The following is a 288,358-nucleotide window of genomic DNA, read 5'->3' as shown; positions in this document are numbered from 1 at the left end:
GATAGGAGTGAAAAATAAAAAAATCAAGGGTCCTGTAGTTTACTTTTTTGAAGAAAATCCTTTGAATATATTAAATATTTGGAGGAAATGCTATCATGAGCTGAACACTAAAAAATATCTGCCAAAAAAAGACTTTTCTAATCCCATAGTGACTTGTGGTGGTGGTTGGTCTCTGAGTATTTTTTCCATGAAGGAAATCTTATGCTGCCAGTTTAGTGTCCATGCTGTAGAAAATGTGTTCTAGAGCAAAGGAAAGAAATAACAATGATAACAGAAACAAACATTGTGCTGGGAGACTGTTTCTGCCATCATAAATTAAATATACTTCCCTAACAAATCTTTCAGGTGAGACAAGATGTCAGGAAAGTTCCTGTGGCTTAGATGGGAAAGATCTGAATTGGAAATCAAAATGTTCTGGCAGAAAGAGACTTTGTGCACGGGAAAATGAAATGTCAGTGATGTAAAGCAGCTCTGTAGATAGATTTAAATAATTTTTTGGCTCAATATGCTGGTTTTGTATTAATCGACAGAGATTACGATGCTTCATATTTTGCATTTCAGGTCCTGAACTTCACATAAGTGAAATGTTCCTTACCTTTTTGGAACAGCTTTGCTTGAAATTCCTTAGACTTTGTGACTACATGGAGTAGATAATGCAAGATAGGGTCTTTTATTTGTTTTCTCCCAGTAGAATGCTGCTAGAAAGGGCTGTGTCTGTGTGAGACCTAATTGTCATTCTGCCATGCATTGCTTTGGGGCAGCTGCTCTATTATAAGTCCACATAGTTATGAGTGAGAGACTGCAAATTTATTCTTCTAAGGAAGATGCATTGTTTCTGACAGATACAATTAATAGCTCTGGCTTTTGAGATGGGGGTTTTTATCTGGCTGGTATGGGGGTTGTTTTTTGAGGGGGCTTGTTTGCTTATGGAGTTTGGGTTTGTTTTTTTTTTTTGTTTTCTTTTGTTTTGTGTTAATTGGAAGGTTGGTTAAGGTCTATGAAAATATTGCATATTTTTATATGGAGAATATGTGAGTTTTATCATGCAGAAACTCTCAAACTCCTCAGAATGCTATGGATAAATGTAGGAATGACACTTCAGTAAGAAAGTTTTATTTAGTTAAAATAATCCAAGTTAATCAAAATTAGTGGTCTGGCATTAGTGGTTCTTAACAATAGACCATCCTCAATATACTTTTCTCTTCTAATTTTTACTTTTTAATAAAATTATTCTAATGTAGTACTTCATGGCCAAGTAATCACTGGACTCAATCAAAAGGAAAAGACATACTGTACAAATAAATATGCACTGCTTGGGAAAGCAATATCTGCTAAATAACTATCCACAGGACACAACAGAAGTGAATATTTTGTTCACTAAATGCAGACAGAATCTAAGTTTGCACAGAAAAATAACTTAAGCTCTGTTTACCACAGACCTTAGTTATTAACACATTGAAATGAATATTCAAAGTGTTTCCAGGTAAAAACTTTTGTAAAAATCACATGCTCGTATTTTAACAAAAAATTGCTTTGAAGGCTGAGTTGCCCCATTTCTTGAGAGAAATAAACTCAAGAAATACAGGGTTAGGATCACCTGAGCTGAGTTTATTGCAGTGTGGAAAGAAACTCTTCCGTTTTTTAATGCTGTTGTCATCAGATTAATTTCTTTGGCTCTTCTCTGGATATATATTCCTGACCTTCATCCAAAACCCAATTGGTTCTTCATCTCCTCGTGGTGGGACTACCCTCAGGGCATGGAACAAAATGTGTTAAATTGTATCCAGAGAGACTCTTTTCACGGTGACCATCCTTTGTAAACTCAGTTTCTGGTTTTATGATAGCAGTTAAAGGAGAACCCCAGGTGCTCTCTGACCCTCTTAGGTGGCTTATGGGGTTTTAATAGGACAGCTGAGAATTAACTCCCCAGTAATCATCACAGGGACATTATGGAGTCAGAATCATGCAGGATTAGACCTTAGGTCACCTCACTATTGGCAATATTTTCCCTTAAGTGTCAGAGAAGTGATAGGAGTAGCACTTGGGCATACTTCAGAGAGGGCTGCAGCTGTTCTCAGAAAGCTCTTTGTCAACACTGTAATTGGCTCCAAAAGCTGGATGTTCCCCCAGGCTGAACCCTGTTCTTCCCAGGACTGTGATTTATTTGAGTTTTATCCAGGTTAAATGTAATAATTAGCTATTTGTGGTGTGTTGGCTGTGTCTGGGCCCCAAGTGCCCACCAAGCCATGCTTCCCTCCTCAGATGGACAGTGGGAGAAAATGTCACAAAATGCTTGTGGATTTTGGTATAAGGAACATGAGAGATCACTCACCAGCTGCCATCATGGGCAAAACAGGCTTGATTTGGGGAAATTACTCAATTTTTTACCAATGAAAGCAGAATAAGGTAATGAGAAACAAAATCTTATAAACGTCTTCCTTCCACTCGTCCCTCCTTCATCGACCAAGGATGAGAAATTTTATGATGAAATATTGATCTTCACTTCACTGTGTTTACCAGATTTGCCTCTGTAGCTTTATAAATGGAAGAATATTCAAGTTTTCTCACAGCTGACTGAAATTCATGCGCAGAAATGCTGCTCTCTGATGCAGATGAGCTGGTTTCCTTGATCTCTGCTTCTGTCCTGAAGTTACTGAGATTAGCAGTGTTTAGAAGAGCTGTCTGTTACAAATTTATCTCACTACTATGACAACAGATTTTGGTGTGGCTTTACAAAGCCAATTAAGGGATTTACAAGTCCTTTTTGCATTAGAATTTTTCTTTGTCTTGGCCTTCAGCTAGAAAAGCAGAAGCAAACCATGGCTTTTTCCCATAGTTACTTCTAAATTTGACAGCCATGTAATTCAGTCAGTTTACCTTGGAGTGCTCAATGTCCTAAAAGGTCCTAAAACCAGCAGTTTTTCAAGGGTGATGTCTCAAATCCATACCAGCCCTGTGTTCCAAAAACTTCCTTGCATTGCTGGAGAGGGAAAGGGAGAAGGGGATGAAGAAACAACTTCAGAGCCATTCTGAGCCTTCCTTAAGGAAAGCTCTGGCTCTGCAGCTTACCCACCTCTAGGGATTTGTATTCTGTGGAATAAACATCTCCTAAACCTCAATATTTACAAAGATCTCATGATCCTACTTGCAATAACTTGCATTCCTCCTTCTTATTCCTTCCCTCCCCATTCAGAGTACAAGATGAAGTAAGGTTCAGTAATTCATGTTTAAGGTAAATAATACGACTGGGACTACAGACAGTGTCTTGACACTGCTCAAGTAAATCTGGGTGGTCTGGAGGTAGACTGAGAAGTTTCTGGTATGATTTGAAAAATGCAAGAAGGAGAATTCACAATCAGCAAGGCCCTGATTCCATTTTTGCCCTTTGGAAAAAGTCATCAACCTCATGATGGCCTAAAAGGCACTAAAATTATTATATTGAGCAAAAATCCTCTTAAAATGCACCCTAACTCACATTTTCTCCATCCTCACATGGAACAAGGAATAGCATAGACAAATCATGGCTAACCTTGCCCACATTTGGGCAAAGTGAATTTTTGTCTCTCAGTTTATCAGCCTCCAACAGCATCACAATGTGTGTAGAGATTATTAATTTACTTTTTAAAAATGCTTTGGGTTTCTAAAAACTTCTAAAATCTCCTTTAGCCACTACATTACACCACCACCATCCCCACTTTATTATTTTCCCAACTAAATTTCTGCATGTTTTCTCAGGTAGGATGCTTATTTCAATACCCAGGGAAAATCTGCAGTCTTGTGTTCCTGGATGTGTGGAAAGCATACATTTATCACAATCAAAGGAGAGAGGGGAGGAAGGGAGGATATTGTCACTTTATTTTTTCTTCACCATTAACCTCTTAAGTCTTTAGTAAATTGGCTGTCCTTTAATCACGTCCTTAACAACCCCTGATGAGCTATTAATTGTATGTGCACTTGATCACTTGCAAAATCCCCCTGTACTCTTTTAGCTTCCCTTCTCTCAGATTATGGCAGCAAGAATTTATCTGGAAATACTTCATTATTTCACTAGTTCTCATTAGGAGTCCAAAGGTCATATCCCTAGACCAATGTGAAGTTGATTTTTCCATTTAACCAAGGCAACTTCACTTAATTTAGCACATGGGCTCCAAAGATGACAATTTGTTTCATTTCCTATATATTCCTTTTCTTCCCCAGAAATTTTTCTTTTTCTTCTGAAAACAGAAATAAATTAAGATAATAGCTGGAAAAGATTTATGGTTTTGTTCTCCTTCTGTGGATCTTCATATTCTATTTATGGAAATTTTATTTTATATAATTTGTATACTAAGAGAGAATACCACCTTATTGCTTGTATTTGGTTTGCCTGATCTTATGGAAATGATGATAATTCCTCAAAGTTAATGTCAGTAGAAACCGTTGTTTAAAACAGCAGCTTTCTGCCTCTTCAGAATTGTTCCAGAGGCTTTTTTTTTTATTGTCAATTTAATAAGGCCCAGAGAAAAAGTTCTATCAATTTGCATGGCCAACTGCTACCTCCATACTTAATTGCTATCTGATATTTAATCAGTTTCTGGATTTCCCCTTTTAGTTCCTCAGGACTAAAGTGGAACAAATCCAGTTTATTCCCTCTTTGAGCAGCTCCTGTACTACATTTTCAGTGCTGCAGAAAACAATGGGTTTTTATTTTTAGTTTTTTTAATCTTCTGCTTTCCTGAATCTATTATTTGACTTTTATCTAAAATTAATTTATCCTGAACTTTTTCAGTACAGAAATCATAGTACGTGTAAGAAGAGGCCTGCCTGTGGTGCTGGCAGTTTGTGTTGTTCCATTTTCTAGATTCTCATGGAAAAACAACAAAAGAAGCAAAAGGAAAACCACGCTGATTTACTGAGAGACAGCCAGAAATGGTTGGATATGGAGATTCATTTGATCTGCATCAAAACCCTGTCTGGATGAAAAGGATGTACTTTGTACACCACCGCAAGTAAGTTCCTTGTAGGATGTATTATTGCCTGCTGTGTCCTTCAAATTGAATTAACACTCAGTGATCTGGTGAAAAATGGGGCCTGGATCAATTGTTTTGGGGATGGCTGAAGGAAAACTGATGTGCATTCCACCCACCTCCCAAAAAAATCAATGAGACGTAGCTGACTGTGCATGTGTGCTGTCATCAAAGCAGCTCAAATTCAGATTCATGTTCAGTGTGCACAGAGGAATCAGCAGCTACAGGACAATAACAGCTATTTTTAGCCAAGATTAGCTGTTTCCATACCTGCTTCAGTCATGCAAGCAGATCACCTGCTGCACAGTATCCTCTCAAAAATAAATTGATAAATAACTTTTAACATTTTAGTAATTAGGAGTTTGTGTGAGTGATATCCCACGAGTTTTGGCAGGAAGCTCATTCTCACGGGTACTATTTGTCATACCCCAAGTTCTAAAATAGTCTTGAAACCACTCAAGAAATGAGAAAGGGGGAAATGAAGCAATAACACGAGACACAATTTGCAAAGAAATAGCAAATACTTAAAAGTCAGATATATCCATAACTTCAATGAAACTCTCTATGACAATATTATTTTATGTTTCAGCCTCAAATAATAAATAATTGTTTACAAAACCTGGTGAAAAACCCCCATGAAAAACCGTCCCGTAACCCTATGTATAAGAAATGCTTTCTTCAAAATCTCTGCATAAACAAGATATTTGCCATAATTTAGAGGGACAGAAAAAAAGCATTCCAGAAAAATTGTTTCCTCTTAAATTAGGGTGGGAATTTTCTAATTTTCTAATCTTCCTTTAAGCTACAGAAATTAATATTCTCCACCTGCATTCAGGAAAGTTTTTCTTGTGTGTTCTTTCTTCCGTTTTCTCAGGAAGGTCTTGTACAAAGGCATCATTTTGATATAGAGTTGTACAATTAAATTTAAGGGGTAAGCACTCAAAAATTTTATGCTACAGAAACCTGGGAACTGAGATCCCTGAAGGCGACCTGCCATCTTTTTTAAAGGTAAAGGAGTTACGGCAGATTTGTTTTGTAGGAGGAATAATCTCTTATTATCCAATTAAACAAATGACTGATACTGAGTACACAAGGTACAAGCTCTCCTTTTTCACTGATGAGGGAAATACTTTATCACCCAATTGATTGTGACTGAATGGATGAGGTTGTGCATTGAGCAACTGCAAAAAGGAGGAAAGATGATTACACCACTTGAACCAGGCTCCATTTGCAAAAATCAATTCTACCACGAGGAAAAAATATTTGTTTCTTTTTATCCCGGTGAAGGATTGATATTTAATATTGCAGAAAGCACCCAGTCCCTGGCTGGCACTCAGAAAATATGCTACATTTGCTTCAGCTGTTGTGCCATTCCAATATTGCATGTAAACAGAAACAAATTATGCACATTCATTTCTTAGAGGTGAGAAATTATAACACGGGGTGATGATTACTCTGCTAATGTGTATTTATTTATTTGACATGTCAGAATGTACTTACAAGTGATATCAGCAGGTAAAAATATTTTGTGTACCTCAAATCCAAGGCTGCTAAACCAGGAAGCACATCTCCCTGTTTAAGCTGGTCTTGGAGTCTGCTTAAGAAAATTTTCCTCAGTTATACAACCTGTGGACATGAATTATCATCTTGCTTGGTAAGATTTCAGTGATTTCTCTACTCTAGTGTTACACTCACTATTCAATATTTTATCCTGCAGTAAATGCAAGGTAGCTTACATATCTTTTTGTTACAGTTAAGGGGTAGGGTGTTAAAATATACTTCTAGCATGATGATTGAAAAATCCATTAATTAGGGCAATCTCAACTCCTGTGCTTTGAAAGCACTTGTTATTGACTAAAGTGTAATCAAATAAAAATTTTCAAGCCCCTCCCTGCTATTAAGTGACCAAACACTGCAGATAATGCAGGACCCCTCCCTGTGCTTTTGCTCATTCACATGTCAGATAACCAGAAGAGTAAACACACATTTTCAGTCTCTTCAAAACGAGCAAACAAAGCCCTCTCAGGCAGCAAACACACAGAGCATTTCCCCTTTCTGGCTGAACACTAAGCAATATCTTCTTCACAGACACCTTGAACACAGTAGGGGAGTTTCTGGTGGGTTAAAAGGCAGCAGAAGAGGCAGACCCTGCTTAGGACTTGCTCACCTTTTTCCCTTCCGAATAGTTTTGATCCACCTCTTACCTCACCCCTGCACACAGGAGTGTGGGTATCTCTAAACTCTCCTCCTCCAGATGTAACAGCCAGCCTGGGTTTTCCTTCTCCAAAAATAAAACCCATCCTGGTTTCTTAAGTACCAGCAGGAATAACTCTGCCTTATTCCACCTCTGGAGCTTCGAGCAAGACATAGAAGAGACTGAAAACCAAGTGGGATAAAAAGAAAGGCCAGGAATACCTGGAGTGAGAAGATTTTTTATTTCTTGTAGGGAAAAACTGCTAAAACAATCCACACATATAAGAGTGGCTTTCTACTGTGGGCAAGTTAAATGTATTTAATAATGGTGAAGCACTTCAATAGTTATGCGTGTTTAGTGTATTTGAAATGGAAAGTGCTATTATGCTTGGCCATAATATAAAAGTAAATTCTAACTTTTTAAATCTAGTAAAACAGCTTGAGCTATTAATATTGGTCTTTATGGACCCCAGCAGAGGTGTGGAAATCTCATTAGGAATGTAAATGTCAGGTAGGACACTTAAAAACCTCATTATGGAGAAGAACCCAAGTACCAAAAGTGACATAAATTACTGCCCAACCTGAATATTGCAGAAGAGAAATCCTGCAGAGCTCTGTTACGTGGTTTGATTGGAAGGACAATTACTACCAGCTTTATCTTGATGTAATGGAGATAAAATGTACATTTAACTAGATTTGCTCTTAAACTGACTGACTAAAAAGAAAGTAAGGTAGAGAAAGGTAATAAGTCTCTTTAAATATTGAATAGATCTCTTAGGGCAATAAAAAGCTTTTGCAGGAGTTTTGTGTACTTTAATGGTTTATCTGGTCATAATAATTCTTCAGATTGACATGTGGTAGAAAATTACATAGATCTGTCTGTTTCAAATCTGAAATGTAGCATTACTCAGCAGTAGCTCCTTTCCTAATATAAAGTTAGCTATTAATTTCGTTGGACTCCATATTTTTGGTTGTCCAAGAGTTCCCTTGACTTTGTGATGGAGGAGATGGGCTCTGCCTGGCAAGAGCATGAAGCAGTGTCAGGTGAGAGTCACAATGCCTCCTCACTGTGCAGAGAGGTGGGCTGGGACCATCACACATCTTTAAGTGATTTCAAAGCCAAGTTGGAAGAAATTAAATGGAGGTGTTGGAAGTTGAACACTCATGATCTGCTGCTGTAGTGATGAAGCTTGGATGGTCTGGCAGGAGGAAAGATAAAATTAGGAATTCACAGAGGGTATGAGTTCAATAAAAGTGCTTTTGGGTGCTCTGTACCTTTCAGCTGTGCCCTTGCTCTGTCTTTCTCCCTTTTCACACCTTTCCCCATTACCAAGGAATCTTTGGAGTTCAGGAGGATTGGTTCTTTGCTTTGATGTATACAAAATTGAACTGAACTGTTTGCAGGTGATCAGTTTTCATTATTTTGATTTTTCTTTATTTAAAACACATCCAGAAGTCTGATCATGTCAGAATATGGGGGTTTATTTACTCCACCATATCAAGATTAGCCACAAAGTGGTAAGGAAGAACCTACCCAGGTTGAAGAGTTCTGCCTAACAGGGGCATAAATATCCAGGAAGCATCCTTGCACCTTCAGCAGCTGAGCTGTTCTATATAATAAATGGCATGCGTTTATTTTTATTTTTCTTGTTTTTAACTCAGTGACAGAAAATCTGTCCAAGCAAGGCATAGTATGTTTGGTGTGGGAGTTTGTGGGGTTTTTTTGAGTTTGTTTCTTGTAATGTGTGTGTGTGTCATGGGTATTGTGGAGTATTTTTAGGAAAGAAAGCAGAACCAAGAGGAGATGTAAGTAATGAAGGTACTGGGTTGAGTTTGTTATACCCATAAAGCATAAATTAGTCTGGATTTAGCTTTAAATCTCCATTGGATTTGCTCATTCACTGCTGTCCATAAAACCCCATCACATTGTTTAGCACAATTAGGCTTGATTGTTTAAACAGTCTGGACTGAAATAGCATTAATTAGCTATGTCATGCTATTATTCATTGTCCATAAACTTGCTGTTACCATTCAGATCATGCTTGGATTTACTGGCAGAGCAGAACCTGGAAACACACAGTAGATAGCAGACAGTAGACTTTATAAAGCTGTTTTATTTTTTGCTTATTCAGTTTTCTGAGGGAGGACATGTTAGGAAAAGATCTTTAAACCTGAAATGGGGAGAGAGATGGAGATGGGACCTAGTTTTATCTATTTTTTATTTTTTTTTACATATAGCTTCATAATCAAGGAAGCCTTTTTATTTTTCCTTTTTTAATAGTCAATAATAAAATTTCAAAATTGAATTTCTGGGTGCAGAAGGTTGGTCTTTGCCTTTTCCAAAGATCCCAATAGTGCAATTTACAGGCACAAAATCTACCTTCTTTCTCACAGATATTTTACTTTGCCTTGTTTCTGCATTTGCTTTTCCTTTTTAGCACTTACAATGAGTACATACACTCAGGCAACACAAAATATCTTAAATTAAGATTTAACCAGTTCATTTAAAGAGACACAAAACCAAATACAGATGAACAAGTGTGCCATGCTGTGGTTCATGTCACTTTAGAAAAAAACAAAGCTGAACAAAAATACAAACATTTATGCTTATTTACGCAAACAAGTGCCTTTTTGTATACAGTATGCTGAGTTTTCTTTAAAATTTAAATAAAAAGTAATTTTCTTATTGTAAACCCCAGGCATTATCAGATCCCTACCCTCATTTAGTGGCAATATCTCTTTGTGCTTGGATGGAGCACCAGCTCGCTCCTTTGGTGTGAGCAATTACTGTCATAAGCCATAAATCTGCCTCATGAAGTGACAGTTTAAGCTCAGGTTTCTTAATGCTGGCTCTCTTAGAATAATGGTTGCTTAACATAACACTTGGAGCATTACCCATGTGGATCAAAAAGAGGGTTTTGACTGAAAAAAAATTGTTCTGTCTTCCAGATGAGTCCTTGGCATTATGCTGCATATAAACTGCAGTTATTTCACCCAGTACTGAAACTTCTACTGAGCTGATATCAGGACTTCATTTAAAGACACCAAGAAGACAAGAAAGGAGGAAGTTTTTTTTAGTTTAAGGCAGTCTTCTCCTCTCTCAAAATGATTTTATATATAGAAAAAACCAAACAACAATGGAGAGGCATAATGGTAAACAGTAAATTTCTCCTTTAAGAAATGAGCCCTACATTTGCTGGGAAAGCTTTCTTGTGTTGATACATTTAAAGAACACATTAATTTATGCTGGAATTCTCTAGTACTTCAATGTGGGGGTGAAAAAATTCAAAGAAGCCCAGTTAAAAAGCAAGCATCATTGAGAAACTTCAGATTTTAATATAACTGTCATTATTGAAGCCTGTGGAAATTTCCAACTGACTGCATGTCATAGTCCTCAAATTCGTGCCCCAGTTTGTTTTTTGACTTTCTGATAAGCTTGGTAACCTTCACTGTCCTTCCCTAATCACAAAGGAGAAATATCGGCCTCTTGAGTAGCTGGCAGAATTAATGCCTGATGATTTCACGATTAATGTAATCTTTATGCAGCAATTTCCACTGTTGTCCAATATCCACGATGGATCTCTTCACAGCAGCCATGAAATATTTTAGAGAAATTGTAACTTAGTGAAGAACATGAGATACACATCTAATCAGAACTTTCTGAATGTAAATCATACTCATGCAACGCAGGCAGATTTTATTGGTAGGAGAAGTCAATAACACTAACGAGGAAAAATTCATTCTGTTGAACTTGTAGTACTTTTAATGTGCCCAATTTTTGCTGGGTGCTCTTAGGCTGCCTTTTTAATTCAGATTTCCAGACACCATCTAAACCACATCCTGGATGCAAACCCTACCACAGCTATACGTAATTTTAAATCAGAAAAATCCCTCACAACCATAAAGGGCTACAAGGAGATCTTTCTTTCATTTCCTTTCAATACTATTGACATCCAAGTAAGTCTCAGCAAATGTGGTTTAGTCAATAATTCCTGCTGGCATTACTGGTATGATTTAGAAGAGAGAGTGAGTCACCTACCAGACATAATAACTGTGTTGGGAAGGATGCTATTTGTCACACTGGGCTTTGCCTGCCTGCACAGCAGGAGATGAGAAGGCAGCTTACCTGACTTTGGGATTTTTTCCCCCCCTTTCTCTGATTTTTCCGAATCTAGTTCTACTGAAGGCAGTGGAAACACTCTGCTCTTCACATAGTCTTCACTCACATGGCCTTTCACAACTGTCTATTTTCTTTCTGTACCTAAGACTTCCTTTCGTTCATAAATCCCAGAAAATATTGTACATTCCCTAGAATTTGAACTCATTTTTAAGGGAAACCCTCCAGCATCTCAAAAGCCTTCAAAGCCTGTAATTAGTATCTGAATAACATGAAGCAAACATCTCAGAAGGAGATTTTTGAAAATCTGGATCAGGACAAGGCTCAAAAGTTGTAAGCTTGTGTCAAGGGTGATAGCAAGAATGTGTTATTTCCTCCTCTCCACAGTCTCCCTGCTGGTTTGTTGTGGATTAGCTTCTGCAGGCATACAAATCCACAACTTCACCTCGCTGAGAGTTATTTTTTTTATATGCCTAGGATAATTTTAAATTAGAATTCTGAACTCTGTGCTCAAAGCCTTGCCTCACATTTGTGCTTTAATATTCCAAATCAACCACCAAAAAAATCCCCACAAACTCTTGCTTTGGCGAATCATCCTTTATCGCCTTGATGCCGGAATAGAGGAGGGGATGAGGTAAACAACGGATGAGCTGCCACGTCTCTACAGCTGAACATCAGTAAGATGGAGAATTTCCTGCCTCAAGGTCTCAGCATTAGCTAAAAAAGAAAATTTTCTTTAAAGTCACAGAAGAGTTAGAGCAGTATAAACAGTGAGGCTGCCAATTCATTGCTCTAGACTTCTGTCAGGAATCTGAGTGAGCTTGGTACTTGATTTTGACGTGCATGTTTATTTTACACCACAAGGTTTGCTTTTTCCAATCATACTTCTCCTCAGGGTTTATTTAGTTTTGCCAATACTAACAAAACTATTTGTGTGGTACCTGCTGAAATATTATTGAAGACATCTAGCAAGTCATTCTACACCCTCTTCTTAAAGTATTTTTAACTCTACTGCATAAACAGTTAACTTATTCCTGAAGTAACTGCCTTCCAAATCCCAAGTCACTTAAGCATTCTCTGATTATGTATTTGCTGGATGTCACTTGTTAAATTCTGTTTTCTCAACATTATTTGAGCAAAATGCTCTGGATATCAGAACATAAGAGGGGTGTTTCATGTACTGCAGTCATCCTATACTTGTCTGGGCCTTTCTTCCTTCTGGCACTGCTTTTCCTTGTCAAAATGTTGGGTGAAGGCAGTCATTTTCTAAACATTTCGTTTGGTAATTGCTTTTTTGGGGTGTGCGTGTGAGGGGATTGGTAACTGGCCACTAACTTTAAAACTGAGGGCTCCTGAGATGGACAAGCAGGATGTTGTTTCAGTTTGATACAGCAGAAAGACTAGTTCAGTGCAGAGTGTGTCTGGATGCTCTTTCTGCTTTAGGGTACTCTAAATTTACCAGATCTGCAAAGTAATCTCGTTTCCAGCTTAATATTCTTAACAGTTTGTACTCTCTCTGTTTTCTTTTCTTCTGGCTATCACTGATCAGTGCTGAAAATTCCTGTAGATCCTTGCGTGCTTCAGCATTTTTCTGCCACCACTGCTATTATGCATTGTGTTTTCCAGGGACAGATTTCACACGGGATTGGTGAATCAATGTTTTCTGCCAAATTTCATGAGTGTTTGGCAAAGTGACAGTATTAATTGAAAAAACCTGCTGGTAGTTCAAGCCTGTTTATGTAAACAGGGGCACGTTTTTGTTTCCAGCCACATATCCCAGTCATTCTGTGGTGGGATTTTAGTCCCTGGCCACTTGAAAGCTCTCATTCTGAATGTCAGTAAGTCTTTCTTCAGGAAGAATATCAGCCCCATTCCAGGTGAAAACATTAATCTGAAAGAGCCCAGAAGAGTTATCTGCCCTTCTCAAAAAGTCTCCTTCTGGTTTTTTGATTTGGGAGTAATCTTGGAGAATAGGTAAGTTTTCCCTTGGGGTGAAATATTCCCAGGGAAATTAAATAGGTGAGGAGATACATAATTTTTCATCACCAGTCTTACATAGGGTTTTCTGAATCTTTGTATTTGCACTCCAGGATCTTCTGCTTAGAGGACAAGTACAGGTCTATAAAATATTTCAGGCTTAAGTGATTTACGAGCTGTATGACACAAAACTGTAGGTGAAATTCACTTGAGTGAGTGAAAATTAAGTCTATCTTTTAGCTGATAAACAGACTTCTGCTGTAAAGCTGTGATGGTTTTTTCTCTTTTTTTTTTTCTATTGAATAAAATATTTAAATTCAGGTTTGAAAACATCAGAAGACCGTTTATTGTGAGAAACCCTGACCTTCACACAAGAATATTTAATTGGGAGCCTGTTGTATCTCTTTTGCTGCAAGGGTGAATTTTCTTCTGTTGGGATCTGCTGTGTTTGCTGGGACACAAGTGCAGATCCAGTGGAGTTTTTCTGTCCTCTGCAGTTCTAGGAAGAAGGAATCACACTTGGGATGAGCCCAGAACATCCTTTTTTTATCTGCTATGGCTCTGATAACCCAAGGCCGTCAAGTTTGGACTCTGCCCTCCAGCTGAGCAGACTTTCTTGCAGTGAGCTGCAACATTTAAATCCAAGCCACCTGGTCAGAACATTTTAATATTTAGCACTGAAAAGCTCTTTCTAGTTCAGGCCAGGCTTCTAATTTAAAGTAGCCCCGCTGGTTTTGATGAGACATGGAAAACACTGAAGTCCTGCATCAATCCAGTCAGTCCAGATATCAACAAGGAGGCTCCAGACAGAACTCAGGATAATTAGGCTGTGTATTTATGTGGTGGTGGTGGTTTGTTTTATTTTCTTTCCTCTTGCCAATACCTGAGCTTGGTGTCTTCAATTTACCATGTAAGGACACATTTGCTGCAGCCGTGCCGCTGACTGTGGTGTAGACATAGCCTTGTGTCTTGTTTTGCACAGGAAATAGGCAAGTTTTCCTGGCATAAATAGGATAAAAACTAATGGCTGCATCTACTTTTCTTCATTATCTTCATCATTATGCTGCTGCTCTTAGGCAACATGTCAGCATTTAGTCATAAACATCTCTGTAAAAAATGTGTGCTGACAAACATCACATTATACTGCAAGTACACCCCAGATTTCTGAGTGGGATTTTTTGTTCTGTTTTCTTTTTTCTACGACTGGAGGATTTTTTCTGTGGGTGACATTACTTACTGATCTCTAGCCTTACTTTTTTCCAATTTTATTATTTGGCCCTTGCTTTAGAGGTGAATCAATCTGCACAGGTTTCTTTTGGGTACAATTAGTGGGGGTGTCTGGTAAAGAAAGCTTGAGAACTCATCTGCTCGAAAGGAAAGAGACACAGGGCTGGTATTTTGGGAATTTTATTTGATGGAAATAAATGTGAATACAAATTTTGCTAAGAAAAAAGGAATACCACAAGACTTGTCTTGTTTGTATGAAATCCCTATTGTAGATGAATTTTCAAAAATTTGATCCTTTTTAATTAAGCTGCAACTTGGCATTTGAAGGGGGAAAAAATGGTTTGGAGTAAATTGATTAAAAACATAGAAAGGGCTCTTATGGAATTTTTCCCTGAATTTAAACCTCTTGATGTATTTGAGTCAAGTCATTATGGGCTGCATTCACAATTTATACCAGCTGACTTTAAGGGTACTTCATTAGTGTAATGCCAGTGAGAATTTTCCACTTACTGAAAACCTAATGAATGCAGAAGATTTAACAACCTTTGAATCCCCATTAATCTAAAACATGAAGAATCAAACATAACAATGATATTTTTACTTATAATGGAATTTATCATGTTAGTGAACACATAGGCTAGAATCATTACATCTTTTTGTGATATCTTTGAAAGAGTTAATGAAGAAAATTTATATGTAATGTATTCCTTGCAGTTAGTAACCATTATTGCACACCTACTGGAATTCATCCTAAAAACAGCAGCAAATTTATCTAAAATAAAATCTAGTTCTTCAATACCTCAGACCTTCAGATGAGTTTTGTATCAGCTTGAATAAAATTTTGCTTTATAGAGGTAGGGTGTCTTTTTTATGCAACGCTTGTAGTAAGTTGTTCCTCTGTAAAATGTGAATGTAGTCAGAGTTTTTGTCTTATTGCTAGCTCTAGTAATAAATTGTTTGTTAATGGGAGCCTTTGGAAGACTACTCAAACTGAAATTCTTAAGCTGGAAATTTCTTTCTAACATTTATAGATAAATTATTTGATTCTGGTCTCCTACTTTTTATCCTTGAGTGACTCCAGTGCTGCTGCTTTGGCTTTTATGCCATCCAAAGTCATGACTTGGCTCAGTGGGAAACTGAAGACCTAAAGATTAAATAATTATCACTAACTGAGCATTATTTGGGGATCAGAAATATTAATATTTTTAATCTTTATATCCAATTAATTAAAGTCTATTAAGAGCCACCATGACTGCAGGAGTAGTAGTCCTGTTATGTTATGGCTCTGCATCCAGCTTTAAAGCCAAGTTTGAAATTAATTCCTGTCTGCAACTTTTTTAGCAGTCAGACTGAGTTAAGATGGTTGAATAAACCCACAAATGTCAGTAAGTAATGACAGCTTACCATAATTTTAAAAAAAATTCCCAATATTGCCAAAAAGGAAAGTCACGTGTTGTGGACACAAAAATCACAGAAATTCATGTACTCTTCTAAAAGCCTCTAAAGTTTCTGTGCAGCTCTCACACTACAGCACCATGAATATGTAATTGAGTTTTTCATTAACATAAATCTTTATGTATTATGATGTCAAATGAGTGAAGGTTTCAGCACAAAAAATTTAGGCATTTTGTAAGGAGAGTGATTTAAAAAGAGATGACAGAGACGGGAATCTCAGCCTCCAGTCTATGCTCCATTAATCTCAGGCAGTAAAATAATATAAATATAGTGACAGGGAGAACCAAATTTAGATTTCAGTTCTATGAAGGAATATTGAAAGTATTTTCTTTCATAGGCTAGACTGAAATGTTGCAAATTTTGAGCCTGAACTATGTTTGTAGAGTATTGTATTTGTTTCCAATTTGTACCATTACCATTTTTTTTGTATATATATATATGTATATATGTGCACATACTTCTAAAAACAAGTGGGTTTTAGAGAATAATTCAGCTAATCACATTGATCTGAAATATCTTTAGCAGCATTCAGGTCCTGCTCTGGAAGTGTGGAGCCCTTAGCCATGTGTGCTGTCCCAATACACATCTTGAACACCTCGGGAGGATCTAAAACAGCAATAAATGCTTATATTTATGCTGCTGAATACCATTGTTGCTATCATATGCATAAAATACTTACCATTTCTATTGCTTTCCCTTTGTATCTCATGGAAAGAATAAAATTTCAAGTTGTAAAATTAATTCTATGAAGAACTTAATGAAGTAGAGCATTTAATTATTTAACACAGTTGCTTTCACTTTGTTTGCCATAGAAATTTCTTAATTTTTAATAGCTCTTGGTAACATCTTAGATATTTCCAGTGGCAGATAGAATACCAAGTTAGGTGGTTTAAATTGCTGGGAATGTTAATACAAACAGTAGTTCAAGAAATTAAATTCAGACACATTGAGAAAAACTCCTGCTTAACTGTTTTCAGATAAATTTTTTAGTGCTGCAGAAATGATACTCTGCACTGAGCAGGTAAGACACACAGACATTTAGTTTTGAATAGGCAGGAAAATGAGGATGCTTGTGAAGAGAACTAACACTGAAAATTAGTAAAATAGTTAGAAAGCAATAAGTGAAAACGTTCTAGCTGAGCTGTGGTCCTACAAAGAAGCAAAGTGCAATAAACCATGAGGAAATCCAAGGAAGAAGAAAATCAGAACTGGTTCTCCTCTGCAAGGAAGAGAAATATTGACAGAAGAAGGTGTGACAGCAAGGCCAAGTCAGCAGTTATCAGCCATGAATCGAGGTATTTTTCTTAAAATTTTAGGCACTACTTTCCCCAGTTTTCATAGTTAAAGCATTAAAATTAAAATGGAGTAAATGCAGAGTGGGTAATTGTATGGGAATGTGTAATTGCTGTACTTTCTCTGAACACATTGTGGCTATCTTCTTGTTGAGTGTTACTGACAGAAGCTGAGGCAGACAAAGCCAATAAATTTAATATGCAAATAGAGACTCCCATGAATCAGCCCAGTGTCCTGTTTGTCAGTGTAGGGGAAATACAGTATGGGAGACACAGGAAATCAATGCAACTGCAACACCTTAAACACACTGAGACTCTAAAGGTCAGACCAGTCTGGGGTTTCTGCATTCTCTTCTGCTACAGTCCTCCCTGATGAGGTGGTCTTAAAAAAAGAGAAAATTTCTTAAACTTAAATTGTTTTAATTTTGTAATGCTGCAACTTATGGCAACCCAATAAATAACTTTCATTCAGAAATAAGTGATGTGATTATTATTGCAAAGAGAAATCTTAGTATGGGCAAGGGTATTTAGAAAGGAAAATCATGCTGTTCCAGAAAAGAGAGCATAAGAAATGTGATGTTAGCTTCCAGTTCACATATGAGACTGGTTCCATAATGGAAAACCACAGAAACATTGGCTGGAAGTGACCTGTGGAGGTCCAGCCATATGGTCAGTGCAGGACTGTCACCAATGGGCAGATTAGCTCAGCTGTGGCTTTGTCTAGCTGAGCCTCAAAAACATCAGAGGTGGTTCCAACATCTTTCTGGACAGAAAAATGAAGAAAAAAGTTTGCCCATAAATCAAGCTGAAACCAATTTATGAGCTGCTCCTCATCAGCCATTTCTGTGTGCAGAGCTGAGAGAACACAGGCAGTTAAAGCTGATAATTTGTTTAATCTGTTTAATTTTCACAGATATGCAGTTCCATATTATGTTGCTGAAGAGCTGCATTATTTCAGCACAACCTCACCTCTTCACTGGGTGATTTATACACAGCAGTAAAAGGCACTGTCAATAAGCCACAGGTACAACTTGGAAGAGTAGGGGAAATTTTGGTAGAGGGTAATCCTTTATGCACTAAACTACTATTTTTCAAAAGGGATTATTTTCATACACAGCTATGGGCTGCACAGAGTAGATGTCAATATACAGAAGAGAAATATGCCCATTTCCTTAACAAGAGAGACTTGACTTTTACCTTTTATCTGCACAAGAGACCTGCAGCAGCTGAGTACAGCAGGGTATGTTCCATATTGCAGCACTGCTGGATCTCTTCCCTCTTTCTCAGTTATCTGGGTGGGTGAGCACGTGCTCAGAGTGTAGCACTAAGATTTTAGTGATTGATGCTGCTGGGAAAAAGCAAAATGTGTCAGTTTTTTTCACACCTGGGGCAAAATAGATGCAGCCTGAGTGCCTCTGCAGAAATTTCTTGAGGACTTTAAAGATGGGGTTGTGAGGGATAGAATAGGAACATGGATGCTGCAATGTCACATAGCAGATATTTTTCAATCATATGATTGCTTTTCTCACTTGTCTTAAGTGCTTGTTTCTATTTGCTGCTCCTGAATGCTGTGGGATTTTGGCTGCAGAAGAAGAGAGTTCATTTAAATGGTGGCTAATATTTCTAAATAATCAATTACAGGTTTTAAGAGCTACATGTATGCTTATTTAACATCATTCTTATGAGATGTGTGCAGAAAAAATGTGAAGCAAAGTGTTTCCATGAGAGTAAGGCAGAGTTGTTGAATCAGATTGATAGAGATGAGGTTTCCTGTTCTGTGTACTTTGCCTTGCTCTACTTTTGTGAACCTGGAAAAATACTTATCCAGGTGTGGGTTCTGATGTTCACTAGAACAGAAACCATCTCATTTCCATAGGATTAAGATGATACACAAAGCAGAAAGAGACCAAATTATCATCAACATCACATCTTGCAAACACTACCGAGCAAACCACAGTAATATTTAGTAGTATTCACCCTAACCAGTCTTGCTAAATTCTGGATAAAATAATCACCATAAAGCTATTGGTAAGTTTTCTCACATTTCTAAGTTTGTCAATATTCTCAAGACAATTGTAAGAGGCCAGGAGAATTACTGAGTTATTGATGCTATTAACAATAACAAACACCACAATAAAAAATTTTAAAAACCCTCCAGGTCTGTGGAGGATAAAAAATATTAATTCTGCTTTCTTTAGCATTTCTGTAATGTTTGTGAGTATCACAGGACATATAAAAATGAGAATGCTCTACCTTGTGGTAGTCAAGCCATACTCAACCGAGAGATGGAAAAAGTACAGAAGCTGCAATTTTGAACTATATTTGGTTTGGGTTTTTTTTGATAGCAAACATTCAAGTCATAAGTGTATTTTGGAATTCCATTTTCAGTATTTCTGGAGATGCCCATTTACAGTCCAAGTTATCCCTTGGTGCTTGCAGAAAGGAGGGAAATTCTGTAAATGTGAGGGTATTCTCAAATCCCCAACTGCATACTGACTGAAGTACTTAAAAAAAAAAAAGTATTTTGTGCTTGCAGAAAGGAGGGAAATTCTGTAAATGTGAGGGTATTCTCAAATCCCCAACTGCATACTGACTGAAGTACTTAAAAAAAAAAAAGTATTTTGTGCAGTTAAAGCTGGTGTCATTTTTACAGAATTGCTACTCTAGACTAGTTTGAAAGTTCTAATCTATCACTGGAGTGAAATTCCCAAGTTGCTTCATATTTGTCTTTGTTAATAGGATATTATAGAAGTGAATTCTTAGAGCTCAGCCCTGTGTTTGCTTCAGGTTGGACTGAAAGTCTCACATGAAAGGAACTGGATCTTCTCATGTTTTTTGGGAAAAGGGAATGCATGTTTTTGCTTCATCTGGTTGTACTTAAGTTCATTAAAATGAAATCTGTCAAAGAGAGTCATGTGTAGCTTTGTTTGTTTATTTGTCTTTTTCCCAAAAATGCCTGTAGCAGAAGTTCGTGTTCATCTGCAACCCTCTCCAAAATGGGGCTTCTCTACAAAAGCATGCAGAAATTCTATTTTTTACTTTCTTAGTTTTAGTTCTCAAGTTTTGGAGTGTTCTCTCTGTTTGAATAGCAGAATAGCAAAGCAGAAATTCAGCCCTTTTATAGCACGTAATCAAGCTTTTTATATGCTGAGCATTTTTCATTAGTACAGGGGAAAAAATTTTGCTTCCTTTGTGTGGTGTTTGGACAGTAAATACAGTGAATGCATTTCTTTCATTATTCCAGGTTGATTTTTGGAAAACCAACACTTTAAACAGAGATTTGCCTTTCTTTGCACAGGATATGGATGCAGTATGACAGAAAATTAGAGGTGCTCTCTAATGCAAGGGACGAAACAAAGATCATATTTTCACTGCACATCCTTGCAGAAGTCTGTGTGTGACAATTTCTGACAATCAGCACAAATCAAGCACCATGCACCACGCTGAGCCTGGAATCAGCATTCACCACACAACCCTCAGGAGAGGAATAGGTGGAGCTGGTGGGGATGGAAACTGATGTGGATGCAAACTCTGAAAAGTAGAAAAATAGATCCCCTGACGACAAAATCACACCTGGTGTTAAAGCCTAGGCTCTCATTAAGTAATGATTATTGCCTGCTGTGTATAAAAATAGCCACCACAAATAGCAGAGCTTAGCAGTGCTAATTTAATAGTTGACTGTGCTTACGGGTGTTCAGTGGAGCAGAGAGAATAATCTGCTGAGAGTTGGATATTGAGTGATTTTAGTCCCTCTTTTCTACTTCTGGAATAACCACAAACAGATCACAATTTCCTGGAGTTCATCTCTTCAAATATCTTTTATTAACAACTTTTCCCAGATACAATCAACTGCGTTGATTGATCGTGAATATTCTCAATTCAAACCGCTGTGTATGCTTGTGGTTAATCAGATAATTCACATTTTATCATTTTTGTTGACTGGATGGGTAAACTCACAACAGCTTTCAGGGAGCTGAACCCAGCTATGTGTTAAAGGAAGCAAATGTACAAAAACCCATACACATACATCTAAAGTATATTTATCAAAACATGTTTGCATTAGTTATATTCAAATCTGGCAGAAAAGGGTCTTCACAGTGTGCCTTATCTAAGAGTAGAATGGGACCTGCAACTTTGCACTCCATGAAAAGTTACATTTTGCTATTGCAGATGGGTATTCCAGTGGGTAATGTGCATGCTGTATTTCCTTCACAATTTAATGTGAAATAAGACTCATCTACTGCCTTTTCAATGTTGGAAGGAAATGTCATTCTGGAAAGGCATAGAAGACTTAAATATTGTATATTTAAGTGTAAAATGGTAACCAACTGATGCCACCAAAATATGGCACAGTTTGGGACTTTACAGATCACTCTAATGCTTTCATGTGATTCATGTAAGGTCTGTATCACAGAGAACAAGACTTTTTTTTTTCATATTTATCTTTTATCAGTGCTTGGGCCAATGGGGAAGCCTGGGAGGTGTTATCCTGTTGCAACTCCAATGTTTCTCAATTACATTTAACTTGCATAAAATCACTGCTGAATTTCACCTCTTGAGGCTGTTACTTCAAAACTCATCAGATTCTGTTTCCATAGGTTATCCCATGGAATAATCCATGCCCATGGCATTTGTGGCTGCTGGAAGAAAACAAAGATGAAGTAAGAAGTGAAAATAATCTCAGAACATAGCTGATATTGATTGTCTCATTTAGTGTTTTTCCAGATCTTTCTACACCTGGAAGTTGCTGGTGATTTTTTCTTACAAAAAACAGGAGTCAAATTAGCAATAGTTTGGAAACAATAAATGGAAAGGATGCTTGAAAAAATAAACTATCAGAATTTAAATACTAATTTGTAAAACTGGAAATTCTCACCCTGAAATGAAGCTAAACACCTTTTTCTGGGAGCATTTTTTTTTAAATTGATAGCATTTACTTATTCTTTTCTCCATTTGCTTTCCCTTCCTCCTTTTAAAATGAAAAAGGAATAGATAAAATATTGCAAAATAGCAGATGCATTTGCCTATCCAGTTTGCTGAGGAGGTAACTGTCAGCCTAGCAGGAAAGAACAAGCATGAGGGGATTCTTCTGCTGGCCTGAAGTTGTTCATGAGTCTTTCTCCCAAATCACAAAACCACAGCCCTACACCTCTGACATGAGGTAGCATAAAAAAGATCACCATCAAATGAGTAATTGGGACAAAAATTGAATTTTTATACCCAGAGGTGCTAAGCATTTTCATCACTTAGTGATTCACTGACAAGTACCTGCATTCCACGCTGCCTAATCCTAATTTTTATTTGCATGTTTAAGCTTGAACATAACATTTATTTGGCTGCAGAAATAAAAAATTACCCCCAAAAAGATATTCAGTTCCAATTATGGCAAGTGTGTCTAAAACACATCTAATCAGGGCCTTCATTGCTTGGAGATTTAGCACATAAGCTTTATCTTGTTTATTTGGGCAACTGATATGGTTTTCAAGGTATGGATAACAAGGCATGGGCACAGCTGACTGTGCTCTAACAGGAATGAAGGAATCTTCAGATTTTCTCTCTGTGTCAAAGGTATTGTTTGATATAAATAATAATAATATTCTGAGTTAAATAACAACAGTCAGAATTACTGTATGGTCTAAAATACAACCAGAGGTGTGGGAAAGCCTCTTTCTCAGTGAGCTCTGTTATATTCATGCATCATCTTTTTTTTCAGATGCCCTCCAGTAGTTCCCAGCTGGGTTTCCTTCAGCCAAAGCAGCTGGGAGCTTGAGGAGTGAACTGAAAAATGCTCTCTTCACTTCAACCCACCTTAACTGGAAATGATTTAAACCTGTTTCACTCAGCAAAACTTGCTCTCTCCTTTACCCCTAGGAGGAGCATGTTCTCTAAGGATGGGTGTTGGATGGTATCACTTATTTCCTGGGTTTGGAGAGACTTTTACTTTGTTTACCTAGATTTCCTTTAAAGCAGAAACACATCCAGGGCTAGGTAGGTGCCTTTCTAAGTGAGTTCTGCAGAGGCAGATATTTGATACAGCTGGTCTTGATGGGGTTTTTTTTCTCCCATGCTCTTCTTTCCTTCTCCTTTATACTCTCCTAAGACATCCTTTACTTCACAGGTTCTAAATAATTTTAACTTTACTCAGTAAAGTCCCAGCTCGTATGTCTCAGCTTTGTCTTGGCTCTTTTGACTCACATTTACCTCTGAATCTGTTGTGTTTATTAAAGACCAGAACAAACCTCCCTGATTTTCTGAACTGCACCTGTTGGCTTTATAAAGATTTCACTTCAAATCTATTGAAGCAATGAATTTATCCAGCAGCATTTGTTTCTTATTCATGTACTCCTTCTTCAGGAAGATAGCATCAAGGTTAAAGACACATCTTTAAAACTTAATTACAAGTATCAGGAGGAAGACAGAGTGATCCTGCCTTTCATCTTGCCAAGCCACGGGTAAGCTGTGATAGATGACAAATACTGAAGCCAGAGATGACACACAGTTCATTGAGGAAGATTTAAACACTGTAGGGTGATGTAAACACAATTTTCTGTTTTCTAGAACCCCAGGGGTGATTTATGAGGTCTATGATTTCTGAAATAAGAAATAAGGATGTTTCATGGAAAGCTGTCTTCCCTCCTCTATATGAGTGACAAATGGAACTAACCAGAGAGGTCCCCTGTCACCACAGGTATGGGCTTGCCTGAACTTTAGGTCTGTGGATATTTAAAAAAATTCTCCAACCCCTTGAATATTCTCTTAGAGTGCTTTATGTTACAGTAGTTATATCACTACTGTTTAATTTTCCTGAGACGAGAGCTCATTGGTGAAGTTCTAAACCAGTTCTTCATTATATTTTCTAATTATCTATGTAGATAGCTGCTGTTATTTGGCTAAAAAATGAATTTCAGTATATGTGGAGAAATAGCATTAATAGCAAAAAATTAATTGCTTTTTAAGTTATAAAATTTCTAGATTGACTCAAGTGAATTAGGAAAAAAAAAATCAAACCCTGAAAACAGAGCTTTGATTCATTTTACTAGATATGAAATGATCAGTTCATCCTGCTAGGTAGACTTTTTATAATTTGACCTTGAGTGAAAGAGCTTTCATTCCTGATAGAAACTAATTGTATGTGTGGTGTTCAAACCATAGTGTTGAAATTAAATTAGTACTGCACAGGAGGGGATCATACAAGGAAAAACACACTGTCTTAATGGGCTATAAAGCTGAGTGAAGCACTGTTTTCAAACCAATGAAACAGCTATAAAGTCATCTTTGCTCTTTATGATTCAAATATACCCCTGAAAGTTATAATTTATACCTTAAATACAAAAACCATAGAGAGTGAAAAACTGCATGTTTCAGTAACATGGCAATAAGCCCTCAGTTGAGTTGTTTTTTACCAAATATTTATGCCGAGAATTGAAACGGGAAGTTTTCTATATGTTCTTTGAAGGGAAGTCAGGTTTCATTATATTAGTATGAGTCTTTGAGCTGTGCTTCTCTTTTTTGGGAGCACGTGTTTTAAATTAATGCAGTTTCCATCTCCCTTTCTTTGCAGCACGCTTCACTCACAGTGTGCACAGTGATCTGAACTCAGCTTGTTTGCTCTGAAGATAATGTAAGTTTTGCCAATGACTTTGACAAAGAAAAGCACTTTGCCCAGTAATTGCTTGTAATATGCAGATATAACTATCTATAATAATACGTGCTGTATTTCAAAAATGGAAGGAACAAGAATTGTAAAGTCATAATACTGAAGAATTCTGAGGCCTCACTACACCCCCCTTTTATACTGGTGAGCTCTGGCAATGTACAGCACTCTTGAAATGGTGTAATTATGACTTTGGGTCACTTCAAGGTTACTTTACACAACATAAAGAAGCCTTTGCATACCAGGGGAGTGGTGTTTAGGTATTGTCTTGAAACTCTCTTCCTTTTGTAAAGAGAAACATGATCTTGAAGTCTGCTCCAGGAAAAGAAACACAGTGCAGAAGTCCTTGTGGCAGTGATTCTGTTCCTGCATCGGACTGGGAAGGCCTGTGGTTGGTGTGCTGTGAGCACCATCACCACACACCACTGTGTTTGAGCTGGATATCATCCTGGACAGTGCTCAAAGTCAGCTGGAAACAAGGGCTGGCTGAGATGTTCATAAACAACTGGCAGGAGTCTGTAAACTGAAATTATTGTTCGTGAAACCCCGTCAATGAGTTTGAAAGCCTTCACTAGCTCAGATTTGGGACTAAGAATCTGAACTCATATGCTCTTTGCTTTTTCCTTCTTCTGTTTTGGAAATCTTCAGAAGAAGGTGATGAAACTTCTTCACTGGAAGGCGATGAAGCTTGTGGTGCTTCTGAAAACAAATTTATCTGTGGAGGGTGAAGGTAGCTTTCTAGAAATGCTGAAATTCAGTAATTTCTGCTATCTTGCCTTCAAAGACATTTAGAAAGACCTAAGAATTACACCTACTGCCACTTCTGGGGTACACATTTAGTGAGGATTCACTGCCCACACACCCATTTAAAGCCACATTTCTGAGTCTACTTGTTACGTGGAAAAGTCTCAGATTTTATTTAACTAAACTTCTGTCTTTAGAGATACACTTATAAGTGTAAAATCAAACCGAAAGAAAGGAAAACACACTTCCTGTCTTGGGCTTTTGTGTAGTTCAGAAGGAGGGAATCTGCTCACCACTGAACAGTTTGGATGCCCTCTTTTACTTTACTCAGGTAAAATTAATTTGTTTTCTGAGAGTAGAAAAGCACACAAAGTAAATTAAAGTGCTTATGGCATGACTTAAAATATCCATGTTCACTTACAGCCATTTTTCAAAATAAATAAAGCAAATTAGATCCTCTTCTCTGTAGTGGAATTTTGATGTTGCAAATGTATCTAAGAAAGAGCTTTGAATAAACTTTGCTTATCAAAAAAGTCCTGATCCTGCAAATTCTTGTGAATGAACAATCACCTGATCCTCCTGGGTTTTTTATAGCTGAGTAAACTGAGTAAAAAAGACTGGACCAGCCTTAACAACCATTTCTTTTAAACTGTATACACTCCTATTCCTTTAGCTTTTATAGCTGAGGGAATTTGTACAGAGATTTTGATGAAAACTGTAAAATATTTACTATTAACATACAGCATCTAACAGAAAAAATGTTACTGAAGTACAAACTGCACCGGTTCACACTTCTGGACTCTCATTTCTAATTTATTTCTTGTCAACAGAACAAAATGGATTTGGCATCTTTGTTTAATGTTCACACCTCTGAAACTGCTGCTGTGGCTCTTTCCAGCAGGCACTGGAGTTATGCTCCAGTGAAATTAAAGGAATTTAATTTACTTCTATCTTTGGCAACTGAACAAGGGAGTTGATAACAGAAAGTCTTTGCCAGTTGTCTCCCAGCTCAGTAGTGACACAAAGTAGTGTCTGTGAGGTGTGTCTGTGAATCAGGAAATGCTTGAATAGATTATATTTGTCTGCATTAGAGAAAAAAAAAAAAACCTTACAATTTTTCAAAAATTTAATAAAATTATACAGGACCTACCGGATAAAGAGTCAATTCCATTTCTGTGTTGTAACTGTCAGTTCACAGTGGAAGGGCTGCTTTTTAGCAGTGACTAATAACTGTACAAGACAAATACAGCAAACATAATGATATGGCTTTCTCTGTTGTTATTTCTCTAAAAGCAAGGCCTAATTTTTTAATTTACAGATGCAAAAGCATTGCTCTCGGTAACCAAATCATTAACATCAAAAGCCACATTTTGAAAAGCCAGAAAAAGCATGCATTCTTTGTTTCAAACCAGAGGTTCTCTTAACTTTCACGCTGCTGTAAACTGTTGTTAACTCCAGTGGGATCTGAACGTATATTTTTGCTGCTGGTTCCTGTTTCAGAGTGTTTGAAGTGAACTGTGATCAGTGTTCATATTGAGAGGAAAGTTGGCTGGAAGTGAGGATGTGACTGAACCACTGTATTTTCAGACAAAGTTGGGTTTTTTCCATGGAAAGTACTGGAAGTATGTAATATTTAATTACATGTAAGGAATATTTTCACTTTTTGATCAGATAAGGACTACTGTGAAACCATTTAGGGGCTTGAAAAATAAGATTGGCAATTTACAAAAAAAAATATCTTTCAAGAAGCATTTGGCAAAACCCCAATCCTATTCCTTAAAAAAAAAAATGAACTATAAATATTGGTTTTGATGCAAATTGACAAATCACTTCAACTGATCTGAGCATGAATATTGGTGTGGACAAACAGCTTGGCTGGATAAAAATGAAAATGTGCATATTTTCAATTTATAATGAGATCTAGAGAATACAGATACCCTCCAGACTGAAGTGCACGAGATGAAATTTAAAACACATTTATGGAAAAATGCAAATATTTTGCGCATGAATTATAATGTGGCTGCAACCCTGTTGTTTATAGCTGGGAAGGAAGATACACGATATACCCAGAGTGAAAACACTTGTGAGTCAATGGCAAAGTTTTCTTCATACTGCAAAGAAATGACATAGATCCTGCCAGTCCTTGAGTTTCCAATCCAAGCCCAGAGCCATTGGTCCAATTCAGGTTTCACTGATCTGTTTTACCATGAGCAAGACCACGCAAAAAGTCCTTTCCAACAAAGGTTTCCATTGTGGGCTACCAGAACCAAAGGTTACCATTGGGCTTCACCCCATGGGTAATAAACTGCAGCACCAAAATCATGTGCATTATTGGTGATGATTTTAGGAGGACCAAATCAATTGTGTATTAATTTAAAGGTGGGATTGATGTAGCAGATAATTCGAGCCCTGTTATTTTTTTTTTACACAGTTAATTTTGAATTAGTTGAAACCTAAGGGTTGGTAGCGCTTTCTCAGAGACCCACAAATAGCAATGCACAAAGAGGTTTTCTCCTTTTTGTTCAAACTTTGCTCAAGGCTAGAAATCTTAAAAAAGAACAGCTCTACACTTTTAACATGGTATTTTGATTTCTTTTTGGTTATGATCTGAGGGTAATCTGACATCTAGATTGGCTTTGCACTTTTCTACAGGCGATGTGTGACAAGGGAGGAAACTGATATGGGAGCATTATCTAAATGATATGAGGAAAAGCAGCAAGACATCCTAATAAACCACATTTATCCATGTCAGAGCAGTAGCATTTATAATTGGCATAATGCTAACTCAGTGTCAGAGTGTAACTCAGCACATATTTTGTCTGTTTTCTAGAAGGAACAGAAAATCCTCACCAGTATTAATTTAGTTATAGCACATTATGAAATTTTAGGCAGGGAAACATGTCCAGAACTTGGTGAGAGTCCTCAAAAGGGAAGTATTCATGACAGTTCCAATTCTTTTTTTATATAATCCCATTATGTGAAAGTGAGAGATTGCTAGGAACATTTTCCCTTAAAGAGGAAAAAATTGTAGTCACTTTCCCTTGCAGTTGGGAGGTATCAGGGAAGCAGCTTTAACCACTGAAAGGGAATAGTTTTGCTGCAAGGAGTAATATAAATCAGATGCATCTTCAAAATTAATTCCACTACAATTTTTTTTTTTTTTTTTTGCCACTAGTTTCAGAATCTAGGGAAAATAACACATAAATAAATGAAAATGTGGCTGCTTTCTACCTTAGGGATACAGAATGGATTAATTTAATTTAATTAGATGAATGTGCTGCTTAAGTGGAAAACATTTCCTTGGTGGAGTAAACACATAAGAAGGCTGAACTTCTGAAACTTTGTTAAAGTTCAAGTTAAGCTCCCTCAAATAAGTTTCCCTTTGATTCCTTTAGAAAGAAGAAGAAGAAAAAAACAAACCAAACAACAAAACACATTATTCATGATCAGAAATTCTGAAAGGATTTTTCCTAATTGTTTAGAGCTATTTCCCTGTCACATCTTTTTGGTTTCAAATTCAGATTGTAACCAGTTTTAGAATTTATTTTTTTCCCCATCATAGTCACATCAACTGTTTGCTGTCCTTCTTTCCAATAAAAACTTGCAAGATGGTTGTGAGTGTCAATATTTGCCATGACTTCAAGTTTTTCAGACAGGAGAAAATGCTATCACAATGTTTGTTATGCCCAGATCATAAAATTAGTAATTTTTCACAAAAGCAGATGGGGAGAAATGTGAATATAACAACAAAGACATTGTTTTCAGTACATATGGAACCTTCCTCTTTGCAAAACCTAATTATTTCTTAATTCTGAAGTTAAGGATCATCCAGACTAAGAGTCCCAGATTGGCTGTAACTGTGTATAATTGTGATTTAAAATTTCATGTTCTTTTAGTACTAATGAAAAACAAATGACAAAGCAAGTTTTGTTCTCACACACACAAACAAAAAGATTTTATCTCTGCAAGAAGAAATAGAGTGATTTTCATTCTCTTACCTACTTTGCATGTTTGGTTTGTTTATGTAGATTTTGGCTGCTCAAAACCAGCTCTAAAAGAAACTTACTGTGTTCTGCCTTCCCTGTTAAATCTGGCACAGGGGATGGAATCAGTGCTGGGAAAGATTATTTCTTGCAGGGATAATGAAGCAATAGGAACATTGCTGCCCTTTTTTCCCCTCTCTTAAAATGGATTTGGATATACCCCGTGGTTTGAGAAAATCATGCGCTATAATGTCCCATGAGGAATTACATGCTTATTCTTGGATTTATTTGAAAATGCAAGCTCAAGTTCTTAAATTTGGTCTGTGGATAAGAAATCTCAACAAACGGGGAATAATTCCACTCTGGGCAGCAGGAACTGTCCACACCTGACTCACTGCATGTAGCAGGAGTTACAGAAAAGACAGGCAGAGATTCAAACTTATAATTTAGGGGTATTGATGGTACTGCCTGCTCAGGAAGAAATTTTGAAACCTTTCTCTGAGAATCATTTCAGGTGTAGTATTCCTTGATAAATTATTCACTGTATTCATTGCAGTCTCACTCCTATTCCTGTGCTCATTATTTAATTTCTCTTTCCCCTTCTTTTTCTTCTCTGGTTCTCTGACCAAGTGTCTCTTGGACTTCACTGTTCTAGTAAGAGTTCATTTATGTTCAGAATAATTATATCATTATACAAATTTATTTTAAATCACGCCTGCCAGATCCCTACCACCTGTGTCAGGGCGTACACTTACCTGGATCCACCTTTGCAGAACTTCATCCAAGACCTTACTGTGTAAGTTACTTTTAAATTGATTACCACAGAATAGAAAGCACTGCCACTGTGGGAATGAGCAGCTCATCTGTTTTTCTGACCAAAGTGTCTTGACATGGGCACAAACTGTAAATCTCAAATCAGTTATTGATCAGCTCTGGGTGACTAAAACTTGCTGCCCTGTGGACCCTTCACCAGTGCTGTTAGATCATCATTATTCTAAGCTATATGACTTGTGTGTGATAGGGTGGGCCTATGGTATCAGAAACAGTAATTAAACAACACTGTGATAACCTTTGCAAACGGGCTCATTTGGATTCATAGAGCAAATAGCACCACTGCAGACCTTGTTTGCATCTCACATGGCTGGTGCTTTTCTGACTGAACCACACAGATTATCAAAATACACTATTTATCATACTTTTCTCAAAAATTCCAAGTGGCTTTTTTTATTTCTTCAAGTTTAAACTCTTGAAGTAAATTTATATCTAAAAAAAAAAAAAAAAAAAAAAAAAAAAATTGCTGCTGGAAAACAGTCTGGAAACTCACGTTCGTATTTCCAGCTGTTAAAAAACGCAGAGAGAGGTGTAGCAAGCTTCCTTTTTTATTTATGAAAATTTGGAAACTAGCAAAGGAGAATGTAGAACTTTTGGAAGGTGTCACTGTGGTTTAGTAAGGAAGAAACCTTGCATTAGCCCAAAGCAGACAAGAAATTTTGCAAATTTGCTTCAAAAAAATGTGGAGTCATAACACATAAAAAGTGTTTGATTTCTCTGTCTCAGAACAAACAGGTATTTTGATCCTTCAAAGCCTTCCTTGTTGGTATTATTTGGGTTAAGAACATTTTAGGACAAGAAAGTTCTTTAAGTACTCTCCTCCTGCTCTGCATGGTGTGAAGAAGTCAGAGCTAATAACAAATGTCTCTGGCAGACTCTAGGTGTAACGTGTAAAATATGTGACATAATTATCTATATATCTCCTACACATATGTGCTTTCTGATTTCTCTCTTGGCAGTTGCTAATGTAATTTTGAGCCACTGTGGAAGGAGTATGATCACCTTGGGGTCAGGGAAAATGGGACCAAATGTCCCAGTTGGATCAGGACTTTATTTGGCTGCCCTGTCTGATCTATCCCGAGGTGCAGAAAGGCAAATGAAGGTCATTCAGTCACTCAGGGCTCTTCAGTCCTGCTGGGAGGTGCTTGGGAAGGACTCTAAGGCCAAGTTTGGCTTCACTGGGATGGGCTCGAGGCTGGTGGCCTCCCTGTGAACCAACCTGGTTTCACAGGTACTGTGTCCATCTGCGTGAAGCAGGAAGCAAAGCACTCTCGTGAGGGGCTGGTTGAGTTTTGTTTTTCCTCAGCAAAGGTTGTCAGAAGCACACAGGGGAGGGTTTCCCATCTGCCAGGTGAGGAGCAGCTCAAAGCAGCCTTGTCTGCAGGAGGACTTTGCCTGGCAGCAGCTGCCGTGGGCCAGCAGCCGGAGACCCTGAGCTGCCCATGGGGACTGCTCCCATCAGACTGGGCTGGGCCGTGCTCTCCTGGCCACAGGCTGGCTTTGGGAGAGCCCAGGGGCAAGAAAAGTGACTGTGTCACAAGCCTGGGGACGTTTTGGTCTTTCTTGCCTTTTGGGGGCTCTTGGAGCCTATGCTTTTTGTCTGGCTTAATTTCGTTCCCCCACGGTGGAACGCAGCATTCTGTCGTGTTGCAGATGAACAGTGACAAAACAAACCTCAGCTCCCTTAGAGACTCTTGGTGCATTTGAGGTTTTGCCTGCTTGAAAGTGCTAGGAGGACAAATCATATGGATCCTCTAAACCTGGTTGCTGTGTCTCGTAGGCAATGTCTGTACCCTAGTATACAAATGTGACAATTTGGATTGCAGCTGATGGGAATTGCCTCAGATGCACTGGCAAAGACAGTTGTGGGCCCAAGGCTCCAGTTTTAAGAGTGAATCCTGATTTCATTGAGCATAAAGTAACACATCCCTGGTTGTCATTGCATCTGCATCCAGATTGAAGATGCCCAGCTTTATGGCCACGTTTCAGAACATGAGAATTCCTTTTTTCCCTTGAGGGAGATGTAGAAGAGACAGTAAACCAGGTTCTGCCTCAGAGCAGGCCGGGCACAGCACCCCAGGTTCATATTTAAGAGTGTGAATCAACCTCCATCACCTGGCTGCTCACAGTCACATCCTTTAAAGCTGGGACAGCCTCTGCAAAGCTTGGCAAGCAGCTCCTGCTTTTTCTGGAGCTCGGGAGAAGCTGGGAGCCCTAATGGCCTTGTGCAGCTGGGCTTCCTGAGAAAATCTGGGATCTATGGAAGGTGAGGTGTGCAGCTTTGTCACCTCACTGTGCTGGGCCTCTGTGCTAGTTCTGTCTTCATGTATCCACATTTCCACCTCACACCCTGCTAAGGACCTGGACATTGCAGTAAGAGGGAATTGGGACTGCCAAGCTCTGCCACTTGCTTAAGGCAGGCAACACCTTCACCTACAAATCTTTTATTGCAATCAGATGAAACAGGGAATTAAATGGCCAAGCAGTTTGTCAGCAAGTCAGGATAAATATGACAACTCTGTCTGATTTCATGGAGGTTAGTAGTGCTCAGAGCTGCTGTTCTGCTGAGAAGCAGAGCAGAAGAATAAGTGCAGCTGGTGGTTTGTCAGCTGCCTGTGTTGTCTGGGAAATGTCACAGCTGCAAAGAAGCACGGGAGGGACACTGCAGGAACATGAAGGAGAGGCAGAAGAAGCAGAGGACCTGATAACTGGAAACTGCATCTGCCTGGCAACTGCAGATAAGCAGATGCTTATTACTTAATCTGTGAAGAGGTATCATGAGACTGGTAGTGGGGCTGACACGCTACAGAATTTATTTAATGTGTCCTTTTTTTGTTTTGCTTCTCATTCCTCTTTGGAGCTTAGGGTTGTGCTTTTCGTGTTGGTACAGGAATGCACTGATATAAGTGCACTGGTCCTACAAAACTTCCAGACTTTGCAGCTAGTGGGTTCTTTAATATATGCAAATCAAACTGAAGGCACAAATGTCATCTTTTTTGATACTCAGGTACATGCTGAGCCACAACTCATAGTCCTTGTTGAACAGATCTCAAGAAAGAAATTCCACTCATTTCTACAAACCTGACTTTTTTCAGGACAGCTGCAACGCGAGCTGAAATAGAAACATTTGTGCCACAGAGCTGGAATATAATGTTTTAATGAAAAGTCTCTGACAAAGTCTGCTGTTCTTTAATAAATATAGTGATAACAGTAAAAAAGCTTGATGTAATTATACCTGATCCTTTTCAAAGCTTCTTTCTGTTGGCAGAAACATGAAGGACTTGGTAGCTGTAAGAATGAAAAGGTTTAAAGGAGAAAGATTCTTTCGAAGGGGGAGAAATAAGTGAATAAAAAGGAAGACACAGATTTTAACCACAGAAGACACACTGGAGTATTCAGCCCCAGGAAATTCAAGAAAGGGGGGATTTACTGCAAATTTAAGAACAATGTGGTTACACTCTAGTTTATATCTTGTGGCATTCAAAAAAAGTGGTTAGAAATTGTGTTTTCTGTGCTTAATGAGAAAGAAAAGGTTTTGCTTTGTGCTTTGTAATGTTGAAAGCATTAAGATCCATAAACAACAGCATAGTTTAATCAAGTTTTACCATTAACTCCTAGAATTATTCCAGAAGTTTCCAGCATTCTGGCAAAGTTTCACCTTTTTCTGTCATCTGCACCCAGAATCTTCAGTTCTCATCTGATTCTCACAAGGAGTCACCACAGAGGTTCTCATTTCCCTGATCACAGCTCTACACTGGTGAAACTGGTTTTTAGTATGAACCAGTGTCAGCTACAGCCTTTTGATACCAACATCAATATTGCCCTAGAGTAGATCTGGGATGGTGTCTTTTAAACTTTTCTGTAATTTTGAAATCATACGTGTTCCTGCCTTTTATGTTTAATTGTAAAGCCAATTTGTGTTTCATGTAGAACACATTTGATTCCAGTACCGCTGATTCTCAAAATATGCACATTTTGAGGTTTATAGTTCAGTTTAATCATGCTTTCATTTGTTCAGTTGTCTTTATCAGGCAGCATCTCTAGGGAGTACCTCTTCTGGAACCTCCTCAGGTCATTTGGAAACACTTTCTGCATCATTGTCAAATGTATTGATGTTAAAGAAATGCCCTTTCACTGGTGAAGTGCTGACAGCTGCCTGATGGTAGTCTGTATTTTACTAGTTTTTTGGGGAAGAGAAATTTCCATTTATAAGTAAGGAATAAGAATGCTGGGGAGCTCACTGCCAGCCTTTGACTTGCAGCATTTCCTGGAACACCACAGTATGAAGGTTTGAAAAAAGCCAGTTCTGAATTCTTTGTTAAAGTTCTGACATGTAAAATGCTTTGCATCTCTTTCTTGGTCACATGATTTGGTATTTTACATTTATACGTAAAACACATTTTTCTAGGGTTAAACTTTCCTAAAGAATCTGTCTACCAAAACAAACATTATGGGGGGGAAAAAAAAAGTTGTGTATTTCCATTAGAAAGTGGTTTTTTCCTCCCTCATTGTTTGCTCCATAATATCTCTGGTCTGGAGCAGGTGTTGTGAGAGGGTTTAATTCTTTGCTAAATGAGGATGGTAGTTATTATCTGCCCAACCATAGCTTTAATTTTGCTGTGAGCACTGTAGTTAAACACTTCTTAAATATTTTCATTTAGAGAGCAATTTAATTATTATGGTTAACAATTAGCGATTGCTTTATGTTCTAAAAAGTATTATTCTTTGCATTCCTTTTTTTGAAGCATTGAATACGAGAATATGATTTTGAATCTGACCAAGAACTTGTATTTTATACACAGGGTCAGAATAAGTTTACTTTTGTGTTAATTCTGGGATAGTTGCTTGGCTGGAGATATAAAAATAAATATGAAATTAAGATAAAGGAACAAAGGTTTCTAAATCAGATTACTTTAGCATATGTGTTCTTTTGATATAAAATGGAAAATATCTGAAAATTTCATTATCCAAAATGCACAGAGAAAGTTTGGATGCCTTCAAGTTCGGATTGCATCAAGTCCTTATATCTATGTCACTGCATCCAGGAACTCCTTTCTTCCCAAATAAGCTTTCCAGCATCGGAACAAAGCAGCAAATGCCTTCCCTCTCATCTTTCTTCTTACCCCCACTGTTTTTAATAATGTCTGTCTGACATGCCAACAATCAGGCACATGCTGTTGTCTCATCTCAGCTGCCTGAGCATGGCTTGAGAGGGATGAGGAGTGGAATTGCACATCAAGGATCTCTTTTGTTGGTGCAGCAACCAGGAGAGCGTTTCCAATTTGCAGTTTGGCACCGGTGCTTCAGAAGCATCACGGATGTTTGATACCCACTTGGTTGCCTGCCACCAAACTTGGGGATCAATCACTGTGCTGTGACAGGATGCAGAAGGAAAAAACCAAAAAACAACCCAAAGCCCACAGGCACACAAAATAAACAAACAAAAAAAAAAGCAGGAAAAAACGATTTTTATTTTGAAAATAGTAGGACATCTCACAGATTGAGAATTTTATTGCAAAATGTGAAGGAGAGCAAGTACGTCTGTGAGTGTGAACATACATGTCTGTATTTCTCTTTCATAATACCTCACAGACAAAATATTTCATAATTTGATTCCACTGACAGTTTTTGAGTTAAACCGGGGATTGCACTGAGCCATTCTCAGGCAAGCACATCCAAGTTAGTCCAGGACTTCTTGAGGCAGATCTGCATTCTTCTTAATCACTTGCATTCAATCAGATTTTAATTTGTCTTTGTCTTCAGTCCTGCAAAGTTTGGGCCTGAAATTTTTTCTGCTTCAAGGATCAAAGAGTGTTTTCCCTGTGTGTGTCAGGCACACTTATGGAATGCTCTCGTATGTTTATTTAGCTCCATAATTATTCCATATTAACAAAAGCAGATTGTTTCAGGAATGTTTTTCAGAAGAGCCTGTCTGAAATCAGGCTTTGTTGGAATTATGGCACCTCCAGTTCTGCAATTTTCCTTTTGAAATACAATGTAGGAATTCACTAGAAAATCTATAACAACCCCATTCAGGGATGAATGGCTTATTCTGCTTCTTATCTTGTTAATCAATATTGTTAACTAGCTGTGATGGACATAATTAGTGGAATGACCCTAGCCCCTTCTAATTAGAGATAATTGCCTTGTTCAGTCACATTCACTATCCAAAATATAAGTGTATGAGCATAAATGTCATAATTTATTTTTGGACCCTGCCATGATCATTATGTATTCCGTTTTCTTGTTAACAACTGATTTTAATTCTCACTCACCCAACCAAGTTGAAAGTCATGAGAGGGCCCTCTTACCTCTCTGGGCTGGATGGCCAAATAACACATTTTTATATTGCACACTTACAGACAGGAGGGTAAATTGAGGAGGGTAAAACCAGAATTACACTACTGGGCTCTGGCTTCAATCCATTGCCCAACAGCTTCTCAAGATGAAAGATGTCTTAGCTTGAAGTTAAATGGTGCTTGCATCACAAAAAAACCTGGATTTTGGTATGCATTTCATGAATCCTTTTATCAGCTTTATTATTTGTTATGCTTTTGCTGAGCTTCCTTGAAGAAGAACAAAAGGGTACACTTATTATGCAGCTATTTCATGAGAGCTATTTAAAATAACATTTGAGGAGGAAAAAACAAATCAAAATGAATAAAAGCCTGGCAAACACATGATGAAACGAATGAATCTCAGAGCTATTAAATTAATAAGCTTGCAAAGCATTATTTATGGTATCTCAATGGAAGTTTAGAAATTGATAGTGACTTCTCCAAATTAATTGAGTACCTTTGTTGTATTTCAAGAATACAGATTCAAACTCACCGTGCCCATTCCTTGTGAGGAAAATGGCTCCACCTGCCAAAAACCTCAGGAGTTTCATCTGATTTTCATCTTCTCGAGGTAAACAGTGGAAGTATTGACTCAGGATGGCATTCATTCAGCAAAGCTGCTCAGTCTGGGATTGTCTGCAGACAGTTGTCCTTGCTGTCACAAGCTGTCCATTAAAAGAGGGTTTGAAGCAACGGCCTGAAGCAGATTTGACCTCCCCATGGCCAAATCTGCAGAAGTGCAGATGCAGGATTTGGTTTTAAGGACTGACATGCTCAGGATGGACTCAAACCTCCTTCCAGCTCGAAGGCCAGGAGTGTTACTCCTGTGAGGAGCATCTCACGTGCTGGGGGACATCCCTCAGCTGTGTTCCCAGAGACCTGCAGAGAAACACAGGATCAGGCACATCTGCACACCAGCTGATAGGACTGGAGGGGCAGAGGATGGAACACACAGCCATGGAGCCTCCAAGTACAGATTGTTTGGATATTATCTTTGCTGTATTGACTAATATTCACTGGTGCAAATCAAATGGAGATAGAGGTGTCTGATTCTCCAAAAAAGGGTGCCAACAGACTGGAGCTATCTCCTCAGAGTTAGCTCAGAGCATGCTTCCTGATGGCTTTGAATTGTGGTGAGTGGCTGAAATTCCAGTGCTTTTTGCTATGGCTGGGAATTCTCCCTGAGTGCCCACATTTCATCATTAAAAGTAAATCTGCTAATTCTTCCAGGATAAACTATTTCTGTATGACACTAGTTTGCTCCAGATTTACTAAATTTGGTCATTCAGCTATAGCTTCTCATGCAGGAATGACAGCTGGAGAGACCCACTGAAAAGTGAACAAGGAAGATGGAGGAGCACTGACAGAAACAATCCCACCCCTGATGTTTCACTTTGCTATTCAATTTCTCTTCCCTCATTTTTGCTTCCCCTTTTCTCAGATCAAATTTTTCCTGGAGTTTAATTTTTTTCAGTGTTCTTTTTCAGAACAATTCTAACAGCTCAAATTTTACAGTAAAATAAAAATCCCCTGTATAATGTGGTGAAGGTTTTAACTTTGTAGTGTTTGGCTTATTTTAGGGGTCCTTCTCCTGAAGTGTTCAGCTTGCAACTGGTGGGATTTTGCAGCAAACCAAGTTCCCCCAATGTGAGCTTTAAACAAGATATGGGATGAGAGCTCATGATTTCCAGAAAACATTCAGTGATATGTAAAAGAAGCAATAGATTGAATTGAATAATAGCACAGGAAGAACCAGTTCTGTATAAAGCCTTTCTTGCAAATCTACTCCTGCAAGTAGATTTTCAATTCTGCCAACTGCTGCAAATGTTTGCCAGTACCACGCATCAGTTCATGGTTAGCAGTAGAAGTCTTGTTTATCAAGCTGTTTATTTCCCCTCATTGTCCCACTTAGAATGCTGATACCAAGAAACAGGAAAATTTCCAACCAGAATTTCAAAGCTTTGCTTCTTTGACTGGCAGTCAACACCTGGAAGGTGCTAACACACCACACAGTGACCAAGGCCATCTCCCCATGTCCTCCCTGCTCAGCTGCAGAACCTTGTGGGACCCTGCTATAGATAACTATCAAAGCTTTGGGCCTCGTTCCTTTCTTCTGAGGTATCATCAAAGCACCATTTTCCCTTTTCATATTGTCTATGTTGGCATTTTTGTTTCCATTGAAATGTTCCTAACTTGAGCTTCTGAGATGAGGAAGTGATTCATCTGCTTAGGGTTGCTCTCAGTAAGGGCAAAAGACCCAGTAAGTTTTTGGACTGAAAGAGGTAAAGAAGGGATTTTTCTTGATCCAGTTTCCATCTGTACATAAGGTTTGGTTTCTCTTTAATTCCTTGCATATCTTATTGGGACTTTATGGCTCAGGACTGTATTCTCATAGAGCTTTAAAAGGTGTTGTTCTTGGCTAGTATTTCCAGACACTGCTATAATGCAAAAACAAAAACAAAAACAAAAACAAAATAATAAAAAAAAAGGGATAAGATTATGTGTGCTGTTTATATTGTTTGTACCTGTAGGGATGTGTTGATGGGGAGGTGTGGTGAAATGATAAAAAGGTTATGAAAGGCAGTTATTCTTTCCTGTGAAATCAGGTACCAATTTAATTCTGAGAGTGCAGTGAAAAGGACCAGGACGATGTAAAGGTAGCACAAAAAAAAAAAAAAAAAAGAATTGAAAAATTGTAATGGAAAAATCTATATTTCAAGCACTGGCAGGAATATATTTATGCATGGAGAGTGTTCTGTGATTGATCTGCCATAAAACTGAGTGAGACACAGAAACAACACAGAGATGTTTCTGTCACTCTGCAACCTCCACTGGAGATATATATGAAATACACTAATATTTCTTGGGAGATCTATTTTAAGCCTTCTTCCTTCCAATGCACCCTTAACTTTTGTAGTGGGTTTGTAACAAATTCCTTGCTTCTGATGGAGTCATGTTCATCTTTTTGACCCATGAAATGGCTTCAGAGTTCTGTCCTCAATATTTAAATGGCCACCTTAAACCAAAAAGCCTACAGTTCCCAAAATACACGATGAGAGACAAGAGTCCTGATTTCTCTCAGTCAAATCTCTTTATCCCCTATTTTCTGTTACACAAAGAAAACCATCTGTCATGTTGTCATTAAACTTATTTTTCTAATAACCACAAAGTAGAAAAATATCTGGTAAATTGAAGTTGCCTCAGTCTTTCACTGGGTTTATTCTTATTTTAAACAACTGGACTTGGTGATGTTAAAGGTACTTTCCAACCTTAATGATTCTGTGAGTGCTGGGGGTGAGAGCATTTATATTTTCTCATTATTAGTATACTTTGATTTGAATGTATAAAGAGTTGACTGGAAAGGAGTAATGGAAAATATATTAAGCAAAACCACAAGGTTTCTGAAATGCAGGAACCAACAGCCAAAACTACCATCGTGCCTCCTGAGTTTGAAACACAAAAGTCACACTCCTGGCATCAAATTTTACATACCTTGAATTTGACATCCTATGTTTCTTTAGGGAACTCTTAAAATATTAAATTTCTTGATACAAACTTGAACTCAGTATTATTTAGCTACAGTTCTGATTTGCTGCCAAAAAAAGAAAAAAAAATATTTGAAGGTATCATTTACTTAAATTGGATTGTCTGTTCAGGCTAAGGTGTGTAAGGTCCAGAAATGAGACACAAGTAAAAGAAAACTTTGCATCTCTTAATTTTCAGGGCTGTACAGAATTCTTTAGTGGGAATAAATTAGGATAATTTTCAGCATATGGAAGGGAGAGGAGATTAGAAATCAGGAAAAAAATCTTTCCCCTATATCTTTTGTGGGTATCTGATATCAGTTCAGTAATACCAGTATTTTATTTATTTATTTATTTATTTTTCATTTCAGAGTCTATAAGGAATTAATTAAAAAAAACAACAACAAAAACCAACAGAAGTGGCCTGGTTGAGTTCAAGTGAGACTTGATATTTACGCTCAAGATTGAAAGTCCAAAATGAAGAGCTTTGTAAGGTAGTAAATTGTGTCCATGATTCATTGCCCAAAATAACACCTTGTAAAGGAGATGATGTCTGAGATCCCCCAGAGATAAAAGGAAAATCTTCTGTGATATGATTGGCCTCTGCCTCTAGAAAACAGTGTGATTTATAAAGTATTTTTTGCATTAAGGCAAGTGATGGAAGAATCAGGTGAAACAGTGGCAAGGCTTTATAATAGAAATCTTATTTTCTGTCCTGGCTTTTAAGATTAAGCCTCAAATTTTGTAACACTTGAGTCACAGCACCACATAACAACTTTCAGAAGAAACTGAGTATTTGGCAGTGCAGAAGGCAAACTGAGTTCTCTTCTGAGAACATGAAGAAGTCATTGGGGTGTCTGAAGGCTTATAGACACAGTGAGGAGAATGAAGTATCCAGAATGAAGTATCAGTTTAAAACCTTACATTTATTGCATCATATTCTCTAAGATTTCACGGATTTGTTCGGCACTTGGAAGAAAAAAATCGCAAATGAGATAATCGTCCTGCAATTATTGACAGAATGGGAGGCTCAGCAGTAGGAAAAGTAATCTGGAATTCAAGTCAGGGTAAGGGAAAGTCATTAGCTATGCTGTGTAAAGCAGACATATACAATCAATGTGTGAATGTCACGTTTGTCAGGCCAAAGTGATGGGAAAAGACTTCTACTAAAAGAGAGAAAATTGAACACATCTATAACAGTGCAGGATAGTTCATATCCTGTTGTAATTGCAGTGCACTTCAAGCAGAATGAGAATAGCAAGGTGAGAGGAGGGGGGGAAGAAAAAGTTCTCCTGAGCTTTACAGCAGCACTGGAATGTGTGTAAAAGGTAAAAGCTCAGAAGGTGATGCTGGGAAGAAACCTGAGGCCAAGCAAAGAAGATCAGGAAGATGGCGTGGGGGGGAAAAAAAAAAAAATAAAAAATTAAAACAAACAAACAAACAAACAAAAAAACCCAAAGCTGAATTGAGCTTTAGGCAGCCAGGGAGAAAGTATCTGTAAAAGAAACCCAGATGGTGCCAGAAAGAACTGGTGGTTCTGCTCCTTCTGTCTGTTAAAATGTGTCAAGTGTGCAAGATCAAAGTGCACATGGTGATTTGATGGCAAACAGAGACATGTTAAAAAATGAAACTACTGTGGGAGTTTGGATATGCATTATTGATAGGTGTGTATTGGGTAAGATATTTAAATATTGCTTATTAAATATTGCTGCTCGGTCTGGTTGTGTGAGGTGACTGATGTGCCAACAAGGGCAATCCTTCATGGAGGAAAAAGCTGAAAAAAACCCCAAAACTGAAAATGGAAATAATATTACCTCATTACCAAGCCAGGAACCCCAGATTTATTTCAGGCTGTGTCAGGTAAAAAGTCTGAAAGCTTCTGAGTATGCACAGAAGAAGGAAAGTTTCAAAGTGTGAAGCAGTTCTTGAATTCCTGAGGTATTCTAGGTGCTATAGTTGTAGTAATGATGATAAATAAAATTTGTGAATTAAAACTCCAAAGCACTAGATCACTGCCTAGAAAGAAGGGAAGTAAGAGGTAGAGACTTGCCAGCTCTGTACAGAACTTTGTGGGGGGACAGAGGTGGGGACAGTTTGCTCCAGTGCTACGTTTAAGGCTGCTCTCCCACCATCTCTGGTGCTGCTGTGGGTTAATCTAAATGCTAAAGGAGCTGAAAGTGGTGCAGGAGAGTAGGGAATTCTGTATTCCTGCAGTCAGTTTGGGAAAACCTCTCCCTTCCATCTCACAGGGTACTCCAGAAACACAAGCAGCAGCTTCTGTGTGTAAAGGGATTGAAACAGTAAATTTTACAGCACAATTCATCGGTGGCGTCAGTCAGATTTAGGAGAGAGAGCAGGTTTTAGCAAAGCTGCACAGATTGCTGTAGCTGAGGTCAACAGCAAGCTCCTGGTGCTTTTAAAAATTGATTTTACTGAAATCTTACTCAATTTTCTTAGTAATAAAGGCCTCCAAGGATTTAAACTGCTGTAAGCAAAAGCAATGTTTGGCCCTGTTCTCTAAGTAGGTGTGGCTTAGCTCCATTACAACTCCAACTCAAATAATAACATCCCTCAAAAATGGAGTGCCCTTCCTAAGGTTTCAATAAGCAATTTTTTGTTTTCTCTTGTAAAAGCTGGGAGGTCATAAGCTTAAACTCTTAAAGAAACCTATTTACCTCCTTTGCAAAAAGGCTAACATGATGCCAGACAACATATGTGGAAGGAATATAAATATATTTGCTTATCTGACAAAACAGTGAAGATTGCTTAATTAAAAAAATAAAAAAGAAAAGAAAAAAACAACAAAAACTTGGCAAAATCAGCATGTTTGGTTATTTAATTCTAGACAAGACATTTGAGACTGTATAAAATAATAGAAAATGCTGTCTTTATTATTCTAGAGCTCACAAGAATCTTTTACAGTCCTCTTAGGGAAAACTAAAGGGCAGATGGCCCAGCATGTATAGGTTTGAAACTGATACAACAGCAAATTCTTTAGAAGTAGGTGATGTTATAACTTGAATTTTAATTAAAAAAAAAAAAAATAAAATTAGCCTCCCCAAACCAAAAATAATAATTAAAAAAAAAAAACCTAAACAAAAAAACTACCAAACCAACCAAACAAAACAAGAAAAAGAAATGAAAAAACCACCCCAACAAACAAAACTCCCAACCAACCCAACAATTAGGACCCATAATATAAAAGATCTGACCCCCTTTGGGTCAAAGAGCTCAGGCTTTTGCACTGTGCTGGAGGTGTTTGCAAGATTCTCCATCCTTAAGCACAGATGGAGGTTCCATCCCTCCTTCCACTTTCTGTGATTTATCTCAGGGGTTCTTACTCCTGTAAATGCTGCAGTTTTTGTTCTCTCCTGGGCAATGGTAATAATTCACTCAGCTGCCATCTTAAAGCAAAGTATCATTTAAGAAGTCCCATTAAAGGGAGCACATCCATAAACCCAGCAGAGTACACTGGGTTTGCACAGATTGGGTTTCAGTAAAACCTTCCCCTCCATGTATCTGACAAGTTCCTGAATTTTTTTCAAAGATCCGCTGCAAGTCATCTCTTTTTTTTCATTTAAGTCAGTTTTGACGAGTGTACTCTTTTCTCAAGAAATGCTCTTTGATTCTAGTGGGTTTTGGATTTTTAGTTTTGCAGTTTGGCATGCCACTAGTGTAAGTTCAGAGTAGGAACTGAATGGGGACTATTTTCTGCAATTATCTCCAGCTTTTACAATAGATTGTTTGTTTGTTTGTTTTATTTTGTTTGGTTTGTTTGTTTTTTTCCCCATTTTATTATGGGGATTTTTTCTATGCATTTCCTACAGCTCCCTTTTGAGCTTGAATATTTAGGAAAATTCTGCAACCCTTTGTAATAAATTTCCCCCACAATACTGTACAAATTATTTTGTACAAAATATTACTTCTTTCTTTAAATCCCGCTGCTACTTCCCAGTTACAAAGCTGGTGCATCCAAAAGAAATGATTGAGTACTCACTAGTTTATTTCTCTCATTAAAATCTCTAGAGAGATGACTAATTTCAATGCTGGTAAACCTTTTCCAGCAACTTTAGTTTGGTAACACAGATGACACAGGCTTTCTCTGTTTCTGGTACCAAAAAAGTAACTCACAGGCTCTTCCAGGTTTTGGTGACAGCTCCAGTGAATGAGGGAATCTCTTTAAGCAAATGTTAAACATTTAAGTCATGAACTGTCTGTCTCATGAAAAATAACCCTGATGAAAAAAGGGGCTTTAAAGATTGAAAATTTAGTTCAGATAAACCAAATCTTTTCTTGCAGTGGGAAAAACTTTTTTTTTTTTTTTATGTTCAACAAGACAAAAAATCTTTGTAATATATTCTCCTGACATAGACAGTGCATCTCCAGCTCAGAATAAGAAATGTCTGCATTTCCAACCTTCTTTGGTGACTTAGAAAGATGAAGGAGCTCTACCCTTCACTATGGAGCTTCAGCTGGCTACAGGATTGGGGAGGAAAGCCTAAAATATCATAAAATATCCCATTTAATGGATTAGGGCTGCTTGACTCAAGGTTGACAGACTGTCCTGCTATGGGTCATTTGGGCTGGGAGAACACTAATGAGGTATAATTATTTATTGCATGTGTTGTCCAACAATTATAAAGAATAATATTTAGATAACGTTAGCTTAGCCTTCTGCAGAAACTGCAATTCTTCATTGCCCAAGTGGCCAAGGAGATTAATAAAAAGCTACCTCATGCTTTCTGGCAATGTAATTAACTCATTATAATCAAGAAGAAAACTCTGGAAGACTTGAGAGCTTCTCAGCACGCACGGGGTGAGCTGGGGTGATGGGTCAGGAGGATGGGGACCTTTCACAGAAGCTGAAGTCATCCAGCAGCACAGGTGTGACTGCTGAGAATGTGTTCTGCACCCAGCTGAGGGGTGACAGTACCCAGCTGACTGCAGCTGGGGGGAAGGATGGTTTAGGGGTCAGTAATTAGGGGCCACCTTGACTTTTCTGGTGTTTTTTTGCTGTATTATAGTTGGAGGCTGAGAAATGTTGGTATAAGCTGGGCACAGGAAGAACTTGCTCATGGAGGAACTTCTGAAGGACCTGTGTACCCTGAAAAATTCTGAGCTCTTAATTCTTACATACGATGCTGTTCTCAGTTTCCAAGTTGATTGATATCCCCCCAAAGTCCTGAACGAAGCAGCTTCTGAAGCAAACAGGAACTCTCTGTCTCCATGCAGGCATCAGAATTGGGAACAAGCCTTTGCAAAAAGATTGTCCCCTTCTGAATTCTGATTTTCCTCTTGGGTGGTAGCATCTAGTCGGGAATTAGTAACCGTAGGTACAGCACACAGTTAAATACACACCTTGCCATTAGGAGCGAAGGTAGGAAGTGTTTTCATGTTTTGTTGCTGGATGTGGAGCTGAGGATTCTAAGATAATTCCAGTTTATGGTCTTTTCCCCATCTTTTTCTGTCCCCTGATGTTTCCTTGGATGTGGTGCCAGTTCCATGAGATAGAAGAGGAGAAAACTTTGACTACCAAGGAGGAGGTGAGGTGATTTGAGAAAAAACCACCAAATGACCAGAAAATAAGAAAAAACCTCAATCATTTGTAGAATCTCAGGTATTCTTTACTGAGGCAAAAAAAAAAAAAAAAAAAAGAAAGTATAAGATAATCAACTGTTAAATGCAAAAAGCTCCTTGTGGAAATGAAACTGTTAAGGAATTGTCACATGTTGTGAATGCAGACTCTTCAGAGTATTTGAGTTCTGCTGTTTAAAATTGCAGTTGGCCATAAGTGTTTCTCTCTGGCAAAAATAGACGACCTATTTTGCTGTCAGTGTGCAAGCCTGGCTCTGCAAAGACAAGGGAATTCTTCCAATCCAGCTCAGACAGATTACGAAATTTTGCCTGTGCGCTCTCCAAGTGCATTCCCCAGGTTGGATGTTGATCCCTGGTATTAGAAGTACTGTCATATTTATTTCAAAATATGTCTGCCCATTTTTTGTCCAACACTAGCTTGCACTTTCTTCTGGAAAAAAAAAAATAAAAACAACCAAAAACTGATTGAGTTGAAATACATGAGAATAAATAATTTCATTCCTTGGTTTTCTTTTTTTTTTTATTTTTTGGCCTTACAAGAGAAATTTCTGAACATTCTTTGTGACCTGCAAGAAGAAAAACAAACTGATCAAACTTATCATTACACACCTTATTGGAGGTCTGCCAGTGTCTCCATAATACAGTCTGGTTTTACAGGATTCATGGATTTCTACTGTAAGTGCTCCATCCTAAAATTTGGCAAGCTCTTTCATGGTAGAAATACTCTCTCCTGCACATAAATGTTGCTTTTCTATGAAAACTGGCAGTAATGCTGGTGAAGCTCTACTTTTATGGCTTCTATAGATTTTTGTTTACAGATAGGTAAATTCAGTCTAAGTGCTTGGACTGTCACCTTTTTATTGCATATTTAACAAACGATTCAGACTTTATGGGGGAAATTTGCAGCTAAACTACATTTGCATTTTGCTTTTCTACCCTTTTCCATCTCTTTTTTTCATTATGGGATTGGTGTGCAGTTGTTTCATAGTTACAAGTTCAGCTCTGTTGCTGCTCAAAACTGAGTTTTTTTGCTGCCTTGTTAATCCATTTGTCTGGATTTTCACATAATTATTATGTAAGTATTGATTAGAAAGGGTTATAGCTTAGCTTTACATGACTTATTTAAAGTAACTTTTCACACTTCATTATCATTTGTTTTTATTGCATCCTGCCTTTTACTCTTCCACATCCTGCATTTCCTCATCTGCTTGCATTTTCAGGGCGACACTGTGCATTAGGAGACCTTTGAGTTATGCTGTAAAACCTCTCCCAAAGAATATTTAAACCAAGTAAATCTGCTTGGTGGCTCGTGGGAGGGTTTTCCTTCCTTGGTCACCATCTCCAAGACTGGCCCATGTCAGACTTAGGATGAACTCAAGCAGCAATGCTTCCATTTATAATACTTTTTACCTGAAAACCATATAGTTGATATTAAAATAGATGCATACATACATACATATATATATATGTATATGTATATGTATATATATATGTGTATATATGTGTGTGTGTGTATATATATATATACATAAAAAATATATACTGAGGTGGTTATTTGCAGGCCCAGCTGATGACTGAATGATTTTAGAAAGCTGACCCTGTTATGATTTATGTAGAAAAGTTGAAAAGTTTGCTGGTCTGTGTGGAGGGAGGTGTATCCACATCACAAACATGAATAAATCCCAGAAATTGAGGGGGAAATGTTCTCACGCCTCCCAACAATCCCATGGAGGCACAGGCGAGGCATCACTTGGGGACCATTGTTCTGCCTCCTCCCTGAATAAATGGGGGATTGTCCAGCCACCTTTCTTTATGAGTAGTGAACCTGTCATTAATTCTTTTTGTTTGTTTTTAAGGAAAATACTTTAAATCTCAAAGATTAGAAGTTTCGTGTCATTCAATTAATTAAATGACGCCACTCGACAGCCATAAACATTAAAAAGCTTCTTGGAAGCAGGTTGTGGCCCAGTCCATTGGATAAATTGATTGATTACTTTTGTGGCTATTCCTAATAATCTGTAGCTCTGTAGCATTTTTTCATTAGGCAGAAAGTTGTTTTCCTATTTAGTATGCAAACGTGGGATCCGGAGCATTCTGCCCATGTGTTATGATTTCTTTTTTCCATTATACAATCACAGAATGTGTCACCTCCCTGTTTACAAAAGAAAAATGTAAGAGATAAAATTTGTGTGTAGTAAGGATTTTGATCTTCAATATATTAAAGAAATTAAAGCCCAGGCTTGGCAGAAAATCATAAATCATAGTTATGTGTTTCTCCAGAAGGATTTTATGGATGCTAGGGCAAAGATATTACCATGTGCACTCTGGTTATGTAGAAATGCCACTAGAGGCTATTTTCTTTCTTCAAAGGTGCCCTTTAAGCTCACAGAAAATTACTCTTAATAGAGTAAACATGCAATTTGCACAAAACTAACACAATGTGCGTCACAGAGAAAAAGGCCTAGTGAGAAATATGTAATGAATTTAATCTTTCTTTCCTGCTGAGAATTTTCCCAGGTTTGGTTTTGGAATCTTTTTCAAGTGCAGTTTTTAAAAAATTCATTCTTTATTTCAAAATTTTCCAAGTATTTCTGCTATTCATTTTTTCGTTTGAGAGGTTTTCTTTCTTAAAAGTTTGATACTATAAATGTGCACTATATGGACTGTGTTGCTCAATATCCTTTTTATTCCTGATGACTCCACTGGTGCTGCGTTATTTACAAATCCAGAATGTGATTGCTGTGAGTAACCTCCAAAACTCCCTTCTCTGGAAATATTTTTCCCCCTAACTGAAAACAGACTTTTGTTGGGTTTTGGGTTGATTGTTGCCCTTGTTCTTCCCCAGCCCCCCAAGCCTCCAGATTTTTCATCTTTCTTCACCCTTTTTCTTTCACCTTTCTCTCACACCTTAAAAAAACATAGATTTACATGAAATCATGAAAGAAAGATGTGGCTTCAGAGAAACAAGAACTAGTAGTCCTGAGAACTTAATAGGGTTTCAAAGGTGTATCTCTGTTGTATGACAGAACTCAATGAAAACAGCTGTGTATTCTATAAAAGCTGAGGAAAATGTTGGCAAAAAAAACCCTTCAAACTAAAGCAAAATAGTGTTGTGGGGTTTTTTTTAACAGGGAAAGTTATATTTTGAGGGATGTGAATTTCTGGCCTTTTTGCTGTGGAAAAACATCTTAGTCCAATGAATGGAAAGGTGTGGTGAAATGAGACTTGAGAAGGACAAAGGACAGGAGATGTTTTTCTCTGGGCCATGACCAGACCACCTGCTTCTCCCTCTGCCCTTGGAGATTTCCTGCCCAAGAGCTCTGGCCATTTTTTCCATCTTTTGGAAGTCTGACCACAGAGGAAATGGTGTAGATGGTAAATATGAGTGAAAGGAAGGGTTGGAGACACAAAACAAATGGTATTAAGCCTGATGATTCTTTAATTTGTTTGATTGAATAATCAAGCCTGGAAACAGGAAAGGAGATTAATTTCATGTTAATTTTTAGTGCTTATGTCCTCCCCTGTGCTCTCCTGAAATAGGAACCTGTGTGAGGCGACTTCTCACAGCCTTGTCCCTCCGTTGCTTTGGCTTCCATACTCTTCCAACCCCTTCAGTGCAGTGCAGACCTGGCAGAGTTAAACCAGATGTTTGTGGGGTGCCAATACTGAGCAGGAGAGACATGGGCACAGGTCCTGGCTCGCAACCAGGGAAGCTGCATCACTGCAGAAGCGAGCTGGTGATTCTGTATTGTTTGATAAACCCAGTGCTCAGGTGCTTCAGGCAGCAGTTCCCAGTGGCCTGCTGGCACTGCTGACCCTGAGGACACAAGGACACACAGGGCAACGGAGAAGGAGGTTGTTCAGATGTTTACCACGCTGGTTTGACAAACACTGGGGATCGGTTTCTCTGCTATCAAAGATTTTTGATGTTAACTCTGCCACGTAGTTCCACATCTGCTGCCAAAGGCGCCTCTCCTCCCATCCTGTTGCTTGCTGTGTGTGCAGACAGCACATGCATTCAGAACTAGACTCAGTACTATGAGGATGCATAACTTTGGTTTGGAGTGAAATATTTATTTGACCTCAGTATTATTCAGATATTTTCCCATTTTCCACAGAACCACGCTGGGTGGCTCTGGAGACCTGAGACAAGTCACTTGGGAAGGAAGTTGTCCGTATTCTGAAAAAACGATCTCCAGAAGGGGAAGCTTGGGAAGCACTGCTCTGCAGTGATTCCCCCTGAGAGCAGGAACAGCAGCATCGCTCGCCTGTTTGTCTGCTCCGTGTTCTGACAGGTACTCTGGGGCCTCTGATGGGCTGCAAGGACCGAAGGAAAGGTGCTAGCATGAAGAGAAGGCTTCTAAAAATTACTGCTTTTACACGTCAGATTCTAGAGCAGAGCTACACACCCCTACAGAGAGCAGCTCTTGGGTGGAGGCCCCTGCTCCAGGTAGCTTTAGCGATGGCAAAGTCAGTGTGTGTGTTTGGGGCCGGAGTTGTGGCTCCAAGTGGTGCAGGCTGCGCCAGTCACGGCGGGCAGCCAAGGGATGCAGGATGCAAATCGCGTTTCTCCGGCAAGCCAGCTACGGCTGCAGCCTGAAACTCCCGGGCTTTCACCGGTACTTTGCCGCTGCATTCCGCCCAGGAGAGCCCGCTAATTGGACACGGCCGGATCCCGGCTGGCTGCAACACCCACCCGAGGCTCCCGAGTTACGTGACTCGTGTCACCCGCTATTGCAGAGCCCCCGCTCCGTGTGACGGGACATCCCCCGGGGCTGGGGCCGGCCTCCGGGGCATCTCCCGGGGCATCTCCCGGGGCTGGGGCCGGCCTCCGGGGCATCTCCCGGGGCATCTCCCGGGGCTGGGGCCGGCCTCCGGGGCATCTCCAGGGGCATCTCCCGGGGCTGGGGCCGGCCTCCGGGGCATCTCCAGGGGTTTGGGTCAGGCTCCAGGGCATTTCACAGGGCTGGGGCCGGCCTCCGGGACATCTCCCGGGGCTGGGTCCCGCTCCGGGGCATTTCGCAGGGCTGGGATCCGGGCTCAGGGACATCTCCCGGGGCTGGCTCCCGCTCCGGGGCATTTCGCAGGGCTGGGATCCGGGCTCAGGGACATCTCCCGGGGCTGGCTCCCGCTCCGGGGCATTTCGCAGGGCTGGGGGCGGGCTCGGGAGCAGCTCCTCGGTCGGGGCCCGTGCCCGGCGCTCCGGGGCGGGGCGGGGCGGTGGGCGGGGCGCGGAGCGGGGCGGGGGCTGCGCGGCGGCGGCGGCGGCGGCGGCGGGGCCGGGCGGGGGCGGCCCCTCCCGGGCGCAGCGCGGAGGCGGGCGCGGGGCATGGTCCCGGCGCCGGGGCCGGTGGCGGCGGCGCGGAGCGGGCGCGGAGCGGTGGCATGCGGCGCGGAGACATGCGGCTGTGCCTGCGCTCTGCCCCGCCGACATGGACCGCCGCCGCCGCCTGCCGCCACCGCCGCCGCCGCTGCTGCTGCTGCCGCTGCTGCTGCTGCTGCTGCTGCTCCGCGTCGCGCTCGGCGCTGCCGGCCGTCTGAGCGCCCGCCCCGGCAACGAAGGTGAGCCGCGGCACGGCCGGGTGACCCGTTTCATCCTCGTTCTTCCTTTCCGCTATTCCCCCCTTTCTCTATTTATTTTTCTTCCCCCCTTTTTTTTTCTTTTAATATTTAAATTTTGTTTGGTTTTTTTTCCCTCCCCGTTATTCCTCCCCCATCCCGCTCCCCGTTAGGGGCGTCCCGTGCGGCAGCGGCTCCTCGCCCCGGGAGCGCGGGGATCGCCCTGGCACAGCGCGGCCGCGCTCATCTCCGTGCGGGGGATGGATGGCTGGATGGCTGGCTGGCTGGCTGGCTGGCTGGCTGGCTGGCTGGCTGGATGGATGGATGGATGGATGGATGGATGGATGGATGGATGGATGGGGATGGGCGGGCAAGCAGCCGCCCTACCCTCCCCCGAGCAAAGTTGGCTAAGGCAGCCCGTGCGGCCCCGGTCCCCGGCAGTGATGGGCAGCCGGGAGGCGCAGCCCCGGGCGAGGTGGCACCGCGGGGAGGGGAAGCGGAGCCGCAGCTCCAGCCTCGGCAGGTGCCCGGGGCGAGCTCCCGCTGCCACCGCCACCCTCAGCCCGCTGGTAACTCCCAGCCTTTTCTCCGTCTGCAGGCGTGGTGGTTGCGTTAGTCGTCCTGTCTTTCGAAACTTTTAATTAATACGCAAAAGAAGCTTGCTCCGCTGTAAAACCTCCTCTTGGTTCCCTAGCGGATTGGTTGTATCAGATCGTGTTTGTATCGGATGTGTGTCAATGTGTTGAAGTTGTGTGTTTTTGTGAATGTGTGTAAATTTCCCGGGAAAAAAGAGTGAGTGGTTTATTTTCCTTTGCTGTGGTAATTTCTAAGATGACATTTGCTGAAAACACAGCCTAGGTTTCAGAAAAAATAAAAAATAAAAAAAAAATAGTGACAACCAGACACTGAAAAAGTGATTGAAATACTTGAAAAAAGAACCGTAAAACACCCCTGTCCTTTTTCTATTAGGATAAAAAAAAAAAAAAAAAAAAAAATGGAGATTTTGCTTGCTTGTACCTTGAAGGGACTCAGCATGACCAGGATGTCCAGTGTAATTATCTTTAGGGATAAAATCTAGAGGGCAAAGGTTGTGAAGAACTTCTAACACCCAACAACCATGTAAAACTCGCACCTGCTTGAGGTGGATGGTTGTGTTGAGAAGCTCTGAAACCTGTCAGAGCAATTATTTCTCCCTTACAAATAACGCTGATGTACTTATTAATATTCTGCATGCTTGCGCGATAAGGCAGTGAGATAACAACTTTAAATGATTTCTGGAAGCAAAAAGAAATATAGTAAAAATAAATAAGGAAAGATGCAAACTTTACAAGTCCTGGGTATTCTTTATTCAGTTGGTTTCATTGCTAGGAAATAATTACAATACCATTATACAAGATGAGCAGTGTGTCATCTGTTTGTATGTCTCATGTAAATTTGTTTTGTATGCAGTGCTTTAATAGATTTTTTTAAATGAGTGCGCTTTCAACAGTCACTTTTAAACCTCCAGATAGAAGCTACTTTGTAAATATTGTCATCTCTCAAAAATCATTTTCAGAAATGAAAGCAAGAGTGTGAATAGGGGTTACTGTTGTCTTATTAAGAGCTCTTGGGGAATGGTTGTGGTTCTGTCAGTCAGCAGAGCAGCTCTGCCTCCATGGCAGTGGCAGGCAGACACGTTCTGCAAACTGAGAGTGACTACACCAGAAAGATGCTGGAGCATTCCAGTTTGCAAAAAAAAAAAACCACTTTTTGTGTCTTTGTTTCGAGTCACTGGCGCTGAGAATTGAGAAAGGAGGGAAAATATGGGTGTCATACGGAATGCATGTTAAGTACACTTGTCCAAGTCAGCTTTCAGCAAATGCTGCCTCCCTTCTCTCTTCTCAGCTTCAAGAGCTTGTACAAGATGAGCAATATTTGCAAAATCAGTAGTGAAAACAACAGTAAAAGTGCAGTTACAGGAGAGCAACCTGCTTTTGAGTGGCTTTTTTTTTTTTTAAGTATGTTTTGCTATGCTTTTCAAAAACAGGAATACTGACAGTTTCTTTATAAAAAAAGATATCAACTTTTAAGGGCTTCTTAATATTTTTTTTTTAACCCCCATTTAGGAAAGCTCAGTAATCCTTTTATATATTTACACTATATGGATTGATCATGTGAGTTTAGAAATCTTAATTCTTATATTTTGCTGACCCACTAATTTGATGAACAAGTGTTAGTGTGCAGCTTTGAATCATATCAGAAGATGATGTTTTTCTCTATTAAATAATCTTTTTCTAACCACTTCATTTACATTTCTGTTGTTTCCATAAATTTTCTCCCAAGACTAGAAATAGATGTTTCTACATTTCTCTGAAGTATTTAGAAGAGTTTCCTTTTTCCACCACTGAAAATAAAAAAAGATATATTTTGGACAGCATTTGTTCATGTAGGCATGTAAATAAAAATGTCTCTTTTTCCTTACATTTTATATTAAAGCTACTGTTGAAATTCTCCCCATAAATTGTTTTAACAACGGATGGAACTAATTTTTGGTGTGTTTGTACAGCTTAGTCTAACTTCTAGGGGATGTAAATGTTGCAGTGGCCACGTAACAAGAGTGTGGGCAGACCTATCAGAGAAACAGCTCCTACGTTTATTTGACTTGAAATAATTATTTTTCTTATTTTTTAAATCCATCTTCACTTAACATTTGCAATTAATATTAAAACTGATGACTGTTGGTGGTAATATTACAGTGGAACTGGATGAGTTGGAGGGAGAGAAGGATGAATGAGGGACTGAAAACAAACTGCTGGCTTACTGCACTTTGTGGTGCTCAATACATTCCTTTCTTGTCTTTTTCTTGGAGAGCTTGAGATTTTCTTAATTTGCTTCATCCCAGAGAAATTTTATTTAGGTTTTTTTCCTGGATATAAAGTAGAACTTTCCTCTGAGTTTGTTTTCACACTGTCTTGCCGAGCTCGTGAGAAATCTGCCTGCGTTTTCCCTACACAATCACAGGAGCTGAAGGAGGTTCTCTGAAGCTCAAATTTATCTGTGTTTTCTGCGAGGCAGGAAAATGTCAGGAAGATTTAACATCCAACTTTTCCAGTTTGGAGTTTGCAGACTGAACTCCATAAGTGCACAAAAACCACAGGTTCTTCTGTTCCACTCTGCTGGATATTCTCTGCTTGATGAGGATTGTGTGTCCTTTTCCTTAGAAGGATGTGATTCTCTTTCTGACTAATTCCTGTGGTGTCAAGAAATTGAATGAGTTCTGTCGTTTTCTTAATTTAATAATTTCTCCTCAGTCTCTTCTGTAACTATATTGCCTGCCTGAGGGTACCAGCCACCTTAATTTCACTGTTTTATAACCCACAACAGTTAACACTTGACCTAGGTCATTAACAGGATTATCAGCAAATTTGTTTAAGCTTTTACTGACAACCTGAATTGCTTCAATAATATTTTGACTGTGCAGACAGGAAACTTCTTGTAACCTCTCAATCTAGCATAAAATTAATTTCTTGTGAACACAGCTACCAAAAGATCAATACGGGAAATCTGCTTACAGTACTTGGCTTCCAGCAGTGCCTGTTTTGGGTTTACAGTAAGAAGGTTCCAATCAGCCTCTCCTTTCAGTCTGTATTGGATTTGGAGCCGCAGTTTCATCTTTCGAGCATTGATTACCATCTCAGAACTTCGCAGAACCACACAATTAAATGCACCATTTTTATCTGAGCTGGTCTCTGTTAACACTTAAAATTGCTAAAGACAGTTTACTGTGCCTTTGTAGTAGTGACAGCTCTTGGTGTGGTTTTGAAAAATGTGCTGCTTGCACATGGAACAAAATTCTTGCCCGAGTCTTGCACGTGATTTTGGGAAAGGCTGACTGAACACTGGGAACTTCTCAATAGAATCAGAAGGGGGAAATGCTTTTTACAAATCTTACTTCGCTCTATGTCATGTATCATTAGGTCAGGGTAAGTCTTCATTTCTCGTGACACTATTCCTGCTGCTGCCCCTGGCTTGCAATTGAGTGTTTATCTGCAGAAGAAGTTAAAAGTAGGTTTAGAAGCTTTTAAAATTCAGTTTCAGAAAGCTCAGTCATGGGGGGCTAGAGGACTGTTTTTCATACAGCTGTGTCTTACTCAAAGCTTCTGTGCGTAATCCTAAGGTGTATAATTAGACAAATAATAAATGTTTAAATAAATAAAATAAATAAATGTTTTAAAATTCACATGATGGTTTTAAAACCAGGAGATGTTGGGTAAATGCATCATTTTCTGACAATGTTTTTGGTAGTAGACTGTAATATGTGGAATAAGTTGTTTACTGTTTGTCACTGGGCTTTTTCTTGACATACTGCTATTTCAGCATAGTGTACTTAAAAAGATAAAAATCTCTCTCTTGGCTATAGCAAACTTAAAGCCAGTGATGAAACATGGAGATGTGCAAATTTGACACAGCAATTAATTCTTATTGCAGTTAATTTGGACACAATGTATTTGCTGCCCAGTGAAGCACTCAGGGCAGGGAAATGGGTCAGAACTCTTCTGTACCCTCAGCAAAAAGGCACCACCAGATGGGCAAGCATGAAACAGATAACAGGCACACCAAGTTTAACAGTTGTTTACACAAAAGCTTTGCAAATCAGGAGTGCATTCTGACTGAACTTAAATTTTTCATTCCCAGCTGGGAGGATGTACAAATTAGTTTTAATTTTTTTTTCTAAATTATTCTCTGCTGGAGCTAGGTAAATTGCTATTAGTATACTTACTTTTTGATTCTTTTGGAGAACTTGTGAGTTTTCCTCTAGGAAAATGTCTATAATTGCTCTTGTTCTTGTAATCCCCACTTGATGAAAGTTTAGAAATACAGATGCAGGTGTTCATTTTCTCATTTTCAGAGCTCTGGATTTTATCACCAGTGAGGGTCACTACAGAGCTGTTACCAAATACCACAGTCCTGTTTGTGGAGTTTTATACAGAGCCTGAGTTAGTGCCATAAGATACCTGTAACTCGTGTAGCTTTGTAGCTGGTCTTTGATTTTTCTGTGGAAGAAAATAAAAATAAATAAGTAACTGGAGCAATAATTATGCCTTTACTGGTGGTGAAGTTCAAAGCTCAGTGGAGCTGGTATTGAAACCCAGAAGGTAATTTTGATACCCTAAGGTGCAAAATTGGATGTTTCCAGAGATGTTAGATAAATCTCCAGAGGTGGGGCAGAGGGCTTTCCCTAACCCCCTGCCTTTCTAAAACATCCAGCATCCAAAGAGTGCTTTTTCTGGAATGAAACATTTCCTTTTTCTTTTTTTTTTTTTTTTTTTTTTTTTTTTTGTTTTTTTCTTTTTTTTTTTTTGTTTTTGCATTTTTAGATTTGTTGAAGCATTGCTGAAAATGTATTTATGAAGAGGAAAAGGCTTGTAATAAGAAATGATAGAGGGAAATAGAAGAATTTTTAGTTCACAAAAGCATGTGACTACCGTTAAATGATTGTTTTTCTGAAAAATTCACCACAGTGGGGTAACCCTTATATCTGTAAACACTTTGGAGCAGTAGCTTTTTTTAAAAAAAAAAAAAAAATTAAACTGTTCTAAACGAGAACTAAAAGTTTTAAACAAAAATAGGTTAATTTCAAAGATTAGATATGAACTCCCAGGAGTGTAATTTTGGAAAGAGAGTGTGGTAGCAATTTGTGGGCTTAGGATTGTATTCCCCAGCAGTAGTCTTGTGTTTTTTAGATTCTTAGGCGCTTGCTAAATCCAAGTGCAAGTTCTCATTTTGCAGTGTGAAGCAGATGCAAGATTAAAATTCAGTTCCTTGAACTGAAAGTTCCTTTCAAATTTCTGCAGTGAATGAATGAAAGAAATAGAGATGTAGAAATAAAGATAATCCTGCCTGAAAGAAACCTTGGGATGGTGACAGAAAAGTTCCAGTCTGCGATAGTGACGGGGAGCCAGAGTGAAACATCAGCATGTAAAGCCTTAAATTTGCAGAGATGTTATTAAATCAGACATGTTGTAAGCAGAAATGTTTGTACCACTCTCCTTTTTTTTTCTTTTTCTTTTTTTTTTTTTTGGTTCATTTAACTACCGTGTCCTGCTGTTTCAGGCAAAATATGGAGGAAAATCCCATTAATCTACTGGAAAAATATTGATGAAAGAAGAATAGCAGACCAAAACGAACAGTAGTTGAAACTTGTTAGCAATTAAGAGAACAATAGGTTGAATGTTAAGATGCAGTCAGGGCAGTTTAGTGTAATATGGTGTAGGAATGGTGCTTTGTTTTTGCTTTTTTTTATTTCCAGCTGGTTTCTCATAATGTTTTTATATCTATATTTGAATTGAAAGATTTGCATGGCATTGTTTTTGGTTTTTTTTAAGCAATAATTAAACCTGCTTATGTATAGCTGCCTCACATTAGAGGACAGGAATTAAAATCTTAAACTTTTAAATTGGTGCCTAGGAATTGAGGGGTTTGTAGAAAATCTAGAATGACAAGTTATTCTTTAAATAAATTACAATTAAAGAAAAAAGAACGTATTTTGTTCTGTGGTAGGCTTCCCACAAATTTTTTGCAGTAACGAATAACAAGTGACACGGGATTGCTTAATTTAGTTGCTGAGAAGTTAGAAGACAGCTAGAGACGGTTTGTTCTTGAATTTTTTTTAAGAGGGAAGGCTTTTTGAGCGATCCCTTTTGGAAGGGGAGAGAAGGATTAAAGGAAGAGAATAAGTAGCCAGAGATGAAGTAAATTGGATCTGAATATTAAAAAAAAAATCCTGACTTGCTCTGATTACTGACAAAGTCAGGAACCCAGAATTCAGCCCTGACAGGGATCTGAACAGTGAGCAAAGCACAAATTAAGAAATTCCGTGCCTCCCTGAAAGTCTGAGCTTTGTTTACATTAGTAAGCTTCGTGACTGATTTACCAGTGGTGAATTTCAACAGAGGCTGCAGTTAAGAAAGGGTAGAGGCATTTCTACCATTCTATTTAATCTTGCTCTGACAGTGCTTTCTTTAAAAAAAAAAAAAAAAAGCAAAAAAATAAAGAAAAGCAAGGCAAGTTATGTCTGCCCAGCTTTAATATTCATGGAGAAAACTGACTTGAGGCCTTTATCTTGAGACAGGTTCTGAGGTGGACTGCAAAACTGCAAAAACTTTTCTCCCGTGATTTACCTCAGAGAACAGATGTCCTAGCAATGCTGGAGTGTTCAGCGTTCCTGGAGTACGTGGTTCCAGCTGTGGAAAATGTTCTGTGCTCACCCAAACTCTCCAAAGAAAACCCAGCTGCAGGGAAAGCTCATCGGGTTCTTTATTCCCAGCCCACCTGCCCATCCTTCCTCTCATGCCTGTGCCATTTTTTCTGTCCCTTCCAGAAATCAACATTCAGCAGAAAGAGGTGAAGGCAAAGATGATCTTTTTCTCATTTTCAGAGCTGTGTGTCCAGTCCTCTTTTTAGTAAAAGCTGATTACCAAAGTGAGGGGATGCTTTGACCCTGTAGATGCCCAAAAGAAAAGACAAAATAAAAGAATTAAATGTTTAATAGTATTGCCTTTCCTGAAAGATGGGCTAGAGCTAGACAGAGGGTGTTCAAGAAACTGGAACAGAAGTTTTCCATGCAAACCAATGAAAGAAATGCTGGAGAAGAGGCGTGAGGAACATGCTTAGTTTGTGGAATAGAATGGAAACCTGAGCCCTTTGTGGTAAGGTGGTGAAGTAGAAGAATAAGCAGAAGATGGGGGTATGAAAGTGTCTTTCATAGAGGGTAGATGGGAATAGAGCAGTCATTTAGTCATTTACCTTTGTTATAAATATTTGTGTTTCTCACATATGGAAATGGTGAAAAAAGAAGTTAGTGGGGTTTTGGTTGCAAAGGCAGCAAATGAAGTCGGGACAATTCCATTTTTCATATGGATAGCTCAGCACACATGTTCTGCATTAATTACCTCCATAAATTCTGTTAACCTGGCAAACAATGAAAATATCATGTTGGTGACATCACTGTATTGGAAAATAAAAATGGGCTCAGCATCTTGATTTTCTCAGCATGACATTTGAGGAGATTTCTTACGCTATTGGCATTTTACTCCTGTACCTTGCACCATGGTGTTGAATCATTTGCTCTGTGGGTTTATTTTATTTGTGAGGCAGCTATGTAAGGACCCAAGCATTCCATGGAGGCTGGAGATCTTTATTCATGGAGTAAGAGAAGAAAAGCTTGACAAAAATTACCAGGGCACACTTGAGTATGTGGATTTCCAAATGTAGTGCTTCAGGACTCTTAGAATTGTTTTATGATTGTTGACTTCTTTGCTTTAAACTTAGAAAAAAAAAAACTGAACCAAGCCCAACCCAAGTCTCTTTATTTTTTTTTTTCCTGTGCCCCATACAGGGAGTTCCTTAAAAGCAAAATTTTTTTCTGAGTTATGGCATGCTGCCAGTTGATTCATTTGGGGGATATCACAGCCTTTTTAACAAATGAATAGTCATTTCCTGGACTTATGCTCTGGTCCCTGTCTCAAAAATTTCTGTCCTCCAAAGGGGTATTGATCATTTGCTGTGGATTTTGTTGATTTAAGGACCTTGAATATGTTTGAACTGCAGTAAAATTTGTGGGAACCTTGGAACTTTTAGCTGTGGGTGTTGTGTATGCCCAAGAGTCTTTCCTGTGACACTTTTTGGTGTCTAGAATTCTAGAAACTGAGTGTGTCATAGTAGGTTTGGACTTCTCAGCTTACCTTAAGTGAACTTGGACACTGACTCAACATTTATTTTTCCCTTTAAGCTCCTAAAAGTCTTCCCATGGGGGATCTTTTTCATGCTCCAAATCTACCAGACCTTTAGAGAGCTCAATTCTGTAAAACTAGTGAATACTGGAAATTACTTTTTTTTATTTTCTTTTTTTTTCCAAGGGAATGTAGACTTAAGGAGTTAGATGTGCAGTGTGGTTAAACCTTTCTGAGAAGTGCTATAGAATTTACAAAAATGATTTGAATAATGTTTGCTGCTGAGTTTTGGCTAGGCGTATCATGTGGTGCCATTTTATGTGCCTCAGGGTTTGGGCACCCAGTGGGACTGACAAATATGACACATCCTACAAGAGACCCTCTTCTATTCTGGGCCGATAAAAGGCAGGCATTGGCAGGGTTTAGGTAACTCAATCTCATCCGTAGTTTCTGGGTTTTCTTCTTTAACTCTGAGACAGGGGAAAAAAAACTTGGGTTTTAAAGGGAATTTAAACTCCCTTTCAACACAGTAGCCCCCATTTTGCATTTGCATATTTAACACGGTGCCTTGGTGATATCAGATTTAATGCCAGAGTGGTGGAATGGAATGAGATCTGTAGGATTTGTATTTGAATGTGAGTTCAGCTAAACTCTAATTCAGGTATCCTGAAGCTTTCTGCCTCTTGCTTTCTGTAGGAGGCACTGGAAAAGGACTAATTGGAGCTGTTTAAAAAAAACCATGCAAAGAAGCGAAGGCGACATAGCAATTTGGAACCCATTAGGTTAATCCATTTTTAATTTTTATATCCTTGTCCTAATGAAAAGAACTGGCACATATCAACTTACAGGAAATAGCCTAATAAAACCGAAACCTTATTAGGCCCCTTTGATAAACAGTGCATTCCAGCCCACCACCAGTCATATGTTTTTGCATACTTGGAAATTGAGCTTTGTGCCACTTTAACAATATCAAGAGAATGCTCATGTTTCAAAGTAATAAAAAACAAATAAAAATCTGTTCTGCCTGTGTTCATCACTCAGAATGGATGGATGGTTGTCCCTTTTCCACAGACAGGGTCCATACTTGGCAAAAGGAGGAAGACCACTGGAGGGCTTCCACTTAGCATGGAGTGGAGGTGATGTTTTTATTTATAGGCATTCCTGCGTTGCTGATTGCCATCCTGCATTCCCTCCTTCATGGCAGCCTTTTGAGAGAAACCTACAGTGAGGGGTTGCTGCTTTGGCTGTTTCTTCTTTTTCAGCTGTAGGAAAAGCTGAGGTATCTAAATCTGGCCTCAGACACTCTTGGGGAGTGTGTTTAATAAGAAAAGTAAAATCTGGGAGGAGAAAAATTAAATTCTTCCTCTTCAAAAACTGCAGGAAGCTGCCATAAAATTAGAATTTGCCAAATCATCCGAATTGATGGTGGAAGCTTTTATGTTCTGCAGAAGCAATAATCTCTAGGGTAATTTGACGTACTTTGCTAGTTTTTATGTCTTTACATCTCATATTTGTAACAAAACCTCTTAATTTTGGAAAGTTTTTACTAAACGTTTAAATGCAAATAACGGAGGCTTGGTCTTTCCAGTCTTTCCTGAAGATTCCTGCAGTTCAGTATTGCAGCAACTGTTTTTTAATTCATTTTGGTTTTTGTTTCCTTGCTCATCCCTTGCCCCCACCCTGATGGAGTGCTTCAGTCAGCAGTGTGACCACAGACTGAACGTGACAGTTGCCAAATTTGGAATGTTCTGCACAAAACCATGTGCAGTGTCCCAGCGCAGGCAGTGGAAGTGCAGCCCTCACAGGGCTGTGGCTCTCTCGGGACTGCAGCCTGGCTTTGGGCTGCAGCAGAAATCTCAGCTTTGGGAAGGAGTTCTTCAGTGCATGGGCCAAACTGTTGGCATGTGGGTTGGGTAGGTCCTGCAAAGTTCTGCTGGCTGTTTTTAGATCATTTTCTTCTGAGCAGTTGCTAACATCTTCACTAAAATATTTGAGGGGAAATGCAGGACCGTAAAATCACGGGAAGCTTGACTTTTATTATTGAGCAAACAGCAAATCAGGCTACTTAAAACAGACTTCACTGCTGGACACCCTTTTTTATTTTTTGTCCCTTTCCAAAGGTTTCTTGGTCTGGTTTCAGCATGGTTTTGGCAACATCACCGTGATAGCTGATCCTAGCTGGAAACTAAAATTACATCAAGGTGCAACTTTGGCCTTGCCCTGAGTTCTGCCTGCTCGTCTAAAAATGTTGGTTCTAGCCTCAGAATAATCCAAGACACAAAGATAATCTGCTGCCACTGCTGGGACAGTGGAGGGTTGGGAAGACTCAGATCTGTGCTCATAGGTGGATGAAAATACATGTACAAGCCCCCTTTGCTGGGAAGGGTTCACCATTCCAAAAATGTATGTCAGGCTTTGCGCTGACTCCGCTCTGTCCCACCAAAACCAAGTTCTGGCTGACTTTCTGCCACAGAGTATTTTCTTGCTGCTTGGGATTGTATGACACATTTCAATTAGAGTTTTGTTTTGTTTTTTTTTTTTTTTTGGTTGCATAGAAAATACAATTTTTTTCCCATTTGTTGGCATTTTTTTAATAACTGACCAGGGTATTTCTAAACTCAAAGTTTGTTGTCAAATGAGAGAAGATGACATAGTGTTATGAGGGTTTTATTATTATTTTTTTTTAATATTAATGAAAAATGTTAATTAGCTGAAGAAAAAATATTTAATACATCTTTTGACATTGGCTATTGCTCTGTATTTTCTTTGTAAAGAAGACAATTTGGAAATGATTTCCACTTGTGAAGTTGTTTATAGGTGGCTCTCTAAATACTGCAAGTTGCAGGATAGTGTCTCCTATCAGGCTTTCCTCATTTCTTCAGCAGTGAGGGGAATCCCACAGTGATTCTACCTGGCACAGGATTTGTTTGTTTATTTTCCTTCTTGTGGGAGGTATTTATACTGTATTCTGTTCATTGTAGCAGTTATTACTCCACATGTTTCTGGAAATTCTGCAGCTTTCTGACAGTGTTCAGGAATCACGTCAGTTTTAGGGTTCTTTTCTTTCCCTGCCATCATTCCTGATAAAACATGCTGTTAGTGAGCCCTGGACCATCACTCCCAAATCTGGAAGCAGTTTCTGGTAGCATGAGTGTCATATTCCCCTCAAGCCTCCATTCATCTGCTGCTTGATGCCATGAGGGGGAGAGTGAGGGAGCTTTGTGTTTCACATGCACATCCCTACTACAGCTCTGCAAAGATATTTGTTTTACCCCCTGGAAATCCACATGGAGGGAGCTGATAATGCTTTCTCTTGTGGCTGGGTGTGGGGAAGGCCATGAGAATCAGGCAGGAGAGAGTCTCTAGAAAGAGAACATGTTCGTAATTGGCATTTTAGGGGTGTGCTGCATTGGCAGAAATACTGCATTGTAGTGTGGTGAGCAGGGCTGTTGTACAGGAGGACCAAATCACTGATTTTCAGAGTTGCTCATCTTAGTACCAGTAAATTCTCCTTTAGAATTACCACTGGCTTTAAATCAAGTTAATTACCTGATGGGAACCAGTGCAGGACACTGAGATAGTCAGACAGCACTTTATTTATTTACTTAAAGTTGCTTTATGAGAGCTCCTCTCTGTCTCCTCAGCACAACCAGGAATCCTTTCCAAGGCATTCTGCTGGAAAGAATTGTCAATAGCAATGAAACTGTTCAGCTTTTTTAAGAGTTACCCCTGGTAACTGGCTGGTCAACCTCAGAGATTTTTATAGGAAACAACTGAGTGATGGTCACACAGTTTTGCAAGAGGAGCTCTGGTACAAGGAGACCAAATGAGTTATTAAGAAATTCATAAAATTCTTTCATCTAGTAACTGTGTGGCTGTAGGCATTTGTGGGTTATTTAGGTATTGGCTTTCATTTAACTTTAACAGTATGTGGAAAAACAAATGATGGTCGCACTGGAAAAATGCCTGCCAGTGAAGATCTGACTGAGTACATCTTCATGAAACACTTCCTGAACTGGTTCACAAAATGGACCTGACAAAGTGTTTTTATTTTGTTACACTGAAGGATCTATCAGGATTGAAAGAAGTTGTAATGAGTTAATGTAGGAATCAAGTGCTTGTGTGAAGTTCTACATTTTTACTTTTCACCTAACCGTCCAAATTCATGAGAAAAAAAAAATTAGACCATGAATTTCTAACCCATTCTTTATGTGGTTCTTATGTCTTAGTATAGGGAAATGCTGTTTTGTTTCCAGATTAATATGTAGTACAATGTATACAATGACAAAATGTACCATTGCTTCTCTCAGTCATTTTTGTCTAGACACGAGGATTGCATTTTCTAAGTTCTGCATTATTGTTTCCTCTCTATCAAGGTGTGCAACTCTCTTGATGTCACAGGGAAAATGAGTGTTCTAAAAGCTTTATCAGGAAGTGGAAGTTTCTTTTTTTCAGGTTACTGCTTGAAAGGAAGTATGTTTTTTGCATTTTAGATACTATTAAAGAGCAGCATGACACACATCTGAAGCAGAAGCCTTCTGCAGCCAGTGTGGAAACCTCCCTTGTAAGAACATCTAAAATGTAATGAAACAGGTTTGAGCATGGAAAAGTAGTGGTTCCAGTCTGAAGGAGATAAGGAAAGTGGAATGAAGGAGACGAGCTGAAAAATTATTCCTAACTTCATAGATTTGATCCTGATGATGCCCTATGGCTGAAGCACCTGTCTGTCGTGGGGGACACTGAATATTTAATAGTCACCCATGTCCTGTTGTGATGCCTGTGAGGGCAAGCTGGACCTGCTGGGCAGGTCTAGGGAGGGGAAGCTACACCCAGGCAGTGGGTCCATTGCCTGGTTATGTTTTGCAGATGAAACTGATGAGTTTGGACTGAATTCATCAGTTTCAGAGTGGCTGCAATCATCTTTTCAAGATGCTCGTTCTGAAGGAATAAATACATCACTTACTTTGCTCCTGAGTGATTTGCCTCAGCCACTTCTTGCCAGGTGATTTTCCTCAGGAGTCACTCTTCCTTCAGCGCTGTGCCGTGCAGATGCACGGCAAACAGATCTGTCTCATCCCAGGAGATCCAGAATCTGTGGGAATTTCTACTAACTAAAAATGAGAAGTGCATTTTTTTCCTTTTGAATTTTTTTTTTCCTGTTTTCTTTTTATGGATGCAAACCTTGCTGCAGAGTAGCCTGCCTAGGGCCCTGTGCACTCAATAAAGGACTGACTGATTTTTCCTTGTGTACGTGATTGAGGACCTGATTCAGAGCTAAGAAATATGTAGCACTGGATTATCTTCTTTCTGTAAGATTAGTAAAAATATTTTGTTTATTGATGTAGATAAAACAATACTATTGCTTTCTTTTAAATGGGAGTATAACTGCAGGGGGAAACATTTTCCCCACATAGATCCAGAGGAGCTCAGTCATGGCAGTGTAGCAATGCATACACAACACAAATATGTGTGCACACAAATGTAGAAAATATGTTTATTTATGGTTCTTTTTAGAAGAGTCTTATTTCTAATACTGTACACCCATGTCTCCTTCTGTACATCCTAATTAAGAATAAAAATAATGCCTTCAGAGCTCTCTTTTTTTTTTCAAGTGGTGTCCAAAATTGAACAGCAGTTAAAAGGAGAATGGTGAAATAATACAAATAGCTTAACTCAGCTGATTCACAGATATTCTCCCTCATTTTTTACTTCGTATTCTTCTGTTTACTTGGAGCACCAGTGTTCAGGCCATCTGGTTCTGGGGACAGTGACAACCCTTCAGGTTAACAAACAGAAGATGAAGTTTCTCCAGTGGCCACCTGTAAAAGATCTGTTATTGTCAGGTGTTAAAATGTCCTAGCATATGCTGAGATTTATTTCATGTCTAATTATCATTGATTTCCATACTGAAGGGAAAAAAAAAAATAAAGGAAGGTGTGGGGGGTGATGAACACACCCAACAAAAGTAAGACCAGACTGCAGATAATTGATATTACAGTGTTGCCATGCTGAGTATTAATACTTCATTAGTTCATTTAGAGGCTATTTTTTTATGTACAGTATTTTGTATAAATTCATCTGTTCTGCTTCAGGTTGATAAAGAAATGGTTATTTAGGGAAGTGTGTGATCAAGCACTTGGAGACTGTATGGCCAAGATGAGGAAAAGAATTTATTTTTGTGCTTGTAGGAAAAATAAATGCCAAAAGAGGAATATCCTTTAATTTGGGTGTATGTATTTATTTTAAATGCCCATTGTGTCTAAAAATAGTTATAAACCCACTGAGTTTGATTGACTGGAAAATGCCTGTCAGACTGTTTACAAATAAAATCTTCCTTCTCACAGTGAAAATTATTGCTGGCTCAGAAAAAAAGGTAACATCAAGATTAGCAATCAATTGATGGCCCTCTTTAAAAGTAGGTTTGTCTGAACTTGTAACATGGTAAATAATTACTTTTGTATCTAATGTGTTACACATGACATTTAGAAAACACTACTGGAAGGCAATTTGAGAACAAATTGGATCAGAAGCAAGAAAAAACTGCAGGAAGGACTTTAATCAGCTTTCATTATTTATTCCTGTATTCTGAGAAAATTATAGATGCCAAATTCATGCCTTTAATCAAATAATGATTTAAATATTCAGATCTCACCATTTCAGTTAGATGCAGTGACCCAAATTTCAGGCATCCGAGGGGAAAACGCTGCGGTTTGTGCAGCTGATAGAAGAGTTCTGTTCCCACCCCCCACTGCAATTAATTTAGCCAGTGGTCCATTGTTTGTTTTTTTTCAGTTTTCTGGTTTTCAGAAGTTGCCCTCTCTGCTGTTCACAGTGTTTTAAGCTAAACAAGACGATCCTTTTCTTTAGTCTTTTTCTTCTGTGCAGCTTCACTGCCAGGCCACCTGAACAAATCAGCTGCTCACAGGGTCATCAAATAAACACAGCTCTGGGTATGGATAACTGAGGTTAACTGGGCAGAGGCAAACAAAACTCACTCCTCTTCCTTATGTCTTCTTTTGTAGTTAATCTGCTGGATTCAAAAACAATTCAAGGCGAGCTGGGCTGGATCTCCTACCCGTCACATGGGGTGAGTTCACTAGAGTGTGAAATGGAAAAGTGCTGCTACAGACCAATGTGCTATTTAAACATTGTTTCCTCTTCAGAGGACACCGTGCAATAAGGCTGGGCCTTGGAGCTTCAAAAATAATCTGCTCTGAACTTGCAAAATGTGGCTTACATAGCTGAGGGGCCTTCTCTTCAGAGCATGCATCCCATTGCAGGTAAACCCCAGGAAGAGCTCATTGCTAGGGGAGAAACACGAAAGCAAGAGGTGCACTGAGCAAAAAGTTCTCTTTAGCTGCTGCTCCTTCTCTATCAGAAAGTGTATGTCTAAAAGAGATCATGGCTCTGCTTCATGGTGTTACTTGCTAATTTGTTCAGATGGAAGTAGTGGAAGGTGAAAAATGTGTGGACACAAGCAACTGATGTAAGTACTTGTTTGTAGCTTTTGTGCTGAATTGTTGCAGAACTGTTCAAGTTATGAGTTCAAGTATTACCAAAGAAGTGTCTAAATAATGTTCTGGAGGTTGGTGGTTGTTTTGTTTACCTTGTATCCAGGTCTAATGAAACCAGGCATTCTATTGGAAGATTTAGAAGTGCAGTCTTAAAGCACCTGTGTTTTCCAATTTTTTGGAAATTTGCTAATTTCTAATTTGCTAATTAATTGGAAATTTGCTAATAAATTGGAAATTTCCGGTTTGCTAATTCCATCACTTGTACATAGTTTTTTGCCAGCAGACTATTTTTTAAAATTTCTCGATAACATGAGATTGATGACTAAATAGTGCCTATCTGTCTAGTGGTGCTGATACGTGTTCACTCCCCACCTCCATGTCTCTGTGGAATGTGTGTTTGTGTGTAGGAACATCCCATCGCTCTCTTTCTGCATTACATCATGCAGATACGCAGGATGACTCCTGCATTCCTGCATTCTGTTTCCCCAAACACAAAAATACCCACTTGGTAGTTGAACCCTGTGTCCAGAGCTACCCTTGCTCTCAGAGAAGGCTGAGCCATCAAGTCTTTGCTGAAAGAAAGCACCTGTGAGACTTTCTTTTGCTGTTCTTTCAGTTTTTTTGTAGCTTTGGGCAAGCTGTTGATTCACCTTTATCACTTTTACAGAATCAGTGTTAACAATGCCTTTGCATCTCTGCCTCATGGGATTCCCTTGCTAATGTTCAAGTTGTGCCTTCTTGATATTAAGCATTATGCAGGTGTTCAGCAGTATTTAAGGATGAAGGTTTGGTTCATTTTTTGAGTTTATGCATGGATCTCTCTCTGTGTCTCTGGATAAAATTGTTCCATTCTCATGGGAAAGAAATGGGAAGAGGTTTCAGGTTTCTTCCTAGTGGCTTTTTCTGCTGACTTTTCCCAACAAGAAATGTCTTTAAACAGGATGTCCAAGAGGGAACTCTCCAGCAATTTCTAGCTCATCAGGTTGTTTTTTTTCGTTTTCACTTGCAGTTATTTTTTTTTTGTGAAGCCTTTCTCTCCCAGCTCCCGCTGCTCCTCTGCTTTGCTCTCCTGCTCTGTTCAGCTCCTTGCAGCTGTGCAGATCTGCTGCTCTGCTCCCTGCAGCTGTGTCTCTCCTGCCTTGGATGCCTAAAGCAGTTGGTAGGGAATGATGCAGGGTATCATGGGGGCTATAAGGAAAACAGATGTGCTGCATTACCCCACCAAAAAGGGCCCCCAGATCTGTCAAGGCCAATTTTATTGGCTTCTGCAAGTTTTTGTCAGGTAAATCCAGCCCAAGTTGTTGTTTGCGTGTGTTTGTACATGCTGTTCCTATTTTCTGCCATATCCTCAGATATCGAAGCCAAAGTAAATCATGGAATTTCACTGATGTTCTTACAAGTTAATGAAATTCTTAGTTAAAAATCGCATGGCAGTAAATTAATGTAGATCATATGCTGTGACTGTTTTTGGAAGAGAACTGAGGCTCTAGACTGTAGTCTTCAAAATACCTTGAAATTTTAAGCTTGCATATTGAAATACAAATGTATAGTATAGAAATAACAATGTTTATCCTATCCCAATTGGCATTTTGCTGTGAAATGGTGACAACTTGAACATCGTGTGAGAGAGGCGCCTTCTTCTTACAGCCCTTTATTTATAGTCAATTAATTAAACCTGGTAAATATGGCTGTGTCTGTCTGTGAGCTAACTAAAATATGAACTTAAACTTCAGTGGAAAAACATTATAATAAAGATGTCACATCATATTGAAAGATTGCTAATAGCAGAGCAATGATTTACAAGGTAAAGCTGATAGAGCTGCACTGGAGGTTGTGACTCAAAAATGAGGATATTGGTTTTGTGCCAGTTCCTCTTGAGCATGCAGTAGTGTTCACCTAAATGTCAGTATACCAAAGCTGGTGACTTACAGAGTTTTTAAAAATAATTTAACTGAAGCGTTTAACAAGCGCTCTTACTAGCTTAATAATTTTATCCTGTTGATACATGATACTATTGATTAATTTCTGGCAAGATGACCCAAATTGATTTGCTCTTGTTTACAGCATTCGGGGGTGGTTCTTTATTCCTTTAAGTTGCCCTCAACTTGGGCATATGTAATAATAGCTTTCCAGAAATTCCTGAATATTCATGTTAAGGTTTGTAGCTCATTTGTATTCAGGGGTTTGTGTGTCCCACATGAGCACACTGTAATGGCAGTGGTTTAGGCTCTGGTGAGTAATATCACCCTGGAAGAATGTGATCTCTCCTTGAACCATCCCATACAGCCACAGCCTTGGCTCCAGGAACACTGATCTGGTCAAGCTCATTAAAACCCCGTCAGCACAAAGCATTGGCCCCTCCAGATAGCAAGGCACAAGAATTTAAAAATATAATAGCAGGTTTTGCTGATGCTTGAGCATGATTGGCAGCAGCCACAAGGCCTCTGTCCTGTGCCACCATCCCCAGCACCTGCCCAGGCAACCTTTTTGTCATGCCAATCAGTCAAACCCCAGCTCCATTTCTATAGGTTTCATTAAAAGGGAAAGAAAGAAGAGCTACTTACTCTGTGCAGAGTATATTATTGATATGCTGATTAAGCATAATGCAAATGATCATTAACCGTAATTCACATAAATTGCAGCAGCACAGATGTGGGGGTTGGGAGGATAAAGCAAGTCACTTTAATAATATACAATAGAAATGTGATGGATAATTCATACAGGACAAAAGGAGTACAGTCTAAATCCCACTCTGCATATTCATGGGAGGAATTGTATTGGTTTCAGCATAATTTTTTTAGGGAGAAAGATATATTTGACTCCTGCTCCGTGGTTTTTTTTCGTGAGATTTGGAAAAAAAAATACATTAATAACATAATCTCAATCTATCGTTCTGCAGGCATGCAGCTTGTGACTCAATCTACGTGTTTATTAGTCAAAGTTTTGGACTTGAAATTTTTGGTCATGTTTTCTTCGTGTAGTCAGTAGAAAAGTAACAGAGAAATCACTCTTATCTTGTTTTGGTTGTAGCTAGAGAAGGGAATGCTGTGGCATTTTTTTACTGTCACGTAAAAGATAATTGTTAAAAAAAAGAAACCAAACCAAGTCGGGAAAAACAAACCACAGTAGAAACAACTCTAAGAAAAAAAAATAAATATCAAATATCAGAACTCAATGAGTTCTGTACATGGCTAAAGTTAGTAAAACCGTAGGCAAAATTTAAAAGACAGATTGGAAAAATAACAATTCTGTCTTTGATCTTGACATCTTTCTGAATTTTTGAGTTTCTTCAGAAACGTTAGATTTCTTTGAGAGCTGGCCATACTCAGTATCTTAAACTTTTGGGAAAGTAGTTTGAAATCTGGTGTGGATAACTTGGCTTTTTCTTAGTGGTCACTCTGATGGTCATTTGAACAAATCAAGCTGATCATCTCAGTAATGGAAACTGATTTGTCAGTATTTGAGGAGAGAAGGGTAACATTCCCTGCCCCCGTAATAGCTGGTGTTGTGCTGGGCAGGCTAGAGCCTGAGTGACTGAGATTAATGAGAGCTTTTCCATCAACCAAAAATTGGGTTAGAATAAAAAAAATAAATCCAAGCAAAAGTGAGGAAAATGCCTCCTTTCTTATATTTCAAAAGCCCGAAAGTAGTTTGTCACATTAGGCTGCATTGCTGCCTACCCAGGCTGCTGGCAGCCTCCTTGGTTTCATTTGTTCTGCTTTCAATAGTTGGCTAATGTGTGGCTCTATAAAAACTTTTGGGTCTTTTCTTTTTGTGGGACATCATGGACAGAGTGACTGCAGAAGAACCTGACTTACATAAGCATTTGGATGTCCTTTGTGACTAGGTGAAGGTAGAGGAGAGTTTGTGCAGGGTACATCCTGGCTCTGATGAAGGTGCTCTCAAATAAATGTCCTTCAAATATCAGTTTCTCAGGCCACTGTTGACTGGAAAGTTTCTCTGTTAATGCAGAAGATGTTTTGAAGAATAATAAGTATTTTCACGAGGTTTGTTTCCCTGCAGCTTTGTGTCTTGCTGTTAATTGCATCCTGTTCTGTGGAAGGTTTGAGTTTGGTTTTTTTTTAGTAGGTTCTTAATGCCACTGGGTTTCCTTGTGTCATGCTTCAGCCTTCCTCTCAGCTGGGCACATGCAAAGTTTTTCTTTGCACAAGTCTCACATTTTCACACCACTGCGGAATCTCAGGGCAGCTAAGCTGACAAAAACCCTCAAAAGTGGCCAACAAAAATACAAAAATTTATCAAACGCCTCATTTTAGAGCTTTTTTTGATGCTGATTGACGTCTTAGCCTGTGTTCATTTTTTGTCTGACACCAAACTTGACAACTTCTAAGCAGTACTGTATATAAAGTGGGCAGTGTTGCTGAAATCACTAAGTAGTTGTGAAAATGAGTTTCAAAGTGAACACAGTGATATCAAACAATTGGTATGAGACAAAAGTCTGAAACTTACAGATATCTTTGTAAAATAAAAAAAAAAATAAGTCCTTGTTTTAAAAATGAAAACAATCATGTTATGCTGTATACTTTCTTTTTCCTATCCATTAGCAGTGGAATTTCCTTAGTACTTCTTAAAACAATGTGTTCTGTTAAAATCAAGATTTATCTGTTTTGCCTGAGTTCTGGTCTCCTTACAACTTTGTACTGTTACCCTGCCTTCCACAATTTGTGCATCATGTCTGAAATGCAGGCAGACTATTGTGACGATTGCAAGTGAAATGAACCACTTGGGATCCTGGTTTTGTGATTCATAGACTTTGTTTTGTCTTACAGTGAGTGGCTGGCTGATGGAGAAAATAATTTTTTTTTGGTTAATATGCTCATTTTTTTCACTTCAATATGTGCTTTTGGGGTGCACTGAAAGTGTATTTGTTTCACTTGATTCTCCTTTTTTCAAAATAGTGAAAATTTTAAAAATAAGAGCTTTCATAGGTTTTTCCTGTTACCTTCAGTTTTCTGTAATCAAGCATGTTCTGCTTCTCATTTTTAGACTTCTTGTTTTCTTCCTGCTGGAATAAAATTCTCTGAATGTTCTGCTGTAAAGTGATGATTTTACTTTGGAGAGAGACAATTAAAAATCTGCCTGATTTTTGAATTTTTTTAAGTCTCTTCATTCATACTCAAAGCCTTGAATCAGACTGCAGTGGTTGTTGCTTCAGTTTGTGGGTGCGGTTTTTACACAAAATCTGAATTAGTAAAAGGAAAATTATTTGTACTGTACTTTTTTCTCCTGATAGATCTTTCTTGTAGCAATATAAAGCTATGAGATAGGTCAGATAAATATGTTAATTCTGTGAATATTAGATTCATGACTGATTTTGAATAAATGTGAATTTTGTTGATATTTTCAGAAGCAGTGTGTGAGTAGTCGATGACAGTGTATTTTTGGTGTATTTTAGCTGGCTTTGACTTGTGTTTCATCTGTGCACTGTCTTCTGCTGCTTGCATTAAGCATGCATTTAAAAGGGAAGTTTAAATCAAAAAAACTTAAGTGGAGTTGACTAAAGAAAGAAGGGAAATGCTTAGGGGGAAAAAAAAAGAGATTAAACATATTACTCCAGAATTTTATGCATCCCTAGTCTTTTTAGGAATTGTTACCAGAGAGAAATGCCTTCCTTTTTAAAATGTGGAGCACTGTAATATTCCTAAGATGTGTTCTTTTGATTATTGTACTCTGCATTGCATTCTTTTGAAAAACTCAATGTGATCATAATGGTGCTGTGCTTTGGTACATTTTTAAAACAGCTTTTAAGTTGATCTAAAGTAGCAACTGTGCTAGTTTCAGTGATTATTAAGGGAGGGAGGCTTTTCTTTTTTTCTACTTCTTTACTATGTTACTTCAAATTATGAGATTTCTATTTAAATAATTATAACAATAAGAAGAAAAAGTACAATAAGGACAATGTCCTTATACAATGTTTTGTAATGAAAAATATGGGCACTCCCCCTGTATTTCATTAGCCTCATCAGTCCTTCTATTTACTCTTCATAAAGTTGCTGAAAGTTGGATATCAGTTTTCTGTGGTTTCAAATAAAAAGGAAAAAAAAAGGAAAGAGCAAGTTTTGGCTTTTGTTCCAAGAGTTAAATAAAGATCTTATTTAAAATTGGAAATGCAGATACTTAAGCTTCCAGTTTTCCTTTTTAACTTTCAAATCTTAGAAGTAACATCATTCTCCTCATGAGCAGAATTTTATTTCTGTCAGCATAAATCCAGGCCATTTGTGAGAAGTTCTCTCTAGCAGTCTCATCGCCGTGAGGTATTCTTCATTTTTTAAAGAAATGCTTGCTTCATAGTTTTATTCTTTTTTGCTGAATTTATTTACATAAACCAGAACAGAAAAAAGTAAATAAAGAGACTGTCATGAAATACAATATTATTTATCACAGGGGCACACTGCAGTCGGTTTTAAGGCTGTTTTTATAACATTAAGTCCACAAGACAAGCAACTCCCGTCTCCAGTTAAAAATGCCCATAAATGTTTGCTCCTGATAGCTTTGCTGTGGTTACATTTATGGTCGCAGCAGTTTGGGCAGGTAGTTTATTCTGGATTTTCTTTCTTTTTTGTCCCAAATACCTGTAAGCATTCGGTGTGAGATGACTGTAGTTTTAGAAGAGTGTTTGCTACGGTATGAAGTGCTTTTAAAAGGAATTGGGAAGTGAGCACGGAGGGCACTGATGGCTGTGCAGGGTGAAGGAGAGAGACGCGCACGATGTTTCAAGGCAGGAGACGCGTTACTTCACTTCTCTCTTCCCTCGGTCTTTCAGAGTTGTTTGTGAGCACAGCCTGAGGGTTGTGGTAAGTAATTTCCTAATTTCGCCCGCTTTATCTGGCCCGGAGCGGCTCGCAAGGCTGGCAGCGGGCGGTGCGGGGAGCCAAGGGCCTCCGCCCGCCCGCTCCGGCCCCCTCAGCCGGCCTGAGGGACACACAGGGAACAGGGTGCTCGGGCACAGCACCGTGCCATCGCAATGATGATAGTGATGATGATGAGGAGTGTGGTGGGAGCACGAACCGCCTCGCTGTTCCTCCCTGCCCTGCGGGAGGGTCACAGGCTTGGCGGGGAGCTGGGACAGCGTCCCCGGTAACGCCGTGCCCAGCGGGGATGTCGGTGTCCTGCCCCGGCGGCGGGGCCTCAGTCCGCACAGCACAGCCCGGCTCGCTCCGAGCGCAGCATCCCCGCCTGCCAAGCCCCATATTCCTCTTTTCAAGCCCTATATCCCTCTCTTCAAGCCCTATCCCTTTTTACAAGCCCTGTATCCCTCTTTTCGAGCCCCATCCCGCCTCCCAAGCCCCATCCCGCCGCCCGTGCCCGCTGTGTGTCCCGGCAGGTGGCGATGTCCCTGCGGCGGGCACCGAGATGCTGTCCCGCACCTCCCGCCTCCGGTTTGGGCAGCTGCTCTGGGTTCCTTGGGACGAACCATCCTGCTCCAGAGCTCGGCCAGCAGCCCGTGTTTCGGTTCTTGGTGCCCTTGGTTTGGTGTTTGGAGCAGAAGGTGCGACGGTGAAACTCATGTTTTGTACTCATACTCTGCTTTTAATTAGAAGTGGAGCTCGGTGAAGGCTGTGTGGTTGTAAGGGCTCTCTGCACTGTGTGTAGATACCATCTTGGACGTAATAAGGTGATGAAATCTCAGAGTTTTACTCCATTTCATCTGTGGGTTGGTTTCTCCTGCCTAGCTGCGATTACTCAAACGTTATTTCCAGCTGTTGGGTTTCCCTAGGCCCCAAAGGGCAGCTGAGACACGCAGAGTGATTTGGTTGCTGGCTGGCTGTGGATGAGTGCTGTGCTGCCATGTGGCTTGTGTGCTCTTGCAGTAGACAAGGAGGGGCAGTCAACACCATCCTTCCTCAAGAGCCTGACAATTGATTTTAGTTGGACTCTGGGGGGAAAAAAATAATTTAATTGCTCTGTGTTCCTGTTTTTAAACAAAATAAAAGCCTAACCCCAAAGTGAATGTCTTAAGTCTAGAGGAAAGTTTCTGTTTGCAGTAGCTGAGACTTATTTTCTAAATTGGAAGTCTAGGTTTGTGTGTTCCACTTTCTGAGTAGAGAGGTAGGAATTAGTATCCTATATCAGTTGTTTATCTTGGAATGTTAAAGGTAGATTTTGACCTCTAATTCTTTAATTAGTGCCTGTTCAGACTTCATTGATACCAACAAAAGCATTATAGTGAATTAAGTTGGTTTAAGTTAATTTACCCAACAGCTATGACTGATGGGAGAGGGTAACAGTGTTGGTTATGAGTCAGGCTGCAGAATGTTGTAAATCAGAATCTACTTTTCACTTGGAATCTTCATTAAAATGTTGTACTGAAATGTGTCTTATTTTCAGAGATGTAGTTTACCAGAGACAAATTATAATGTTGTTTAGGAGAGTTGCCAGGAGGCCACTTACTCCATCCAGTCTTCTGCTCAGTGCAGGATAAGGTTCTATCAGGTCAGCAGCTTTGGTTTTGGATGGTGGAATCTGAGGTTGGAGATACAACAGCCCCTCCAGACAGCATATTTCAGTGCTTATAGTGGGTAGAATTCCGCCACATACCTAACCTGAATTTCTCAAGACATGTTTTGTGGCTGTTTTCTCTTCTTACACCATCTGCTGTTAGTGAGGAGAGTTTGTGTTAAGTGCCTTTCAAGTTGCTGCAGTCTGTAATGAGATCATTCCTTAGCTTTTTTCTTTTTACAAGGCTCAATATTCCCTGCGTCTTTGTAACGTATTTGTCCTCTAACTTGGTGCTGAACAATCCTATTAGGTGTGATGCCATCCTCACTGCTATCCTGGCTTCCTTAATGGGGAGGTTAATGTGGAAAACCTCTAGTAGGATGGTGGAAAAATATCCAAGAATGGGATAAAGTAAGGATGTAGGTGCTTTATCTGTGTAACTGATTGAGTGTTGCAGTCTAGAAACACCTCACAGCAACACTGCAGTTTAGTTTACATTCCTTTTACAACCGGGGGATTTAACAAGTATAAGCTAAATGGGTTCTGGAGGGATTTCTTGAAAAGAAAGATAACAGCACAGTGTGGCTCATTTCTTCACAGCTCCTAAAAATGAGAAGTCTGGCCTTAAACTGACTTGTGATCGAAACACTTTTATAATAGGAGACATGTTTCTCTAAAATCTGAATGTTTTCAAGACCTTTTCCAATCTTAATAGTTCTTTCCATGATAGCAAAAAATCTTAAGATACTATTTTCTTCTCAGAGGGGAGATTTTGTCTGTTAAAAGATTCAGCAATAGCAGTGCTTTTTGGAAATTTAGTGTTTTGGGGTTTGTTTGTTTGTTTGTTTGGGGTGGGGGTGGGTTTGTTTATTAGTATTTGTGTTCATGGGGTTTTTGTTTGTTAAAAAAATCAAACATTTTCTGTGGGTAAACAGGATCCAAAAAAAAAAAAAAGAGAGCTCCGGGTATAGTGACATTAAACCTTCAGGTCTGTGTTGAGAGATGTCATGTATGAGGGTGAGTGAAGAATCAAAGAGTGGAATGAAATCTCCAGAAAGCAACCTGGATTTAAATTGCTTATGGAGCTATTTCTGCTGCCTTCCGACTGGAAGGCTTGGAGCTTCTTTCCCGTGTAACAGTAGGGAATAAAGATGCCACAACAACCTTCATGTTCCAGAGGAAAGACAGGACCCTTTGGCTTCTTTGAGAGGGAGAGAGCTTGGGTTAACTCCTGGTTTCCCTGAGACTCTGACTTTGTATTTCAGAGATTGATTCAGTGACGTTTGTGCCTGTTGGCTTTTCAGAACTCTGCCTTTGCACACCTCTGTAAACACTCACTCAGAGTCCAAACAAACAGGATTCTTACTTTTCACAAGAACTAAAATCCCAACCAGAGCTTCAGAAGTTAATTTTTTTCCTGACTGTAGTTGGATACATCATGTGCAGTGCATTCCATCAGACTTATGGGATGTGTAACCTGGCAAAGCCAACACTGCTACTGGAACTTGAGAGTTTATGTTCCCTGATATCCTTGTGTTACCTGTTTTACTTTCACTAATATTTCTGTGACACTTTATTAATAAACATAATGTATCTGTGATGGTAATTTAATTTTACTTTGAAACCTGGTAATAAATGTTTGAACTGCAGAGCGTTTCTGTAGAAGTGTTTCAGCCTGAAGAAATGTTTAGAGGAGAAGCTGAGCTGCGCTTCTGCTGATGGCACCGTAATTCAGCAGTGTGTATTCAGAAGTAAATGGTTTTCAGATTAGAACATCCTCTTACAATGAAAACATCCAGAGGGTGAATGTTAATCAGATCTGGTAGAAAAGTGCTGTGTGGATGAAGGACAGGCAGAGGTGGTGAGGTAATGCACAAAATAAATGTGCAGCCCAGGTGCAAACTTTCCCTTTACCGTGGGGTTGATTTTACAGAACCACAGCAGTCCTGAATTGTTACTCCTGCAGACTGGGAACTAACTGGAGTATCTAAAATAAGTACTAAAGGCAGGTGTTTGTTTTAAAGCACAGAGGGTGGGGTGGGATGTGAAAATCTGGGAACAATCCCCTTACTGAACATCAGCACTGTCACATTTTTAATTTAAATGGTGTGTTAAGAGAAACTTGTGCATTGTCTGTCTTGTGCTGCAGCAAGCAGAGGGTTTATTGTGGGCTACACCACTGACTTCCTGAAGAGTTAGGGATTTTTGTATTAAAGTATTGATAAAGAAAATGGAAGCAAAAGCTGAGAGAATGGAAAGCATTTTGAAAATAATAAATGCTGAATGTTGGTGTTCCTAAGATTTTAGGACAACTGACATATCTTGCATGCTACATTTTTGAAAATTCAGTTATTGCATGTGACTTCACTATTGCAATGTCTTGATTTAGAAGGTGGAGGGCAGCATTAAACCCATAGAGCTAATTTACTGGGGTAAACCACTATTAATAGGGACACAAAATGAAAGGTCTGCAATCTGTGTTACATAGGCTGAAACGTGGTGACTTTGAAGACAGACCAAAGAAAATACAAAAATTTTACTTGACTCAGTTGTCTTTTAGTCTGAAGAGTGGGAGATTCCTATATAGAAGGTGTGAAAGAGCAATATAATCTGTTATTAAGTATATAATTTGCATTAAATATGTAATTGTTTATGTCCTTTGAAAAATAAAGAGGATTTAACAGTGGAGCAAGGAAGTGTCTGAACTGAAGGTTCATAGGTTCTTGTAATACTGATGTACAGAAGTTTTGCAGGGTTACATCTGCCCCTCAATTAAACATAAAATGTATATTTAATTGCCTGTGACATGTTTGGAAGTGAACTTTTTTAAACCATATGCCTTTTAACTGGTGCGTGGTAGAGGTATTTACAAGCACTGGCCAAATGTGATGTAGGTTTGTTTAACCTGCTTCCCTAGTTGAGTTCAAGGCAGTGCTGTGACCACATGTAAACAGGTTTTGTCATGGCCACTTGCAACGTGTTGTATTTAGGATTCAAGTTTATTTAGTAACTTATGGCAGGGATTTATTTCTCTTTGTCTATGCCTTGTTCATATTCAAATTGGAATTGTGCTGAATCTCCATTGTAACTAAGAGTAAAATATTACTTCTTGTAGGTAATGCTCCTTCACTGAACATAACAAAGAGATAAGTTAATGTAAAGGTTTTGTGTTTGGGGCTTTTTTTCCTTCCTCTGGCATCCTAAATGTGAGTAATGTTTTGTAAATGCATGAACCAAAATGAACATAAATTACGTTTTGGCATCACGTTCTGTGCCAGACGTTGTGGAACAAAGTCATGGCTGGAAAGGACAGAGGTGGAGCGAGTGTCTGAAGAGGAATCATTGGTTCAGTGTGACTGTAAATGCCTTTGTTGTGAAGAGAAAATGAATGCAGAATTGTAGTAAGTAACCATTGATGGCTGGTATGAGCAATGGGTATGGTATTCTGGGCAACTGGAAAGGTTATGGAATGGCTAATGGCATTATTAAAATGATAATAAAGTAAGAATGCCAAAAGGTCAAAATAAATAATAAAGATATATTGTATTATCTGAGAGAGAATGAGCAAATAAAAAAAAGAAAAAAGTGAAGAATCTTAAAAGTAACCCAGAATAATTTGATTAATGAGGAGTTTGCATAAAACCAAAATTAGGTTAAAAACATTGTTTCAGTGTCCACAAATTTCTAAAAATGTGTAAAAAGAATAATGCAAGAAAGATGGTATTGGGATGACTGACATAGAATAGTTTAGAATTAGGTTTTTTTGGTGCCATTTGACATTTTGTACTGAAATGACCAGGGATATAGGGGAAAACAGGAGATCACAATATAATAGATATTAAAAAGGAGCAAAAGAAGATGGAACTGAGGAAGAGACCAAGAGGAAATTCAGGAAGGAGAAAAAAAGAAAAATGTAGGATGCAATCTTTAAAATACATAATCATGTATTAAAGCTGCAAACTGAGAAAAAACCAGACATGGTTTACAGGTAATTTTTTTTTCCTCTTGTTTATTGAACCAGGAAGAGAATTCATGTTTGCTTCCTGCACTGGGGTCTGTAGGGCAGCATGGTCCATTCTGTCCAGAGGACTGTGTGTTCCTGAAGCAGTGACTCCTTCCATAGCAGCATTTCTCCTTTTTTTTTATTTTTTATTTTTTTTTAAGCCTCTTTTTTCATGGTTCAGCAGATACCTTAATGGGTAAAATAAGTACAGAGTCCTTTTCAAAGATATTATAGTATAAAGCAAAATTCTAACCATTCTTTGCTTACATTTTTAGGGACAGATTAGAAGTTCTCTGTGCTTTTTTTCCGTGAAGGTCACACAAATGCAAATATCTTTAAAGTAATACACACACTCACTCTTGCCTGTTAAAGAAGTTGAAAAACAAAAAGCTCTACAAATTTATATACTTTTAATAGTCTATGCAGCCTTTGCCGTGCATAAAAATAAATTTCATAGCCTTACAGATAAGATAATATCTGTGAGTTGCATTAGGTCCTGAGAGGTCAGGGTTTTTATCAGTCCTGCTGTACAAATCTTGTCTTTTCTTCATCCAAACAAGTTGGTATTTTTTAGTGTTTGCATGATAATTTCAAAAGACTCGTCCAAAAGAAACTTACATTTATTAAACTAGAACTTCTGCTGCTGGTATATCAGAGCAACCAAATGCAATGTATGTGAACTCAGGGAAACACTTGTGGAAATCAGGTTTTTATTTTACTGGAAGTTAAAGAAACCCCAACCACCCACAAATCAAAAAAGCCCTGCCATTCCCAAAGAAAGCAGCCCGTATTAAAAGAATTCAGTTAAATTCAAATGAAGGCTATAGACCAGATCATTGTATTGATATCAAGTTCTTTGTGATTGATGGTACAAGAGTGAATAAGAAATTAATTTGATAGTCATTGATTTTGTACTGCAGCGTATTGACAGCGTGCAATGTGATATCTGCCTTACAGAACTTGACTACTTTCTTATTGTTCTTAAAGGTTATTCTTTATTTCTCTGCTTCCTACCTTTTTATTACTATGAAGAAATTAACATTCCAGCCTTTCTGTTTTGAGCAACTCGTTTGGTATCACGGGGTAATTTGGTCTGGACCACTTTCCTCCTTTTGAGAAATTAAGTCTTCATTAAATATCTTTCCTCCAAAGTTTTCATAACAAAATAAGATTTAATGGATGGCTACATATACAAAAGTTTTACTGGGTATGCAGATTTAAAGACTAGGTGATAATTTTCTCTACCTCCTGCCATTTAATTTTTTCCTATGTCTTCTTTAAACTCTACTGCCTTTATTCCACAACTCTGAATAGTTTCAAACGAGTGAAAAGTCATCAAGCCACATAAATAAAATTTATTATATAAACTTTGGAACTTGGAAAGCATTTGGACATTAATACTGAGGGCAGTCTCAGTTTTTGAGGATATTACCGCTGGCTTTTTGTGCCTGTAGGCATAGGAAATTTAAGAGGGTATTGGACCTACAGCTGTAGAAGAGTTTTGGTTAAGATATGTCATTAGACCTCTCCAAAGGTCTGTAGAAAGGGTAACTTGCAGAAAAAAGAATCCAGTTATTTAAGTTTTTGTGACAAATTTGGATCATTTGCCTGCTTTGCATAAGTGTGCCATAGAATTTGCATAGAGTGGAATGCTGGGACAGGTAGAAGTTGAGGACATGAAGAATAAATTGTAATTTTCAGAAGGCACCACACTACTTTAGCAGCTGGAAGTGTAGCTGGAATTGACCCAAGCCAGAGTTTCAGTTTAGCAAATACAATTGCTTGATTTTGGTGGAGTTATCTGGGGAAGGAGCTGGAAAAGGGAGCAAAAATTAAGCATTTCAGTCATTGAGCTGGGTCATTTTAGAAAGAACTGCATTTTAACATGGAGGATTACTGTGCTTTTTAAAATGTTATTATGTAGCACAGCAACAAAACGTAATTTAAGTTTCATTCTTATTTGTGGCATAGGATCTATAGGCCATGCACATGATGCGTTTATGGCTGATCTGTTTATCAGCTGTAACAATGTCATATCACATTTTTGAATTTTAGCATTTTAGTTGCACATATTTGAATTGTTTATGCACTTCCTTTAGTGATCAAGTCACTGTATATCATAAATCAGAGGAAATCAGACAAAGAATCATATTTGGTGTTGTGTCATATGACTTAGAGTTTGAGACTAAAAAAATTTTATTCTGTTTTTAAATTTGCATGACCCAGATGTTACTTCTGTGTCAAGAACAAATGTGAGCCTCCCTAGAATGTTTTTGTCAGAACAAAATAGTCAGTGTTGTATTTCAGTCATTTCCATGGCTGGGAAAGTTCATATCATCTGAAAAATTCATGGACAATATATTACAGGGGAGGACTGTGGCGTGATAAGAGAGCACAGGATATTAAAAGAGATTATACATCCAAAAAATAAGGAGAGATTTACCATACTCAGGAACTGCAGGGTGGATGAGGAAGAATGAGAATGGAAAATTAGCTCGCAGATAAAAAACCCCAAGCAGCTGAAGGTCAAACACTGACAAAGTTTTATTTGAGTGGGGCTTTGTCCCTTTGCCCAATGTTCTCCTGGCCCTTGCTTCCTGTGTGGGATAAACTCCCCCAGTCCCCTCCTGGGCACTCTGGAGCTACCTTGGTCTGGGCCATGGTTCATGGAGGCAGCAGAGCCATGCAGAATTGCAATGCAATTTTCCAGCCATTCCTAGAGAAGAGAATCGCAGTCTGCTGTCCTCCTATGAAATAAAACAGCTGGGTGGGGTGAGGGGATGCTCTGCTTATTTGTTTCTTCTCACCCTGGGTTGTGTGTGTTTCACTGTGGGTAATTGACACCACAGTTCACAGCATCTCTGAATTTGTTCCACTTTGTCATGAATACCTGATACTTCATTGTCCTGTGGTTCTTAGCCTCCTTCTGCAAGTGCAGTGAATAGGGTTTTATCTTTTTTTTTCCCTCTAGATGCTGTTTTGCTCAAAGCAGATGTTTTATGACAAATAATTTGAGGGTGTAACATGGAAGAGATGTGAAATAAAGCTGCTTGAGTGCAGCATTGTCTGGAAAAAAAGTAGAGGCCTGTGGAAGAAAAATAATGTAACAGCATCACTGCACTTGTAGTTGGAAAAATGACTGTGTTTATTTAGATGAAATTTACTGAGCGAAATTTATTTGACTGTGATGTTGTAGTACAGTCTGTAGTATAATCCATTATATTAATTTGTTTTGTGGTAAGATTTTATTAGTTTCTAAGTAATATTGGGATATTGTTTACCTATTTGTTTTAGTAGTTGTGAAAATTTTGCTCATAACAAAGCTTTGAATTGTTCATAATAAAAATGCTTCTGCTTTGAGGAGCATTTAGCAGTCTATACCTCACATAGAAGAGGTGTGTGATGGACAGAAAAGAGCTGAAAGATGTTTTTATGCCTTTGTTTTCTTCTTATGGAAAAGAGAAGTTGAAGAGATCACTCGAATTCCAGAGCTTCCATGATTGTATTGAGTCTTGAAGGACCTGGAGATATCTATTCTGGAGACAACTCTTCTACAAATTGCAAAGCACTTCCTTACTCCTCGTAACAAAGAGAAGCAGACTGGTAAATAACAAACTTCAGTGGTAGAAGGACAGTGAACCGACCACAGGGGAGTTGGACACAGAATTGAGATGAGACACTGCTGTCATTTTTTTCTTCTCTGGTTTAGGAAACTTAGTAAACACCAGCTTAGGATGTGTTAGCTTCCTTTGTCTTCTGCTAGAAGTCTGGTGCTGATGCAGAATTGTGTGTCAGCTTTAGAGCTGATCACACTGTGTATAATTCATTAATATTTTAAGAACATCTGATTTTAATAGCAGAGCTATTTTGCAACTCATGTTTTAAGAAGCTGTCCAGAAGACAGCTTGACTTCATCTTCTCCTGTGTGTGTTTTCTTTTTAATAACATCTTACATTTTAACTTTTTTCTTTTAATCTGTGCTCTGATATTTTTTGTTGTCTTGATTAAGGAAAGTCACAAAAGATCACATAAACATATCCTTAGCTGCAGAGGATTCAGAACTTGGCTGGTCTGGTTCCTTCATGTCTTGCACTGTTTGCTGAATCGTGGAATTCTTTTGTCCCTGAGAGGTCTGATGTTTGGGTGCCTGAAAGGAGGAATTAGTAGATTGTTTTTTCTTGAGTAAGCAGCACTTGTGATTTTTTATTAATACCTCTGGCTACTGTTACACAATTTCTGTTGTCTCAAAATGCAGAATGAGCTGTGTTCCCAAACTGGAGAGTGCTTAGGAATTATCAGTGGTACATACACTTTTTTTTTTTAATGAGATACATGTTTCTTCCACTGGAAATATTCAGGGTGGGTTTTCCTTTTCCTTTTCTTTTTTTCCAGCTGTTTCTGTTTTAAACCTGTAATTTGAATAGTTAAAACAGCACAAGAACATAGCAGGAACATTCATTAGAATGAACGGAATAAAGCTGTGGTGTTTCAAAAGCATCTAGATTTTTGGATCCTATTGGAATTAGTGAGTTTGCTATTTGTAAAATTAAGCAGACACTTCTGAATTTGGGGGAGCAAGTGTTTTATTGATTTCTTCTGGTTCTTGTTAGAAAAGTCAGTGTTGTGAAAGTTCTCTTCTTGCCCTAAGAAGGAGTCAGAACTATAATAGGGAAAGTTTTAGGGGCTGAAGCAGCTTTAGTTTTGGAGGATCAGGATTTACTTTGAGGCTGAGGAGCTGTGCTTTTCTAAGAACCTTTTCCAGCAGCGTCTTAAAGTGAGGTTGCTGACCTTGTCTCTGAAGTTCTTCCTGTTAGCAAACTCGTTGTCAGGCTCTTAAATACAAAGGCATTGTTAAAAAAGAAGGAACCTTGTTGACATTTTATTGGGAATTTTTAAAGCATCAGAAAACTTTTAATAGGTAGGTTAAATGTGGGCATTGTTTTAGTAAAAAGAAAAAGTAATCTTGAACTAATTGAAAGTCCACAATTAGTCGGGATCACAGGTGGCAAGAAGAAGTTTTAATGATAGCCTGGCCCAGGCCTTGAGGTAAATTATGCATAATTATTCATAACTGCTATTTTTGGCTTGCTTGCATTTGTCCTAGACCTCTGCCTGAGGAAACAATTTGAAATAATTAGTGTGCTGGTGCACTGACAATGATGAATGAATCAAATGCATCTGGTGCCAAACACGGGTCTTGATAAGAAGCAGATAACTTTGGCAACTGTGGATTTTTTGTTTTTAGATTTCTGAGACTGGGAACAGTTTGTTCTTGTTGGTTTTTTTGGTTTTTTTTTTTGTGTGTTTTTTTTTTTTTTAAAGACTGACATGTTCAACATAGCAAATTACCACTCACTGGGCTATGATCAAAGTGCCGCGAGGAATTCCAGCACTGCGAACACGAAACAGCTCTGCACTCTGTGTGTGCAGCTATTCATGGCTGAGAAAATGAAGGGGTTATTAAGGTGGGACATTTTGAAAACTCAGGTCAGCAGAGCCAAAAGTTAATGTTGAACCAGCAAGATGCCTTGCTTATCTTACACAGGTTGCAGGCACATTTTATGTCAATATTCAGCAGCATAAATACAGCTGTGTATCATTATTGGAGGAAAGCTAAAGCAGAAACAGAAAAGATTGTGTTCAGATTCCTGCATTGTGGCTTAGTTAATGCTTCTGAAGTCCTCAGAGGCATTTTCTTTCTCTGGTTTGAATGATCATTTCTATCTATGTAACTCACTTTGAACCACTATGGGTTTAGGTTCAGGTGAACGTGAGGCTCTTAAAATTAGATGTGTTTAATGAAGAGGGAAGAAGTTAATTTCAGTGAATATGCCCTAATTTTCTGGACTTCTACATATTTTTATCTTGTTGGACTAGTGAACAAATGTTTAGTAGTTCTGAATTTGTTCCAAATAAATTGATTAAAACAGGGTGCAAAGTAGTGCTCAGGTTGGTGTCTCCATAACTGATCTGTGAGCAGCAGTCTCTCAACACAGAGATTGTCTTCTACTCACAACCTTGAAATTATGTGAGTAAAGTTCTCTGCAACAAATGTGGCTCTAAAGAAAGATTTTCCAGACTGAAATGCAAGGTATAAATTTTGTGGGAGAGCTGACAGCCCAAGAGTTGATCTGTTTATTAACTTTTGTATGTGCTTCAGGTAAAATTACAAAATAATCCTCGTTACAACGAGGATTTAAATTTTTGAGCTTGTTGACTGCTGCTGCATATGTTGTGCTTTAAAGGAGTTGATTGGTGACAGGCATCTTATGCATTTGATTGAACCTTAAACTCTGTGCAAACTTCAATAGAATTAATATAATAAATTTTCCAACTTGTAGCTAGTCTTTAACCTTCTGCTTCTATATGTAATTAATGTTTTTTCTAGTGATTTTTCCAATGCCAATCCTAATATTACACCAGAAACACCTCTTTGGGCAGTGAACTCTTAATATGTTGAGGATGCCTTGGCAGAATATGGATCTAGAGGAATTTTTAGCCTATCCAAGAGAAATCTGTTCCTAAGACAAGTTCTGCTGTGATAATAAATTTGAATAATCAGATATTTTTTCTTGTGAACATCTCTCAGGGCTGTGTCCAAATTGCCTAAAATCACTGAAGTTTTTTGTTTGTTTGTTCTTTCTTCTCAGTGGTTTCTGGATGTGCTGCTTCGTATTGATGTGGGAGGATGCTGGGGAAAGAAAACATGGGGAATAACTCTGTTTAGAGCCTTAGTCCAGAACCTAAAAAGAAATTTAAGTATTAAATGCTGACTCACTGCCTATGCACCTTGCAGGTTGTTCACTCAGGCAAAATATTTAACTAGCATGGGTTATTTTTATCTTAAATGCCAAAGATGCCAGAAGTAAAATGCAAAATGAATGAATGCCTGAGCAATTCAGTCTCTTGAATTGCTATTACAGTCAGACTGCTCAGAGCCTCTCTTGTTGTCTACTTCATTCTGGATTCTGCCTTTTCCCACAACTGCTGAGGTTCTGCAGCCAACTCCTGCAGCTGACTCAGGTGTTCCTCCTGCAGAACAGGTGTCCTAAGAGAGATCTAAGAGGATGCTGCATTCTACTTTACAAAACCATGGGGACCCTTGACCTGTGGCCAGAATCCAGAATACATTTTTCAAACTCTCTCTCTCCAGAAGTACCAGAATCCGGACCAGATCTTGCCATTCATCAGGTTTTCCCACTCTTCTTGAGCTCAAAGGTCTTGTAGGAAAGAAGATGCATAATCACTGAATTAGGTGGTATCACCATGTATGTGCACCCTGGAGCAGAGCTGGATTTCCACACCTGAAAGACCATGCAGTTGTTTGACATTTCAGTAGCTTTGTGGAAAATGACGTTATTTTCTTCATTCCCCAGTCTATTTTGAGGATCTGGTAGGGATGGTTTCTTTCAGTAGGTGCTCCAGACTTTTCAGTGAAGAGTTTGCACCTCTGGAATCAGCCTAACAATTGTTTTCCACAATGTCAAGAGCTTTTGACCTGTAGAGTAAACCCAGCCTCTTGACTTGTCCCTGCTTCCCATTTCTTCTGGATGTTCCATGGGGCTAGGACAGTGTTTCCTGGTGGCTGAAGGTGTTAGCTGACTGTGCAGTGATTTTTAAATGGTGAGGATTATTGGAGCACTGGAGGAATCCCCCTTTTTCAAACTGAAAGGAGTAAAATAATTTAAAAAAATAGGTTGTGAGCTCTTGTAAGTTGTTCAAGCTTGCACAGAATCACAAAGCCTGTTCCACAAGTGGCAGAAATAGGTGATTTTTATTTTCCCTAGATGGACATCCTTACTACACATTGCCCACAAATATCCTGTGGCTTCTTGCCTTCAAAGCATTGCCATCAGTCTAGTGCCTGTTTGTTCTGTTAAAATATGGTTTATTCTGTTGGCTTTGGGTTTGTAGCAGTTCAATTCTGCTGTTCTTTGTCCCAGCCTATAAAAAATAAATATTTAAGAGATTTTTGATCATAGTCAAGTTCCTCTGTGCATGTGTTGATAGCAGGCTCACTTTTCACCCAAAGAGGTGAGTCTTGGTGAGTATTGAACCTACATAACTGAGGTTTCACTGTTGAGTATTCTTTCTTTGGTTTTGGGTTGTTGGTTTTTTTTTTTGTCATCATAGAAGCAATGATGCTGCAATGACTTGAGAGCTTAGAGCTCTATAGGCCTAATTTGCTTTCTGGAGAAAAGAACTGAATCCTGAGCTCAGGGGAAAGAACTGTGTCTTTTGCAGCCATTTAGGAAAAATGCCGAGTTTTCAATGTAATGAAATGGGAAGCTTACAAGACTTAAACAAGTAAATAATATAGCCTGGAAGGACTCTCCAGTGGTCCTCAAAATAACTGGATTTTTAAGTGGCCATAGGAACAAGAATAATTTACTCTTTATCTATTAAATTATTCTTCACAAATCAATATATTTGATGTGGAGTTTTTTTTTTTTGGTGATAGAAACAAATCAGGGTGAATGATGTTTTCTGAGGGAAAGAAGTGAGTGCTCTTATGTGGAGTAAGAAGGGGAAGAATGTTTGGGGTGCTTTGTATGTTTTTTGAACAGTATTTCACATGGGTTTTGTTTTGCAATGGGAAAATAGTTAGTGGTAGATTTTCATGTGATTTGGAGTTACTTTTTTTTTTTTTAATTACTGTTTTTTCTTGCAGTGTACTCCTTTCCCATAAAAAAAACAACTGAAAATGATAATTTCTTTGAGGCAACAGGGTTGAACAATGTACTGTTTTTCCTCAGATGGAAGCAGAGTGCAAATAAGCTTTATTGAGGAGAAGAAAATGTTCTTTGAAGTGGATAAACTTATTTATTGTTAGTATCTGAAGCTGTCACATTCAGTCTATGGACTGAGCATGATAATAAGCCTCAAAGGTTATCTTCTTGTGCATTCCAACATTTACACAGAGAGTGGGGTGTGCGGGTTAGGTAATAAATTTTGGTTTGGTTTGGCTTGATTGTATTTTGGTTTGGTTTTGTTGGGTTTCTTTTTGGAGGGGGCTTTTGGGGGGTGAGTTTTTTTGTGTTTCTTAATGTGTTTTATATGACCTTAAGCAGAAAAACCAGGTTGTTCATCCTGTCTCCCTGTTGTTCAGTGCTGTGGCAGGAGCTCCTTCTGGGGTTAGCCATCCTCAGCTGTTTTGAGTTTCCATGGCAAAGTTTCCTGCTGGGCAGGAGGGGACACTGAGAGGTATTCAGGTGCTGATGACACCCAGGTAAATAAAATGGAATTGTTAATCTAACTCCATGCTAGTCCTCAAGCCTGGACAATAAAAATCACTCGTGCCCCTCCTAAAGATTCATTAACAGAATGGACCGTGCTACTTTGACACTTTAATTAGTTGCCATGCTTTCTTTTTTTCCAAGTTAACCTTTCCTTTGGTCACTTGATTGAAATTGCTGGTAATTGTAGGGCTGTTAGGGGTCTGTTTGTGCAGAGTGGACATAAAGGGGCTTTGCTGTCCAAGGGAGCAGGCAAATGGTTCCTATCACCTGGGAGCTGCTGGGATGTGCCTGTCCCACACTCTTCCCCTTAAAAAAAGGGCAACCAAACAGAAAAAAAGCAAAGACAAACCCAACAGAATACCACAAGAAGTTACTTTCAAGGAAACCAGTTCTTCCCCACTGGAAAATGAATAGGGTAGTGAGAGTGGGCTGACACAAAATTAGCATAGGGAATATTTCTTTGCCTATTTCCTGCATTATGTAACAATGTGTTATGCTCAGCAGTTACCAACTTGCAGGGAGATCAATAAGTTTTTAATTTTTTTTTAATGACTGCTGAATAATGCATTGTACTCCTGCAGGAAAAGAGTAAGATTTTGGATTGAAATTTTCTGGCTAAGTAAAACAAAAAAATTGTACAGGTTAACTTAAACTGGTATAGCTTCCTGGATCTCAGGTTTTTTTGTATAGATGTTTAACATTGTGCCATATTTAACATTTTCTTTCCAGGTGTAAGACAAAGAACCTCACCAAATTTATTTTTTTTTTCCTAGCAGACTTCTTGTGATTTTTGTTTATTAGCCAATGAAAACCAGCAATGCTTCCCACTAAATGCTCTTATGACACTTTGTTTCAACTTTTCTCCACTACTTTAGTCAAAGACTGGAATTTCTCTGTAGTTTTGATTGCCCTTCTCTTAGCTAAGGTCTCTATTTTCAGAAAGTAATGTCATTAAAGGATGACTCAGTCCATTTGTGTGCTCAGACATTTGTATTTGAGTGTTACAGAAAAGTCCACTTGAATTTTCTGGTTTGTAGTTATTTTAAACCAGGACATTACAGATCCTGTTTAGTCTGATAAAACATGAACTTCTGTTTTGAGAAATGTTGTGTTCTTTCTACTGTGATAATTCACTGTGGAGAGGCATGGGGCCCTCTCTCAAATCTGTGCTATAAAATAGCATCTACCATTCAAACAAAACTTTTCATGGGCAGAGATGAGTCATTCTTGCATTTTCCTATTATGCTCTTCACAATGGAATTTGTCCTCAGTACTACCACTTTTCAAGTAATAAAGGTAGCAATAAAAATACTTTCCTGAACTTGTCTGCTACAAAAAAAGTGCCATTACCTCACTTTCGGGATTATTAAACTTCCTTTTTTTTTTCCCCTTCAGGTGACCTATTTTGTAGGGCAGATATTTCTGAGAGCTCTTCCTTTTTCCACAACTAATCTGCCTTTATTGTGTAAATCTCAGTTTATTTGTCATCCTAAATAATTTTAATTCTAGCTACGTGTTCAATTTTAAGTTAATGCTGTATTTTGTGATCATAAACCAGTAACACTTGAATGGATTTTAGGTTGTTTCTGTGACAAGGGTTTTGTTTGGATCACACATGTGCAGTCACCCCAGAATTGCTGTAGTGATTGAATTAACATTATTTAAATAAGTGGCTGCTAAGTGTAGCCTGGAAATGGTTAACAGAAATCGTGTTTCTGCTGTGGGGTGAGGATACCTTCCCTGCTGATGGAGGAGACAGGGCCCTTAGGGTACAGGCTTGAGGAACAGAAAATGTTGGTTGGGTCTGAGCAATCACTGAAGGTGTCTGGGGAAGTGCTTTTATGTAGGAACAAAAGGCCTTGCACAGGTATTCAGGGCACACTCTGCTTTCTCATGCTTGGCTGGAACAAGAGTTCTCTCATCATAATTTAAAGAAGCAACTCAGTGACCTGTGTGCCTACACAGATGCTGTGAAGTGCAGCTACCCAAGTTACTGATTTAACCTTAAATCACCTGCAGACCAGGGGCTGTTTCCCTGATGTTTGTGCTGTGCTTGCTGCTGAGATGGACAATTTCACCTGCATGGTCAAATGGTTTGTGCCAGACACAGGGTGCTCTCCTGAGGATTGTGATGAGGTGGCTGTAAATTATGCAGGAAAGCAGCAGGGCTGGATCTGCTGCCGGCTCCTTGCTGCAGTGTATTGAGTGATACCATTCTGGGAGGGGAGAGAGTCTAGAAAGCAATTATGTGGCTCTAGATGTCTCTTTACCAAAGTGATGGTCTCTCATTTGGGTTGTGGCGAGCTGATGATGCGGCACAGGAATCCAGTTTTACCAAGTAAAAGTTGTGTGTTGCTCCTTCCACGCTTCAGGACTCTGCACGTCCCTTGCTGAACCTCTTGCAGTTCCTCTGAGCCCATTTCTCCAGCCTGACCAGGTCCCCCTGACCCTCTCTGGGATATTGGCCACCCCTCAGTTTTGTGTCACCAGCAAATGGCTGAGGGTGCTCTCAGCCCCACCACCCACACCATTGATGAAGATGTTGAACAGGATTGGACTCTTGGGCTACCTTCAACCAGACTTTGTGATCACAACCTCCTGAACTCAGCTGTTCAGCTTCAGTTCACCTCCCTGTCTACTCAGCTTGTCTGTGTTTTATCAGATTTTTTTTATCAGATTCTCTGTTAGCATGTTATGGGAATAAGTGGTGAAACTGTGCTCTTCCTGGTGGGTTCCTTGTCCTTTGTGTGCTTGGAAATGATTCCCATGATTACTTTTTCCATTACCTTCACAGGGATGGAGGCTGACCAGACTGTGGCTCCTCAGGATTTCCCTACTCCCCATCCCTCTCTGCCTGTCCCAGCCTAGGAGCTGGCACTAGCACTTCATAATTGTTGATCATAGCAGCCACTTCTGTGTGTTTATTTAAGGCTGTTGGTTGGTTTGTTTGTTTCCCTGTTGCTCTATCTTTGGTGTGTTTTGCCAGGTTGACATGCAGATGGATTTTTCCTCCTATCAGCTCACAGTATGGACACTTTAGGGAGAAGGTAGGAGTAGGACAGAGCAGAATCAGCAGCTGAGCTGTGTAGAGCCATGGCTTTCCTTACTGTGCAAGTTGTTTTCCACGTGGTGCTTAGAGGTCACATGTACATCTTTGTAATCTTCACAAGAAAAAGACATCAGAGAGAATTTTAGCCAGGTATTTTGTTTGTGCTGTTTGAATTTGCCTTACCCAGACAGTGGATATTTTTTCAGGGCAGTGAATTTTAATTTATGCTTTAGAACATCGCATTAGACCATCGTGAGAAATACAAGCTCATATCCAAAATGTCCCATCTTGAATATTGCAAATTATCACTCTTATTTAAATTGTCATGCTCTGCCTGTGGAGGTATCCAGTTTGCTGTAGTTAGACTGCAGCTTGGCTCCAACAACATGATTATATTGCCTCTATTTTCTGTCACCTTCACAGCCTTCTGATTTAATTAGGAGTTGCCTTCCTAGCTTTTGGAAAGCTGCATGAATTTCTCTCTCTCTCTCTCTCTCTCTCTCTCCCTCCCTCTTTCTCTCTCTCTCTCCTCTATTATATATATCTATATATCTATACCCACTTGCTAATCCAGACCTTGATTTTTCTGGCTCTTCCCCAAATTTCCAAGTATCTGGGAATAGATCTGGTGCACACCTTTATGTTTACAGTGCCTGCTTTTTCCATTCTTTCTTTGTATCTAAGTCTCTCACTTGATTCAATTTCTTTCTTTCTTTCCTTGACTCAGTTGTCCATAATAATTTCAGAATCATAATCACTTTTGTATTGGATTTTGGATAATTTTTTATTCTTTTTTTCGGATTGCAGCAGCAGTTTTCTTCAGTTCTTGCTTGTCACTCACTATTCTCTTATTGCCTGGTCTTGGAAGTCTCACATCACTTTTCCTCTCCCTCCCGATGTTTCTGATACTTTAAGTTTGGGGTTTTTTTCCTGTTTTATATTTCCCTAAAAGCTGTATTTTTGTTTTCTTTCTACTTGGAAAAATATCCTTGCCTTTTGAGACAGAGCAATACAAACAATTTCTTATTTTTTACAGAGGTCAAAAATGCTTTAATTAAAGACAAATTGCAACACAAAAAAGTATATGAGGTATATATATTTATAAGAAAAAATATGCCTTGCTATTTAAAATAAATAGTTCTTATATTTTTGACTTCTTGAACTCTGCCCACATAACTATGTTTACCAGAAGTTCTAAGTCTAAGGAATTTCTTCTAAAACTGGGGTCTCAGTAAGCATATAAATAAGTATTTTATCATTTTCTTTCCAAAATCCCAGTATATAGTGAATGAAGTATTAAATGTGTTTAACTTATATGTAGGCATGTGAAACATGATTTTTCAGTTTTTTCACAGACTTTTTGTATTCAGTTTAAGTAATATAGCTGTCTTATCAATAATGGCAACAAAATTATTTTCCTGTTGGAAGTGTTCTTATTTATGGAGTGAAATAGGTGCAGTGTAATTACAGTAAACACAATTTCTCATTTAGTAGGAAATAATATTGCATCTAAAATTAGCAGAATCTGGAACATTCCAGAATCTTTAATGCATAAATTATAAAACCCCTGGGCATAAACTGTTTATTTACTATCACCTGCATAAAATACTCTTGTGAGTTCAAAGGTATATTCTGGGGTTTTTAGTTTGTTGTGGTTTTTTGTTTGTTTGTTTTTTTGTTTTCCTGACAATTGAAATGGATAAACAGATTTTTATTTTTGGTATGCTGGGGGCACAAATTGCTGTTTTCATGACAAAAATGTTAGTCTTTACACCTGGAATTTTGATATATGGAATATGAGGCTTGGTATTGTCAAAGATAATGTTTATTTAATGGTTTATTTGTTTGTCTGACTCCTTTGCTTTTGGATGCAGCACCATTGAGGTTCATCAGCAATAATTTTGTTCAGTATAATTTCAAAAATATAACTTCTCTTGTTATGGTTCCTCTGTTCTCCATCTCTTTTTCTGCTGCTGTAAGTGGCATGTGGGTTTAGTTCAAGCTGGAGTTCTCATTTCCCAAAACATTCCCAGTTGGGATGTTGGCTCTGGGACATGTGAATATGAAATAACTCCGAAATGCACTTCTGAACTTCATTGCCTATCAGTAAATCTGTGTTACTGGCTGTATTTCATGGGTTATAAATCAGCAGTGATACTTGATTTTCTCCTGTTTCCTGTGGCTTGAAGCACATTCCAAGTGTTTTCATGTCCTGGGCTTCTCACTAGGTCCCATCCATCTTCTAGGGGAGAATTCTGATTCCAGCAATGGAAAGGATTCCTGACAGCTCAGCTTCTTTGTGGGCTTTGAATTTCACTCTCACAGCGTGTTCTGTTGGGCCCTGGGAAGCAAGGGACTGAAGCTGGAGATCTGTGAGAGTGTTGCATACACATGGTGGCTTTTCTCACCAAGTATATTAAAATGTAATTTTTATCTCTGGTTTATGTGACTTCAAAGACTTCACTCACCCAGAAAGGCTGTGCTGGCCTTATCTCAGAGTCTTGAAATTGAGTCTTTGTCAGAAACATAAATAATTTGACACAGTTCCTGACCTTGGGGCAGGAAAAGACCAGAGATAGGGTGAAGGTTGGTTTGTCTGTCCTCCTTTGGGTTGTGATTCACCCATTCCTGTGGAGGTCATTGTCAGGACATCCTGGAAGGCCATGTGGTTACTTCTGCAAGGCTACCTGGATGGCAAATACAGGGGCTCATTGTATTCTGGTTCTGTGTAAACTTTCACCTCTGGAGCCACAATTCAGCAAAATAAATAAAACACTGAAATCCTTGTCAGATTTTTTTTTTTTTTTTAAATTTTTCCTCTCTGCAGTCTCAAATGCAGAGAACTGAGTCGAACACACATTTATTGATGCACATTCCCAGCAGGCTTCCATTGATATTTAGTGCTTTTTGTGTTAAAAAATAACAAACCTCTCTCCTGTGCAGTTGTTTTCATTTTGAGCTTTTCACGTGCATGTCATCAGTGTCTTACTGAGAGCAGTGCAAGCTTAACTTTATTTTGTAACCTCAGGACCTACAAGTGAGGCAGTTTTGAGTGTTTGAATACAAAACTCTCAGTGCAGTACTATTGAGTGTGTTTATGTCCAACATTATGACAAAGAACTGAAGCCTGAGTAAATAAAAGTAATATATGGAAGTATTTCTAGCATTATGGCTAATTAACAGTCTTTATTTTTAGGGTAATTCTCTGAACCATATTTAATCCCTTCAGTAAGGTACTGGTACCACTGATAATAATTAGTTTAGTGGATTTCTGGAAGCCCTTTGTGCTCCACTGTACCATAGTAAGCTAGAAAATGAAATTTAAGCCTCATATTTGCATGCAAGGCCTAATGGAAGAATTTGGTGAGTAGGGTTATTGGTCAGGAGTTTCTGTTCCTGTTGATGTCTCTCAAACTCCCACAGAGCAAGTACACAAATATACCTGTTTAATGAGAGTTGAATTCCAGGTTCTTTGTGAGCCTTCACCAAAATATGACCTTTAATAATACTATTAATAATACTAGTAATACTATTATTAATAATACTTTTTAGTATTGGATGTATCCTATTCCAAGAGACATTGGCTCTTCCTTGGGCTTTCAATGACCTGCGGCCAAATTTATTTATTTTTTTAAGTGTTTGTTTGTGTGTTTGTCAGCTGTTTTATCTTATGAGCTTCTGTTTACTCTAGACTGGAATTGAATGAACCTGAAAGCTGTAAAAGTATGATTAACTCTTCGGGGTTTTTTATGATTGGTTGATTTTTTTTTATTTTGTTTTTTTTTTATTTATTTATTTTGTTTGTTTGTTTCTACAGGTAAAACTACATAGTTTTTGTGGCATACTTTTTTTTTGTACCTCCTAGTGTGCTGTACAAGTTATCAAATAACAAACAGAATTTTTAGAAAACAATGTATCTCCAATTTACTACTAGACTGTAGAACTGTGAAAATCAGCTAATGCCATTGCTCCTCAAGAACCTTTGGTTAAAATCCTGGTTGAGTTACTTCTGTTTATTTATTTCATATTAGATTAGGCATGAGTTCTTCTTTCATCCCTAGCCTGACACAGGAGAAGTAATTGTTTAATAATGTTTTAGAGCCTTGAGAAATCAAGAGTGTTTCAGCCAGAGGTTGAAAAGATATCTGGACTATCTCCAGAATTCCCAGTCTAATTACTTTCTTCTTGTTCAACTGAAACAAATTTATCTTTAGAAAATATGAAATGTCAATGAAATATGAGTTCCTGTATTAAACGTATTTTTCAATTAGAATAACTGGAAATATGTGCACAGAACTAACTTTTCCTAATTGTATGGTGAGGAAATTAATTTCCATAGAGTTACAGTAAAAATATAATAATTACCATTTCTCTTTTGACTCAGCAGTTGACAGAAGAATAATCACCTTTTTGGAGGTATTTTTAACTTAGCCTTTTAAGCATAATAAGTCTTGTCTGATTTTAGCATGTGTTTAATTTTTAAGACTCTATATGATAGCTATATTTAAAAAGTAGCACGTGTGCTATTTTTATTTATTGCCCTTTTTTTGCAGTACTTCCTAGGCAAGGGATTGGAGAAAACAATATGAATATTATGCTTTTCAGGTATATTCATAACTATTTTTGGCTTGTCCTCATTAAAGGGGAGGTATGATGGCTGAGACAGGATTTCGGATGCTGTTTTCTTTAAGGTGTGTTGCCTTCTACAGAAATAAAGAGGAAATCTCAGAAAAAAAAACGTATTTTATTGATAACTTAGAATGATATCATAGTGTAATTTAAATACTTGTACTGAAGAATGCGTTTTCAAGGAAAACATGGGCTGATGAATGAAAAGGAAGCCTCTTCAGTAGACTTATTGTTCATAATAACAACTTCAAGTTGTTATAAAGAAATTATTCTAAAGATGGAAACATGAAGGTATGTGACTGTATAGCTGCCCAGCTAAAGGATATGAAAAGAGAGCATTGCCATATGAACAAAGTTAAAACCAAAACAACCCAAATACTTTTAAATTATGGTAATTACTCTGAGCAGCCTTTTATGGGATTGATTATGGGCTCCAGCTCTCATGGAAGTTGTTTGAGTTTTCAAATTTAATTGTTGCCTCACCTGAAATTACGAAACATTAGCTGTGTGTCCAAATTAAAGGTTTCCATTTCTAGATTAGCTCCCCATCTGGGTTGTGCCAGGGAGCTGAAGATTTCAGTAGAATCAAGGTCTTTCAGAAGGGGCAGAGTCACAGTGCTTGCCTTTATGTGCAGGGTAACATCCAGTATTGTGATTTTAAAGGTTTTATGGTGTTGGAGGCCAGAGATCTGGAGTTTTTCCTCAGTCTGTGAAAAAGCCCAGCTCCTTGGAACTGGTGATCCTCTGGGGCTGGAGGGAGGCTGCTCCATTCAGCAGGAACCTGCTGCAGGATCACTTCGGTAACGCTGGGGCGGCTCTGCCATCGTCAAATCTGCTGCAAAGCTGGAAGCAGGGACACAAACTTTACAGCATCTCCGCAGGGCAGCTCTTACATTTCCATTCTCAGCTGCATTGTGCTCGCCTCCTGCTCAACACGGGCTTAATCTGCTCCTGAGGGGTAAAACTGGCCTGCACAGAACTGGGAATAAATCTCACCTCTGGACTGGCTGGTGTGGTGTGACTGTTTTCTGGATCCAACATTGCTGTTTCTTGTCTTTCTACCTTGCCAATTTATCTTTATTCATGGCCTGTGCAAGGCACTGGTTGAAGGACACGTTGCTCCAGGAGCAGCTGGAGTAAGGATGTTTGCTTATATTAAGTTTGCTTTTTTTCCTGTTCAGTTTTGCACTTAGAAAACAAGCAAATATTGTTTGGATTAAAGAAACAAAAAAAGTCTGCTATGTAAAATTTGCTCAGAGCTCTGTGTCCCTCTTTGGTTTAATCATCTAAGAACAAACGAGATTTTCTGTTGGGAAGTAGTTTTATATGTATTTGTGTTCCTTGCCCTTGTGCAGTAGTACTGCCAATTATATTTATTAGCCCTAAATATTAAACAGCTGGAAGGATTCCATTGTATATAAATAAGACATTTGAGACCTGGAAGGATGCCATTTCTAATACAGCCAGCTGGTGCTTTTTACAGTTACATTCAGCACAACACTACTGAATTTCACTGTACATTGAGTGTTGTGTTAATGACAATAGGAGAATGTGGTGTGGTTTGGGATTTCTCTAGGAAATGCCATTGTGTAAAAATACATTGTTCTGAAAGACTGGCTAGCAGGGAAATGCTATATTATGCACCTGTTCTATGCATTTTGATGTAAATACTTTTTTTGTTGATGTGTTTTGCTGGCAAATACAGAACAACAAACTGCAGGGGCTTTTCAAATGTGAATTTTTAAGTGTTCTTGTGCCACAGATGTTTTTCATGTTCTCTGTTGTGGTGCTGTTTTCCCATTGAAGTAATGGTTTCATTTTTAAAAAATCCTGCTTGCTGATGCTTCTGAAAGCATTTGCTCTTTTTCTTTTTTTTTTTTTTTTTTTTTTTTTAATGAAGGCATCATTGTTATGGGACAAGAAATAACTTCCACTGTTAATTTTTTCCTAATCTGTTCTTTAGAAAACTGAGGCATAAATGTGGGTGAGGGATATCTTCCTGTTTAGGTAATACAAACAATTTGGAGAAGTGGATTCTTCCCAGTTTTGATTGACTGTGTCCTGGTAATTTCTTTATAAAAGTTTGCCATCACTGCCTGGCTACAGCCAGTTTTAGGTGCTAGGTAGTGCTTTAGGTGGAGCAGAGGGTGGTTCTGGACAACCTGATACTTTTTATTTGTGTTATTATTAAATATTTACAGGAGCTGATTGTTATGAGCTAAGTGTCATGTCTAACATTGTGTGAAATAACTTCTGATTATCATTACTTGAAGACACTTTTTTCATCAGATTTCCACATCCACAGCCTTGTGTGAGATCCATCTTGGGTAAATTTCCACCTCTGAAACATATACACTTAGAGGCTGAATCTTACCTAGTTTATTCAATGCTTGTGGAGAAAGGTGCTTTTATAAAAAATATTATTCAGTGTAGATTTCAGCCATGGGGACTGTTGTGTTGACAGCTTCCCAGAAAATCTGCCTGACCTGTGAGATAAATAAGATTGAAACCTGCTTCTCCAGGAGATACATAGCCTAGGAAAAAAAAAAATAAAAATAAAAAAAAATGAAGCTGTAAATTCCTTGCTTGTCCAAACTCTGAAGGGGTGTTTGAATGCTGGATTCAGATGTCTTAGGAAGTCAGATGTCTTCCTCCTTGTGGTGCCCTTTTTACCTCACTGTGATTAAGAGGCTTTGGCTTGCTGAAGGGTGAGTGTCAGCTGGCCTTACAGATTTGATGATGAAGTATTCATCTGTCTGGCAGTTAGAGATGGGGGGGAAAAAGATGGCTTTCCTCGTCTCTCTGCAGTTTGGTTTAATTATTAGTTGAGTATTCCCATGGTAAGGTATGCACTCACAGTTTTTCATTATTGATTATGTGTGCTTAGCTTCTGTAGGACAATTATTTATTACAATCTTTATTTTATTTTACTTCACAGTTCTTTAAAAGCTCAGAAGCATAACTTCATGGAACACACGTCTGACTGGTTTGGTTAATTTGGGATAAGTTTGGGGCTAGTTGTATGGTGAAAATGCTAGACCTCAGTTTTTATTGGGAAAGTTTAGTATCTGGATACACTTACTGAGTTTCTCATCTCACATGACAAGATACTAGTATTTTGTCTTGGTTGTAATTCTGAAACTTTTTTGTTTAGCTATGAAGAAACCCAAGCTTTAGGTTGAGGCTATGAGTGTGCCAAAGTCCGTGTCTTATGAAAGTTTATGTGACGGAAATGATAATTTCACTGCGTGCATAACTTAATCAGAAAACTCTTGCAGTGTGACTTATTTTTTCATTTACAACTTAGAAAAAATAAAAAAACTCTGGCCAGAGTGTTTACTTACTTACTACCCAGTGGCATGAGGTAATTTCATTCATTTTTGAATGTCAAATGTAGGAAAAAAAATTCCATGGTACTTTTAAAGTTTCTTAAAATCTCAAATCAGATAATTTTCTGTCCTCTGATCTCAGCTGGTTGGTATTTATGGGCCTTGAATCAGTATCTTTGGTGATGTTATGAGGAAAGTTTTCATACTGATGAGCTGCTCTGGAATGCATTTTCCTATAATATAGTCATTACAGGGTTTTTGTTAATAGCAACCTTTCAGAGTTCTTGCATCCTGCTACTATTTTGTTAAGCTTTTAAACAGTATTTGGGGAGGTTTTTTTTATTTAGACTTGTATTATTTTAATGCTTATCTCAAGTTGGAGTTTTACATTTTGTAGTTTAATAGTTTTATAGCAATGTGCTGCTGGTAGAAAAAATAGGGATTTTTTTGCAGTCACACAGTTACATATATGTTGTATTGCAAATGACAGAATGTCCCTCTGTTTCTTACTGTAATTTAGTTGTTTTGTTTTTTTTATTATGATGGATAAAAAGAAACAAAAAGTGATGTCACAGGTGGGATGAAAGAATTGAGATCACTCGTGTCCTAGATTCCCACATTGAGAGGGAGCTTTTCATTGAGTCTGCTCGTAACATCCTAGAAACGTCCTACATTTCCTTCTGTACATTTTCTTTTGTAAAGAAATTGCAAGAAATAAACCAAAGCCGTAAGTCCAGATTTTGGAGAAGAAAATCCTTTTTGGCCCAGCTTTGTCACTTAGGGACATGAGTTAGAGCCTCTCACTGGGGATCTGGAGGTTTTCCTGCACCACTGAAAGCAATCTCTTGTTTCTTGTCAATAACAATATCCAAAGAAGATTTTAAAAAGTGAAAAGTCAACAAAAGAACATTTTCCGAAAGCCAAATTACACACTGGGAAGGGAGTGATGCTGTGGCACTTCTGGACATGCTTCAAAAGTATTGAAAGTGCTTGAAGGCATCAGGAGAATATGACATAAATACTGTGTAATAATATGAATTCAGAAATTGTGTCCCACATCGTTCTGTCACAGACTCCCTGACACTTTTTTTATCAACTTCTTTCTAAAAATTTTTGAGTTTATCATTCCTATTGGACTTGGAGGAGGATAGTTCTGTCATTTCATCATTCCAGAATTTAGGACTTGCCTATTAATTTCCTCTCTAACAATAGCCAAGACTGATAAATATACATAGGTTTTGTACAGTCTTGAAAGAGAGAAATTCCAGCTGGGACGCCTCTGCAGTGTAACACTCCATGGACCAGAGCTACTCAAGGTTTAGTTTTTAATTGTCACTACCTTGATCTCGTTTGATTAATAATACATTAGGCCAGTGTCCCCGGGTTGTGTCTGTTTTGTCCATGGCAGTAACAGGTGAGTGATCTCTCCCTCTCCTTATCTCAACCCACAAGTCTTTTGTCGTATTTTCTCCCCCCGTCCATCTGTTTTATTATTTTCCCTACTTAACTCCATCACTGGAAAAAGAATTTCTCTCTATTTATTATTTTAATTTTTTTTTAAAAAGAAACTTTGTGACGATTGTAACTTTATGGAGCAAGCTGAACATGTGAATTGCAAGTACCAAAAAAAAAAATTAAAACAAGTAGGAATACAGGTTTTTGGGAAACCGTCCTTAATAGAAAAAGCTCGGTGTTTTTGATTATCTGTTTACCACTAAGATCCCTTAGAAAAGGCAATACAGAGGCTTACTGAGAAGAGTTGCAATGTATGAGCAATGCAAATGTACTGCTTGCTTTTTACTTTGATCATAATAATTACTGAATTCCCAAATGTGCTTGAATCTGGTACATGTTGTGATTTGAATGCTTTTCCTGTAATTTTGGTGACTTATTTCATAGTTTTCTAATGAAATAGCTGCAATCTCCACAGTTTTATAACTGTTGAGGTATTTTAGTCAAATTAGCACCCAGTGTGAGCGTGGCATTTCCCTTCAGCAATGCTTCAGCATTAAATGATAGATTTAAAATTTTGTTGTTTCTATAAGTTGAAACGGGGTTTGTTTCAGCTGTGTGAATAGTGTAATTTGCTAAAAATATTTGATAAGAGGCAACAATTGATTAAAATTTTATTGTTCATGTTGTAAATTTAAGTTGTTCATGTTGTTCTGACTAACATAGACATCCAGGCAATTTGATCTTCCTTGAAAATTACTGAAATTATAATTACATGAAGTTATTAATTGAAACTTCTGGATATATAAACATAGTAGCATATGTATAAACATAGTAGTGATGCTGCATTTGTTATGTAAGTCCCATATCTACATTCAAAAGTCTCTGTAAGCATGTTGGATAAGAAACTTATGGCCAAAAAAAAATACCATGGTACTTGTTCAGAAAACTAGTATTTTGCTGTGGAGATGTTTGAAACTTTGCCAGTTCCTGGTTTTGTCTCTATCACCCACTGGACATTTAAAATAGAACTGATTAGAAATTATATGGAAATGATAATCACTAAGTGACTTCTGAATCGGTGTAAGCTGCTTAAAATGTCTGTAAAATTTGGTTTCATTATATAAGCCTGTCTAGTTTCATCCAGGTGTTGTTATTCAGTATTTATTTGTCCAGGTAAGAGCTGCAGACAAATCAGTGCATCCAGCTTCACTGGCGGCAATTATGGCCCTTTGAGGCAGGGTGAGATCGCTGGCTCAGGGCCTGGGCTTGTGCAAGGACATCTGTCAGAGGAGAGTCCTTCACTCAGTTTTGGGAAGCTGGCAGAGGCTGGGAGCCAGGGTCCAGCTGCCTCTTCTGCAGGCAGCAGCTCATCCTCGTGTGGCTGGTGCCAAGCGCTCGAGTGGCCATGAGCTCATGCGGTAATTTTGACTCACAAAGTCCCTGCACTGCCGGCTCTTCATGGAAATGGATTCTGTCATGGCATGCTGCAGCACATCAGCTGCTGTAGGCGCATCCAAGATTGTCTTTTAAACTCTGTTGAACTAGGCAGGAGGAGATAAAACTTGTGTATTGTCAGGTATGTAAAGTGAATTGCAGTAAACTTGGTTTCAATTAAAGGAGAGTATTTATACTGCTTTTATCTGCTGGTTTAAAAAGTGATTTAAAATCATATCTTCAGTGGTGTGTGGACAATTTCATTGTGCAGACCAGCTCTTAGTCAGATCAAAACTTCCTTACATTAGTGGATTGGGAGCTCTCAGATGCTACTGTGATATGGCCATGTTTTTTTTAACTTTGTATATGTGTGTGATATACATGCATTGTAAACCCAGGAAACTGTAAGCACTTCTGCACCACGATTTTTGTCTTTGTACTGGGAAGAGTTCTTTCCTCTCCTACTGTCTGCACTATGCTAAAGTCCTGTAACAAAAGGGGCTTATATAAAACAGTTATTTGACTGAGATCTTAGTTAGGAAATGGGTGTGACTTGATTGTCCAGTTTTTGTTGTGGGGTTTTTTTATTGGTTTTTTTTTGTGGTTCTTTTGTTTGTTTTGTTTTGGGTTTTTTGTGGTTTTTGTTACCTATTGTTGTTTTTTAATTTTTTTTCTGTGGTTGGTAAGTATTTCTCTTTGGTAAGTGTGACTTTGGAAGCCATGTAGGATTGGTATGCGAGTAATTCACAAGTAGGATGCCCCTTCCTTCATATTTTGGGTTAAGAGAATTTATCAGCTGATGACTGCTGTAAAAAAAATCATGACCCTGTGTTCTTCAAAAATTATTCCAGTGTCACAGCCTATGTAGTCCACAGAAGAATCAATTTATCAAGATATGGTAAATTGGTAGCAATTCTTAGTCCAGCTTATCCCAGTTTCTGGAGCTACTGTTTGTCTGGACTACATATATCCCAAGGAAAATCCATTGTAGTGTTTTGAATAAATGTGAAACTGTAACATTTTATTGTGGCTGTATGGAATTCCAGTTGGAGCTGTTGGCTTTTGTTTAATATTAGAAATAAAACTGGTTCTAACAGTGCAAATGTGTGTTGCCCTTGAGGATCTCTTCCATTTGAGGTGAGTGTAGTTCTTGTAATGACATGAAGACATAAAGAATTGTGGGTGAAGGGACAGCACTGCTTATTCTTTAGGAAATCACACATTTTTAGTAATGCAAAGCAGCTGTAGCATTTCTTTCATCCACCTTGAAGTAACTTGGTAAAAACTGACTTACTAATTGTGAATTCTGTGTTCGTTTAAGATGTTTCTGTCTTTTAGTAAGAGTGAGAGGAGGTTCAGCCAGACCTTATTGTTTATTTCATAGTGATGTCCAAGCAAAGTTATTTTTGCTTTTTCACAGCTTTTGGTCTAAACGTTATTTTTGTTGGTATAGTAATTAATCCTAAAACATTTCCTTTTCTTCTTTCTCATTTTTTAATCCAGTGGGAAGAGATCAGTGGTGTTGACGAGCACTACACTCCAATCAGAACTTACCAGGTGTGCAATGTCATGGATCACAGCCAGAACAATTGGCTGCGGACAAACTGGATCCCGCGCAACTCGGCTCAGAAGATCTACGTGGAGCTCAAGTTCACCCTGAGGGACTGCAACAGCATCCCCCTGGTCCTGGGCACCTGCAAGGAGACCTTCAACCTGTATTATATGGAGTCGGATGACGACCACTCGGTCAAGTTCAAGGAGCACCAGTTTACAAAGATCGACACCATCGCGGCCGACGAGAGCTTCACCCAGATGGACCTCGGCGACCGAATCCTCAAGCTGAACACAGAGATCCGTGAGGTGGGGCCCATCAGCAGGAAAGGCTTTTACCTGGCTTTCCAAGACGTGGGCGCGTGCGTTGCCTTAGTGTCGGTGCGGGTGTACTTCAAGAAGTGCCCTTTCACCGTCAAGAACCTGGCCATGTTCCCAGACACGGTGCCCATGGACTCCCAGTCGCTGGTGGAGGTGCGGGGCTCCTGTGTCAACCACTCCAAGGAGGAGGAGCCCCCCAAGATGTACTGCAGCACGGAGGGGGAGTGGCTGGTGCCCATCGGCAAGTGCTTGTGCAACGCTGGCTACGAAGAGAGAGGCTTTGCGTGCCAAGGTAACGATGCCCTCCGTGTCCATGGCTCTGCTCCGAGCAGGGGCTTCCCCGCGCGGCCCCGCTCCCTCTGTTGGGTTGTGCTCCTTTTCTCCAGGTTCTGGAGAGGAATCAACTAGGTGGTAAAATTGCCCTGGAGATGGGGCTTGTTTAAGCTGTGTGAATATCGTCATTTTCTAAAAATACTTGGTAAGAATCAACAGTTGATTTTTAGTAACACCTTGTGTAGCAAATCTATCCTCTCTCACCACTCTTGGACCTTCTTCCAGTTCACAATGGTTTTCGTAAATGTTGGTGTCAAAAAAGTGATTTTTTTTTTTCCAGTGTCTTTTTGTCTTTTAAACTGTGTCTCGATAGAAGACTTTTGCCACTGAGCTGTGTTGATTAATTGGGATTGGTTGGTAAAAAACATGTGGTATTGCTCCTGTAGCATAATTACTAAGTGCAGATACATTTGGAAGATTAGTAGTTGGAGTTTATTCATAAATACTCGTGTATTTTAACTCCATTTTCTCCAAACTTTTGATTTCTGCAAACTGTGGTTATGTGAATGCTCCCAAGAACAAGAATATACTGGGGATTTGGATGTTTTTACAGATTTGGTCTTTTAAATCTTAGAAAAATTCATGTTGTATTTACTAATTTTAATATCAACCAAGATGATAGCAGCTAACATTTTTATGCTTTTTATAAAATTACATGTTGAAGTTTTGTGCTGATACAGTCTTTTCACAGAGTGCCTTGAAGGGTGCTGGCTGTGGCGAAGGGTCTTCCATTAAATATATAAGTAAAAATTAAACAGTAATGTCTGGAAATCCCATGGTTGGAAGCAGAATAGCTGAGATGTTTAGTGTAGGGTTTGTGCATGTGTAAAACTGAAATTTAAAGTATTCTGAACCTGGTTGGGACACTGCCTACTTCTTTTTAATCAGTTCTACTTATGTCAGACAAGTAAGTCCTGGGGAGTTACTGAGAACCCAACAAACCATAGTCATGACTTTTTCTCAGAAAATGATAGGGGAAACATCTGGGGAAAGGTGTAAGAGTGTTCTTGCTTTGATTTTTCTTTTAAGTAGATTTTAAATAATTTTTTGCCCTTGAATAAATTGAGTAGCCAGATCCGAGGATGCTTTTCTGGGTTAGATACTGTTACTTATAAAAAAAACCAAAGTAAACTCTTCTGTTAAGAGCTGAATTCAGGGGAGGATGTTCTATTGTTCAGAAATGCTTTATCCAGGGGCTCCTACAGCATTTAGAATGCTAAAAGATGAGTGAGTCTTTTATCCACTGTGTATATTCTTGCTTGCTACAGAGCCTGTGTTCCTGTAAATGGTTGAAAGCTGTTGGTTTAGAGTTTCAGTTACACGTGAGCTCAGAGAGGAAAATGCTCCAGAAAGCGACAGACTACAACTGTGCAAAAGTAAAGCTAAATAAATTAGGCTAAACTTTTCTTAAAATCAAGTTCTCAAATGCTTGGGGCAGGCAAGGCAGCTCCTGCTGAGTTCTACAGAGAAAATCACACCACAGAATGAATATATTTTTCTGGTTTGATTTTTTATCTTCCTCACTCACTGTTGATCAAGGGGCTGATATACGAAGAAGCCATTAACAATAGCAACAGGTCCTTCTGGTTTATTCTGATTTAACACAGAATGTTCTGCTAAGTTTTATTGGAAGGCATATTGATCAGATTGTTTCAGTATGCTGTGACTGAAGTGGCTCTTTAAAAGCAGGAACTCAAAACCGCACGTTTGTCAGCATTGGTGGCGCAGCAGAAGTTGGAAAACTCAGAAAACCAGTTCAGCTTTGGCCTCAGGCTCAAAGCTGCTCCTGCATCTTTCCTTTTCTTCTGTCCTCTCCTTCTTTTGCTCCATCTTTTAGGGAGTTAAAATCTCTTAGGATTTTTGTTTGTTTGTTTGTTTTGGGTTTTTGGTTTTCTTCTGTCACCAAAAGGACAGCAGAATCAGGACTGTGGCAATGTAACCCCAAAATGGTGTTACAAGCATGGGCTAGAATAAACGCATAATTTAGGAAAAGTAACTTTCAGTTGAAGTCTGAAGAAGTAATTAGTAGCAGAGGCTATTGTCTTCTCAGTAGTTGAAAGCATTTATGAGCTTAGTGTCCATCACTACTTGATCCTGTGTTCAGACTGTTTCTGATTTTGTTTGTTTCCATAATGCTGTTTTTATAAACAATGTAATTTTGCATTAGCACGAGATTATTACTGAGGATTAAAGTGAAGGACCTTAATGATATAAGATCAGCCTATTTAAATTTCATTCAGAACAGCTTTTCTTTGTCATGGAAAATTGGGCACAGTCATGGCCTCCCAAATAACACAAATTTCACAAATTTCCTTGACTGCTTTCTTTTCTCTGCACAACCAGGGAAAGTCAACATAAACTCAGACCGTTGTTTGTTACTGGTGCATGTTTTTAGAACAGATTTGTATGCAAGCTGTGAAAAGCCAGCTCAGCTGACGAGTTCTTGCTGGGTGGAATATTGTTCTGTTCTGTGTCCTGATTTTCACATGTACAGCAGCAACATCCCTACCTGTCAGTCCGTGGAAGAACTGCACTGTGACCATCCTTGTCTTCTTTTTTGGGAGTGTGTGGAGAAATGATTTCTTAGAAGTGAATTTTAGACCTCACTTTGAGGAACTCTGGTATTTGTTAACGCTTTAGGTTACACAGTTTAAGATTTAATATCTCCTCTCGCAAAGGCTTGTGCACCTGCTCAGTGTTTTGGAAGGATTATGTTTGTCTGAAATTATTTGTACTGGGGAGCAACCCTTTCATACTTGTTTTCCCCCTTACATAATACATATGTTAGTTAATTAAAATGGTGTATATCATACACTGTAGTCTTTTTGCTATTACAGCTTTTTTAGCATCACAGTGATTGTATTTAGTCTTACCATAATATTTTGTGGTTGAACCGGACATTTTCCTCACAATGTCTTTTATAAATTACATTTTCTTGCCACTTTGGCCAAACTATATTTTTATGGCATCTTCTTTCTTAGTGTGTTTTAATTAGAGGGAAAAATCCCCTACTGGCTGGAACTACCCACTAAGCTTAATGCTTTCTAGTAATCTCCATCCTGCTCCTCAGTCAACAAGAAAAAAATCATCTTTTCAATTTGTTCCTCATCAGAGTAGATCAGGTCAGATCTGTCTTAGTATTCTTTGTCTGACAGTGACTAATGGCATCCTCCTAAGAAAACTAAGTATAAGAAACGATATAAAACTTCATGGGTAAAGCTTCTGCCAATCTACTGCTTTTTAAGATTTAAGACACATTTTGTAAGAAAGACTATATTCGTTAGGAATCAGTGACCAGTCTCTTGGTAACTTGTCTATATTTTGACTCAGTTATATTTTTAGTCTCTTAATTTTTATGGCAATGAATGCTATGCCTTGCCTTGTGTGAAAAACATAATTTCTTGCTGTGTTTAACCCTTCTCTTTTAGAGTCACTGGGATAAGGTTTTCCATGTCCCTGTATAGTGAGGAAATAACTGCTCCCTTTTCAGCTTCTATACTAACAAATTTCAAGATCTCTTTCATGTCTAATATCTCATCTCTAATACCTCTTTTCTGAAGTTTTCCTCTCTACTAGTGCCTTCTTTTAAAGGACAGACTAATTGCTCTATACCTCATCCTTTTTGACTGCCTCTATACGTATTCAAAGTAAACAATGTGATTTTTATGAAAAAGGCAATGAGTCTTGTGTGCACTATTAAATTTCAAGTGCAGGAGGAGATCAGACAGTGGCTTAGAGCTTGGAACAGCCCAGAGATTGAGTTTAAAAAAGGAGCATTCACATCACCTGCCCAGTGAGGGATCTGTACATGGAAAAGTTTGACTCAGTTTTATTTTGAACACTAAGAAGAAATGGATCTCACTGTCTGAAGGTTGGTTAGTTGTGGTATTGATACCAAAATAAATGGCAAAATGTAGGATAAATGGCAGAAATCTATCTGTAATTCTGTAATGATCTAGAAGGCTCCTCAGGGAAATAATGGAAGCCTCATTTCAGGAGTTGTTTTTTAAAATATTGCAGCAATCAGATGATAAAAGAAATCCTGCACTGACAGGTTTGGACTAATAAATCTTTACCATCCTGAATATGTCTATTCTGTTGGTTATTTCATGCACTTCAGAAAGACACCAGTTGGGCATGGAGAAGGTTATTTTTCATTACAATATGCTTAATTAGCAAGCATGCAGTGGGCAATTGTTTATCCATGTGGGACTGTGAGTGGGCTTTGAATGCTCTTTTGGAGGCTTCCAACAGGTGTGACCCTCTAGACCAAAACCAAATTTTCTGGCTCTGGTTATCAAATGAAAAGTTTAAATTGGTGGGCCTGAACAGAATGACTCAAAAAGCACAGAGTAATATTTTCTGCATGGTGTTGTTTCAAGATACAGTTCTAAATTTTAGTTGCTGCAATTGAGTAAGTCTGAACTGTAAATTTCCTATGTAATTCTTTGTAATAAAGTTATAAGTTTTAATCATGAATGACTGATACATTTTTTATAACAAAGCCAGAAGGAAAAAGAATGTAAATCAACAGTTCTTCCTTATGTGTTTAACTTTTAGCTATTAATCAGATGGATTGAATGGGAGAAAAGGGAGTGAGGGGTAAAGGAGGGAGAGGATAAGTTCACCCACTGTGCCTGGTTATTGCAAAAATGACTTCACAAAATTTCCCCTAACACTAAATTTTTCAGTGCTTTAAGTTGTGCAGTGAGCATCTCCTAAATCATATTTCTCTCTGAGTTTCTGGAGATATGAAAGGAATGCCATCTGTGGCTGCTAAATCTGAACCATCACATACAGTGCTTAATTCTTTGAGTGGAATGACTGCTGCACTTGAAGTAAAAATATGTAAAATATCATTAATACTGAGGAAGTAAAGCATTTCTCCAGACTTCTTTTTTATTTCTATGCTTTAAATAACCATTTTGTCTCTGCATAAGTAAATCTAATTTTTACTTTTCTAGATCAGTGGGAAAAAAAACCTATGACTTTACATGTAAAGAGAAAAAGATACTGTGAGGAACTACTGAATTTTGTGCAAGTGAAAACAGGAAGAAGACACATGCTTTTTTGCAATTGCAAAGTTTCCCTTGGAATTAATTGTCTTGGATGTGTTACACTGCAAAAACCCATGGCCTTAGCTCTCCGACTCCGCACAGGAGTAATTATATTTAATAAAATGTAGGCACTGATCATACAGAGACCATACAATATAATAATGGAGCTATCAGAAAAGTTTCCTTTTACATGAAATCTGAAAAAGCTGGGGATTCAAATTTTTTAAAGCAGAGGTCTGAGGTGTGTTTTTTATTTCTTTGATTTGTATTGCTTTGATTTTTAAAAAGCAGGAGAGATGCTTTTTAAAAGGACTCTTAATCTTTCAAGCTGGTAAACTAAAATGACAGCAGCTATAAATTATGAATAACTTTATTTGTAAAATATTCATTGTTTTTATCCACTTTATAATTCTATAAGTACATAAACAGAGCACAACAGTGAAGGATTTACCTTCCTGCTTAGAATTTATTTAACTCTTACAAAAGTTATGTCAAAGATGTCCAGATGATTTTTATGGGAGAAGAATTATGTTGCATTCAGTACTTCCTAAAGATCCCAGCCAACTTTTTATGTAACATTTTCTGACAAAAAATTTACAAATTTGGAAAATATTCTCCAATTTGTTCCTTACAAGCAGTAGATGTAAAAATGCAAGTGTTTAAGGCAAAATTTATTGGGCACAATGTTGTGGGGTTTTGACCACATTTGTCACATCCTGAACAAAAAAAAAAAAAAAAAAAAAAAAAAAAGAATTCTGAAATTAATTGGAGAAGAGTTTGTTTTTTTAATTCAATATTATGCACATTCTTTCATACATGTAAGAAAAGTGTTCTTTCAGCCCTTTTTAATTTCTTGAAAAAGCCTTTACTAAATTTCTTGGAAATTGTGATAGAAGTATTTTAAAACATGATTATAAATATTACTATAAAGTTTTTAACATTTAGTGATTAGGAGCTTGAATGTAACATACTGTTAAGTGTTCTTAGAAAACGTAGCAATACATCTCTCCAAGTTGTTCAGTACCACAGTGTCAATATAGGCAGGACTAGATAATTTAAAATTGAATTTTTGTATTTAAAACCAAGTGGGGAATGGATAGGTTCACTCAGAAACAAGGAAATATTTGCAAAAGTGTTAATGACTCACAAAATGCAACTTAATATAGTTGTATGTTTGTTTAATCCAGATATGTTATCACTTTATAATTGTTTGTTCTGCCACTTTATGGGTGTGTTGACAGTTTTTTCCTTGTCTTCCTTACCTGCTTTTCAAACAACAAAATGACCACTCCACTCCAAGCCCTGACAGAATTCCTTCTCAAACACACCACAGCCCACTGCCTGGAACCCAGACTCTAACAAGTTTGTGAAACATTTGCTTACTCGTCTGAACACAGAAATATTTGCCTTAATTCTCTGACACTCACGTGTTCAAGAGCACTACCACTGAATTTGTGTGCAGGATTTTCCTGCAGGAACCTCTGGATGCCTGTCACTGAGAATCCTAAGGGATCTCGCTGGCATTTCCTTAACCTTTTCACTGTGATGGGTTCCCTTCTTTGGAGGCTTTCAAAAGATTTAAGGCTAAACAATGAGTATCATCCTCAGCACATTTCGCTTGCCGTGTCTTGGGTGAGTTTTCCATCCTGGAGTTGCACGAAGATTGCGTTGTCAGTGGGAATTCAGGGAACTTTTCCCATTGGTTTCTTGGCCACTGGCAGAGTTTACAGAGCCATTTGACAACCCCTTATTAGTTCCAGAGTGGGACTTACAAAGGCTAACAGGGGTTTGCATTAGCACTGGCAGCTGGCACTAGGCTTTAAATAGACAGCAATTGCAGCAAGAGCTGTGAGTTTTGATAGCACACAAGTCTGAAAATGCTCTCAGAGTAAGGAGCATCTTGAAAGACGAGTACAAGACGAGGAGAATCTTCTCTGAGTCTGCTGCTCCTCAGCGTGAAGCGCAAGATGTTGTCAAAACATGCTGTTGGCAGACATCTAAATAAGCAGCAATTGATAGCAGACTTTATTGAAGCACTCAGACTGCGGGAGAAGTGTCGGCGTTTGCTGTTTCTTGGATGACAAACTGAGTAACGTTCAGTTCATTCCTAGCATCTCTTCCTCCTGGCGTTTGAAATCGCAGCGCTATTCTTTACGGCACGCCGGGAAAGTAATAACTTGGACTTCACACAGCCTCTTTAGGGAGAGAAAATACAAAGTTCCCTGCCTTGGATTTGTTTGTATCTTCAGCTTTAAGCACCTGCATCAGATACCCCGGTAATTAGCCTAGGTGTTGTTCTGAGGCAGGGATAGACCTAAACAGTGACAAATCCTTCGCAGGTCAAGGAGGTGAACCATTTCACCGTCACGGCTCTGTGGGTTCAGTGGTTGTCTACTGTAAGGTTAAAATTTGATGTGATAATTTAGAACAGCTGCTCTTTGACAGGAAGATTCACTTTCAGCAAGGGAAGAAAAAGCCATATGGTAAAAGTTGATGCTGTGCCAGGCCTGAATAGCTGCAGAAGTGATACAGGACAGTTCTCTTCAACAATATGCTTGAAGTAATGCACTTTACTTTCCAAGCTGTGTGCTTTCTTGAATCATAACTTAACTGACGTACAGGGACCTTTTTCTAGTTGTTTTTTTATAATACTTTTTATTAACAATGATTAATTGTCAGAAAAGGGTGGGGGGCTTTAACAATAACACAGTTTATCCATCACCATATCCAGACCACTCTTTATACCCTAAAACATACCAAAGTTTTACAGAATGATAGCTTCAAAATTTTCTAGTAAATTACCATGTATTTTTAGAGGCTGTGTTTAGAGCAGCACTTGACTTCAGGTGCTTTTAGCAGGGTAATTCACTTAAGTGACACTGCTTTTGTTCACATACTTAAATTTTAGTAAATTGAGCATGTGAAATGGCATGAAACCTCGTGAAATTAGTAATTCCCACTGCTCATCCTAAACAGTAGTGGTCAGTAGGAATAAGGTTGTCATCAGGAGTTCAAAATCTTAGGAAGAATTCATCTGTCCTCCAATTTGGAGGAGGGGAATCATTTGTCACAATAATTAGTTCTGTGTTAAAAATACCTTTTTTTGATGCGGTAGACATTTTTAAGGTAAGGAGAATAACAGAATAAATTGTTTGCCCAGCTCTTGCCTTAAAAAAATGCCACTAAACAAGGGACCAAAAACCTTCCACCAGCAGTGTGCTCTCATCTAGAAATGCAGCTTTTTTTGGTGTGTCCCATTCCCCTGTCTCCCCCCATAATGATGATCGGACAAAAACCTGTTGTTTTAAGAAGAAAAAAAATGGTCTTTCTTTCTCCTAGAAAAAAAAAAAAAAAGAAAAATCTCTGAGTTGATTATAGTAAAGCAGTAAAATATATTGAAATGGTCATCTGTTACCCAGCTGAGCTAAGAAAAGACCTAAAGTGTGGCAAACATATAAAAGTCAAATATTAAGCATGTTCTTTGATGTTTTGCAACCCTATACAGAGGTCACTTATGCAGAATTTGACCTTATCTGACCAGCCCCTTTATCTCTTTTAGAGGTAATTCTGAGATTTAGGTATGCACATATAGAATTGTTTATTTATAAATGTCTTCTGTAGCACTTTTTTATTGCCACATTAATATTAGGATGCTATAGAATCCAGTAAGTAAAAATTCCTCTTTTGTGTTCCTAATGAATAGCATAGTGTAGTCCTTATTATTATAAAAATAAATACAAGCAAATACACAATTCAGATTCAACAGGAGCATCTCCAGATGCTGTAATGTGCCTCTTTAGATGCCAGAACATCTTGAACTTTCTGAAGGTCTAACAGTATTTTTTTTTTCTGATTTTGGTAATGTGATCCTAATACTGAGATGACAGCTCTGGGCAGTTTATTTTAAGGAGCCACTCTTCAAATCTGTTCTAGGAATTTTCAGGTTTTGCTCCCAAAAGGATAAAATGGAAAACTGAAACAGGGCTGAGGGACTGTGACTTGAAGTGGAGTCAAGGTGTATTAACCACGAGCATGAGATCACTGTTGCAGCTGCAAGACTGGAGTTTTCCTGGGGAGAAGGAGGAGGAGGCTGGGTGGGAACCAGAACATTTCAGCTGAAGAAATAGCTGGTTAAAAATCTCAGGTAACCACAGCTAATGAACCTTCATCTTCATTATTTATTTACTTATTTATTTATTTACTTATTTATTTATTAATAACCTCGTTCAGCTGCTACTTTCATGCAGTGTATAATGTCTCTGACTTTTTAGACTTTGAGTGTCCAGAGGCTTCACCTCGAGCTCATAACAAATATTTGTAAACGCAAAGGACGGAATTAGGAAGATGTGAAATTTTTATATGTGTGTGGCATTTCATAAGCAATGCCAGTCTTGTTCCTCACACTGTCTGAGGGGATGACCTGGCAGTGAAATGAACAGTAAAAGGGGAATCAGCTTCTCTGTCTTTTCTCTGCCCACACCAACCACAGCAGATGGTGGAAGAAAGCTAAAAGCATTTTTATAAGAGGGTCAGAATAAGAAGGAGAATGAGAGGAAAGAGACTAGAGAGGAAAAAAAAAATCACCATAACAAATAAAATACACTTATTTCACTGAAACCTAAATGTTCCAATTAGTATCCTCAAAAAAAAAAAAGTTAGTAAGAGGCTCTCCTGAGAAAAGAAAGAATACTGATTTTAGTTCAGACTGGAGTATGAGTCAATGGTGTCTTTAAAGGAGGATGTAAATCTCTATGCAAGTTTAGTCTGTGCCCAACTGCTAAAGATATTCGTGTTTCTGGGGAAAAAATGTGGTGACTGCTTCAAGTCCATGTTTGGGTAGGTCCCTGTCACAGTTTCACATGGAATTGGCTTGCAAATAATAATATTAGAATTGTCATAACAACTGCATTACACTGAGAGATTGAAAGCTGATGTGAGGTACAGTAAACAGTGACACATCTCCTGTGTTTCCGGGAGCCCTGTCTAAATGAAGCTGAACTAGAAAAGGTTTGTTGCTTTCTCAAGAGCCTTCCTCTCAGAGGAAAGCATGAATTGTCTCCCTGAATTTTGTCTGGCCAGCATTTTAATAATGTTTCCCTGATTTTTCTTTGTGTCACTGAATTTCCAAGGACTCTGGGTATGTACCTAACAGTTTCTCAGAAATTATGGAAATGATTTGGGGGTTTTGGACTGGAAGATCTCCAGAGGTTCCTTCCAACCCTGACAATTTTGTGATTCTGTGAACTTGAAAGCCAAAAAGACTTCACCTTGTTCTGAACTCATTGGACTGGGTTTTTGGTTTTTTTTTGAGCTTAAAAAGCCCTCTGTCCAGTGGATTGAGCCCTTCTCTGCAGCGTCTGTGGTAGAGGGACATGAAATAAAGCACTTGTCAGTGATGTGACATAGAAACCACGGTCACATCCACGGCTTCCCTTTGTAGGGATGACTCAGAGGTGCAGTTTGTCATCCTCATCCTTTGGGAACAGCTGCTTCATGCCGTATTCATGGGCAGGCAGCTGCTGTGGCCAGGGAGGAGGTGTGTGTGTGCAGCAGAACTCAGAGTCCTCCCCTCCCTGCTTTCTTCAGCCCCTTACACAAGGCGAGAGGAGGGAATCAGAGGATGGATCCCTCACAGGCTTGGAGGAAGAGGGTGGCAGAGCTTTTTGGGCTGGGTAAAAGTTAATCCCTGTTCGCCCTCACACTGCAGCCGTGCCACTGATCTGTTCTAATCCACAGCAAATCTGAAACGTGATGACAGTAATACAGCTTGCAGGAGTTTTCACTCAACTGGATTTTGAGTTTTACCTCTGATCCACATCTGCAGTGTGATAACAACCTAACCTTTAAATTTTTAATCTCTTCCCTGAACAAGAAGGCCCTGCTTCCCCCCAAAAGTTAAATACTAGTCTTTAATTGAAAAATACACAAAGCACTGCCAAATCCTGTGGTAAAAGCAGGTGTTCAGGCACAAGCCTGTTTAGTAAAGAGCTTATTTAAACATGGATTAAAGGCTTCTTTGGAATTGAATGCGTTGTTTTTTTCTGTGTAATAATTACTTTCCAGAGCCTGTGTGTTTAAATGACTGCCTTAAAACCTAGCATGCTCTCTATCCCAAATTCTCTCATAATTAGGGATTATTTTGTAGCTTGTCAGTTATCCATCTGCTGGGAAGCTTCCTTGTCTGAGTTGCACTCAGGACAGCCAAGCTGTCACCTCCTGCTTGCCCCTTGGCATCAGATCCCCAGATGTGCATCCACAGATTGCACATCCACGAGGTTGGAGCAGTCATTCAACCTACAGGTCTTTTCTTGGTTTTGTATGGTCTGGAGGAAAGAAGGCTGAGGGGAGACCTTTGCTCTACCTGAAAGGAGGCTGTGGCAAGGTGTGGAGTGGCCTCTTCTCCCAGGGAACTGCAGCAGGACAAGAGGACACAGCCCCAAGCTGTGCCAGGGAAGGTTCAGGTCAGCCAGCAGGAAGAGTTTTTCCCTCATAGGGTGAGCAGGCATTGAACTGGGCTGCCCAGGAAGGTGGTGGAGTCCCCATCCCTGACAGTGTTTCTGAAACACCTGGACATCTCAGTGCCATGGTTTGGTTGGACTGGATGGTGTTTGGTCAAAGGTTGGACTGGAGGATGTTGGAGGTCTTCTCCAACCTTTGTGATTCCATGGTTCTGTGCTCCCCTGAGTTATTTTTCTTAGGCACATTGGATTCTGAGTTGTGCTCCTGCCTTCTACATTTATCTTCTTGCTAGATTGGAAGTTTGAAGGCAGGAAGGGGATTTTAGCCTGGATCAGTTTGGTCAAGTCCATCAGATTCCCAACGCCCCTGCCCAAACACATGTGGACACAAGGTTATGCATCCATGACTTTATATGGGATTCAACTGATCTTGCAGGATCATGTGGGAGACTGAAAAAAGTTCCTGGGAGTTAGGACTTGAGGAATTCTCTTGACATCTTAGGGGTGATGTGTTTTGATACAGTTAAGACTTTTGGTCTTTCCTTGCAGATTGTAAATCTGCTTTGGGGCATTTGACCTTGTTTTGTGGTGTTTGATGTTGTGTTTCTTGACATCCTATACACTGTTTTTCCATTACTTGAAAATCTGTGTCCAAAGGTTGACTTAAAAATAACTGAAAGGAATAAACAGTGTTATATGTTCTCTCTGTAAACAGTACAGAAACACTTACTGGTTTTGGATAACAGTCATGTCCTGCAGTAATTCGAGAAAGTTTCTAGCTGAAGGAAAAAAGAAAATGTATCATTTTTTCCTCTTTCTAGTAATTATGAAGATTTTTGGAGTGAGATGTACTTGACTGTTATGTACTGGAGACTCTTGGATGTGAGCAGAATCATTCACACCAGGTCCCATTAAGAGTTCCCTTTTTGTCAAGTTGAACGCATGAAGAGATGTGACAACTGCGATTTTGTGTAAAGATTGAAAAAAAAATTAGTTATGCAGACAACTATTGATAGAGGTATTAAACATTCTCATTGGAGAGTCATCAAAAGCTTGCTTAGAAGGCTTTTGTAACTTCCAGTGAATATTTCCTAACAAATAAAGGCTTGTTCATTCTGGGGGAACTTGCTGGAAGAGAAATGAGTAAAAATGACCAGTCCTTTTCCCTGAGGAGCAGGAGCACCCTCTGCACCAGCAGCCATCCATAAGGTCAGAGCGTTCATTCCTCCCTTTGTGTTTGTTAACATAACTTTCCAGTTCACCTTCTCACGCTGTGATAGACCCCAAGAGCTCTGCACAGGCTGCTTTTCCTGCCTGAGTGCTGTTCCTGCCTGGCTCAGAGGGAGTGGGTAGCTCGGGGAAGGCGGCTTTCCCACCTCAGAGCTGGCAACTCCCGGGCTCAGGATTGATGCTCGTGGCTGGCTCGCAGTGGGAGCCACTGGAAGCAGTGACAGAGACAGATGATGGCACACCACAGCCTGTCAGCTAGAAATGGCAGGAGCCTGAATGAGGAGGAATGCTTTCCTCATCAGCAAAGTTTGATTTTTGCCTCCTGTGAAGGTGGGACATTGGGGGATGGCTGCCTGGTGGAGGATGTATTTTCTTTTGTCTTTACATTTTAGATGCGAAGTCTCTAACCACATGTCAGGGTTGTTGCTTGTGCTGTCACTGAAATCAGTTGTGAAGTTCCCACTGATTTAATGGGAAGAAGTAAAGAATTTCAGGCAATTAGCTCTTGGATGGATGAGAACGTGTGGCTTTTTGATAAAATGCTGTTCCTCTTAAACAACAACATCTCTCTCTACAGTCAGGAAAGCAGTGCGATACATTAGTGAATAAATTTTTGTATGTGTGAAATACAAAATCAAAATACAGATCAGATAATGGAATTTGCAAAATTATGAATGAATTGTTTAGCTAATTTATCAAGAGAAGATCTTTAGCTTTGTCAGTCACTCAAAATCACTTCTTTGTATTGTGGTTTAAAGTACAAGACAGTTGGTGTGCTAATAATATTAATCAAGTGGCATTCTTTTAGATTCCAGCCTCTATAACTAACATCAACATAATCTTTGAAATATTTCAGTGGAATATGTACCATTTGTGTGCTATTAATTCCAGTGAATGTTACACAATTAGAAAACAAATGCATTTGGCTGTGTGACTTTACTAATAGATGGAGTCCAACTTTCAAATGATCGATTTAATAAACAAATACATAGTTAAAGAGATTCTTTAGCACATATTTAATCTAAAAATAGTATCTCCCAAAACAATAAAAAGGCAGCAGCTGAGATTCACCAGCACAAGTATTTGCAATACTTTTGTGTGTTTAAATGTAATTTTGTCCAGCTGAAACTTAGACTGTAGAAAGCTATGCACACCCTGGTGTTTTTACAGCTCTCATTATTCAGGATCCAGCCCTGCCATTGAGAAACTTAATGCAATGATTGTACATCAAGGCTTTATAAAAAAATAAATAAATGCTTTTTATCAGTTACAAAAAATATCACCAGTGGCCCACACATGTTTTGTTACAGAAGAATTATGATAACCTGAAGGCTTTGTTTTTATTGCTTTTGGGTTTGTATTTTACAGAGTCCTCGTGGTCCCAGTTTCATTACAGCTAAATGCACAAAAAATGCTCCAATTAGCAATATATGGAAATGGTTTGCAAATGGTTTGCTCGTTCCCTGTAATTTAGGAGTTTGCATAAATTACTGCATTCACAGGACTGAACTTCCAGCATGCCTGAGGGCTTTGGGTCTGGGCTTCTGGTTCAAATCAGTCAATGCAATACCTTAAGAGAAAGCCTGCCCTTTACAGCCTTTTTTCTTTTTCTTTTTTTTTTTTTTTTTTTTTTTTTTTTTTTTGTTTCGATGTATATTTTCTTTCTGTCATACCTATATCTCTGTACTGCTATATTTTAAAAAATTTTAAAAAACAAACATATATATATATATACATAAATGCATAGATACGTCCCACAAAGAGAAGAACTGAAAGTCTGTTCTCTTTGCATGCCTTGAGAGAGCAATTTGCAAAACACAGAACAGGGAGGTTTATTTGAAAACATATGGAAACCATGGGGGTGAAGTCTGAAGAGGCCACTTGGCCCAGCATGGGATGCTCCACCTTAACCTGAACAGAAGCTGCTGGATCAGGCTGGGTGACCCCATGCTGGGGCTGTCAGCCTGCAGCTCAGCTTAGTGACCAGGGAAATGTGCCTCTCAGTCCACTGGCCATAAAGCCAAAACCTGCCAAAACATCAAAGAATTTTGCCTAATGCAAGTTATGTAGTCAATAAAAAAAATTAAACAAAAAGCAGTGAATAACAGTTGCACATTTCATCTGAGAAAACATTGTAGAAAAGAAAAAAAAAAAAGTACATGAATTTAATTGAATTGATTAATTGATTTGTTGGTGTAAACAATAATTGATGCTTTTAAACGTAGGAGGTCTGTTTAAAACTCTTTTTTAAAGAACAAGCTACCAAGGCATGTGTAGCGAAAAGAAAGCTTGGTGCAGAAATAAAGTATTAGAATTATGTAAAACTCCTAGAAACTCATGTGACTGTAGCCAAAAAATTGTTTATTTGCTGGGCTCAAGTTGAACTGTGATTGGAATATTTAAATTTTGGCTTTTTTAGGCTGGTTTTCCATGAGTAAAGCTCATAATTCATTTACAGCTTAAAACTAATTAGTCAAATAATGCAGCAAATTATTATGATCTGAATGAGTGTTTTTTCTTCATACTTTATAGTTTGTATCATCTCTGCTTTGTTCATAAGTGTTATGTATTTTTTATTAGGGCTGAAATGTTCTCTTTTTAAGTGGCAGTCTCTTGCTCACTCTCTTTAATTCTGAATTATGAGTGATTTTAATCAGATGCCAGTTTCTGGCAGATTTGTTGAGCTGAGGGGCTCAGTGTTGTCCTCTTCAGTTGTGTTTGTAGCTGTTTCCCTCCATTCCCCATCTCTTTTTTTCTTTTTACAGTGTCCAGTGGCTGCACAGCTCACCCATGCTCCTATTTTTAATTCACCCTTGATACAATCTTTTCTTATCACCTGGATTCAGCTGAGCTCAGGATCTGTCTGTGTGTGTGTGGTTCATGCTCCTCACTCAGGACAATCACTACTTCTAGAATTTCTGATAAAAAAGAAGGTGGCTCTCTAAGAATAGTATTGATGATTACTTGCTGACCTTCTTCACTTTGCCCTATTCTTGTTTTAAGTGTGCTGAAAGGATGACTGCTGCAGGATCAGCCAGTCTGCTGCATTTCAGACCTGAGAGCTGCAGACTAGAAAAGTCATTTCCCACTTTTGGGAGCACTTTTTTGATGGGCTGCCCTCCTACCCTGTCTGAGTTGAGCTTGCCTTAGTGCACAGACTGCTGGAGTCTGTGCTGGGGACAGGGCTGGGGACAGTGGTGACACCAGTGTGACCACAGGACAGGACAGGTGGCACTGCACAGGTGCTGCTAAAGCAAAGCCCTCTGTGAGCTCAGGATTTGGGGTACCTGGCTACTCAAGGGGTGGGCACAGTGCACCCCAAAAGGGTGGTGAGAGGTTAAATTCCTGTAAGGGCTTAAGTTACTTCTGTGTCTTCTGTTTCTCTGTCTTGTAAAACTTGCCTGCCATATAAGGTCCACAAAATATGGTGATTGTAGAATATGTTATTTTAGTGAAGATGGACCAAGCCACAGCTTTGTGTCATGGAAATACTTTAGCTTTGTTAAATGAGAGGTTTCCTGCTTCCCCTGCATCTCAGTGGATAGTGTCTCATTCATATTTCATCATGCTGATGATTATGTTTGCAAAGAAGCCTCTTTGTTTAATGATCAATCAGGGAATTTAATTCATTAATCTGAAAGCACTCTGCAGCACAATAAAATATCATCTACATTTTACAAATAGAGTACTAAAATAGGAAAAGATGCAGTTGCTTGGTCACATAAATCTGTCACCCAGTGAGCAACAGAACCCAGATTTCTTGAGTCTCATCTCTCTGCTTGCTTCATGAACCGTGGCCACCTCATCACTGTTTGGGAATGATAAATGCCTCCCATTTATAGGCACATACGCATGTTCTGGTCATGCAGTAAACAAAGGAGCCTTTCAGTGTTAATGAAAGTATTCACAAGAGGCCAAGCCTGTGGTCCTCGTGCAGACAAAACTCTTGTGGGCTTGTGTCAGAATTCTGCTTTGAATGATTGCTAGAGCAAGCTCATAATGTGTGCTTAAACCTTCTCAGGGGAGGAAAAGAGCTAGCACAAAACAAATCAGAAGTGAGGGTTTGATTTGTTTTTTTCCTTTTAGAATAAAAAAAGAATAAATGTAGTATCACTATGGATGAGATCATATGAGAAATCCCGTGCAAGAGAAGTGAGGTGGCTTTTGCTGCTCCTAAAATGGCTTGCCTTTAGGTCACTTAATAACCTTTAACTTCCATAACTCATCTGCCTGGTGGCTTACAGAAGACACATTGCTTTTATTTGCTCAAATATTGTTGTAAGAATATAAGGGATGCTATTTCTTACGGTTAGCCGTAGGATAAAAGTTCAGTGAAGGCTGTCACATTCTGTGTTTCTGCAGACACATTATCTGTGCTTTGATTTTGAAATTTGGGTTTCAAATCAAATTTCTCAAAGATCTTTTCTAACCTAACTGATTCTATGCTGCTGTGATTAATTCAGGTGCTGTGTTCTCCAGGCCACTTTTAACAAATAGAGATGAAGAAAAGGACTGTTTTAAAAAACAACCACACATAACTCACAGGCATTACCAAGAAATCATTCTGGAGGTGAAGGTACCTCAGATTGCTTTGATAATACAGAATTTAATGATAATTATGTTTATCTCACCTCTTTCATCACTCAAGTGGACATTGCATTCTGAGCTCAAATAATCTCTTCCTCTTTTCTTAAAGGCAGGTTCATAGCTGCTTGAAAGAAACCATAGTGTTCACATATCTGTGCTTTCCTATGGCAATATCAGCTGTCCTTCATTCCTATAATATTTTCTTTAACCATTCTGTGTTTATCTTCAGACACTTTGTTCAAAGTAAAATGAGCTACTCAAGGGGAAATGAAATAAAATAAAATAAATTTGAAAATAATAAATTAGGCCATGTATCATAAAGTACTTTCAAAGAGGAAATAGGGAAAATTTATTCCTTCTCTCTAGATTTTGGGTTTAGTTTGATTTGTTGGTTGGTTGGGGTTTTTTTGGTAATTTAAATACACTGCAGAAAATTAATATATTTGAAATAGCAGGTGGTAAGCTTCCAAATAATCTGATTTTATAGGATGACATTTTTGGATTTGTATGCTGCAGTATAGGTCGTTCATTGACTTTCTCAGTCACCCAAATATTTATGCACATGCACACATCCTGTCAGTTTTGAGGAAGTATTTCAGTCTTGATGGACCAGTATTTTTGAGCAGAAAATTGTTTGGTGAAGGATTTGCCAATCAGCTATGAAGTCATTCTGGTTTTGGAAAAGAAATACCTGTCCTGCTTAAAATATTGAATGCTCCTACTGAAACCATCTCTGTCCAAAAAAGAATGGGAGCCAAATTCAACCAGGGATGACTTCCCTGTTCCTAAAGGTATCATAGTTTTAAATTGGCATCACTGGTACCGTCAGTAAAGGTGTCAACTTTTAAATTAACTCCTAGTGCCAACAAAGTTTGAGGTAAGAGAGTTATCCCCTGGGAAAGAGAAAATTTCCACTTTTCCATTCCCATTTCTGTTTCTATTCGAAGAGTACCAGGATTAAAGATGCACTCCTTTAACTTCCTACACTACCAACTAATATAAATTATCCACATTATGTTAGGGTGGGAGATAATGGTTTTATCCTCATAGTTCTAGAGGACATCTGTAGTTATTTCCTTACTTAGGACTGTTTAATTATTGTCTAATTGCACTTTAAGCTGTAGTACTGGTAGCCTTGAGACACTGGGGATGCTGAAATGCTGTCAAAGGTTATTAAATACAAAGTCACCTTCTCTGGCTCAGGAATTCCCTTTACCACAAGTACCTGGAGTACAGGGAAATATTCTGAGGAAGCATCAAAACCCATTTGTCTTCTTGCTGTACTCTTTTTAGGCAGAGGCAGTTACAAAAATAGTCTCAAGTAACAATAGAATCTCTGTGGATGTCTGGTGTTATTTTATGAAGTACTTTTTGTAGTAGTTCTTACACTTGTAAAGATGTTGGCTATGAAATATTATCCTTAAGGAAGAAAAATAGCTTTGCTTCAAAGTGGCATTGAGAGTAAGCAGATGTAAATGCAAAATGGGTGTTGAGTAGAGAAAGAAAAGTAGCACCAGAGGTATCAAGTCCCAGTTTGTCTCTAAAATTCACTGGTATTTTACGTGTTCGGTGCCATGTTTCTTATGCTATCCACCGGTGGTGCCCCATATATGAATATTAATAGGGTAATATTGAACCAATTCAGGTTTATGATGTGAGTTACTCTTCCATTTACACCAGTGGGGTCTAACCCAGGTGTGAATTCATACTTCAAACATAATAAATCTGAACTTCAAAAACTGGAGACCAAGGGGTCTCCTCCTATCCCCATCTTTTTTTTGATAACAGAAGGCTGTGGATCTCACATGAGACTTGATTTTGGTGGAACTGAAACCTTCTCCTGTTGTATAAATGTATTTGATAAATGACTCTCATGCTAATAAAGCAGCAGGAGGCAGGAAGGAGGATATCAAGTGAGTCTTTATCAAACCTGCCAGTATCTCAAAGTAAGATTATTTGCTTTTTCCCTGGAGCTATAGCAGAGAAGTGAGAGAAACATCTATGAGGAGCCTAGATATTGTTTTCATAGATACAGATACAGTAATATTGTATATTATTTTTCATTGTTTTTATTGTGTAAAATGAATTTTACTCCTTCATTTGTAAGCAAACAAACAAAAAACCCAAAATGGCTAAATAAAATAAGAAATGGATTTTCCGGGTGACTAAACTATTCAGCTAGCTGGAATACCAGACCCAGACTTACAGAGCTCACTACTGGTACAACATCTTTTTCTTTCTGTGCCCTTTCTGAAACAGCATAATTAATCAAGGCACTATTTTCTAATAATTTCTGTGCAAAGTAATTTGCTTTGTTCTTGTCTCTCAAGTGACAGATTGCTGAAGTTGAACCTCTGCTCAGGCACCTCTTCCACAGACAGTTTCATATTTCAGTGAACATTTCCCTGGCCTGGGTGACTTGATTTATAATAGCTGAGGTTAGTGGGAAATTAAAAATTAATTAATTTCAATGAATGTGTAATCAAGCAGAGTGGCCTGAGCCATGGAGGTGCTAATAGGTCTCTCCTGGGTGCCCCTCTCCAAGCAGCTGAGCCTGTAGGGTGTGGAGCATCCCAGTGTAGGCAGAGGGGCTGGCTTTTGGGGCTGGGTCTCCTCCTGGTGCTGCAGGCTGAGGAAGGAAATTTGACACCTTTTAAACACATTAGTGGGACAGGGACAACTCAGTGAATCATTTGAGTTAATTTTTGGTACCTGATTTTGGTCTCTGGCATGCTGTGGAGTGCTCACTTCTATGCCATGCAAGCTACAACCTCTTTCATGGGAAAAAAGTTAAAAGCAGCTCTTTCAGCTGTTCAAAGGAGCCCTAAATGCTCAGGGATCTGAAGTATTTGCAGAGGAATACATTATAAATTTGAATCCGTTATCTAAAAAAATAAAGGTCCCCTTCATACCAGTTATAATATGGTAGGGAGGTAATTTTCTGTAACTGCTCCTTTCAAATGGGAACATGGGAGAAATGAAACACTGGTTCTTCTCTCTCTGTTTCCTGTGAGAGAAGAAGAAATTGAGAGGAACAATAACCTCAGTGCATTGCTATTAATATGAGACTAATTTTAACCCTTTGCCAACCATAGTAACACAATGAATCGGTGATTGTAGCAGCACAGAGTTCCAGAGTGTATTTGTGATCCAAATTGAAGTGGGAAGAGTAGCTATCTCTCACAGTGATGCTGAGCTTTCATTATTGGAGCTGTGGCTGGTGGGAATCCAACCACAGCCCCACCTGTTCAGCTTTGAAGGTCACTGAGCCTTTGAAGGCTCAGAACAAATGGATACATTATTAAATATCTCTCCTGTCCTCGCACTACACTGCATTTGTTTGTTTATTTCAGAATCTGGCCAGAGTGAGAAAAGCAGAGGAATATTCTCACGTAGCATCCCTTCAGAATTCTCTTAGTTGCCAGAATATGACCTTTGTGTGCATGTGTGACTGCATATATGTAAATATTTATATGTATGCACACAAAAAAAAAATCACTAAAACATTTGAGGGATTTCCTTTCTGTTGAAGGAAGGTAGGTTAGTTGGAGTAAAGCTTTGTGCAAAGATTTTTTATCTTTGCCAGAGCTGTTGTATAAAAACCATAAATAGCATTTCTTAAAATATCAGTGTGAAGCATTTTCTAGCATGTTGTACCCTAAACACTGGTTCAGCTATAATAAAACGTGGCAAATATAAATCTGTGCATTTGAAATTTTAATGGAACTAAACACTCAATAGGTAAATTTTGCAGAGTATCTTAGAAGTGGTCCAAGACCTATATTGGAAAACAAAATTCATAAAATATAGAATACTTTTTTATTTTGGACCCTTCTTTCCCAAGGTTGATGGCTGACACTTAGATTGTGACACACTTCAATTTTGACTGGATATTTGTCGTATATTCCTGAAAACAGAAATGTATTATGTTTTAAATAAAATGTGCTAAGGAGTGAGAGGAATTTGAATAACCAAATTTTTTGCAATGATTTCTGTCTCTATATATACATCTGTATATGGTCACGAGTGAGATATTCAGTCCATATTAATTACAATACCATGGTTGTTAACTGCAGGGCAGGATCAACTTTATCTCTTATTCCATTTCAAGAATGCTCTGAACATAAAATAAGTATATTTTACATGAACCTGACCATAATAGTTTGGATAAACCTCTCAAATTCATCTGTTTTGAGGAAATGTGGGAGTCTTTAGGGTAGTTTTTCATCTCCAATGCTGTTCCCAGGTGTCATTCAGTTATTCCCAGCGATAATGAAAGATTTATGCATCGACAAGTGTGGAGGTGAAACTGTGGTTAAAGCAGTGCTGCAAGTGATACTCCTGATCCCAGCAGGAGCTGCTGCCATGCTTGCATTTTTTGGAAGGTTTTGCAAAGTTTCCCCTCGTGAATAACCATAAATTATTGCAGTAAGACTTTTCTTGTGGAAGCTAATGTCACCTCTTCTGGCCTGGAGATTCTTGAGCTGCATAATAGAAGTTAATCCAGTACATTTTTTGCTCAGAGGATTTGAAAGGCTTTTATTATACGGAAAAAAAGAGGATTTGCAGGCTTATGAAATAAGAACAATTACCATCAATTAATAGTTGGATTGCTTCTTATTCCTTTCTCCCAAAACTTATTTAACAAAGAAAGGAATGAAAAAAACCCACCCAAACAAAGAAAGAGAAGCAAAAAAAAAAAACCCAAAACTTTTCAGGAGTCAAAGTAAGCCTTAGTTGCTGTGATTGTGCTGTAACAGCAGTTAATCTCTTGAGAGCTGTAACAGGGATTGAATTCATCAAAAAGAGAATGTGTGTCAGAAATGACCCCGTGTATAATGGGCAGAGATCAGGTCCTGGTTTCATGGTGTGTTGAAAACCAAAGGCCCACAGTTTCAGGTCCCACATATAAAGAAAAGAGGGGAGATTACTGAGTCAAGCAGGGATGGTATAAATAAGCACTTGCCTTGATTAGCCCAGCACAGGCTACACTTCCAAATATTTGGGGCTTCAAAAGCCTTTGCTGATAGCAGGGAGATTCTCAGAAGGAAAAAAAAGTCCCAAAACACAAAGTGCAACTCATAAAGTTTGGTCTGTCTTTGCAGGGAATGAGGATATAGTGGTAGCTTTAAGAAACAGTTGAATTTCAGCTGGTTTTTTCAGTAGCACTTAAAAACCAATGGCTATCATCCTACACTGCATCTCAGTTGTTTCCAAGATAAGACTATCCTCTAAGAGTGTCTGCACAGAGTGCTCATAGCTTTGGTTTTAACAGGTGGGGAAATTGAATTTATGATCATCTGAACTGCATGGGGACTTTCATCCACAGATTACATTGACCAAAACAAACAAACAAGAAACCAAAATGAACAAAAAAGAAAACAACAACAAAAAACCTCAAAAACAAAAACCCGAAAAAATCCCACCACCACCAACAAAAACCACACACAAACACACAAAACAACAACAACCCAAATAAAACCAAAAAAGACAACAAAAAAACCCTATAAAACACTTTAAAAAGAGGAAATATTGATTATATGAAAGGGTGGTTAAGATGCATTCAGCATATCTCTGAGGTATTGAGGTACCCAAGTAGTTTGTAAATAAGGTTTTTCTTTTTTTTTTAACCTGTCACTGGCCTGTATACAACACAATACACACAACACTGACCAAGAGATAGGTCAGTGAATATTTGTTCTTTTGTCAGTCTTTTTGGGGTAATTTTGGGTCCAACCCTAATTTGCTGTTGGCTGTTTCTCCTTTGGAGACATCAAGGGCACAGCAGAGAACACAGTTTGTAAAAGAGCAGACAAGTTCACAAATGGAGGTGCTTCTTTTGGGAATCATCCTAAGAGGAATGTTGAGGAGAGGCCTTTTCCCACCATTACAGGAACTGGTGCCTGAACCTACACTGTAGACCACACAATAGAACACAGTAGGCCACCTACTATGGTCTTCCCCCTGTTGTATTATGATTTATGTTACACTAATTTTATCTCATGGGAATTACAGAGTTCATAGAAATTGGTGTTTAGTGTTGAACAGAGAATGAAAGATGCCTTCTCCAGAGCATTCTGGTTACTTGTAGGGTCCCTCAGGGTGCTGGGACCATGAAGAGCTTCCCCAGCATCTGTTCATCCTCCTTTCCTCAGAAGATGAACTGCAAGCTGAAATGGGAGAGAGGATGAGGTGGGTATTAAATCTTTAAACTCTTTCATATCCTTCACCTATTTATTTGCTTTCCTGCTGCCTGTGAGAGGTTTGGGATACTGGTGTGGAGGCAAAGACGGTCAGAGGAAATTGTGGAAGAGAGAGAAGGAATGGAATGATAATTGTGGGTTCCCTGTTAACTGCAGTTATTAGCAGCTCAAGGTCAGCACTAACGAATGCTTCCCCAAGGCTGGAATGAAAATTGCCCAAACCACTGAAAAGCTTCTCTATGGCCACAAGCAGGGCCTGGACACATGTGGTTGGACATGGAAGAGTGCATCAGTGCAGTTTGAGTCTTCTGGGGTCACCAGACAATGCCTTCACTGGGCACAGCCTGCTGAAATCACAGGGCACAGGTAGGGGTTTGCAGATTTGCAGTTGTTCTGTTGCACCTCTGAGAGGAAAAGTTGCCTTTTTCAGGAAATCTGGGGGTACCTTTGGCAGACAAAAATACACTGTGGCTTTGGTATTCCTGATGTGTGGGGTGGGGGGAGAGTGTATGTGGAGCAGCAACACAAACATGAGAAAACTTGTGTGCTTTTTGTGATCTGGAGTGTCAATAACAAGTGCAAAAAAGAAGGAGGTGAAGTATGATGATTACCAACCTTGTAATTTGTCAAATTCCCCCATCCATAACATTTCTGCACTGCTTTACTACCTCATGGATATTATATTTTGTTCAGATCTTCCTGCTCAACCTTTAAAGTCCTTCAAGAGTAGCTGACCTTTAAAAACATACTTAAAACAAAATGCCAGATGAGAGTTTTGTTAAGTGAAACTCTTGCCTAAATCGTTTTTCTCAGATATTATTCCTTACTTAGATGTATTTTATGCTTTCTTGCTATTATAACACAGCCAGGTTTGTTGGTAGAAGCTGAGGAGAAGAGGGGTGAAAAAATACAATCCAGACCCCAAGACTGCTCTTTTTCTGTGGTAACTAAATTACAAATGGAACTGAAAACATGTAGCAGAAAATTAGTAGAAATCAAACTGGATCAGTGGGAAAAAGTAACTTTATCCTTAGAATGCCAAATTCCGAGTTAGGGAAAATGTTTCAAGGCCTCCTGAAGTAATTTAAGGAGCTGGTGAGCAGCATTATTGTTTGCTTTGTAAATTAATTCAGTTGGCTGTTTGCTGGTGTGGGAGCTGGAGTTCTGGGTAGGCAGCGTACTGAAAACATGTAATTAATTATCTGTGCTGATTTCATGCAGTGGATAAATCAGACGTTACCAGGCCAGCAAGCAGGGAAGAAATGCACTGTAGGAAACAATCACATACTGGAAAAATGGGGAAGGAAGGAGGGAGGGGAAGCAAAGGCCTGGGTGACCTAGGCCTTTTCCATCTCCAGCTTCTGGGAATCTAGGAGATGGGCTTACTGGGGCCTTGGGATATTGACAAAGAAAAAGAGGAGTCGGCACATCCTCCATGAGCCACCACACTGCAATTCCCAATGGCAATCATGGAGGAGGAGTGGTAGAGGAGGAAATAAGTGTCAGGAGCTGCTGGGCTCAGGCCGTGATGTGCCAGTCACAGGGAGGAGATCAGCACGACAGCGCTGCTTGACCTGTGTTGGTTAAATTCAGGACACTTCCAAAGGTTTCTGTGACAAATAATGGGAAATACACTGTGCTTGTCATGTGGTGCCACAACCTGAAGATCTGCTCTGGGACTGACGTCTATCGTCTATGTCCAGCAAGAATATCCTGGTCTGTTAGGCTCTGCCTGTTTTTATGGGCTCTGGTTCATCTTTTAGCAGCTTTGGTGAAACTTTCCTTGCTGTTACCTCAGGCCTTACATGAGGCTTTTTTAGTACCTGTTTCAGCTTCTTAGAGCTGACCTGTCATGTGGGTTTTGTACCCATTTCTGCTCAGGGAGTGCTCCAAAATAGGGGAAAGCAAAGCAGGTACCACGCTGTGCTGGGGTGTTTATTGTCCTTCCTGTCCCTTTTGTCTCAGCCTCAGCTGCCTTTGGGCTCTTTCCCTTTTCTGGGACACAGAGTCATCCTTTACCCTCTTTCAAATCCTCTGGGGTCATCCTGCCTATCCAGAGGCAGCCTCCGGGCTACCTGTTGGACTGTGGCGCCTATGGATAAGGAAGGAGGGACTTAAGTGCAAAACCCAGGGGTTTTTCTGGCTGCCAGCTGGTTTCTTTTTACAGATAAACTGGATTGCCCAAAGTCTCATCAGTCAGGAATGTGAAAAATCAAAGTGTTCAGGTTTCACTGCCTGTACACATTGATTCTGCTCCTCTTCTTAGTCTTCAGTGGTTTGCAGGAGCGTTGGTGTGAATGCAGGGCATAATTCTGGTATGAAGTCATTGATTACACCAGTTTCAAGATATTTTATAAGAACGATCCAAATCCTTGAATAAAACCAGAAATGAGGTTGGAGAAAATCTCTGATGGCTTGGGAGTTATGTGGTCTGCATTTTGACAGAAGAATTTTACCCCCCCTTATTTCTCACAGCTACTCGGGGCTGAATTCAGACCCTACAAATATCAGCTTGTCTCTGTTAAAATAGGTGAGGAATGCTCTTCAAACAGATTTATTTATTTTACTTTGCAAAGAATTTTCTAAAGAACTATTCTCAATATTTTATTTTGGTTGTATGTATCTGTAGAGACTGTTTAGACATTTTACTTATTTCCTACATGGAATGAAGCTATGAAGTCCATTCAAAAGCAGACCAGCATGCTTGTGGCATTAAGTATTTAACTTTCAATTGCTTCATAGTCATTCAAATAATTAAAAAAAAAAAAAAAAAAAGAAAAAAAAAGGGAATCCATAGCAAAAAAATTCTAATGACAAATTTAGACATGTCTAAACTGGAGATTAAATATTACCTATTTGTTTTATCTTTCTCAGTGTTGACTGCTCTAATTTCCAGTGAGTACCTGTGTAATTCATACACCTGAGGCTGGAATGGGGCAGCTTTATGGCAGGAATTTGTCTTCCTCTGCCTTTCTCTGCATCTAGAGCTTGGCAAAAATGCCAGCATTTCTGCCAGCAGAATCACTGGAAGGAAGACACTTGAATCCCTTCCCACTGCTGGTATTAACTAGGCTGAGTCAGAAAAAGCCCTGCCAAACCCTGCTCTCTTTCACTCCCAGAATGGCACGGAATTATGCGTTTTCTGCTTGTGCTGAAATGCTAATGGCCAAGCTGCTGTTGTTTCAGAAGAAAAGTGCTTTATTGTCAAGGGTTTGAGCAACTCTACCAAATCCCCTTCCCATATTCTACAGATGGTTTTGGTGACTTTTTTTTGGCCCTCAGTACTCCATCCCCACAAAGGAGCTAATGTTCCCCATTGTGGTGAGAGCACTGCAGTTGCAATTTAGTTTCTCTTTGTGATGCCCAAAAACACGATGGGCTCACATAGGGGTGGAAATTGGAAGGAGCTGTATCAGGCCTCTCAGTGAGGATGCTGTGCCTTGCATCATAACTTTTGCTGGTCCCTTTTGCAGCTGTTCTCTCCCTGGTTCTTGGAATGTCTGTCTGCTTCTCCTTTTCCCTTTCTTTTTCCTATACAAATATTAAGATGTTGAGCATATCCCTAAGTTAATAATCAGTGAGATAACAGAGGAAAGCTGTGTAATGTTCCTGAGCCTTGAATTCAAGAGAGGAAACATATTTTTAATATTTTTGCAGGTGATCCCTTTAATTTTAACAAGTAAACCTTCCCCTGGAAAGAGTTATCTTGCTAAAATGATGTTTTTCAAAAGGATCAGCAAGCTCATGAATAGGCTTTGGCTGTGGCTATCTGTAGGTGGTAACTTACTGATATTTTCTTTGTTCACATAGCCTATGTGAACTTTTCTATTCCTAAAAATACTGTAATCTGTCTTGGGGGGAGTTGTGTGAGGGGAGGAGAAGTGTGGAATAAATAATCCAGATCCTTCTTTGGGAACATGAAATTCTAACGTAAAAGTTGTGCAATCATTGGTACTGAATAATGAAAACTTTGGCTCTGTCCATGGTTTTCAGGAAATCTTTTTGGGAGTAAGAAGGAAAAAAAAAACATAAACAGACATTTAGCATAAACAAATGAATTGCATTTTCTTTTCTGGTTTTCTCTGCAGTTTTCACAGAGTAATTCTTGATATTACTAAGTTAATGCTAAGTGAAATGGGAATAAGAAAATCATGGAATATGGCAATTCTAGATAGCTTTAGCCTTTGCACAGTGATGCTTGCATGTAAGTTCAAAATCTGCTGTTTGCAAGTTCCCAAGTCCTAATAGGATACTTTCCATAGTAGATGGGATATTACATGTAGTCACATGGAAATTCCCTTGAGAACCATTGGACGTTTCCAAGAGGAAATGTCTCTTTTTCTTTCTTTTCACCCCCCTCTCTTTGTTTTGTGTATTGTTCATAATGAGTTCTAGATTACCTTTTTATTGAAGGGACTTGAGGAGCACAGCAAGACCACAAACTCTGCTTCATGCCTGATTTAGAGAGGATTAAAGGGAGCTCTGGGAATCTGTTCTTGTGCATCTCTTGCAGCACTGAGCCGCGTTCAGGAGGCTTCCCTTGGCTCGTGGACTCTGCCATTGTTTTGAGAAAAATCCATTTGGACCATTTGAAAGGAAAAGAGTTCTCTGACGCTCTCACGCGTTTTCTCTGCTCGCACTGCGGTGGGCTTTTGAATTGCTGAGCAGCACTCTGAGCTGGCTGCCATAAATTTCTTTCCCAATCTAGCCTCACTCTTGCAGATTCAAAGTTGCCGCTGCGATCTGTCCGAATTACAAGTGGGGAACAATGGGGTTTTGTGATGGAAATGCTGACCTACAGCCAGCAGCATCCTGTGCTGCTGGAAAGGCTCTTGGACAAGGTTCAGCTGAGCTCCCAGTGTGAGCAGAGCCACGCGCCACCTGGATTATTGATCAATTATTGATCAATTATTGATCATCCTACCTGCCCCAAGCTGGTGCTTACAGGGAGGGCAAAAGGGGAATGAATGGAAGAGTTGTTGGTTTGTTTTTTTTAATGGCTGTCTGCCAGTGCTGTTGTATGTCTTTTATGCCATGTGATTAAAGCCTGAATAGCAACGCATGCAGAGGTAACTTGTGCTCTTCTGGTTTTGACACGGTGGTTTCACATGTAAATTTAAAAAAAAAAAAAGAGCTGAAAGCAGCAGTGAAGGATAGAGACCCAGCTGAACTGCTTAGATGTTGTTTTTAAAAAGCTTTATTTTATAAGTTTGATTAAGTAACAGTGAATTTTCCTGAGCTTTCTGCGTTTGGTAGGAAGATTTATGAGAATAAGCTAAATGGTGCTCTCAGGAAGCCAAAGTTCCCACAGAATTCAGGAAATCATGTATTTTTTTTTTTTTTCTGCAACACTAAAGAGAGCTTTCTGCATTAAAAGGCGTATCTGTAGGTCACTGATGTTCTGAGGGAGTGCAGCTGTGGTACTAATCCAGACCACTGTAATTTTACTCCCTGTTAGAAAAATAAAATAACCAGAGAAAGATTTACATATATCTGGCAAATACTTTGCAGCAAATAATTTTCTTTATTTTAAACTGAAGAGTCAATCAAGACAATTAATTTTAATCTGTAATCTTTAGTCCTCCTGTTCCATTCCTATATATTGTTTCCCAAGTAAGTGTTACAGTTTGTATCCACTATGAATATTTCAAAAGCCTTGTTGTTCTCCTCTTCTGTCATTTGACAGGTCTCTGTTTCTTTCTTTTTTTTTTTTTTTTTGTCTGAAATAAAGCATTTGGTCTGAAATTTATTTCTTTCCTCAAGCAATTATTGCTGAGTTTTTACTGGGTGCACTTGTGAATTTGCTGCAGTTAATGGCCATGTTCTGTTCCTGACGTTTAACAAAGTGCAAGCACTTAAGTGAAATGGAAACTCTGATTTAAGATATGTTATTTCAAGGCTGTTTTCATAGTTACTGTTTAATTTGCAAAATGTGAACATGGATTGTTACAGGGATTCCAGGAGATCATGTTTTGGCTAAAGCTGTAACAGCAGCATTTTTCCCATTATGTGCTTTCTCTGCTTATATTTAGTGAGCATTGCATCGAAGGATTAAACTTGCAGCTTTTAAGGCAGTAACATTTTTTAGCTGATTGTCCTATGAACTGACCTTTCTGCCTCTGGAATTTTATGGACTGGAATTTGTCGTACAGCAGGATATCGGCAGGCTTGGCAGCTGAGGGTCATCTCTTCCTGGGAAATGCAGCCCCATGTGTTAAAGGCAGGGTCCCACTGTGGATTTTCTAGCTGAGGTACTTTTGTCATTGAATGGGAGGCTAAAAATTTAAATAACTACTTAAGAAAGTGGATAGAAAAAAATCAGGGGTGAGTTCATGAGCCACAAACTTGGGCTGCGTTTCATTCCAGACAGCTGTGAAAGTGATGTTTGTACACAAAAAAGTCCCAAACTTTTCAAAGTTTCAAGTTCCTTATTTTTGAGCAAATAAAAACCACTTATTTAATTCAGAAAGACACAAAAATGAACATCTTAAAAATATTCAGACTCACCATTTGTAGATGAGTCTCCTTTGCTTCAGCAGAAAGGACAGGAGGAGCTGTTTAAAGTGGTATTATAATCACATCACAGCACCAAAGCACTTGTCAGGGGGTTTGTATTTTCCTTAGCAGTGAGGTTATGATTAGACGATGAAATAAGAGTATGAGCCAACAATTTCTCAAAGCAAGTGTTTGCATTAATGTGCCTGTCAGGATAACTGTTCCAAGACTGTGGTTACATCCCACAAAGTGGTAATATTGCTGGCAAATAGTTGCATTTAAAATTATCACCTTCTCCTTACTCTTTTTAAATTATGGAAGCATTTCCACATACCTTGTAGATTTTCACATTGAGCTTTTTACTATTTTTCAGTAATGAGCTGTCAGCTTTTTACAGTTTCTTACCACTTCACATTTCAAATATGGATCCTTATTTCTCCAGATTCTAAGGGCCTAAGATCAAAAGGGGCTTCCTTTTTAATTTTATTCCTTTAACAGCAACAGTTCAGTGCTGCTTGCCTTTTTCTTCCAGCTGTGTAAGACCAGAAATTAAATAATTAATGTTTAGTTCATCTACATTTAATACTAATTTGCGGTAACAACATGATAAAAGACAGAAGTTTTTAAGCAGCAGGGGGTTAGAATTGTCTTGATCCTGTCTGAATAAATCCTAAATTAGTGGGATTAACACAATTGGATCTGTGTTTTACCTGGTAAAGACCCTCCAGGGGATAAAAATGGCAGAGAGGAGGGAAAAAGGCATTAATCTAGAATAGCACTTAAATATATGCCTTGCCCCTTAGGATATAGATAGGTGCTTAAATTAAAGTATATTTTAAGCACACTTCCTGAATCAGAGCTATAGAGAGCAAGAGCTTCTGGAGTACATAAAATAAAGGTTGAAAAATAAGGAGACAATGAAGTCAGCCAAGAAAGAGAAGGTAATTTGGAATTTTTTGGAACTATGAATAGTATCTGTTATAGAAAGAACAATCAGTCATGCTACCTCATGTTTTGAGAGCTTTGATGTAATTTCAGGGTGTGGCACTTCTGCCTGTTCTTTTCTAATTGGGGAAGAAAGTGACTTGTCAGTAAAAATGGTTTGTCATTGAGAAGGTTACAAATCTGAACTTTTGGTAAATCTAAACACAAATTGGAGAAAGAAATTCAGAGTATCATTATTTTTTTGCGAGCCAGATACAGTTGATGTTCAAACACTGATATTCTGAAGGTTTCAGCTCAGTTTAAGTTTTTAATCTTTATGATTAAGAGAGGAGTAACACCACTTTACTTTTCTAAGTAGCTGTTTTTTCTTCACTGTATAAACAACAACACAAATATTCAGAGAGGGTACTTGGTTTTGCTTTTAGAGGCTTTATGCTGGGTTTATACTTTTTATAGTGTGTCTTTGTAACAGCACCCTTTAATTCCCCTGAAACCTTTTAAACTGGACTTTGTCAGCTTTGCTGCTGAATGAAGATGACTCTGAAGACAGATTGGTGGTAACTGTTCTTGGCCACCTTTCCCTTTTTCAAGGTGTGTTTCTAATCCCAAGCACACTGGAGCATGATTCAAGACATACTGCCTGATTTTATTCCAGTGCTCTGCTGGTTCCCCAGCAGTATCCAGGCATGCCACATCTCTGGAATAAAGGCAGCAGTGAGCATGTGGTTGGCTCTGTAGGTGGTTTCAGGTTGAAGAAGCTGCCTTCTTTCAGGTGGGAAGTCAGCCTGTCAGGCTGAGTTATGGGAACGTGATTAGTGTACCAAGTTCATTAAATGAAAACTTTTGCAGCTCTGGGTTCCCATTGCTCCCTGTATTTGTTCCAGTGAAACAATCCAGTTTTTCATTCACTAAGTGGATTACCATGTGCAGGCCCAGCAGGAGGACATTCCAGATTCCCCATTGATTTCCTCTGCCAGAAATTTATTTTGTGATTCTGGTCGGTGTCATGTATAGTATCTGTGTTACCTGTTGTCTTTTGCCATGGTGGATATGAACAAGCTTGTGTTTGGATAAAATGTGGAAGAACAGCATGTAGTGACATGAATATCTCATGTAATGGCATGAATATCTCATGTAATGACATGAATATTTCAACCCTGTTATTACAATTGCCCTTAAAATATTCTGCCCAGAACATTTAAATATGGTATATTGCAGCCCAAAAGGTTAAGCTCCATCAAGTAATCTTTTAACACAGAATATGGTGAAGGATTTGATAAAGAAGGAATGTCCTAACTCCAGATGTTACTGTCATTTGATATTTTGAGCAGCTAAGGATCTTCCCAGGTGAGACAAAGAGGTAAATTTCACTTATTGTCAGCAAGGAACGTGGTACCTGTTTACTTTATCATTGCTATTTGCTGCCCTCACTCATAAACAAATCTTTCCTTGGTGGTTGCAGTCACTCAGGGATAGAAAGAGCTGCAGGATCTGGCACCAACCTTTGTGGGGCTCTGTGATGTAGAGAACATGGTCGGAGAGGTCATTCCTCCCACAAATACTGTCTTGTGTAGTTTTCAGATTTCCTTTTTTTTAATGAGCAGTTTTATTAAAACTAAAACCAAACTAAGTGAAACTATTTATGCAGGCTTTCAAGGGCACTTTGAAGATGTTTATCTGGCATCAATATTCATTAGGAGTGAGTTGCCTTCAGTCCATTTTGTGCCTCTTAAAAGTCAAAGCCTAAAAGGTTTTTGACGAGGGGCAAGATGCTTTCCGTTGTTATTTATTTATATGTTTGTAACTGGGAAGAGTGACCTTCTTCCTAATGAAATGTATCCTTTTCTGCTAAGATAGAAGTGGCCATTTCTGACTAAAAAGCAAACTGTTATCAGTCAGGTATAGATTCTTCTCCAAGCAGTGAGCAATGTCCTTAAAAGGTTGTGCAGACCTGTCTGCTACAACAGCTACACTCTGCTTGTCTTTCAGGGACAAGATGGAAAAGGTCAATGAGGTACAATTGCTGTACTATAATATTTACAGATAAAGTAGCAGATATGCCTAATTTAGAAAAGAAACGTTGGGAGCTTTCCATCATTAATTCATTTTATACTCTCTTTTTAAGCAGATCTCCACAGATGATTGGTGGAGGGCATAGAGATTAGTTTAATAAATGCCTAGGCTAAATGGAGCTGAAAATTCAGAGGAATGGCTCAATTTGCTCAGTGTTCAGTGAAATAGGCTGATGTGTCAGCCAGTTGTACACATAGGATTTTTGCTAATTGATCACAAGTCACATCCCACCGTTTCTTAAATGAGGGCATTCATCTTCAGGAGTGTCCTGCAGAGGTGCAGAGTTTTATGTGCAAAAGGAACCTCCTGTACAACAAATCTGAGGGGTGTATTATGCCTTTTAGGTGCTGCTGGCTGTTCGCATTCATTTTTAGCTTAAGCTACAGTTAAAGCCTTTTAAAACCAGATAAGATGCCCACACATGAGTACTGAGTACAAAGTAAGAGAAATCTAAAAGGTCCCCCTGATCTGTAAATGCATGAAGTGGCATTAAATGCATCAATAAGTAGCATTACTGATTCTATTTATTACTCAATCTCTGAAAATGCTTCTGGAATTCTTTCAGTACGACATTATATTTCACAAAAAATATGTCTAAGAAGTTAAGACCTTTGTAGAGAGGTGAGTGTTGCATGAGACAGCAGGTCTGCATCCTCACAAGAGCAGTGCTCAGATTTAATTCCAGATCAATATGAAGGCTGCCAGGGTCTGGTGAAGCAGACCAGGGACACATTGTCATCTTGTCTCTGGTGCCTGTTGTACAGCTCACACAAATCAAAGCACTTCAGCAGAGACAAGTGATGTTTCTATCCCAATCGATTGGCTGAGGGAGCTGTCCTGGAGGCAGTGCCTGTTTTCCAGAGTGTCAGGTGTCTGTGATTGGCTTTCAGATGGATTCTGAGCCCCATCAGAGCAGCTGTTAGGAAGGGCTGGAGTTCAGATCAATACCTCCCTACCTTGCAGGAGTGAAAGTGGTAGCGAATGCTGGCTGGTTTTGATCCTTTTGATCAACAGTCTGAAAGAGGAACCAAGTAAAATTATGTGGGAATTATTGGAAACCACAGATGTATTTGCAGTACCAGTGAACCTGATCCCTTGGTTCTTCTTCATGCCGTGGACATCCAGCAGAACCAGATTTTTGAGTTTAGCCTCAAAAGCAGCACATGCAAGTTGAAGACAAAAATTAAAGGTGGGAAAGAGTGAAGCTGTGTTGGTTTTGGAAATAGTGTGCTGGCTGGTCATTCCATCACAAACTGCTTTTTCAGCAAAGGTTTTCTGACTTATCATGGTCTTCCACACCAGTTAAAAGACTCTTTCAGGTCTTAAATAAATGAGTACACTTCCTCCAGAACTCCTCCCAGAAGGAGGATGCACTGCAGGAGATCAGCCTCCAGGGATAAGCTGTTTCAGGAATTTAGGCATAACTTTTTTTTTTTTTTCCCAACTATGAAATAGCAAATCTAACCAAACATCACTTCAGATGATTTTTCTCTCTATAAAAATGGAATTAAAGCAGCTTGTGTAAAGTGGAGGTTAAACGACAGCTGACTCAAACCCCTATTGGAACAGTTACCTGTTCTCAGCACTCCAAAGCAGTTGACTTTTGTTGGGATTCAGATTTTAGTGTTGGAAATCTTCAGCACACAATAAAGGCAGCTAGGCTTTCACCTTGAGTTTCATCTCATCATCAGTGAGTTTCTAACCACAGAATAAAAGAAGTCTATAACTGAATATTTACCTGCTGTCTTAATATTTTTATGTTCAAATTACTACCTGCTATGTTGATGTTCAGTTTCTGGTGTTTTGACTAAGAAAAATATTGAGTGTTGTAATGTGCTGTTAAGGGAAAAGGGAAAAAAATATTATTAACATATAGAGATGTAGGTGGGACACTGATATGCACATGCTATGTATTTTATGTCATTATAAACCCTAGGAAGGAGAGAGAGAAGATTGTGACACTGGTAATATTTTATAAACTGCTTTGCATTCATTTTGCACTGTTTTCAATAGCTACATGTCAAAAGAGCACAAGAACTCCAGCTGAGACCCCAGCAGCACGAGGCAGGAATGATCTGCAGCATGGAGTTCGGAAACTGATCTCTAGGAAACTGATATTCATATGCTGTGCAAGTTTTACAATGGCTGGAACACAGGGTTTGATTGACACTATTTCTTCTTCACTCCTTATCGTTGGAATTGCATGTAGGAACTGTTGGATTCTGAAGTGTGTGAGGACATCTGTCATGGTAAATCTATTTTTGAACAAAGCCTCTGCGCCAAAACTGTACAAAAATCTGTCAGTATACTTCTCATAAGTTATGTGGTCTCTACCATTAATAATAACTATTTTGATGGGCAAGTGTTGCCTTCAGGATGCAGACACAAAAGCCTTCATTGTTTTTTGGGTTTGGTTTTTTTTGAGTTTTTAGGTTTTGGTTTTTGTTGCTGTTTTTGGGTTTTGTTTGGTTGGTTTGGGGTTTTTGTTTTGTTTTGTTTTGGGATTGTATGTGTGTGTGGTGGGGGGGGGGTTGTTGTTGTTTTGTTGTTGTTGCTGTTTTGGGGTTTTTTTGTTTGTGTTTTTTCGCTGTTTGGGGTTTTTTGTATTGCCTTCCAAGGTCAGTATGTTACAATTACAGCCAGAATGAAGAGACATTCCTTCCTTGATTTACTCATTTACTGATTTTCTGCGAGCACTGAAATTCTTCTGGAGTATGGTATTAAATATTCCTTGGGTATTTCCTATTTGCAGCCAGCTGATTTTTTGTGAGCTACTCAAACATCTGAAGTTCAGCTGCTGGCAGTGGTTAGTGCAGCCAGCTTCAAGTGCCTCCAGATACCCAGTTTTAGCTCTAACATGAAGAAGTGATAAAAAGGAGGAGGTGGTGAAAAGAGAAGTTGCAGCTGGCAAGTGAGAATCGAGGCTTCTTGGATCCTTTGCTCCATCTTTGACTGAATGCATAACCTTAAAAGCATTTTTCATCCATGCAGTGCCTCAGCTACAAGATCCACAACAAGGCAAGTGCCCTCTTGCACACGTCTCTAAGAGTGACAGAAAATGCCAAGTGGCCTCATTGCAGGTTTTAAAGCCTCATCCCAGCCCCAAAGTTCTCAGCATCCAAGCAGTCTTGCTGCTGCTTTGGTGAGCAGAGTGCCTTCGGTGCTGAAGTGTTTATGAGGGGCTCGCTTTTCTCAGCTCACAAGGAAAAAAAAAATATCCCTTCTCCACTGATGGTCTGTAATGACAGCTCAAGGAATTCTACCTCAGCCCTCCCTGTACATTTGTTTGCCTTCAGATGTCCGTGGAGGCAGTGGAGCTGTTGATTTTTCAAACGCTGAAGATAAGAGTGACTCTGTTGGCACAGATTTGAGAGGGGCAGGTGGTTGGCTTTTACAGCATGTCCTGCCTGGCACAAACTCAGAGCGCTTCAGAGGGAGCAGTGGGGATTCCATGGAGGTGGAGATGCCCTGAGCTGCTGCTGGGAGTGTTCAGACCTTGTTTCCTGGGTGTTGCCACAGACCCCTACATCTGAACATCACTCTTCTGCTAGCATTCATAACCATGCATTACAGATGCTGACAAGGTGATATTTAGGCATTGAAATACACTGTTTTATGTTTCTTAAATGAAGAGCATGAAAAACTTCTTTACAGTGTAGGTGACACTGGAACATGTTGCCCAGAGAGGCTGTGGAGAGTCCCTCACTGGGGATAATCCAGAACACTCTGGATGGAGTCCTGTGCCCTGTGCTCTGGGATGGCCCTGCCTGAGCAGGAAGGTTGGACCTGGTGATCCACTGTGGTCCCCTCTAACCTGACCCTTTCTGGGGTTAACTCAGTAGTGAAGGGAGCTCCTAAAATTATGACACTTTGAAAAAAAAAAAAAATTTTAACAGAAAATATCTACTCCAAAATTGTACATGAAGTCCAGTACTCCTAAAAGTTATTTAAGCTATTTCCAAATTTATTTCTTAGTTATGCAATAAGATGCATTAGGGTTTCAATATCCTAATAAATTTTTCACTTCTTGCGAAGAACGAATTAGACTGACAAGTAATTGATGCTTCATTTTAAAATTAGAAGCTTAAAAAGCTTAATTTGAGGACAATTTTCACTTTTGTATCCAATATACCATTTTGGGAGAGATGTTTCTAGATGGAGTGTCAGTCAGACTTTGGTATTTTTTTTTATGCCTCTTGTAGAGAGAGTGGTTGCATTGGCTAGTGTTGTCTTGAATCAGAGTTAGAGGAAGTTTGATGAGTGTGAAAACTCAGGGGAGAGAGAGGAAACAGAATTGTTGCTTTTTATGGTTGGCTTGTAACTTGGTGTGCCAAGTTTAGTATTATTTTTGTGTTCCATTCTCCAGATTATCAATCAAAGGGAAGTTTATTCTTCCTAAATCTCTAATTAGGCTCGATTTTACAAATTACATTCTTTGGATAAAAGCTGTGAGATGATTCACATGGACATGAGAAGAATTGTTGTGGACATGAGATAATCCACAGTCTACTCCTCAGGAATTTCTGATTACCCTGCATATCTCCTTTATAGATATTCCTTCCAGGACCTTTTCCAGTGATGTTCAGCAGATGTAATGATCTGGAATTGATTAATTTATATAAATGCCATTAAAATGTTTTTTTAAGTAACAACTGCATTTGTAAACAAGAACATCTAAAACTAGTGGGAAAATTTAATCTCTAGTTTGTGAAACTTTCCTGTTATCAGTGAGTCATAGCACTGACAAAGTAGTCCATAAGAATGAAGAATGGTGTTTATTTTTCTGATCAAGTCCTGGCTTTAGTTTTGTAATGGCTAAACCACTGCAATTGCAAATAACTTGAGTTGAACAATAATAATTTTTAGTTGTATGGAAAGCCTCAATATCATTTATTTTCAACATGCATCCTAGAGTCTTTCTTCTCAATTTAGTATCCAGGTTATTCTGCAGTTGTCAAGCAAAAGAGAAGGCTTACCAGAAAGTAGTTTTTTGTTGTTCTCTAATTGTAAACTTCTTAATGCATTTCTTGATCTGTGGGAAAGTTTTTTAACATCTCCCTAGGCATTTTTATGATCAATTTAAATATTTGGTTCTGGCATCTTGCTTGATGAACACCCTTTGTAATTTAATATGGTTGGGATCAGTATCTTCCACTCATCAGAGTAAAATCTTTTGTGTTTTGTTTCTCTGAAGTGGGGAGTGCAAGGTTCTTATGTGAAATGTGTCATAAGTGATGTTTTGGGGAAAAGATTTATTTTTATTATGAATATCTAGATTATCCTTTTAATAATGACTTTATGGTTATTTCATTTCATTTCATTTCATTTTTTAAAAGGTGAGAAGTAGTAGCGTCATGGATAAATCCTTTGTGTGGTTGAGTTTCTGGCTCTCTGGGATCCTTTGGAGAGCTGAATCCCTCTGGCTCTTTCCCAGTTCCCTAACTGGGAAGAATGTGGATGGATAGCAAATGACTTGGACATTAATAGTGGTGTGACTGAATGCCATTTAATGTGATCTGTACTGATGAGCTGTTTCTTTTCTCAATTTCTGGTGGTTTTTTTTTTTTTTAGACATGTGAGCATATTCTTAGCACAAGTAATTTGTATGAAATGCAAATGTGCCAGTTGTCCTGGCACTGGTTACCTTACATAACTCCACCAAATGGCCACGATTCAAGAAAAAGCTCTGTTTGTGCAGGTGCTAAGTGCATTTTCAGAAGCCAAAATGTGAAAGTGTTTGTTGTACTGTCAAGAAATCACTCTTTTCACTCTCAACAGAGATGAATTATAGATTTCCAAACTATGCTTGTGCTATTTGTGATGCACCACCCTGTATTCTTTACAGCAAGTTTGACATGACTCTGGTACTGGTTAATAGAGGTTAAAAGGCGTTACCTGTGGTAGCTGGGCTTCAAACAGGGATGATTTTTGTGTGCCTTACAAGATTTCAGGGTCTTGAATTGACAGCTTCCATGCTTCGGCTCTGATGGGAGTACCTAAGCAGGTTTTTCTTCCTAGACCCGATAAATATGAGAAGATATCAGATTACAGGTGAGGGAGTGACCCCTCAGAAGAAACAATTGGGACCTAGTTTTATCAAGATGGATTGTGTGGAGCAGGGTTTATGGCTTGCTGGGGATGATGTGCTGCAGAGACCCAACTGGAACCATGCAGAGTTCATGCCCAAACCGTAGCTCTGTGACACCAGGAGAGCACATCTGTCTCAAACCTTGATCAGAAACCAGAGCTGGGCATGCCAGAATCCTTCCCTGAGCTAAGAAACAACAGAGAATCTCTGGGCTTCAAGGACAAAGCCCTTGCATTGATTCCCATCCTTACAAAGGAGATAATACTCGAGAGCTGACCAAAGATCCCAGACTTTCCCTGTGTAATTTACAGTGATCAAGCAGCCTTCTAAGCCACCTCTAACCATAAATGTGATGATAACCACTGCAGCATGCAAACACGCTTGCATCAATGCAAAGAGTCTTACAAAAGCAGTATTTAGCAGCAAACTGTGGGACATTATTTCAGACTTGTGACACTGGAGCTTTGTTCCAGTCTTTGCCACTGCAACTGCACCAAGTGCAAGGTTTTGTTTGTCTCCCAGTTCCTTGCAGAATAAACATTGCTGGTGCAGGCATTCAAGAATATAATTGAGAAAAAAATGATGCTCATCATACAAAGATCACTGTGTTTGCCTGCTCTGTACATTACATTTCATATTTTCTCTACAGCTTTTTAAGGTGGCCCATGGAAAGGGCTGTAAATGCCAGCAGGGCAGAGCACCACAGTGCCTCATTTCTGTCACAGAAGGCATTTTATCAGTTAAATACTGAACATACCCAGAACTGTGTTTGGCATCCGTCTAGGCAGATGTTTAGAATGAAAAACTCCATGACTGGCTATGAAAAATGTGTTAGTCACTAATGGAGAGAAAAATGCTATTTTTTTATAAATCTGACAAAGTTAGGATGATGTTTTGGTATTAGGGTATGTATATGTCAGTGTATATGTGTATGGTACAATTTTGGTAATAGAGACCTGAGAGGGAAAAAGAAAAAAAAATAATTTTGGGTGATCTTCTTTTTTTTTTTTTTTTTTTTTAAATATATATTTTGTCATTCCTTTCAGCATTAAAGCCTTTTTTTTCTTCTCCCTCAGTGTCAGAGGCTGAGACCTCACTCCACTGTTTGATTTATTGAATTGGCAGCCTTGCTGCTGTCACAGGTACAGGAGTAGCAGTGCAGGGCATTTTATCAGCTCACTGGACTACATCAGTATAGAATGGATGTCTTCAGGTTTTCACTTTAGTATGATTCCCTCAGCGTGAAAAACTGGGTGAAAACTCTGTTGTAATAGCTGAGAATTATTTGGAACATTCATGCATTTTCCGTGAGGTTGTCACCTCTTCCAGGGAAGATGATTTTTATGAAGAAAATTAATTTCCAAAAAGCAGCATGCCATGCAGTGGGTGGCTTTAAAGGCGATGTTTCTCCTTTAGGAGGAGAGGGAGTTGTTGATCTTGTCTCTCCGTGGACATTCAGAACACCCCACAACCACACACAGGAATGGTATCACACCCCAAGACAAAACTGTGTGTGCTTCTTCACTCAAAAATGAAACTGTGATGTTCCAGAAGCCTTTGAATGTGAGTTTTACTTGCTCCAGCTGACCCTTCAGAGAGCCACGGGGTCTTTCTGATGTAAATACTTGGTGGAAAATTAAGACCTCAGCTTAAACATCAGAAAACTTGTCATTATGTCAGATGTAAAATATGTGGTGTCAAGAGGTTTGCAGGAGTTTCTACCATTGGCTATGAACTTGGGAAAAGCTTTTAACCTCCTCTTTTATTTTAAAACATTTACAAAAATATGGTGGCAGCTCACAGCTATCATCTTAGGAACATCTTTAGAAAGAGTTTTAAGGGGTTTGATCAGTTCTCTTTATAAAGACATAAAAAAATAAAAAGTTGTGCCCTGTGCTGAATTGTGAGTTTCAATGAGTTTGCTGGTAAAGGTTTGTATTTAAATACAGAAAAGCTCTGCCTTATCCCCAAGCAAAGCTGAATTATGTAGTTGAATGAACTGTCCTGTCGTTTTTGAAGTTGTTTCTTAAAGTTATTTTGAAGTTACTTCTTGGGGGAAATGGGTGGTAGGTTTACTTTTTTTGTACTTGAGTATAATTGACAACATTTTATATGTAATTTTTTTTAAAATATATTTCAGTATATTTTTGGAATATGTGTATGATTGAGTGGGTTTCAATAGAATTACTTTTATAAAAGGATAAATGACTTCTCTCAAAGTTCAACTTCTGGCCACATGAAGTTTATAATGGTTTTGGTGCAGTGAGCAAACCAACCCCTTAGGTCCTGTGGTGTAAGGAGATACCTTTAGCAGTTTATCTCTAATGTTCAATTATTGGCATTTATCTCTTCTGGGAACTCTAATCCTCACCTTTCCCCAAGGACAGAGCATTTGCAAACATCCCAGTTCCACAACAAACTGTGTCCTTTGGCATTCATGGGGCACTCGAGGGAAGCCTGGCTTGGTGTAAAATCATGATTTTCTAAACCCACTGAACGAATGATGTAGAACAGTTTGGTGCATATTCAGAGATGTTAATAAAGGCATTTTTAGCCCTGAACAAAAGCCCAAGCCTGGAGGAAAGGGGAGGAAACAATAGAATTTTTCACAGAATATTTGAATAATGAGATCAGTAGAAGATTGCAAATTGAAGACACCTTTTAGGCAATTTAGGTACTTAGGCTGAAGAGCTATTATTAAATCACTGAGGACCTAGAAGTGCAATGTTGCATGAGATTATGTGCAGGGATCATTTCCCGAACTTCATAACTCTGTCACTTACTGGCAGCAAAGAGAAAGAAACTTTGTTGTGCATGGCTGAAAGTTTGGGCTGATTTATGTGACATGGGTGCCCAGCTGGTATGATATATGAAAACATCTCTTCTCCTGATGAACTTCTTGTTTTGCAAGGGCTTTGATGTATTTTGAGCAGGTTTACAACCTGCTGTGTGACAGTTTCAGTGCCCAGTCAGTGGAGATAAATTGGAGATGGCTGGCAGTGAAATCTTAAAAAATGTGCTGACATCCCACGTCTGTGATTTGATTGATTTTGTTTGGGGTTTTTTGGTTGTTTTTGCTTGTTTGGGGGTTTTGTTTATTTTGGGGTTTTTTGGTTTTTTTGTTGTTGTTGTTCTTTGTTTGTTTGGGGTTTTTTTTGTTTTTGTTGTATTTTTTTTTTGGGTCCTGGGTGGATGTAGAGTTGCTGTCACTTGAGGTCCCTCTGCTCCGTTAGCCTCAGGAGATGGGGATTTTTAATTGATGTATGCAGAAATAAATCAAGAATCCCCTTTTCACTCAGCACTAATGCTTCTGTTACAAAGTTTGCTGGTTTTCTCTTGCTGGGCAGCTCTTTTGGTGTGGTGTGATCTCAGATGCTGGAATATGCAGTCAGCACTTTCTCATCTGTCTCTCTCTGGTGTTAATTACAAAGCCGTTGCAGCCTGCACCATTGCTTCTTTTCAACTGTGTTTAGTCAGGCTTATTTCTGAAACTAAATAAAGGAGAAGGAGCTGAGGAATTAATACTGGCACCTGCCAGTGCTTGAGTTAATGAGCTATATGAAGGAAAGCCTTGAGAAATTTCCCTTTTTTTTTTTTTTTCTGTTTTAATTACTCTGGTTGTCCTATAGCACCAGTCAGCACTCCAAGTAGTGTTAATTTCTTTGCCACAAGAAATCCCATAAAAGGAGCTGTGTAGTTTTAACCCTTACATTCATCATAACCTCTGATACAAAGAAGGAGAAAACCTAAGCATTTCTGCCTCTTGGAAATGCAGGATTTTACCATGAGATGTTCTTCCACTGCATGCTGAGCTGGGATGCTTGAAGGCACAAACTTACTCTTCACTTTTTAACTGAATTTTGCAATTTGAAGCGTTTTCCTTTGATTTTTGTAATTTTTATTTTTTTTTTTTTACTAGAGATATTCCTTATATTTGAAATATAATAATGGTTAAATGGCACACAGCAAGTTGAGCTGCATTCCTGTCTTGCTGATCACTCACACTGAGTTTTTGTGCAGGCTGGACAGTAATAGGCAGCAACTCATTACTGCTTCATGCAGGTGAGTGCCTCCCTTCAAAATATCTCTTGCCTGGTACATGTAAGCAGCTTTTTGAAAAGCCAGAGACCAGCACTGAGTCTGTGAAGCCTTTGATCTTAGATTAAAATAATGCTCAGCGTGGGTGGGTGAAACTCAGAGTGGTGGTCGGAGTTTGGGAAAGGTGACACGGGAAACAAGAAATATCAAAAGAGTGTTTGGGGCAGATATTCATCAAATAATGGCTTTGTCAACCCAAGGGCCATAAGGACAGTGAAACAGCAGTCACAAGAGGATGCTACTTAGGAGAAAAACACCTAATTAATGGAAGATGTCAATATATCAGAGTGACAAAGTGGCTGTTTATCTGAATTGCCAGCAGGTCCCTGCTAACTCCTCATAATTTTTTTTTAAAAATCCCCTTCCCATTGTAGAATATTTACCCAATATTCCCTTTATAGAGGCAGAAACTTCCAGACTCCCTGTTTCTAAAGTATGACTTTAAAGTATAACTATGGTGTGAGTACAGTAAGATGTTCCTTTTCCCACGCCTAAAAAAAAAAAAGCCTCCAGTTTTTGGAACATTTGTTCGTTTTTTTAGTGCTGCAAAAAAACCCAAAACAAACCACTGCACAATTTCTTAGGGAAAAAGGTTTTTTAACACTTTACTTTTAAAATGGGAATTGCATCTTATTCTTTCTAATAATTGTTTTTTTATTTAATTACTGAAGATTGTTCTTCTCTCCTTTGGGAATATTTGGGAATGCTTTGACACCGTTTCTCCTGTTTATGGGAATTAGACACAACGTTCTTATCTGTGAATGGTTCAAAAGTAAACCTAATTTAGTAATGTCATCATAGCAGCCTCTTTGTAAAGTACAGTGGCAATGTAATAAGGAATTAATGCATCAAAAGGGAAATTATTTTTCTCTGTCTTTACTGAGAGTGGTTAATGAAAAGGAAGGTATTTAACTGGTAAAGATTGGACTGTTTGTGATATTGCCCTAAATAAAGGGCTTGGGGTTGCCTGTGCAGCTACCTTGACAGCTTTCTTTAAGATAACCAAACACACACAAAAGAAATAATCAGAGGAAGAGAGAGTTCTCCTAACCTACCACAGCCAGATAAAATATTTCTGCTGTAATTCACCTGACTCTATCACAGCATTTATTTGTTTTGTTCTTGTCACTTTTTTTTCTCAAATTTAATATTGGTAGTTAAGACTGAAGCATCTCAGTGTCCTCTCTGAAAATAAGAATAGTGGATTGTAGATAAGGCATTGGTCAATCTGAAACCTACCTTTAAAATATTTCTCTTTTTTTTCTACGCATTAATTTTATTTTTTTTTTTACAAGGATCCAAATTATTTATGGCAATATCAGGATTAAAGGACGTAATTAAAGGATATTAACTGTCAATGGAGTTGCATCACTTGGGCAAAAGGAGGGCCCCTTATCTCTGTGTGGATGCATGAATAGCACCAGTTCAGCATCTGCCACGTCTGTTTAAAATAATAATGAATTTAGTCCTTAGCAAAGCAAAAGATTAACAACAACAGCAGCTCTTGCCAGGATTAGAGCAGGGAAGTGCTGCAGCAGCATTTCTCAGCCACTCTGCCAAGACACTTGAGTTTTAGCTGGTAAGAACAAAGCTGTTTGAGCCACTCAAATCCCACTTTGCCAGAGGAGCCTCCCAGGTCCCAGAACACGTGTGCTCAAGATGTGGGTCCTCTGTGCTTGGTGCTCACACCCATGGCTGACAGCGAGCAAAGTCTTTATGCTTCCTTGTTTGTAATGAATTCGTGTCATGGCAAGGGTTGAAAGTAAGATTCCGAGATATTAAAGGCTTAAAAAGAGCTTCTGGAGTAGTTTTGCACTTAGGTTTGTGTTATTGCATGATAGTGTTTGCTGGTTTGCCACAGTGGTTCTTTGTCACATCCAACCCTGAGCCCTGTGCTTGAAATGATCTCAGAATCTCCTTTGCCAAATCATTACACTATTTGTTTTTAGTAGTTTCCTTTTCATCTTTTAAGATGTTAGCTTTAATTTCTTGACTACAGGCATTTTTCTCTTGCACTTGCCTCACTTTTTTATGAACACTTCTTAGGCTCTTACAAATAATGCTAAATTTCAGCAGTGTTTTTCTTCTGGGTAGCTGTTGAGACCACTTCTAAAAATTGAGACTTTCTACGCAGATAGAGCATTTTGTTTAGTGGCATTTTCTGGAGGCTGCTCTGGACAGAGTTGGTAGTGGTTTTAATATAAAAATTAATATTTTTAAAGTGCACATGCACTTCACCACCAAGTGCTGGGTAGGTGGACCAAATTCTCCCAGTGGATGAAAGATTGGACATGTCTGACAACAACAGTTTTCAACTCAAAACCAGAAATGTCACCATCTTCTCCAACAGACAATGGTATTTTTTAAAGTTTGGAAAGGAATGTAAGATGTTCTCTTTGAATGAAGCAACTTAAAATTTTGTTATAATTGATCATCTTTCTCTCTCGTGTTCCTTGTTCTCTCTCTTTTTTTTCTATTATTTTTTTTTTTTTTAAAGTATTCTCATCCATTATGAATCCCAAAGTTCAACAGCAAAATAAACCAGATAATGTTGTTGCTGTCTTTCTTCTGTTCTGGGTCTTAATATTGGAGGCAGAAAATTAGTGATAAAGATAATTAAGGGATTTCATTGCTTCTTTAGCTTAATTAAACAGCATATAGCTGAAGGAAATCAACAGATTAATGCTGGAAAAGATTGTGTTAACTTTTTTGTAGTTAATGTTTAGGATTATGAAACAGTAAGTAATAGAATAGGTGTGTTCATTTTTCTCCCTAATAAATTCCCCCAACTAATGTTAGTGCATGGTTTTTATACATTTCTAAATATATATATATACATATGTGTGTTTGTGTGTGGTTAATAAGTGTTTAGGAAATCACAGAATGTTGTTCTGGAAATATAATTGCACAGGTAAAGTGTAAAGAGAGCAGCCTAATGAGAACACAAATGTGATTTTTTTGGTGTGGTTTATTCTGCACTCTAAGGTGCCCAGCTAGGAGAAACCAAATGTGGGAAAGCTGTCCCAGGAGAAGAACACTCAGTGCTCAGCTACGAAAGCAAAGTGAAAAGATAAAGAAGATAAAGGGATTCTGCTGTGGAAGGACAATGAAAATGGAAAATTAGGACAAGATGGGGCTCAACAGCGCTATCCTAAAATTTAGAAACTAAATAATCAAACTACTTCTTTGGAGTTTGTATGGTTTTGGCCTCTTTCCAGTGTGTGTTGGGATTTCCCCTCAGAAATGTTAGAAATGCCAGAGTCAGTCATTTTGCTCTACATGTTTCAGCACAGATTTTTATCAGTGTTTATCAGGAAATCATGTTGGCTCGTGTCAGTTTTTCTGCTGCTGTCCCTGTTAGTGAGAACAGCTTTATTAGGTAATTGCAAACACATATGGGGATGTTATTCTGATATAAGAAACTCTTGCTTGGACTCAGTGCTTATATTCTTGTTTAGCACATCAGCAAGATGTCTAGCTTCAGATGAGGTGGTTGTTGGATATTGATTTATTTAAGTTACTGCTACTCTTGTATAGATCCTGGCTTAATTTCAGGCTAATTTGGTTTTAACTGAAATTGATGAAGCAGCTATTTAATAGAAGCTGATAGAAATGACTGCTAAGCTAGAGATGTGCAAACCTCCAAATCAAACCTCCAAAAAAACAAAGAAAGAAAAAGCTCAAAGAGCTTGTTATTATGTGTGCATTAGAAGTAATCTTTTGAGCTGCTGCAAAGGGGGATTTTTTTTTTTTATCTTATTGCCAACTTTAAAAATACAAAGCTTCAGACTAAATTGTGAAGGTATAGCTAAGAAAAATATTAATACACTGAGATTTTTTATTTTTTTTTTTCTGAAAGATACAAATAGACCCTATCAAGTTTTATTGGTGTAATTCTGTGAAATGTGGGGACTCCTACAGATGGGGGATCCTACCAGGGTAGGATGGGGACAGGTGGTTTTCTAGCCCTGTGTTCTCTATTTGACAGTGAAGAATTCCCAGGTGCTTGTTGTCTGTGGTCTGCTTTTCAATTTGTGACTATCTAATAATTCAAAAGAATATTTTATGGGGTTTAAAGGCCCATCCAAGAAGCTCCTGTCCCTGGAGGTGTTCCTTAAGGAAGGACCTTACTGCAGAGCTACTGGAGTGGTCAGGGAGGGATCTGGACAGGACTCCCACTCCCTCCCCACAGGCAAGATCAACTTTAACTACTTTTCTCAAGCTGCTTGGTTATTTTTTGGTCATTTATAATCTGATCATGCTCCCTTTCACCCCTGGAAACAAATCTTGAAATGTTCCAGAGGAGATAGTTTTTATTTCCCCCACTTCTTTTATATTTTCTGGTTTTACCCCTAAACTTAGTCAGTGCTTCAGTAGCTGAGGATATCTTGGAGTCAAGAGTTGAAACCTGTTTTCTATATGTGGACAATAAAAATGGCCTGTACAGCAACTTTTTAATAACTTTTCCCATTATTCTGTATACTCATTTTACCAGTCTGAAGTATATAATTAGAGAGATAAAGTCTACAGATAAAGCCAAGCCTCTACTAATCTCTTTTCGCTACTCAAAATTCCTGCAGTCAAAAGCAGGCTACGTAGAAGCAAATGCAATTCCAATTTATTTTAATGGGAACTCAGGATTTTCAGATTGTGGCTGATTAAAATTGCTCCTGATACCAATTCATTGTAAATTATTCTTGTTTTGCATAACCCCCAAACATATTAATTTGCTACTTAAAACTGCTGCTGCCTGCTGCTAACAATTAGATAACTAGGCTGTCATTCCAAGTTTTTTCCCCACCGAACTTGGCAGGGTTTTAGTGGCCTTTTTCTGCCTCACCTCTGGGAGTCCATCCCCAAAGAGCCAATATTAAATTTAGCGAAAATGAAGCCTGAATAATCACATGGATTCTGAACTGCTCATCCAGGCCAACTCTTCTCCTGCCTAAGCTGGAACTGTTTCAGGAGCACTTATGAAACTGAGTTATTTTAGTAAGCTGGAGTTCACGGAATATTTAGCTGTGCAAATAACATAGTAATTTTTTCCTGTATATTGGGAGGGGTATTACTTAGGTACTGCACACAGCTTATACTTTTTACTTGGACTGTGGTATCTTAGTGGAAATGAATGTGGAGGTAGTAGATTTACTTGAAAAGGAAAGAAATTAGAAGACAAAATGCTAATTAAAAATTTTTAGACTCTCCTCCTATTTGTTGTTTCATGATTGTTTTCTGCTGTTTTCTCTATATTACATACTTCTTTCCCTCTGTTTATGGTCCTGTAGTTAATTCAACTTGGTATATGTTTACAGGCTTAATTTTCAAATTGTTTTGGTTGTACAAAAGCTTTTCTGGGGCAGAAATTAACTATTTAAAAGTAGTCCTTGAAAGGCCCATGAGTTTCTTTTTTAGACCTTTTCTTCAGAGAAAGTTCTATGTGAAAAAACCTGAAGATGTCAAAGGGTGGAAAAAAAATGGAGAGAGGGCTCCACTTTATCCTTCCCCACGTTTCAGATGCAAGGGGAAAATGGGTTTGGTTTATTTGGTGAATGCTGCCATTACAGCTTCCTTAAAATGGTTGATTATTAGCTATACACAAGGAATCCACCATGGATAAGCATTCCTAATTTCTGAGAGATTTATTTTCCTTCCTCTGCTACTTTGGAGGTTTTGTGATGCAGTTTCAGAGGCTTGGGATCATGTTGCCTTAACCTTGTGAGGTGATCCCTTTGTAAACAAGGAGTTTTAGAAAAAAGAAGTTTTTTTTAACAGAGAGGTTTTTTTAATAGAACACTGTCCTTTATTATTAGATGAGCTCTAACGCCTGATTTTGTTGTGCCACAGATGTAAAAGATGCAGAAATTTCTGTAATAAGAATGAGGTAAAAAGATCCATGTCTTACCGAAGACTTTGGAGAGTGCATGGATCAGGGGGGGCAGAAAGAGATTTTCAGTATTAAATGCCAATCTAGGATTTTATAATGTGATACAAAAACCTGGTATTTTCAAGAGGGTCCAAAGAAATGCTGACAGCAGTTTCAGTTCTTTGAGAAGTCATGTCTCTAAAACCAACTTTCTTTTCAGAGCTGGCAGTACTGCAGGTACACAAAAACTGATAGGTATGAATCGTCCTGAAAGCCACAAGTCTGGAATTTCTGCCCTTGGCTGCTAAGCAGGTTAATGTGAAAGGTGAATTTATATAATTATTTTTCCCCCTGCAGGTTCAGAGATTCAGAGTGAGAGAACTGCAGGGTGTGCAGGAAGTGTTTCACGTGTCCCCCTCTACCTTTGGGAATTACAATTCCTTCGTGCCCATAATCATCTAATGAGTTTAGAATTTACTTCTGAACTGTGGAAGGGGACAGCTGTGAAACTGGGTGTGAGTCTCACACTGAATCGATCACAGTGGTATCGCTTTTTGAATAACTTCTGAGGGAATTACCATTGCCACAGATAAAGCACAAGGAGGGTGCCACCAAGCAGGCAGGGCAGAAATATTTCCCACTTGCAGGGAGGGACTAATCTGTTTCAAGCCAAATTTACAAGCATTGCCTCACTCTTTTCTAAACTGGGGCTGTTGGCAGCTGTTAAATCAATTGTAAGCATTACAGCTCTTAAGTTACATTATTCATCAAGAATAACAAGTCTGCTTTCCGCTTGCCTCTTTCAAATGCTTGCTGCACACACATTTAACCCAGTCTTCACTGCAGCCAAGAGAACAAGTGGAAAAAGAGCAAAATGTTCTTTAAGGGTGAATCCTAATGCAGAAAGAGAGTTTTCCTTGTTAGGGAACAGTTGGAAAGTGTAAACAATGTCCCAGTTCACAGCTGGACCCGAAGCCAGCAGCTCAGGATTCCTGTCCCAAGGGGCACAGAGCAGCAGAGACAGTGGTGATGGGACTGGAGGAAGCTCCCTGTCCCCAGCCCTGCCCTTGCACTGCTGGCCATGCCTTGCCCAGACAGGGCTGTTTAGTATTTATTTAGCAATGCTGAAGGCAGCCCAGAGGAGGTTCACTGCACAGTTGATTTATTATTTAAAAAGGAAGGAGCAAGATAAAGGCAAGGGCAGTGTGTGCCATTTCCTTGGCACCAGGTGGGGATGTGAGGGTTTAATCAGCTGTTGTGGCGTGGTGCTGGATCTGCAGTGCCAGGCTGATAACTGTGGGAGGCTGTCACAGCCCCACTTCATGATGTCAGGGCAGCAGACCCCAGCACTGATGACATTCGTGTTAGTGGGAGATCATTTCAGATTACTGGGGCTATAACAGGACATTTTGCTAATGCATTTTGACAGTACCTTCAAAATACAGTTATGCTTGCCTATCGTAATCACTTGTTGTATATTTCTCATCTGACACACAGGACAGGCAGCGAGGAGAGGAGGAAGGGAAAAAAAACCCCAACATAAAAGCTTTAGTGACTTACATGGACATTATTACTATTACACTTTAACTGAATTCCTGTCTAAAGCACAGAGCCTTTTATAGAAGAAAAACTGTGCAGGGGATGCTCACAGCTGACATGTGCCCTTATTCTGTGGGTTTGGTGGGGAAATGAGGACTCATGGTCCGCTGAACCACAGCTTTGCAGAAGGACACAGTTTAAGGAACTTCTTCTAGGGTTATCTTCTAGTCCAGGGTTATCCCAAGCTGAATCCTTGTCCACCTGTGGTACTCATTTCATCCCAGCACAAGGCTGGGAGCTGCAGCTGTGGCTGGGAAGCTCATATGGGATCTCACCAATCTGCAAAGCTCTTGTGTCTGGTGTAGAGAGTGATTCATCAGCTCTGGGCGCTCAGAAATGTGCTTGGTTAGGACTGAATGTGAGATGTGTAACCCCTTAGTCAAGGACAAACCCTTTTCCTGTTCTCCTCTCTGTATTGGCTTTTAAAATGTAGTATTTTGTGAAAAAAATGTCTCAATGATGCCTGTGCTGGAAATCAGTCGTCCCAGTCAAAGTTATATCAATAAGCAGGAAATTATTTGTGTAATTACTTCAGTTTTCAAGAACATATTTTTCTCGACTTGATTGCTTAAAATTTTTTGGGTTTATATGTTATTTTGTACCATATGTACCACTATCATGTGTACAGCATTCTTTTTTTCTGGATTCTTTCTTGTTCTTGAAACTTAGTCTACAAAAAAGAAAGCCTTTTTTTTAATCTTGAGTTTTGTTCAGAAAAAGTAAAATAGATGTTTTAGGAACAGACCTGTGATCAGAGTTTTGCTAAGCAAAGTAACTAGGTGGAATTTGACTTCCCCATTTCCAGGATAAAGCATAAAAGTTATTTCAGCTCAACTGCAGAGTGCTTGGCTCAAACCTCTTAGTAAACTCCAAAGAATTCTAGTGGGAATAGTTGGGAATATTCCTAGTAGGGAAAAAAAACCACCCTATTCTGCATTAGATCCTATAGACTTCTTGTAGCAGGGAGAACATCTTCCACTATACCTGGAATATATGTATTTGTGTGGTCTGGACAAGCTGATAGATACAGAATTTCAAATCTCATGGTGGATTCCCTAAAAGCTTCCATCTTTGGGGGGTTTTGGATGTCTTTTTAACCTCCTTGGTTTCTGCTTTTGACTGTTAATAGAGTGGGAAAAAATTAATATAAGACCAAGGTTATGGTTAATCCATGGTGTTTGCAATATTGTCCCTTCACCCAGAAAACGGCATGATGTCTGTATAGTAAAACGTTTCATATAACACAATGCAGAGTCATGAAAGGCATTGTAATGCTGGTTTTTGATCCTTTTCCCCTTAAAGTCCAGTGGGATTGCAAACTGTTAATTGATCATGTGGCACTGGATATCAGGACACAATATTATTTGTTAGAGAAAGCACAGGGCAGAACAATTCAAACTTAGTTTCCTGTCCCTTCTGATGTATTTTCTGCATTGAGAAATGAATGCTGTTGGAGAGTATTGAGTTCTTGTCCCTGATACTGATTGTAAGGAAGGATTTCATTCTGTAGCAAATACCTTGTAAAATGCAATACATCAGATTCTTTGTTTTCTAAAGAGCTGAGGTTCTGCCCCCCTTGGATTCACACAGGTAGCAGGCAAGTGAATAAAAATGCTGAACTGTGGGATTTAAAAAAAACTTTACATTTAATTGGGTTTTTGTTCAGTGGATAATTGCTTACCCTGCAAACCCAGACATTTTTAATACATGCATACAAAATGCATGTCAGGTAATTAAGAAATTTCTTTTAAAAAAGGAAAAATACCAAGGAAGAAGAGGCAAAAGCTAAGGCACACAGCGTAGAAATGCACTTGAGTGTTCAGATAGTTTTGTGAAAGCCTTTCTGTTCAGCTGTGAGAAGATTGTCAACTCACAGATGTCCCCAGGGGCTGGAACTGTTTAATTTTCAGGGTTTCTGCTGGAAGGATGAGAATACAGTTGGTGAAGAAAGCACATGAAGAGAAGAGGATGTTCTGACAATGATGAAGCCTTAATGTTTTGGGTCTTCTGTTTAAAGCTGTTCTTTAGCAATCACTGAAACCTCTTTGCATGTGACAATATCTGTTCATATGTTTAATGGCTTTAGATAAAATCATCTTCCTTTTTGCCACTACCAGGTCTTTTTCCATTTTTGTTCTTATGGAAGCATCCAGCAAATTTAACGATTCTGAAAGCACAGAGATGTTCAAAGGTTGATGCTCATGGCTTAAGTCTACATTAGCAAGGAGTGGGGCCAAATTGGAGCAGATCAGTGGCATTCAGCAGCTGGAATTAAGGACTGTGTGCCAATACCATGACGATTCAAGCATTTAAGTTTTACTTCAGAAAATCTGTATTAGATCCTATAGACTTCTTGTAGCAGGGAGAACATCTTCCACTATACCAGGAATATATGTATTTGTGTGGTCTGGACAAACTTTATGTTGTGAATCCTATGACAAGAGGGGGAGAAAGGGAATTTTGCTTTAAAAGTGTGGCTAAAACACAGAGATGCAGCCATTGAGTGGCATTAGCAGCATCACTAACAAAGCAGTGTCTGTTTCCTGTACACTGCTATAAATTACGGCCAATTTTTGATACCCTAAATTATATCCCAGGTTTAATGACAGTGGCTTAAACTCTAGGGTTTTTTTCCTACAGGTTTAAGTGCCTGCCATTGCAGCACCATTTCTCTTCTTAAGAACTTCCCTTTCCCAGCACCAGCTCTCAGTGAGTTCAAGAAACAATAAGTCAGTGGTTGGCAGTGAAAGTAGCACTGAATAAGGCATAGGCACACAATTTTAGCTTCAATTTTGGCTTTTCAGCTCCTTAAAATCTCCTTCAGTGCTTAAAGTGTGAACTTTGGTTTTGCTTTGGTGTTTTTTTGGTGGGTTGATTGTGTTTTGGAAGGGAGGACAGTAAAGTATCTCCAGTGTTTGCTTCCTAAACTAAATGTGCCTCTGGCCATGTCCTGCCTCCAGTGGTTGAATTCAAAAATATGTTAAAATTGGGAAAAAGAATTGATTTTGAGATATAAGAAAGTAAGAATTTGTGGAAAATTAATGTATAGACATTCTAGTCACTGGCCATTAACTGAGCCATTTTATTTTTATTTTATCAGCATCTTGTATATAGAGTGTTGTGGAATTGTCATATTTAAGCCTAGCTGACAGCTAAGCCGCTCACTCCCTCTCCCCTCATGGGATGTGGGAGGCAATCAAAGGAGCCAAGTGAGAAAGCTTGTGAGTCGAAAGAAAGACAGTTCAATAAGGAACACAAAAGCCACTCACAAGGAAAACAAAGCAAGGATCTCTATCAGCATGCAGGTGTTCAGCCATCCCCAGGAAAGCTGGGATGGAATATGCCTTTGGCCAAACTGGGCCAGCTGTCCCAGATGTGTCCCCTCCCAAATCCTTGTGCACCCCCAGCCCACTCAGAAAAGGTCTTGACACTCTGTGAGCACTGCTCAGCACTGAAAAATAAAAACTTTGTTAAATTATCAGCACTGTCCTCAGCACAAATCCAAAACACAGCCCCCACAGCAGGTACTGTGAAGAAAATTAATCCTACCCCAGCCAAAAGCAGCATTAGAAATAGATTGTCTTTTTTATGTCAGTGGGCTGCTTGTGACAGGCACGGAATTAACAGCCCAAGAAACCAAAGTTCTGTTTTTTACCAACAAAGTAAGTTCAGCAAGGGTGTTGGGAGCACAGGTTTCCCCCACACTGTTTGAGCAATGTGCCTCAACCCTGACCTGAGAGCAAATCTCTGAGGGAAAAGGCGTTTGTTAAATTTCTTTTCCAATTAATTTGACAGCTCTGCTGAGACTCCTAACAAAAGTAGTAATTCATGCAAATTGCAGTAGTGGACCTGTGTCATCAGGGAGCTGGGCTGAGCTCTCTGAAACATCACACAAGCCACCAGGCAGCATTTTGATTAGAAGGTGACACTGGGTGTGGAACCTCTTCTGCATTAATTTTCTCACAGGGACAGCAACAGACTCCTGTATGTGCTAACAGAGGTTGAAAGTTGCAAAAGAATATTCAGCCTCAGTAAATGCATCATCGTCTTCCCTCCATCCCTGAGAGAAAATTTATACCCTTTTTATGTCTGAAATAACTGCTTTGACTTGGGATCTGCTCATTGACGCAGACAGCTGGGAGAGACATTCCATGGATTGCTCAAAATAAAAAGCAAAACCCAAACCAAAGCAAAGGCCTAGAAGTGTTAGAGAGCAAGATATAATCTGTAGTCCAATACATAAATCAATTGGTTTCATCAGACATGTTATGGAAAAAAATAACATTTTCCACTGTATAAATGACAGTGTAGAGACAGAGGTGGGTATGATCAAAGGATCAGAAGATATCCCTGTAAAAGCTGATTGAAAAGTTTGTGATTGTTCATCACAGAGAAGATAAACTCATGATAGATCTTTATAAGATGAGGAATGGCTTCAAGAGGACAGATCAAGAGCAGCTGGTCTTCCTTTCATGTAATAAAAACCAAGGGTGCATTGATTTGGCGAAAAAAGTAACAAATTTGAAGGTAAATTGAAGGAAAGATGAATTTTTGAGCTTCATATCAAGTGCCTAGAGTGGAGCAGAATGCATTGAGACCAGTAATTTGCAAAAAAAACCCCAAATATTGGATGTGAAGGAAATCCCTATGTGAAGGACAGTATTGTGATTATTAACATTATTATCTTTGTTAAAAAGTTAAATTAGCAAATATCTCTAACCCTGTATTTCCAGGTCTTTGAAACAGTATTTGAGTTGTAGGTGTGAGGGTGAAATAACAAGGCGTGGCAAATGGTGATTCCCTCTTGGCATTCCTCTTGCACTTCCATGTGGTGTTAACATTAGATGTGAGATGGGTTCTAGATAAATGTCAGGACTAGATGTCATCTGCATGGGAATGAATTCCTTCTTCTTTATTTATAGTACCCTTCTGGTTCTGATCCTGTTCATTTGGCCTGCTTTAGGCGCAGGGAAATTACATAAACATCCCCAAGCTAGGAGAGTTGATTTTTTACTCATTAGCTAATTCCAGCCCGCAGGGATTACCAGGCACTATCTGGATTTTTCTTCTGGGCTGGAGGGAAAATGCCTTATCACAAGCTGGTGGCCTGTGGGACAGGAGCTTCTTTACTCTGGGGGGGATTGCTTGTTCTTGTTTTGATTTTTTTTTAAGAGTTCTGACATAGAGGGGGGAGCTTGAGCAAAGACTAAACCTGAGCCTTGCCACAGTGATCCTTTTGTGGCACTCTGGACCTGAATTAATTTTTATTTAAAATTTGCTATTTGAAGCCATCACAATACTATGTCTGGTTTGCCTTTGAGGAGTTCGTGGCGTAAATTCAGCCCAGGGAAAAAGCATTTCTTTGCCTTTTATCCTGATCATTTAAAATTCTTCATGTGTGTATTTGTACAACCTTTTCATTTTTACCGTTTGAGTTGGTTCTGGTGGGTTTTTCTCTGGTATTTCTTTAATTTAGATTTGAAATTACAGTGATATTTGAATTAGCAAGTTATTTTTCATCTCTCTGCCTGTTCTCTTTTTTTTTAAGAGAACAAAACATGACATTGCTTTGTTTGACAAAATGATAGCTTAATATATCTCAGTATATCCAGGTTTTGAGTTAGGAAAACCTCTTGCTTAGGGAAGGCAAAAGCTGGTGCTTATAAACATGGGTTTATTAAATTCCTGATTTGAATACTTGTTCAAGTGATCCACTAAGATTTCTTTCCCCCAAAACTGACAGCAGAGAAGCCTCAGTGCCTCAGACATTTTGAAGCCAGGTGCTGACATGCCCACATTTGCTGTAAAGCTGTTTTAGGGCACTAACTAGTGTAATGCAGTGCACAAAAAGAGATGCAGAAGCCCTGCAAGGCACAAAGTGCAGCTATTACAGACTGTGGTTGAAAGGTGCAGTGTTGTTCCCTCAGGACAACGCTATCTCTTATGTACATATAATTAATATGTCTGCCAGTAACAGTTATTAAACAAAGAGCAGGAATTGTTTCTGCTGAATGGCTTGACCTGGGAGTAAAGCCAATTTAAGAAGCATCTGATTAAAATATGTTAAGGTCACAGATCACTATAAAATATGAAGCAGGGAGGGAGGGAAAAAAGCAGAAATTTACTCATGAGGAAGATTAAATACTACTGATTTTTTTATTTATTTTTTTTTTTTTGTGCTACCAGCAGCTTTCAGGTGTAAAAAATGATAAGTGCTCATTCTGAAGAGTGTTTTTCTAGACACATTTTAGTGTCACAATGCACTGAATCCTTGCCCCATGTGTATCTCATGGGTGATGTAAGAATACAAATGCTAAGAACATTTTGTAAGTTTTTCTTTCTTCAACATCCAGAATGCAATTCTACAGGCAAGGAGAGAAAGTCAATATCCTTACCTCTTTCTGGGGATATTCTTACAGTAGTGGTAATGGGGTCCAATCAAAACAAGAGCTTTTATCCCTCATTAGAGCCTTTCTCAATCTTATTTCCCTCTTCCCTCAGGTGCCAGCACCACAGCCCTTCACAGAGAAAGCCTGCTCTGCATGTACAGTAATAGCCTTTAGTTTTGAGAGCTGCTCACTTAAGTGTCTTTTTATTCAGGTCTGATGACAAAATGTGTGCCTGATGTTAAAAAAATGCAGTCTAATTTTTAGAAGCCTTTTTGGGCTGAGTTGTTATTCAAGAAGTTACATAGAGGCTCAGGAGAGAGAGAAGATGATACAGACATATAGAATGCTATAGAATTTGTGGCATTTCAAATACTAATAAACGAGAGCTGCTGAAGGTGGTTTCATTGCAGTGAGGGATTTTGAAGGAAACCTGCATTATAAAGTTGGCTGGTGAATGGGGTGTCATAGTGAAACAAAAAAGGGGGGGAAAAGCTGTGTAAGAACTTTTAAAAGGAACTGGAGAACAGTTCAAAGATGCAAGGCTGTGTGTGGGTGTTGAGGTGAGCCAGTCAGTAGCATTTTAAGGAAAGACTGGACATGCACAATGCCATGGTCTCATTGACATGGTGGTGTTAGGTGATAAGTTGGGCTTGATCGTCTCAAAGGTCTTTTCTAACCTAACTGATTTTGTGATTCCCTTCCCAACACACCTGCCCAGCCAAGGGCCATCCCGTGGCCTCAGGTCCAGCTTCAGGACCTCAGCTGCTGCTCAGGTGGCAGTGGGAATAGTTTGCAAAGCCCCTCTGAGAGTGACCACTTCCATGGGGAATGCTTCCCTGTCCTCTCTGCAGGGCACAGCGTCCCGAGTTGCTCTCGTCTGTCTCGTTGATGCACGCTCTGAGGACGTGTCACCTGTGAGCTCTACAGGTTTGTGACTGAATTCCCTTCTTTGTAAGTGCTGTGTTAATGCCTGGGTGACATTTCACCCCTGGGCTGTTCTAGAGGAGCAGAGGAACAGAGAGAGGAAACAATCAGCTGGTGGGTGCTGGTCAGCCACGGAGGTGTAATCCACTTCCAGCGTGTTGTGGTGCTCTAGCCTTGCCTAAAAAGCACAAAGAGCAGAGCTTGCAGGGCTGGGGAGTGCCAGTTTGCAAATGAAGTTTCTCTGACCTTGTGCAGGAGATGGGCCCTGTCAAGCCTGGAGTGCTGGGGCTGGGACATCACCAGCACAGGTTGTTCCTTGGTATTTACAGCTGGGAATTGGTGAGATTGCTCTGTGTGCAGCGGGCTGCAGGACCTGAATGCTAAAATGCTCCTATTTACTAACAGAGTTATGCTTTAATTTAAGATTAATTCCAATTTAAATTAATAATTTAACCCTTAATTAGGAGCGTGTTTTCATCCCAAGCAGATTAGTCAAGCTGAGGCAAAATTCACTTTGCTGTAGAAAAGACAATCACATTCCTTTGATCAGTAGCTACCACAGACTGTTCCATGCATTTGTTTTCCTCTCGCTGAATTAACTTTCCCTGCTCTCTGTCTCTGAGACAGACTCATCAGTTAGAGCTTAAGGAAGTTCATTTTCATACAGTGATAAGGACAACCAGAGTCCTGAAATTCTTACTAACAGGTGACTCAGTAAAGTCATCCTGGCATCACACTCAGATAAAAGAGACTGAAATCAGACTAAATCAGACTGTATTCAGTGTTTAAATGCTGCAGTTGGGAGTTACCACAGGAGTCACCAGAGCCAACAGGCTTGAGGAGATCTTCCTATAAAAAGCAAAACCAGCCAGCCTTGCTGTACAGTTTATATCACATATGGAGAAACTCCCAAAGTTTCCTTCACTCACTTTTAGTGTGCTAACAGTTTTTTTCTTCCTGGCCCATTGCATCTACTTCCTCCTGCATTGCTCCCCATTGTGAGGGAAAGAAAAAATTCTTAGTTTTTGCAAGAAATTGTTGAGAAAAAGCAACTGCTGTTCACAACTGGTTTCCATCCTAAATTTAGAGATTCTGTGCTAATTCCTATGATTTTTTTCAGCCTAACTGAAACCAAAGCCATGGTACTTGCCTCAAAAAGCCGAAACTTCTTCCATCAGTAGATGTAATCCAATTTGTCTGACAGAGAAATTACTCCATTTTGAAGTAACAACTTTATTTTTTTCTCTCTTCTATATAAGAATTTTTTTAAAAAATGATTAGGAAAGAATAATTGTAGTAAGTACATAGACAATATTTTTTTTTGAGACCTCCAATTCTGAGCTTCAGTTTCAGGCTTTTTCTCTTTTTCTTTTTTTTTCCTTTGGGCTGCAGTTGTGAGTAATCTTAAATTAGTCTGACAGACAAAGACAGAAAGTGCCAGACAGCCTGAGGGGGAAGATATGAGATTGGGATGCCCTTGCTAGGGCATATTGGGACAGCAGGAATCTGACTGGCTCATCCCCTCACTCTGACCATCACCACCTCTTCTTAAATGAGGTCCATGAGGTTTCCCCTGAGGGATGAAGGAGACACTGATTAATGGAGCAGTTTCTCTTCTTCATCCCTCTGAATCTGTCTAATGCAAGCTTGCTTACTTAGATTAAATTCATTGCTTTATTAAAATACTTGTGGTAGGGTCTTTCTTTTTTGTCATTACATTAAACTAGCATATATATTTATTAAAAAATATTACTGTATAGAATCATAAATACATCATTGTCTCGTTTGTGACTGCCCATAAATGTAAAAGTGTCCCTTCAAGCTGGTTAAGCAAAACCATCAGACTTTAATATCTGGTAGCACGTTTTCATGAGAAGTTTTGATGGAAATTCTCTGTATGAATTAGGCAGATGAAGTGTGATGTTTATTCCTTATTGTGTTTGATGACTTATTATTGCTGGTAAGAATGGGGTTGGCATTCATTCTTTTCTGCCTGGCTGGTGGTCTCAGGGCTGGGAACAGAAGCAGTAAAATCACTGGAGGTTCCTCTGTCAGCCAGAGGGCCACCAAAGGGGCTTGCTCGAGGTACCTTGTGGGGCAGCACATGGGAGGGAATGGCGTTTGAGTGTAAAAGGCTGCAAAAATAACAGCTAAACAAGCAAACAAAAAACCCAAACAAACCCAGTTGTTTCCTGCTGCATTTCCTCCTTGTGGAGGGGTGTAAGAAGGACTTATGTTTCCTTTATTTGCTCAAGTGAAATGGGAATCCCCAGGCTGGTCTGGCAGCCTTTGAGGAGCGGGGAACACAGAAATGCCAGCTGGACAGGCTGTGCCACGTCCGGCAGGTCCCTGCTGGCCACGCCAGGTCACTTGTAGCAATTCTGCTGTGACAGGTTGTCTGCTGGGCCCATGGCTCAGGGGCTTACACTCTGGATTGTTTCCTCAGGGCTTGCAGGACAGACCTTGGAGCAGGAGCTGTGTTTCCCAGCTGCCTTGCTGTGGCCTGGCAGTCGGAGGGAGCAGCTGCAGCCGAGCGCTGCCGTTTGCCAGGGCTGGGAAGCGCTGAAGGGTGCCTGAGATTGGCACTTCCCTGTGGAACCCATCGTGCTCCTCCTGCTGTGTGCAGAGCAGTGGGAGAACGCTGTCCCTTACCAAGGGGTTTCAGAGAAGAGCAGGGTGGTTGTTCTCTCACTGTTCACCAGAGCAATTCACTCGGGTGTTTGGCATCGGGAGCTAACCAACAAATCTGCCTAGACCAGATGTTTATTTAGGTTTTAGTGATGGACAATAACAATCACTTCCTCCTCCATCGCTTACAGAGGTGCTGGGATATTTGTTCAGACCTTTTTCCCACCTCAGGCTGCCCATCTAAAGACTTTGCTAAGTCAAAAATAATCTTTCTTATATAGATCATGCAAGTTCCTGATAGTATCAGAAGCAGCTCATTGGCATGATCATTTGAAAATGGAAGAGATCTTTCTCTGTTCAGGTTATTTGCTTGGTTTTGACTTGCTTACTCCTGCCCTGATGAGCTGAAGAGACGTAGTTTACAATCTTTGCCCTCGTAAGAAAATGTTAGCAGCAGAGAGAGGATAAAGTTGGTTTCTTATGCAGGATAGACGTTTTTGGTTAATTCAGCAGAAGAGAAGGAAAAGGAGTGAAGTTCTCAAAATGAAGCACAGAAAATGTTTCTTCTTAGTGGTGCAATACACTGTTTTGCAGTGTATCAACACAATTTTCCAGGCAAAATTAAATGCAAATCCAAGCTGATGCATGAACTCCATTCTACCAAGACGTTTTATTTCTGTCAGCTCTGATTATGAGAAAAATCTGTAATTTTAGACCATAAATGTCTGCAAACTGTGATCCACATATGGGTAGGTTCCAGGGCAGTAGTCACATGTTAGAATCAAGATGTCCATGGAATTTAAAACTCTATTCCTGTTACTTTGCAGCCTGTCGAGCTGGGTTCTACAAAGCCTCTGCTGGCAACGTGAAGTGTGCCAAATGCCCCCCGCACAGCTCCACCTACGAAGATGCATCTCTGAACTGCAGGTGTGAAAAGAATTACTTTCGCTCTGAGAAAGACCCTCCATCCATGGCTTGCACCAGTGAGTAGCGTCATTCTGCTCGGGGCTGTCATTCTTGCTGCTCCATCTGTACCTCCACAACAGCTCGCCTGCTTGCTTCCTCTCATGTCCCACTGCAGTCAGCCATCCACTCCCTCTCGTGTCTTCCTGAGTGTTGGACAGGCTGCTGAAAATTGGTGGGCTGGGTTTGTGTCTTTTCTGTTTTCATTTTCTCCTTCTTGTACCCTGTCAGACTCAAGAAGGAGAAATAGGATTTTTATATTGCTACCGGCGCTCTCAGCCTTCAATCCTGAACTGCACCCTGAGGGGACTCTCTATTTATAAGAAAACATGGTTCTTGTTAGCCTAGGTCTGTAATCTAGTGAAATATTTCAGGAGTCTCCACAGGAAATAACCAGAAGAGTTTGGTTATTAATGTTTTTATACTTTTATATTTCTGCGCCCTTGTTACTCCCGTTCCGGAGCATCCTCGGGGAGAAAATCTCATTCCCTGATTTCCCGTTCCCTTTCACAGGACCGCCATCTGCCCCAAGAAACGTGATCTCTAACATCAACGAGACCTCTGTTATCCTGGACTGGAGCTGGCCTCTGGACACTGGGGGCAGGAAGGACGTCACCTTCAACATCGTCTGCAAGAAGTGCGGAGGGAGCAGCAAGGCGTGCGAGCCCTGCAGCGACAACGTGCGGTTCCTGCCGCGGCAGAGCGGGCTCACCAACACCACGGTGACCGTGGTGGACCTCTTGGCACACACCAACTACACCTTCGAGATCGATGCGGTCAACGGGGTGTCTGACCTGAGCACCCCCTCCAGACAGTTTGCTGCTGTCAGCATCACCACCAACCAGGCTGGTGAGTCTCCTCCTGCTCACCTTCCCTTTGTTCAGAGCTGCTGGCTTTTGTGAGCCTTTGTTTCCTCTCCCTGATTTACAGAATTTGCTCTGTGCTAGGGTAACTAATTGACTTGAATATTCCTATAAAAGTGAAAGCAGAAACAAACCCAGTGTGTGTTTCTGTCAAAGAACCTGGCAGCATGACTGTTATGATTAACTCCCAGTTCCCAGTTAATAGTTTCTAATAGCAGGCTCACATGATTCCTTAGCCAGAATGTGTTTTATTAATAAAACCAGATTTTAATAAAACACTCATTTCAATAATCTCCAACGTAAATTACTGTAGTAATCTTAGTGATTAATTCTGATTAAATAGAAGTGAAAAAAGGCTTTGATGTTAGACACATAAAAAGCTAACATTAAATTAGAGAGGTTTAAAACACAGCTTTTTTTTTTTGCTTTTTTTTTTTTCTTTCTTCTCTTTTACAAGTTGTCTCACCAACTCTGAGCTATTGCCAACATGATGGGGGTGTGGAGCTGAATATTGAATGAGGTTTGGTGTCAGAGTTGATGGGGTACAAAAGGGCTGCTCTCCTTCTGTGGAGACTTATTAAAGCCTTTGGGGCCTGGCATGAGGCACAGCAGTGTGCCCTGACTGTTGGATCAGAGCCTTTGTCATCACTGCACTGTTCTGCCATTTGCTTCTCATTTGACATGGCTCCATCTATCTGAAAGTTGTGAAGAATCTAGACTCTTCCCTGGCATTTGGTTAGGTGTAAAATTTCTAGGAGCAATGTTTGCCAGTGAAGAGAGAGACTCGATGCTGCAATTTCTGTAGTTGTGCTCCACGCAGCTTCCATCGGGAGAAAACATGCATGTGTTCATAAGCCTCCTCCCACACCCTCCCATCCCACACCATTCCCCAAAATACCTCCAGGTCTGTCTTCCTGAAACCACAGACAAGTTAACATTGTTCTAAGTAAGCATTCTCCTGGTGGGCTGTGTTATTGCAATGTTTTTCACTATAGAGGGTGTGTGTTTTCTCCTTAAATCACAGATCAGCTCTAGTGGGAGGCATAAAAATGTGAGAACAGGCTATTTCCTGACCCCAGTCACTACATTTCCCTGCTCTGGGGGTCTGTCCAACTGTGCAGTGGGCAGACAGAGCTGAATCTACCCAATTCAGCTCTGGAACCTGGATTTTATATCCATTCAATTTGTTACTGTTACAGTTCATTGTTTTGGATTTTCTGACCAATGACTTGGAGCACCCTTGTTGAGTTGTCCTCTTTTCTTCTGTTTCTTCTCTCAAAGGTGTTGCTTTTCAGCCTGTTCATCACCACAGCAGTTAGAAACCACTTGAGGACAGTCCTAAAAAATAAACTGTCCAGGGTCAGGGAAATTCTTTCTCTGCAGAGGCCTCCTGCTTTGCAGTATGCTTCCCTGGGGCCCAGAGCTGCTGCCTTAGTGCTACAAGGTGGATTTTGATTTTCTTGTGGAACACACAGTACCTGGGATGTGGCAGAGTCAGAGCATTTCTGGCAATGGCAGCTCTGTTCACTGTAACCCACAGGCTGCTTAAGCTGTTTATTTTCTACTTTTATGCATAGCCCATTTTTTCTTTAACCCACATTTATGTGGGTTAGTACAGGCTTAATTGTGCTATCTCTTGATCATGCCAATTGGTTTACTGTATTAGAATTCCCTTAGAAACTCTGCAAGTTGTTAAAATTAGACTTTAAGTATGTATATAAGCAATCTCTTAAAGTATAATTACAAAAATATAACTTGTCTTGCATTCCCTCACTGGTCAGATCACAAAAGGGCTTCTGATATCAGAAGGACATTTTTAGCTCTGTAAAGTCTAGAACGGTGTCCTAAGAGAGCTTTTCTGCAGCTTTATCCTTAATTTCCAGGTACCACATCCAAATGGGTCTGGGTTGTCGTGAGGGGTCACAAATCCAGGTTAGACCAGAGGGGCTGTGGGGCAGAGCAAGTAGAAGGAGTAAAATGAAAATCCTGTAGAGGGTAGATGGGAACAGGAGAGTCAAGTCTATGACCCTCTCTTTGCAACAACATTTTCCTGGCAGCTGCTCCACATCAATCTGAATATTCTGTCTCAAAACACCAACTTTGCATGTGCATCTTCCTGAACTCTTACCCTTCCATTATTTCTGATGATTCAGTGTTCATGCTTCCAGCAAAATTATTATTAACATCAAAGTTTAGTGAAAATAATTAAGTTTTCTGTATTTTCCCAATCTACTCATGCCAATCCCCGAATATTTTCCTCTTTTTCCCCCTAATACCTCAGTTCTTTATTGCATCAATAATAAAATAGGTTGTTTTCTTTTGTCCACTAAAAGCACATTGTGACAGCTTTAAATGGAGTTTAGTTCTTAAGGCCTTTTAACCCAAGGTCTCAAGAGTGCAGCTGCAGAAGGTGCTAGCAACTAAATTCAGCTGCAAGGAGGGAATATCAGCACCAAACCAATTCCAAGGAGTTTTGTGCTGTCAGGTATCCTGGCATCAGCAGAGGAACTAAGGGGACATGTTGTAGCAAAAGACTTCTTCAAATTCTGTCCTCAGCTCACCACAGCTCTCCCACACAATTCAGGTAGGGTGCAGATAGGTGCCAAGAGTGAATAAACTGGAGAATAAAGAGGAATTTTCCTCCTGCAGAGGAGACATAGAAGGCTTTCTGTGGGCTAAATTTCCTAATTACTAATTACTGTAGAAAGTGATTAGTCTTCTCAGTTGAGAGCCTAAAAGTGCCTAACCCTGAGTTTTGCCCTCTCCACAGGTCAGTTGTGCACCTGTAAAGTTTGGATTCCTTTCTTTGTCAGGGGCTTTTCCTAGAGGAAGCTTAGAGAGTATCCACCCCTGCATCCAAACTGAGGCATGTTATGCAAAACTACATTCTAAATAATAACAGAACCTCAGATATACCTTATATCACCTCAGGCTTTCCTAGAAAAGGAGTAGTTTGATTATCTGGAGTTTCCTCCTTTTATCTTTTGTACTTCTAAAAGCCTGAAAGTAGAACAAGCCATGTAACTTGTTTAATCATCTTGCTTAATCATTGAACCCAGGCATGAAAAGCCATGGGAAATCAGTTTGTTTAAGGAGAAGGTAACCAATAAGGCACTACAGAGTTTTTGCAAGAGGCCAAGGTGAAAATTATGAAAATAATAACCTTGACAACAAAAGTAACAGCTAGATAGAGAAATTAGGATCATTAGGAATGTTGAAGGGCAGACATGGCTGGTTTGCAGTAACTTGATCTCCCCGTGCCATTGAAAATTCCAAGCTGTATGTTAATTTCAGCTTGGAGGGATAAACATTTACATTGGAGAAAGAATCAGTCAATTTTTCAGTCCCGTTTTAAGTAGAGACTTCAGTGGCTTCTTGGAAGGCTTGTTAATACCTCCTCAGAACCAGAATTTTATTTGCCTGAAATCTCTGGCTTCAAGGGAGTAAGTTCAGCCCCAAGCTTTGTTTCAGTGTATGTATTTGATTATTTGCAGGTACTTTGATGCTATTTATGTGCTCAGCCTGCGCTGCACTGTCTTCAGCAGCTCACAAATGATGTGTGATGCTCCCTGTTTAAATAAAATCCATATTTAGAGAGGGTTGTGTGCACTTTACAACCTATATCCCAAGGCAAGTCCCTTAAGTAGATCTGTCTTCTAAGAGAGACAATTTGAGAGAGGCACAGATGTTTGGGGGATGATATATTTCTTTCTTTCCCTATGGCCCTTATAAAAAGGACAAGAAGATAGACTTATTAAAAGTGAGCTAATGACATGATGTAGGGAGTCTCTGGTTCACTGACTGTTATTACAGCTGTGCCCCATTACGTACTGAATACCTAGGACATGCTTGTTTTTCTGAATGACATTTATCTTTTGAGTTTCAAACATTCCTGGCGTAAATAAAGATTTTACGCTCTTCAAATGTGTTTTACAGTTCAGCCCAGAGGCTATTCAAGGATCATTTTAACTCAATAAAACTCCTTTAGGGATATAAAAGGGAAGTGTTTTAACAATGTCACTCCATGCATAGCCTGTTATTAGCTAGAGATGTTCTGCCTGCAAAGTCTTTGATCTCTTTTCCCCTGAACGTCAAGGAAGCTCTGCCAAGGCTTCAAAGTCTGTGACACACGTTGGACTCTTCAGTGCGTGCTCAGTGCTCCTGTGAACGCCCCTGACCTGACAGAAAGTTCGCAGGTGAAGTCTGTGGCTCGGGGAGTTTTTCTCTTTCAGAGCTTTCAGTCGGTTTTTCCACGGATCGCGGTGATGTTTTATTCGGCAGTCGGTGGATAATGGTTTTCTTTCCTTGCTTCTGTTAGTCTTTCTCACTCAATGTCTTAGTTTGGTACAAGAGTAAAAATGAAGAAATGTAAGATTGATGTGGGACTAAGCAGGATGCCTCCATTAAATAATAAACTTTAGACTTCTGTCTCTCTGTTATCTGTGCTGGCATTCTCAGTGATCACTGAGGGAAGTTGTGTTCCTCTTGATTGTAAACAGAGCTATCAATTTGCTTTTTGAAGCAATTCCCTCTAGGCAATTTGCAAGCCGGGGACAGATGGGAAAAATGGTTTCTTTGGGTTTGGGGACTATTCCTGCAATGGGAATTATGAATGTAATAAGTGTCAGCATCTACAGCAAAAAGAGACTTCTTTTTTTAGCATTCCTTTTAGTAAACTATATCTCTGTGTATATTAAAAAATGTTTTAAATCAAACAAAAATATGAAATCATCTCCAAATCCAAAAGCACGTGAGAAATGCCAGCACGTTTCAAGTCTTTTCTGTTAGAGGTTCTTCTTTCCTGATGAACCTCCACAAAAGCAATTGCTCCAAATGACAGGGAAAGAAGTTTGAGAAATGTTGTTTCTTTTCATAGTGTGTTCTGACCAGGTGGGAAGGACTTACTGACAGACCAGTTCAGGAGCTCTTGGTGATTACTTAAAAGGAGTTAAAGTATTTTGTATCATAAATTACTTGTTTGAGGGCAGTTGTCTTCTCCAGTTTTGGATAATGGCCTTTTGTCAGAGATAGCTCTTAAGTATATTCTTCCATTGTGCAGGGGATTCCTCTGGTTGAGGAAATAATCAAATTAGCACAGGAAGGGAAAACCTACTCAGCACCTGAACATTGATGTTGTGAGCATGGTGAATAAATTCTTCTTTCTGAACACTTCACACCAGGAAATGTGAGGCTCTAAAATCCTCTAAGGTGATGTAACAAAGGGGCAGGGAAGGCAAAGAAAAACAGTTTATTTAAGTGAAAAATATGAACTATTGCAAAGCTCCCACCATCACCACCTCAACAGAGAGCTGAAAGAATAACATTTGTGTTGTGAGTACCTTTGGGATGAATCCTTATGAAAGCACATCCAGCATTTGTCTCCTCTCTGAAATAACAGCTGGGAATGCCACAGCACCATAATTTTCAGTTTCTGAAGCGAGTGCCTTGTGCAGCCTGATCCTCCCCAAATGGACATGGTATTTCCATGACTTATTATACATGTGTTAAACACATGAGCAAATCAAATATTTTGTTTGCTCTGGGGAAGGCATTTGCTATCTCTTTTAATAAAAAGAGGGAGAAGCAAGAACATGATTGTGCTACACTTAATGACATTTTCTTTTAATTTAGAATTTATTTGTCAAAGTGAGAAATGATCTCTGATAATCACTTGTCCAGTGACAGCTGCTGCCCAGAAGGTTGCCTTTCTCTGCACTTGAGAGGGAAATCAAGCAGCTGCCTTTTGGTGTAATTCCTGCTGAAGCTGTTTCCCCCTTTCCTGCAGTCTTTCTTCCACAGCACCTGTGAAATGCCTGCAGCCACTCTGGAGTCTGTAACCACAGCCTGGAGCCTTTCACAGATGCATTTGGGCACTTCTGCCATAATGTAGGCAGTCATCCATTAGAACAGCCATGAACAAACCAGGTTTGAATTTTTTTTCTGTTTCTGGCAGAAACGTGCCCAGCTTTGTTACAAACAATGGCAGCCTGCTTGTGTTTGCCTTTGAAGTTTTGTCCTATTTCTTTCCTTCCACGTTTTGACATGTGTAAATGTGATCTTGATAGCCCTTCTCCCAGAAACTGTGAGCCTTTTCACCCTCTTCCTTATGATGGAATCCCACCAGGATCCAGCCTGGGGCTGGTGTGAGGGGCTTTTTGCTGCTGTGGGATGAGTGGAGTTGCTGATGCCTCGTGGAAGGCACATCACCTTCAGGCTGATGGGCACCCAGAGATGTTACAGGGTCAGGTGACATTTTACAGCCCAGGCCATAAAAACAGATTGAGCCTGCTCCAGCTCCAGGAAAAGGTGCAGGAGGACAAACACAGGCACTGTGCTGGTTTAACTACGTGTCCTGGAGATTAGAGGGCAAAGGGCTGTGCCTGCACGCGCCTTGAAGAGGTGGGGAATTGCATCTGGAGGAGCAGCGTGTAGGGTTTAGTAGGTTTCCAGAGTTGTTAAAGTGGAACTGTTTCCTCCTCCTGCCTCCTGGGAGGCAGCTGGGGACCTTCTTGGAACATGCCTGTGGGATGGGGTTTGCTTTCTTCAGCACAGTCCTGTAAAAGTGCTTCACAGAGAAAGTGAATAGGAGTGCAGCCCAGAGGAGTCTGAAAACAGGGCAGGTCCTGCTTGCTGTGAGCAGGCTTCTGTCATAAACCCCCTCTACACTAATCCACAGAATAGATGCTGGAGATGTTAAAGATTCCAAGTGCAAGCACAGCTGTTCACAGACTTCATGTTAATGTGATCATGTCATGGAGGTGTGACATCATTATCCTGATTTGTGAGACAGTTCTCAAGACTCCTACAAATTGAATAGTGGAACTGATGGATGAGCCCAAAGATAAAAGGTTGGTTCTCAAAAAACCCAGATGTTGGGTGGTTTTGCACGAGTAAAAATGTGTGTGTGGAGCACTATGAGCAGTGCCAGACCCAGCACCATGGTAAGTTCTCTCTTGTCCTGACTGTGGATGCATCTCCAGTGTCCAAGAGAAACTGCCTCCAAGTGAGAGATCAGTTTGTTCCTTCAAACACTGGTATTTCTGCTTTGGATTGTGTGATAGTTCTGTGGTTTGGATGCTGGTCCTCCAAGACTGGCAGCTTTAGGTTTGAGTCCCAGTGGATCTTACTGTCAGAGAACGCAGATTTAATTTTCAGGTTATGATCTTTATTTACTGCTCTTGTTCCACATTACCTCCTGGGGGCATCATAGACAATAAAGAAAATTTATAGGTCATATCAGATTACAGTATTATGATTAGATAATAAAAGCATCAGTTTTCTAAAGAAAGAAGAAGGAACAAATCTTCCATTTGTTCAGCGGGGCAGAAGTTGAAAATTGAGTAATACAGTCAATTCTGCTTGGTCACCATCTTTCAGCATAGTTTGGAATATCCTAGGCAAAGCATATTTTACTCTTGTTTGCAAGCAAAAGCTGGAAGTGAGCTGTGAGTCATTTTAGAATTAAATCCTTTCCTAAAGTTTAATTTGTGACCTAGAAACCTAAGCCAGAAACAACAGGGCTCTAAATGTTTCAGCAGTTGTACACATGTGCCTTCCCAGAGTTAATACTGAGTTCTCCCTGTCACAGGACAGGGAATTTTCTTTCAGTGCATTTATACATCTGTAAGCCAGTCACATATGAAAACAATAACCAAGGAATAAGGAAAAAGTCAATAAGGAAATTTATATATAGCTGCTATTAAACTGGAGGAAAACAAATCATCTGTTGGGGTCAGTTTCAGTGGGAAATCAATTTGAGCAGAATTTTATTGTCGTCTCTGCAGATCCTTCATGTTATTTGCTTGCACCTTTAATAGTCATGACTGAGGAGGTTTTTACACTTGAGCCTAAGCTCCCTGAATCATTGTGTTTGTTACCTTTTCAACATCCACATTCCCAGTTGTCACAAATGCTACCTAACAACACAGAGCGCTCAAAGTACATTTCCCCTCATAACTCCAGGGAGTTTTCAAGGTTCCTGTTAAGTGCTTAAAGCAGTTAGGCTGCAGTGCCAGACAAATTCTAACCATGTGATGTGTAAAAATGCCTCTCTGTGCATTGCATGGGACTGCAGAGACTAAAGCTCTTCATATATGTCCATACAAGCCTAAAGTTAGTCATAAAAACCCAGCTCTTACTCGAGGGAAGAAGTTGACTAATACATTAATCAAAATATCGATTAAAGTGTAAATACCTGGCAGCATATGAGACATGGGATTGATTAAAAAATCACTGAAACATCTTCTTCTAGTCTGAAAATGTGCTCTCCTTAAGTTTTACCCTTAAATACAAGTTTTCTAAATGGTGAACTAATTTAAACTTTGCATTCCTATTGATACTTCCATATAGTTTTTAAAATGTCAATTAATCTAAAAAGCTTCATAATTTTTCATTATTTGCTAACCCAGAGTGCAAACTTTGTTTTGTCAATGAGAGCTGTAGATTTAAGATTAAAATTTCATTTTTAATTTTCAAATTGAGATAGAAAAATTATGGAAATTCGAGGAAAAATGGCTGTTCTAAAGATCATGTATTTCTTTATCTTCCTTTTTGTAGCCTGGTTTTGAATTTAGTCTCATCCTATCGTGGTTATTTAATTCTCTTCAGGAAACTCTTGATTCTGTCTTCCTCACATGGAAGACTAAAAAATCTAAGCATTGTTGTACTTAGGTGATGCCTTCACTGTTTAATGGTTTATAATGTTAACTGCCTTTACTTTGATTTTTCTCTCTGCTGGATTTTCAAACACATCCAGTTAGTAAGATACAGTAACTGAGCTGCTCCCATGCTACAAAACCTAAAAAGAAATTAAGGCTGACTTCTGTTTAGACAGTATTTAGAACAGAGCTTATTAAGTTTTACATTGTATTCTGGGGATGTGTACAAAAAGAAATTAATTCAATGGTCCAAATGTCAAGTTATTTCTCCAAACTACACCCCAGCCCTGGGCTGGGGCCATATTCAGGTTACCTTAACTCTTATTGCATCTTTAATTAATTGACTGCAGTAGATTTAAGCATAAACTTGGAAGTTATCTGAACAAGGTATTTCCTTTAGTTGGGATCAAGACTTCTATCACTTTTTGAGCCCGCCTATCTAGCAGGTATAGCAAAAAAATTCCAAAAATAATTCACTAAAATTTAAAACCGTGACAGTCAAGCTTGTCACTGACCAGCAAAGAAAGGTTTTGTGCTGGGAATTTTTCCCATTTCATCTCACCTTGGTGTGGGATTAAAGGTGGCTGAAACATTATGTTCCCCTGATTATTTATCTCCCCTCCCTGAACCCAGGCAGTGGGATACTGGCTCTTCCAGACACTCTGGATGTCTCATTCCTGAGCAGCTTTGGGAACCCTAGGGATTAGAGAAGGTATATGAATGTTTTATAATGTTATTGATAACTGCAGAGCAGATGTTTTCTAAAAAACTGCTGTGAGATAAGTTACTGGTAGCATCTGCAGAGATGTGTGCAAATGAGCTCAAAATAATTAATACTCTGTTAGAAGAAAGCTTTTTTTTTAAAGTTTATCTGTATTGGAGCATGCAAGATTGTTTCAGCCTGCCCTGAGAATCTGTTAGAGCAAAATTACCATAATTTATTAGGGAAAAAGCCATTTCTGTTAATCATATATTAATTATTCATAAAATCAGTATTAATTTTACCTTAATGGGAAATGTTACCAGCAGGGTACTGGGCTTGACAATCTATTCACGTACCAAAAAAAAAAAAGAGAAATTAAGGAAAAGAGAGATAAATAGCTTGACTTAAAAAGAAGACATAAAAATGACTTAGGAGAGCATTAAAGCAGCAAGTATGGATATATGAGTTCCCATGGAGCTGGCTACAGCAGGGAAGTTCAGCATGCTAAGCACTTTGTGTTTTGGCTCTGGCACTGGTTTGTGGAATCCAAGTGGAATTGCTGAAGTATGTTTGTTGCACACAAATCCTGTCTACTTCTCCCAGATTGATTTTTAGGAATTTAAATTCAGGATAAATTCCTCCTGCTGGAAGAAAGAAAAAAAAAAAAAAATTGCCACTTTTTAATCTTTTGTGAACCATGTGAAATGTGAAAATGCTGTTCAGAGGATGTGTTCAACCTGGAATGAACATGAAAAAGTGGATCCTCCACTCTGTTAAAGGAGGATTTCAATACTTAGATTGTGACTCGTGACTCAAAAGTGTATTTTGCCACAAGTTTAGAAAAATCAAAAGCAGAATGAATTTTCAAAAATTTGTTTTAATGAAAATATTTCTTTTTCTTTCATTTTCTTATTTTTTTTTATATTTTCTTTTCCTCCTAACTATTGAAATTTATTTTACAGAAATGAAAACCCAAATGGAAAGGGCATTGGCTGAAGCATGCAAATATGTAATGCCTTAAAGTGCAGCTAGTTTTATATGAACAATAAAAGCTTCAGAGGATTCATCTGATACTAAATTGTTGAGATCAGCTCTAGAGCATTTTTATTAGGATAGCAAATGTTGAACTTATAAACAGATTTTATTTACATGTTAAGATAAAAGGCTGTTTATTAGTAAAAGATTTTTTTTGAAATGACAGTTACAACCTTCAGTGTGTGATCTGTAAAATCTAATCTGATTAATTTTGGCCAAAGCCGTGGAAGAGAAGCATTTGGAGTGGAAAGCCAACCCAAAAGAAACAAAACAAAACAAAATAATTCTAAAAAATTGCACGGCTTTCAGTGAGTCCAGGAAACCCAAACCTGGTCTTGGAACAACTTATGGATCTGGGTGGTCTAAAACTGAACTAATGCTCAAGAATCTTAAGTAATTATGATTTTTTATGTGTGTGTTTAACATTGGTATTATTCCCAAGTTGTGGGTGGTGGGTGATCCTGTGGTATGCAATCAGTTGTCATGCCTAACCCTGATCAATGCACATGAAAAAATTACGTTACTTTGCAGTTAGATGTTTCTTTTTTATTCATTTTCATTTTCAAAGAAATGTGGTGAAAGAAAAGTGTGTATGGGAGCAATTTTCATCTGGAGAACTTACCAAATAATGATGCCAAAGAGGCTGGGTTGTGCTGATGGTTATTCCCAGCCATGAGTACCAGAGCTCCTTGTTCCTAATGCATCCCAGCACCCTTTTAGCCTTTCCTATCAAAATGTTATCAGAGTTCTGCAGAGTCTGGTAATGATAATACCTCAGCATTATAACAAACAGGTAGTGCTGCTGTTTTGCTCTGCATTTTCCTCCACTGAATGTATTTCATTGCTTACACTGTAGTAGCAGATCAAAACCATCTGCTGCTGCCTTGCCACCAGTCCTGCAGTGGAGGAGAAAACCTCAGCAGGTTTTCCACAAGGCCAGGGTGCTCGGAGGCAGGAGCTGCAGTCCAGCTGCTCCCTGGGCCAGACCTGTGCTCGGATGGAATGGAAACCGCGCTCTTTGCCGAGAGCCACAACGGAGATAAACTCGCTTTGCTTCTCTCCCTGCCCTCCTTCCCCCACCCCTCTGCAGCTCCGTCCCCCATCACAGTCATAAGGAAGGACAGGACGTCCAGGAACAGCGTGTCCCTCTCCTGGCAGGAGCCTGAGCATCCCAACGGGATCATCTTGGACTACGAGGTCAAATACTATGAAAAGGTGGGAAGATGAAAGGGGAGGGGTTTTTCCCAGCAATGCTGTGATGAAACCATTGCATCTTGCCCGTGTTAAGGATTCAGACACGCTCAGGTCCGTTCAGTCTGCCTCCGTGGCACTGAGTGTCGGATCTGCTCGATTTTTGGTAATGGGAACATCAGGAAACACAAAGTGAAATCTCTGTGTTGTCTAGCAAGCCCGTGCCCAAGCACATCAGAACAAACACAGAGTAACACAGTCAATATGTAATTTATTTCTTATTTTCCTGACTGAAATTTTCTTGTTATGTTGTTCTGTCTTGCTGTCAGTGTCCACACATTTACCCACTTCCCTGTGGCACGAGCATCTTTTGCATGAAAATTGTTTGGAAAATATTGGCTGGCCTATTGGGCTGGCTTGGACTGTGAAAGTTCTTTCTTGTTAATAACTGAATCTTTCATAAATTGTAAGCAAATGACTGCAAATGAAAGAAAAGCTACCTTCTGCTTTTTATTGCCATTTTCTTTTATTTACAACAGTTTATTTAGACATCCTACAGAGACCTATATTTAGGGGAAAAAAAAGTCTTTTTAATAGAATGTTTTTATGAGGTCTTGGTGGTAGAATTGAAAAGACCATAAATTGCCATGGAGATTGAGAAGTGTGGTATTAGCCATTTTTTGATAGATCTATTGAAAGTTCTATATGATATATAGCTCCTGGAGTTAACAAACTTTGGAAAAAATGCCAGAATTCTGGTTTAACTGAGCATTTGCTAACAGTCTTCATATCTAATAATCAGGCTTATATTCCATACATACCAGAGAAGATGTAATGGTAATATCCTCTAAGAAATACTGTTAAAAATACTCCATTAGTATTGAATTAATCTTTAGAAATTATTTTTCATGGAGCTTTGGAGTGGGACAATGTGGTCTTGGTAGTGTATGCCTGATCTTGTGATGAAGAAAGAGGATCAGAAGGCTGGATGCTGAAAAGATTTCTTCTAAATTTATGTAATCTGATTTTGGGAAGAGTTTTTTTGGTGAGCCCTTGAACCATCAAACATCTTGGTAAAAATCTAAACATACCTTGTGCTGGTGATAATGGGAGAAAAAGAAATCATCCAAAACGTTTCAACTCAGTCTCACTTAATGGAGCAGCACCTGTGGACTTCCACATTGTTTTGTTTTTTTTTTAATTTCAGTAGGGACAGGATCAATTTCAGTCATCCCCAGGAAAGCAGGGCTCCATCACATGTAACAGGGACTTGGGGTGACAAATGCCATCACTCAGATATCCCCCTCTTCCTTCTCCTTCCCCAGCCTAACATGCTGAGCGTGGTGCCATGTGGGATGGGATGGATGGGATGGGATGGGATATCCGTGTTCTCAGCTGGAATCAGCTGTCCTGGCTGTGTCACCTCCCAAATCCTTGTTCACCCCCAGGCGCCTCTTTGGAAAGGTGTAAGAGGCCTTGACCCTGTAACGACTGCTCAGCAATAACAAAAATATCTCTATATTATCAAACCTGTCTGTTTTCAGTGCAATTCCCAAAGCCACAGCTAGATACTCTGAAGAAAATTAATTCTACCCCAGCCAAAAGCAGCACAGGTAATCTCTTGGGTTTTATTTGCCCCAAAGGGAGAGATTCTTTTTTCCCTGCTGTGAGCAGTCAGTTAATTTTAATTAAATTACCAATAAGTTTTATTTGTGTTGGTTTGGGATGTTTTGATCATCTTTCTACACCGAAAATGGGGTTTTCTGCTCAGGAAAATTGCCGTCCAATGCTGTTTTATGCACAGACAGAGCACGCAGCTCCTATTCCCACCGGGTGTATCCACTCTCAGGGAGCAATTGGTTGTCATAAGACAGCTTTATAAGACAACCCACCAGTCTTAGGAGGCTGATCTTGCACATATGTTTCTCCCCTTTGAAGTCTGTGATCAAGAGTTCATATGCACCAGACAGTTTTCTTAAACCGGGGAGCCAAGTGCTTGACAATGGGAGCCAGGCCATTTAGAGCAAAAGGCTTTTAAAAAGCCAACCTTCTGGCACCAGCGTTTTTAATGTGTGTTCTGCAGGCCCTTGGGGAGTCAGAAGCCTATTCCTCAGGGTTTATGAGGGGAAAAAAAAATGTGAAAAGCAAATCTGCTGTCAGGAGGTTTGAATCTATGTATCTGTAAGCTTTGCAAATTGTATGAGGTTCAAAACTAGTTCTCCGATAAACTTTCCTGGGGCCAGAGCAGCTGATGTGGAATACTCTTCATTCCTCCAGCAAACACTTCTGGAAGATGCTGCTTTTCAGTCTGGGATCCCTAAGCATGCTTCCTTCCCTCCTCTTTTAAAAGGAGAGGTTTCTTTTCAAACTGGTCCAGTCCATTTGATTTTCTGCTTCAGAAATCATCTTGCTGGTGCTCATCAAAAAATCCACTGCTGTTGAGTGGAAATAAACCCTTCTGAGTTAGCAAATCTGGATATTTCTCCTGACAAATCATACCTGATTGCTGGTAGATTATTTATGTGGAGCCATCCTTTTTCATCCTGCTTGTTTTCAGTTGACATGTCTTTTGTCATCTCTTAGAAATTAAAAATAGAGCATTAATAGAGCAATGCAGGTCAGCCCAATTCTGTCATACATCTTGTTCGTGACATTATTTTGCTAAGCTGGTCTTAAAGTATTTAGGATATTACAAGAGTTTTGGAATAAAAAATACAATGTCATATATCCAAATTATAATATCTTGTAGTTTTTTTTCTCATGGATTGTTGTCATAAAATATGTGAAATATATTCTGTTTCTCAAGGGTAGTTAATTATCCTGCTCATTTGGTTTTTTTTCACCAGTTACTGGCTTTGTGTAGCTGAAAGAGCAGAGCTTTAGATGTGTCTAAAGAAATTAGTAGCTACAGCTTTAGGAAACTATTTTAACTCTTTTTTAATAAATCAGAATGGCCTGGGTTGGAAGGGACCTTTAAGATCATCCAGTTACAACCCCCTGCTATAGGCAGGGATAGTTTCCACTATCCCAGGCTGTCCAAATCCCCATCCAGCCAGGCTTTGAACACTTCATGGCTTAATGAACTGAGTGGCAGTTTTTCAGAAGCAGTGTTTGGAATAGAATTGGGTTTTTTTGCAAAAAAAATTTAGAGCTTTATTGTGAAGCCCCAGACAATATTTATTCAAAACATTTAAAAGAAACAAAATCTTCTTTCAGAGGGAGACCATATGAAATTTTTAGGCATTTATTTTATGGTAAGGCATAACATTTTATGCTAAGTTAATGATACTAAATGACACCTTAGTTTATTCATCCATATAATGCTGTGCTGAATTTTAAGTGTCTCAGCCATCTAAGTGCATAAAAAACAAAGCCATGTTTTTTTCTTGCACAAGCCCTATTCTTTGTTTCGTCCTTGTTCACATAATCATGTCCTCGTGAAGGAGTATCTTGTCATGTGAAGGTACAGAAAAAAGCCAACTCTTAAATACCACTCGTAAACTATTAATTGTTTCAGCTGAAGATGTGGCTTACAATTAAATCATGTGCACTTTATTAAGATGGAGTCCTCTGCAAACAATGAATGAAATTCAGCTGCAGGCTCACGTTGCTATAATAGATTTGCTTTTGTAAATCATAGGAATTGTGTGATCAGTGGCTACAGGCAACACAGAACTCTGCACTTTGAGGCTGAAAATCTGCTTTATATTCAAATTCATTTTGTTGCTTTTAAACTCTTACTATTCTGGCTTTAAATGCAGGTAGGCCACGAATACTCCACAAGACTTGTAGAAAATGTCATATCCATGAAGAGCTCACTTCTGGCAATAAGGGGAGCAGTATCAGGACTGTGGCCTCCTCCCAGAAATGTGTAGTTGGGTTTTGGCCTCACAAGTGCACTTGAAGCTGATGGAAAAAATATTTTTCCTCTATAATATAAGCACTTTCTGTGCTTATCTGTAAAAGGGAAAACCATTCACCCTTACTGGTACTGCCACTATCCATTTAAAATGTCTCCAAAATGTTTTCTGTAAAACAAAGTATCAAATTATGAAATGTCACTTGCAAATGAGACACTAGCAATAGTAGGATTTGCTTCCCAGCAAAGATTGTGTCTGGTAAACTATGCAGAAGTATACAGGAAGAAATTGCTTTGTGCATCCAAGTTCAAATTTATCCTCAGAGTGTTTGGTTAAAGTTCTGTTTGGCAAAGACTTACTCTCCTTTTTGTGTTTTCCTTCTGCTTATGGCAGCTATAGTGCTGTATCTCTGAAGTTTTGCCTTATCCCCAAGAAAGATAAACTTGGGCTTTTATGTGGTGTTGCACTGATTTGATTACTAGTAACATAAAAAATGACTTACAAAATATGTGTGTAAAAAGCTTCCCATAAACTGAGATACCATGACATCCTCCATACCATTGTTTTAAAGGTTTATTTTCCAAGTTCCAACGTGGATTATTAACAGACAGGGCCATGACTGTATTTTCCCTTGCACATATGTATCTGCACCAGAAGGAAATGTTTGCATTTCATAAAAGCAGCCTGAAGCGAGATCAAAATGAATGTCCAGTCATAGCATACACAAAAGATGTTGTGTTTTAAAGACAAGATTATTATGCCTTTGAAATTAAAATAGTTGCCTACATCCAACTGAATGACAAGATAAGGAAAGCCTGCAAATTATAATACTAGGCCTTTGTTAGTTCAAAAATAAATAATTTTTCTCAAGCCTGTCAGCTATTTAGAGTGTCTTCCTGTACATTTGCTCCCCTGAATTTAGAACAGAGAACTTTTTAGAGAAGTATTGGGAAACTCTGAGGAGGCCCAGTTTTTGATTTCCTTTTTATTTTTACTGTGCAAAGAAAATGGGCCATGGTCAACATTTTTACAGTCATTCTTTGAAGGCTGGCTCCAGCTTACCCTACCTGAGGTTTGGATCCTGGATGGTAACTTTTAGGCACAGGCTTAGCTGCTTTTTCTGGGTTGGTTTTTCTTTGTCCTTTCTTTTTTTTCCTTTCACTGTGATTTCTCATGGGCATAATGTTGAATATTACGTGGAGATTCTGGCAATTCCCCTAACTATGGTCTAAATGTTTCTGTTTCTCTGTATCAAAGACTGCCAAGAACAGGGCACTTAGGCTTCTTTAGCACCGAAGTGAACAGTTTCTGATGTTCACCTACTAACCTAGAATATCCTGACTCTATTCCTGCAGACAGCAGGGCAGAGTAAACACCCTAAAACAACTCCAGTCACTTGAACTTTACACGTGGAGGTGAAATGGCCTTGGCAGTGAGTGTGTTGGGTATTTTCCAACCCCTGTGCTCGTGCCCTGGCGCTCCAGTGTTGTTGGAGTTGAAATGTCAGCCCTTCAGCAGCTAATGCAATGCCATAAAACATGATGAGAGTTAGGTGAGATTCTCTGCCCACAACGTGCGTTCGCTGGGGTTCTGCTTTCAGCCCAGCAGAATTCAATGGCTGCAGTGTTTTGCACAGGGTTCAAAGTAAAAGGACATCACATGAAATCCCCACCACCTCCAGAACAGAGAAGTTCATGGTGGGGAACCTAAACAATTGAGATTCTCACAGTTTCCCACATGTGTGGCTGCTGGCCAAGAGGTTTTTTTTTTCCTGAGACAGTTCCAGCTGCCATATTTAGGAAGCCAAAAATGCTCTTTTGGTACAAGATGGCTTTAGTAAAATAAGCAGTACCTCAGGCTCCAAATGCATGCTTAAACGTTAAGATTATGTGCTTACAGTGGGACTGAGACATACTTTCATCAGGATTAGCTTTTTACACAGTGTGAAGTGTATCCAAACCTACCAAATTACAAACCAGTCGTTCTCTCATTTTATATAAAATACATTATGTCAGACATAGGTGACTGTTAAGCAGAGAGGGGTTATGAACATAGTCCAGGACTGAGTTCAGTGTGGTTTTGTCCAAATGAGGATGGACACAACTATCTCATAGTTTTTATAGCACAATAGAAAACCATCTAAATCTGCCTTTGTGCTGAGCTGAGGAGCCCAAGTGGGCTTTCCCTTCTGACTGTTATAAAGGTAACCACTGTCTTGTAAAATGTGAGGCAGTAAAAACTGCATCCTGCAACAGCTCTGCAGGGCCCTAAAATGTCTAAGTTGGCCTGTTACAACTTCCAGTTCAGTGCAGTAGGCAAATCTGATTTATGTTTTTTTAAATAATCTTTTAATAATTTTCTTGTTGTATTACAGACCACGGACAAAACGATGCAAAACCATTTAATAACATGTCATAAACTCCTCATGTCTAGTGTTCCATTTAGAGCACAAAACCATGGCAAATCTGATGCTTTAAGATATCTTGTTAAAAGATGATTGAAGATCAATGTTTGTACAAGCATATGTCAGGCTATAAATATTCAAAAATATGCTAGTCCTCTCCAGAACATTTGTAGTAATTTAGTACCAACCACTAGTTTTTTTAAGGGTGTGGTTTTAATCTGATAATGTCTTTTTCCAAAAGCAGGAACAAGAGACAAGCTATACTATTTTGAGAGCCAGAGGCACCAACGTGACCATCAGTGGCCTCAAGCCCGACACCACCTATGTCTTCCAAATCCGAGCCCGAACTGCAGCTGGATATGGGACAAGCAGCCGCAAGTTTGAGTTTGAGACCAGCCCAGACTGTATGTATTTGTTCAAATGGTTTATGCTGACATCCTGCCCGGCTCCTGACTGATCTGAATGGCTGCTTTCACTCCTTTTCTAGCTGAGGAAAAGTGTCTCATAACTATTTATGATGTGTCTTTCTTGGTAGCATTGCTGTGTGACTTTATGCTTTATCATTAAACTTGAAACAGGCTATAAAGAGTATCCCAGAACTATCACAGGTGGTGTTTTCTTCCATTCCCTACCCTGCTTCTACCTCAGGCCAGAATTGGTGCCTTGCTAGACCGCAGCTCTTGTTGAGAGAGGAAGTGTGATGGAAGAACAAAGAGTAGAGTCAAGCCAAATCTTTCACCCTGATTCTGTGTATATTTGAGATAAGCAGTATGTTTGATCCCCACTTCTTCCTTCTTCCCCCCCCCAGCTCTTATTCTGAAAGGCAAACAAACTTCATGTTTAGAAAAAAGAGTTACAAATTGCTGTTATGGTGACTTGCAACTTTGGCATTCTAGTTGAAACTAGAACTCAAGATAGGACAATTACAGCAAGGAGGAAAAAAATATGTTGAAGAGGTAAAAAAAAATTAACAGCTTAGAAGTTAATGAGTTTTCTCTGCAATTTTACCAAAAGAAGGATGAAATGAAAAAGCAGAAATGTGGAAGGAGAAAGTGGTGCACATCTCAATAATAAGCATACAAATTACACAGATACTGCTCAGAACAGCACAAGTTTGTTCCTGTGTTACCAAGTTATCATAACTGGGTGCAGTTGTGGGTGTGTAATAGGCAGAGATGGGAATTATGTGACCCTAGAGAGAGGCTCTGTGCCCTGTGTGGGCCAGGGGTGGGAGCCCCCAGCTCAGTTTGGAGCACTGAGGAGTTTAATTCTGCTGTGCTTGGGGGAGCTCAGGAGGTCTCTGCTGGAGATTGGTCCTCACACCAGAGGTCTAAAGGCATCCTGTCATTGCATAGCACTCCAAAGTTCCATGCTTAGGGAGCACAGGGAGATACCCAAAACAAGGCAGAAAATAGCCCTTATTTTCCCTCTAGACATCTGTGCCTGCATGCCCTGGCTTTCCACAGCCTTCATGTGGATATTGTCAGGCTTAACTGGGAGCTCCTAAAAGCACTTCCCATCATACAGAGGGGGAAAGGAAGGTGATGATTGTGGAATTTCTTGCCAAGGAAATACTCCTTTACTGAGCATGACATGAAGGGCATACCTGACATGAATGTTTGTATTTGTGTATATATATTAGCATCAGTTTGCCAGCAGTCGCTACGATTAGCAAGACTAAAAATTGAGAGCAGCAGAAGCGACTTTGGTAAATTGGCAAAGATGGCTGGAGTCTTATGTTTTCTTCCCTTGTGTTTTTTTGATGAAAAATTATGTCCTGGATGAAATATCTGCCAGGAGACCAAAAGCCATATAGCAATGTCTGTCCCTTATATGCATGTAAATTCTGATGTCATCAATGAGATGTGTGTGTGAGGTTATCTGTATGTTTTTGTGTCGACTTTGCAGCGTTCTCCATCTCCAGTGAGAACAGCCAGGTGGTGATGATTGCCATTTCAGCAGCAGTGGCCATCATTCTCCTCACAGTGGTGGTGTACATCTTGATTGGGAGGTGGGTCTGGTGTCTGATTTGCACATTTTCTCCCGTTGCCATGTCCCAGAGGGGCCCTGATGACCATGGCACGTCGGGTGTCGTGGTGTGGCTGGTTTTTAATTCTTTGTCTGCTGCCCAGGAGCTCCAAACACTGCCTCACAGTCAGTAATGAGTTAGCAGCCCAAATCATGCAGCAGTTGTTAAAAAATGCTATAAACACATTCTCAGGCAATTGTAAAATTAAACTGTAGGGGTCAAAAATCAACAAATCCTCTCATTAGCCAATTTCCTCAAATTCCCTGAGAACATCACATGCCTCTATAGGGCACAGAGAATGTAAATATCATTAAACTTTCAAACAGGCATTTAATTGTGCAGGGAAAACATTCTATTCTGTTTCCACCTGCAGTTAACACATAAAATTCTCTGTATTAATTTTTTTTCTCTGTTGCTTGTAGATTCTGTGGATACAAGAAGTCTAAACATGGCACTGATGAGAAAAGGCTGCATTTTGGGAATGGCCATTGTAAGTTACTGGAGCTTTTTAATGCTTTCAGATCTGTTGAATTCATCCCCTAGGTAACTGATATTTTTCAATTAAAAAAAAAAAAAAGAGCCATACCTCGCTTAAACCAAGGTGAAATTAGGAAGAGAATTATCCCTTCTCTTGTGGGTAAGGAGATTTTCCCCAAACAATTATTCTTTGTTTCAACTTCTTTCATCTGTGTTCAGGTTAGTAATGAGCAAAACATCACTGTCTGTGCTCAAACAATGCATGTGGTTGGAATTATGATACTGATTATGCTGTGCATCACTGAAATCCAGAGTACAACTGCAACTTCCTCCTTATATAAAGTCTAAGAAACATATTTTTCTTTCCCAAAGCAAAATAAAAATCAACTAAACCTGTCTTGATGAACACTACAGCTACTGTGACAATTGTTTGCTTGGCAAATTTCAACTACAAATAACAGTAATAATCTGGTCCTGGGTCCTCTTTGCAATGTGTGTAGCTTTGTTACACTTTTCCACAGCAGAGCTGTGGATCCTGAAGATTGGCTCACGGGCAAAGCTCCATCCATATATCCTTTAAAACAGGAAAAAAATCGTTTTGGAGCAGGAGAAGCTGAGGGGAAAAGAAGGTGATAGCTTAATTCCTGATCAGGAATGGGAGGATTACGTGGTGGTTTTGGTTTTTTTTACTGTACTTTGGATTTTTATATCCTTACAGGCAAAGATAGTGCCCCCCATAGACACCAAGACCAGAAAATCCATTTTTTTTCCCACATAATTCTTGATGTCTAATGAGACTTTGTTTATTAAGAAGCAGTAGTTCATCTTTGAAACTGTTTCAGCTCCAGATGAGTGTCCTGCTGCACCATGTAAACCATGGTTGAACCATATATTTCTACTTCTTAGCACATTGTAACATTAATATATGTGGGTTTTTTTGCACACAATATTGGCACTCTACTATTTGCAAGAAAGGAGCTGCTGGTACCATAATCAGGTGCCCCCTGCCAAAATATAAGTGAATTAACATTTTAATGAGGGATTTACCTGCAGTAGATGGAAATTAGAGCTGCTTCCCAATCCTCATGACAATGGAATAACTGTTCTCTGACTATTCAAATTATTATTCTTTTAAGTTTCCTGCCTCTCCTTATCTCCAGAGAGCCAAGAGCATGAATATCCACGATTTCTGTCTCCTTCCCCAGCACTGCCAGGGGATACACAAGCTGCAGCCCAACAACTGCTAAACAACTATTCTCAAAAAAATCTCTACGGTTACATGTGGCCCATAGAATTAATGCTTCATCATCCAAATTTAATGAGGTTATAAAATAAAAGCAGCCAGTAAAATAAGTGTCACAGACAAATAACAGGTCAGAATTTGCTCTCCTTACTCCCACACAATGGAAAGTTGCAATCACTATTCTTAAACATGTCAGTGCTGTTAAATTCCTGTGGATTAAATTGCTTTTAATTTGGCTTTAGATATTTATGTACTGTTTTCTGAGTAGTGCCATGCTGATTCACTATGCAGTAAGACCAGAGCCAATCATGGTCCTGGTATGTCTGTTACAAGTTCTTGAAAATCATTTATTTTAGATTTTGCAGATACTTATCTGTTAGAATTTGCAAGTATGTGCGTGTGTGGCTGTTGAAACTTTTAATCTACCAAGCTACAGTCTTTCCCAAAGAATAAGCAAATCTCTCCTATGAACTAAAAAGGGACAAAGTAACTTCCCTGGCTGTCGTAAACTTTCAGCATCTTAAATACAGCAGCTGGTTTATTTCAGTCAGTTTACTCTGAATTACTTTTAAAAAGGCTCCAGCCATGAACTATTCCCTGCAGCCTTATTACAAATCCTATAATATTACTTCAAAGGAACAAAAATGTTTCACCTCCTCAGATCCTCTCCCTTTGCCTTCTCTGGCTGGGCCTTTTTATTTTTTTGCTACCTTTAGGGCAATTTGTGCTGTTAAAATAAAAATGTAAATTATTATGTTTGCACAGAATGAGCTGTAAAGTAGTGCAGCTTAACACATGTGCACGTGTTTATTATCTGTATTTCATGACAGAACCCAGTTACTACCCAGGCTGCCCTTAATTATTGGTGTGAAGGGATTATTCTCCTTGCAGCCACCATCACCTGATCTTGGGAACCTCTGGGGTCAGCATTAAAAATCCCAAGCCAAAAACCCCACAGTGCAGAAGCTTTTAATTGTTATTTTTACTGGGGATGTGAGGGGGCCTGTAATGTACATTCAGCATGGAGGGGAAGGAGCATTTACAAGATTTTTAACCAACAGCAATATACAGCCAATTACTTTTTGTTTTACTTGCAGGTAATTCCGTAATCATCAGGCTCTTGAAGGAAACACAGTCGGCTTTTAATGCCGTGCACACGCAGCCCTTGTGTTGAGAGCATGGCTCTTACTTTGCATTGTTTTCAAGGCAATTAGCTTGGGAACTCAGTTCCATCATTTTTTTTGTCAGTTCTGAGGCCAATAAATCCCTGTAAAATTTATTTTTTTCTTCTTTTACATACTCTTTGCATTGTTTGATAGAACAATTCCTTGCTCTCATGGTCCAAAGGTATTTTTTTCCATCTGTGCAACCCCAGCAAAAAAAGGTTTAACTATTTTAGCAGTGAAAAAAATTGCTGCAGTATAATAATGCTAAGCTGGAAAGGATATTCCTGAGTGGGTTAAAGCAGTGTTTGTTGAAGGAGTTAATATCTTTTACAAGACCAGCTGGTACCGTTAGGGAAAGCTGGAGTACATGTCTGGGAATGTAGGGTTTGTGTCAGAAGCAGAAAACTTCAAGCTGGGTATTTCACTTTTTGTTAATAAAATATATTCCTGTTGTAAAATGAATACAACAGAGGCAGGCACAGAAGGTACTGGGTGCAAACACAAGCAAGGCTTTGAGCTGGAGAGGGGGAATGAGGCTGTGCTTTGCTTTCAGCATTTTTGTTGGAGGAACAGGTTGGGATTGATCTCTTCCAGCAATCCCTAGCCAGGAAATTCTAGAGGGGGCTAAAATAATAACATGAGTGTATGGGGAACAAAGCTCTAGAGCCAGCCTTTATTGAGAACAATTATCTGCCATCCTTGCATGTTCTGGCAGAGGGATTGAGGCAGGGGTGCATTTTTTCATGTATAAGTTTTTTATTATGAATCTTGTTGATGGACTTAGGGGAACAAAAACCAAAACCTGGAGTTAATCTGATTTCTTAATATATTCCTAAGAATTTTTCAGGTTGACTGTAGCAACACATGTTGTTCCTTGCCCCTTTGCTTTTACTTTGGTAGGGTCAATGTAAGGCAGCATCTAAATGTAGCAGCCTGGGAGGGGTGAGTGGTATTTTAATACTGGAAAAGCAGTTAAATACTACAAGTGCAGATATTTGGAATGGATTGTCACACTTCTCTGCAGTACCTTAATGTCAGGTTTCACTCTGTACAAAGATTCTGAAGACCCACAGAAACTAGATTTGAAGAGTACCTTTTCCATCTATTGATTTGGTTTCTGTGGTTTCGTGAACTTTCTTTAGAAGGATTACTCAAGTCTAAGTAACATTTTCTCTCTGAATTTGTTTTTACACAGTGAAGCTCCCGGGTCTGAGAACTTATGTAGATCCTCACACGTATGAGGATCCCAACCAAGCTGTGCATGAATTTGCCAAGGAACTGGATGCTTCCAATATATCCATTGATAAAGTAGTTGGAGCAGGTAATGACCACCAGATATCTTGAACTAAAGATAGCTTTTTGCTGTGTACATGCTCTTTTATATCTTTGGGTTCATGGTTGCAGCTGGAAAGAAAATGTTCTAGAAAGTCTTCAAAGTAGTAGGTCACATTTACGGCTGATTTCAGTGCAGAGTTAAGGGTACACAATTTTATATTTCTTTTTTTTTTCTCTCAAAGAAAGGGAGCAGCAAGACAGCTTTTCAAAGGACACCAAGCTCATACTTGAGTGCACCACTGTTGGAAGGGAAAAGACCATTCAGCCTCACTTCTGTGTTTCTCTTTGAGATCTGTCAGCACAACACAGAAAATGTTATCAACTGTGAAGATGTTTTCTTTTTTTTTTTTTTCTTTTTCCCCATAAAAGGACTCTTGACTATTATGCCTTGAGTGAAACCACAAACTCATTTCATACCAGTCACCATGCATCCATCAGGCTGCAGTGACCTCTGGTTGTTGGATTGATTTTGGTCACTGCTTTGGATTTGAATTATTGACTTAGGAGGAAAGGCTTGTCTGTCCAATAACTGATTGTCTGAGCCACAAAGATGCCAGAGATTGTTGGATTTACAGGAAACAAGCTGGTGAAATGATCAGATTTTGTAACAGAGGAGCCAGATTACAGCAATTCTCATTACACTGAATGTTGCAGTGGAGCAGGTAGCTCCTGGTAGAATGTGTGCTTCCTTCTAGGAGTGAAGTGGCAGATTGTCTCATTGAGCCACAAGATCATGGAGTGTTACCTTTCCTCCTATATTAAAGCATTTATGAGGAGTACTATTGATTTTTAATCCATTGAAAAATACCTTTTCCTTTATTATTGATTTTTTTTTTGGCTTCTCTCTAAGTATACATGGGATGTGAGAGACAGACTCTGAGTGCACAGCAAAAGATTTTCAACTGGAAAAAGTGTAGAACCCAAGGTACTGTACTCAGGGCATCTCCTGAACCACCTAGTGAAAAAAGGGAACAGTTTTCATCCTCTCCTACTGCAGCTACTCAACTGTTCTGAGTTTGAAGTTATTTTATGGAAAGGCAAAATCCATGTTCCTTGCTGGTTTTAATTCTGCCCCACAAGAGTGCACTGTTCTCCATCATCTTCAGTCAAGGCAGCAAAGCATAGCTGACTGCACATAACAGGGAATTTGTGTGGGGATGGGGAAGGAGGAATACTCTGAATTTAAGTCCAGGAGCAGTGTGTTTCCTTGTAAGACTTTTAGGAGCCTCACAAATCCAAGCTTTCTCAATTTGGGCTGTATGCAATATACGAATCCAGAAAAGGAGTTCCTAAGGATCAAGGAACAAATTTTGAGAGGCTCCAAAAAAGGACTATGTCCTAAGGGAGTCAGGTGTTTTAAAAGTCTCTCTGCTCCACTGCAGTGAGAATCAGGGGTTATTCTGGGTTGGAAGGGACCCCCAAGGATTGTGGAGTCCAGCTCTTGAGTGAATGGCCCCCATGGGGACTGAACCTGGACCTTGGCATTGCCACCATTACCCTGCTCAAACACAACTGAGCTAAGTGACAGAGGGTTCCTGCAAGCTTTTAACATTAAAACTTGCACTCAAACTATAGTAACACCTTTTTTTTGGGCACCATAACTCAATTCACGTAGTCAGGAGTACATAAGGCATTGCAGTTAACATTTCCTCTTGGCAGCTGCTTGAGATGCCAACAGGAAGAGCCAGGAAGGGAAGAACAGATGAAAATCAGGCCACAGAGTGCTGGGAGCTTCCAAAATGCGTTTGTGGCATCATTTTACACTGCTATCACCCTCAGCACGTGGTAGCTTTTACATTCAGAGTGCCTCTGAGGCAACTTCTTCAGGAACACTTCTCCCCAAAAACAGAAAGGCATTTCCTGCCTCTTAATGAGTCAATGACTTGTTTGAGTGAATGACTTGGTCTCTTCCTGCCCTTGTCCTTTGCAAGGCAAGTGTGAATGAAATTGTAAAAAAAAGGACAGGGATCTGAGAAGAAGGGGTTCATTTAACTGCCCTCAAGTGTGACGTAAGTAACGAGACCTTCAAGTCAGGCAAGGAGTCTCGACATTCTGAAGTGCTCCAAGCAGTTTTTCACAGAAGTCTCAGAGAAGAGAGGGCTTTCAGAGCTTACATAGCTTTGAAAAACATACACAAATGCAATAAGGAAATATTCTTATCCAAAAGAACCTCAAGAAAAACACAAGGGATTTTAGTGGGAGGCTAAGCATAAGAAAATTGAGGTCAGAAGCCACTTTCTCAGATTTTTCTTTGCAGTAATTTTTTTCTTTTAGAATAACTCACTTATTTTTATGGATTCAGTTCAACAAACCACTTCACAAGTTTAAATCCAGCTGGGCAATAGGAGAATACTACAGAAAGTACCTTCTTGATATGGGGTAAATTTAACTATGTGCTTTGCCAGACAAGAAAGCGTTTGCTTTTCTTCTGAAGTTGAAATAAACTTGTAACACAACATCTTGTTGATCCAATTATTCACAAAATTCAGGGGCTACCTGGCTGTGAACTTACTGTGAAGGTTTGCAGGGTCCCAGTAAAGGCAAGAATGTTGCTGATGTTCCCAAGGTTTATGAAACATTGAGCTTTGGTGCCTCTCCAAATCAGAGAGAGATTTGGTTTAATCTCCTCACAGATTTAAAATGCAGCAAAGTGAAGGGAGTAGCTGATTTCACAGAATTCTCGTTTACTGTTCCCCTAAGTGCAGCAAACACCATTCCCTGATGTACTAAATATCCTATTTAAAAAGAAATTAGGCTATCCTGAAGAGAGATCTTTGTGCCATGAAGAGCTCTCCTAAATCATATCTATCAGTTTTCCACATGTAAATAGAAACACCAGTCTGCAGGGCAGGTTATACAATCTTTATGTGTGTGGCATAATTGAAAATAAACACTTCAGGAAGGCTTTGTATGGAAAGCTATCATCCTCATTTCTTACGGTCAGTGCCAGGTTTTCCACTCAAACACAAGTCCTTGTTCCTCCTAAAGAGAGTCTGGTGGGACCCAGTCCATTTCTTACTGGGATCATTTAGTAATAATTTGCAGGAAAAATTTAGTGTAACTGCATGGGTCACTATGGGTGCTGACCAGATGGATATATTCAGCATCCATGCTGCCCTGGATATAAAAAAATCATAGGTTAATGTAGCTGGGCTGCCTGGGGAGCTCTTTCCAATTAGATCATTTTCCAAGAAAGTAAACCAGCTTTATATCCACAGACAGCAGCAAACTTCATTGCTAGAAAGAGCCCATCTTTTATTCTCCTGCAGCATCTGCTGGCCTTGAGGTACTTTTAGAATCTGATTAATCACTCAAGTTCTGGATTGTTCAGCCATGCCTAAATGGGGCTGTGTTGATGGACATTACCCGTAACCTTTTCCTTCCCAGAAGTTAAACAAATATCAGATACATGATTCCAGCTTTAAAATGAAGGATTGATTGCTGGGCTGCTGGCTGAAATCATAGCTAAAGTCTCCATTGACAGTAACTGTAAAATAGTTCTAAGAGCTTAGCTTGTTATAACTTTTTGGGCCATTAAAACATCAAGAAAATGGAGCTGGAAGCTGCATGCTACAAGATTTATTTCAAGCGGTTTTTTTCCCCCCTTCCCTCTGTTTTCAAGATGTGCTTTGCTCTTCTTATTTTGTGGTGCTCTGACAGTGTTGGGTTGGTTGGTGTCTGAGCTCCTGCTAAAGTATAATGGTCATTTGGGCTTGCAGAACTTGATTGCTTTTAATTAGGTCTGAAAAGAGCTCAACTCCCATTAGTTACTAGTAATAGCTTTTAAAATTTGTTTTCTGAGCTGCTGCCTGTCTTGGCAGCCTGAAATGCAAACAGTGTTAGAATCAAAGGATGTGATGTCAGTGCTTTTTAGCAATATGTATGTACATAAAGATACATCTTCCTTTTAGTGGTTATTACCTTGATAGTACAGTTCTCTGCCTAGAGGATGAAGCAGCTGGTGATAAGATACAGTGATATTAATTTCTGTGTTGTTGACTCAAATCTACCTGGGTTAGCAACAGAGAAAGATCATTGCCCTACCATATCTTTATTCAGGCCTTTTCTGATTAACTTGGCTGTCAAAAAGAAAAAGAAAAAGAAAAAAATTCTGAATAAAAAGCTGAAAAGGGGCTTTGAAATCAGTTGCTGCTCAAATGGTAACATATTGAAATTTCCTTATGTGATTTGTGTAAAAATTAGTTAAGTGAAAAAAATTTTCAAGTGACGTGTCTTCTTCCAACAGTTTTCTACATATTTAATATTTCCTCTTTTGAATGCTAAAAGTTTTCCTTGTACTCTGCTCTTTCATATTGCAAAAGGATAAACCAGTGTACCTCACATTCCAGAGGCTTCTTTGAGTGCTGATTCTTTTTTCTTGAATCCATACAAAATAACCACATTTCAGCTTTTGTCACTTTTCCACTCTCTTTTACAGGAGAATTTGGGGAAGTGTGCAGTGGGCGCCTGAAGCTGCCTTCTAAAAAGGAAATTTCAGTGGCCATCAAAACCCTGAAAGTTGGCTACACAGAAAAGCAGAGGAGGGACTTCCTGGGAGAAGCCAGCATCATGGGCCAGTTTGACCACCCCAACATCATCCGACTGGAGGGAGTTGTCACTAAAAGTAAGAAGTGATGTGGAAAGTGTCCTGGAGGTGTCTTCCAGCCTGGATAATTCTCTGATTTGCTGATCAGTCAAAGGAGAGCACAAGTGAATTATAAATGAAGTCATCCAGGTTTATGCTCTGCAAAAAGCTCAATAATAAATTGACAGGTTTAATAAACTCCAGAGTTACAAATTGCTCCGAAAGAGCCAAGAGGCACTGGGGGATGCTCTGGTGAGGAGTCGTGGAGTCTGATGAGCTGAGGCTTCCCAATTGCACTGAATTGTGCTGTGTTCTGCTTTCAGCTAAATCATTAGCTCATTAGCACTAATTAATGAACAGCCTACCTGGTACAACAACCAGTTCTAGTGAATTATTAAATAAGGCCAAACTTTTTTCCTGGATGGCTTTCATGCAGGGGAAATATTCCATGGGATGTTCAATATGTACCAGCACAAGGCATTTTAAAGCTCCAAAACTCCAGAATTCAAACATCTTGGTAAAAATCTCAAAGAAGAAGTCTTGAGGATTTAATCTGTCAGTAGTAAAATTAATTTTATCTCTGTCCTTAATATATATATATTTACTTAAATGCGTTTTCTAAATCTGCCTTTGGTTGCTTTTGTTACGGGTTTGGTTGGGGTTTGGGGTTTTTTTGTTGTTTTTTTTTATTTGTTTGTTTGTTTGTTTTTATTTTTGTTAAAGCATATTCTTGGTCTTTCTTTATGATAAAAAAACACCTTCTCTTTTTGAGACAAAATAATTTAACTGAAAATTCTATGTCCATGTTATAACTTCCTGGAAAAGTAATGTATTTCAACAACCCTCTTCAGCCACATTTTCTGTATTCCCACTGCAGAATGAAGTGGTACATTTAGTGATCAAATTTATCTACTTACATTAGTTATTAAGTGGGAGATGAATAAGATTTTATAAGAGGCAATCTTAAAAAAAAAAAATAAAAATTGAGTGCTCTTAGATTTTCCAGGGAAGCAGAAAAAATTTGTAGGATATTTCCTTGTTTATCCTAGGGGACCCTACTAGCAAAGCAGCTCTTTGCCATTTCAGTGATCAGCTTGGAATTTGATGAGGATGTTTCTAGTTTAATTGGATAGAAACATACCAAATACTTTGGTTTTAAGTAGATGGTTTTATTAGTTTTAAGAAAATTTTAGTTTTTAATTGTGTGATTCAAAGTTTCACAGGGATGGGTATGAAAAAATGTCATAGCATACTGCTGAAAAGTATAAGAAATTAAAACCCCACCAGAATATGTCTAAAAGTCACTAGTGAAAGGTATGTAAAACACTGTATGTTATAAAGAACCATAATTATAATAATAATAATGCCTTCTCTATGTGTGATTCATGAAAGTCTATTTTACTGATTTCAATAACAAAGAAATTATTGTTTATCTTAGGTCTCACAGTCCTATTAGGAAAGGTCTGCCTGCATAAATTGAGGTTTATCTCCTGCTTTGTAGTGACACACATTTTGTACAGTCAGAATAAGATTTGCAGTCACAAAATCACTTGAAATGCCAGCATCAATCTGTACAAAGCTGAGCTAAAATCTATTTTGTTACATTTTGTATTCCTGGAGCACTTGAGACAATAATTTAACTGCTGTACATGCAGGAATTTGTTCGTTGCTCTTGAATGTGCATTACTAATTCTCTCTTTATTCCGTGTAAGTGACTTTTAGTGAGTTTGCTACTCAGGTGTATTCACAGCACTGCTCTGGGGGGCTGGGGGAGGAGGTCAGGAGTGCCAGCTGCCCATCACATCTATGTGTGAGAGAGCAAATCTGAATATTTCCAGCTGAAACCAATAAAACTTCAGGGGTACAATGCCCTCTCCAGATAGCTCCAGTACAGGAGTTAAGAAATCTGCTCTGGAGCTATTTGTCTCCATTTTACTAGGCAAAAAGTAAGTGTAATAATAAATATTTGTTTTATTAAACATTCTGCAGGGTTATAGCAGGACAAGAAGCTTGTGGGTTTGGGGGTTTTTTTTGTTTTTTTTAGCAAATCAATTACCACATCAGGCTTCCAGCCTTGCCCCCAGTGCAGAATTGTTCCTCTGCTCCTCGTGGATTTCTGTCCTGCATTTCCCAGCTGCTGCCCTGCACTCCTGGGCACACCATAGGCAGCAGTCTCAATAGCCAGCACACATGTTCTGCTTAGTTTAATAATAATTTACAGCAATTTGTAGCCTGCTATTATAATAAACCTGGGCAATGCTGTTGACACAACTTGTTGTCATTTATAAACGGCTGTGCTTTGATAAATGGATACAGAGGGTTCTTTTAAAACTTCAGAGCATGTGCTTCTTATTATGGGCACATTTCCAGCTGATTGAGAGTGAAACCCTGCACTCAAGGCTTGTGGAGTGTGGGTGAGCAAGGCAGGAAGATGCTCCTGTAATAATTTGGAAGACATATTTCTTACTGTAATTTAAGTTCTTCTGATAAAGTCTCGTAAAATTGCCTGAGTTTGTACAGAAACCAGGCACCTGTCTCCTGGCTTCAAAGTGCATGGGAAAGTAAATTGATTTATCACAGAAAGTTTTGGATAGCCCTGTACTGGAAAGGTCCAGCAGAATCTTGTGTGTGTTACCAGAAATCCCTTTGAATTCATGTTAAACACAAAGGGAAAGGTTTTTTTCTGTAGGTATTTCTGGCTAGCATGACTAAGTAAAAATAGATTTTTTGCTTGAGCTTTTACACTGTTAGATCTCATATATGTATCATCTCTTACATCATTCAAGATTAATATTTTGCATACAGTATTTCCTACTGGTGAATGGATGACAGTCAATTACTCACTAGTATGACTCCCACAGTGTAACACACCGTATGTACCACAGAAAGAAGACATTTGAACCCATTAATTCATAATATTCTTCTTGTATTAAACTTGTTCTTTGTAACTAGTATTTCTCCCCTAAGACTTCTGTTTGGTAGAAGCTATATTTTTTGAAAAGCAAACAGAAAAAAAGTTGTTATTACCATTGACTTGGCTTTTTTAATGGCTTTCTTGTTTTTAATTAAGCTAGGTACCTTTTTCAAGCCTCATGCTGTTCAAGTTTAAAAGCTAAACTTTCACCATGCCCACTATACAATATGTAGGCCTTCCTCCTCCTTTTATGGTCAGATGCCTTCCTGTATTTTATGTGCAATAGTAATTCATCTCCTTAAATAGCTTCATGCTCTTACCCACCTTTCTCTCTACCACAAAGAGAAAATAAGCAAAGCTTTAGTAAATATTATGAAATAATATAACCCATGTGATGGTAAAATATTAGCAGGGCAATGACCATGATCTGAAAATTTCCCCCTCATCACATTAATTTTTGCATTAGTTTCTCTCCAGCACGTCAGAGCTGCATATAAAATCTTGGTTGTGTCACAAAATGCCCTAGGGTGGAGGGAATGGTTTCAAAAACTGATCTGAATATGTCTGGATGAGTTTTGGAGAATATTAAAGGCTTTTCAAGGGCTGTTTCCTCAGAGTTTGCCATTGCCCCGTGGATGCAGCATGCTCAGGTCCCAGCTGTGTCCAAGTTTGTGCTGTCAGGGATCCCACCACAGAGGGAAGGAGTGCCTGGAAGGAGGGAATGTCCATCTTACAGCTCTGCTTCTCTTTCCAGTGTCCTGTATTTTATTTTGCACTTTCCATCTTTATCTGCACCCAGCCTCTGTTTGCCCACACAGCTTTTTCTTCCTTTCTAAATGTAAAAATGATCCTTGGGGTTAGGAAGATTTGGACACATTCTTTGGGCTTGCTGATTGTATTCCAATGTGTGCCTTTGAGTAGCCTGACCCCTCTGCTCTATTTTCAGGTAAACCAGTCATGATTGTTACTGAATATATGGAAAATGGTTCCTTGGACAGCTTCCTACGAGTAAGTGCAACAGGAAACTGATGAAGCAGAAGTTGCTCTTGTTCTGGACTTGTTATGGGTTTGCTGCCACTCTGCACTGATCCATGCTCAGCTCTTGTTGCTTGGTATTTCTTTATTTTCATTTGGGTTTGTGAGCATCATGATGTGCTCAGAAAGGCACGTAGGGATCTGGCTGGTCCACTTGCAGTAACCATTATTCCAAAATTAAGACAATTTTGGTTGCATTAATATGTCACATCTATTAAAAATGAACAAAACAAAACATTCTGGCACACAAAAATGAGAAGTGTTTTTCTGGAGGCAGAAGTATGACTGTAATGCAGTTTTGCTTATTGGTTGGCAGCCTCTATGTCTAAGCAAGAGATTTTCAAAATGAATGGATGTGTGGAAATTTTATCAGTAATCAAAAGTTGACAGAATAGCCCCATACCTGGGGATGTTAGAAACGTTTAGCTAGCAAAGTTTACTGGACTGTTTTCTTTTTCCAGCCTTAGACATACTAATGCTGTGGCTGATTTATCTTTGTTTTCTGTCAAAATTGGTAGTGAGCCTAAAAAAATTCAAACGCTCCCTGTGTCACCAAGATTTACTTGTGGCAAAACAAGAAGTGTAGGAGAAATGAAATCCCATCTGAGGGGAAACACTGGTTTAATTTTAATTTGTTAGGGCAAACTCAGCTTTGGCTGGGAGACTGCTTTGGTTCTGCCACGGTTGAATGACATTATCCCCCAAATTCATAACATTGAACTAGACATTTAACCCCGAAAGGGGATAGATTGTCAACCTTAGTTTCACTATGTACTATATATGTTATGGTGTCCACTGGAGCATGTAAAATACATATAAATAATGTGTCAGTATAGCTGAATGAAATATCTCTGTACTGAACTATATATATTTTGTTTAGGCTTGAAATCCTTGAAGAGAGCCCTGAGGAAAGGGGAATAATTTCTGACTGCCCAGAACAGTTGTTCAGCTTGTTCTTTCATTTTTGTGTGATTTTTTTTTTTTTTTTTTACTACTCTTGTGTGGAAACATAGATAAGAACCTTGTGACTCATTAATATCACAGGCCACTCAGGCCATGTAACCCTTTTTATAAATGCCTTTTGAAACCACTTAGTTTGCTTTCCCCATTGCCATTGAAAGGCTCTCAGCATCTGATTCTGTTCATGCTTAGAAACCTTCTGGTTTTTAGTTAAATCTTTTCCAGAGTCTATATAAAATTCTCTACTGTTGGCTCTGATAAAAAAAGGGACAGACAACTGCTAAGAAACTTTTAAAATAATTAGTTTCTTTATGAAGGGGAACTCTGAGAGACTTTTTAAGCATCCACTGTGTCACATATTTGTCTAATGCTTACAGTGCTAATATCACCCCCAAGTAGAGTAATCAGAAATGAAAAATGGATGCAATCAGTCTGGCAGACTGATTCATGTCAGATCACCTCACGTGGCAGAGCCAGCTTCCCTGCATTTAATAAAATTCCAGAAGTAGCAGCACAAGGAGCTGGAGAGCTGCCCATGAGGATACATTTACAGCACTGGGGAATTCATCTGAGAGCTGCACTACAACAAATGCTGTCCTATTGTCTATATATCCATATAGCAATATCAAAAGTAGATGTTAAACAGGATTCGTGAGAGTTGGGAGATTTAAATTATGCCCAGAAGCAGATGATGAGAAATATATCCAACTAATGGTTTCTAGGCTAAGTCATAATGTGTCTCAGTAATTTTTGTGTTCCTGAAGTTGAGGGAAATTTTAAGGAATGAGTTTTAAAGTAACAGAATTTGAAAGCTGCTGACTCGGATCAGCATTTGCCTTTGTTAAATCAATTTCTTGTGTAATAGAAAACTTTCATTAGGCCATTGGGGAAGGCTTGGATTTTCACTAAAAAATCCTGTGGCCTTTCAGGGAGGTTGGACATCTGTTTCTCTAATGTTCTGACGCTCCAGTCTCAGGAGCACACACAACTTAGATTTATGTGCTGCTTTCACACGTGTCCCATCTAGGAAATTAAAACACTGATGACAGCAAGAAGGGGAAAAACTAATTTTTATTTGAATTGCAAATCTGTCCCCTTCCCTCAGCTGACTGGGAGATCAACATGTGGCATTCAAATCACAACACTTGACTCACAAGCTCCTCATTTGAAGAGCTTCCAGGGTACTTACCAAAAAATCTGTGCGAGGAGGAACGCGAGCCGTCCCTGAAATGACATTTCCAATGTTTTGCAGAAGCATGATGCTCAGTTCACAGTCATCCAGCTGGTGGGCATGCTTCGAGGGATCGCCTCTGGCATGAAATACCTGTCGGATATGGGTTACGTCCATCGGGATTTAGCCGCCCGCAACATCCTCATCAACAGCAACCTGGTGTGCAAAGTCTCGGATTTTGGTCTCTCCCGTGTGCTGGAGGATGACCCAGAAGCTGCTTACACCACAAGGGTGAGCTCCTGTGTTCCTCCACCCGTTTAAAATTCTGGTTGGTTGTGACAAAGACTGAAATCTGATGGAAACCTGAAACCTGAGGCTGTGTGGCAGAGGGCAGTCAGTCTTGTATGGCCAGAAATACTCAATAAGCCAGAAGCTCATCACAGTTATTTTTAAATCCGTGTCTCAGAGAAAATAGAAAATGTACATACAAAAAGTATGGTTTGTGTTGGTAGATTCCTTAGACTATACAAAGTTCTTGGCTCAGTTTCTTTATTCTGAATCTGTAAAAGAGTGAATATCACAATTAAGGCCCGAGTTGTTTTGGCACACAATAATTTAAGATCTCAAGTGTGTTTTGAGAAGTCTTAGTTACACTGCTGTGTAAAAAAAATCCTTCCCATCAAATTTTTGTGTGCTTTCTGGCATGATAGGACATATGCCTGACTGGAGCATACTGCTATCACTGTTCTCAAGGGTGTGTCATTCATACCTGCTCTTATACCTCTAACTGAGTGAAAACTTGAGTAAAACCAAAAAAATGCACATCTGATTATCACCCTGAATCACGCTTCCATTTTTTTGTGGAAGCCTTTAGCTTTCTGTATATATGTGTATTACACTTGGATATCTTGTTGCTCATTTTATTGCTATTTAAAGTGGATTTTGTTAACTTTTTATAAAGTGACATTAACATCCAGTATCTTAGTCAAGTGTAATTTGCATTTTTCACAGTAATCACCTCATCTTCACTGCACAAACCAGATTACAGTGTATCAGCATAACCTTTATGTGGATTTCCTTCATTCCTGAACACTGACAGGAGCAATCAATAATTTTAGTAGTCTGCATGCTGCCTTCTTCATGATTGAAATAAAATAACACGTGAGAAATGAGTAAAGAAATGACAGTTTTCTTACACATTATATACACATACATTAATAGACAATCATTTATCAATCATACCTTGATAACTTACCAGGCATAAAGACTCTATTCTTTACTTGACCTTTCGGTGTTTTCTTTGCCCTCTGATAAACTTTTTCATGGAGTTACAAATATGCAATATATACCACTTCAGAAAACTGTGTGCAGAGAGCTGTCATGGTTAATATAAAGAGTCATTAGCAGGAGAAAGCAGCTTTAATTCTCAGTAGTGTTACAGCATTAATGAATAAATATTCCTGGAATGCAAGAGTTCCTCAATAGAAAATGGTCTGTGGTCCAGCCAGCAATGTATTGCTGTGTCAGGTACTTATTTGCTCTCTTAAAATCAAGCTGAAAATGAAGCTTTGGATGAAGTGTCAGATCAGTGACGTCTCTGTGGGTGGCTTGGATGAGTCAGGGTGCACAGGGTGTGAGTGTTTTCAGCCAGTGTTCCATGTGAATTTCCTCTTCCTCTCCTCCTGCCACCTATTTTCTGAGTCTACCTGCCTATTTGCAATTAGATAGTGAAATCAGATGGAAAGAAACTGTTTTGTAAAGTGTAATCATCTGTGTTGAGTAAACTCCATCTGGCATTTATGGTGTGTGTGCAGACTGCTGCAGGAAGATGCTCAGATAATTAAAACCTTCAAATACCACTTAGGACAAAATTTAATATTTTAAAAATATTTTTTTTCCAAGAGTTGTTGCTCTGAATATACCTGTGCCACATGTTGGCTCTGAGAGAAGAGCAAGGATATTTGATATTTATCTTTTTTGCTCACGTTTCCTTTGAAGTGAGTCTTATGTAGATGTCAAGGGAGTGTTTCCAGGTGGGATGTTTGATCCCCAGCTGAAAAAATTGGGGACCACAGATGTGAAACAGAGCTTCACTTCACTGGCAGAGAGATGAACAGTTCATGTCCCTGCTGCTGGGATATTTCACAGAACACAGGACCATTTCCTAGGCTTAGCACATTTTGCAACCACTAATTATAGGACAAAGACAAGACACAAATAGTGCTGCTTTTTAAAAATAATGACATCATCTCAAACTATTCCATGCTTTATAATGGCATTGTCCCAAACTATTTCATGTCTTTAAAACTAAAGGATGGCAATAAGATATTTAAAAAACAAAAATAAACCAAAAAAACCTCAATTATGACTAAAATTTCAAACATTCTGGAGTTTATATTATATTGATGTCCTCCTGTCTCTTCCTACTCCCTGGTGTCCATTTAGTATCCATGGTACTAGGTAAATTTATATATAGAGTTAGCTGCAAAGATGGGTGCTTTATCTATTTAGGCTCCTTATCTACCCCTATTTTCCACCTGGAAATGTCAAAGCCTGAAAATGGTTCCACTGCTTTAATTCATAATTGCAAGTCAGGATTGAACTACCCCCAAGAAGCCCAGCCAGGCTTTCAATACTCACCACTGCCTGGGTGAAATTTTATGTTGTGCTGTTCTCAGAAGCCGTGTCTGAAGCTTTGCATAAAGGCTAGGAACATGTATCCTTTTATACATCAATAATTTATGTATTCCTTTATGTATCAATGCATAATCTGTGATATTCGTGCTATTGTACCAGAAGCCTGAAGGACAATGCAAAGATCACAAGTGCACATGTGAAATACAGGGAATCAGGAGTTGTAAGGAACTTTCCTACCTGACAGGGTCATTTTTTTTACCTCCTGAATTACTGTCACTGCATTGATACCACAAAAGGCCTTTGGCAGCCTGGGGTCTGCCTGCTTGCAGAAGCAGAAGCCAGCATGTGAATCAGGCTCACTTGTTTGGATTTTTTTTTATTTTTTCACAGAGTCTTTGTGCCTGAGGGGATGTGCTGTAATTCTCTACATTCTCCATATCTATTCATTTTTAATTGAAACACTGAGATTGTATTAAAATTGTCATTGTCAAATGGATGGGGTTTGTCCTTATTATTTTTCAGATGTCTGTATGACAAGTGGGTGGAGCAATGACACAGTATGAAGTGGAAGTGAATTTAAGCCATCACTTGTAGAGGGACTGTAATTATGTCTCTCAAAGACAATATTTGGGTAATCAGTAGATGAACTTTGACTGTTTAAGTACATGGATAGATCACCAGTATTCATGGCATTTTAATGTAAATGCAGCCCATGGTGGACAGAAATCAGTTGTATTTTCCCTATGTATGCAAAATCACAGTGACACCGTCTGAATGCATTGAAGGGTGTGGTAAAAAAGAGAAAAAAAACCCCATAAATTCTCTTGCCCCAAAGCACAGAGGAGAGGAACAGTGTTCTGTCATCACTGACTACTCAAGGAGGAGATGATTTCAATATAAAACATTCATTAGTAAGGGGCTGACAAGCAGCATCAGATAATTTCAGGTGTGTAAGAAGGTAAAACAGGCTCATCTCGCTCACATGAATCTGTCTTGTTCTGTACCATTAAGCTATCTCCTGAACTCTCCTAAGTCCTGGTATAATGCATGAATGTCAGGCTTTTATTTTCAGCTTTTTCTGCAAAGCCCTTCTAGTAATTCAGTTAGAATCCATTTTTCTTGATTCTCCCCTCCCCAGGCCTGTGGCTTCGGTGCCTGTGGCTGTCACCCTGTAACAGATTATAAATCAGAGTATTGGAATGGGTTCTGAAGTCCTGGAAACAGCTGCCTTGTGCTGGAGTGCCAGACGTGCGAGAAATAAATTGAGGACTTCATTGACTTTAGATGAATTATGTTGGAGAGCCAGATACTGCAGGAAGAGCAGCTCCACCTACAGAAGATAAAACTTTAGGTTACTGCTGGCTCACTGATTTCCAACCCCAAGATAGGTTCTCTGACCTAGACTGCCTGGGATTTTGAGCTGCAATTATAAACTCCTACAATTTCTAACACCAAAGCCTCCTTCTACTCAAGTTCAGGGAGCTTGGCTTTATGATGATCATGCTCTTAAAGGAAGACAATGACATAAATATATAAAAACTGTATTTATGTTCAGAATATAATCAGTAAATAAATTGCTGTTCTTGTTCTTAAACTATTCCTAAAAAAGAGTCAGCAAAATCCCTTTTTAAAAATAATTTTGACATTTTTATGACAAATTGGGGAGCAGAAGAGCAAAATTACATTTTTTCTATTTTTTTTTTTTTACATTTGGTGGCAGTTGATTTCTTTTTTTAACTATGTTTTAATTAATATTTTTATCTTATTTATGGTAATGCTGTGTGTATCTGCAGGGTTGTATAGGATTACAGCGGAGACTTAGCAAAGAAAATCTGAAAGCCACTGACTCACATTCATTGTAATAAGAATCTGGGGCTGATACACCTTCCTTTTTCAGTAAAGCAAAGCCAGAAATTGTTTTGCTGAGTTTGTAATTTTTCTGCAATAAAGCAGTCCCAAAATGTGAGGAGACTAATTAATGTCTTTTTTTCTTTTTTTTTTCTTTTTTTTTTTTTTTTGGCAAATGTGTTTCTCCAGTTCTATAAATGACATAAGATAATAATGTCAATACCCAATATGAAATTCTTGCCCTTGTCTAACGGGAGATATCTGACTCTCTTCGTGGTGGTGGGGTCTTTGCTGATGTAAATTTAGGATATGGTTTTCCCCCAGGACTGATGTTCTTTATTGAAAACCAGAGCTCACTTCTAGCATAGAAAATAGAGAAATTGATTTCTTTATCAGCCTCACATCTAAATCTGTAAGTGGATTTGTTGTGAAAACATGAGGCTAGGGGAGAGCTTTCCTTGTTTCTTGGCTGGGCCTTGGACTCACTGAGGGCCCCCAGACACTTGTAAAAGGAGCTTATTAATTGAGTATGAGAAAAACAAAGTCATTTTTATGTTCTTGGTACTGTTCTGAAGCAGCACTGGGAATTGTGAATAAAGTTATAATGCATGGAAAATACAATGTACTTTTTGTGGCTAAAGAACATCATCTAATAAATTCAGTTTCCAAGAGAGAGAGAGAGAGAGAGAGAGATCAGTCTCTTCATCTGGCTTCAGTGACAAAACAGTGGTTTCAAACCAGTTTATTTTCTGTGTCCTGTTTGCTGGTCTGCAAGTGATGTGGAAATTCAGTGTTTACCTGATTTTAAGAGCTGTGTGTGAAATGAAGGTTTGTCTTTTGGTGGAGAGCTCTGCTAAACAGAATGGGATCCATGAAAACCATATGCAAAAACAATCCCCTCCCTGACCTTTGCCAAACCTCTAAGACTTATCTAGTGACATTTTGGAGGCTTAAATTGTAGTCTGAGTCAGGACTGCCTGTGCTGTTTATACTTAATTTAATTTTTGCAATAATAGCCATGAAAATGAAGATGCTTCGGTGTAGTTAGACTGTATTTAGGTTTCTAATTAACACTAATGCCTGCATTTCTATTGTTAACCAAGCTAGTGAGTCTAAAGCTGGTGATTGTATAGCTACCCTCAGTTCAGGTACAGTTTATGGGAGTATAGGCAAAGCTGAAAAATATTTTTAAATCTTGTTTTCTTGCTGGTTACTCAGTGGAAGTAAGAGCACTCTCTCCCCACAGAGGTGGTTGTGAGGAGAGGTGTGTGACTGGAGTATGATGGGGGTGTCAGAAGCACTGCAAAGAGCTGGTCTGGTGTGAAATCTTCAGAATATATTCTGTACATGTTGTGCATAACTGGAAATAACTTTAAACTCTTGCAGTTTTCTGTACTAAAATACATTCACTCCAGAATTGCCTTCAGGAACAAGTTTTACAGTGCTGTCTTCTAGAACTTTGTTTTCTCATGTGTGACTCTCAAAAAAACTCTGTCAAAGCTGGCATCACCAGGAATTCTCTCTTTTCTCTAATTCTCACATTTTAGAAACTCAGCCTGAGGTTCCTTGTGTGCATTTTATTAACTTGACCTGCAGCAGCAAGTGGTGGCCGTGACCAGAGTGAGATGTTCCCCTACCTACCATGTTAATTGTACTGGTAGCTTCAGTTTTCTTCAAGTTTTGGCATTTAATGATGGCTTGCTTCTCTTATGACTGTAAAAAATCTCCAAGGCCACTCTCCCAGCTGACATTTTTGCACTCTTCCCTCTGCACAGATGACCCCATCTGAATCTGACTTTCTGTGTCAGCTGGAGGCTTGGCTTTAGTGCAATGAAGCAACATCGTGGCCCCTTATTTTCCCTGAATGTCCTAGAAAACCTGGTGAAGCCATGCAGGTTCCACACCAACAGGGAAATCACTTCAACGCCTCAAAATCAGCCAAATCCATCCCTCCTGTGCTGTGCAAAAGGACCTGGGTTATGAACAAGGACCTTGGACTGGGTTTTCCACCTTTCATGCTGTATGACTGTCGTGGCAGTCTCCAAACATTTCAAAGCTGAAAATCAACCAGACTTGATTTACCATTTACTCTTACCTGTGCAAATTGTGCTACACACACATGTGTCTGTAAAGTGTATATGCTGTACTGTATTACATATCTATATTGTAGATAGATAAGTCTATGGTAAATCTACTAGAGATCAGTAGATTTTGCACTGAAATGTACTTTACTCTCTCTTTTGCTCTTATGACAAATGGCAGCAGCATTTTCCAGCTTACACTGGGGGTGTTTTACACCATTAGTGCAATAACTGAGCATCTCAGAGATAAAATAATGAACCACACAAAGTCATATTTGTTGCAGGGCAGTCAAATGGACTCTTTGGTTTTGTTTTGCTCCCAGGGGGGCAAGATTCCCATCCGATGGACGTCTCCAGAAGCCATTGCCTATCGGAAGTTCACGTCAGCAAGTGACGCCTGGAGCTATGGGATTGTCCTCTGGGAGGTGATGTCTTATGGGGAGAGACCCTACTGGGAGATGTCCAACCAGGATGTGAGTAAATTGTTGTCTGAGTTATGTTCTCAGATAAGGAATCTAGCTGTGAAAGGAGCCCAGGAGCAGGTGGCTCTGAGTTTTTGGTGGTGACACTGAATCAGGTGCAGAGATGAACGTTGCCAGATCTCCCTGTCAAGTAAAGAACTTAAAACAAACCACCATCTTTATAGCAGAGTGTTTTGGACCTCTGAAGGAGCACAGTAGAGAATTTTATCCCATTGGTGGTATAAGATGATGTAAATAATTCCACTGCAATGAAGTCATTGCCTTTTGCATTCCTTAGCTCGTTGCTAGAAAACCCTCCTAAATTTCTGCTGATCCCCTTTGGTTCCACTTGTATAATATTCTGTAGAAGTTTTCTGTAAATGTCAAATGCACAGAATAAATTGCTCTTGGCACTTGTGAAAAAGAGAAGCAGAGCATTTCTGCAAAGAGTTTGATGAAACCAAAATGCTTCTGGAAGTAATCAATGGATAAAATAGAGAAGGAGAATGATCTGATTAGACTTCCAATACAAGTTTCTTTGTAATGTTAGTAAACTGCCCAAGCCTGCAATCTAAATGATTAATGGAGCTCTCCCAGTATTTTTTAAAGAAGCATAACATTTCTCCAAAGAAGATTTTTATTATATCTGTTTTGGATTCTTTTTCTGTTGTTTTATCAATTTTAGTTTTATTCCACAGGAGTTCCTTATGGACCAAGTATGTAGTGCAGTCACTCACACAAATAGATTTTCCAAGGAGCTGATATATATTGTCCTAAATTAAAATAAATAAGTCAGTAACATAATAGTAGTCAAACATTCTTCTGTACTACTTTATGTTAAACAAGGCAAAAGAGAAGAAAACTTCTTTTTAAATGGGTACTTCTGCAGCCCAAGTCTCTGCAGAAAACTGCATTTCTTTTAATTGGTAATGAATGTTTTTGTGGAGATTAATGTATCCTGTTGTGCAGACTGATATATTCGTGGAATGCCTTTAATAATATCCCATTAAAATCAGAAACAGAAGGATTAACCTATTTATGTGCCTCTCCTTCATGGCTGCTTAAACTATTGTCTGTTCTCTTGTTCTAATTCAGAATGGTTTGTTCTGCTTTTCAATTAATTGATTCAGATGGAAAGGAGATATTAACAGAACATGGCTTTAACATTTTTTACATTGACTATATTGGGGTTTTTTATTCATGGGGCAATAGATACTTTAGGCCTGATCAAGAGGTGTTACATTCTAGTGAGAAGGCTGGATTAAAAAGCTTCTGGACACCATAAATTCTAAAGTAATCTTGGTTTTGTGTGTGTCAGTCTGGAAAAATTATAGAAAATCTAGACAAATTTTATCAGTCTAGGCAAATTATAAGGAATTGGGCTTGCACTGCCTAGTAGAAAGTGTATAGTTATCCATGAGGTAAGTTTTAAAAACATTTTGTGGCCCTGTGACATCATCCACGAGACCTTTTGGCTGCTGGTTCAGGACGGCCCGTGAGGGGCAGGTTGATTTTTCGGCAGGGTAGGTTGTTTTTCCTGTTGTTTTTTTTGGAGTTCATTGTCCCCTGGAGGCTGTGGAAAGCATGTGCTGCTAAAGGTAATCAGAGGAGAGATATTCAAGACTTTTTGAAGTTTGGCATACTTAAGCAAGCGCTTGCTAACTGTGGCTTTTTTTAATGGATTTAGTTCAACTGAGTGTGAGTTTTTGAGATCCTTTCCACACACTCACCTTCTTCAAAGTCACACTGTATCTTAACTCCCCTTTCTGCCTGCCTAATCTACTGCCTGGTTTACTTTGCAGATAAACGAGAGGCATTGCACGACAAGACAATTAGTGAATAAACACGTTTGTTTAAACAGGGAGTGTCCACGTTAAGGTTGGCACAGCTGATAAAAGCCGAGTTGCTGTAAAGTGCCTTTAAGTTTCCCCAAACTTTTCTCCTTGTGCAGGTGATTAAGGCTGTGGATGAAGGGTACCGCTTGCCGCCTCCCATGGACTGCCCAGCTGCCTTGTATCAGCTGATGCTGGACTGCTGGCAGAAGGACAGAAACAACAGACCCAAGTTTGAGCAGATTGTCAGCATCCTGGATAAGCTGATCCGTAATCCCAGCAGTCTGAAAATAATCACCAACGCGGCGGCAAGGTGACACAGATCTTTTATTGCTCCTGAACCTCTTTGATTCCTTCGTCTCCTCTAATTAGAATTTGTTTGCTCTCTTTACTGCCTCTTCACCTTTTAACTGTAGCTGCTTGTAGAGAGAAGGATTTATTATTATTATTTTTATTATTGCCTTGTTATTTTTATTAATTATTTGCTATTATTTATCCAATTTGTGACAGATTTTTATGCTAAGGGTATGAAACCTGCTGTAGGACTGAGCAGAGTTTTGTGAGAAAAGCACAGCTGGCAGATTTGGCCATCATGTGATTTTCCTTTTCCTTCTGCCCTTTGGTGGTGTTTTAAGTGCTTAGTGTTTCGTAGGTTACAGCCAGCCATGTTCCTAAGTATCTTTCTGAATTGGGTCCAAATACACTTATGCTCTTCTCTGACAAGTCATGTTAACTTTAATCATATGAATAAACTTTTTTTTTTTTTTCCTTTCAGTAGTGTTCACAGACCTAAAAATGCACTTACACTCCCTTTTAGATGAATTTGTTAAATAGGAATTAATTTTCAACCTCTGCAATGTTCCTAATTGCATTAAAAACATTCATTTTTAATCCTGGGTTTTCAACACACTCTGGAACATTGTCACCAGGATGAGATAAGAATTATCTCATTGAGAGAGAGCAGCTGAAGAGTGTGTTGACACCTAAGGGCATAATGAAGATGTGGCGAAAGAAGAGCTTTAGTTAAGTAGGGTTAAAGAGAAGTGGTTTGTACAATGCACAAAATGTCGTGCTCCCACTGAAGGAGTGTAAAAGATGTAAAATTATTTTTAGCATGAATGGTAGTGCCAAATCCTCTGTCAGCAAAGAAGGGAGAGTCAGGGAGAAAAGCACTCTGCTTCTCTGCTGCTTCAGACCCAGGCCCTGGAGGGTGTTCTGCATTTCACTGGGCAAGAGACCAGAGCCTGACACGAGGCAAGTTTCAAAAGCGAGCACAGAAAACCTTCCTGTCAGACATTTCCTTGTGATGCAGCACACTTCCCACCACGGCAATTGAATGGGAAGGCTGAGGGGAATGGAGCAAAGGCAGTGGGAAGAACTGCATTGATCCTGCAGCCTGCTGTGCGACTGCCATGGACCTTGCCTCCTTCTTCCTGCCCCGGCTTTGTGCTGCATCCTCACCTAGAGACTGACCACTCTAATTACCTCCTGCTGCCAAGCCAGAGGGGAGAAAAAAACAGAAGAGATGGGAGGAGAAAGGCAGTCATACTAATGGGCTCTGCTTTTAAATTTATATACTGAGAGAAGATGGCTTGAGCAAAATTCTGTTTCAATACTTTTTCTTGGTGAGTCTTTAAGACATAGGAAACCAACACACTTGCAGAAGCAATTATTTCTAGGAGGTGACAGAAAAAAAACAATCAAACAAAAAAACACAGCACGTTTTTGGGAAAAGCACCAAACTGTTAAAACACCATTTTCTCAGTCAAGTGCATTTCTTCCAAGCACCTTGCACTGCTATATGGCAAACAATTGGCAAATATGGCAAATATGGCAAAGAGTTATTTTCTAGCGATATGGTGCAGCAATCTGATGACTAGGGGAGCTGGAAATCGTAACTATCTTGTTTGGGTTTGGGTTGGATTGCAGAAACCAGGGCTGCATGTTTTTCATTCCTAACACAAGCAGAATGCTCCCTGTTTGTGGTCCTTCCAATTACATATTTGAGCAGCAGCAGAGATGAAAACAGCGTGGAACCATAATTTCCAGTTACCTGTTCACAGCCAGTAGAAGCTGATATCCTCTAATGGAGACCAAATGCAGTGTGAGCACCGTTTCCACCTGCTGGGTTCAGTGCAGGAGCTCCACAGGGGGATATTGTTCCCTTGTCTCTCTCGTGCTCTCTCTGGTTCCATTCTGCCCTTTAGTGGCACAGTGGCAGGATGGCAGAGGCTGCACATCCCTAGCACAGAGCCACGCTCTCTGCTCGTGGGGAGGGAAGGAAGGAGGCTGCCTGCATGGTGGGGAGCTTCTCACAGCTGCTTTAAGTGAGCTCCCAGTGAAATGCTCCTCCTGCTGCTGCTTCTGCTTTGACACGGGGCGCATTTCTGAGGACAGCAGCATCAAAGGGGATTTTATTCCTTCCTTCCTTCCCAATTACCCTTCCCCTGCCACATCCCTGCACATTCCTAGGCAGTGCAGTCTCTGTTTCTGCAGCTCCTCACTCCCTGGTGACAGACAGGGCACTGTGGGGTCCCAGCATGGGCAAGCCCAAGCCCTTCCCTGTTGGAGGGAGCTTCTTACAGCTGAGGGAAGGTGTGATCCGTGATCTCTCCATCTCCTCTGTCAGTGTCTGCAGCCCAGCCAGGCTACCCCTAAACACAGCCAGGGTTGAGGATAACCACACCAATGTGGGAGGCTGGGCAGTCCTTGCCATGGAACTGCTGTCAAAGCAGACTAACCTCACACCTTAGACTAACCTCACACCTTAGACTAACCTCACACCTTAGACTAACCTCAAACCTTAGACTAACCTCAAACCTTAGACTAACCTCACACCTTAGACTAACCTCAAACCTTAGACTAACCTCAAGCCTTATACTAACCTCACACCTTAGACTAACCTCACACCTTAGACTAACCTCGAGCCTTAGACTAAGCTCACACCTTAGACTAAGCTCACACCTTAGACTAAGCTCAAACCTTAGACTAACCTCACACCTTAGACTAACCTCACACCTTAGACTAACCTCACACCTTAGACTAACCTCAAACCTTAGACTAACCTCAAGCCTTATATTAACCTCCACCTTAGACTAACCTCAGGCCTGAGACACAGCTGAAAATCTGTGACCAGCTCCCCACACCCCTGTGCTGTCCTGCAGAGAGGTCCTGGTGGCAGGTGACAGCCCCTGGTGCTGCTGGCCAGGGACTGAGCCTGGAGCTTCAGCACTGCTTTTTGACAGACTGACAGAGAGGAAAATGAGATAGAAAAAGAAGTGAGACTTAAAATGGGGTGGGGCCTTGCCGTGGCCTCGTGTGAAATCAGTGTCAGTGATACTGAAGGGCTGTGGGTCAGGGCAGCTCCTGCAGAAGGGGACACAGTGACATCCCTGGTGGCAGCCAGAGAGGACAGACATCCCTGCAGGGGCGGGGCACTCAGGGACACAGCCCCGAGGGCTCTGGGGATGCCACTGGCTCAAGTGGCTGCTCTCAGTTGTTTGAAGCTGCAGCACTGCCACACCGCCTCTCCTCCTATCCATAATAAGCAATTAATCTAAGTTATACAGGTCCCAGCTCTCTTTTAGCTGTGTCTGTGGTGCTACTGGAGGAATGCTAAAGCTTGATGCCCACCATATGCTTGTAGGTGTTCAGAATATACTCGGTCAGGGAAAAATGTTTAACCTGACAGCATCTGCTGCAGATGCAAAACCTGTCTCTTCTTACAGATTTTTGGGCTGATGTTTGTTTAAAATAGTCACAGCACTGTTGTATCCTATTTAAAAAGCATATTTCTGGAGGTGCATAGGATATCCCTGTCCTCTGGGTGCTGGTTGCTGCTAACTGACCTCCACTGAAGGATGTGCTTGGCTGAACATCTGATTCCAGGCCACAGCCCAGGCACGTTTTACACTAATACCTCGCAGAAGAGGAGTCAAAGCCTTCAGTTCTCTCTTTCCTTTAAAGTTTTTTATCCCTTCAGGCCACTCCATGGTATCTAATAATTTCTTGATACCCGAGGGGATGTTTTTATCCTTATTGATCATCGCTTTGCAGACCATTCTACGTGCCTTTGAACCTTACACTGACAAAAGGTTTTTGTAGCCTCAGCACAGCAAATGCTTCATAATACCTTGCCTGGTGTTGTGTTTCATCTCAGATTCATGTGAAAATTCCATTTCTATTCCTTGTAAAGTACAGAGTAGGCTGATTTCTTTCTTACCTGTCAAAATTCACTTTTTAATCAGGTGGCCACCTTGAGCTCTTGCTAATAAGACCTGTGCTGGTTCTGGACACATGGGGTTTTTGTGTCCCTTAGGCTGCCTGGAGTTAACCAGCTCTGTAGGAACAGGACTCAGTACAAGCCATGTGGTTTTCTAAAGCACAATCTCATGATATTTTTATTTGATTTATGTCTTGCTGTTCTTTCCTGTTTTCTGAACACGATGTTCATTTTTCTAACAGAGTCCTTAGGTTGTTTGGATATCTTTAGGGTGGAAGTGAGTTCATCGTTCTTCCAGTTTTGATCAATTTCATTTTTTTCCTCTTGAGCTTGTTTTTTTTTTTTTTTTCAGTCCACTGTGTATTACTTCACATTTGTGAACATTTCATACAGATACAAAGCAGATGGAAACTTTTCTCAGCTTGGGTTGGGGAGTCACAATCACTTCACCCACCTGCAAGCAAGTTGGTGAGGCTGAAATGGCTCTTTAGCTGTTATTTCATTTGTGTGGGGAAAAAATGTAACTTGACTCATGCAACTGGAAGTACTTTGTGTACACTACAAATCTGAAATGAACTCATGAAATTATTTTTTTTATCCATTCCACTTTTTTCACTGATTTATATTTATGATTTTTTTTTATTCTTACTTAATTTTCTGATTCTGAATTTATATATATATATGTATATATATGTGTGTGTGTATATATATACACACATATATTTACAATGTATATTACTATTTTCCGTATATGAATCAAATTGTTCCATGGCCATTTGAAAAAATACATTTAAAACATAGTGTGTAATTTAATATATTTAAAGCCTTTATGACTCTCAAAGCTGTCATAGTATAGTGTGATCTTGGGATATAAGGGTTGTGACACAGGATTCAGGCAGCTCAAACGTTGTGGCAGCTTTCCCATATTTGCTGTGTGTGTTCACATCTCTGTGAAGGGGGGGGACTGAAGTCATTTAATCTTCATGAACCTATGAAATGGGAATAGCTGAGTTAATGCACAGCCCTCATCTGAAAGAAAATTGAAATTTGTTTCTCATTCCAACATATGATTTGATATCTCTTATGATATCACATATGATATGAAAAATTCTGGATTTCTGCCAGGCCTCTGATTGATTGCAAAACTGACATGGAATCTGCACAAAAAAAAAACCCAACCTGCTTCTGTATTTGCTTTTGGTAGCGTGAAAATCAGTGTCAGGTATTGCTGTTGTTGTTTTTGTATACTGCAAACACATGTTTAGGAGAAGAGGAAATAATTGTATTGCAAGGAAGGGGAGAAGAACACCTAAAAATTCAGGATATTTCAGAAAAATCATAGCTGAAATTCTTTTCATGTAGCGCAGAAAATGTAGGGGGTCAGGGTCAGTTATTCTTCTTGCTGAAAAAACCTGTATGAATAATGAATTCCTCATACACCCTTCTATGTGTTAGCAAGTTATTTGCAACCCTACCCTGATTTGCTTAAATTTGATGTGTTGTTTGACTTGCTGGGGTAATTTCCTGGAGCAGTCTTTGGAAGAGCTGTTATTTGTGAGTAATTGTTTGCAGGGTTCGTTGCTAAACATGTTTAGCTTTGTTGTCTCTCATTGTGCTGCACTCACTGGTGTTGTTCTCGGACATCCAGGGGCAGTGCTTACAATTTAAAATTTGATGTTTGCTCCTCACAAAGCTTACTTCCATTTACAACCTGTTAATTCGGTGGAGACACTCTACATTCTAGCTTGGTAGGATTTTTATGAAAATTAAGCTCAAAAGGAGCAGTGAACAGGGCAGCAGATAAAAAATTCAGACTTGCTCCTTTTTGCAGCATAATTCAAGCCTGGTTTTTACAAAAATATTCACAATGAAATTCCTGTTTAGATTGGCTGAACACTTTGTTGAGAAGTCCCCTTTTTTTTTTTTTTTTGCCATTCAGGTCAGAAGGCTTCAGATGCTTGACATATATTTCTGACCTGCTGCAATATTGTTTGTTTGCTTCTCCCTGTTAGGGACTTCCAGGATGGAGGAGATTTCAGTTTTCCTTGGATGTTGTCAGGGTCTTAACAACAGGGTTTGAGTTTGGCCAAATGCTGTGTAGGGCAAGATTCTGTGTGGATTTTAAGCTTCGTTTAAAATCCAGCAACAACATAATCTGTGTCCTAAACCCAGACTGTTCACTCTAAAAGAATTCAAGTAATGTAAACTTAAAACTCCAGCTCTCTCTCTGAAGCCTGCTCAACATAAAATAGTGAGTTTATGGAAGTGGGGGGAAAGAATCTTCACTACATATCACACAATGGAATACAGTAAATCCTACTCCTCGGTGTCTAAACATAGTTTGGATTGTGTTGGGGTTAGACTGAGAAGGTTTCTGGGGACTTCATTCAGCTAAAGACAGAAAATCCCTGTTTTCACCTGATTTTCCCAGCAGTCATTATTATTGAGCCTGGGGCAGGCAGGACTCAACCACTGTCCCTTCAAAGTGAGTGGTTGTGGGTGAGCTGGGGTTACCAGGGACAGTAAAACATCTATTTGCACTTTGACACCTCGAATTCGCCTCCAGTGGGTGGAGCTGGGGCAGGAATTCACAGCGGGCTGGGTTGGGTGCTGTGTAATTTAAATAGAAATGCAGATGGACCAGCGGGTGGCCTGATGGACAGGGGAGGTTTATTGAGATTTTTTTTTTTGTCCTGCTGCTCTCAGCTCCTGGAGCCCTCCTTGGTGGTGGTGGCATTTCCACACTGGGAATGCTGGAAAGAGGTGACAAAAGTAGAAATTAATGGTGTTGCCTAAGCTTTTTATATATTTCTCATACATTTGTAGCTTGGTAAATTGCTGATGCATGGCTCTAGCTCTAGTACTTTTCTTGCTCTTCCCCCCTAGATTTTGGAACAGTAAGCTGACCTTCTAAACACATCCCTGAAATATTATTTAGATTAATAAATAATCTTTATTCCAAGTAGGGGACCTACACTAAGAAGTGGGGCAGAGAACCCCTTGGTCCAGCTCCAAGGGGCTGACCCAGGAGTGGGTTACTGGGGCAGCTGAATCTCCTATTGCATGTACCTGTTAAATATCCTAATTAATTAACCTTATAAAATCACAGAAATGTGATTCTGGGTGTGCCCATCACCACTGGGACACCTGGAAGCTTCCAGATAAAGGTCTGCTTTTTACTTTAATTCCAATACTGCTGCAAGGGGTTTTTCTCTTTTGATTATGGACAACAACAGTGCAGCCAAAAGTGAGATATAATGGGATGCTCTCCACAGCAAATGGTAGATTTTAAGAGCTTTATAAAGCATTTTTCTCTGCCTGTTCTGAGGAGCTTACAGACTGTCCTAACAATAATGAGGGTCTGTCAGCCAGCTACACATCCCAGGAAATGTCCATGTGCCTGCATTTCCTTAAAAGCACAGCTTAAGCTGTGTCATGAGGGGAAAAAAAAATAAATCTGCAACGTGCTGGGGTTTTTTTGCCTTTAGTGGTTTGGTGCTGGCAAAAAGTAAATGAAGGAGCATTGATACACCCATGCATGTGATTTATTACCCCACCAAGATGCTTAAAAAATATAAGCACATTGAAAATCATGGTCTGAGGGGCAGCTGAAGAAGTAGGGAAGACTGAAGGATTGACCTTTGGGGCAGTTGAAATTTTTTTTATTATCCTACTGGAAACTGGGGTACGTTGGGTTGTTTTTTGGGTTTTTTTGTTTGTTTTTTTGCCAACAATGGGGCTAGAAAACAAGAAATATTAACATTTAGAGAGGTGTACCATTTTTGCAGCCTCAACTGCATTGGTTTTCCCTTTGGTTATTTGTGTTGCCTCTCTTCATTTCTCCAGCTCTCCTTTCACTCCAGGCCCACAACATGTTTATTTGGAGAGTATGCAAACAACACATGAAAAACCCTTGGGAAAAGCAAATTGTGCCCCCTTTAAGAGGTGAATTGTACTTTAGGGACAAAATTACCAGTTCTGCTAAGAGCATGTTCAAAAATGGGCATGAAGAGTTGGAACTCCAAAGATTTTTAAGGTCCAAGGATAATCAAATAAACCGAATAACTCTACATCTCCTTGGCATGTAATTTATTTACTAGTTTCCTGTTGATGCACATGTATGCATATGACTCTGATTGCTATAGAAAATAAAACTGAAATTCGTTTCCTGTGCCACCTGTTGGTTTTGGGGTTGCTTTTCTCTTGAAATAAAATTCTTATTAGACCCAAATTCTGTGTTTCAGCCCACCATAATCATAAAGCCCATAGGGTTTGTGTTCCAACCAGGCTCATGGGGAGCAATTTCACTTTACAAAATCAGCTTTTAATTGCCTAAAATTTGCCACAGGAAATTACTTTATGTTTTTGGGGGTTTGTTTCAATGCTTTCCTCTTTAAAAGAAATTGACTGTGGAAAGTAAAGTCCAGATTTAAAAAACTGAAGGCTGGTTGTGCTGTTTGGAGGAATGGATGGAGAGAGAGAGGCTCCTACAGTACAAAGTCTGGGACTGTGTGTGCACAGCTCCTCTGTGTATTTGCAGAAGAAGTGGCAGGACATTTTCATTTTCTTTGTCTCAATTCCTGGATTTTACAAGTTAGGTTGTCTCTTTTTCTCCTCAGACAGCAGCCACCCAGAGATTAAATTTTCATGCTGTATTGGGAAGGGTTCTAATGATGTTTTCTGTGGTTTTTTTTTCCTGTTAGTGCAGCAAAATTTTCCTTGTGTTGTGACAAAAAGCTGTGCTAATAAAAATGCACCATAGTTCTTCTCACTGCAGATGGCTCAAAGGTTAATTCCAACTGTTAAAGTAATGGACACATCCAGAGAAAGCTTCCAGCCACAGGATGTTTTGTAACTGGCATCTCACTGTTCAGTTTGTCTCTCCAAACTGAGTCTTGCTGTTTGTTTTTGGTTTTTTTTCAGGGCACCACATGTCAGTAAACACAACTTTGTAGGTGTAGTAAATACAACAACAGGATGAACAGGATAGAAAGTCTTGCCATGGCTGTCAAAAGATGATATGAGAGGGTGCATCATAGTTAGTCAAAGCAACAAAGTAAAAAAGAGTTAATAAAAAGAAAATAAAAGGAAAAAAAGAGGAGGAGAGAGAAGAAAAGATGGAGAGAAATGTTCTATTTCACTTCCCCTGAGCAAACATGTAATTTCCATGATTTCTTTTTAATGACTCTCCTCTGAAACTGGTAGGTACTGATTTATGAAAAGCTGTAAAAGATCAGGTGGAACCCTGCAGGACGTCGTTTACAGCTGCACGGACTGCAGCCCGTCTAATTTGTCTGCTAAAGTGTGAGCTCATGGCGCACATCACCCCGACCATAAATTTCGTGTTCAGCCCTTCTGTCTAGGGGCTGGGTCAGGGGGAAAAGCCCTGCCAGGGTGTGCAGATGCTCTGCGAGCCCAGCTTTCCCCCGCTGCACGCCAGGAGACATCAGAGACTCTTCGCAGCGAGGCGGATTCCTGCCCATTGATAAACAGTCCAGATGTCCTCTCTGAGGAGGAAAGTAACTAATTTTTGTTTGGAATCCTGCAAGAAGAAAAATGATACTTTACAGTGCTGGTTACTCTGAGGTCACTCGCATTAAAATTAGGTCATATTTTTTGTCATGATGATACTTTGATCCAAGTAATAAACATAAAGGCTCTTTTGGGCCATTCTAATTCCTAATCCTAGAGACCTGTTCTATTTCAACTTGTTTGTACTTTTTTTTTTCATTAGTGATTCTTGAGTCAGACCTTGTTTTATTAGACTTAAGTTAAAAAGGCATTCTAGGCTGGGGAAAAAAAAAAGTAAAAAAATCTGTGCTTTATCACTAAGAGCACTTCATAAATACTCTTAATTAATATCTTGGGATTGCAGACACTATACCCAGAAAACTATAAATAAAAACCATTGGCTCTTCACGGGACAAACAGTAGCCAGTGAAATTCAGGCCTTACAGCTACTGATTAAAGCTATCTTGGGCCTGATTATCAAAGCTAGCCTTGAAAGCTGGGTGTCATGTAGGTGTCTAAGATTTGGTTTGACCATGAAGTGAGGTGATGTTTTGAGGACAGAGCAGGTTTCTGGTATTTTCTGTGGCTGTTCTTTCCGTGGATGGCTGTTCCCAGCATGTGACATCCAGAGTTGGTGATCACAGTCCTGGCTGGGCTCTGGAGGGAAGGTAACCAGGCAAAAGCTGCCCCATCAGGGACATCACAGCTCTGGGACCTGGTGAAAACACTGATTGTATGTGTCTGGAGTTAAGATTTTCAAGCGTCCAAGTAGCTCTTTAATTATACCCTGCATTCCCTGAAGGGAAAAAAATACTATAATAACTTTCTGAGCCTGAAAGAAATCAGCTGATGGATAACAATCAGGAAAATATGAGAAGTTAAAGAAGCTGTTTAGGATGTGGCTAATACCAAAAATCATTGTTCTTTTCTTCAAAAGTGAAAGGTAAAAGGTTTGATGTCACTAATGTTACTTATGTAACTGATATGGTATTTCCTGATTCCAGGGCAAGTCAGGTGTTCTGCAGGAATACTGTAGTGCTGCTGATTTTGACGAAATTTAAGACATAGTGGAATTGAGAAGGATTTGGATTTTCTGGGCTTCTTATGAGGCTAAAATCACTATGTTTAAGTATGTGGTTCTCTTGGTGCCTTTAAAATCTCCTCCTATTTCTGTTTGTTGCAGTGATGAGCAGAGATGACTTGGGTTTGGAGTGAAGAGAGTGTTTTACAACCCAGATCAGTTCCCCAGTTCCAGTAGCTGTCCCCTACCTGTTACTCTGTGTAATCACTGCCTTCAAATTATGCTGTCAGTCCAGCCACCTCTCATTTTCACTGCTTTCAGTGACAAAAGTCACTTCAAATGGGTTCAGCAGCAGTAGTCAGACTCCTGTGCAGGTTACTAGAGGGAAGAAGAATTATGGGGCAGAACATAGACTGTGAGGTTGCAGAGATAACTGCTTTGAACACTCTCCAGTTCAGTCTCAGGCACAGTGCAGCTAAGCACATGCTTGCCTTTAAGCCTGCAATAAAACAACAAAAATACACATTATATACCTATTTATACACATAAATAATAAGCTTTGCTTATTGTTGAAGCTTCTAACTTCGTAGCAACTTCAGGATTTTTCAGTGGGCCACAATATCCTGAACATTTGACATGACCAAATTCTACCAACACGTTCATGGGGTGTGCATCGTCTGTGTGATGTTTGGGACCAGGTGAATCACATAAATATAACCTAACTTAGTCTTTGTCAGTGCTTTGCACATTAAATTGTGAGGTAACAATACACTTTGTGAGTGCTGCAGTGATTTAAACACGGGCATGGAAAGCTGGTGCTCTTCAGCAGGACGAATTGCACAGCATTTGTCAGAGCTGCCAGCGCCAGTCCCGTGGCAGCTTCAGCAGCTGGGAACTCCCTCAGACAAACAGCAAAGCCACATCCAGCCTGGATGCTCCTTCCACTGCTGAGTTTAGATACAAAATAAATCTGTGTTTCTCCCTGTTCCCTAAGTTTCATTGCATTACTCTTTCATTTCAGGCCATCAAATCTCCTCCTGGACCAAAGCAACATTGACATTTCAGCCTTCCGCACCACGGGTGATTGGCTCAATGGTTTTCGGACAGGGCAGTGCAAGGACATTTTCACAGGGGTGGAGTACAGCTCCTGTGACACCATAGCCAAGATTTCCACAGAGTAAGTTGCAATCTGCTGTGGATTTTCATCATTTCACCAGTTCAAACCCAAGCATAAAGGTAGCACTTTTACACGGTGTTTCCAATTCTTAGCTAAAATTTGCTTACATTTAAAGAGACAAGTGGGAATCATTTGTTGGAGTTGAAATAGCCATGAAGGAAATCTATGTCTGGTGGCTGTGTGAAGGCCATGGTCCCACAGCTTTTTCTCACTAAATACAAGGAAATTCCCAATTTCTTCCATTACAGTAGTACCATGCATCATCTGGTACACTAACATCACTTGCTTTCACTGAAGTTTCTCTGTTGATTCTTTAAAGTCTGTATTTTTTATGGGAGTTTCTCTACAGCTGGCACTCTGCCAGTCTTTCCCTTTATTGCCCATCCCATGTTCCACCAAACCAGGTGAGGGTGCAAATTCTTTGTAGCTGTTTTCATCCTCCATGCTAATAATTACTCGGGGGCTGAACTCCTTCCTGCTGTGCTTGGAAGTGAGCAAATGGCAAGTTTATTACATTCTAAATGCAATCCATCTTTGTTCAAGTGACAAGTAAGAGTAGGGTAATGTTGTTTCTGCACCTGAAAAGGCATCAAGCACAGTTAAAATTTTAGTGCCAAAGGAAATCTTAATTCCCAGTTGGGCTGGCTGGATACAGGGCAAGTTATGGAGAAGTATGCAGCAGCTGTGCTACCAACAATTAAGCACATCAATGCCATTCATTAATGGATTATTGCATCTATAAAAAGGGTGCTAATGGGTTTTTGTAACAATTACCCTTTGGGGACAGTGTAGAAATCCTCTAGGAATGCCCAATTTCCTGTGAGCTCCTGGTTAATTAGCCTTTCCCAGGTGTTAAACCACCTCAGTGTTGCACAAGGAACAATGAGACTGGGGAACTCCACAAGAGGTGAGAACCAGGGGAGGCACTGGAAGCTGGGCCATGGACTCCTTCACCTCAGTGCTGATGGCAGAGTCCAAAGGACCATTCACAGGGTGGTGATGTGTCAGATTGGTTGGGGAATGGAGGTGTTAGAGAGGCTCAGCTGATCCAGCAGTGACCCCCTTGCCCCAAAACCTCCATCACTGGAGAACAGTTTCATTGCCTTTTCTTGCAGATAAGCAAACACAACAAGGCCAAATGAGCTTTCCCTCTATTTTTTGCAGCCCCCTTGTGTTTTCAGACAGTTGCTCTCAGTGTTTTTTGCACCAGGGCTTGTTCTTCAGCAGTGTCCCTGTACCTGGAGGCTCCTGCAGTGCAGCAGTGTGAGATGGGCAAGTTCATTGCTGTTTGCTGAGATCAGTGCTGTGAAACTCACTGTCCTCACTCCAATACCTTCTCTTTTTTTCCAGTGACATGAAGAAAGTTGGCGTTACAGTGGTGGGCCCTCAGAAGAAGATTGTCAGCAGTATCAAAGCTCTAGAAACTCATACAAAGAACAGCCCTGTTCCTGTGTAAGGTACCAAAATGATGTTGCTCAGGAGAGGAAAAATAAAATAAGGAGAAAAGTTGCATCGCAGGTCAAAAGTGATGGCTGATAAACGGCAGAATTTAAAGGAGTTCCTTGCAACAGCTTTGGAAACGCAATGGTTGAGATTTCAAACCCACAAGACACTCAAATACTGAGTATAAATGCCTTAAAAGTAGGAGCAAACTTGTTTTCTATCTGTTAATCCTAAAGGGTGGGTGCTCTTGACTGACTGTTAATGCAGATAGTAAATATCAAAAGAAAAAAAAATGTAAAAAATCCTTCCAAGTAAAAACCAGTGTTACTAAAACCTAGAGCCATTTGAATATTAAGTGACTGAATAACAGAAAAAAACCATGGACATAAAAGCTGTGTATTTGATCTATACAGCAAACAAGAAGAAAGAAAGACTTGCAGTATTTTTATACAGAAGAGATCTGTAACAGGTATTTTATTTCTTTAAAAGCAAGGGAAATAGAGGACTATACCTCACAAACCTGTCTGGCCATATTTACTATAATGTCATTGTAACATGCTATTTCAACTTCAGGAAGGAACACAGAAATAAACTTCGTAGTGACTTTGAGTTAGTTGAGAAAAGATTTTCACCATTATGTTAGCTTCCCTAACTGTGTTCATTTAAATAGAAACAAGTCTTAATTTTTAAAAGGCTTATTTATTTTCTTGGTTTGGTTTTGTTTTGTTGCTTTGGTTTTTTTTTTTCTCCATTATTGTTTATATTTATGCTTAAATACCTTAACCTGGCTGTATTATTGCCAAGTGCCAAATGTTATCAAAATTTCATTGGTTCAACCTGAGAAATGGTCTGAGGGTTAGTTACTATATGATTTTACACTCATAGCTTCGTGCATGAAATACAGAAGGAAATAAAGAAAGGTGGTCTTTTTTCCAGCACTGACACTATGAAAATGGAAATGAGATTTCTTCCATTTGCTGTTCGTGGTATTTTCAACCAGGTGTTGACAGTGATGTGTGCATTGATCTTTAGATCAGTGTCTGCCCCAAACAGCACATCCCATTTCCTTCCCCAAGGCTGCTTTCCTGCCACAGTAAGGAGCCCTGCTCTTGGCTGGTGTTCAGGTGAGAAAATACAAAAAGAGGGCCAGGGTTTTTGCATCCTGCTTTAACTGATGATGCCTTTTGAGCTCCCTGGGAAGTGGCAGTTCTTTTAAAGGATGACTTAAGCTGTGAGGCTTTGGTGTGGAAGTTTACACATGCCTGAGCTAGAAACCCCCCTGCAGAGGCACTGCCATCCTCTGGGGGACCTGAACTTTTGGCACAGCTTCTGTGGGTACCATTCCTTGAAAGAAAGCATAAGGGAGCCCAAGTCTAGGAAAGCAGTCATATCTCCCACTGGAAAAAGGAGACTGGAAGGTGGATTTTGAGGGCCCTCCACCATTTTCAGCGTCTTCCAAAGAGTTTTGCAACTCCTAAGTTGTTGCTCTGGAGCACATCAGTCCCAGATCTGAGAAGACACCACTCTTTGCTCTGAAAATGAGTGGTTTAAAACACAGTGTGAGCCACTTCTTGTGCTTCTTAACACTCTAGATGTGATGCCAGGGACACAGAGAGCAGGCCTTGGTCACCAGGAGAAACCATTCTGCTTCCCAACTTGACATTCTGGAATCTAGACCTGATTCTGATGAATCCCTAAAAGTCCAAGACCATGTGGGAGGTAGATGAAAAAGGCATATTGTGTTTCCTCTGTGCATGCAAAAGCAGGTGACCAGTTGTGCATAATTCTGTTGATTTGGGTTTTGAAGCTCCTTGGTATATAAGTGAGGAAAGAATCAGTTTCTAGGGCTTGTGGGGCTGAAATTGCTCTGCATGAGTCCAGGGTTCACAAAATGTCCAGGCACAACATTTATCACACATTGCTAAAGAGAAGCAGAGTTAGAGGCTTTCTCATGAGTGCTGGCAGTGAGCGTGCTGTAAAGGACTGGATTTGAAACACACTGACAGCATAATAATTAGTAATTCTTTCTGAAAGAGAAATTATTGGGTTTTAAAATTGAAATGATTTTATTTTTTTTTAAAATGGAAGAAAGGTAAAATAAAGCACTTAAGCTGTAAAGAACACTTCCCCTTATCTGCCCCAATCTATCATGAAATGCAGCATGCTGGATAGAAAAGCTGTGTTATGTGTTGTTTAGCTCATTCAGAATCTTTCCTTTCTTGCTCTAAATCAGACACTATCAGTGAATTTAAGACACCAAAATCCAGTGGCAAACACTGTGTGGGGACAGCTTTGTGTGACATTTCTCCTCAGCTTCATTCTGCTGCTGGAGTGTGGGGGGCTGACCTGTGGGAAATGCTTCTGGAGACACAGACCCAGTTCTTAGGGTTTTAGACACGTGAAAACTTTGCACCAACCACCCTCAATTTCCTCCTGCCATGCATCCTGTTGTGTTCCTTGCCCACTTTTCAGGCATGCTCAGCATAAAAGACTCAATCTCACCGAGGGGAAAAAATAAAGCAGCTCGGTTTTGCTTTTTTTTGCTGTTAGGAGTAGAGAGCTTTTAAAACCCGTTTGGTTTTCTCTCGCTGTCAGAAGTTGATTTGTACTGTAAGTGGCCTCTGTTGCAAGCATCCTGTACTCCCTGTCCCCCTGTACATATGTAAACATAGCAGTGTACAATTCTTCAGTGTGGAGTAGAGAAATAGAGGTCGTGTGGCCATCTGCCTGTACAGGTTATGGACATCAAGCAAAATGCAAACTGCTCATGAAATGACATGCCATACTATTGGGTTTGTACCTTCCAATATAGTTTCCATTTTATTTATTTCTGTTAACATAATCTAGTTTTTGTGCTGTAACTTAGCATCCAATAAGCAATGTATAGATGTGATTTGATTGGCAATATGTATTTACTTTAACTTGTATTTCAAAAGCATTACTTACTCATTTAGATTATATATTGTGCAATTGTAGATGGCCTCTTACTAATGTAAAATGATTTGTAGTGGAAACATTTATATTTTTATAATAAACATAATGAAAGTATTTTTTACATACTGAAATACTGAGGTGATTGCTTGGAGGACAAAGTAAATTTATTTGATTAGTGTGATAAAATTGTAATTAAATATGGATAAATTCTGAGTGTTAAAGCATGGGTCTGGAGTGAAAGCTAGATATTACCTATATTATCTATTAAAAGAAACAAGAAGTGCAGGTTTTAACTAAGCAGACCAGCATTTGTGCAAAACTGACTTACATCAGTCGAAGACTTTACTTTCTCCATGGATACTGGAAAACATCATCTTCTACAGCCTGCCTATGGGATATCGAAAAAAGCTGTCATTTATTTTAGTTGTGTCAAGTATTTCCAAACTTTTGCTTTTTTTCCTCCCTCACCAGTGGACCTCTTTTCATCTTATTACTCTGTTGAATCCAGTCAAAGATGTACCTTTCAACAAAATAAAGTAGCCCACCACGTACTGTAATTTCACCCCATGATCATTTCTTGCCTCTGAGTATCTGTATTAGATAATATTTTGCCCCTGTTTTATGTCCCTGCCACGTTGTTTCTGTGTGCTTTACTCAAGTACAGGGTCTTTGAAAATGCCAACATACACAACTCAGGAATCCTCTTCCTAAAAAAATAGGAATGGTTTTGATGCTTGCCGGTTTCTTGAATTTTACAGGTTCTTTCTGTACCATAACTGATTTTGCATGCTTTTGTATACTACTCTGCTTAGTGGTGCAAAACAATGAATGATATACCTGTCCTGGAGTCTGTAAGCTGATAAACTTTATGAATGTGGATGTAGCATCCTTTTTTTTGAGGGGGGGTGGGGGTGTCATTTTGTCTTGGTGTGTTCAACAGAAGGGGAAACACAGAAAAGAGTCTCCCAGAGCTGGACTTGTCCTTAGATGGCCACAGCTGGACTGGAGGCCACTTCCTGCCACCAGAATGCTTCATGCTGTATAGGATAAATGGTGTCATTTTAGTTTCCAAGCAGGGGGCTTGATGCTGTGCTTGAGCACAAGGGAGGCAGCTCTGAGGGGATCCAATCCAAACCATTTTCTCTGTGAATAGATTTCACCTCAGCAGTTGTGTTACCCTGGCTTGTGTCTATCCCTTTGGCGTTGCTGGTGCATTATATTTGCTCTAGATACTAGAGGGCACAATGGCTATTGGTGTTTTTATTGCTTTTGCTGTAAAATGGTATGAATTTAATTAATGAACGTAGCCAGCTCTGGAAGGGCAGCAAGATGCACTCACTTAGCAACAGCAAAACAAGGAACTGCCTGGCAGCCCCCACCACCACAGAATCCCAGAATGTGCTGATTTGGAAAGGACCCATCAGGATCATCAAGTCTGGAGAGGTAAATTGCTGATAATCAGTGCCATGAGTTCAGTATGCCTGTTGGGGTTTTTTAGTGCTGCCCAAGTGGTGTCTTTCCACTTTGCATCTCTTCTCAAGGATGATGGCCAGACCCAGATATCTGCACCATTAAAAGTCCAAGCAGTGCCAAGTGGAACCAGAGCATCACTTCTGCTGTCTCACGTGTGCCACTCCTGTTAATTCATATGGATATCCATGCTACTGACCTTCTTTCATTTTGTGAGCTGCTCTGATTCCTCAGATCCTTTCCAAGCTATCACTACCCGGTCAGTAATTCCCCATTTATATGGGTGTGCACTCCCATTAAATGTTCCATTTTCAGTCCTTGGTCCAACCCTTTGGGGTTTCTTAATGAATTTGACTTTCCCGGTTTAAAAAACAATATTTATTTTAGAGGTATTTCCCTCACCTTTGATTCATTCCCACATACAAACAGGCACATGGTCTTTACCTTGGTTTCCTCATTATCCTTTTCAGAGGGCCAGAGAGCCTCTGGTGAATGAAAAATATTCAGTACACGGGATTTTTCAGCTCACTCTGCTTTCACATTTAAATGATTTCATAATAGCCCATATTTCCCCAGTTAGCTCATGAGAATATCATGGGGGACAGCACCAGAAGTCTTAGCAAAGACAAGATAAATCACATCCACTACTTTTTAGATTATCCTGCCACAGAAATAAATTAGATGAGTTTGAGAGGATTTGTTTATTCCTGACAAATCTGAGTTGGCTTCTTAAGACATTGTAATCCTCCAGCAGCTTAGAAATGTATTGTGTGAGATATATATAGATATATAAATAAATATCTCTTTCTGGGTATTTGAGGTTACCTGCTCTGGAATTGCCTGGCTCTGCTTTTCTCCTCTCTTGAAAGCTCAGGATGATCTTTGCTCCTCTCCACTTGCCTGGGCTCCAGGACTTCTCCAAGAGAATGGTACTTGGACCAGTCCCTTATTGCTAGAATAAATCCCACAGACTCTGAAATCCTGAATGCATCAATCACTTTTGACTGTTAAGATTTCTAATTATCAAACAGAAATAAAGTGCACACTGAAAAATATTTTAGTACACGACCGGGTTCTGCTTTGAATTTTTGCCATCAAGTAACGACTTAAGAGCCATCATTAAGGGAGCATTTACCTAGCAAATTTTGTTATTTATTTTTAATGAAATTCAGCAACTCAGGTTTGTCACTGATACATCATTTTGAAGGTAGTTGAGGTGTGGGTTCATTAGAAATCTTTCAGTTCTATTGGTCTCCACATAAGGGGAGAAATATCCTTTATCTCCACTCCTCTTTTATCCAGGAGTCTTAGAAAGCTCAGTTTTTGAGTTTCTTCAATAAAGTGAGTGTTTACTCACCATGGATTTGTAATTAATACTGAGTTTAGCTTCCAGCCCTTTAAAGAAGTGTATGTTTGCAAGAGAGTGTGAAATAACCAGACCTTTTTGTTCTTAGTTTTTAGGGATTTAGGGAAGCAGGCTTTTTTGGCTTCTTCTCCTGCCTCAAGGCCAGCAAGGACAAAAAAAAAAAAGAGTGTTTAGTCTCACTTGTGTTCATGGGAGCGTAGAGTAAAACATTTTATTTTAAGGCACCGAGATAAAATGAAGCCAGTAAAAAAACATATAAATGCTAAACCCTATTTGTTTAAATGGAAGGAAAAAAACCACAAAAATGGGGGTCTGGTAGTTTTGCACCACAGTCTGACCAGGGATTCAAATAAGCATCGCTGATGTCAATTTTCCTGTCGTTCCCCCTCCCCACCCAGCAGGAAATTGTCCTTAGGTATGGTTTACATTTTATTTGAAGCATTTTATTTTCGTGGGGTGGTTGGCTCTTCTCACTTTCATTACTCTCAGAGCTCGTGCAGCTCAGCAGAGGCTGGAACTGGGCTCAGACCACAGAAGTTTTGTGCCTTAGAGCCCCTTCCTCCTGCAGGCTTTCCCTGGTACCTGCTGTCCCCTGCTGTCCCCAGCAAGCATCGTCCTGACCCTCCTCCCTCTGCTGTGTCCTGCAGCCCAGCCTGCCAGAAGCCCCAAAAATAAGGCTGGGAGAGGACTTGAGGAGATATTTTAGAGACAAAGCAGTGCTTCAGTCGTTGTTTGCCTTTCTGTGCCATCCAGGTTTAACTCTGTGAATCCCACCAGGCGTTTCAATTTGCCTGGCATTCCTTCCCCCGTAAACCACGTTCGGTGTAGATGTTTTGTCCCCATCTTTTCTGCATTATCTGACTGGCTTTTGGCAGATCCAGCTGGATATTTACTGCCAGGCAGCTTCCCCTCAGGCTGCTTGTCAGCTAATCACCAATAATGATTCCCAGTTTTAGCGTGCCCCTTTAAAGTTGCTTCACTTTTTATTATTTGGCCATTTTTAATCTCTTTCTTTCACTCTCATAAAGTATTTTGGGGGGCTTTAGTTGAGGACTAAGTCACAATTCCCACTTGTATATACCTTAAAAAAAAAAAGTGCCTCATTTAACTGAGTTAATACTTGCCTAATTGTAACAGCAAAGCAATAAAATTCAATCCCTACAACAATGTGATGCTGTAACTTCCTTTCCTCTCACTGATGGAGCACTGGGCTACCTGCCAAGGAAGTCAAATGAAAATAGGAAACAATATGAACATATAAAATCTATTCCTGAGATTTAGATATAGATATTTTCTTGAGTTTTTTGATTGGTTTTGGTTGTTTGTTGTTTTGGGGTTTTTTTTTTAATGTTCAGTTAATACTTAGTTCAATTTTTTACTTTCTGTTCCCAACTTCTCTCGTGCATGTGGGTTTTTGGAGACAGAGGAGTTGGCTGCCAGAGAAATTTGGTTTTCTGCCTCTTTTTACCTCTTCCTCATATATAAGCTGTCCTCTTCATACAAAGTTCTACAGGGTTTTTGTGGAAAACCAAGTGTATCAGATACCACCCAAAATCTGTAAGGGAACACCTCCCTAGCATGGACTATAAAAATAACTGTAATTAAGCCAAAGAAACTATTATATTCCTTCAAACAAATACAAAATAAAAATTAAATTGAGGTAAACTCTGTCCCTGGCACCAGCCAGCCTTCAGAATTGTAACACAGTTTTATCAATTTCCTGCTGCAACTTAAGAGATCCCATCAGAAGGACAGAAGGCAGAAGGAAGACATTGAAGGCTGAAGAAGTCAGAGATCTTTGCTGCTCTTAACACCCAAAACTAAGTGCATTCTTTCTCCTTTCTTTTGTAATTTCTATTCAACATATCCTCTGCTGAACAAGTACCATAACCAGCTAAAGGATGCATTTAGACTGTAAAAAGAGATGTTTAATAGCACCACACCAGTGTTTAATACCCACAAAACAAGAGATGTTTAATACCCACAAAACAAGAGATGTTTAATACCCACAAAACAAGAGATGTTTAATACCCACACACCAAGCAGCTCCTCCATGCTTAAGATAATGTTGGGTGATTGTGATCCAGCTCTACCCTGTGTAGACCAGGCTCCACCATCTCAACTTGTGTTTTGAGGCAAAATCTATGTAAACAATATGAACAAAAGCAGCTCTTTGGCCTTTTCTCTCTGGCTGCCACTATTGCTGTTTGGGTTTTGAGCACTCTGAGCTGCATTTTTGTCTATCTAGTCTGTTTTTAACCATGACAGGCACAGCATCTAAAGAACCCTTTCCCCCCAGTCTGCCTGCTTCCATGTTTTCACTCCTTTTCAGAGGAGCCTCTTCCACAGGGGCTTCTTCCCAAGCCCAGGTCTTTACCTTTAGTGTAGGTAATCCCTGGCAGTGAAATGCCCTCCTAATGAGTCCTTGCAATGATTTTGGCTATGGCCTTTTGCTGCAAAGTGCCTGCTAGAAGAGTGCTAAAATTACAGATTAAATATTCTGCTGCTCTAACAGGGAGATCCTGTGGATCACAGTAGATTGTGCTCCTTGAGAAGACAGAACAAAAGTTTTCCATCTTGCAGTGGAACAATCAACTTGGATATTTCTTTCCTCATCCTTTGGAATTTACAATCTGAAATTTAGATCACACCCTGTTTTCATCCATGTCCTTGGTGTCTGTGCAGTATCTGACTCCAAAGGCACACAGCCAAGCGAACCAATGGTCAAAAATATCTCAGTGGCTTCCCAAAAGGGAAACTTCCAAGCTTATCTGCTATGATTCTATCATTTTATCAACAGGACTTCTTTCTCCAAGTAACTTTTCTTGTCAAGCTGTAAGCTGTAAAACATACTGAGTTTGCTATAGAGGTCTGTTTGTGTGTAGTTGTGATACTGAAGCTATAAAACTTTTGAAAGATTCTTGAAATATTTTTTAAATATTTAACAATTAAAAGTTTTATGGGCTTGGATCACCAGGTATATGAAATCTACTTGATGTTTTAGGCTAAATGTTAGTCCCGGATCTTGAGGGAGAGGTTGCCACTACTATGCAGAGAAAAACTGTATCTTCTAGTACAAAGGAATCTGAAAAAGCTCAGAAGGCTTGTCAGAAATTTCACCTACAGTTTATGAAAAGCTGATTAATTTTCCAGTGGGAGAGTGAGAGGGGGGAAAAAAAAAAAGAAAAAGATCTGGTTTAGTCCCTGAAATATCAGTAATATCAGAGGCAGGAGCAGAGGACTCAGGGGAAGCATTCCTGTTTCCTTCACTTAGCGTTAGCAGGGTTTGGACACAGGGCTAAAGTTACCCCTCTCTCCAGAGATGCTGTGCAGGGGCTTGGATGTGGAATGGGAGCAGAGCATTATAAATCTCTTTGCAGAACATAAGAGTGTAAGATTCTTGGAAGAAAAATACATCGGCTCTTGTGTCATTTGAGGGTTGTGGCACTTCCAACCTCTCAATAATTGCCTAGCTCTTTGCATTTGTGAGAAAGCAGAATGAGATGCCTTAAAAGGGGGTTCTGCATATTGTAAAAGTCCAACTGCATCTCGGAGAAACACCCCTGAGACTTATTGCTACCATTAGAAGCTTAGAGTAATGCGCACATATTTTTCTTTTTAGGCCATGCACACTTTATCCAGCCCTCGGAGGTAAAAGAAAAAAAAAAAAAAAGAAAGGAAAATGAAGAAATGTTCTGTTAAGTAGGGGGTGATTTTTTCCTTTGCTTTGATCTTGCCACCACATCCCTGGCATCAGTCCCCAGGGTGCCACAGTCCCTGGGGCTCTCCTGAAGGCCAGTTTCTCTGTGGTGCTGTGATTTCCAGCTGCAGAAGGGTGTGAAGCAGCAGTTATGGGGGGAGGGAGGAACGGAGGGGATTTCTTTTAGGCTGGAGACCCCAAAATTCAGCTCCAGGCTTCCCTGTGGGATACCAGCACCTGGCACAGCCAGTGCCCAGCCCTTGCTGGGGCACTGCCAGATTTGGCAAGGCTAAATGGTGAATGGTGGCAGAATATTATTTTAAGGAAAATGCTCTTCATTGGAAAGTCATTACATTTTATTCTTTGTGTCTATCTGTTGTGCCTCAGCAACAGGGCAAAGCCAAGGTAGAAGCCTGACTTTTTTAAGTGCCTCGTTGGCTTTGGTTCTTGTTAGGTTTGTCATTGCATTTTAGAACATCTCAGGTCTACTTTGTAACCCAACTGGAAATTTCCCCTTCCTGCTGAAACTTCTTAATGTGCCTTATACAAAACAGTGTGAATTATTAAATCACTGCAAAGAGGTAAACAAATACAATGAGGGGTGTAGCTGTGGAATAATTCAGAAGTTTTCTCTTGGACACTAGCTGTGCTGCAAAATCAGCAGCAAAAGCAGCTTTGAAAGCTTTGTCAGCAAAGGTTTTTAAGAAAATAATAGTCTGGTCTCACAGAAATCATTTGGAATGGCCTGAGGCAGGGAAACCTCTCAGTCTTTTTGGCTTCAGAGTTCATGAATCACACAGAGTCACACAGCTCTTCCCATCCCTGCACCTGAAAAATCTTTGTCCTGAAGGCCCAACCCCATTTTCCCCGTCTCCCTGGTGTGCTGGGCACAGCGAGATGACACCACTTGCTGTCTGTGTCTGAGGCAGGCATTAAACATCGCTGCTGCCTGAACCAGGGCTGATCCCCAGCCAGCCCTGCCTGTTTGCTGTCACAAAATCCTGCCACGCTGTGAGAGCCACAGAGGGTACAGAACCCCAAGCTGCCCAGGGCTCATCACCTGCTGCTCATCACCCCACGCTTCCCCTGCTCCTCCACCCTCATCATCTCAGCAGGGAGAGAACAAGCTGTGCAATCTGTTCTGTGGGAGAACAGCTCATAGCGGGACATTTTCCTCTCCTCTCCTGCTGGATATGGCTTCCCCTGGGTAGGTGGGGATTTTGGCAGTCTGTACAAAGGCCAGCAGAGGCTGGAGCAGAAGCTGGAATAGAGCTGTTATGGCTTGACAGCCCTATTTGTAATTCACCGGGGGATTTTGTTACAAGTCAATTGTAGCTTCAAGAAATTTAGGAGTATGGCATCAGCTTGTATGATTTTTTTTTTAATTTTTTTTTTAATGCTTAATAAATGAAATTGCAGTAGATTTTAACATGGAGACCATGGCTGTAGCAGGCCCGGATGACTTAATAAAAACTAAAATCAATCAAACAACTTTATTTTGTTGGCGAGTTTTTGCTCTGTAAGTGGAAATAAATGTTTTTGCAACCCTGATAATTTCACTCTCATTTTTTCAGACAGTGCCAAAGCACTGGATTTGTATTGTTTGCTGAGTGCAATTTTATTTTTTTTCTGAGTTTGTGTTTAAAGAACACTCTGTTAAAGATCATTTAATGTAACCTTTGTCACTACAGTGCCTATCAATGATGACAAAAAGCATGAAGGAGTCCTGTGGCTTGAGAAAAGACTTTTCACCTCCCCACTCTCTGTAACCTTTATTTTTCTTGAATTAGCTAACTAAGGGACATGATGAAGGCAATTAAAGCTTCAGATCACTGACTCCATGTGGTCACAATAGAGCTTATTTTTATTGTAAGATAATGATTCACAGTCAGGGAAGGAAAAAGGATAAGATTTTGAACAAAAAGATGCCAGGAAGGTATTTTAATTTGATTTTAGTGGGAGCATGGTGCATAAAATTACATAAATTATATAAAACAACATGGTGTTTACTCCTTGGTAGACCAATGGGAGGTAATCAATGGCCTACAATTGGAAGAATATTTGGTTTGCATCTATTCTCAGCCCTTCCCTGGGTGGAAAGACCTTATCCTTCAAATCCAGGTAGTTACTACACCCATTATAATCTCATTTTAGTGCTGCATATTGAGCTCTGTACCTTGCAGTGCTCCCACAGAATTTAGCTCAGTCCCCAAGCCTGGCTTAGGACCTGTGTGCTCATAGAACTTCTGACATTTGCATTCAAAAAATAGGGAAAGGAAAAAAGAAAGGAAAAAGGAAAGGAAAAAGGAAAGGAAAAAGGAAAAAGGAAAAAGGAAAGGAAAAAGGAAAGGAAAGGAAAGGAAAGGAAAGGAAAGGAAAGGAAAGGAAAGGAAAGGAAAGGAAAGGAAAGGAAAGGAAAGGAAAGGAAAGGAAAGGAAAGGAAAGGAAAGGAAAGGAAAGGAAAGGAAAGGAAAGGAAAGGAAAGGAAAGGAAAGGGGAAAGGGGAAAGGGGAAAGGGGAAAGGGGAAAGGGTTTCATTTTAGTTATCCTGTCGTGAAAAAAAAAAGTGCATGCATTTGGGCACTCAGAGTAGATTTTAATGATAATTTAGAGATTGAAACAGCAACACAAAGGTTAAAAATAAACGACGTGGGGTTTTTTTTTCTGGTGGTTTGGTTTGTTTTTTGCCACAGTTAGAAACAAGACCTCTTTAGTAGATACAATCTCATAAAATATTTTATACTCTTGCTGGCAGTAGTCACATTCCTTTTCTTAGGACATGATTCTTACCCAACATTTTAGGGAACCTGTTGAAGCAGCTGTTCAAACATGTGAAAATTAGAGGTGATGGCGTCTCCAAAACCTGAAGGTTGCCATCCAGATAAATTAAACTGGAAGATGGCCACATGTCCTGTGGCTGGGGGTAGAAGAAAGATGCCAAACTAGACCCAGAGCCCTGCAGGATGCACAGGGCACAACCACCCCACCAAGGGTGCTGCTGAAGCCAAAGTGGGGTGAAAACCCAGCCTCTTATCTTTTTTCCATTCTTCAATGAATGATTCCATCTAGCTGTGGATTCCACAGCATTACCCCTGGAGGATTTTTTTGGACAATCCTGATTCTCAATCCTTTAGGGGTTTTCTGGTCCATGGAGCAGAAAATCCTGAGGAGGCCAGAAAAAACCCCCCAGGATTTACAATCCTGCTGAAGATTTGAAAAGCCCTTCTGGGATGCCTGCCCCCACACATGACTCCCAGAAGCCCAAAAGAGGAGACTCTGGAAATCCATGTCCACCTGCCAAGAAATGGGAGATTTCTAGGCTCGAGCCAGATGTGTAACTGAAGTTTATATGACTTCCTGTACTCTCTCAAATCCATGGCTTTCTGCTCTGAGACAGTCCTCACAGCAGAAAAACTGAGCTCAGCACATCTGTAGACTTATTAGCTGCTTATCGGGTTGCTTTGGGGATAAATATTTTTAGACTTTTCATAGAATAATTGGAATCTCCACAAATGAGCATTTCCCTACTTAAAGTGTAAGTGTCTCGATGCCAGCAGACCTGAGCAGTGCAGGTGCAGCCAGTAGAGAGCTGATACTTTCACAGAACTTTTTTAATGGGTCAGCTAACAAACCCAACAAAACCAATCCATTCTCCTAGGTGTGCATCTAGACTGAGAGGACTTTGTTCTCTCCTGGATGCAGTGTGCAGAAAAAGATTGGTCTTGTTAAAGCCATTTGCTGGACAGAAGGGCATGAAGGTTTTTATGTCACCTGTGCAAGCTTTGATGTCATGCTCTGACCCTTTTCTTCTTGTCCAAACAAGGAATTTCACCAGCTAGAAAAATTATAAAACCTATCCAGAGGCAAAACATTTCTCATATAGCCTTGAACTTCTGTCCTCCTAGAAAAAAAAGAGTTTTCTGACAAAGAGGCCAAGAAACCTTTACAGTGCAGTAGCCCTTGGGTGGCCTCAGAGGTTGGCAGAAGCCCACCAGAAACACCATCTGTGGTGTGCTCAGACTGCAGGTGTTTCTCTGAAGGTGTTGTGAAATGCCAATTTTGCATTTCTGTGGTCTGGATTGCACTCCAGTTCTACCTCAGCTGCAGTTTCCCAGGGAAAAATCAGCATCCTGTTTGTTACCTGTGAGGGGCTGGTGCACTGCAGCACCCTTCAGGACCCTGCACAGCCACAGGGATGGTGAGAGCACGAGCTTCTATTTATTAACTGAATGATACCATGTGTGGAGTCACTGCATGTTGTTTACAAAACCTCCTGGGTGGGTTGATCAAACCAGCTGGGCCTTTCCTTTGGTTTAATTCCTGTTAACTGATGAGAGTGAAAAAAACAACCAACAAATCAAATCAAAACTAACTGGGCTGCATCCAAACAAACAACAAAAAAAAAAATAACCCACAAAAACGAAAGATGATCAAGCTGCATTGTGCTTTTATCTCGTTTTTTTGAGGCTTAAATAGGAAGATGCCTGTCCCCTCTTTTGCTATGCCAAGCCTGGGAGGAGCAGTGCCTGGCAGCCTGGCACAGCTGCAGCCCCCTGTCCCCTCGAGATGCCTGATGACTTGTGGGTTTATTCCAAGGCAGTTAAGGGATTTAGCTCCTTCCAGAAACTGCTGAGGAAATGATCATCTGATACAGAAGAAGTGGCTTAATGCAATGACATGCAAGAGAGAAATATGTCATATCCTCAGGGGCCCAAAATGCATCTCCCAGTCATTCAGATGGATATTCCCTGGTGCAGGATGTGCTCTTGTCCTGGAGCCTGTGGTCATCAGGGAGCAGCCCTGGAGACCCAAGCAACCAGAAATTTCAAATTTCTCCTACTGTCACAGGAACCTCTCTTTTTGTTGTAGGAGCTTAACATTTGACCTGTGCAGCTTCAACTTTTTTCCTTTCAGCATCCACATATCTTTAGGGGAAACTGTAGCTGAGTTTTTAAATGGGATCAGTAGCAACTACCTGCACCTGCGCCCATCTGCAGTGAGTTAATAAAGACAGCTTGCATTTAGATATAAAAGTGTGTATTTTCCCATGCTGTAATTTGATTGTCTTCCACAGAGTTACACAAGGGACAGATTTGGATAAAAGTAAATCCAGTCCAACCTTTTACTCAGGGCAAATCTTATATTGGGATTAAAAGGCTACTCTGTCGTTCTGTCCTACAGAATCAATTAAAAACATATATAAAGGAAAAAACAAACCGCACCTCGGGGTTAGTGCACCTATTTTTTTTTTTTTTTTTTTTTTTTAATGGCCTTTTATCATGTATAGTCCTCAGCACCTGTTTAAAATGCTGTGCAGTCTGCAGAGGGCTTCTTTGCTTGGGTGTAAATGGAGGCTCCCCTGTCACAGCTGTGCATACTTAAAGCAGTGCTTGAAGCAACTCAGGGCAAGAGTGTCTGGCTCTTTCTGATGACCAAGGACACCAGGACTTCCTGAGGGCTGCTGTCTGCTGGCTGGCAAAAGGTAAAATAACCCCTGATATTGTTGGTTTTGGTGCTCTCAAATTTGAGGTAAACATAGAGCTGTCTTGGGTTGGTTTGTGGACTATCACAGGTTAAAATCTGACTTAGAAGAGTTTTCTGTGGCAGCTGAGAGGAGTTCCTGGCGTGGTTGCTCTGCTACAGGTGACCCGCAAGGCCCTGAGAAAGGGAAGGAGCCTATTTCCATGGGAAGCCCCAGGGTGTGGGTGCTTGGCCTTGTGACCCTGGGATGCTGCATGGACTGGGAGCTCACTTGGGGTGATGCAGAGATTGTTTTGTGGCTTGAGAAGTGAAAGTTGGTGGACTGAAACCAGGAATGATGGTAGCCTTGGTTTGTGCTCCTGCTCTTGTGTGTCCTGCCCGAGACAGATGCTTGGCTCTTCTCTAGTGTTAGCTAGACCCAAGGGTTCCTGGGTCTAGCCCAATAACACATAACACATTTATGAAATGTGTTATAAATTGTAAGATTTTCAGGTATGATGGCATGAATGCCTTTAAAAAAGTGATAAAACTCTCTGTAACATTTATTACCTGCATGGTGGAAATAGAGCTGCCCACTTTTCTTCAGTTCCAGGCTTCCTCTTATCACCCTTTCCTGGGCAGATTTTAGGGCAATTTACCATGAAGATGTTTCCTAAAATAAATATTTATGTGATGAGATGGAGGGAAATTATTTTATTCTTAGGGATGGGTTAAGTTTTAGAGACATCTAAGAGACTAAACCCAGCTTGGAGAGTGACAGCCTCAGCCTATTTCACCCTTTGAGGTACAAGCCTTTTGCTGAATTAGAGGTTTTCCTTTATGAGTTAATATAGATTGGTTTACTTTTATTTTACTTTGTTTTTGTTTTTTTTTTTTTTTGTTGAGGGTTGTGGAAAGGAGGTGGTTGTAGTGGAAAAAGAGTGATGTCCATTGCTCCCCTGAGGCAGCACTTCACCCAAACCACCCCTGTGAGTGGGGAGCGTTGTCTGCTTTACGCTGCACGGCCTGTGTATATCAGCTGTGGGTGCCAGGCTCAGCCATAAGCCAAGAGCTCACCCAGTTAATGGTGCTGGCAGGCAGAAGGAGCAGCTCTCTGGTGCCCAGACACAGGAGGCATTCTCTGGGTGGGATAACCGCGCCGCGGGCTCGCGGAGGATCGCTTTCCCTGCGTGCAGAGGGCACCGGCGCTGCCTCTCGTCAGGACACTGAAATATGAATTACATTCCAGGCCTGAAACTCAACCTCCCACCTTGACAAATTGGCTGTGAGCTGAACATGATTTGAGCCACTCCAGTGCAGCCTGGCTCGGCGTCACCCCTTGGTGCCCTGTTAATGGAAGGTGTGAGCACCAGACAGCTCGGCAAAAGGGTAAATACTGCAGAGCACACCAGATTGTCTCCTCGCTGGTAAATAGCTGGTGAATAATTGAATAATGCTGTAATAGTGGGGGAAGATCTGCCTAACATAAGGCACAAATTATGCTTCTCTCTCTCTCTCTGCCCCAGCTCAAATGTTTCAGAATCCTTTTTCTTTGCCATAATTGGACATAATCAGTAACACAGTCAGTGACTAAAGGCTGTCTGGTATCAATTCCCATACTCAGCAACCACAACATCGAGATTTTGAAAGAGGTAATGTTCTCTATTAGTTGATTAGTTCAGTTAATTTGTTGTGTCCCATGGTGATTGTAAAGTAAATACAAAAGGGAACTCTGTTTCAAATGTCTTCCCGAAGCTCTGTGTGTGTTATGTACGTGTGACACATGCATATATCTGCAAGTTATATCTGCTTGCAGGTGTTGAGAAACTGCAGTTTTCCCTGGCTTCAGAGGAAGCCTCTGGCTCAGGATTTCCTAAAGAAAATTTGTCCAAGTATATTTCCTCTGATCCAAAGAGAAAGAAAGACTTGTTCCATGGAGCAACCCAGAAGGAGAAATGTGTATGACTTAGATGAATTTATCTCAATTTTACTTCTAGATATAGCCTGTATGCCTTGCCTTATTTTCTAATGGAAATTCTTTGGGCAGGACTCTTCTTCTTCAGGCATGTGACCTTGTGATTAATTACTAACCTTAATACAAGTCATCCTTTCCCTTCTCCCCAGACAAAGCTCATTTCTGCTACTGCAGATGTACATGTGACTTCTTTAAAGTATGAACCATGGGTAGGCAATGAGTTGTGTGTTTTCCTGTGACCTAGTGAATTAGTTATGGATTTCTGAAGTAGTTCTTTATGTCCATCTATGAGAGACAGTGCATGTCACTGCAGAAATGCTTTTGTTACCTTTGAAAAACTGGAGATGCTGAAGAAAAAGCGGTGACTTTTTGTGGTGTCAAACTCTGGATGTGGCAGGTTGGAAGGCATCCTGTTGACAAACAGATCCCTAGGGTAAAATTTTATATTTCTGAGGCTTCAGACTAAACTAGAGAGAGAACCTGTTGTCTTTTTTCCATGGAGGTCCCCATGCCAGCAGTTCTGCATCTTCAGAGCAAGCTGAACGGGGAGGTTTCTTGGATACCTGTGCTCCAGGACCATTTGCTTCCTCCTCCATCCTGGTAGGCACCAGCAGCTTCCCTTGGCTTCTGTATTAATCCTTATTCCTGAAAACAGGCAGAGATGGCATTTCCCACTCTGTGGCAGCTGTGATGAGGCTCATCATGATGGGCCCAAGTGCAGAACACTTTCATTTGGTGGGGAACAGCAGCTTGTACCAGTGCCATGATTAAAGTGTCAGGTTACTGCTCTTTTATGTTATATGCAGACTGCAAAAGATTAATGTGGGGTGATTTATCTTCTGTTGGATTTGCTTGACAGTGAATGAGACTGTAACCAATTTTCCTGGAGCAGGGGAGCTCAGAGTAAACCCTGAAGGTTTAGGGGGATGGACTGGACAGCCCTCTGTGCCCTTGTCTTGGGGGAGTCACTTGCAGAAACCTGGAGCATTCTGTGGTCACTTTAACTCTTGAAACTTTTTCACCTTTTCCACCAAGTGGAATCCCCCCACACCAGGCTTCAGTTTGCCCTCACTTCTGCAACTCTGCATTTTTATCACTGAAAGCTTTCTGAATAAAAAAAAAAAAAAGCCTTGCTTGTTTTGTTTTCTATTTCTGGTATTTTTTTGGTCTAAAATTTGCCTTTAATCCTCTGAGGTGTGGAGTGTCATGGAATTTTGTTCCTTCTGGGCATTTTCAGTCTCTAGCAATGCTGGGGGAAACATTCTAAGCCTGGCTGGTGAGCAGACTGCAAGCTCTGCTACGTGTATTTTGTACTCCTGGTTGTTAAATAGGGATGTACAAACACACCTGCTGAGTGGGGAGGCACTGCTGATTGGCAGCCAGCATTAGCCCAAAGGTCAGTGCTAATTACTCTGCCTCGTTTGCATGAGGAGCTTTGAAAGGTAGAGAAGAGAGTGTCTGTGGCATTTTCTGCCAACAAATTACTTGGCTGACAGGAGGATGTCAGTGCTCATCAGCACTGATAGACTGCGAGCTGGTACTTGTGCAATTAAGCAGGGTAGAAATATTGCCTGAGAGAGTTAACTTTCTGGGAGTAATTACTGTAGGTGTCAACACATGCCCATAAAAAGGAAGAGGATGTATTTACTAAATTTGTGGATCCAGATTATAAATGATTAGTCAGTTGTTTAAGATGATCACCTCTGTCTCCAGCCCGTCCTTTTTTCCTCTTGTTTTTTGCATGTTTTACTGCAAATTACACCAGGGAAGGGATAGAGGGCCACATCTACACTGATTATGCTCTGCTGATGAGGGTTTTGACTGTTTCTTATCTAATTGAACCTTGTGAGCTTTAGTGTGAAAGATTAAGGCATTTTTTAAGCCTTGCTGTACAGACATACCCTGCAGTTCTGGTAAAGAACTGAGCAGAGCTGAGGTTGAAGCAACTGAAACAGTAACACAAGGGAGGTCTGGAGGAGCTAAAGGAAAATCTGACTTTTGGAAGAAATCTGAAGGCAGGAGGCCCTTAATTAACAAGATCAGTAGCTTTGAATGACTCGGGTTCTGCATGTCAAATTTCCATTACCAGAAATTCAGTGGAGACAAGGAAACTGGGCAGTGGAAACAGAATCCCTTGGGAGTGTCTGTTGATTACCTAAAGGTGAAGTCGATCAGGACCAATTTTAGGATGTAAAAACATTACTTCAGATGAAAGCTTTTATTCAAAAGCATTGGTACCATGATGGGGCTTGGCTCCAGCAATTAAAATATTGCCAGAGATAGGTCCTAGAACATGCCAGGTCTGGTCTATGTCTGTGTCATCTCTGTGTATCAGGGATTCTGGGAAACACTGCTGAGCCTTTGCTGTTGAAGAGCCAGCATTTCCTTTGGTGTGAATTGGGCAAATTCAGTTATTTAAATCTATATGCTCTTTTTATTTTCCCTGAATAACTCAAAGTAGAAAATAGCAGTAGCTCCTTGAATTTGTCAGTTGAGCTGACATTTTTTCCATTTCTCTCCCTCTCTTTTCTCTGTTTTTGTTGCATATTGGCTTCATCATACATACTGGCTTCATCCTGCCTACCTAGTTATTAAGTTACAGAGACTTCAAGTTCTGCAGAAGCCAAGTGCCCAAGCTCTGCTGTCACTGAGTGATGGATGAGTGACAGTCCTTTATGCTCCTTTGAACTTCACCACCCTTGTGCTCGTCCTGTGCGCAGGACATGAACACCAAGCCTAAAACACACAACCAAAACCCTCTCACAGAGTGAAGCAGTGGCTGGAGCCTCACATGAATCAGGGCTTTGACTTACTCTTTGCATAACAGAACAGTACCTGGAGACAAAGGGCTGCGTGTTGTCCTCAGAGACAGAACAATTTGTCATGCATTAGAATCCTGTGCGTGGCCAAAGACAATGCTCAGTGGAGCAGGGTGATAAGAACTGCTCCTGCTGTCCTCCTGTGGCACCTGTATGCCCATGGATTGGGATTTTTATCTCTGTGGGTTTTTATCTTCTCCTTCTGGGTCTGATGGGGCAGGTGTGGCATCTCCTCTAGAGATGTTTTGGGGGCCTGGCAGCACGTGAGAAGGGTTTGCTGCACCTGAGACCCTGCACCCTTTTTCTGCAGCCCTGTCCCATCTCACCAAACCAAACAGAAGCAAAGGTTCCACTTGCTTCCTTGCAGTAAGTTTCACAGCTGATTTAAATCCTATTTCAGTGCCTGAATCCACCTCTGAGATGAGCGAGGCAAAAGTTGCTGTCCCCTGCAAACCATCCTTTGCTTGGTTGTATAAACTTTGTTGAGTGTTTTGTTTCATAGTTGTGGGTATCACATCTATGCTTGTGTTTAGAAATTGAATTCCTACAAGGTTTGAATTGTAGGGAAATGGGGTGGTCTGAATGGTTAATTCAACGTTTAAAAAAATCCTCAGATGGTAGAAGATAAGTAATGAGAGTCTTGAGATTAGAATTTGGAGCTGGGTCAGAAGTAGGAGGGCACAGTTTTCATCCCCAGACTGTGATGATAAACTGTGAGTAAATAAAATGGCAGAAAGAGGAGGCTGAGGACAAGTCTTGAAATAAGCACTAGGGTTAGAGAGGAGTACCTTGACAGAGTTAAGGAATTTTACACCCATAGTTTACATAGCATTTTTGACTTTGACTCTGCTAAGGCTTGCTAAAGACTTCCAAAAATCCCGTTTAGGCTTTTATGTTTGGTTTTCTGATAAACATAAAGGTGAAAGAGAGAAATTTACAGCAAGAGATAATTTCCAGATGGAAAACCTTCCAAGCTCAACTGCCTGAGAGGTCTGTGAGGTTTTAGTTCAAGTCCTTCATAAACTAAAAGGTGCTGCTTATGGTATGCTTATTTTCATATTTGATTAGTAAGCACACTAAAAATGCAGTAAAGAGCAGGACTCTGCAGGGAGGCCATTTCTCTCCATGCCGTGCTATCATTTGTCACTCAGTGCTGTTAAATTAAAAGCAGCATGGCTGCAGCTCAGCTATTACCTACAGCCCCTTGAAGGCCAGCAGTTTCAATTTTAAAATGTTTTACATTTCTGTGAGTCTCAGTAACACATCTTCATCCATGACTGCCCAGCTTTTTATTGACTCTGAATGGGAGAGAAATGTGAAACCATTTTTGCTGCGTGCCTTGAAGTGCTCCCAGGAAAATGGAATGTGCCACTGTGTCAGGTTTAGGTCTGGATTTTTGGGGGGTTTGGGGGGGATTTAAGTTCTTTCATCCTTTTTCTTTGGAGTAGAAGTGGGGACGTAGCAGTGCCTTGAATACACAGGAAACTGTTCCCTGGTGGAAATGTGGTGCTGGAAGCTGCCTGAACTGTCTGCAAGAGCTGCTTGTGCTATCATGATTTATTTGCCTCCGTAAATGTAGTGATTTGATTACCTGAATTAATAAAATTAGGGTGCTGGTAAAGGCAAAAAAAAGCTTCATTAAAGGGATATCTACAGAAGGTTGATATCACTCTTTATCTTACCTTTTCTATTTTTCAGGTTATGTAACAGTTCTTTGTTAATTCTGAAGAGTAATAGCTGATGGGGGTCCGTGGGTGGGAGGTTGTCTGCCCAAAACCTTGTTTGGCTGTGTTTAATGAGGGATAGAGAGGGGAAAAAAGATGGAAAACCTGCTGGATTACCTTTTCCTATTCTTCCAAATGTCCTTATTCTCTCATGGTTCCCTCTGAACAATCACAACCAACAGAATAATTCTTTATTGAGCAGAAACAATTGCATTTGAAATGTCTCATGACACGGACTATTTTCACAAGTTTTGTTGCGGCACATTAAGAGTCCATTACACTGGCAGCTGGGAGGACGCAATGAGGAAATATTTGGTATTTATATATTTGAGGACAGAAAGCAGTTTGCAGGCATGTGAGTTAAAAGAGCTGATATTCCTGGGCAAGGACATCTCCCTGAGTTTTACACTTCCAGTGACTGGGAGACCTCGCAAGATAAACAATTTTCATAAATTATCAAGTCCCAATGTATTGTAATACCCACAGACATAAAACTCAGCTGAGGGAAGAAGAATCCATCTGGCCTTCAGATGATTGTACAGTGATGCATAATTTTTCTATTAAGAACAAATAAGCCTTCAAGGTAAGGAGGGATACTGGCAATGCTTTTGCTGGTGGAATTGGGGAAAGTAGAAAGGGGATAAAGATAAAATCTCAGACATAGTTTGATAGAAACAGTTGTGCAGCCCAATGTCCTGACTTTTATTTTATTTATTTTTTCTGAGATGTATTCTATGAGAACAAGAAAGATGATCTAAAAAAAACGCCAAAAACTCATATTAAAGCAATCATCTGGGGATGGATGTGAATTACTTTGTTTATCTAAACAGTAAAGGCGTGCCTGAGAGCTGCTACTATTTTCAACTAAAAGACCCTTGCAGGTTTGCTCTGTAAAGAAAAATTCTTTGGTGTTTCTCATGTGCTTTGCTCAGTTTGAGAGATGATCCAGCTGATCTTTGGATCTGACTGTTGGCTGGTTGCAATGAGAACTGATTCTGGGGGAATGAGAAATACCTGAGGATGGTAAAAGTCTTTAGGAATTTAGACAAAAGTCTAAATATTAATGTTTACATCTCCCCCTGCCATGAATATGTCTTCGAAAGAGGCTATTGCCATCCTGTACCACTGATTTTATCCTCACTAAAATATTAGGGGAACAGAATCCATCCTGGCTGGAAAAAGGGGAGCTTGAGGGTAACTTCATAACCCAGCAAATGCAAACTAATCAGAAACAAAGATTAATGTTATGCATTAACTTATTAATTAAGCACACATGGGAGAAAAGGCCTATCTGGATGCTGGAGCTGTTTCCACTGACAGCAGACACCTGGTAGCTGAACTGCTGGAAGACACATTTCCAAGCTCCTTTGATTCATTTATGCTGTGTTGGTATCCTCTCATTAGCTGCAGAGCTCCCGGCCTGCTGAGAGGCTTTCTGCAGGACTGTGACATCTTCTGGAGTTAATATTGGCTTTCTGGTGCTGGTGGCTGCCCAGCCTGGAGCCACTCCTGCAGACAGAGAGACAGAAATATGAATTGTAAAAGTGCCAATTTGTATTTGAATGTGGAAGAAACCTTAATATAATTAAGAATCTTGTTCAGCATAACCTGAGACATTTTATAGCTACACTGCTCTCAGTCAAGAAGAGCTTGTGCATTGCAAAATAGTAAAAATAAAAATCAGTTAAAGGCTACTTTGGTTTTATTTGGTTTTATTTTTTTTAATTTGGTTGTTTGTGGTTTTGTTTTTTTTATTTGTGGGGTTTTGTTGTTGTTTTTCCTTTTTTTTTTGGAACTGAAATGTCAGTGATGTGGAACCAAGTTAGTAAAACAAAGCTATGGGTAACTAAAAGGGCTTTTTGGCCCTCCTTGCCATGGATGTACCCACCACAGGCCCAGGAGTTCTAACCTGAGAGCAAAGCCTTTCAAAAGTGACACGAGGTACTGAATTTCCTTTAAAATAGGCACTGCACTGTCCAAAGTGTTTGTGCTTGAGGGAGGGGGAGCAGTGAGAACCCCTGCTTTGAGAGAGAATTCATGTTTTCATAAACCACTGGGCTGACAAACCTGAAATGGTTGCAGAGATTCCTGAATTGCCTTTAAATTGGAACTTAATGTCACTATGTTCAAAACAAACATCTTCCTTTTTTTTTTTTTTTTTTAATCTTTTTGTTTTCCCCAACCTCAAGAGTTTGATTTCCTGAATGTTTTTTGTATCAGTTTGAGATGTTGTGCTTTTGGCTTCACTGCCTCTGAGGCTGCAGAAATCTCTCTCGCTCTGGGGAACACGAAGCCCTGAGTACTGTGGTGGGTTAGAGCTGCCTCTGCTGCCTCAGATCGTGTGATAAAACAGGAAAAGCCATTGAAAACAACCCTAAACCCACAAAAATGAAAAAAAAAAAAAATCCTAATGCAAAATTCTCTTCTTTTGTGAGTAGTGGTATACATCAGCTGTCTTTAAATCAATATATAAGTAGTTCAGAAGCCAAAGTTAGAGGATTGATGATGACTGTGGAAGGAGCCTCTGTAAGCAATATTCTGCTTTGTCAGACCACCTTTCCCCAAGGAAACCACCTGAAAAATCCTTCTCAGTGCTTCTTCCTTCTGTGGGATATATTTTTCCTGACCTTGGTTCTACTGGATCATTCAGGCTAAAGCTACACCACTCACTAATGTTTCAAAGCATATTCAAACCTCTAATTAACTGGAAAAAACCCGTATTTAGCTCATTATCCTGTTTCAAAATTCTAATGGAATGGCACTGCTGCTACTGAGATACATTCCATATTAAAAGTGAATTTCTGAGACATGAGAAAAGGAGCATCCTGTGACCATTTGCAGGGCAACAATCTGATGTTAACACATCTTTGATCTAGAAACCAAAGGGGGGCGAAAAAACCTCTTTTGGCTGCTCTGCAGTGATGCAAGTGCTTTTACTTCCTTTCAGCATGATACTGTTAAACCTTACAATTGTCAGAAAAAAAACCCAACAAAACAACCCCAAATCCCAATATCCCCCCCCAAAAAAACCACCTAGAAAACCCAGTCCTAAAGTGCATCAGTAAAAATAATTATTAATGAACTTCCATATATATATATACACACTCTGAGAACATGGACAGGGAACCTTAATTTAATTTCCTACTAAAAACCTCTCTCCTTGTAATTACTTCAAATACCTGTACTCCAATTTTAAAATATCTTCCAAGACCTGTTAGGGCAATGTTTTTAAAACAGGCACAGGTTTTTTTTTTGCAACTTAAAACTGTTTTTATATAATGGGAAGGGGAAAAAGAGAAAGAGGGAGTGATAATCCTGCTTTTGCAAAAGCAGGTAGGGTGGGAATGCATGTGTTTAATCTCAGAGGAGTGCAGGTCTTTTGTGGTGCTTTGGCTTTTGGGAAAAACTGAGCTAAAATCCAAATAGCAACATTCTGAGTTGTGATGAAAAACACAAAGCAGAGATTAAGAATAGTTGATATTTACAACACTGATGCCCTCAGTATAGCTCCAGGCAGTTATTAAATAGCAGATCTTTCTCAAAGTAAAAAAAAATTGGATTGTTTTCATCTGTGTGATAATACTGTAAGCAATGGATTTTAGCCTACACATCTTCAGTGTTTAACACATCTTCATTGAGTGTAATAAAATGTGTTTGTGTCCTGTGTGTGACTGGCAGCATTCAGTGAGATAAACAAAGAAATCTCACATTGTCACATCCCCACATCACATTCATGTGGGGATGCTGGAAGAGCCTGAATAATTAGATCCAACCTTGAAAAGGATATTGGAGCAACCTATGAATTTTGTGTCCTGTTGATGTGGAATCACACTTTTGTTCCTTGGGAACAGAGTGGGAAGCGTTTCAATTCTCTGCAAGGACAAAAGCAACAGAAAGGGTCATGAAATCACATGATCCATCTGCAGTGACTTCCTCCAGGCATCATTTTGGTGTCACTCACCTGGAAAAAGTTTATGCTGGAGTTTAGTCTTTCCAAAGCACAAGATCTTGGTTCAAATCCTGGGATGCAGGAGTTCCATTGAAGCTGGAGCCTCAGTGACCAAGCCAGTCAGCTATCAGCAATCTCTTCCTGATGAGTTCACAACCACTTTAATTGTGCATTTTTAGAGGCATGTGTTTCATAAATATAGGAGTTTATAAAATAAATGATCTTTTTGATCAGGTTGCACATCAGCATAATGCAAATACAAGCCCTGAAAGAGCAGCATTAAAACATTTCAGTTTTGAAGGATGGGAGTATGTAAGTACCCTCCCTGAAGATTTTTTTTTCTTTTTTTTGCCCCATGATTAATTCTCTCTCATTTTCTTTAATCTGTTGCCATGTGCAGCAAAAAGACAAATTGTGTTTACATTACCTCGGTCCTTCCCTTCATTTCCAAAACAACTGCTTTTATGCTCTTCATGCAGCTCGAATCAGGCCTAATTACCAAGCCCTACATCTGCTTTCAATCTGGGGGCTAGCACACAAGGTTGCTCTTGTTTTGAGGCTTGCACGGTGGTTCCACTTGTTTGTTTATGATTTGCTTTAGAAATGTATATCTATAAACATCCACAAGGACAACAAGATGCTGATATTTGACATCCATCACGCAACTGTGAGGGAGGATTTCTACTTGGGTGCTTTGCTGTCTCCTCAGGACAGGCTCTGGATTGCTCTAGACTAACCAAGCTCACTGAGTCCATATTGGGGATCATTATTACCCCTTTTTGCTCCTTTTCCATCAGCTGCCTTTGGTTAACAGGCTTCTTAAAGACTTTAATTAAAATTTCCATTTCCACCGTTTGGGTTGTTTCCCTCCATGATGGAGAAAGTTTTGCTGAGATAAAAGATACCTTCTAAAGGCCACAGGGAGGGAAGAGATCCATTCTGCTTCATGTTGTTCTCATCTCAGTTTTCCTTGAAATGGTTGTGCATGCCACAGTAGAAAGCTGGTTCTGAGAATTTCTATATTAAATTTTAGAGTAGGTGGATGGCAGAATTAGTTTGAAAAGGAAACAATTACTTAGAAGGTCATTCTTGCAACAGCATGTGGATAAGTTCACTTTGTGTGAGAGAGCAAATATAAAATTTACTTAATAGAAAACCAGGATTATGTGGTATACATTACATGGCAGGTGGTGGTGGGAAAGCCCAGGAAAATACCCAAAAAAGAACTAACAAAATCTCAAATTTCATGTATGATCCAGACCATTATGTGGAACTACTACTGATTTTTTTATAAACTATTTTCTTTGCTGGAGTACCAAAACTGATGTGGGATGAATCTGAGTTGAAATACTCCTAACACACAGAGGAGAACAGAGCAAGCAGTAAGCCCAAGGTGAGATTTCAGTCACAAAATGTTCTCAGGATTTTGTGTTTTATTCTGCCAATATCCAAACCAATTGTATGCCTAATGAAATGTGTATGCATTGCATGCAGGTGCACTCTCAAACTCTAAATGAGCCCCCACTTATGTGTCAAATGTTCTAATATTTTTTTTTCTCTTTATCCCTCAAGGTGTAAAGCCTTTCAGGGCATTTGACTATTTGGTTTGATCTCATTTGATTCTTTGATGGATTTGTGAACAGCAGTGCCAGTATTCTTTCACCTTAGTGAGCCACTTGTGTTTGTTTTTTTGGTGTTTTTTTAAGTGCATATGATTATTGACAGTATTATTACAGAGTGCATCTGCTATAGAATAGCTCTCCTATATCTGTTTTATGTTGTGGAGTATCTTTCACTATGTAATAAGACTGAATAAAATTGAGAAGACTCCTTTGCTCCGTTTAAATTACTCTCTGTCTTAATGTCACATTCTTCATTTCCTTCATTTCCTCAATGACTTAATAAGTACTTAAATTAAACAAGAAAGGCATTCTAACAGAGAGGTGAGGAAATCCAGAGTTAAAGCTGCTACTCTGCTCTTAATTCACCCAGTGGTGCATAGGCACTCTATTAAGAAAGCCACAGAACAGCAGGTGAGCTTTTATCTCCTGTTTCTGCAATGTATATTCCATATGTGCTGCACAGGTCACTGCATATGCTGTGTATGATCACCCACTGCTCCAGACCCCTGCTGCCCCAGGCTACAGCCAGGTGATGTAAGAGGATGAGGAATGACTGCCTGATTAATATATTCCTGTTTTGCTTGATGATCTCTCTGCTCACAGCACATTCTTTTAGTGGAATGGGACCCAAAACCATCTTTCCCCCACCCCCTCTGTAGCCTCCTGTTCTCTCACTGCTCAACTCGTGTCATGTGTGGAGCCTCTTGTTGTGGTCTTCAGCTTATTAGAAACAGGGGCCCTTTCCTCGAGTGATAAAAGCTCAGGAGCCTTTTTTGCTTTCCCAAATTACTCTGACGAGTCAAGAAATGGGTCCTGGCGTGTGCCAAGCCTTCATGTTGCAGAATGCTCCTGGCACTGATGTGGACAGGGAATGTCCAGAGCTGCCTCCCTTCTTCCCTCACCAAGTGTCACAGCGTTTTACACTCTGGGTGAAGCTGATGCTGTCCATGCAATATCCTCTCTAAGTTGTTACACACCTAATGCTTAGTGTCTGATTGATGTAATCCATTCTGAGGGAGCCTGACAGGACGTAGGGCCTTAATCTCCAGAAATGCTTTCTTAACATACTTATTTAGACCACAACTATTGTGTGGGAGGCTGCCTCAGTCTGATCCTTCAGCCTTGACTCCCCACGAGCCTGGGCCAGCCAGGAATGGCCAGGTGAGTCCTCTCTCCTGCTCCATGCCCAGGCTGTGAAGTGCCACGAGGCACACGAGGGAAGGCTGGTGCCCCGCTGCCTGCAGGGGACCACCAAAGCCATCAAGCATCTGTGGTGCTCCGTGTTGCTCATCCCCAAGTCCCTGACTGCCTTCTGGGACAGCAGAGGGAAAGGGGAGAGGAGGGAGCAGTAATTCCTCTGCCTGCAGGCTTTGGAGCTGGCTGTGAGATGCGTGCAGGCACACTGCGAGCTGCAGCTACCCTGGCTCTGGAAATGCGCTGATCAAAGGCGCTCTGTCAGTATCTGATTAAGAGCCATGTAAGAGTGCTGAAGACATTTCCTTCTGGCTAACAGCTCTGATTACAGGGGGCTCCTGGAGTGAATTTCCCTGCTAGCAGACAGCCCTGTCTCCAGGCTCCACCTGACGCTCTAGGGTTTCTCAATGCCATGGCTTCCTGTTGTTGAAGGCTACTATTCATTCACAGCTTGTAAATCAGTGGCTTGTAAATCAATGGATGAAAAAAACTACTGTTAGAGAAATGTTCCTCAGCAAATTCTTCTCCCTCCCCCAGATATTTGTTTTCCCAGGGTGTACAGTCCATGATCATGGAAAAATATTTTAAAATTCAACATCTGTAACTAATGATAGAGGTGGAAATGAAGGGCCATACCTTCTTCATTACCTAGGAAATTTGCTGTAACTACTTTAATGTGATTTTTATTTTTTTTTATTTTTTATTTAGGGTTTGGTTTATTTTATAGCAGAGCCAAATTAACATTTTTATTGCTAACGAGCAATAGACTCTCATCTCTACAATAACCTTCAGAGTGGCTGAAAGCTCAATGTAAGCAAGAAGCAGAGGAGAGATTTGGGGTTGCTTAGCACTGATTTTCCTGCAAAAAAATGATTGAAATAATGTTAAGGTGTTCCAGGTGAACACCAGCAGCTGCTACTGCTGCGAAGAGCACAATACATCCAGTGAGGATCTCTCTCAGGGGCTGGAGAGCTCTGGGAAGCAATGATAATTAGAGGGGGCAGCATTTGGTAGCCAAACCTCAAGAAACACACACCCTTCGAAACAGAACAGGCTCAAACTGAATTACTGCCAGACATGCTGCTTATCTGGTGTAACACTGAGAAATGTGCTGTGCATGTAATTTTTAGCTTTAACTCCTTTCTGTGGCAGCAGGCAGAGTTGCAGGCTGGCCTGTGCAGCTCGTGGCGTGCCTGCAGAAGTTTCACTGGGGCAGATTTGAGGAGATCCCAGTATTTAATCCCGACTGACACCTACAAAGCTGAGTTTAGGGCCTCCCTGCCCCTCAGCCTGATGTGCTCCTATCCTTGTCCCAACCAAGGCTTCTCCCATGTGCCTCTGGAGAAGAACCTGGAGCTCTGTGCTGTGCTCACCCCAGGCATGGTGCAGATGCAATCCTCTGCAGGTCCTGAATAAGTCCTGCAGCTGGTGTTCCCACCTTCCCTTTGCTCTTTAGCCAGAGTGGCCTATTCCAGCCACAAAAAAAATGCAATTTTCAATCTAAGCTCATTTAACGTGTACCAGATGGGTCTTTTTTGGTACAAGGCAATGACTGGAGGAGGGCAATGAGAGAGAGATAAAGAGAACTGCTGCAGCCACAGCTCTGAAAGAATCCATGGGATTTTGTAGGGAGAAGAGGGGATAAATAGAGATCTAGTGAAGGAGCTGAGGCAAGAATTGAGGGAACATATCAAAACTAGTAAGAACTGATGTAATAAAAAAGTTTGAAACTAAATATAATTTTTCATTCCCTGAAAAGCTAAAATATGTGACTTAAAACTTCCTAAAGGGCAGAGGAGAAAACTTCTTTTTCTGTCAAACTAGATGATACAGCAGCCAAAGAAACATCTGAAAATGTGTAGGGCAGGAGGAAAAAAGTTATGGTCAAGAGATAAAAATAAAAAAAACCAAAAAGGATTAATTCTGCTTTTATTTTTACTCTAATAATCACACCATTAATTCTGAACTTAAAAAATAGTTGCTGTGTTATTACTCTTGATGATGTGGTTAGCTGGTTATGCACATTATGTTACTCGTTGCCGTGAGAAAAATATGTGAGTGTGCTTTGAAGTAAGAGCTGAGACACAAGAAAATGTGTTTCCTAAAATGTACTGACAGCTTGCAGAAGAGACTGGGCTAGCAAGAAAACCTCAGCTATGGCAAGAATAATGTGCTTAATTTCACAGATCCTGGAAGTGTTGTCTCTGAAAGAACTTTGTCTGTGCACAAGGATAACCTACATAGGGACTGCATAAATCTCTTTGGATTCATGTTCCTAATAAAAACAGGTCAAAATTATTTTCTGAAGTGAAATCACAATTGAACTTGACATATAAAATAGTTGCATGAGGTTTTCCTGTTCTCTGTAATTCCTAATTTTTATGCTCATTTCCATTTCTTGCTTTTAATGGAGAAATAAATACAAAAACGCTGAAATGTCTTAAATTAAGGGTTGAATTTGCAGAATTTTCATTAGGAAAAGCTAGAAATCTGGTGGCCTATCGAGTTCTGTGTAACCAAGAGGGTCCCTCAGCTTCTGGGTCTCCACACATACAAAAATCCCAGACTCTGAGGTTTTCCAACAACTACAAATTGATGGAGATTACTTGTTTTCTAGTTTTCTCCCCTTGGCTTCTCAGAACTTCTGGAAACAGTTCCTTTTATTGCTTTTACACTTAGGAGTAAAATTTCCTTAAGTTAGGTACTTAAAAATGCAGTTGTGGATGAGTTAACCATAAATTCTGTGCAAGACTGTTCAGGGGAGCTCAGGCTGTCATCCCTGTGACACACGACCCTTCAAAGTCTGCTGATTCACCTGAAAATGCTGCCCTGGAACCAAGCCCCTTTCCCTGGGTTCTGCTGTCCCAGTGAAATGCTTTGCTCTTCTCAGGAATGCTGCAACTTCTACCTGAAGCTTCTATTACTTTTCAAAACTGAACCTCCGGACATAAATTCATGTAGAAGTAATTTATTTCGAAGCCATTTTAATTGGCTTAGGTACTAATTAGTTTCGATCTCTTGATTACTGCCTTTAATCATCTTGTGGCTGGTCACTTGACCCTAATGACTCAATCTTTCTGATTTGATTAGGAAGCTATGGGCACTGCTAGGACGAGTTGCCTGGATATAAACTGTTTCTGGAGGAACCTTTAGCAGAAATGCCAAAAGAATAGCTGCTCAGATCCATCATTCCCCTCTTACTCCTGCTTGGTGCTTTCCCAGTTTTGTAACCAAGGGCTTGTAAGAGACCTGATGGATGCCCCTTCCTTTTTGATGTAGTCTGGGCATGGCTGGGACTTCATCACTGAGAAGGAGACCTGCCTGTAATTACTGGGCCTGTCCTCCTGATGAAACTTGTGCCTAGAAAGGGACCTTAAAACAATAAGACAAGCTTAATATCAGTGAGCAGCTCTGGTATGTACATTCTGTTCTGGGTCTTGATGCAAACTGCATTCTGCTCTGTGAGACTGGGGAAGAATCCAGCATTTAATTCTCCCCTGCTTCCTGCTGCATCTCTTATTTGTGTAAATAGAAGCCACAAAAAAGCCCAGTACATTACAATATTTTGTATCAAGTTAATTGAGTTTTATTTTGCGTGTGCTTCCTTCAAATTTCTTCAGTTTCCTCTTGTATGCGTGTCTTTTGCTTTTTCGTGCCCTTTGGATTTGTTTTTTCTCCTTCTGTCAAACACCAGTTTTTTGATTTGTGTCACATTTCCTTCTCCCTCCTTTCCTGCCCTCTGAAGTCTTCACTGCTTTTAACCAGGGCCTTGTCTAATCATTGCATTAGTCTTTTCTAAAGCTTGCATAAGTGGAGATGATCTGTGACATTAATGGCAAACAAATCCTCTGATGTATCCCACTTTCCTTTTCTTTTGCTATTGGAGCTTGGATGTGCAAGGGTTAGAAGGCATTTTCCCCAGAACATCTTGTGCTGACCTTGCAGAAGTTTGATGAAGTTCAATGTGTTAAGGAGTGTTTAAATCCAGGCAAAGCTGTGGAATCTAAGCACTTGTTACAGACAATAAAAGTACTAAAGCCTTAAAGCCTTTCAGAAATTGCTTTTTTTTTAACAGTATCTCTGGAATATGATTGATTAGAGTCTCAATAATCATTTAATAAGTCATTTGAAAGCCTTAAGTGGCTGAAGATTTTTTTTGCAGGGGTATCAATTGCCCTAATTTTTGTTCAAGTCTCTATTTAAAATGTTAGTGAAGAACCTGAAAGCTGCAGATGCAGACACTTGATTTCTTTGCTTCTAGCTGGTGAGGAGGCAGTAATCTCTGAAAGCAGGGTCGAGGAATTATTCCACACTATAACTAAACTTAACATCTCCCCAGTTCTGTAAGGAGAGAAAGAGATACAACCATTCATTGGCTAGTGGTCTTTGTAAGGATGAAAAACTGATTAAAACTGAAAATTAGTGTTGGGAGTCACTGGGAGGTACAAAACACCTCACCTATTTTCCAAGGTTCATAGGATGTTCAGGCAAGGGGGGTGTGTGTGTATATCTATTTATTCATAGATTTTTTTTCCCCTCTATCTTTTTTCTGTCTGAAGCTGAATCAGAAATGGTGATGAGAATGTGAAGAAGAAAATTGTTCAGTGCTCATGGAACAGAGTTCAGACCTTTGAGACTCTGGGTACTGGGTTTTAGTTTTGGTTAAATGCGGCACCAGCTGGAACAGACTTTTGGGTCCTGTAGGAAGCTTTAGGAAAAACTTTTTTTGGGAAATATTTGCTAAGTAATTGGTCTATGATAATGGATGTCTCCAAAGAAATCTCTGCTGTGCACTAGAGAGAAAACCTCTGAGGGGAGGAGGGACACTTTCAGTCGCCTTGAATGTGTAAAATATCAATGCTTGATATATAAAGGACACCATAAACGCTGATAAGAATTCATGAAGGCAATAAGTTTTCTTTTTCTATCATATTCCACCTAGAGAAAGAAGAAATATTGTTGGATTGACAGCAGTGTTTCCTCTATGGGTTCTTCATGCTCTTTTCAGTGCACAACGCTTCTCTCTTCAGTTGCTTGAGCAACAATCTCTTGGATGCATCATGCAGGTTCTCCCCTCTCTGGAGCCTGCAAGTCCCTGCACAGCAATATTTGTTCTTCAGGTGCACTGCTTTCACACCACTTCTTCCTCTCCCCAAAGGCTTCTTGGCCTTTATTTCCACATCTGCTCCCCAGTATCCCCTCATGAGCTGTATATACCTTCCAATAGTTGATTGATTATTTTTTTTTTTAGTGGGAACAAAACTCTTATTCAACATAATTCTAAATTAAATCCTCTAGGGAGGAGGAACAGGAATTTCCAGCTACTTATTTCCAACTGAAGTGTCTTTTTTCTTTTTGGTGTGTGTGTAAATTTAAATGCCATTTATTTGTAGGGAATTACAAGAAATTTATTATGAGAGGGCAGCTCTACCTCTAGGGATTAAAGCAAAGATTTAAAAGTGGGTTTTTTTTGGTTGTTGTTTTGTTGTTTTTGTTTGGTTTGTGTTTTTTGGTTTTGGTTTTTTTCATAACATATTTGTTCTGCATTTTATTAATCCATTGAAGACCTTATAAAGAGACAGTGAAGAAATCAGTAGAGTATTGAGTGTAAGTATAGAGTATTGAGTAGAGTCTTGGGTATGTGAAGTTTCCTGGCTTGGCTGTAACCTGTTGTGTGGCTTCTCACAATTTATTTTGCTTTCTTGTGCATATTAGACTCATTATTTGACAGCCTTTCAAGGTTTCTCTCTGAAAGTTGCATAGAAAACCTGCATGTTGTTATAAGAAAAGGAGAGGGAGTGAGAAAGCTGAAAAAGATCTTCAGTATTGGGAGCAACATGGGTCAGCATCTCTTTTCACAGAAGGATGGGACAGCTATTTGAACAAATTTTGGGGTTTTTTTGGTTTTTTTTCCATGTGTGCATGTTGTTCATTCTATATTGCCAAATTTAAAGTTTACCATCAGCCTTGTTTCTGAATGCACTGATAGCAGTGCTTTCAGTTGTGGTTTGTTTGTTTGACTTGTGGGTGAAACAACAGGGAGCCCACAGATGGCATCTAATATTTAGGCAGGAGGAAGTCAGCAGCAATGTCACAGAGGAAAGTGTTATAAATAGAAAATGTGTCTGCAGAAGAGATAATTAATTTACAGTGAAGACACTAAGCAAGATAACTGGTGCCAAACTCCCGCAGGAATATTTTGAACTGACATTTTTCTCAGCCTTCAGAATAACTTCCATTCTGCTCCAGCATGAGGGAGTGTAAAGAAGCTGTGGGAAGTCTGATGGTGAGTTTCCAGCTTTTCTGAACGTGGGTTCTGCCAAGTGAAACCCTCAGTTGTACAGCATGTGCTGGCAAGGGAGAGAATATGTTCAGCTATCTCCTAGCTTTCAATGGCAGAAAGCATTTCCCCTCCCTCTTGGGGAAGTGCAGGGATGCAGTCCTGGTGAGAAGTTGTGCAGCCCTCTGTAATTCCTTCAGTGCTGAGGTGGGGCTGTAATCGAGTCAACCACCAGCGACAGATGGGTTTGTTCACTTGTTGGTTGGGTTTTTGTCTTTTTCCCTTGGCACACTTTAGAACCTGGATTTAACATCTCTGGTTAAATGATACCTTCCCTCCCACATCTGGCCCGTCCCTTTTGTGCCCTGGGTGCAAATGAATAGCTTGTCTGTTCCCTGTGCCCTGCCTCCAGCCTGAGATCTGTGGCATAATTCGGCTCCAGTTTGATAAGATGCAGACACGAATTCAATCTGCTGTAACTAAACCTCACCATTTATAAATCTCTTGATGATACTGAGGCTTTAAGCAATTTTTCCTCTCTCTCTGAAAGATGGGGCAGAGGCAGGTCTGGTGTGAATGCCAGCTAAACTGTGAGAACGAAGCACAATACTTGGGTTGGGCACTTGGTCAGTAATTTTTTTATGTTTAAGTTGAATCAACACGAATTTCTTTCACTTTGTCAGTGCTCTTCATTTTTATGCAGTTAAGTACTTCTTTTTCATGTCGACTTCAAGTATCCAGCTTTAATAGCCAGAATTTTTTAATTCCCTGTTTTGTAGAGGGAAGCTCTCAACACTTATTCGAGGTATGGGTTACATGATTTTGGAATATCTGGGGAAACTTGCCAGGACAATAAATCTCTTTCTGCTTGGAATAAATTCACTTATGGTGTATTATCCTGGGTCTTGCAACAATGCAATCTGGTAGCTCTTGAAAAACAGCTGTGTGATATAAACAAATAAACAGACTAAAAGACTTTGAAATTAAATCTTCCCAATTTTGACTTTAAAAATTTTTTCTATTGTTTCATTTGTGTTGTCACCTGACTTCTTCAGCCATTCAAGTGAACACAGTAAATGCAGCACCAGTCCCACTCTCTCTCTTTTAGCACTTGACAAAGTTGCTGTCTGTTGGATTTATCTCTGGAAATATCATTGAGGCCTCCTTATGCATTACTCTTGTTCAAATGTACATTTTCTCTCATAGTTTTTGGCCTCAATGAATTTTTCCCTCTTCTTCCCCCTCCTTTGCCTCTTCCCCACCTCCAGCTCCAGTCTAGAGCCATATGGACTCCTTCACTCTGAGCACTAACCTTTGATGAATATGCCCTTTATTGCTGCTCACTCCCAGAGTCTGCAAGGAGCGAGACTGATTTTGCAACTGGTTTATTTCATATCCTAAAATCATCCTGGCTAAGGAAGGATCACAGAAGTTCTGCATCTGAAAGCTGTTTTTCACCCAATGAACAAGTTCAGCAGAGTTAATCTCTTCGTAAAGCCCGAACCATTCCTTACTAATGAGAACCACGTGCACATCAAATAGCTCAGGTCCAGGAGAAAATACTTTGATGCTCCAGATACAGAACATCTTCAGGTTAAATGTTCCAGGAGACCCAGGGTGGTGGGAGAAAGTGGAGATGCAGAATGGAAACGGGGTTTTGGGGGTCAGCACCAAAGCTGTGAGCGGGGAGGCAAGAGCAGGTGACAGCTCAGGTCATTGTGCAGGGGCTTTGTGCAGAATACAGCTCCAAGCTGAGCAAGGATCTCCAGAACTCATTTGAAGTGTATCTTTTCTTGGCTAACACGTTGCAATCCGAGGCCAGGAAAAATACCAGGGGTCTGGGGAATTGTTGAAGAAATGTTTCATACATAATCTAAGTTTTGAGGCGCTATTAAAGCTGATGTCATCACTTGTGGTGCCACTCGGCTCTATTTTCCATTCAGACTGTAAACCAGAAACAAATTTGCCTTCAAACTGGGATGATTGTTTGGAAAAGCTTAACCACCTATCTGTGTTTTAGGGGGAGTGACCAGGGATGGGGGGAAGGATGGAACAAAATCCATTGTGACCAGGAGCACAGCAGGGGAAATCACCCCTGCAGGCAGACCGTGTGCTGTGGCTGATGGGTAAAGGTGCAGGTTTTTTGAGCATTTCTAACCAAGATTAATCACCTCTGCTCTATTACTCTCTGTAGCTTTGCAATGAGCACACAGTTTCACAAGTTCACCATTTGTGCATCTGTGTGTTTACGTGAAATGTTTCAGCTTTATTTCTTGCAATAATTATTCTTTCACTTCTAAGGACAGCTCTGACATTTATGTCTGTGTAAAAGGATGCACTCCCACTTTCTTTCACTTCTAATAGTTACACCAGTAGCTAATCTCTGTCAAACAGTTCCCTGTGAATGGATCACTTTTCTGCTTGTGTCCTTAGCTTTGCATGGTGTGACTTCTGCAGTTCCTGTCCTCACATATCAAAGACAAAAATAACTGAGTGGGTAAAAATGAAGTATCAGGGTTGAATCCTCAGGTATATTAGAATAGAAGAATGTACATAGGATTTAAAAAGTGTCTTTCCACTCCTGAAGGTATCGAAAAGCCATTAGACCCCTGCATGAATGTTGCTGGTGGTTTTGTTTCTGTGCACTGCCAGAAATCTCTGTCCAGCAGAGCAGGGTTACCTGCACACAACCTGTCTGGCTCTGCAGAGTGGGGTGAGGGTGTGGGGAATATGTACAGTGCTGCTTTTTTGGACTACATTCACCTTGCAGTCACTTTCTTTGCTGGAAGGTTGCAATGCCCCAGGTCAGGGCATGGCCAATGCTGTCCCTTCCACCTTCCTCTGTCACCCTGACTCCTGCCACTGTCAGTCCACCCAAGGGAAAGAATTCTGTTAGCTACAGGTTCCTAATCAGAACCTGCCCTCCTGCCGTGTCATAGCTCTCATTTGTAATTGTGCTGTGTGCATCTGTGTCTTTTTTCGTTTTAATCAATAATCGAGGGGTATTGTTCCCTTCTGCTCCCTTGCTGTGTCCCCTCCTGGGCTGGAGACAGTTCAGGTTCCAGAAGCTCCACCTGGAAGCCATCCTTTGGCTGCTGCTCCCCCTGCCTGCCCCGCAGGGAGTGATATCCTAATGGTTTACACGTGTCTTTCAATTATCTCCTCCCTGCTTCCCAGCCCTGCTACCTGCCACGCATCCATCACTGTGCAGCAGCAGCAGCAGCAGCTTTGGGTGCAGCACCCAGGCTGCATTAAAGCCCTGCTTGATTGATTCCTGAGAAAGATTAAGGCCGCTGACATTTTTGTGCCCTAGCTCAGCCAGCGCACGCTGGCTTTGATTATTCTCTGTTCCACCCCAATATAAATCTGAGTCAGAGGAGTTATGCAGATGCAAAGGGAAAATCAGATGTGCTGCCCAGGCCTTTTGATGTCACCAGCTGCCTGCTCTGATTTGCATCCATGGCTGCAGAAGGAAAACAGGAGCTCACCTTGTAAGCAATCACCCCAATTCAATAATTAATCTGAGAGTGCACAGTCTATGTCATTGCTGGAATTATTGTGCCAGGATTCATCACTCTGCCCCCGTTTGTATCTCCCTGGTAACTGGCTGTGACAAGGGAAACAATCAGCTGGTTTCCTTAACCAAACTGTTAAAATGGAAAACACATTAGGCTTTTTAGGTGCTAAAAGGGTTTCTGGGGTGAGATGGGGAGGAGAAAAGGTGTGAAAGCCTTGAACCAGAGATCCTTACTTTGACAACATTGTTTTTATGCAAGAAAAGCCCTCCCAAGATAATTTAATACTTTTTGTCTTCCTGCCACCACAAATAATAAATTTCTTTTTCTGTCACTGCCCTGTGCTATGCAGAAGGGCTTTTTTCTCCAGCTGCAAGAAAGGAAAGCATGTTTAATTGAGCACCTAAGTTCAAACCTCTGCAGTGCTGGCCCAAATGCCATGCTGGCTGTGGATCCCAGGCAGAATACTCCTACTGGGATTTTCCCTTCAAAAGATAAAAGAGGTTACCTTACTTTCCTTTTGTGGCCCATGGAAGATCTTAAGGAGCCAAAGAAGCTGAGGGTTTGAGCCACTGGAAACCACTGACAGTCCTGGTTTGAGCTCTGGAGTGGCTGTGATGTCTCCTGGGGAATTGCAGAGAGGTCTAAAATGACCCTGTGGTCTAAAGAGGAGCAATACTGTTCAAAGTTTGGAGAAAAGAGGTGAAGATCTGGTGTAGGACCCTTTGTTTTTGGTCCACTCCTGTTGATTCAAGTGTTTCAATTTTACATGGAAAATAAAAAAAAAATCCAGTATCTATATCATGGTTTTTAGTTTGGTAGTTTTTGCTGGTTTTTTTGGTTGTTTTTTAATAAAGAAGTAGCAAGGAACCAGCTTCTGTCAAGACTGGGACATCTCTGTAAAGTCCCTGAAGGATTTTTCACTCTAAAGATAAAACCAGAAAAGGCTGGGGAACTGAAACTCTTGTAGCTTGAGCCACAGATAACTACAAAATTTTAGAGCCCCAAGTTGAATTTGGTTTGTGGGTACTGTATTTAGAATATGACTTATTTTGAAACCTGGGTCCTGAAGGTTGCAGGATCTTGGGATGTTGTGACTGATAAGTGAGCAAAGTCTGCCTGTTTGCTCAGCCCTCCCTCGCCGTGGACCTTTCTCCTCCGTCTTTTCCCATTCGTGTTTCAGACCACAAATCATACAGAAAGATGCCCTCTGTAGGTCACTTCATAGAGTAGTGATTTACTTGTAGATGCTGCCCCAGGTACTTTTCTGTCAGTGTGTCTTAAATCTCATCCCTGTAGGAGCTGCAGGCTTGCAGCTCCCCGGTTCCCTGCCATGGGCATGTCTGTGGCTTCTGATTACAAACCTGCATTACCATATTCTGTGTAATAGTTGCTTTTCATTATCTCTTTGCAATTTTCCAGACCTCTACCCAACAAGAAAAAAAAAAAATGAAAAAATCAGGTCTTCATAAATTGTGAATAAGCTCCTGTCACTTGTGATCCATTGGTTTGTAGAAAACCATTAATTGTGATTCCTCCTCATTAATTCTGGCTATGAAGATCATGCAGAGCCCAGTGTTGCATTAAGCTTTTTATTGTTGAGAGGCAGCAGTAAGCCATGACCTTATAAAGCCTAGCAGTCAGTATTTTTATTAGTATATAAGATATGATGCATTATACCTGCCATTTCTATGATTTTCATGGATGGTTCATAGCTCTTAGGGACTCGGTACTTGACATTTAAGATGGATACAGCACCAGTTAATTTAAAAACACAAACTTCCTGGCTATTCTCATTATTGAATTAGCACAGTATTGTGAACCACTTGCCTCCTGTGTGTGAGAAAAAAAAAATCATGAGCAGGACATCAATGTTAATGCTGTTTTAACCTTTGCTGCTTTGTTTAGGGATGGAACACTGGATGAGATGCTTACATCTTCTGGTAAAACTGCTCAGTTCAGCCAGCTAAATTGATTTGCTTATTGGTACAGTGATGAGGAAAATATGCTCTGTGGTCAGGTTATAACCTGAACGTTCTGGGGTTCAGACTTGCTTGGAAAAAACAGGAACCTGGCAGCAAGAATGGGGTCAGGGTAAAATCTACCCCCAGCCCCAGCAGCTGGAGGTTAGTGTGAAGAAAAAAGAATTATTCTGTTGCTTAGAGGACATGCTTGGAAGCGTAATGAAAACTTTCAGCTGAGCTGGCATAGCCCAGCGTTTTTTAAAAAATCACTTTACTTCCAGTTTTGCCCCAAACTCTGTAGGATTCTGTTATTGTTCCCACTCGTGTCTGGATACGAAAAGTTCTCAGTATTGAATTATGTCCCCTTGGAGAGGACAAGCAGCTGCATAAGATACCAAACAGCCAAGAATTTTTACCTCTGTGTACTGTGCAAGAGAGAAAACAGCTTTGGCATACAATAGATAAGAGAGAGATTGGTTATTTTAGTGCCTGTGTTTGTCTTTGAAGCTGTATCAGCAGCTCAAGAAAAGCTGACTCTGCCCTCCCAGTGAGCCCTGCAGCTGCAGGCTTCATTCTTGGAAACCATTATGGGTTTTACCTTCTCTGTAGCTGCTTGTTTGAAGTTCCTAGAAGTGTTTGAAGGTGTTGGAGGGGGATCTGGTGCAGAGTTTCACAAACTGACCTCAGTATCTGGAAAGCTGTCTGGAACTGGAGGAGGAGCAGCAAAGTGTTCAGACATACATTTAACTGTGCTTACTTTGTAGTATCTTTATCAAGAATGAGACCCATTTTAAAGAATGAAGCCCCCTTGTCAATCGTTTGGATGAAGTTTTCAGGGTCAGTGATCTGAATGCTGAAATAAAGTGCTCAGATTCGGATACAAGAGCACAAACTGCCATGGAAATTGTCTGGTTTAAGCTGATCAGGATACAAACACTGTTAGTTTGAAAACTAAATAAAGGTTAAAAAAGTGAGTGCTAAGCCACCAAGCAGGAATAACAATCATAACGTGGTATTCAAATAGCTCTATTGGGGGAAACTGCTAATTGTTCCTCTTGGGTAAATAGGTAAAAGAAGAAAATAGCCTCAGGATAAAAAATTACAGCCTTAAGCCAGCCAGAGAGAGACCTCCTGGGTGTCTCAGCAGCTGCTGTAGGTTTGGGTTCAGCAATGCCAAAAGAGTGCCTTTCCTGGGCGTTCTCCTCCCCAGGAGGGCGAGGCTGTTCCACCCAGGGTGTTTTGTCAGCCCCAGGCTGGCCTGGCCTCAGGCAGTGAGCAAGGAAAAGGGAGAAGGGCCAGGGATTTTGCTGGTTTTCCTCATCTCCTTCCTTCCTGCTGTTCCAACCCCAGGCTCAGACACTGGCCTAGGTAGGGGCTGCCAGGACAGGAGAGTGAGGGTGGGTGCCTTGAGGAGAAACACTCTGGACAAAGAAAATTCTGATGTCCTTAAACTACAAATAGTTTAAGAGATCCAGCTTTTTGACAGCAGGCTGCTCCTAAAAATTGGCAAATAAATTAACTTTATCAGGCTAAAATGTAAATTTTCTGTGATCTTCTGTGTCTCAAAACCCTTTTTGCTTTTATTTTAAAAGGAACGCAAGGGAAGAAATAACTTCTAAGGGAGTTAGCACCGTCTGTGCTGAGCAATAAGTGTAAGATCTATTATATCAACACTGTAAGTTTGGCCTGCTATGTCTCTGCCTTAAAATTCAGTCTAATCTGGTGTGATGTATTCCCTAGATGCCATATGAAAAATGAAGAATTTGCCTCCTTAGAAACTGCTTCAGTCCTAAGCCAAAATATCCATAAAGCGGCAGCTACTGTTTATGCACTTTCTCGGAAACATCCACGATGTTTTACTCTTTTTGGATCCAGTTACAACAAATGTCACAAGCTGAGTAACAAACCTTATTCCCAGAGATCTGCCTCCATTATTGATGGTGCCTTTAACAAACAGGAAAACAAGGAAAGAGGGTGGGAGTCCGACCTCCACTTTGATCTCAAGGTGCAGTAGGAAAAAACATGGGCCAAGCAGAGGGATGGAGGAGGACATTGGCAGGACAGCTTCTGACCTTGTGTCCAAAGACTGCCAAAACTCCACAGGCTTTTTTTTTTAGTTGTTGATAAATGAAATAGCTTTTAAATACACTGCTACTGCCATTTACTCCCCTTGCTGTTCCCTCACACCAGAATTGTGGCAGCTTCCAGGTGATTTCTCTCAAGCACTGGAGGGGAACTCTCAGCTGGCAGGGAAATTTCTGCACTGATTCATTCACGGTAATATTCATACCCTTCTGATCCTCAGGACTCAAATGAACCTTTACTGGCTCTTCAGCCACAGTATATTGTGTTAATTTATCAATCTAATTGGTTCTTTACATGCCTACTGGAGATTCTGTTTGGGAACGAGGAATGGAGCTGGGAGGTGATGTGGGAATTGGACACAGAGCTCTTTCTGACAGCAGAAACCAGGCTTTGTCTGTTCAGGGAACATCTCAAACACCCCAAGATGTATATATGGGGTTTGGTTCATGCCAAACAGCCAAACTGTTCTGGCTCAGAGAGCAGCAGGTGCGGGGATTGCTATTCCTAGATAACACGACGAAAATGTAAGCTATTCTGATTTCACCTGAGAAGATGATGCCTGACCCTCTGAGGGTTGGTCTGCAGATCCATTTCCTTCCTCTAGAAGGAGTAAAGGTGTGGGGTTGGCTTAGCACTACATGCTCTTACCCTTCTGGGCCATCTCCACGTAATGTAACTTGAGCCTTTTGGGTTGAGAACTGTTGCAAGAGCCATACAGATATTTATGGCCTACGGTGAGCTGCTGATTTGCCTCTTCTGTTTCAGCTAGAGCTGTCTCTGTGGTGCTTATCCAGAATATTGGAACATAAAAGTATTGTGTCTCCTATTTCTTGCAGCAACAGGCAATTGAAAGACTAAAATAAATGTAATATTCTCAAAATAAATCTAAGGGAAACAAACAGCCTATCTTCAGCATTCTGGCAGCCAAAGTTGTATTTATTTTTCTTTGCTCTGAGTCAAACTGTGACTTCTCTCAGCAGAAGGAAGCCAAAAGCATATATTGGGGTGGTTCTGTGAATAGCTGAAGCATTGATGGCATTCAAATAAGTGTGTTTTTCCCAGCTGTTTAGGAGAATATGCTGCATAATTGGTGTACCATAAACAAAGTGACAATTGGCGAGCACAGCTGTCATTTCTATAGTCAGACTTGATGGAGAATCTGGGAATCACTTGTTATGAAAATCTGGTGGGTCTGGTTTGTCATTTTTAATTTTTAAGCTTCCAGAAGAATCTAGAAGATTTCTCAAACAAACATAATGTGCCTGTCTTTTGTGCAGGGAGAGCTGTAATCACCTCCCTCATTGAGATACAGCGCTGCTTCTTTGTGGGTGCTAAGGGGAATAATCGAAGCAAAGTTAATCAGGACTTTTGAATGTGGGCTGGGGTTTTTGGTGAGGTTTGTTGTTTTGTTTGTTTTAAATGATGATAAAAAGTAATTTTTGAAACAAGCAACTAGCTTTTTTAATTTTTTTAAATCATATTCAGTAATCACATTTTGAAAATTTCATGTGCTGAAAGGAAATAACTTCTTGGGTCATATTGTTGCCAGATAAGAGCTACTTTGCTGAGGCTGTGAAATAATAAGAAACTGGTTCAGGGTAGGAATCTGTCTAGTTGAAGGAGCTCTCTAAAAAAGATATGCTGCAGAAATCATAATGGACTACTTCTGCTGGTGTTGTCATCTTCCAGCCAGAAAAAAAAGGGAGAGAATTTCTTGACAAACATCTTTCACCTCGAGGGATGGGTGGAGGAGAACAGACTGTTCAGTTATTGGTATGAAAGGTCTTCTGTTTTCAATAATGTCATGTACCACTAACACATCTGGCCTCCTGAAGAGTCTCCCAATTAGACAGGTTTAATTTTCTGGGCAAGTGTGGTGGGGCTTCAGCTCTGTTAGCTGGGATGTGTCTGAGTGCTCTTCTGCTGTGAACTCACCAGGGGAAATTACAGGCTTCCAAAAGTGAGGAGGGAAAGATAAGGCTTAAGATTTTTTATAACTCCTGACCATGGTCCCTTTGTGTCCAGCTGTGACTCTGCTGTCCCCAAAGCTACAAGTAAGTGACCAGGGAAAAAGGGAAAAAGACTCTTCTCCCTATGTTTCTGCCTAGGGAGGGAATGTCTCTCTATTATAAGGACCATGTAACAGAAAGAGGAGCAGAACAACACCAAACACTGTCCAGCACAGCAAGAAATCCTGAAAGAAGGTTGTCTTCAGCTTAGGAAGATGGCTGAGGTTTACTTGTTGGTGTTTTGCTTTGTTTTGTTTTTTATTCAAAGCCTAGAAGAAATTATAATATGAAGGTCAGTTATAACTCTTTGTTTAAAAAGAAACATAAGAAAAAGAAAACAAGAAGCACATACACCCCCACAACCCCTGAAAACTGGGGACTGTGAAGATTTTTAATGTATTTATCTTGCCCTGAAAGCCCACAGGCAGCATCCCAGGTAGCTGTGGAGGAGACCTGATGAGAAACACGTGAGGTGAACCTCTTTGAATAATGATGCCATCTGCAGGAGTTTCCCAGCCATCAGCCCTGGTCCCAGAAGACCATTTGTACTTCACAGCATTAATATTCATTAGGTGTAACACCATATGTTGCACAGCAGGATGCATTGCCAGCAGACTGTTTGTCATAAAGCCAGATTTAATAAAGCATTGTAAAACAAACATTATGATGATAAATACAAAATGACAGGCTAATTAAGAGAATCTTAATTGCCATTTTTCCGTAATAACATTTGTTTAGTGTGTATCTGTCTTGTGCTCGTACCTTCCTTGTACAGCTTTTCACTTTGCATTAGTTCCATAAGGGAATCTGTGCCCTGGATGTTTTAAGGCACTTAATGTTCTGTTGCAAGAAATAAATTCAAGATTATTCAACAATTCATAATTATTAATTATGAATTGTTGCTAGATTACAGATGTGCATAACCATTGACCTCTAATCTTGGTGAGTGCAAAGAAATCCAGCCCTGAAATGTAGATTTCAGAGGGGTGTGGGTTTGTTGGGGACAACTTAAGGCCCCCTCTTGAGGGAATAATTTGACAATGCAGCAGTTGGATTTCTTCAGACAGGCACTGTGCAATCCTTTTATGGGAGGAGTGCTTTTCAGGGAACAGCCTAGATATTGATGGCAATTTTCACTTTTCATTGTGCAGACTGAAAGGCCTCTTTTTTGCCTCCTTCACTAGAGTAGAATTTCATTATTGCTCCAGTGCCCTACACTGGTGACTTCATGGGAGAGGAAGGGATTTAAAGAATGTGAAATGATATTGTGAATTAATGCAGGGAAGCGACACCTATTTTTCTTCTTGCTATTACCTTTTTATCATAGCAGTTGCTGCCAGAGTGTCAGGAAATTAATATATCCATCTTCAAACCTGTCAAGGTGGAGAGTAACAAAACTTTCAGAAACTGTGGTAAAAGGAAGATGGAGAAAGAAAATCCTGTGCCATACAATGTGTACATTCAGACAGCTGCCTGACTCTGTTACATGAAAAAGATAAAAAATCATTACTCGAGAAGGCCACAGCACAACTCATATGGGAGGTTTGCAAATCACACTTGTGGTTCTAATTGGATTTTAGTGTTCATCTTAGTGAGGTCTTCTCTTCCACAGGTGTCATTTTATCTGTAATGCATATTTAGGGTTTTGCCTGTGTCTTATTCAGTTGTTACCATAACCAAAACCAGATACAAAAAGTCAGGGGGAAAGAAAACCCCAACTCTTTGATTCCAGTGACATATTTTGAATTTTATCACTACATCTTCCTGCCTGGATCCCTTAAACCTGTCACTCATTTCACAAAACAAACTATCTTTAGGGACAAAAAGGATTGAAAAGGTCCAAAAGCTCATAATTCATTAATTCATTTTAGAAATATTTCTTCTGCTATTGTACCTCAGATGCAATTTTTAATGCACCTTGATTTGCAGATTTTGAAATAGTACTGTTTCAGAAACTAGATGATGTTTGCTTTTTTGTTTGAGGTTTGGTTTGTTCCGGGGCTTTTTGTCTTTGGCTTTTTTATTATTATTGCTATTAGCCTTTTTATTATTATTACTATTATTTTACTTAATTTGTGACAATTCTGTAAATGAAACAGAGAATAAGCTTGATAAGTCTTAAGCTATAAGAGTATTTTGTTTGTTGGTGTAGACTGGTTTGTCTGTTGTGGATTTTTTCTGATATTTTGGAGGTTTTGGTTGGTATGGAGGTTTTTTCACTACAAATAGGTGAAAAAGGTTTTATTTCTTCTGTGAACACTTCCTGGACTGTAATTTACAGTCCTTCCCAGTCTCCCACAAGGATCATCTCCAGGCAGTACCTTATATAGTGCTTTACTCTTGGTTTTCTCATTGAGTACTGCTTCTTTCTGTACCCTTGGGTTTTGATCACACTGCTCCAGTTTGTGTTCCCTCCTTAGCACACATAAAGTATCAGTGAAGGATTTTCTAGCTTTATTCTGGGTTTTGGGGGGCTTTTAACTACTTTCACAGTAGGTTTTAACCTTATTAAAACCATTACTCCTTCTCTTTGCTTGCTGTGCTATCTTCAGGTGGCTTCAGGTGTTTGACATTGCCTGTGAGGATCAATTCACTTCACATTTCCAGAGTATGAGGTGAGCAAAATGTCCACCTCCACCTTGTGTAGCCTCAGCAGGTCTCATCACAAAGGAAGAAAAAGGCTCAAAAAAACCCTAAAAAATAAAAAAATCCCACAGGATGGCAAATCTGTACTACTAGGAAAAAAATGTACATAGGCTTTACTTGAAACTCTTCTTCAAGAGGCACTGAGTGGCCAAGAACAAAATAATGGCATTTATTTGGGATTGTGGAGAGAAGTGGGATGGCCAGGACAAAGTAATAACTAATGAGTGCTTTCCCCTCCTCCAAAGGAAGGGGGAAGGAAACTCTGTTGTACTCTGGAGCAGGGAAGATGAGGTAACTGCAGTGAGGTGCTGAAGTGGAGCGATTTTTGGGAAACTGGAGATGGAATCTCAAGGCACATAATGAGCCATCTGATCCTGCTCAGAAAGGGTGAATGCTGTGTTTAAAATCCTCATCTTCACCTGACAGCTGTAAAGACTTTACAATATTTGTGTTGCAATGCTTTTACAAACATCTTTTATCCTTTATGACAATGAAATCTTCATGGCCAAGGGGTAAAAATGATCGATTCACAGACTCTGCTTTAGGAAAGTGGTTCAGCACCTTGGGAGTTGAGTGGTGAATAAATATACTGAGTTCCTCATGTGTTTTGTGCAGTTATGCTACTCTAATTTATTCCAAGCAGCAGCCATACTTTTTTCTGTGAGCAGCCAAGCAGCCTCACACTTTCCTCTAGTGATGTGATCAAAAATTGAGAGGCACATGTTGGATTTAAGGTTCTATTCTGGCCCTTCTGACATCAAGGGAATGTGTACTCATATATTGTGGGCTGGGAACTTGTTTGTGGTTTCGGCCCATTTGTGTTCTGGGTGTGTTTTTAGTAGTTTCATATTGAGAAATCCCACTGTGAGTTTCCTCTATACAAAAGATTATCTGTCTGTGAGTGGTGACTTACCAAAATCTTCTCAATTCTTTCCCTGTTCAGTAATACCACATTAAGAAGAGATGAGTGGTATATGCTAAGAATGGATTCCTGAGAGCTTTTAGACAAAATATTTTCAGTCAATCAGTGTTTCTTGTTTGTTTTGACACCTTTGTCATCTTAATCTCTCGAATAAGTAACAGCAAGTACAGCTGATTTTTTCATACTTTAACACAGCAAAGCTTTCAAAACAGTGATGACAAAAGCAAAATAAATATATATATATATATATATATTTTGCCTTTCCATTATAAGCAAGTAAAGCTGTGCTCTATTGCTGAATCTGTCTTTGTCAAAAAGATTTTTGACAGACTTTTCAGTGAGTGACTGAGGATAATTAAAAGATTAACAACTGGGTACATGCAAGCCTATAGGGCCTGGGCAATAAATAGCAGTATAGAAATGAGGGAGGACCACTGCAGCAGTGATCCTGTTCTTCGATTTCTGGCCTCAAAGTTCAATGGATGTGAGTTTAAAAAAAAAACAAAACAAAACCCAGACAAATAAAAGCCTAGATAAAGATCAGAGCTGGATACTATTGAAGTGCTGTGCATGTCTTTCAAAAAGAGTTATTTCCCTCATAATACTGATGTGTGTTGTCATCTGGGTAGCTCTGAAGATCACAGAAATGTCACCTCTATTCCTCCTGCAATGTCTGTGACATCCAGGCTTCACACCAGCACAGGCCTCACTTCCAGAGGATGTGAAAGTTTTCATTTGTTAAAAGGCATCCAGAAAAATTGTCAGAAAGTGCAATTTATTAAGTCAGGCTCAGAAAGTCTGAGTTACAAGCGGGTGGAAGCTACAGGAATTATTTGGGAGACAGGAGTGGTGCTGAACCCTTATTTTGACGTGGTGCTGCTGCTCTGACACTGATGAATGGTATTGGAGAGCTGTTAGATGGCCATGGCTGGCTGAGCTGGTGGTTCAAAAGCTCATTTGCCTCCTAAATGGACTTTTTGAATGGAGGAGGAGTGATCCTTGCTGAGCAGCCCCTCAGGGATCACCGAGGAGCGATGCCCTGACCACTGGACAGGCCTTGTTGGGCACACGGGAGTCCCTTCCACCTTTCACTGCCAGCTTTTGGCTCAGCACAGCTCCTAAAATGCCTGGCAGCACAAGCAGGCAGTGAACAGTGCTCCAGCCTGTTATTTCCAAGGGCTCAAAATATAAATCACCTTTGCCAAAGGAGATCGAAGTGAAACATGATGAAATGAAGCAGGTATCTGAAAAGATTTTATAAAGATCTTTGGGTTATTTATTTTCAAGCTAGCTGAGGAGGCTGAGAATAAAGCATCCAGTTGGGAAGGCTAAGAGAATAAAGCATCCAGAAGTCAGAATTAAAGTTCATAAGTATGTTCTGCTGTTATGAGTTTAATCCCCAAAAAATTATCCTGAATATTAGCAAGGGATTTTCACCCAGAGAAGAGAAGCGGTGCTGTAAGAAAGCTTTTCTGAGCTCCACTAAACACTTCTTGCCACCAGGAAGAAATGCCATCAGTTTGTGACTAGCTTTCTAAATTATTCAGGAACAGCCATGGGGATTTGGATTAAGGTTCATACAGAATGACATTCTGTGGTAAATTGTAAATCTTGGAGTGACACATTAAAAACAAGCATTGTCATGTGATTATAGGACATGAAGATGTGTGGTAGAAAAGGAATGAGAGACAGAAAGATAAAAATCATGATGAACTTCAGGAAATAACTGTGAGCTTCAGTGTCTACATGCAAGAAATGTGAGGAAATTGTTAGATGCAATTGTAAATTAATGTTAAATGAAAAGATTCAGGACCTTAAATGGTACCAGTAAGATCCAGACTATTTTTTTTCTCAGTCTAAAATTACTTAGATTTTATACAGATAGTGGACACTTGCTTCATTTTGAATTTCATCCGATCTGGTGACTTTCTGCAGCAAGAAAACAGCAAGTCTGTAGTCTAAGCAGATCAGTAAACAAAAAATTCATTACAAACAAAAAACTCAGTTTAGAATAAAATAGCCTAAATCCTAAATGGGCATTATTCTTAAATTTATCTGTGATTACTTATGCTCTCAGCATCCTCTTGTGCATTTGTTGGAGAATGTCTGGCTAGGTGTTTTCACATCTGTCAGCAGAGCCAGCCCCTAAATGTGGAGTGCAGCACTTGGGAACACTTTCCAATGATCCCCAGAGGACCTTTGGCCTGTAAAAAGCAAAGAAAGGATTAGATGGACCCACAAATGCATTCCTTTATTTTCTTCTGCAAGAGGAACAGCATTGCTTCAGCTTGGTCCCACGTGTTCCATCACTTTGGACAATGATCTTGCCAGACTGTAACTACTGCTGTGTTGGAGAGGTTAAAGTGTTATATTTAGAAATCCTCAAGGCAAAGTCAGAACTTGAAGGCTACACTGTGAATTACTTTAGTAACTATTTTTCTTCAGTTGTAATAAAAGAAAAAAAAAAACAAAAAACAAACCCAACAAACAACAAAAATCCTTTAATAACTGGCTTGGAAGAAAAATAAAAAAATGGACAGCAGAAAGGAGAGGCACATTAGCGTGGGTGGTGCTGCAAGAGATAGAGATTTATCAAAACTGGACAGGCAAGGAGCTCTCTGGAAACCAACACCCCAAAATAATCATTGAATGATCTCTTATGTGGGAACTTTTAGGAGTTATTTCTAATAATTTTGTCATTACCTGTATCTGTTGTGGTGCTGTAATGAAGAGTTCCTTGCAGTGGGACAGATTTCACTGTTAAAGAGATGAAGTGGTTTAGATCAGAATCAGATCCCCAGCAGGTAATTAAGTCTTTCTGAATTGAAATACGGTAACGAAAATGAAGAAGTCTCCAGACTGCACTTTTACTTGTAGATTGGTTCTCCTTTTTGTTTCCCCACTCTGGATGTCTTCAGAGGCTTCCAGATAAAAGTTCGGTATCCTGCCTAGACAACTGTTTCTTAAACAAGTTATTGATGATGTTTTGTTTTGAAAACTGCTGGAACTGTGATGCACATCTGTGATTTTAAACAGTGGGATAGAAAAAGTTAGCAAATATGAACTTAGCGTGATGGCAGTAACTGGGGAAAGCTTTTGACTTGCTGACCTACAATGCTTGCTCTTTATTTATTCATTCATACAAATATTTTGTGTCTACTTTGAAAACACTGAGTTAGTCTGAAATAAAGTTGAAATATTTTTAAGGCCTGTGTACTTCTCTGTAGTCAGAAGTTTTGAATTTGATTTTAATGGGAGGAAGGGGAATCTTCAGAAACTCCCCCACATTTAGATGCTGAGTCTGAGTTCCTGGTGGAGACCTGAGCTTTAAGAGCACTTGGTCACATGAATAGGGTTACTGCATTTCTGTAAACTCTGGCCTAATTGCTCTCATTTGCTATTTAGTTGTGAATTCTTCATCTATTTGTTGCCACTAAAGCAACTTGTGTCTTTCTCTGAATGCATGAATTTATCTCTTCAAGTAAAAAAAGAAAATTCTGGACTTGCCTTTTTTTATTAATTTTTTTTTTTTTTGGTTGGTTGGGGTTTTTCATTGGGTATTTTGTGTGTGTGTGTATGTAAGAATTGTTTTGTTGTTGGAGTTTTTACCTTTCTTTTTTGTGTATTACTGAAAAATTGCACCACTTAAAAGCACCCCTGGTAATTATAAATTTTAGCCTTTTCCTTCCTGTGGCAGACAAGAATGAAATACAAGTCCACAGGTAACAAAACATGCCAGTAACTTGTCAGTGCACAACATTTAAAGAGCTTTCATTGGATATCCATCTTCCAAGTGCCTTGTAAACAGTGACAGAGTGGTTGAATGAATTCATCACTTCTGAGAAGCATTGGCTTGATTAAATAATTATCTAGCTTCTTTTATGCTACAGGGCATTCCACCTTTAGTCTTTAGCTGTTGGCTTCTGGAGAGAAGTATAAATTACTGGACTGTGATTTTTCCCACATATATTCATCGTGGTCCCTGATAAATTTTCCAAACCTCCTTAATTCCCTATCTGGCCTCAGGTATGCCTCTTTTCCATGAAAATCTTCAAAGATAGCTTTTTTTTTTTCCCTTTATGAAAGGGAAAGGGGGAAGCAGAATGAGCAACAGTGCTGCATCATCACCTTCCCTGTCAGGTGTGTCCTGCAGGTCCCAGCTGGCAGAGGCACCAATGCAGCCTGGGCACAGTGTTTGTCCCTTGCTCCCAAGGTGCCTCTTGAAGCTGAGATTTATTGCTGAAAGGATGGACTCTGGTCCAGGGACTCAGCTTGCAGAGTTACTTATCCAGCAGTGCTGGTCAGTGCCTGGGAAGCAGTGGAGGGAGCCAGGTTGTTTTCCCAAGCTTGCCCCTTCTGACCACAAAGCCAGGCCCAAGGGAGATCTGTTGCTCTCATATCTCTTGCTAAGACTCTGGAAAGTGTGCCAGAAAAAAGAGGTAATAATTTTTTTTCTGTGAGAGCTGCCTGGAAACATTGCTCTGTATTTCTGCTCTGCACCCCTCTAGGCAAAGCAAATCAGTGTAGTATTGTGGGAGGAAGAGACTTGTGCTGTTCAAAGCCTTCTTACTCCTGGCCTTATCCCTTGGCTGATTTTCCCAGGAAAAGAGCCAGGGAGTGTAATCCCACATCTGCAGTGGGGACAGTGACTTGAAACCCCTTTATGAGTGATGCTGCTGCTACAGAGGGTAGAGGACTAGGGAAAGAGTGGTTTCCAGAAAACACTGGGCTTGGAGGGGTGGGATGAGAAGGGAACCTCTCAGGGCAGGGATCTGTTATCTGGGAGGCCTTTTGAGGAGTTTGGGTGATGAGTACAGGGGATGTGAGCTGTAGGCTTTCAGGAGAAAATGCTGCTCTGTCTCAGGCTTCTTGGAGGATGCCACATCATCTCTTGCCATCTGTGTGGGCTCCACTGTTTTCCAGCAGTAGAAATTGTAATTCCTCTGAGTTTGCTCTTTGGGATTGTTTTGCCATCAAAGGGTTCCCTCTAAAATTGTCCCAGTTGCAGACTGAGACTTGTCTATCTCTCCTCATGTCTGCAGCAAGTTTGGCAAATGAACTCTGTGCCTCTAGTTTCCAGTAAAACCTGATGTGGCAATAAATAATGATTTGTCCCCTGAAGCCAGTTAAAATAAATACATCTTAAAATGCCTAATTAAAAATCAATCAAACAGCTCATACCTGCATTTTCTTCTTTCCAATAGATCCAGATTTAATCTCTAGAGCATAAATAATCTTTCCTCTGATGACATTTAGAGTAGGGCATTATGTATCTTTTCTATGAACTATGTTTCAAATATCAATGCCCACACCACATATCCAAATGTTGTGCAGTTGTATCATCAGCAAAGGTAGCAGCAAGCAAAGTTTATATATTTAAGGAAGTAATTTTAGTTTTTTTTTTTTTTTCCCTCTAAATGTAATTCACATTGTCCACTATTACTAAAACAAATGGGCTATAACTCCTCACAGAGGGGCATGTTTTTAGCATTTGGCTTTCAGGGAGATTCCCAAGCACTTTCACATGAAGTCAGCACCTCACCCTCAGCTTTTACAGATGGAAAAGCTGGGATCCAGAATGGGAAGTGGCTGGCTGAAGGTTTCTCCAAAACCCTTGGAAAGTCCCTCAGTTCCCCTCCAGCCCATTAATTTCAGGCAGCTGCCAAGCACCAGGTCCTTGTTTGTGTTGCAGCAGCACTTAGCAACCTGGACTGGGCTGGGGGCTGCCCCAGCCTGCAATGACCATCCCTTGCAACTCAAACACCTGCAGCCAGCAGCCAAAAGAGGATGGAAAAGTGTTGAAGTGACACGTCTGAAACCAGACCTCAGGGGAAGCAAGCAACTTCAGCAGGAAGTTCTTGAATTTCAGCCACTGGACAATGATTTCTGCTTTGGTGTTAGGAGAATATTCCTCGGCTCCCAGGGGATGAGCCAGCAGCTCTCAGGGGGCTGGGGGAGGCAGAACAAACCATCTGTCAAACTCAGTGTGTGCTGCTGGCCAAGAGGGTGTTTGTTCTGGTCATAAATTGCCTCAGGAATTGGGTGTCGTGTTCTAGTTTATCCCAGCATATGGGGTATGTTGCTTTCTTTCAATTGTCCGTATGTATTGCATGTGCTAAGCTGCAAATTTTTCCTTAGAAGAAATGCAGCGATGGTTCAGCAACACAACAGGCATCAAATGTTGTCTGTAAAAGAGAAACTCCCTGATTTTTTCCATCTCACCCTTTCTAGCAGCTGTTTTCTTTTCTTTCTACTGTCACAAGACAGTAACTTATTTACGCTGGAAACATATTTCAGCTCGGTGGTCAGAATCCTTTCCTTGTAATTTTTGAAAAGTAACTGATCCAATTTGATAAAAATTCTCCATGTTCTAATCAGTCAAAAATAGTCCTCTCATCAGACATGTATTTTCTGAATAGCTCTAATCATAACTGACTTGGTCAGAAGCCTGCTAATTTAAATAGAACTATGTCCTTTCAACAGCCAAAGTGCAGTAAGCCACTAAAAGGAAAGAAAGAATCTGTCTTGGGTGCTTTGCAGTAAAAATAAAAAATTGAAAAATTTAAGAGCCTTCCATTCCCTCATGGAGTCAGCCAGGAAAATCCTCTGCCCCAGCATTTGATAAGTTGTTTTTTTTTTTTTCATTATTTGTGTTTCATTTTCTAAAAATCAGCTGTAGTTGGTTCTCCCCTGAACTGGTGACCATCACTTGAAATTAACAGGAAAACAGACGTGTTGGACAGGTTTTATGTGTCTGTGATGTGGATATTTGCAGTGGAAATGAAGCAATGAAAACTCTGCTCAGGCATGATTCCAGCATTTGATGAGAGTCATTGTTTTGCTGCTCTGTCAGGTGTCTTTAACACAGCAAGGAGGCCTGGCCAGCAGCAGAATGGTGCTGGCCAGGTGAGGTTCAATTCCCTCTCTGGCAGGGTGCAGTCACCACACTGCTGCCATTTGTACCAGCAAGGAGTGCAGGTCAGGCAACAGGAGCTGTCAGAAGGAAGGAAAAAGTTCTTTTCCACTGTGACTGAGGGCAGCCTGTCCTTTGCAGATCTCACTCTCCCCACCTGCATTCCCCCTCAGCACTCAATCACCCATTAAGGTTTTTAAGAGAAACAGAATGGCAATTAAGCCCCGTAGAGCAGTGAGAAAGCGGTGGAAGCCGTGGGCTTGCTGAGAAATCTATCCATAAATGAATTAACTGCACAAATAATTCCAGCTAATTAGAGGTGTGCATTCCCCAAATAACTTGATTCTCTCATTTACTTAATTGAGTTGATGGTTGCTCTGGGATGGAACAGCAAACTGTGCCATGGCTATTACAGTAAATATCAGTTTGACTGAATCTGTTCAAACAGTCCAGCCCTTTTCTGTTAACTTGGAATTTGCTACAGAATCAAGGAAACTATTTCCTTGCATTTTTTTTTTTAATTATATCTTTGTGTTCAATATTTTAGAAGATTAAAGTAAGTTAAATTCCATTTACAATTCCCAAGTTTAGATAAAAAGTAGGGGCTCTAAGTAACGATTGTTGATCAGAGAAGTAGGGTCTTTGTTTCACACTTCAGAGAAACGCTGACAGGAGTGACAACTTTCCAAATGATGGCACAGATGAAACTGCCATGCTTGGATAACAAATCCAGGTATTGCCCATGGTCTAATCAAGCTTCTTTTGGGCATAAATAATTTAGGCTCTTTCCCTAGATGGAAAAATGGAAGAGGACTCCAACAAAGCTTTCCAACAAGCTTTGCTGGTGAGATGATTTTTCCCTGAATTATGAGAGGGGCTTCAAACAGCCTCAGATTTTCCAGCTTGTTGGACTTTGTCCCTCCTCTTTTTTAAATGACCACTCAATCTCAGAGTCCAACTTTTTGTTCCGTGCTCTAACAACTTGAAGAGGGCCACACAAACCACAGGGCATCAGTAAAACCTCCCTTTTCTCTTTGTTTCTTTTCTTTGCTTTCTTAATTATATTAAAGAATAAGTATAAAAAATACTGCTGGTACTGAAGGCATCCCTTTTCTAGAATAATAAATTTCAATTCCTGCTTTGTGCTAGGACCAAGTGAGAGGAGACTTGACCAATATTTCTGTTTTCTAGCGTAATGCTTGCTGGCCAAAGGATTTCCATTTTGGCACTCAAGGATTAGGAATGTTTTAAGGGATGAACCCTTAAAAAAAAAAAAAAAGAGAGAAATTAAAATATGAGTAATAAACCTGAAAGAAACAGATGGTGGACACCTTTTTCTTTAGGATAAGTAAAGTTGGAAACATGTTCCTGATTTTCTTGGAATCACTGAATGTACTGATCTTTTTCTAAGGAAATAATTTTAGTACAAGGTAATAGCCACAGTGCTGTTTGTCATTAGCTTGTACCTGCTAATAAACAGGGAAATCCATCTGTTATGGAGTCACTTTCTTAATGGACCTTCAAAGACGTGTTCCACATGTCAGCATTCACAGGGAAAATAAGGAAGGAGATTGCCAGGCCACCCAAGCCCTTTGCAAATAGAAGATTTGTTCAAGGAAACCTCAAAAAGGTCCAGCACAGTTTCTCTCTATTGTGTTATTACTTCACCAGCAAAACCTTTCCTCTGTTATTTTGATTCTCACCCTCTCCCAGCATTACATCCTTGTGGAAACTCCATTTCTGTCCAGTCCCACACTTATTTTTCTTCCCCTTGTTGTTCTTCCGCTGTTTATTTTTCTTTTCACTGTTGTATTTCGTACTGGCACTGGTGATGTAAATCAGTAGGTGGGTCTGAGACAGGGCCATTTTGTGTTCTCATGGACATGGGAACATTTCTCTTCAAGCATAAAAGCAGTGTCACTAATTTGGTACATTGCTGAGACTTTAGTTCGTTTCTAGATTTTTTATTTTTTTCTTAATTGGATTTGAGCTTCAGCAGATGTTGGAAAGCAAATAAACCATATGCAATGGTTGTTAGACATTACTCATGGTGTAATCCCTTTATCCAAATACAAAAGTTAAACATGTGAAACCATATCCTTCGATAACTGCAGAAGTTCAGCTCATACTCAGAAAGCCACCACCAATAATTCCCTTCATAATTTGGTGCAGCACATCCTCTCTGAAGGAAGGTGGGCAGACAGGGGGAAGATGGATTCATGGCTGTGCTTTAAAATAAATGTCAGCTAACCACAAAGGGTCAAATTCATAGCTGATGTAACACTGCTGACTTCAGTGGATTTACACTGGGGATTAATGTATTTCTTTCTCTAATATATATGTTCAGGGGGGAGGAAGAGGGTTTTTATATAGATTCAGCACAAGATCTGCTGGCATATAAACAACCCAAACAGAATTGTTCCCTTCTCAAACATCTGTTAGCATGAACGTCCAAATCCTGTGTATCTGCCACAGGTTGTTATAATCGAGTTGCATTACATTAACAAAAATACAATAACCATTTGGTCTCTACTTTAAACAAGAGCTTATGAAAATGGCTTTCAGGTGGAGGGAGTGGTGATTTGGCAGCCTTCTCTTGGCAGGGCTGTGGATTGCACATGGGGGAAAGTTGTTTGGTGGTAGAGCAGACAAATTGCTTAACAATTAATAAAAATAATGCCTTTGTGTTTCTACATGACAAGGTGCTGTGTAGGAATTCTCCTCTCCCCAGCTGCTCTCCACTAATAAAACATAGTCAGCTCTGTAGCTTTTTTAATTGCACACAATGAAGTGGAAGAGTGCTTTAAAATGGGGTAACGCTGCGCTGATCTGCACAAGTAGAACTGGAAGTACAAGGGTTACAAATGCAGTTTCTCTGGACTGCCCTGCTTTTAAATGTATTTGGAGTCCCACATAAGTCAGCACTGTTGCTTTTGCATTTCTTCAATTTTATTTAAGTTTCTAAGAGTTTTCTCCTAAGTAATTAACCAATATAATAGAGTGTGTAGAAAATTATTACAAGAATCTGCTGCATCCTTTTATGGGTATGTTTTCATCAGAAACAGAGCAGATTTTATATCATCAATCTTATTTTACAGAGCAACTGACACTCCACAAGCCAAAGTGTGATGCAAAGTGATAAAAGGCTCAGGAATATCTTCTTAAAATCAGAGGTATATTTGAAAATGCTCTTTTTGTTTTGAACATATGATGGGGTCTTAATTCTGAGGTTTCTTGTGGAAGGGACAAGCTTTGTCAGCCAGGCTGCAAATCAGATGGGGAAAAGTTTGCCTTGTTTTCTGTAAAGCAGCATTTGGGTTTATTTTGCTGAAAATTCCACAACCAAATTTCCTTCTTGGGAGAATGTCACCTCAGTTGCTCTGGGATTGTTTGCTCTTCATGCTCCTCTACCATGTCCTTTCTGAAGTTCAAACAACCAGTTTAATTCTCTTACCAAGAACACTTTCTATGTTTTACTGGGTTCTGAACGTTTTCCTTCCTGATTTTTTTTTATTTTTTTATTTTATTTTTTTAAAATTTTACCCCGTTTTGAAAGCAGAGATTGTTTTCCTTGGGAGAAAGCAGAAATTTCTTGGAATCGCTGCAGATGTCTACTTCTTAGAAAAGAAATTCAGGTTCCTGGATATAATTTCCCTTCTTAGTATAGTGCGTGCAATTCTCATGGCACTGATGGTGTTTTATCAGTGGTAATTAAAAGAAAGATACTGTGTGAGGATTTCCTCTTTTTGGAAGATATAATTGAGTATTTGTACAACACACTCAGTATCATCCCAGAGTTAATCCCCAGTGTTTCACGTTTGAGATTACCTTGTTCAAGCAGCTACTTTTAACTGTAAACACATAAGTTGGAGGCAATATCTGTTATTTTGCTCAGAGAACAAAACCATCTCAGGCTTAAGCTTTTGAAATGTGCTGGAAATCTGAGATTGGACTCAGCATAGAACAGAAGCTGATGGGACACTTGGTTTGGTCAAAGCTTTTGTCTTTTGTAGCCCCTGAAATCATTAGGGCTGGGATAAATTCTCCTATTGCTTCATAAATATAAAATAATTACTTTTGCTTCTACCTTTCTCATATGCTCACTGGTTGTCTTGATTAAAATTATTGCCTTGAGTTTGGTACATTAAATAATTTAATCATTACCTTAAAAGATGCCTTATTTGTACCTATATCAGCAAAGACTGAGTACTTGGAGTTCACAGAACCTCCTAACTGCAGCATTTTTCTGGTTGTAGAGAAAACATGGTCAGGTAGATCTTGGATGATGATTTGAATAAAGCTCATGTAAATTATTGCTGAAAAGCTTTGAAGGAAAATAAACAATAAAACTAACTTTCAGGATGTGGATTAAGGAAGGAATTAATATGTCTCCAATTAGTTCACAGATTTGGACCCAGAAAGGATGAAGTACATCTAGTTAAAATTATTTTTTATAATATATATATATATATGTATATATGTTGATTTTGGAGAAGTTTTTATGTTTTAAGGCAATACTAATATAAAGAAGTGTTTGCTGTCAAAGACAGAGATAATCAGAAGTTGTCAACATGGTCTTGATTTCCTGCTGCTGGGTTCAACATGTTGTACTCAGGTGATGTGTTAAAGAAATCTGTATGGTCTGATTTGTTCGTTTTGGTTTTTTTGTTTTTGTTTTTTTTTTAATTAAATTAAAGTTTTATTCTCCTCAAATGCTTCCTTATTAAGAGTCTTGTAAATGAAAATATTTAGGTGTCTACCAATCACCAATAGCAGCCAATATATTTCTCAATTAATCAAGTAAAGACCATTAAATGCAGTTTAAAGACCATTTTATGGGGATTCTCAGTGACACCTCTGCAAATGTACTTGAGTAAACTGTATTTGAGACCTTACCAGGGCTCTTGGGCAATCAAAGCTTTACTCCTCCAACTAATAAATGATTGCATTGAGGGCTGGGCAGTATTCTGAAGCAGTGAACCTGTAAAGCTATTAAATTTACTGTCTTCTGCAGCATAGAATTTCCATGCCCTCAGTGGTTCCCTAACTGGCCATAGGAAAGTGCAAAGAGGTCGAGCAGAGGGGCACTACTACCAATCCCCATTCCCAAATATCTGTAGAGATACTCAGATCAAAAAAGGGGGATACAATTTACTTTAGTTAATTCTTCTTTAATGCAGTCCTTAACCAAAACAATTATGTTGCTGAGCATAGCAGAGACTTAAATAAAGTCCATATTTCACAAGGAAGAAATTTCCCAGTTCTGTGGCCCAGAGACATCCCCACAGGATGGTCTCTGTGCAGTCAGTGTGTATTTTCTTTTAGGGGCTATAAATACTCAGTTGTATTTTTAATGGTGTATTAGCTGTGACTTATGGAGGGGACCTGGGTTTCATTTGCCTAGGAGCTTTCATTACAGGTGCCTTTGGAAGGTTGACAGCTGGAGATAGAATCAAAAATAGAGGTGAAAAGGAGTTATTACTTGTCAGAGACCCTTATCTTCCCTGCTGCTCTACAGGGCTCTGTGAAATGGCCCAGATTACAGATCGATAACGGAGTGCTTGCTCTCAGCTAAAACCAAAACCCCATAAACCTTAAAACACAGAATCCGTGCTCGGCTGGGGGCTTGCTGAGAGCTGAGCTTTACTGCTTGGCTCATCCAGCTGAGATCTGGGGAATATTTATCTTCTCAGTAGTATCAGTAGAGGCTGAGCTGGCTGCTCTGGTAGTCTTGCCATTCTTCCACAGTGATATCAGTTAAAATGCTCCAAAAGACTCTGCAAATGCACTGCCTTCCTACCAATTGCTGGAGCTGCTACAGGATTGAACAGTGTCTTCCAAGGGAATAATAGCACCTCTGAAAATGTGCTTCTCTATAATGCCTGCCTTACCTTTTTGAACTTTGCAGGGGACAAGTTTTTCTGTTGGTGAGATTAGCACCATGTGTGGACAACAGTGCACATCCATTTTTTTAAATTCTGCTTTTACTCGTGTGGCCATAAGTGTGGCAGGTGTTTCAGGTTCTGATACACAGCTCTTAAGGGTGGGTTCTGAGCAGTTCATGTGTGTTAGCTCTTCTAGAGAGGCTGTGTTATTCTCCTTGTTGTTCTCCCTTTGAGCTGCTTAGGAAACCTGCACCCGTGAGACAGCACAAACCAGAAACTGGAGTGCCCCAGCACAGTCTGTGCCCTACCCAACCTGGCTGGGTGCTGGATGGACAGGGTGAAGTGATGGTGATGGTGCACCACCTGGTGCAGTAAATTAAGGCTTGCAGGTGTCCCAGAGGCCCAAAATGCTACGTCACACAGAAATCTTATCTTGTACACCTCTGTCTGCAATATTTATTCTTTTTTATGATAGCTTTACATGGTACTGTGGCTGCTGTACTTTCTCTGTATTTATTAGGCTTCACTGAATATTATTATATAAGTAATACCTTTTCTTAGCCCTATTTAAGTGCTCTCTTTTTCCTGTCTTTGATTGTCCCTGCAGGTGTATTAATACAGGATTTGTACCTTGATACCTTTTTGCTGCAAGGTGAGCGTGAAAATCTCACAAGATAGCTGATGGTCTCTTTTGCATTGCTAAGTAGTGACAGCAGGACTTCAGGATCATAGGGGAACAGGCTAGAGTCCACTGTAATATTTGTAATGCTCTCTAAAAAGCTCTGTGAAGCTTGGAAGAGTCTTGAGAGAAACACCTGTGGGGCAAACATGAATTTTCATGGGATCAGAGGGCAACTGGGTTTGCAAGGGAGCTTGAGAAGCCTCAAATCCAGCTTCCTGCTCAGAGCAGGGTCAGCCATGGGTTCAGCCCAGGCTGCTCAGGGCTTGATCCAGCCAGGTCTTGAAATACATCAAGGCTGGAGACTGCTCTGGGCAGGAACTGCTCCACTGCCTCACTGATCTTACAGGGGGGGGAAAAATTTCCATATTTCCTGTATGAACTGTTTGTTTCATCCTCTGTCCACTGCCTGCCATCCTGCTGCTGTGCACCCCCGGGAAGGGCCTGCCTCTGTCCTGTGATGACCTCCCTGTGGGCAGTGGGGGCAGCTGCTGGGTCACCTCAGAGCCACCCCTTCTCCAGCCTGAACGAGCCCCAGTCCCTCAGCCTTCCCTCCTAGGACATGTCCTTCAGCCCCTGCTCACCCTGGTACCTGCATTATGAGACCTTTATCAAGGTCTGGTTTTGTCTTGGGGACTGAGGAGGTGGGGATGGGATGCAGGGGTCCAGATTCAACCTCACAAGTGCTGAGTGTGAGAGATCCCTTGACCACTTCCCTTCACTTTTGTTCCTGCTGCTCTTCGCCCTTTCCTGTTTCACACCATTCCTTTCAAATTTCAGTAGTCCCTTGTCTTCATTCTCTGAAAGACTTTCACCTCTTTTAAGGTTCATTTCCACTCACAACAGATTAAAAACTGTCTGGGAGTTGTTGTTCACTTTCACCAGATACTCCCAAAATCATAGAGTGTCTGGAGCAGCACAGAGCATTTGCAGCACACCTCCAGATAGGGGCTGAATAGAGCTGAAGAAAGAAAGAAAAAATAAGACTGAAAGTCAGAGCTCAATGAAATTCTGAACATGAGAAGGAAAAGTCTTTACTGGTAAAAAGGATTAACTCTGTCAAAGTAAGAAGAATTGTTAGTTAAAGTCCTATTTTATTTTTTAAAATACTTGTATTAGTTCTGCTCTAAAAAGATTGCTGGAGAGAAGTCCTATCAGAGAGGAACTGCTTCCAGCTTTGGTGTTTTTAAAAGACAAAGGTTTATTTTTGGGCAGAGTAACAGGCCACAAACATCACACCCACTGTTAGACTAAAAATTAGGCAGCCATGAACCCATAGAAATAGATGAGTCTTCATCATTCATCTCAGCTATTTTGGGTCATTTGGCTGTAGATTCAAGTTTTAAGGGGGTCTTTGCAGTGTGAACACAAAGTGGGTGAGCTTTGTTTATGACGGGATGAAGTGCTAATCCTTCTGCACTGATAACAGCCATGTATTTAGGGCCATGTAATACCTTGGCATTACTTTTTTATGTACAGAGGATTTCTGAAAATGGAAGTAACTGGAAATAGTTATCATATTTCAGGTCTCCCAAGCGAGAGTTAAAGCTGCAGGTGATGTTTCAATAGCTATGAATTAGAGAGTTCCATTTAATTCATTTAAGGTCGTGATGAACTCGTAGCCTTTGGTAAGAAGACCTGAGCCAGCCAGAAAAAGATTGAATTACTTGTCTCATGGGAGGCTTTTCTCTTTTGCTGGAGACTTCAGGCACTTGGGGGTCAATGTGGAAAACTTGGACAATGTTCTCTTGGCTGAGCCCCAAACCATCAAACCCTTCTGACTGGTTTTCTTTGCCAGCACTTGCTTCACCTTCACCAGTCCCAAGATGTGCAAAGCCAAACAAAAAAAAGGAAAAAAAGAGTCCAGATGGGAAAAGATGACCAGATGTTTTGGTGAGGTTGGGATGATCCATTACAAAAGAATTCTGTTTTGTTGCCACAAACATAAAGACTGTTCTTGTGCATTGAAATACAGAGCTTTCGTTATCCCAGGCCTTTGTTCTTCCCTTCCAGACAGATATTTCTGCATCTGCACTCTACTTGCCTTTGCATCATGGGTATAATGGAAAATAAATGGCTTTTTTTTCACCTGCCTGTAGAAATCACTTCTAGAAAACAGTTTCTTAAGCAGCAGCAAGCCTTGCAAGTTCCTAACTGTGTTCCTCTGAAAGGATTTAGCCACCACAGGGCTGCTCCCAAATGATCTGAACCAAAATTCTTACAGAATTCCTGACATCAACACGCATGTTCACGCGTTCTCAGA

General features: G+C 39.7%; 1 protein-coding gene and 1 long non-coding RNA gene across 2 annotated transcripts; both read left to right on the top strand.

The window, feature by feature from the left end:
• The first annotated feature begins 51,253 nt into the window (after positions 1-51,253).
• EPHA3 (EPH receptor A3) lies at positions 51,254-228,754 on the top strand. Its single transcript, XM_058859742.1, has 17 exons — positions 51,254-51,498; positions 67,229-67,293; positions 104,822-105,482; positions 166,988-167,143; positions 167,637-167,972; positions 179,472-179,596; positions 186,078-186,240; positions 187,745-187,847; positions 188,288-188,355; positions 191,947-192,072; positions 196,525-196,710; positions 200,532-200,593; positions 202,833-203,042; positions 209,641-209,790; positions 211,730-211,923; positions 223,386-223,541; positions 224,892-228,754. The coding sequence occupies exons 1-17, from the start codon at positions 51,369-51,371 to the stop codon at positions 224,995-224,997; spliced, it is 2,997 nt and encodes a 998-aa protein (XP_058715725.1). The 5' UTR covers positions 51,254-51,368; the 3' UTR covers positions 224,998-228,754.
• A 38,460-nt stretch (positions 228,755-267,214) lies between these two features.
• On the top strand, positions 267,215-288,119 carry LOC131576054 (uncharacterized). The gene is made up of 4 exons (XR_009276913.1): positions 267,215-267,233; positions 282,630-282,704; positions 286,024-286,068; positions 288,109-288,119. It is a non-coding gene; the product is annotated as an uncharacterized LOC131576054 (long non-coding RNA).
• The last annotated feature ends 239 nt before the right edge of the window (positions 288,120-288,358 follow it).

The sequence above is a fragment of the Poecile atricapillus genome, chromosome 1, assembly GCF_030490865.1.
Source record: "Poecile atricapillus isolate bPoeAtr1 chromosome 1, bPoeAtr1.hap1, whole genome shotgun sequence".
Taxonomy (NCBI): Eukaryota; Metazoa; Chordata; class Aves; order Passeriformes; family Paridae; genus Poecile; species Poecile atricapillus.
Note: the sequence above shows the minus strand (reverse complement) of the source record. Positions and strands in the feature narration are given on the sequence as shown.

Coding starts and splice junctions, on each gene's coding strand:
- EPHA3 (XM_058859742.1), top strand. CDS start 51,369: ATGGACCGCCGCCGCCGCCTGCCGCCACCGCCGCCGCCGCTGCTGCTG. Junction 51,499..67,228: donor CGCCCGCCCCGGCAACGAAG/GTGAGCCGCGGC, acceptor CTTCTTTTGTAG/TTAATCTGCTGGATTCAAAA. Junction 167,973..179,471: donor CATCACCACCAACCAGGCTG/GTGAGTCTCCTC, acceptor ACCCCTCTGCAG/CTCCGTCCCCCATCACAGTC.